This window comes from Papio anubis, chromosome 7 (assembly GCF_008728515.1).
Source record: "Papio anubis isolate 15944 chromosome 7, Panubis1.0, whole genome shotgun sequence".
Taxonomy (NCBI): Eukaryota; Metazoa; Chordata; class Mammalia; order Primates; family Cercopithecidae; genus Papio; species Papio anubis.
In genome coordinates, this window is record NC_044982.1 from 35,588,586 (window position 1) to 35,841,201 (window position 252,616).

The 252,616-nt window shown below is 37.8% G+C and overlaps 1 protein-coding gene and 1 long non-coding RNA gene across 11 annotated transcripts; both read right to left on the reverse strand.

Moving 5' to 3' along the window:
- Window positions 1–23,715: 23,715 nt before the first annotated feature.
- LOC108586907 lies at window positions 23,716–26,001 on the reverse strand. Its single transcript, XR_001904903.3, has 2 exons — window positions 25,340–26,001; window positions 23,716–24,880 (listed from the first exon to the last, which is right to left on the reverse strand). It is a non-coding gene; the product is annotated as an uncharacterized LOC108586907 (long non-coding RNA).
- A 1,984-nt stretch (window positions 26,002–27,985) lies between these two features.
- PCNX1 (pecanex 1) lies at window positions 27,986–231,639 on the reverse strand. 10 transcript variants are annotated; one of them, XM_009211863.4, is made up of 37 exons: window positions 231,041–231,117; window positions 219,864–219,995; window positions 192,177–192,385; window positions 181,585–181,690; window positions 175,843–175,888; window positions 174,811–174,900; window positions 164,981–166,690; window positions 154,942–155,074; window positions 147,990–148,174; window positions 135,411–135,501; window positions 133,572–133,629; window positions 131,925–132,142; window positions 126,022–126,175; window positions 121,997–122,029; window positions 118,605–118,776; window positions 117,971–118,081; window positions 116,057–116,148; window positions 106,037–106,146; window positions 105,530–105,635; window positions 103,568–103,660; window positions 96,304–96,454; window positions 94,476–94,617; window positions 93,584–93,761; window positions 90,952–91,060; window positions 89,702–89,831; window positions 86,151–86,209; window positions 84,252–84,467; window positions 68,624–68,877; window positions 66,130–66,360; window positions 54,104–54,204; window positions 53,185–53,335; window positions 41,105–41,335; window positions 39,627–39,901; window positions 37,910–38,115; window positions 34,311–34,753; window positions 33,751–33,891; window positions 27,986–33,549 (listed from the first exon to the last, which is right to left on the reverse strand). In XM_009211863.4, the coding sequence occupies exons 3-37, from the start codon at window positions 192,368–192,370 to the stop codon at window positions 33,409–33,411; spliced, it is 6,861 nt and encodes a 2,286-aa protein (XP_009210127.3). In that variant the 5' UTR covers window positions 192,371–192,385; window positions 219,864–219,995; window positions 231,041–231,117; the 3' UTR covers window positions 27,986–33,408. The 10 variants fall into 10 exon arrangements, with proteins under 10 accessions (XP_009210127.3, XP_003902048.3, XP_017816793.3 ...); XM_003901999.4 differs by lacking the exon at window positions 219,864–219,995 and having other exon boundaries at window positions 231,041–231,639; XM_017961304.3 differs by lacking the exon at window positions 219,864–219,995 and having other exon boundaries at window positions 154,942–155,071; window positions 231,041–231,563.
- Between the last annotated feature and the right edge of the window lie 20,977 nt (window positions 231,640–252,616).

Consider the following 252,616-nt stretch of genomic DNA (forward strand, 5'->3'; position numbering starts at 1 on the left):
AACAGAAAGAAAAGCCACTCCTGGGCACATTGCTGTCATGTGTGAGGCTGGAAGCACTCCCTACCATGGGATTCTCTCAACTGTCCCTAATTTGCATCTCTAGTCCTCACGTGCAGTGCAATTCACTGTGTGTGTGTGTGTGTGTGTGTGTGTGTGTGTGTGTGTGTGTGTGTGAGAGAGAGAGAGAGAGAGAGAGAGAGAGAGAAAGAGAGAGAGAGATTGTTGATAAGGGGCAGGTACAAGAAGCAGGGTAGGCACTGATGCTAGTACTGCACTTCAAAGTCCTCAAGGAAGAAGTTGCCTCATTTTGAACCAAGGATTTGGTTGTCTCTAGAGAGGAAAAATGGGAGCTGCAGAGCTCATGAAAAGCTCCATCACAATGAAGGATGGTCTTGCCTTTTTAGCCACATCTTCCCATTCACATTGCAGCATATTGAGATCTCGACACTGTCTCCACTCTTTCTTTGGCATATGCCTTCCAATTTGAGCTCCCCTGAGGTGAAGAACTTTTCAAGTCCACAAGCTGCATCTCACACAGGGCTGAGCCTAGGGAAGGTATTAAATGTTTCTTGAATGAAAGAACCTTATCTTCATTCAGATGCTATGTGATCAGCATATCCTGTCAATTTTTCTTCCAGAAATCATTTTCCTATCCCTAGCCCCCTCTCTTTATTCCCAGTGTCAATGTAATGCATGCCATGTGCCATTCAGCCACCCAGATTTTCCTTTATGATGAGATGCTCATTCCCCTTGACTGTACAAAGTTAAGTCCCTCCCCAGGGATTGCCCTCCATCCAAAGGAAACGGATTCACCCAAGGTTACATCTCCTCCTGGGGCAGCCCACATTCCATAACTAATCAGTGCTGGCGGGGGTGGCCCCAGCCCTTGTACCTCAAATCCACACAACTCCAAAGGACCACCAGAGACCCAGAACTTCCCGTGGGATTGGCTGAGGCCTCTGTGGTGACTGCATTGCAGTTCACCTTCTCCCTCTGCCCAAAGTGCTTCCTTCGCTCCTCCCAGGTTGAGGGCTATGGTTGCCCTGGAGAAAGACAGCAAAAGGCCGAGGGCAGTTACTCTTTGCAGAGGACAAAGTGTCAAAGTCCAACAGGCCTCCTTGGTAGCATATAAAGAGATCGTCGTCTTCTTCAACCAGAGGGCAGAAGCAGCTGAGGCTCCGAAGGGAATGGAGCTCCAGAGAAGACTGAACTCTCAATTTAGACGAGTCTACTATGCCAAGGCCCCAGCTGGGAAGGAGACTTGAGATGGGAATCATGGCAGTTCTAGAGTTGTCTGTGAGATTGGCTGAAATCTCTGTCATAACTGCATTACAGTTCAACTTGAGGTTCTTGAAACCCCAGGTCCTCCAAACACTGGCCTACAGATGTGACCCATACCCCTCTGCTTAAAGACAACTGAAAGACTCCTCATCCCTTTCATAACCTACTCCCACCTCCCTGTGTGGCTAAAAACTATGGTCAAGCCACAACATAAAGAGGCCAGGAATGTACTGGGTCCCCTGAGGGAGAAGGAGACCATACATCAAAGAAGCTATAGGGCCTAGCCAGCATGTACTGGCAGAAGCAGAGAGGATATATATGGGATGGGGTCTGGAGGGCACTGAATCTAGAGAAATAGAATATAAAGTTGGATAATAGAGAGTTTATTAATATGAGGACGTTCTTCTATGATACAAGATGAATATCCTGTTGATATAGACAGGAGACAGGGAAATACTGGGTAGAAGAGGCCAGTTCCTCAGTAAAGGCCCCACCCTCAAGCCTGGATACCCATGGCCCTAAATGGGAACAGTCATTCCTGTTTTCACGTTCAAAAGTTGCCTTTTGGCCTGCCACACCTGGTTATCCTGTACCCATATAAACCCCCAGCTCCAGGAGTGGATGAGCAGATGAACAGAAGAGCAGCAGAGAAGGAGAGAAGAGAAGGAACATTGGGAAAAGTTCAGCTGGGGACAGTTGGAGAGGAAATCAGCCTCAGGACAGCCAAACTCCAGGGAAAGATCACCTTCCTACTTCATCCCCTTTCCAGCTCCCCATCCATCCCACTGACAGCCACTTCCACCACCCAATAAAACCCCCGCATTCACCATCCTCCAAGTCTGTGTGTCACCTGATTCTTTCAGAACACTGGACAAGAGCTCAGGATACAGAAAGCTGTCACACTGGCCCTCTGCCCTTGTGAAAAGGCAGAGGGTCTACTAAGCTGTTTAACACTTAAGCGATCAGTGGATGGCAAAGCTAAAAGAGCGCACTGTAACACATGCCCGCTTGGGCTTCAGGGGTCCCAGGCATCCACCCTTAGATGCTGCTGTGGGGCCAGAGCCCAGAAGTGCTCGCCCCGGCTCCTGCACCTGCCTGTCTGTGTGCTTCCCCTCCCATAAGGGGTTTGAGCAGTGACTGTGGCCAAACAGACAAGCCACACCCCATTGCACGTCCTGCGAGGGGGGTCAGGGAACTCTCCCATGTCCCTTTCGAAGCTCCTATATGCAAATATTCTGCTAGGTTGATTCCTAGAAGCTAGGAAAAATCACCAGCTCATACTAAGTGAAGTAGAAATGCCAGAATTGCCATGGCAAGTGATAGAGAAAGGGGCCAAAGGCCCAGAGAAGCGGGCTTGATAATACAGGCATTTTATATAAGGTGAGAAAACCCACCAGCCAATTATGTTTCATAGGATGGAGGCCTAGAAAGAATACTTTGACTAGCAAAGTGATCAAAAATGTGTTGATGAGAGAGGCACCAGCATGACTGAAGAAGCTTAGTGGTGGCCGTCCTCTCAGCCGTATACCAGGGCTGAGACTAGCAAATGCTCTTATAGAACTAGCTTTCCCTATGGCCACGGGATGATGGGGTTTCAAATTAACAGAGGCCAGGAAGCACGTGGCATCAGAAACCAGGTGTATGTAATTACTGTAATAAGGAACAAGGTTGGAGTGGCAGCCAGGGCAGCCTGATCCAGAGAGAATGTGACAATTGTTAATAGAACATGGCATTCTGAAGGTCAAGATAGATATGTGGGCAGCCACCAAGGTTCTCACTCAATCTATACAATCAAGGAGTCTGAGGGAAGCACTCTCATAAAAAGTCACAATCTGTTGTCTAGTTTCTGCACCTGGGTCAGTTTTCAGACCTAGAACTTGGTGGCTGAAAGAAGAGCTGGGCCCTCAGAAGAACCTTGCAACACCACAGCAATGTATATGCTATGATTATCTTTATTTAGCCTTCCCCGCAGGACCTATGGGCCAAGGGCAATATCCAGAAACTTTGAGGACTGGTTGGACACAGACACAAGGCCTGAGCTAATTGATATTGGACACCCAAGCCACCACCAGGGAGAATGGAGGGTGAAGAGGCCATACGGGGACCAGCTAAGAAAGTCCTGGTGCAGGTCTCATGGTGGGCTCGTTGGGTCAGAGAACTGTCCCATGGTTATTTCCCATGTCCTTAAGCATATAAGCAGAATGGACATATTTGGCAGTTAGGTGAACCAACTAGTTAATCAACCACATTGGGGAAGGCCAAGTGGAAATCTATGAAATTTCTCCCCACTTCCAGCCAAGATGGTAAATCACAAACAATACTATTAACATATCCTGTGGGGACTAGAAGGGACATAAAGGAGAGGGTTTGTGGCCTCCATATTCCAACTGATTCACTAGTCATCCAGCCGCCCAACAGGTTCATGTTGCCCACTGCCTAGACAGAGCCGATTTATCAAGACAGGGGAATTGCATCGGAGAAAGAGTAATTCACATAGAGTCGGCTGTGTGGGAGACTGGAGTTTTATTATTACTCAAATCAGTCTCTCCGAGCATTTGAGGATCAGAGTTTTTAAAGATAATTTGGCAGATAGGGTCTCGGGAAGTGGGGAGTGCTGACTGGTCAGGTTGGAGATGGAATCATAGCGGGTGGAAGTGAGTTTTTCCTGCTGTCTTCTGTTTCTGCGTGGGATGGCAGAAATGGTTGAGCCAGATTATTCGTCTGGGTGATGTCAGCTGATCCAGGGAGCACAGGGTCTGCAAAATATCTCAAGCACTGATCTTAGGTTTTATAATAGTGATGTTATCCTCAGGAGCAATTTGGGGAGGCTCAGACTCTCACAGCTGGAGGCTGCATGACCCCTAAACTGTAATTTCTAATCTTGTAGCTGGTTTGTTAGTCCCACAAAGGCAGACTGGTTCCTGGGCAAGAAGTAGGTTTTTTAGGGAAAAGGCTAGTATCAATTTTGTTTCAGAGTCAAATCATAAACTAAATTCCTTCCCAAGATTAGCTTGGCCTATGCCCAGGAATGAACAAGGACAGCTTAAAGGTGAGAAGCGAGATGGAGTCAGTTGGGTCTGATCTCTTTCACTGTCATAATTTCCTCAGTTATAATTTTTGCAAAGGTGGGTTTCAGTCAGGCCCCTACAAAAAGCATACAAATGTGGTATCTTTCCTAGAGCAAATTAACACTGTATCAGGTACATGGCATACAGCCACTCTGGCAAGTGTATTCTTATCCACCCCTGCAGAAAATGAGCACCGGAAGTAGTTTGCATTCATGAGGTGAATAACCCTTTGCATGTGTAGGCTTGCCCCAAGGTTATGTTAATTCTCTGCCCTCTGTCAAAATATAGTCTGAAGAAAGCTGAGCCTTCTGGACATGCTGCAGAACATTCCATTAATCCACGACATTGATGACATTATGTTGATCGGACTGGATGAGCAAGAACTGGGAAGTCTAGTGGGAGATAAACCCTATCAAGATTCAGGAGCCTGCTGGGACATCACCTTCAAATTAAAGGACTCAAAAGGAATCACATGCCCTATACGATCAACCTGGGTTCTGAGGTCAGCATAGTCCATTCATGGGAACATTATTCTGGCCCATTTGCCAAGACACATGGAAAGCTACCAGCATTGAGTAGGACCCAGAGGAGAAAATAGCTCCACAGCCAGTCCAGGCTGTGATATAAGCAGTCTTGTCACTTGGTCCATGCAACCTGGTATTCAAATTATCTGTGATTGAGAAAAAATGCTATATAGAGTTTATGGTAAACCTAACTGGAGAATCACAATGTAGACCCATAGGGTTCTGGAGTAAGGCAACAGAGAACTGTATGCTACAGTTTATATATTTGCAACAGAGAATTACATACTATTTAGAAACAGCTCCTGGTTTGCCACTGGGGCTTGGTAAAGAGTATTTGATCACACAACTTGTCAGACACTAAGCCACATGTCTGAGGGGGCCTAGCAGGAATCCATCCTAAGATGGAAGGGGTACAGAGGACCTACACAGACTGTATGAGCAGGTGGTGCAGACCCTCCCATGTCATTCACTACTGTCACACAAGGACCTTTCCTCAGCTCACGCAGATGGCCAATAGGGTGAGGGGTGAATCCCTTATAACCAACTGATGGAGGAGGAAAAAAGCCAAGTTTGGCTCAAGATGGGTTGGTTCAATGTGTGTATGCAAACCATTAACGGGCTGCTGCAGCAATACAGCCCCATGCTGGTGGCCTTTAAAACAGTAGTGAGGGAAATCAGAGAGAGGCAAACGTCAGGCTATCAGGTCATCCACTTTATGTGGAAAGAGAACAGAGGCCAGAAAAAAACATGGACTCAGGGGAATAGCAAATGACTGGGCTAGTTGGTCAGGGGCCTAGGAGAAAGCAAAGACTGGGGACAAGGGTAGAGGCACATGGACGGATCTCCAGGAGTGGGAATGGGATGTAAAGATCTTTGAGTGCATGTTCATGCTCACCAGAGAGTACCTGCTGTGGAGGAGGCACTCAACAACCCAGTAGTCCGAATCATTGGTAGTGGTCCAAACAAGGAGTAGTCTAGTTGACATCAGCCGTCTTCTTCAATGGCCACTCCTGTGCTGGCAAAATGGGTGCCTGAGAGGAATAGCTATGGTGGCAGCACGGACAACATGTAAAAAGATTCCATTCACCAAGAGTGATCTAGCTCCTTACTGATGCTGCCAAATATTTAACCTGAGTGCAACAGAAAGCAATGCTGAGTCCTGATACAATACCCATCCCTTAAGGAGGGCAGTCATCGCTCTGATGGCTGGTTGCTCACGCTGAGCCCCTTCCACTCTAGATGGAAGCAGTTGTTTATCTTGACTAGAGTTGACACATGTTCTAGGGTTTTGCCTTTTCTGCTTGCATAGCTTCAGCCAACAGTGTCGTCAAGGATTTATCGTGTGTCTGATTCACCAAACACATGACCATGGGACCCACTGATCCTATCACATACTGTAGAAGCTAGTGACTTGATAGTGCAATTGGATGGTCCTTTAAAAGTACAGCTGAGATGCCAGTTTGGAAACAATATTCTTTGAGGATGGGGTAGCATCCCTTAGGATGTGGGGTACACCCTAAATCAATGACCATTATTGTGGTTATGTGGCCCCCATGGGTGGAGTACATGAAACTGAGAACCAATAAGTAGAAACAGAAGTGGCCACACTTACCATCTTTACCAGTGACTCACTTGGAGAATTTGTTCTTCTTACTCTTGCAGCTTTAGGCTCTGTGGGTCTAAAGATCCTGGTTTCCACAGGGGGACACTTCCATCGGGAGAGACAGCAAGAGTCCCATTCAACTTTAAGCTGTTGCTGTTGTAGCTGGACCCAGGTTCAGCTGCTCACGGCTAGAAAGCCAGACATGAGAGGTGAGAGTTGGTGGAAGGAAAAGTTGGCTTTAAGCAAGTGCTAGCAGGCTTGTGCAGCTGGTCTTTACAACTTGGTTATTTTTCCTTCCACCACCCTCACTTCTCATGTTTGGCTTTCAAGGGGTGAGCAGCCAAACCTGGGTCTGGTTACAAACATGGCACCCCATTAGATACGAACTGACCCCCAGCCCCAGCTCTGCCAGCCATGACTACAGCTTTAATTAGACAAGAGACTGATTTTAGTAACTTTCTGCTAATAAGAGATCATGAGTATGCACTAGTTCCGGCCTGTTTAGAGAAATTGTGCACATGTATGCCTTTGTGTCCCAGAAAGAACTTTTTTTTTTTTTTTTTTTTTTTGAGACAGAGTCTCTCTCTGTCGCCCAGGCTGGAGTGCAGTGGCATAATCTTGGCTCACTGCAAGCTCTGCCTCCCGGGTTCATGCCATTCTCCTGCCTCAGCCTCCTGAATAGCTGGGATTACAGGCGCACACCACCATGCCTGGCTAATTTTTTTGTATTTTTTAGTAGAGACGGGGTTTCACCTTGTTAGCCAGGATGGTCTTGAGCTTCTGACCTCGTGATCTGCTGCCTCGGCTTCCCAAAGTGCTGGGATTACAGGCGTGAGCCACTGTGTCTGGCTGAAAAGAACTTTAGACATATAGGGCCTAATTGTAATAGATTTAAATGTAAGTCTCCACCCCAAAGGGAACATGGGTCATGTTACATGCATATTTGTTACATGTCATGAATACACTTTCATGCATATTAATAGCTCCTCCTATAACCTGTCACATATATGTTTAGCTAACCTGTCATGTTGTCCCCACAGGAGCTCTGGGTACAATTGACAGCAGGAAATGTGCACTGTAATTAAGACTGAACACTGTGTGTACATTCCAGATAACTCTGGAAATACATGCTCAACCCTACAAGATAGGCACAAGCAAATTAATGCTATGTCTGATCCCACAGTGTCCTTAAATCAATGGCCCTCTTCATGATCTAGAATAGGTCCCTCCTGGTGAAGAAAAAAAAAGTTGCTCATAATTTTGTTACCAGGAAGGGGTCTTGATCCAGACCCCAAGAGAGGGTTCTTGGACCTTGCACAAGAAAGAATTCAGGGTGAGTCCATAAAGTGAAAGTGAGTTTATGAAGAAGGTAAAGGAATAAAAGAATGGCTACTCCATAGGCAGAGCAGCAGCATGGGCTGCTCAGCTGAGTATACTTATAGTTATTTATTGATTATATGCCAAACAAAGGGTGGAATATTCATAAGTTTTCTGGGAAAGGGGCAGGGACTTTCTGGAACTGAGGATCCCTCCCCTTTTTACACTATATAGGGTAACTTCCAAACGTTGCCATGGCATTTGCAAACTGTCATGGCTGGTGGGAGTGTCTTTTAGCATGCTAATGCATTATAATTAGCATATAATGAGCAGTGAGGACTACTAGAGGTCACTTTCACTGCCATCTTGGTTTTGGTGGGTTTTGGCCGGCTTCTTTACCACATCCTGTTTTATCGGCAAGGTCTTTATGACTTTATCTTGTGCTGCCCTCCTATCTCATCCTGTGACTAAGAATGCCTAACTTCCTGGGAATGGAGCCAAGTAGGTCCCAGCCTTATTTTACACAACCCCTACTCAAGATGGAGCTGCTCTGGTTCAAATGCCTCTGACAACTTTAGCCATGATTATAGGGATATGTTTATTCTTCTGCTGTGGGCTGTATTGCTGTTACACACTCACTGTGATGCTCCAGCAGATGTCTTCTGTAAGTCCAGGGACTCACAAATACTTTCAACTCCAGGAAGACAGGTTCCATTCCATGGCCCCCTAACTATGCTGTTTTTCAGCAGGAAGTAGCCAGATGAACACGCCATCCCTATTCCATAGAGATGGAATACAACTCAACAGTGGGGGAGTTTATAACCAGGAACCTCAGTTTTAAAAAGTGCCCACTTTCTTCTTCCTTCCCTCTCTAGGCACTCCCCTCTGACAATGCATGCTTATCTAATTATGCTTTTGCTTAAGAAATCCCAGAGGCTAATCTTGAAACAAACCAGGCATGAAGCTTCCACTGTGGAATTCTCCTGCTTAAGGGGAGTCACGAACAATTAATCCACCACCACCACCAAGGTGGAGGGCGGGTGGGTTAAGACAATGCCAACTAGACCTTGAGAAAAGTGATGATCTAAGAAAGCCCTCAGAACAAGACACACAGATTCTGCACCTGCACTCTGCCTGCATGTCTCCCATACCCAGTTTCCCTTTCAAAGCCCTATGGTAAAATTTAAAATTTAAGGTGATACTTCAGAACACTAGTTCACCATCTTCTTGGTTTGCTGGCTCTCCATTTAAACCTGCTTTTCCTCCCTTCAGCCCTCTGTCTGGCTTTTGCATGGTGAGCAGCTGAATCTGGGTCCGTTTACACTGTCACCTAGTCACTTGTGTGGAGACAAGCAGGCAAGGAAAGAAGCTACCACCATGGCAGGGGTAACCCACCAGGATCACCAGGAGGAGGCGGGGCTGTCACACAGTGGGGGTAGGAGGGCACACGTCTGGCATTCAAGTGATCCACTAGGGTGTCTCATGCAATCCCTGCCCAATTTAAATGGAAGATTGTCAGCCATGTAGAGCAGACACTGAGAATCAGGGCATGCGGACTAGAGGTTCTGAACTCTCAAGGATGAGGGAGCTTGGGTCACACCAGGAAGTAATCCACTTTGACTAGCAGAGGTGCTGGCTAAGGGGAACTCTCAAAAGGGTAGTAGAGGAGTGAGATATGCAGAGATGAGCAGTGCAAGAACTAAGAGGGATGTTGTGGTATTCTGCCCAGATTCCACTTCAGGAGGGAGGTCATCGTTCCCCTAGATTCCAGAAGTGATCCCTTCCCAGGAATCACCCTCAGCATTCTTTTTAAAATTCAGGACATCTTAGAAGGGCCATCTAGCTCCAGGCCTCTCCATGGATTTTGACTAAAGCCTTTACTGTAACTGCACTGCAGTGCCATTTTTTTCTCTGTCCTATTTGCTGCTGCTGCTTTTTTTTTTTTTTTTTTTTTTTGAGACAGAGTCTCGCTCTGTCGCCCAGTCTGGAGTGCAGTGGTGCGATCTTGGCTCACTGCAAGCTCTGCCTCCCGGGTTCATGCTGTTCTCCTGCCTCAGCCTCCTGAGTAGCTGGGACTATAGGTGCTCGCCACTACACCCAGCTAACTTTTTTTGTGTGTGTGTATTTTTAGTAGAGATGGGGTTTCACCGCGCCAGCCAGGATGGTCTCCATCTCCTGACCTTGTGATCCACCCGCCTGGGCCTCCCGAAGTGCTGGGATTACAGGTGTGAGCCACCACGCCCGGCCCTATTTGCTTCTTTCACTCCTTCACATACATTGTTCCTAAAAGCACTCTACCCCAATAAACTTCCTCTGCAAAAATGTCAGGCTCAGAGTGTGCTTCCACAGAACCTGACCTACTGCAGTCAACATCTTAGTTAGTCCAGGCCAACGTTGCCTGGCAGCTGAATTACTGTAATAGCCTTCAATGACTTCCTTGGGGACTCCCTTTCAATGCAAATGTCCTTTAGGTCTGCAGTCTAGCTCCTAAAACTAAAAAGTCTGTTCAATTTAGCACTGATAATGTCAATTATAAGCTTATCTTCCCAGATGCAGAACAAAGACAGATGAGATCAATGTTGCATAATCTATTCTTTTTTAACTCCCTTTTTCTTCTTCAAACACTTTTTTTTTTTTTTTTTTTTTAAGACAGGGTCTTGCTCTGTCACCCAGGCTGGAGTGCAGTGGTGCAATCATAGCTCACTGCAGCCTTGACCTTCCAGGCCCAAGTGATCCTCCCACCTCAGCTTCCTGAGAAGCTGGAACTACAGGCACAAGCTACTACACCTAACTAATTTAAAACAATATATGTATTTTTTTTGTAGAGACAGGGTCTTCCCATTTTGCTCAGGCTGGTCTTGAGCTCCTGGGCTCAAGTGATCCTCCTAACTCAGCCACCTGAGTAGCTGGGACTACAGACATATGCCATCATGCTCAGCTAATTTTTAAAATTTTTTGTAGCGATGAGGTCTTAGTGTTTCCCAGGCTGGTGTCAAACTCCTGAGCCCAAGCAATCTTCCCGCCTTGGCCTCCCAAAGTACCGGGATTATATGTGTGAGCCACTGCATCTGGCCTAAACTTTCTTTTAAAAATTAGACTTTACTTTTCATGTCTTTGAAGTATTTGTTTGCTCCTAGTTTAAAAGTTGTAAGAAAAAATATTTGATATAATTCTCCCCCTGCCCCAAATTGATGGTATATTTGGGAAAAATAATTAAACTATTCTTAGTTAGAAATGTAATAAAGTAGGAGGTCTTGTAAAGAGGTATCCTTTGAACTGTAAGATGAAGGGAATTTCCAAGACTTAAAACTAGTAAATTTGACACCTGTGGTTAAGATCTATTCTCCCCAAAGCAGGAAGGACAAGGGCTGCAATAACCCAATTAAAGTGGCTAGGCAGAGGTAGGAGGTGGATGTGAAAGCTGGAGCCTAACTCAGTTGTATGAGCATAACCAAAGCAAGAATTTGATCATGGAAGAAATGGGGTTGTTCTGCTTGGAGTCTTGCAAAAGGAAGTCAGGTTGGGCGCAGCGGCTCATGCCTGTAATCCTGATACTTTGAGAGGCCAAGGCAGTTGGAAAAGGAAATCAACGAAAATTTTTGTGTTTGCTGGAGTAAGGATAAAAATGAAAATAATTATTCTATTACTAGTGATTCAGGATTTTTCTCAGCCCCTTCATGAGACTTGTGACAGGGGTTCCCCGTTTACTTGGCCTGCTGCACTAAACCCCTTGTGGGAGGCAGCATGTGAGTGAGTGTGGGATCCAGCAGGCCACTCTGGGTGCCAGCAGGAGCAAGCTCCGTGTGAGGGTGCCTGTGACTCCAAAGCCCCAAAGGGAATGTTACAGTGCTCTCTCAGCTATGCAGTCTGCAGACGGCTGTGTGTTAACAGCTCAGCTGGCCCCCTGCCTTGTCACGTGGGGTGGCTGCCCTCCACCAGTGAGGGCAAAGGGCCAGTGTGACAGCCTTTTTGAGTGCTTGCACTTGGTGGCTCCCAAGCTCTTGTCCAAGAAGAATGCAGTTGCACAGATACTTGAAGGATGGTGAAGGCAGATACTTTTATTGAGTGATGGAAATGGCTCTTAGTGGAGAGGGGAGTTGGAGAGGGGATGGACAGGGCAGTTAGTCTTTCCTGAAGTCTGACTACCTCTTCCCTGAAGTCCAGCCATCTCTCCTCTCTACCAATTGAATCTGGGGTCTTTATAGGCACAGGATGGGGGTGGGGCGGGCCGTAGGTAGTTTTGGAAAAGGTAACATTTGATTGGTAAAAAGACATTACTCAGAAAGAACCAATCAGGAGATGGTGGGCAAACAGGAATATTAGTTCTCACTTTGGGCTGTGAGTTTCAGGCTAATTTGACTTGAAGGTGAGGTTTCATCAGGACCTGCCCATCTGCCTAGAATTTCTCTGTCGCTCGCCTCTATCACTAGAACAGTAAAAAAAAAATAATAAAGCATGTGTCTCCCAACACCGGAAGAAAAAATATACTTCCTTGTGCTCTGTGTTCATTAACTTCTGATGCCAGTGTGGCCTCTCAGTTATCTTCTGACAGGAAGCTGGGAGTGCCCTAAATCTCTAGAACTGTAAATTAATAAACTGGCATATTGATCAACATATTGATCTACTACTTTTATTACCATTAGTTGGTTCTGAGGCTAATTCAGGTTAGCAAAAAAATTAAGTTTATAAAACCTTTAGGTTCTGAAAAAATCAAGTTTAACTCCTAACAAACCCTAAAACCAACCATATTTCAACAGTCAATCTGTCCCTCTCCATCCACATTAATTCCAGCTCTTATGTCAGCTTTCTCCTTTATCTAAAACACACCTTGTACTTTTGAGGAAGTAATGTTAATAAAAATTTCATTATGAAAAAATGCATCCCAAATTTGATTTTATTTTCCATGTTATCTAGAAGAGCAGAGACTGAGGATCTTGGATTTTTAAAGGTCTCATGTCCAGTTTCCATGAGGCTTGCTGTGTGGCCATGGGCAGGTGAGCCAGGAGAAAAGGTGAGCCTTGGTGTTATGCCAAGCCATCTAATTACTGGAGACGCCAATACCTCCCGTATGTTTCGCTAGCCACCATTTTTTTCTTTTTTCTTTTTTTAAAATTTTTTATTATACTTTGAGTGCCAGGGTACATGTGCACAATGTGCAGGTTTGTTACACAGGTATACATGTGCCATATTGGTGTGCTGCACCCATTAACTCATCATTTACATTAGGTATATCTCCTAATGCTATCCCTCCTCCCTCCCCTCACCCCATGACAGGCCCCAATGTGTGATGTTCCCCTTCCTGTGTCCAAGTGTTCTCACTGTTCAATTCCCACCTGTGAGTGAGAACATGCAGTGTTTGGTTTTCTGTTTGCGATAGTTTGCTGAGAATGATGGTTTCCAGCTGCATCCATCTCCCTACAAAGGACATGAACTCACCCTTTTTTATGGCTGCATAGTATTCCATGGTGTATATGTGCCACATTTTCTTAATCCAGTCTGTCATTGAGGGACATCTGGGTTGGTTCCAAGTCTTTGCTATTGTGAATAGTGCCAAAATAAGCATATGTGTGCATGTGTCTTTATAGCACCATGATTTATAATCCTTTGGGAATATACCCAGTAATGGGATGGCTGGGTCAAATGGTATTTCTCGTTCTAGATCCTTGAGGAATTACCACACTATCTTCCACAATGGTTGAACTAGTTTACAGTCCCACCAACAGTGAAAAGTGTTCCTATTTCTCTACATCCTCTTCAGCATCTGTTGTTTCCTGACTTTTTAATGATCACCACTCTAACTGGTGTGAGATGGTATCTCATTGTGGTTTTGATTTGCATTTCTCTGATGACCAGTGATGATGAGGATTTTTTCAAGTGTCTGTTGGCTGCATAAATGTCTTCTTTTGAGAAGTGTCTGTTCATATCCTTTGCCCACTTTTTGATGGGGTTGAGTTTTTCTTGTAAGTTTGTTTGAGTTCTTTGTAGGTTCTGGATATTAGCCCTTTGTCAGATGAGTGATTGCAAAAATTTTGTCCCATCTGTAGGTTGCATGTTCACTCTGATGGTAGTTTCTTTTGCCACACAGAAGCTCTTTAGTTTAGTTAGGTCCCATTTGTCAACTTTGGCTTTTGTTGCCATTGCTTTTGGTGTTTTAGACATGAAGTCCTTGCCCATGCCTATGTCCTGAATGGTATTGCCTAGGTTTTCTTCTAGGGTTTTTATAGTTTTAGGTCTAACATTTAAGTCTTTAATCCATCTTGAATTAATTTTTGTATAAGGTGTAAGGAAGGGATCCAGTTTCAGCTTTCTACTTATGACTAGCCAGTTTTCCCAGCACCATTTATTAAATAGGGAATCCTTTCCCCATTTCTTGTTTCTGTCAGGCTTGTCAAAGATCAGATGGTTGTACATGTGTGGTATTATTTCTGAGGGCTCTGTTCTGTTCCATTGGTCTATATCTCTGTTTTGGTACCAGTACCATGCTGTTGTGGTTACTGTAGCCTTGTAGTATAGTTTGAAGTCAGGTAGCATGATGCCTCCAGCTTTGTTCTTTTAGCTTAAGATTGTCTTGGCAATGTGGGCTCTTTTTTGGTTCCATATGAACTTTAGTTTTTTCCAATTCTGTGAAGTCATTGGTAGCTTAATGGGGATGGCATTGAATCTATAAATTACCTTGGGCAGTATAGCCATTTTCATGATATTGATTCTTCCTATCCATGAGCATGGAATGTTCTTCCCTTTGTTTGTGTCCTCTTTTATTTCACTGAGCAGTGGTTTGTAGTTCTACTTGAAGAGGTCCTTCACATTCCTTGTAAGTTGGATTCCTAGGTATTTAATTCTCTTTGAAGCAATTGTGAATGGGAGTTCACTCATGATTTGGCTCTCTGCTTGTGTGTTATTGGTGTATAGGAATGCTTGTGATTTTTGCACATTGATTTTGTATTCTGAGACTTTGCTGAAGTTGCTTATCAGCTTAAGGAGATTTTGGGCTGAGACAATGGGGTTTTCTAAATATGCAATCATGTCATCTGCGAACAGGGACAATCTGACTTCCTCTCTTCCTAACTGAATACCCTTTATTTCTTTCTCCTGCCTGATTGCCCTAGCCAGAACTTCCAACACTACGTTGAATAGGAGTGGTGAGAGAGGGCATCCCTGTCTTGTGCCAGTTTTCAAAGGGAATGCTTCTAGTTTTTGCCCATTCAGTACAATATTGGCTGTGGGTTTGTCATAAATAGCTCTTATTATTTTGAGATATATTCCATCAATACCGAATTTATTGAGAGTTTTTAGCATGAAGGGCTGTTGAATTTTGTCAAAGGCCTTTTCTGCATCTATTGAGATAATCATGTGGTTATTGTCTTTGGTTCTGTTTATATGCTGGATTACGTTTATTGATTTGCATATGTTGAACCAGCCTTGCATCCCAGGGATGAAGCCCACTTGATCATGGTGGATAAGCTTTTTCATGTGCTGCTGGATTTGGTTTGCCAGTATTTTATTGAGGATTTTTGCATCGATGTTCATCAGGGATATTGGTCTAAAATTCTCTTTTTTTGTTGTGTCTCTGCCAGGCTTTGGTATTAGGATGATGTTGGCCTCATAAAATGAGTCAGGGAGGATTGTCTCTTTTTCTATTGATTGGAATAATTTCAGAAGGAATGGTACCAGCTCCTCTTTGTACCTCTGGTAGAATTCGGCTGTGAATCCGTCTGGTCCTGGACTTTTTTTGGTTGGTAGGGTATTAATTATTGCCTCAATTTCAGAGCCTGTTATTGGTCTATTCCAGGATTCAGCTTCTTCCCGGTTTAGTCTTGGGAGGGTGTATGTGTCCAGGAATTCATCCATTTCCTCTAGGTTTTCTAGTTTATTTGCATAGGGGTGTTTAGAGTATTCTCTGATGGTAGTTTGTATTTCTGTGGGGTCAGTGGTGATATCCCCTTTATCATTTTTGATTGCATCTATTTGGTTCTTCTCTCTTTTCTTCTTTATTAGTCTTGCTAGCGGTCTAACAATTTTGTTGATCTTTTAAAAAAAAAAAACCAGCTCCTGGATTCATTGATTTTTTGAAGGGTTTTTTGTGTCTCTATCTCCTTCAGTTCTGTTCTGATCTTAATTATTTCTTGCCTTCTGCTAGCTTTGGAATGTGTTTGCTCTTGCTTCTCTAGTTCTTTTAATTGTGATGTTAGGGTGTCAATTTTAGACCTTTCCTGCTTTCTCTTGTGGACATTTAGTGCTATAAATTTCCCTCTACACACTGCTTTAAATGTGTCCCAGAGATTCTGGTATGTTGTATCTTTGTTCTCAGTGGTTTCAAAGAACATCTTTATTTCTGCCTTCATTTCGTTATTTACCCAGTAGTCATTCAGGAGCAGGTTGTTCAGTTTCCATGTAGTTGAGTGGTTTTGAGTGAGTTTCTTAATCCTGAGTTCTAGTTTGATTGCACTGTGGTCTGAGAGACAGTTTGTTATAATTTCTGTTCTTGTACATTTGCTGAGGAGTGCTTTACTTCCAACTATGTGGTCAATTTTGGAAGAAGTGCGATGTGGTGCTGAGAACAAAGTATATGCTGTTGATTTGGGGTGGAGAGTTCTGTAGATGTCTGTTAGGTCTACTTGGTGCCGAGCTGAGTTCAATTCCTGGATATCTTTGTTAACTTTCTGTCTCATTGATCTGTCTAATGTTGACGGTGGGGTGTTAAAGTCTCCCATTATTATTGTGTGGGAGTCTAAGTCTCTTGTAAGTCTCTACGGACTTGCTTTATGAATCTGGGTGCTCCTGTATTAGGTGCATATATATTTAGGATAGCTAGCTCTTCTTGTTGAATTGATCCCTTTACCATTATGCAATGTCCTTGTCTCTTTTGATCTTTGTTGGTTTAAAGTCTGCTTTATCAGAGACTAGGATTGCAACCTCTCCTTTTTTAATTTGTTTTCCATTTGCTTGGGAGATCTTCCTCCATCCCTTTATTTTGAGCCTATTTGTGTCTCTGCACATGAGATGGATATCCTGAATACAGCACACTGATGGGTCTTGACTCTTTATCCAACTTGCCAGTCTGTGTCTTTTAGTTGGAGCATTTAGCCCATTTACATTTAAGGTTAATATTGTTATGTGTGAACTTGATCCTGTCATTATGATGCTAGCTGGTTATTTTGCTCGTTGATGCAGTTTCTTCCTAGCATCGGTGGTCTTTACATTTTGGCATGTTTTTGCAGTGGCTGGTACTGGTTGTTCCTTTCCACGTTTAGTGCTTCCTTCAGGAGCTCTTGTAGGGCAGGCCTGGTGGTGACAAAATCTTTCAGCATTAGCTTGTCTGTAAAGGATTTTATGTCTTCTTCACTTATGAAACTTAGTTTGGCTGGATATGCAATTCTGGGTTGAAAATTCTTTTCTTTAAGAATGTTGAATATGGCCCCGACTCTCTTCTGGCTTGTAGAGTTTCTGCTGAGAGATCCACCGTTAGTCTGATGGGCTTCCCTTTGTAGGTAATCTGACCTTTCTCTCTGGCTGCCCTTAACATTTTTTCCTTCATTTCAACTTTGGTGAATCTGACAATTATGTGTCTTGGAGTTGCTCTTCTCGAGGAGTATCTTTGTGGCGTTCTGTGTATTTCCTGAATTTGAATGTTGGCCTGCCTTGCTAGGTTGGGGATGTTTTCCTGCATAATATCCTGCAGAGTGTTTTCCAACTTGGTTACATTCTCCCCGTCACCTTCAGGTACACCAATGTGTAGATTTGGTCTTTTCACATAGTCCCACATTTCTTGGAGGCTTTGTTCATTTCTTTTTACTCTTTTTTCTCTAAACTTCTCTTCTCACTTCATTTCACTCATTTGATCTTCAATCACTGATACCCTTTCTTCCAGTTGATCAAATTGGTTACTGAATCTTGTGCATCTGTCGCGTAGTTCTCGTGCCATGGTTTTCAGCTCTATCAGGTTATTTAAGGACTTATCTACATTGGTTTTTCTAGTTAGCCATTCGTCTAATCTTTTTTCAAGGTTTTTAGCTTCTTTGCGATGGGTTTGAACTTCCTCCTTTAGCTTGGAGAAGTTTGATCGTCTGAAGCCTTCTTCTCTCAACCCATCCAAGTCATTCTCCGTCCAGCTTTGTTCTGTTGCTGGCAAGGAGTTGTGTTCCTTTGGAGGGGGAGAGGTGCTCTGATTTTTAGAATTTTCAACTTTTCTACTCTGTTTTTCCCCCACCTTTGTGGTTTTATCTACCTTTGGTCTTTGATGATGGTGACGTACAGATGGGGTTTTGGTGTGGATGTTCTTTCTGTTTGTTAGTTTTCCTTCTAACAGTCAGGACCTTCAGCTGCAGGTCTGTCGGAGTTTGCTGGAGGTCCCTCCAGACCCTGTTTGCCTAGGTATCAGCAGCGGAGGCTGCAGAAGAGTGAATACTGCTAAACAGCAAATGCTGCTGCCTGATCGTTTCTCTGGAAGCTTCGTCTCAGAGGGGTACCCGGCCATGTGAGGTGTCAGTCTGCCCCTACTGGGGGGTGCCTCCCGGTTAGGCTACTCAGGGGTCAGGGACCCACTTGAGGAGGCAGTCTGTCCATTCTCAGATCTCAAACTCCACGTTGGGAGAACCACTACTCTCTTCAAAGCTGTCAGGAACATTTAAATCTGCGGAGTCTTCTGCTGCCTTTTGTTTGGCTATGCCCTGTCCCCAGAGGTGGAGTCTACAGAGGCAGGCAGCCTCCTTGAGCTGCGGTGGGCTCCACCCAGTTCGAGCTTCCGGGGCTGCTTTGTTTACCTACTCAAGTCTCAGCAATGGTGGGCGCCCCTCCCCCAGCCTCGCTGCCGCCTCACAGTTAGATCTCAGACTGCTGTGCTAGCAATGAGGGAGGCTCCGTAGGCATGGGACCCTCCGAGCCAGGCGCAGGATATAATCTCCTGCTGTGCTGTTTGCTAAGACCCATGGAAAAGCACAGTATTAGGGTGGGAGTGACCCAATTTTTCAGGTGCTGTGTGTCACTCACAGTTTCCCTTGGTTAGTAAAGGGAATTCCCTTACCCCTTGTGCTTCCCAGGTGAGGCAATGCCTCACCCTGCTTCAGCTCTCACTTCGTGGGCTGCATCCACTGTCCTGCACCCACTGTCCGACATGCCCCAGTGATATGAACCTGGTACCTCAGTTGGAAATGCAGAAATCACGTGTGTTCTGTGTCGTTCACGATGGGAGCTGTAGCCTGGAGCTGTTCCTATTCGGCCATCTTGGAACCACCCTTCTCTTTTATCTTTTCTTTTTTTTTGAGATGGAGTTTTGCTTTTGTCACCTAGGCTGGAGTGCAATGGCACAATCTCAGCTCACTGCAACCTCCGCCTCCCAGGTTCAAGCGATTTTCCTGCCTCAGCCTTCCAAATAGCTGGGATTACAGGCTTGTGCCACCATGCCTGGCTAATTTTTGTATTTTTAGTTGAGATTGGGTTTCATCATGTTGGTCAGGCTAGTGTTGAACTCCTGACTTCTAGTGATCTGCCTGCCTTGGCCTCCCAAAGTGCTGGGATTACAGACGTGAGCCACTGTGCCTGGCTGCCATCATTTTTTCTGTTGGCCCTCTCATCCATGACCCACACTACCTGTAGGTTGCCTTTGTGACCTGAATTTCAAGGGGGTGACTTAATATACGTAGAGAAACAGCAATGTTAATGAGGAACAGGTTGGAACTTACAGAACTGAGTATTTTTCTGGTTTCCAGAAAGGAAAATATTTGACCCCAGTGAAGCTATTTTTGGCTTTCTATTTTCTGGCCCCAAATCTTCCAAGAAAAAGTCTAAGGTCACATAAAATGAATCATATGCCTGTGGATTGGGTAGTTTTCAGTAGTTAAACCATTTAACTTTTCCAAACACTCATCCCACCAAGCTCAGGAAAAACACAAATTTCACTCCCTTCTTACCTGAAACCGATTTCAGTCCTTTGGTTACCTGTGGAGATTTTATTTCATTTAGAATGAATGGAAAGGTTAAGCTAGGGCTGGAAAAGCACCCTGCATTGGCTAAATCCTGTCTCTGCTATTGCTGCAGCTATAAATCCCCAGGGGGTCTTGTCTGAAATGGAAGAGAGTCAATAAGACCTTAGGCTAGGCTGGGCCTGGTGGCTCATGCCTGTAATCCCATCACTTTGGGAGGCTGAGCTGGGTGGATCATGAGGTCAGGAGATCGAGACCATCCTGGCTAACACAGTGAAACCCTGTCTCTACTAAAAATACAAAAACAATTGCCAGGCGTAGTGGCACGCACCTGTAATCCCAACTACTCAGGAGGCTGAGGCAGAAGAATTGCTTGAGCCTGGGAGGCGGAGGTTGCAGTGAGCCAAGATAGACTCCATCTCAAAAAAAAAAAAAAAAAAAGGCCGGGCACGGTGGCTCAAGCCTGTAATCCCAGCACTTTGGGAGGCCGAGACGGGTGGATCACGAGGTCAGGAGATCGAGACCATCCTGGCTAACATGGTGAAACCCCGTCTCTACTAAAAAAAAAAATACAAAAAACTAGCTGGGCGAGGTGGCGGGCGCCTGTAGTCCCAGCTACTTGGGAGGCTGAGGCAGGAGAATGGCGTGAACCCAGGAGGCGGAGCTTGCAGTGAGCTGAGATCCGGCCACTGCACTCCAGCCTGGGCGACAGAGCCAGACTCCGTCTCAAAAAAAAAGAAAAAAAAAAAGAAAAAAAGAAGACCTTAGGCCAGGAAAGTCACTGCCTAGACAAGTGGACAGGAAAAAACTCACTGTACTGTAACAAAAAACACTGATTTCAAAATCCCAAGCAATGTGACTCTGTCATCTAACCAGAGCCTGCAAAGAGTACAAAATGTTGGTCAGATTCTGTGTATGTCTCACTGGTCTAGACATCTCTGCTTTACCTGAGGTGTCTGGCCTACCTCTATGATACATTTTGGACTGGATGGGACACAAACTTCAGATAGCCGCCATGCCCACGCCCACTTCTGAGGCCACTGATCTTGTTTTCCCTCAGCTCCTATTATTCTAGTGGATTGGTTTGTACTACAAAACCCTGTGCGCTACTCTCACTACTCTAACCCTCCAATAGTGGCTGGGTACAATCTGTAGGCTAGCTAGCAACTGAGGCATGCCTGAACCTGAAATGAAAGAATATAGCAAGTAAAGTCAAGGCAAAGGCAAGTCAAAGCTTAAGTAATTAGATGTTATAATAGATGGGTGAGGATGCTAATTGACATCGATAAAAGACTTGACAAGAGGTTAGCTTGTTTCAGATCAACGCTTCAATCAAAAATAATGAGGAAAGCTGTACAAAGCATAAAAATATACTTGAAGGCATTGGAGTGCTACCACGGTAACTAACACTTTAGGGGTCAAGAACCCAGAAAGAAGGGAAGCCCAGAGAGAGAAGAGCGGTATTTGGTGTTGTAACAGAGCTGTCAAGTTTGTATGTCAGGTTTGTTTGCCAGAAGTAAAAGTAGATAATCTTGAGGAAGATTATAACATCTACAGCCTCAATTACGTACAGATTTTCATATACAGTGTCTGGCATTCAATCAGAAATACACAGGCAAACAAAAGACAAAACAGAACCAAGAGAAAAAAAAAAAAAAAAAACAGACAACAGAAACAGAATCACAGGGGACCCAGATGTTGGAATTATCATATACGAGCTTTAACTGTAGTTAATATGTTTAATAAATTAAATAGGGAGCAAGAATATCAGCAGGTAACTGAAAATATACTAAAGAATCAAATGCAAATTCTGGAACTGAAAAATACACAAATTAAAATTAAGAACTCAATAGATCAGTTTAGCAGAATATTAGATATAGATGATGAAAGAAAAATAAAATCTGGAGGATATGTAGAATAAAATATTTAAACTAAATATGGAAAGACTAAAGATAGGAAATTCAGAAAACAACATGAGATAAGGGACATGGTTAAAAGGTGTAATATATGTGTTTAAATGTGGTGTGAGAGGAGGAGAGAAAAATAATATGGCAGAAGGAATATTTGAAGAGATAATGGCCAAGATTCAAGAGATAATAAAAAACACTTTGGCAAGATAAATACAAAGAAAACTACACATAGGCACTATATGGAAAGCTATTAAAAATCAAAGACAAAAATAATTGGTGGATTAAAAATACATTGCCCTTAAAGGAGCAACAAGACTAAAAAAACCATAAAAGGTAGAAGACAATGGAATGATTCCTTTGAACTGCAGAAAGAAAATAACTACCAAGCCAAATCTCTGTATCTCACAAAAACCTTCAAAAATGAAAACAAAAAGACATTTCCACAGTAAGAAAAAGAAAAACACAAGGAATTTGTCACCAGCAGACCAAGAAATGGTAAAGGGAGTTCTTCAGGTAGAAGAAATATAATTCCAAAGAAACCACAAAAATACAGAAAGGGTTAAATAGCAATGAGAAGAATAGGCTGGGCGCAGTGGCTCATGCCTGCAATCCCAGCACTTTGGGAGACTGAGGCGGGTAGAACACCTGAGGTCAGGAGTTCAAGACCAGCCTGGCCAACATGGTGAAACCCCGACTCTACTAAAAATACAAAATTTACCCAGGTCTGGTGGTGTGCTTGTAATCCCAGCTACTCGGGAGGCTGAGGCAGGTGAATCACTTGAATCCAGGAGGTGGAGGTTGCACTGAGCTGAGATCGTGCCACTGCACTCCAGCCTGGACAACAGCAACATGAGCAAAACTCTGTCTCAAAAAAATATATAACAAATAAATAAAGATGTGGGCAAATATAAATATATATTAAATAATATATTTAAAGTTTAAAATATACAAAGTTACAAATGCATGACAAAACAGTACAAAAGATGGAAAGGGAGTAATGGAGTTAAAGGTTCAAAGGCTCTTACATAATTCAGGAAGTGTTAAAGTACTCAGTAGGCAAGTTGTAATTTTGATAACCACTAAAAGAACAGTAAAAATATGTACAAGTAATATGCAAAGGGAGGGACATACTAAAGCAAATGATTTATTCCAAAATGTGATGAGAGATATGCACACAAAAATGGGACAAACAGGATACAGTAAGATGGTAAATTTAAGCTAAAAATATCAATAATTATCTTAAATATAAATGGACTAAATACTCCATTTAAAAGACAAAGATTGGCCGGCATGGTGGCTGATGCCTGTAATCCCAGCACTTTGGGAGGCCAAGGCAGGTGGATCACCTGGGGTCAGGAGTTTGAGACCAGCCTGGCCAACATGGTGAAACCCTGTCTCTACTAAAAATACAAAAATTAGCTGGGTGTGGTGGTGCGCACCTGTAATCCCAGCTACTCAGGAGACTGAGTCAGGAGAATTGCTTGAACATGGGAGGCAGAGATTGCAGTGAGCCAAGGAAAAAAAAAAAAAAAAGGTCGACAACAAGATTAAAAATCCTAACTATATGGTGGTTTATACTGGGCATGGTGGCTCATGCCTATAATCCCAGCACTTTGGGACGGCAAGACAGGTGGATCACAAGGTCAGGAGATCAAGACCATCCTGGCTAACATGGGGAAAGCCCATCTCTACTAAAAATACCAAAAATTAGCCAGGCATGGTGGCAGGTGCCTATAGTCCCAGCTACTCAGGAGTCTGAGGCAGGAGAATGGCGTGAACCCGGGAGGTGGAGCTTGCAGTGAGCCGAGATTGTGCCACTGCACTCCAGCCTGGGCAACAGAGCAAGACTCCGACTCAAAAACAAACAAAAAAGGCATACCTTACATATAAAGCATACAGAAGTTGAAAGTAAAATGACAAAGCTATCCTATATAAACCTGATATAGCTATACTAACACCAGACAAACTAACTTTAGGGCAAGAAGTATTACTAGAGAAGAAGAGAGCATTTCATACTAAAGGGGACACTCTATAAAAAAACCCTCCAAATTTATATGTATCTAATAACATAGTCTCAAATATATAAATCATAAATTGATGAGTAACAAATGTAGAACTATAGATTTGTCCCAAAAAGTCTATAATATACAGAATCTGAATAACATAACAAAACAGAATTGATATATATATATAAAAAATATATAAGGCTATCATTGCAGAACATGCATTTTTCCTCAATTGCCAATTAACATTTACTAAAATTGACAACATACTGACCCAAAAAGCAAGGCTAACAAGTTCCAAAGAATTAATATCATACAGTTTATCTGACTACAGTTAAGTAATAACTAGAAAATAATCTCTAGAAAATCATCCGATGTTTGGCAACTAACAAACATGAGTCTAATTAATCCATGGGTCAAAGAAGACTTCATAATGGAAATTAAATAATAGTTGAACTGATTAGTTTTAAAAAAGACGTATCAAAACTTGTCTAATGCAGCTAAAGCCAACGCTTAAAGAGAAATTTATAACCTTAAAATGTATACAATAGAAAAGAACAAAAGCTGAAAACCAAAGAACTGAGTGTCCATCTTGAGAAGCTAGAAAAATAACTAAATAACAGAAGGAATAATTATAAATGCAAAAATGAATAAAGTAAAACAAACAAAACCAAAAATGATCAACATAACCAAAAATTGGTTCTTTGAAAAGGCAAGAGAAGGCAAAAGTAAGCAGTATCAGGAATGAAAAAGGGGACTTATCTACAGCTATTACAGAAATACTGAGTTACTTTATGTCAATAAATTTGAAAATGAAAATGAGATGGACATATTCTTGTAACAGTGTCCCTCACAGCATAGTTTACAGTCCTCTGGGAGTGTTCAAGACTGTCTTAGATAATCAAGGAGTCAAAATTATTTTCCTCATACTACTAACATATCATCTTCCCTTTTATTAACTATATTAACATTTGTAATAATTGTGCAAAAGCAGCGGTAAAACTGCATAATTTGTCAGAGCCCATCATGGCAAGTCTATTTCTCTTGCCAGTGATTGGTTTAGAAAACCAGGGCATAGGAACAAATTAAGGATCTTGTATATGTCAAATGTTATATTGACGAGACGCAAGAAGAAACACTCTGTGGCTTCGGAGAAGTTTTTCCTTTCAAGAAAGGTAACTGGAAGTGGTTTTTTTCCTTTCTGGATGATGATGTGTGTGGAATGCAGCCCAGAACTACAGGCAGCTGTCTCTCACCTGAAAAGGAAGCGGGCACACAGAGGTTGGAGTTGAGAAAATTACAGATACACAGAGCTGAAGTAACATGAATAACCCAATCCTGAAAGCTCAGTTTCATTTTGTAGTGAGCCAGTTTTCTGTTCCAGCAACTTTTAAGTTTTTGCTTTCTTGAAATTGTTAACCCAATTAAATTAACATTATAGAATTCACTGCTTAAATAAATCCTGTTTCATAGTGCAAATGTAGAAAAGGAGTCTCTCCAATTTACAAGATAGACAAATTTTTCTCTAAACAAAGGTGCACCTTAGACATTTGTACTACACTGTAGAGTTACCACTGCAACATTTGTGGAATTTTATATTATTAATTGGTATACAACTGAGAAGTGGTGTGTGGTGCATTATTAATGAGTAAACTCATTAGCAGTACAGCCGACACTTTAAAAAACACAGGTTTGAACTGCATGGGGCAACTTACATGTGAATTTTCTTCCGTCTCTGCCATACTTGACAGTAAGACCAACTCTTCCTCTTCCTCCTCAGCCTATTCAATGTGAAGGCGATGAGGATGAAGACTTTTATGATGATCCACTTCCACTTACTGAATAGTAAATATATTATGATTAACATTTTCTTTTCTCTAGCTTACATTATTGTAAGAATATAGTATATAATACATATAACATGCAATCAATCAACTGTTTATTGGTAAGAGTTCCAATCAACAGTAGGCTATTAATAGTGTGAAAAACATGAACCTGAAAGAGCCAATTCTTCCAGATGAATCCCAAGTGGCTAATTGGCCCTGGATTTAAAATGGAGCCAAGCAGCCATTTGCTGACTGGGATCACACAGAAACTCTAAGTTCCCTGACAACCCATACCTTTTTATCTTTGGAACTATCAGAGCTCACCTGAGCCAACTAATCAAGGCTCCACTGTATTGACCAATCCGAACTGAGCAAGTTTCAATTCTTCATTTGCATAAAAGGACCTGATTGGGAACCTTGGGTAGGAACTTTTGCTACAAAACCTCAGTCTTGGGCCCCACGCGGGGCTCACACCTGTAATCCCAGCACTTTGGGAGGCTGCCCGGGGAAGATCACCTGAGGTGGGGAATTCGAGATCAGCCTGACCAACATGGAGAAACCCCGTTTCTAATAAAAATACAAAAATTAGCCAGGCGTGGTGGTGCATGCCTGTAATCCCAGCTACTCGGGAGGTTGAGGCAGGAGAATCGCTTGAATCCGGGAGGCAGAGGTTGTGGTGAGCCGAGATCGTGCCATTGCACTCCAGCCTGGGCAACGAGCGAAACTCCGTCTCAAAAAATAAAAATAAAAAAATAACACCCAAGTCTTCCCTTTGTTCTCTGGGACGTACCTCCATTTTACACCAAACGCTGCATTTCCCCAGTTTGCAAATTGTTCACTGAAATAAAGTCTCTTTCCTCCAAATTCAAGATAGCCTTTGTTCGCAGGAGTTGGTTTGGAGAAGTCAAAAGTTATATGCAGATTTTCAACTGTGCCAGGTGTTGTCACCCCTAATCTCTGCGTTGTTCAAGGGTCAACTCTATTACAAACACACAGAGGGACTATTGGGTATCTGGTTAAGTTCAGTGTTACCCTGGGATGCCGACTTTATATGATAAAGACAGGTCAAGAATATTTGCTTTAAGATGAGGAGTATTTTATATAGGCCCGTTGCTTCTGCATCCGTAAACAGTGCTCTCAGAAGAAAAAAGGAACCTCGGACTGAAGGATGACTTTTCCCTTTTGGCATGGTTCGCTGGGCACTGAAACTGAACGGAATCTTTAAAAGTTTCACAGACAAGGTAGATTCATCTCGTTATTTGCTGTCAATTCTTATCTTGAGAAATTGCAAAGCAACCTAGGGATCCTCTTGCATTAAATTACATTTTCCCAAGGATGAAGCTTAATTATATTCAGTCGCCTTGGATAAGCACATATGAAGGAGGAATTTTTTTTTTTTTTTTTTGAGACAGCATCTCGCTTTGTCACCCAGGCTGGAGTGCAGTGGCTTGATCTCAGCTCACTGCAACCTTCGCCTCCTGGCGGAGTGATCTTCCCACCTCAGCCTCCCAAGTAGCTGGGACTACAGGCACACACGACCGTGCTCGGCTAATTTTCAAATTTTTCTGTAGAAAAGGGGTCTCTATTGCCCAGACTGAGAATAAATATTTTATGTAAGTGCTGCTTAAATACCCAGGAAGCCACCATTCTGTCATGCCCTTAACTTCACAAAGTGTTGCTTTCCACTCTACCCCAGGGAAAAACACACCTAACATGGCAAGATTCATTGGCTACAGTTCAAAACATTCTTGGATCCTTTAGGAGGAAAAATCTTACATAAACTGCACTTTAAGAATAAGGTTGTGCAGGATCTGGATTTAAAAAGAAAAAAAAAGAAAGGATAAGGAAGAAGTTTTATGGGACCTAAATTTCATGTCAATAGCCCTTTGAATCTCTGGCTTTACGATGAATGCAACTTATCCAGGGAATGCTTCTCTTTGAAGATGTGTTTTATGCCACTGTGACCCTAGAAGAAAGATACCAAATTATATGAACTCTGATGCAAAAGGCATATAATCTGTATCCTGCTGGTTCTGGTTCTAATAGTTAAAATGATGCATTAAAGGATTATAAGTGATTTAATCAAGAATATGTCTATTCTCATTTTAAATTAGCTTGCATTTTCTTTAAGTATTATATGTGAAATCACTGAGTTATTACAAACTGCAAATATAAACAAGTTTGTACCTGCCTGATTTTGAAGACCATAATCCAAATGTTCTTTCCATTTTCTGTATTGTAATTTAGTCTGTGATTGAACACACACATTTTTATCCTACATGTTCCATCTAATATTGTTAATATGTAACATCCAGATAAATTCAGAAGATACAAACTACTACTAAGAAAAGTGTGAAACAGACTATCTTTTAACATGAAGTATGATGTATGCTTTTGATCTACTGTAAGCTGAAGCACATGTTTACAGGCCAAAGCTTGTTTAAAATTATTTCAGAACCAAGTGTGAACATGCCATACAGAACTTAATATAGTGTACTCTAATTTTTCTCAATTTGACAAAAAATGGACAGAAAGCAAAATGAAAAAAAATTTATTTCCTCAGTGTTTTATCCACTGTCAATACTGTATTTTTGATGCAATATATTTGCCAAAAAAACTCAGCCTTTATTTTCCATTTTAAACAACTACAATATTTACAAGCTGTTCAGAATAACACTCAGACACACACACACTCACAGACACACGTAAGTACATATGTCCTTATCTCTGGTTTATGCTGAATGCTGGTAAAGGCCATGAACTTTCCAGAGCCCATGATCAGAAAAGGAAAACCCATTTTCCTTTCTTACGTTCACTTTCCTAGAATCATTTTCAATATTCCTCCTTCCATTTCCTCATGCTGAGCTCATTGCCAGACTTGTATAGGGTTAATCAGTTTTTACATTTTACTTTTACTTAAACCACAAGCTTTTAAAAAGCATAAGCAGACATGATCCCCCCACCCATTTCTATTATTTTGGTTGTAGAATCAAGCTTCATCTATAAAAAGTCTTGTTCAATCACAAGTACACTAAACCCAAGAGTCATCTGGAGCAGCCATCTTATGCTCTATTACTACTCTGCTCTGAATTCCGGGGCACCACCTCATTGTGCAGGTAACACCCAGGAATTCATCCCCATCACAGTGTTAGATGACCTTTGTTCCTTTCTAGCTTGGCTCCACTGAATCATAAATTGTCAGGTACAGAGCTGAGGCATAAGAAAAAAGGTGTAACCCTATATAATAGGTATAAGTCTTAGAACGGAGTTGTCATATAACTTTGTGGTGACGATCAGCTCTAGTTCCACCAAACAATGTGAGGCTGATTCCATAAAATGGCAGATAATGAAATTCAACTCACAAATATAAGTTATTTATCTTAATTCAGAAAGAGTATGTGGCTTGTAGGCAATAAACTGTTATACATAATTCTTGACAGATGACTCTGGTGAGGTGATTCAAAGAAGAAAATATACTTCTGTTTCAAGCACTTACTCCACTCATATCCTACCTGATTTATTTGTATAATAATTAATTCCTTTCCAATGGCAATTCTTCCTAGACATTTAACAAGTAAAAATAAGACGGACTGGGTGCATATCAACCAAAGTAAGAAAAAAAAGATAAATGAAGAAAAGGATTGGCTTTTTAATACTTATTTTTAAAAAGCCACATTCAATGCAATATTAGAATTATGCTGTCCCAATGCATGGTAGTATCTAATTTTCTTCTTCCTCAACACCAATAAAGCAATATCCACGTAAGACTGAAACAGAATATCCAAAGTCCATTAGCAAGTTCCATGTACCACATAAGGCTTGACTGACGTTATTCTCTCCACTAATCTTTGAATTAAAGGAAAAGCCTCTAGAATAAAAAGGGACATTTTATACCTTATCTAAACCATGTATCCTATCAAAAGAGAAAATTAACTGGGTCTGTTTCCAAAGTAACTTTATATGATTACATTACACAGAAAAAGAATACAAATGAATAATGAGGACTTAAAAAACAAACCACACACACACCCCAGAAAAGGCTTTGTCCATATTCATGAAAAATTAATTAAAATAAATATACATGAAATTAACAATCTGGACAGCAGTTTATAGTTAAGTAGCTAGTAAATACAAGTTCAAATAATTCTGACAAAATCATTATTACCTTTTTCTCAAGTCACATATTTATTTAGGCGGAAAGATGCTTGAAAGCTAGCTATACGAAAAGGACATTTTTAGACACTGGGTGAATCTTCAGCTTAAAAGGCCCAGTGCTGGATGAATGACTCACAACAGCAATCCACCAAATGCAGAGCTGCTAAGCAGAGGCAGAAGGATGCTACTCAGAAGCACAGAGGAATTTATCAAGGCTAAGCTAACCTTGCTGAAAAATGTGAGGCTGAGTTTTATATTTTGGTATGTGATCGAAAAATAAACTCATTCAGAAAGAAAAACACATCTTCTTACTAGGTTTCCTACACAAAAACTTATATTTTCATTGCCTGACATTTAGTATACAGAGTAATTCTCCACATCTCACTTAGGATACAAACATTGTCTGACTACTTCTGTTTTAAGAATTAGAAGTATTTCAGATATACTTGAAATATTTTCCAAAATACTTCAAATCTAATAGAAATAGATTATCATCCTCCAGTAACAAAGTCAAAAAAGGCAGAACACTGGTTAAATTTGTCCACTCATTTTCTAAAAGGTAATCTCTTAAAAAATATACATACAGCCTCACCACTTACTCTTCCAAGTTCCTTAAATATCACCATCTTATGTTAATCTAGATTCTTGGAAAAATTAAAGTTCTTTACCAAAAGTCAACATTAAAGTTTTATCTAGTGTTGAAACTGGTGAAAAAGAGAGTTCATACCAAGGTATAAGTTGGAAGATTAACCAAAAGCTTAGTGAGGAGTTAAAAAATGTTTTTTTGCCACTGAATGAAAGAAATAAAGGAAAAAAAGGCAACAATTTATAACTCATTCCATGATTACCTTTCCCTCAAAAGAGGAGGTGGGAGAAGAATTAAACAAGATAAAACAAAGATTTCAATCGTACAATTCCATTAAAAGGAAATGAATAAAAAAGCTAGTATTTTAGTTACATCTTTTAACTTTCAAATTATGGAAATCAAAGCATTGGCAATTTATAAGCTAAAGACATTAATGTAGCTGAAGTCTTGTACATAACTGAAAAGAGTTAAGCAGATAATCTAAACGAGTCACTCACTATTCTCTGGGGGGTGAGGGGTGAGGCAGGAACAAGAATTTATGATCAATTTAGTTAACACAAGTATGTTTATTTCCATATAATAATTTAGATCAAATTATTCTTAAGAATGAATCTTTCTTCAATTATCACCATTTCCCCGATGCAATTACTAGAAAAGTATTATGATTTTTAAAAGGTTGTCAGTTTTAGACTCTTAAGAAAAACAACAGGGCTTCTCTCACATTCTAATTTATAAACTCACTAAAGAATTACATGTTAACAAAATTCAACTTGTTTTGAGAAAAATATATACCAATTGTTACCCAAAATCAAAACCCAACATATATGTTCCATATAAAATCTAGTCTTGCATTTGAAATCTGACTTTTTTCAGAGTACGTGATGTGTTTAAATTTTTTTTTGGAGGAGGGCTAGAAATTAAAACATTCTAGCCCTTCTGATTAAATCATGTAAAGGTCAGATTTTTTTTCTGTGTGGGAAAATGAATTATCTTCCATCTAAGATTGAAAAGGCTCTACTTATCTCTTATCTAGGCAATGACCATGAAAAGATCATATTCACTTCAGGAAGGGAACAAGCAGCAGGAAACATAGTTCCTTTCAGAAGATTTAAAAAATATATGTATATAGAGAAATAGATTATAAATTCAGTTTCAGAAAAAAACCCTCCAAAACCGAAAACAACACTAAACTTCAATGGCATACTGTAGATCTGCCAAAATGAGGCAAATGCAGAATATAATGACAGTATCAGAAAAATACATTTTTAAATGGTCAATTTAGAAAGGGTACCTTTGTACAAAGGTTCAGTAAATCATTTCACAAGTATTTTTAAACAGCAAATTTTGTAAAGTGTGAAGTCTATGGAAATGTCAACACAAGGCACATTAGGTTCTGGATGACCACAGAAGTTTAAAATTAGAAAAAGGGAAAATAAATACGTTTTAAAGTGGAAATGCAGTAAGATTTGTATGTTCACTATTTACTTTCTTAGTTTTCATTCCTTCTACTGTAATGTTATGCTATAATGTGAGATCTACATCAGAATTAGTAGGAAAAACAGCTTCTCTCTTCTGTCACCTCCACAAAAGATACTTTAAATCTGTACTGTCTAATAGAGTAACCACTACTTACATGTAGCTACTGAGTACTTGAAATATGGCTAATGACCTATGATGAAATAGTAATACTTTGACTATACTGGATTAAACAAAATGTGTCATTAAAATTAATTTTACCTGTTTCTTTCAATGTTCTGTTCACAAGGGGTAGAAAGATGGCTGCTCCTAAATGCTCAGAGGAGATGTACAATTTTCTTTGGAGTTTCACACCAAAAGGGAAAATTTTATCAAGGATTTAAAAAAATGCTAAAAGTTGCAAATTAAATCTAAATTGAAGTTCCCATATCACCCAATTGTAAATATGAGTAATATATTTCCCTGAATATACACTTTAAAAAAAAATAAAATTTAAGTTATGACACAACATATGAATTAAGTCAATTTCACAGTTATAAATATTTCAATTTACAGCTACACACTATAAATTACAAGAAATAAAATTCAAGTAACAGAAAAAGAAGAGGGGAAAAATAAAAAGCAAAATTATTAAAGAAGGATTTAATAACAATAACTGCACCATTTGGATAATTTTATTTGAAAAAAATTTTACTTGATTAACTGAACTGCATGTGAATAACTTCAAGAGCTAGAAACTCATAAATAAAAGGCAATCGAGCCTTTCTTTAAATTCCTGGACATTCATCTGCTTCTTAAATAAAAGTGTTTTCTTCCCAGAAGCACGCCCAGCAGAGCTTGCCCTGGTGGAGAGAAGCAGAGCGCGTGGGCTCCTCTGAGATGTAGACACAGGAGCTGGCAGTGGTGTTCACACGACCGATCCGCTGACTATTGGCTCTGGGCAATGTCAATGATGAAGCTATGTATATCTTGAGATTCCATATTCACTTTAAAGAAAATATCCAATGTCCTGGCATGAAGTACACACTACTAACAGAAAAATGAGCAGCACAGTTCCTGCTACCTATGTTTATAAGGAAAGGGAAGGGGCTAATCCCAAAGGCAATTTAAATAATGGTATTTTATTTTTATATATAAATAAATGTTCTGAGAAATCTCAGACTTTAGTGCATTGCTGTAAAAAATTAGTGCAGTTTTTTCATTAAAGTTTTTAGCGCTCAAGGAATAAGATAAATCTATGTCTGTTCATAGTCTCTTTCACTGTACATTAAACTTTTATACTGCTATAAGTCAAACGGAACATTTCTACACTTGTCTGTTTTTAAAAATTAAGGTAAATGAATTTCATGTTCTATGACAAAACATGGCAATTATTTTTGGCAAAGAAATTAGAAAAATATGAGATCATAGTTTAGAAATGAAGAGTTTGTTGATTTAAAGCATAGGCAATGCGTAGGAAAAACTTTTTTTAAGGATGTATTTTAACAGAACTTTATCCTTCATGCAAAATGTTTTCTCGGCAGCTAACTTAAAAAAATATTTCAGCTTTATTTGGGGATGGAGACAGTGACAGGAGTCAGGGTGAGGGGCAAAGGAGAGGCGCTTAACCAAGCTCATTCTGTTTTCAGTCTCTCCCACATAGGATCAAAGTGATATTTGCACGCATCTTCTGCTCGCTCCTCTCTTTTTCCAATGCCTTGGAATTGAGAGGGAAAAAGAAATGTCTTTATAAAACACTGGCTCACACTTCAGCCCCAAGTTCTAGTACCCCAGTTTCAATTACAGTCACATATTTATCATCAATCTGGACCAGAAGTACTGCCTTGTCGATGTGGGATCTAGTACCTGGATCTCTGCTGCAAGGCACCCATCGGTGAATCACCTAATGATTTAGAATAAAATAAGAAGTTAGTGCTGGAGACCTGGAATATACTCACAAACTCTTACCCCCACCTAGGATTAGTAGTAGCAATTTTGTCTGAAAATTATACATAAGTATAAAATCAGCTAAAACCATGCATCCAAGTGAGGCGGACTTCAAAAAAGGCAGAGCCCCAGACCGCTAGCTTGTAAAAGAACTTACATGGCCTTCCATGCCCTCCTGCGGACTCCAGTCTTTCCAGCTATTTCTCCCAGCTTTTAACCGAAGTCCTTCATCAGGCCACTGTAGCTCTTTCCTTTTAGATAGGTTGATCCCTTCCAGAATTTGACTGGGATCTACAATCTACATGGTAAATAAAAACATTTCCAATTCTTTTTTTTCTTGATGATGAAAAATTACATAATCTCAAACAAAATGTTTTTCACAGGACTCTGTGTCTCAAGTTATTTTTTAAATTCCTATAATGAAATTAAAAAAAAAAATCTGAAGAGCTACCTCTTGAATTCTTTTCAGTCTCTGGTAGACCTCACTGCAATGGCCATGTGACAATGGCTGAACAAGGAACATGTATCACCACCACAAAAACCATTTGCTTTCAGCTTTTAAGTCTGAAGCAATTTTTCCCCAACATTCAAAAATATTCTAGTCTTGAGACAAAGTGAGATAAGGTGTGTTTTCACAAGAGTCCTTCATTCAACAAATAAGAAATAAAAACAAATAAGCAACAAAAACAGCACAAGACCACCTCTGGGCTTACTTACTTGGACTCTGTAAATCACTTCTCCCTTTCTGGCATGTGAATTATTGGCAGGACTTAAAGTGTTGCCTGGCTGTGCATCAGTGGCACTGCTCTGACCTCCCTCTGTTGCAAGAAAGCCCACGAGAGTGTGATGTTTGCAGGCTGGGATGCTTTGGCTGGAGCTGCTGGAGGAAGGGAGGCCGTGCTGCACACAGGCCAGGCCACTCTGAACTGAGGGTTCCATTTGGTTCACCATCGACAGTCGGGATTGGATGGATGATGGCAAGTTTCGAAGCGATATCTGACTGGTGGAAGAGCGCCGACAAGGCACAAACCCAGTGGTGGACATCCGGAGGGACGAATGCCGGCTGCTGTAGCAGTAGGAAGACTGGCTGGCTACTGAGGCCCGGGCAGGAGACTGTCTGACCAGGCCCGATTGCACAGAGTGAGAGCTGTGGCTAGTGCCTAGGAGGAGAAACAGCAGCACTCACTCAAAGTAGAATGACTCAGACACAATACTTTTTTGCAGCTTCTAAGACTTTTTCCCCTAAGCAATTAATTGGTGAATTGATAGAACTTAATGTTTATGCCTAAAACTTTTAAAGTTAAGAAAAGAAATATGTATCTGAGATCTGTTTTCTTCTGTGGTTTCTGTAATATATTTTTTATTTGCTAAAGTTTTTTAAAGTTCAAATTCTGGGGCATACGAAAGATATAATTAATAACTAAATATTTTACAGCAAATATCAGGACTTAAGGTTGTAATAAATCCTAAAATATGTTTCACAGAAATATTTTAAAAGAACAAGAATACTTCCATAATATATCAGAAATGAAGTATCTCACGGAAATGAGAAGGTCAGAAGGATTTACTAAGAAATACTGCATTATCTCACTTGTGGAATCTGAAAAACCCAAACTCACAGAAGCAGAGAGCAGAATGGTGGTTGCCAGGGGCTGGGGAAGAGAAGGTGTTGATCAAAGGATCAAAATTCCAGTAACTCAAGAGGAACAAGCTCTGGAGGTCTACTGTACAGCCTGGGGACTAGAGTTAATAATAATGTGTTGTATGCTTAAAAATTGCTGAGTAGCTCCTAAAATGTTCTTACCACAAAGAAATAAGTATATGAGGTGATGGATATGTTAACTAGCTTAATTTAATCATTTCACAATATATTCACATATCAAAACATGATGTTGTATACCATAAATACATATAATTTTTGCCAGTTAAAAAAGAGAAATATTTATTAAGGCCCTACTATGTGGCAAGCTCTATAACTACTATTTTTCAAAGTATAGTATTACTGCCCTTTCAACTTCTACCAAGGAAAAGCTACACTGCCTATAGAGAGACAGTGAATACCACGCACTACTAAATAGGAATGATCAGTGGCACTGAAAAGCAGGTTCTTCTGCCTTTTTCAAGTGGCTTGATATAATTCTTCGGACTTGTCTTTTTCTTGACTCATAAGAGTAATGTAAAATTAATTACATTGAAAACATAGTTACATGTACTTTTTACCTGAAAAGAAAAAGAGCTCATCAAGGTAAGAACAAAAAGTACATTTAAAGAACACTGAAAGTTTTAGGTTTTCACTCAGAAGCAAAAAAACAACATCCAAAATGTTGATCTAACAGGTCTCTTCACTTGAATCCCATTGGAATATATATTTAAATTTAATAAATGTCTTTAAATTTAAGTAAATGTCTTAGAACTTTATCTGATTCATGTGAAGCAATCAGGGGGGCAGTCGGGGAGAGGATCAACTTCTCCATCTGGCTGGATCAACTGCCCAGCCATATGGAAACAGTTGAGACCTTATTCCTTCTGCACACCAGGTGGATTGCGGATCTCATGTCAAAGGGAAATTAATAAAAGCATACTTTGAGGGCCTAGGGACAGGGAAAATTTTCTTAATTAGGACATAAAAAGTACTAATGACAAAATAAACGATTAGTAAGTTGTTCTCACTAAAATTAAGGACTTCTCATCAGAAGAAGGCACGTAACTCTTCACAGTAGGAGAATGAAAAGACAAGGGACAGCATGGGAAAAGATATTTGTGGTACAGAAAACTGAAAGAGCTCAAATCCAGAATATAAAACACAAATCAATAAGAAAAAGATAACCAAATAGAAAAATAGGCAAAAGATGTAACTAGGCACTTTAGAAAGGGGAGCTGCTGATAAATTCATTAAAAACTTCCATTCTTAGGTATCAGAGTAATGCAAATTAAAATAATAAAATTAAAGACCACCCCTTCTCCTGCCACCCTGGAGCAAGCCTGGAGCAAGCAAGAGCAGAGGCAGGAACTGACAATCTTCAAACTTACTTATCATTTATTTTGTCATTAGTACTTTTTATGTGCTAATTAAGAAAACTGTCCCTGTCCCTAGGCCCTCAAAGTATGCTTTTATTAATTTCCCTTTGACATGAGATCTACAATCCACCTGGTATGCAGAAGGAATAAGGTTTCAACTGACTCCACATGGTTAAAAACAAAACAAAACCTTTCTGGAAAGATTTTTGGTATTATATATCAAGAGTCTTATTCTCATAAGCTTTGGCCTAGTGATTTCATTTTTAAAGTCTCTGACCTATGAAAATAATAAATGATTACAAAGACTTATATACAAAGATCATTACAACATTATGTTAGAAGAAAAACCAAGTCATTGTCCAACAGGGGAGAAGTTAATTATAATAGTTAAATATTGTTAGCCTTTAAAAATTATATTTTCAGCTGGGCGTGGTGGCTCATGCCTGTAATCTCAGTACTTTGGGAGGCCAAGGCGGGCAGATCACAAGGTCAGGAGACCGAGACCATTCTGGCTAACATGGTGAAACCCCGTCTCTACTAAAAACACACACACAAAAAATTAGCTGGGCATGGTGGCATGCACCTGTAGGCCTGGCATGCACCTGTAGGCCCAGCTACTCAGGAGGCTGAGGCAGGAGAATGGTGTGAACCCAGGAGGTGGAGCCTGCAGTGAGCCGAGATCATACCACTGCACTCCAGCCTGGGCAACAGAGTGAGACTCCGTTTCAAAAAATAAAAAATAATAAAAATAAAAATTATATTTTTAAAGAATCCTTAATATACTAAAATGTTTACATTGAATTATCAAGTTTTAAAAGTATATATACAAATAAATATATATTTTATATATATAAAATAGTATGAACAAATGGAATAATGTACAACTTGGAATAAAAAAAATTCTATTTCTGGGCCGGGCATGGTGGCTCATGCCTGTAATCCCAGCACTTTGGGAGGCCGAAGTGGGCAGATCACGAGGTCAGGAGATCGAGACCATCCTGGCTAACACGGTGAAACCCTGTCTCTATTAAAATTCAAAAAATTAGCTGAGCGTGGTAGCGGGCGCCTGTAGTTCAAGCTACTCGGGAGGCTGAGGCAGGAGAATGGTGTGAACCCAGGAGGCAGAGCTTGCAGCGAGCCGAGATTGTGCCACTGCACTCCAGCCTGGGCACCAGAGCCAGACTCCGTCTCAAAAAAAAAATTCTATTTCTGAATTTCCAAGTAGATCACATATATATACTAATCAGCCTCTATGGCTAAGAAGCTAACGTTAGACATATAACTTTGTTTCATATTACCTAGTGTTGGAGGATAAGATGTGACAGGTGGGTGGAGTCCAGTTCCTGATCCCTGCCCAGGATTTGCAGTGCTTCCCTGGGACACGTTGCTGTGGGGATCATTGGCAGTAGTTGCGTTGTTACCAGTGCAGGAAGTCCCGCCTCCAGTATCAGAATCTTCAATATTGCCACCACTGTTACATCCAGCTCCGCAACCTTTCCTAAGCCTAGGAACAAATACCGAAGTAGGAAGCATTATCCCAAGATCCCAAGGAACAAAAAAACTCATTACGTTTTCAAAGAATGGCTTAATTAAGAACTATACCCATCATATTCACTGCCTCAAATCTTTTATAAACTCTATTATCTGTCCTGCACCATAATAAAGAACCGTATATAACTCAGTTGTACCATTAAGATCATAGCTGGAAATGGAATTTTTATTTATTTATTTATTTATTTTGGGGGTGGGGGACGGAGTCTTGCTCTGTCACCAGGCTGGAGTGCAGTGGTGCAATCTTGGCTCACTGCAACCTCGACCTCCCGGTTCAAATGATTCTCCTGCCTCAGCCTCCCGAGTAGCTGGGACTAGAGGTGCCCGCTACCATGCCCAGCTAATTTTTGTATTTTTAATAGAGACGGTGTTTCATCATGTTAGCCAGGATGGTCTCGATCTCTTGACCTTGTGATCTGCCCGCCTCAGCCCCCCAGTGCTGGGATTACAGGCGTAAGCCACCGCGCCAGGCCTGGAAACAGAATTCTTACCAGTGCCAACGTCTGTTCAGTGACTCTGAAGTATGTAACCCCTGAAAACCTAATTCATTTATACTGTTAATATACTACACTTGAAGAGAGGTGCTGAAATCATTTTTTCCTATTTTTAAAAAATGGAGAGTGACTAAGCAAACAAGGACAATTGGGCACTCTATCTCTATGCCATTTGTCTTAGGGGGAAAGAACCTCTTTAAGGTAATTCCAGCATATTAGATCTTTTTTGGAAAGAAAATTTCTTTGAACACTCCCCTGGCTTATATTGTGCCTTCTGTTTGGGCAGAGATTGAACATTTGAGAGTTTGCTAATTTAATTGCCAGATTTGGTTTTCTTAAGCTATATTTAAGAATCTGAACAACACTTATGTTCTGCAATATTTCTTCATCATCCAAACTATGATGTTCCTACACCAGACATCATAATTTACTAGACAAAAGACAGAGAAAAAACATCATGTGAATATCTGAAAACACTGTAAATTTCAGATCTGAGTGAGAATGTATTGTTAAAAAGTCAGTAGTATCTCTGCATTGCCATCAAGTCTCAATGTGTTCAGAGTGCTCCCCCTAGTGTTGGAACAGAACGGTAAATCAGAAAAAGTAATCAACTTGCATGTTATGTTTTTCTCTTAATTTTCCGTTTGTATAGAAAAAATATCCAAATATTCTAATAGTGGTAATATAAAATAGAAAGTTAAAGAAAATTAAACAAATAATGGGTATTTTCCAAGATTCTACCAAGTAATAGAGCAATGATTCTTAAACCACAGTTATACATCATATTTATCTAATAAGATTTTGAAGGTAAGAATGCTCAGATTCTACTTCTTGAAGTTAAGAAATAATGGGTTCATATTGTACCATGGCATCTGTACTTTTTTCTACAAGCTTCCCAGGTGATGCACACTGCCTAGATTGACAGGGTCAGGAATACACCAGCACTGAATAATGCAACCCCTTGGCTCACCTGTGCCAGGTTGACACTATGAAGTTCCTGATATTTCCCAAGCTGATAGGACCCCCAAGAATGTCTTTAAGCTGTTCGTGGCTGTCAGAGTAAGAAGTTGTCAGGGGTGAGACAAAGATTGGGTAGCCAATAGGTTGATCACAGGATGAGTTTATCATGTTTCTCAGGGCTTGCTTTGCATTTTGGATGCTACCTCTCTCTGGGTTACGGTTACGTAGAAAAACAAGCTCCTGCTGTTGCCCTGCCCAAAGACCCCGGACACATTCCTTATTCACCTGAAAACCAGAACACAAGGGAATTAGGTTAAGGGGCCAAGAATAAAATTCACAGAAACAGAAGAGCAGAAATGGGAGGAATACAAAAGACATTATGATAACCAGTTGTGAAAAGCAGGGAACAAATATAAGTAGGTCACGTTTAAATAGGAGGTAATCAATTTCCCTTTGTCATTAGCAGATTGCTAAATAATAAGTATCTACAGAGCTCTTTCTTCATGCTCTGTCTTTAAAGTATTAAGTAAAATGAAGTCAATTTAGTTTTTTAAATTGGCAGAGCACTGATAAATAGGATAATAGGTATCTTTTATAGAAATGAGAGATAAATATTTAGAGTTGAAAGAATGTTTATGACATTTGTGGGCTGATTAATGTAAATTAAAAAAATAAATAACTATAAACTATCAAAATTTCAGAAATTAAGTGTCTTAAAGCCCTGAGATGTTTAAAAAAACAAACAAACAAGGAAAAGTTAGAAAGAACTATTTAACTTCTGATCTCTATTAAGTACACGGTATGCTATCATTTTGCAACCTAGGAATCATATTATATTAGCAATATGGTGCTGACTTTTTAAAAAGAAATGCTGCTCAAATTGCATATATAAAAGATACAAGACCTGCCATTTAATGGATAAAAGACTGTCAAAACTGAAATAACCAAAAATTTTAAGGCTTTATGGCACATGAGAAACTTTCAGAGGACAGAATAAAGTACTGAAAAAAATAAGTCAAATCAAGTGCTCATAAACAAGAAAGACTAATGTAATATGGTCATTACATTTTTTTTTCTGTGAAAAAACTTTAAATCACTTTTTAAAAGTTTACATAAAGGCTGGGCGCGGTGGCTCACACCTGTAATTGTACAGCTTTGGGAGGCTGAGTCAGGTGGATCACTGGAGCCCAGGAGTGTGAGACCAGCCAGGGCAACAAGGCAAAACCCCATCTCTACAAAAAACACAAAAATTAGCTGGACATGGTGGTGCATGCCTGTAGTCCCAGCTTCTCGATAGGCTGAGGTGGAGGATCACCTGAGCCGAGGGAGGTCAAGAGCCTGCAGTTAGTCATGATCATGCCACTGCATTCCAGCCTGGGCCACAAAGTGAGACTCTATCTTAAAAAAAATAAAAATAAAAAATAAAAGTTTAAATCAAGTTATTCAACTTTTAATTTTTGGACACAAATAAATACCTCAAACACTTACTTTAATGACCCTGAAGCTCAGGTAGCGTCTGTTGAGCATGATGATTTTATACTCATTGGTGCCATCATCCATGACATGCCGCAGAGCAAGCAAGGAGGGAGAGTTGGCAAGTACTGCACTCCGCCACGCAGGGTCCCCTTCATGGGCTATTACGAGGTTTTTCTCATGAGATACTATGGCTTCATACAGCACAGTAGGGTCATCATATTCATCTGGAGAAGTAAAATGATCCTAAATACAAAAATAATATATAAATTTTTAAAGGAAAATAAGAGAACTGATAACTTCTACAGTTACTAAGTGAAAGTTCTTAAAAACTAGTTTAATATGAATACTTCAACACATGTTAATATTAGAGATAAATTATAGATTCTCAATCATAACTGGGTTAGGAATTAGCTCATTACTGCTATAATATTTTGGTAAATTCCTCAATCCAACCCTCTCCTCTAAGTTCCAGATGAATAAATATCATTTCTGGTTTTTATGTGTTTTGTTTTTCTCTTTCAAGTTGGTTTTTCATATCTTTGCTCATGTTTTTTTTCTGTTGAAGGATTACGTCACTATTAGCCAAGGAAGGCTAAAACTATATAAAAGGTCTCTATATTGTGTTTCTTTTTAACTAGGTATTTTTCGTATAAACTCGTATCTCTAAAATGGGTTCTAATATACCACTTTATCCTGCCTCTCATCTAGTTAAGATACAGCTCCAATCTATGAGCTTTGAGCACAGATCTGCGGTCCTAGTCCTAGAGAAGTTGGTAAAGTTTTCTCCGAAAAGCCTCTTGGTCTTAATAACTACTCATTCATTTGATAGTTATTCAGTATTTACCATGTACAAGACTCTATGGCAGGCAGCATAGATGAAACAAAGAAGATACGAAATGTATCTCCCTATTATAAAACCCACACATTAACAGGGACAGGACATATACTGAAATAACCATAACATAAATCTGCAGTTTTGAAATGGTATATTAAAGAAATGTAAATATTATAGGCTGCTTTCATACTTATAGTTGGGAGGTTGACAAATTTCTGTATCTAGGTAAAGTAATCCATTTGCACTCAAGTCAACTGACCAGAATTTGTGCTATGTGAAAGGAGAAGAGGGAGAGTAAGAGATCTATCTTAAGGATAGAGCCTGTTAGCTGGGGGGTTGAGATATGTGAGATAATACTGTACACATAAATAATGCTTCACAATATAAAATGTTCTACACTATTTCACTGGAATCTTACCACAATCTTGTCAAGTAGGTTGGGTTGATAATACCTGCATTTTTGATGTTTAAAAATTGAAGCTTAAAGATGCTTAATTGCTTCCTAAGTTTAGGAAGTTAATAAATGCCAGGCAGAAGATTTTGGACCTTGAAGACTGGTATTCTGGAATAACTCAGTCAGACAAAATAAAGAAAAAAGAATAAAAGAAATGAACAGAGTCTTTGAGGAATATGGGATTATGAAAAGCAACCAAACTTACCAATTAATGACATTCCTGAGAGAGGAGGTGGAAAAGTAAACAACCTGAAAAACATGTTTGAGGGAATAACTCAAGAGCATTTCCCTAATCTTGCTAGAAAGGTAGACATCCAGGTACAAGAAATCTGAGAACAGCTGTGAGATACTATACAAAATGAACATAACGAGGCATACAATCACCAGGGTGTCCAAGGTCAATACTAAAGAAAAACTCTTAAAGATCAGATCACATACAAAGGAAATGCCATCAGGTTAATAGTAAACTTCTCAGAAGAAACTTTATAAGCCAGAAGAGATTGGGGCCTGTTTTCAGCATTCTTAAAGAAATTCCAACCAAGAATTTCACATCCTGCCAAACTAAGCTTCATAACTGAAGGAGAAACAAAATCTTTTCCAGACAAACAAGTGCTAAGGAAATTTGTTACCACTTGACCAGCCTTACGAGAGATCCTTAAGGGAGCTCCAAACATGGAAACAAATAATACCTGCTACCACAAAAACACACTTAAGAACACAGCCCACAGACCCTATAAAGCAACCACACAGTAGAACTATGAAGTAACCAGCTAACAACTTCATGATAGGACCAAAACCTCACATATCAATATTAACCTTGAATATAACACCCTACTTAAAAGACACAGAGTTGCAAGGTGGATTTAAAAAAAAAAAGATTCATTTGTCTGGTATCTTCAAGAGACCCATCTCACATGCAATGACACTCATAGGTGCAAAGTAAAGGGGTGGAGAAAGATTTATCATGCAAACAAACAAAACAAAAGAGCAGGGGTCACTATTCCTACATCAGATAAAATAGATTTTAACAACAGTAAAAATGGGCACAAAAGGTCATTACATAATGACAGAGGGTTCAATTTAACAAGAAGATATAACTATCTTACATATATACGCACCCAACATTGGAGCAACCAGATTCATAAAACAAGGTTTTCTCGGCCTACAAAAAGACTTAGCCACAATAGTAATAGTAGGGGACTTCAATACCCCACTGACAGTGTTAGATCATTAAGGCAAAAAACTAACAAAGAAATTCTAGACTTAAATTTGACACTTGGCAGCCAACTGAATCTAATAGAAATCTACAGAATACTCCACCCATCAATCACAGACTACACATTATTTTTATCTGCATATAGAACATACCCTATGACTGACCACATGCCTGGCCATAAAGCAAGTTTCAATAAATTTAAAAAATCAAAATAAAAGTAACCATACTCTTGGACCACAGTGGAATAAAAACAGAAATCAATACCAAGAAGATCTCTCAAAACCACACAATTACATGGGAATTAAACAACTTTCTTGTGAATGACTTTTGCGTAAAAAAATGAAGTTAAAGCAGAAATAAAAAAAATTCTTTGAAATAAATGAAAACAGAGATACAACATGCCAAAATCTCCAGGATGCAGCATCTATGACAAACCTACAGCCATCATACTGAATGGGCAAAAGGTGGAAGCATCTCCCTTGAGAACCAGAACAAAACAAGGATGTCCACTCTCACCACTCCTATTCAACACAGTACCAGAAGTCCTACCCATAGCAATCAGACAGGGGGCAAAAAAAAAGGCAAGCTAATCGGAAAATAAGTCAAAGTATCTTTCTTTGCTGCTGATATGATTCTATACCTAGAGAAGCGAGAAGACTCTGCCAAAAGGCTCCTGGAACTGATAAATGACTTCAATCAAGTTTCAGCATACAAAATCAGTGTACTAAAATCAGCAGCATTTCTATTAATCAATAATATTCAAGCCGAGAACCTGGAACTGTTGACTTCAATCAAGTTTCAGCATACAAAATCAGTGTACTAAAATCAGTAGCATTTCTATTAATCAATAATATTCAAGCTGAGAAGCAAATCAATAATGCAATCCCATCTACAATGCACTCACACACACACACACACACACACACACACACACACACACAACACGAATACATCTAACCAAGGAGGTGAAAGATCTCTACAAAGAGAACTACAAAACACTGCTGAAGGAAATCAGACGTGACACAAATGGAAAAACATTCCATGCTTATGGACTGGATGAATCAATACTGTTAAAATGGCCATACTGCCCAAGGCAATCTACAGCTTTAATGCCACTCCTATCAAGCTACCAATGTAATCTTTCACAGAATTAGAAAAAGCTTCTAAAATTATATAGAACCAAAAAAGGAGCCTGAACAGCCAAAACAATTATAAGTAAAAAGAACAAAGCCAGAGGTATCACATTATCTGACTTCAAATTTTAAGGCTACAGTGACGAAAATAGCACGGTACTGGTAAGAGACAGACACACAGACCAATGGAACAGAATGAAGAACCCAGAAATAAAGCTGTACACCCACAGCCATCTGAGCTTCAACAAAGTTTTGAAAAAATACGCAATGGAGAAAGGACTCCCTATTCAATAAATGGTGCTAGGGTAGCTGGCTAGCCACACGCAGAACAATGAAACCAGACTCCTACCTTTTACCATATACAAATATTAACACAAGATGGAATGGATTAAAGATTTAAATGTAAGACCTTAAAATATAAGAATCCTAGAAGACAATCTAGAAAACACCATGCTGGACATCAGCTTTGGGAAATAATTTATGACTAAGTCCTAAAAGCAATTGCAACGAAACCAAAAACTGACAAGTGAGACTTAATTAAACTGAAGAGCTTCTGCACAGGAAAAGAAGCTGTCAACAGAGTAAACTGACAACCTACAGGATGGGAGAAACTATTCACAAACTATGCATCCAACAAAGGTCTAATACCCAGAATCTATAAGGAACTTAATTCAATAAGCAAAAAACAACCCCATTAAAAAGTGGGCAAAAGACAAGAACAGATACTTCTCAAAATAAGACATACAAGCAGCAAACAAATGTGAAAAAAATGCTCAACAACATGAATCATCAAAGAAATGCAAATCAAAACCACCATCTCACACCAGTCAGAAAGACTATTATTAAAAAGTCAAAAAACAAGAGAGGCTGGCAAAGCTGAGGAGAAAAGGGAATGCTTATACACTGTTGAAATGCAAGTTAGTTCAGTCACTGTGGAACGCAGTTGGAGACTTCTCAAAGAAACATAACTACCATTTGACCCAGCAATCCCATTACTGGGTATAAATCCAAAAGAAAATAAATTGTTCTACCAAAAATACACATATACTCTTATGTTCATTGCAACACTATCCACAATAGCAAAGATGCAGAATCAACCTAGGTCCTCATCAATGGTAAATCTGATAAAGGAAATAAAGACTACTATGCAGCCATAAAAAAGAATTAAGTCACTTCCCTTTGCAGCAATATGGATGTGGATGCAGGCCATTATCCTAAGCAAATTAGGGTAATTCTTAGAAGGTACCTCTCTTCTAGGAATTGCCTTCAGCTAATGGAGCTACCTGGGTAGGAAACGCCGGTGTTGGGGGTGGGGAGGGGTACATCCTTCTCTGTATGGGATGAGAAGTAAGGAAGTACACAGCATAACTTTTGGAGATACTGCTAACTCCAGAGTTGCTTCTAGAATCCAGCTAAGGCTAGAATTCAGCTAAAACACATTTTGCTGAGCTGCTTCCCTTTTTCCATCCCACTTCTAACACTTCTTTACAAACATTTCTTGAGTGCACCCCTCAATTAATCTCTTGCACAAGAATCTTGGACTCTAACCTGTTTTTAGACCACTTGATCTAAGATAGCATTCATAATATACTGATAAGCAGTTCTTAACTTCTGTATATCATACACCAACTCTCCTAATTTTTATTTTAAATACTGAGTTCATATTTTCCTATACAAGCAGACAGTCAGATGTCATCTGATATACTATCTTTTAGCAAATAGTTCTACTAGGTAAGGAATGCCATCTTTGTAGAGTAGTATTTTTACAATTACTTGAATGAAAAATAAAAGTCCAGACATAAGCAATAACATTTTTTTCTACTTTTTTTTTTTGGAGACAGGATCTCACTTTGTCACCTAGGCTGGAGTGCAGCGGCGTGATCATACCTCACTGCAACCTTGACCTCCTTTGCTCAAGCAATCCTCTCACCTTAACCTCCTAAGTACAGGCACACGCCCCCATGCCCAGCTCATTTTTTTTTTCTTTTGAGACGGAGTCTAGCTCTGTCTCCAGGCTGGAGTTCAGTGGCACAATCTCAACTCACTGCAGCCTCCTAGGTTCAAGTGATTCTCCTGCCTCAGTCTCCCAAGTAGCTGGGATTACAGGCACACACCGCCACACCCAGCTAATTATTGTATTTTTAGTAGAGATGGGGTTTCACCTTGTTAGCTGGGATGGTCTCGATCTCCTGACCTCGTGATCCACCCACCTTGGCCTCCCAAAGTGTTGGGATTATAGGCATGAGCCACTGTACCCAGCCCAGCTAATTTTTTAAAAAATTTTTTGTAGAGACAGGGTCTTCCTATGTTGCCCAGGGTGATCTCAAACATCTGAGCTCAAGCGATCCTCCTCCTGCCTCAGCCTCCCAAGGTGCTGGGATTACAGGCATAAGCTACTATGCCTGGCCAATAATCACGTTCTTAAGAAAATGAACAAAATGCTGGAAATTATCAGGCATGCCCAAAGTGGAAAATGTTTCATCTTGTTTAAATATCTCTTCACTGGCTTTAAAATGCTTGAATAAATATGTAAAGTTCTACGTACACTGAAAACTGTGAGGTGCCTCTGTATGTGGTGATTTGGAAAGATGTCTATGTCATATTAAATGAAAAAAATAGCATGTTACAATTAATTTGCATAGCAAAATTACATTTTTAAAAAGGAGCATATCACACACATAGATGAAAATGTATGTGCTTAGAAGAAATCAGAAAAGATACATCAAATTACTGGCAGTGATTGCTTCTTGGGGATACTGTACAATAATATGGAGTGATGGAAAGATGTTTATTATTGAGGAATGTTTACTTTTTAAGAATATTCAAGAGACGTTATCAGTTTTACTGGTAAAAGTTTTCAGAAGAATTTTAGAAATATACTTGAGATGTTATAAGCAGATGCACAGGATACACTTTTTTAGAGCAATGAAATTCATTCATTAAACATCTACAGTCCACTGTCCCAAGCAAGGAGAACATAAAGATTAATAAGAAATTATTCCTGTCCTCGAGGATATCACAGACCGTAACATTTTTAGCACATAGCATATGTAAACTCATTTGGATTTTGATTGGTTTATTTTAGTTCTAACAACTATGTAATCCTCAAAGAGTGCTAATAAAGGAAAATAAATAAGGAGGAAATATATTTTACAAAAGCAATTAGAGGACAAGAAAGAGAACAGATGAAAAAAGGAATTTGCTTAATCTGAGTTTTGGTTAATCTTCTTCTGCAAAACTGGGATTAAAATAACTTTCTGGGTTGTGGTGATTTAATGCATATGAAAGTACTGTGTACATGTAGGACACTATACAATAGTAAATACTGTACAGATCATAACAGTTTCTTCTTGGGGTTTTTTTTTAGAGACTAGGCGTTGCTCTGTCGCTCAGGCTGGAGTGCAGTGATGCAATCATAGCTCACTGTAACCTCAAACTCTTGGACTCAAGTGATCTCCCATCTCAGCCTCCCAAGTAGCTGGGACTAAAGGCATGCGATACCTTGCCTGGCTAATATTTCTGTTTCTTTTTTGCAGAGACGCAGTCCCGCTATGTTGACCAGGCTGGTCTCAAACTCCTGGACTCTAGAGATCCTCCCAACGGTGCTGGGATTATAGGCGTCAGGCACCACGTCCGGCATACCATAACAGTTTTAGTTACCAAAAAGTAAGCACATGTAATACATAAGGTTGGAGAGGGTGGGGAAAGAACTATAAAGAAAAAAGTCCAAAAACACCTATGAAGTACTAAAAGTACATCATCAAAGACTATGTCTGAAAGGCAAAGGTTAACAGAAATTTTGTATTTTCAGCTCTCTGGAAACAGAATCTTCTTAAAAGTCAAATTGAAATACAATTTACAACAAAATGCACCCATTTTAAGTGTACAGTTAGACGCATCTTGACAAATGTGCATACCCAGGTAACCACTGCTGCAATCCAGATATAGAGCATTTCCATCACCTCAAAGAGTTCCTTCCTGCCTCTGGCATTCACTCTCTAAACTCCAAGTAACCACTGATCTGCTGTTTGTTATTAGTTTCTTTTTATTGCTGAGTAATATTCTTTTGTGCGGATATACCATAATTTGTATGCCTGTCTGCTGATGGACATTTGAGTACTTTCCAGTTGGAGGTTATTACGAATAAAAACACTATAAACATTTGTGTTTTAAGTCTTTGTGTAGACATATACAGTTGACCCTGGAACAACGCAGGGGTTGGGGTGCCTATCCCTATGCACTCTAAAATCCATGTATAACCTTTGACTCTCCAAAAAATGTTAACTACAAATACCTCACTGTTGACTGGAAGCCTTACCAATAACATAGTCAATTAACACATAGTTTGCATTTTACACATATTATATACTGTATTCTTACAATAATGTAAGCTAGAGAAAAGAAAATGTTATTAAGAAAATCATAAGGAAGAGAAAATATATTTACTGCTCATTAAGTAGAAGTGGATCATCATAAAGGTCTTCATCTTTGTCATCTCACATTTGGAATAGGCTGAGAAGGAGGAAGAGGAGGGGTTGGTCTTGCAGTCTCAAGGTGGCAAAGGTGGAGGAGGTGGAAGGAGAGGGAAGAGAAGCAGGTACCCTTGGTGTAACTTTACCAAAAACCATTATACATTTCTGACATTTTTCCTTTTTCATTTCTTTAAAAATGTTTCTATATAGTACCAATTCTTATTCTACCTTTTGCTTTAGTTTTAGTGTCCACATCACAGAAGGGTCCATGCTGTAAAATAAGTCAAAAATCAGTCTTGAATAATCCGAATCACTCTGCCAGACTATGTAAAGTCAACTTGTTTTCTGGCACTGCTTCCTTGTCGTCCTCATCATCTGGTGCTGGCTTGGAAGCATTCATCTCCATAAAGTCATCTTCTGTTAATACTTCTAGTGTGGTGCTTAATACCTCTTGAATCCCTCCAAGAGCCACACCTTGTAATCCTTCATCCTCTACCTTTTTTTTTGCCATATCAACAATCTCTTTCATGATTTCCTTGATTGGCTCTGTCATAAATCCTGTGAAGTCATGTACAACATCTGGGCACAGTTTTCTCCAGCAGAAATGTATTATTTTGTGTTTGATAGCTTCCATGGCTTTTTCGATAACAGCAATGGCATCTCAATGGTGTAATCTTTCTAGACTTTCATGATGTTTTATCAGGGTTCTCTTCCATAGCACTGACAATCCTTTCCATTGAGTACCATGTGTAATGAGCCTTAAAGGTCTTTATTATAACCTGATCTGGAGGCTGAATTAGAGAAGTTGTTTGGAGGCAAGCAGACCACCTCCGCACCTTCGGTGTTGAACTCATGGGGTTCTGGGTGGCCACAGGCACTGTCCAATATCAAAAGAACTTTAAAAGAAGGTCCTTTACTGGCAAGGTACTTCCTGACTTCAGGGACAAAGCATTGGTGGAACCAAACCAGGAAGAGTTCTCTTTGTCTAGGCCTTCTTGTTGTACAATCAAAATAGCAGTTGGTGCTTATCTTTTCCCTTCAAGGCTTAGGGGTCTGCGGCTTTATAGGTAAAGACAGTCCTGATCATAAACCCCTCTCTGCATTTGCACAAAACAGTAAACTTAGCTTACCCATTCCTGCCTTAAATTTTGGTGCTTGGTGCTCTTCCTTACTAAAAAGTGTCCTTTGTGGCTTCCCCACCCCCAAACCCCACTGCAGAATAGGGTACTTTCACCTGCATTAAAGATCTGTTCAGGCAGATATCCTTTCCCCTCAATGATTTTCTTAATGGCATCTGGAACTCATCTGCTGCCTCTTGGTTGGCAGAAGCTGCTTCTCCTGTTATCTTGACATTTTTAAAGCCAAAGCTCTTTCTAAAATTATCAAGCCATCCTTTGCTGGCATTAAATTTTCCAGCTTTAAATCCTTCACCTTCCCTATGCCTTAAGTTGCCATATAATGACTTCACTTTTTCTTGAACCATATTAGTGTTTTATAGGTATGCCTTTCTTATAGAAATCCTGCATCCAACATAAAAGCTCTATTTTCAACATGAGACGAAAATGTATTTTGTAAAATGTGCAAGGTTTTCCACCTGCTGGTGTAGTAACAGTGGAAGCTTCACAAATTTTTTTTTTTTCCACACTGGTCCTTAAGATGGATTCACTTATCTTGGAATGGTGGGCAACCACAGTTGCAGACCTCAATCTATGGCACATATCAAGCAACTCAACCTTTCCTTTTAATATTGTGACTTTTCTGTTTCATGGGGGCCCTTTCAGCATCACTAGTGTATGGATCCCATGGTGTTATTTAAGGTTATGGTACTGCACTAAACACAATGAGAAATACAGGAGAACTGCAAGTGAGCTCTTTTTATTGAAATACACAATTTACTGGAAAGTCGAACTGCTCACACAGAGATGATCAGTGCCACACGGCGTTTTAAGCACATTCCCAACATTTGAGCTCACAGAAAAAGCAACAGAAGGTGACTATGACATTACTGTAGTGGTATAATATTAATATGTACCACAGTTAACTTTATGTAGTTATGATTTAATACTGCATCTTTGTTTGTTTACATTTCTTTCAACTGCAGATGGTGCCACGTATAGTCTATAAGTGTTTTTGTAAGTTTTGATAAATTTTAACTTTTTATAATAGATTTCTGTGTGTTTTATGGTAGCAAATAATAAAATAAACTAGTATCTATGTGTATTTTATGCATTCATGACATACCTAAGTTTGTCTTATTTTACTGATAATTCTAGGCTTTGTAGTTCATCTTTTTCAAAGTGTTGTAAATTTCCAAAAAAGTTTCCAGTACATTTACTGAAAAAAAATCTGTGTATAAATGTAGCTATGCAGTTCAAACCAGTGTTGTTCAAGAATCAATTGTACTTTAATTCTCTTGTGTAAACATCTAGAAGTAGAATTGTTGGGTTGTAAGGTAGATGCATATATCCTTTCTTTTAGTATATGAGCCTATTGTTCACTTTTATGGATTTTCATGAGCACATGAACTTTGGCAATGACCAGTACTGATTTACACATCTAGATTTTCCTGCCTGAGAGATCCTCATAGACAACCTAATGTCTTGCTCAAAGTGATGATCAATAAATGGCTGTTGTTTGTGACTTTATAGGTCAATCTCCACCCTCCCAGAAGGTATATCAGAATTAAGGAACTTCTTCAGGTTGCATTACATTCTCCACCTCCTCTCCTCCCCTCATCCCTCCATGTTCCTGGGTTCCAATTCTACATTCTCACCTCCCTGTTTATAAATGTTGTCAGTCCTGGGGCATCACCCTCAAACAGTATTCCATTATTTCAAAGAGATTTTCAAATAATGTGTTCCTTATTAGTAATGTTCCTAAAGAATGTGAAGTTTTTAATTTAATTCCCACACTTTATATTATACTATAATGACTTGAAAAGTAAGTTACATTTTATTTGGGGGCAAAATATTCAATTATATTTGAGCACTGCAGATACACTTTAATGAGTCTTATCACGAAGTCTCTATCATCAGATCTGATAACTACCATCCAGTGGAATGGAGGAACAAGTGCCAGTACTTAATTTCACAATATATTCTTGCAATCATCTAGGGCTTTAGAAATGCATTGTAGGGCCTCACTTTAATGTCATTACCCTATTAAGATATTTAGCTAAGCCTAAGTCTGTCCTAACCACCTATTATTCTATAAAACACATGGAATGAAATTCATCCTTCAGTAACAGCAGTACTTGTAACACTCCTGAAGTTTACTACACTACATTTAGAGTTGGCTAATATTCATACAGGGAATAGGCAGGAATTACAATGATATGAAGTCAAAATAAGTATTATGGAGACCAAGGACCTTTACTTATTTCATGCCTATATCTGTCACTCTCTAATGTTAATATTCAAATTTACTATTAGAAACATAGGTTCAGGTTTTAAAGATTTAATATATCTTGTCATGAAATCACATTTTTCTTTTATTCAGATCAGAATATTTCTCAAAAGGTTCCTAAGACACATAATTTGGAAGCTGATATGCTTTGGTTGTGTCCTCACCCAAATCTCATCTTGAATTGTAGTTCCCATAATCCCCACATGTCCTGGAAGGGAACCAGTGGGAGGTAATTGAATCACGGGAGCAGTTACCCCATGCTGCTGCTCTCGTGATAATGAGTGAGTTCTCATGAGATCTGATGGTTTTATAAGGGGTTTTTTTCCTCCTTTTGCTTGGCACTTCTCCTTGTTGCCACCATATGAAGAAGGATGTGTTTGCCTCCCCTTCCGCCATGACTGTAAGTTTCATGAGACCTCCCCACCCCTGTGGAACTGTGAGTCAATTAAACCTCTTTCCTTTATAAATTATCCAGTTTCGGGTATTCCTTACAGCGGCGTGAGAATGGACTAATACTGAAATCATGTGAAGAAGGATCAGTAAACACCAGTAATGAATTAGAAAAATCTCATCTTACCTGATGGAGTTTAATGGACATACGGATCCCAGGGACTACTACTTTTCTTAGCAATTCCATGTCAGCAAAGATCCATTCATCTCGAATTGAAGAAATACGGAAATCTCCTTTAAATAGGGCATGCAATCCATAGAGGAATGACTCTAAATTACTGTTAAGATTGGAGATAAAAGTTCACATGTTTTGACAAAGGTCTTCCATGACATTGATTCTTACATCTGCGTGTGCATCAGAATCACCTGGGAGTGTTTTGAAAATACAGATTCCAGGAACTAATGTCAGAACCCTGAACCAGAATCACAAGAGATAGGGCCTGTCCGACCTGGGACCCTTATTTATGAACCACTGTAATAGTGAATCCACGAAAATAAACAACAGGCAAAGAGCCTACAGATTTGGTTAAAGTTAAAATAAATTAAGAAAAGCTTAATGGAAAACATGTAGTTATCACAGAAAAAATTCAAAATATGTGAAATTCTGATTCATTTGGATGTATATGTTAGGAAATTCAGTTTAGATTTAGAGTCTCCAAATCTACTACTATATTAGAAGTATAAATACCCTGGACAAAGACTGCAAGGAAATACGGAAAAATAGAAATGAATGAATTTGTTAGAAAAATAGATGTAAACAGGAGGAGGCCAATCAAAATTCATGGGTGGTTATATTTTAAAATTTCTTTAATTCATTATATTCTCATTATCAGTGGCTACCCACACGTGTGAATTTTAAAAACCAGTTCTGTTAACCAGTTAGGACAGCTCAACTATGTTCAAGAAGATGATGTATAGAAATATAAAATCTAAAAAGACTTTACAATAAATTAGCATAGAATACAGGCTTCCACGAAAAATGATTTCAGATTTAGGTAATACAGCTTCCCATACTCTCTTCCTCAGAACAGAAATGTCTTCTTTACCTGGACATATGATGGGATGCAGTTCCCAAAGCTCTCCGTCCCAGTACACAGAGTCCATAACAGAGAGTCACCAGGGATGAATCTTTGTCCACATCCAGTGGCTTTAAAAAACAAAAAAACATTTGTTATCAGAAAGGCACATAAGTATTTAACAAATCATAAATCTAATTAATCTAGAGAAATGACAAAGAATTTTAAAAGTACATAATTTCTATCTCCTCAAAATAAACTTAATAAAACTGTATGAAATGAAGCATGAATGTGTATGGGGAGTTTCTTTGGAATCCTTAAATAAAATATAAAATTTCATAATAATGGAACATAATTAAAACAAAAAAAACTGACTCTATTATAAAATGTTAGGATTTTAGCTAAAGATTTCAAAGTACTTACTGGGATTACTGATATTACCCTCTCCTGAAAATACAATATTTCTATTTATTAGTTACTTATTTCTTTTCTTTTCTTTTCTTAACTACTTATTTTTTACCATAACTTGACAAGCAGGCAATTAGTGGCAGACGAGTTAGCCTATTAGTGACTATAAACATAGTAAAGAAAATCAAATTGATATTCACAAATATTGTTTCTCCTCAACCTTTTTATTTTTTAACAATTACATACTTTACAGTTGAAAGAAGCTGGTAACTGTCCTGTTTCTTCCTCTAAGAAAGTCGAAATAATAATCACTGATTACCTTACATAATACTAAAGAAAATCTTGGTAGCATCTCAGTTACCAAAAAACAATCCAGGGCAGTGCTTCTCAAAGTATAGTCCCAAGACCAACAGTATCAACATCACCCGGAAACTTGTTAGAAATGCAAATCTCTGGCCACTCCACATCTCTGATATCAAATTCTAGAGATGGAGTCTAGCAGTCACTCTCCAGGTGATTCTAATCCATGCTAAAGGTGAAGAATCAATGATACAGGCTAATAATTAGCTTAATTATTCTAACTTTGCCAATGGCATTTATTTTTGGCTTTATAAACCATTAACTTATAAACACAATAGGGGAACAGTCTAAGATATTAACTTACTATTGATAGGTTAATTATCATGAACTTGATAATTTAGTTAATGGCGACTGTGTTAGAGATGTCCTAGTTGCTTGCCAATTAGATTGTTTCTAAAGACATATTATCTCTTACAGCACATACTCTAGTTTCATCAAGTAGGCATTTTGAAAAAAATTTTGGGTCCAGGTTACAAAACAGCAAATAAAGAGTATGAGAGCACTAGTTTAAAGAAATACAAAAGAAAAATATAAGAGAGTGGGTGTAGACTTGAAGTCGTATAAAAAAAAAATACTAAAGGTAGTTACAATGGGTGATAAAATGACAGGTGATCTTCACTCTTTTTTTCTTCTTCTCTACCTCCCTTTCCCTGTCAACTTTCCAGATTAAAAATGTATTGTTTCTGTGATGAGAAAATTTTTTTTTTAATTCAGTTCAGATTTACCTCAGCCAAGATGATTCAATAGAGACCATATCTACCCTCCTACCTGAAACAGCCAAAGAACTGGGCAGAATACATGACACAGCAGTTTTCAGACACTGGACACTGGTTCCTGAGAGACAGGAAACAAATGAGGCAGCCCTACAACTGACTGAGCTTATTACCTAGAGAGTTTCCAGACCACAAGAAAGGGGAGCACAAATTGAGCCGGAGGCCTCTGAGTCAGCTGGAGCTCACAGGGCAGAGTGCTAGAGAGACAGCTACTGAGAGAGGAAGGTGAGGGAACTCAGAGATCTGCAGCAGAGTGCTGATCAGCACACGCACAGAGGACCCTAGGCTGAGAAAAGAATCATCCCAACAGAATAGAAAGGAATAGCAGAAAACCTTGGGACTGGCTAGAACACTCAGGATGGCATTGTCTTGGTCATGGGGAAGAATTAGCCCCAGACTAACAGCTGCTCTGATCCCTCCAAAGCAAGCCCTGAAAGGATCAAACTGTCCCCAAAGAATTTAACTGTGTCACAAAATGAAGTTCAAGAATTATTTACAGGAATACAGAAATATCCAGCACCCTTGAGGGTAAAATTCAAAAGAATGACATCTAATAAAAAATTGAAAGGCATGTAAGTAGCAGGAAAATAGGATCCATAATAAGAATAACAATCAATTAACCACTCAATCAAAACTGACCCACAACTGACACAGATGTTAGGCTTAACCCACAAGGATATTAAAGCAACTATTTTAACTATATTCCATAAACTTAAGAAGGCAGAGGAATGACTGAGCATGTTGAATGAGACATAGAAGATTTGTAGAAAGGACCCAAATCAAAATTCTAGAGATACAAAATGAAGCAATGTCTAAGATAAAAAATATACTGAATGGGATTATTGGTATATTAATTCAGAAGAAAAGATAAATGATCTCAAAAAGTTAGCAATAGAAACTATGCAAAATGAAATACAGAGAGAAAAAAGACTGAAAATAAATGGGGCATCAGGGAGCTGTACGACAATCAAGCAGCCTAATATAAACATAATTGGAGTTCCTGCAAAAGGGGGAGAAGAAAACAGAAAAAACTATTTTTAATAATAGTGGAGGGAGAGTATTGGAGTAATCCAGAATAACTACTCTGATCCTTGTTGATAAGGAAAATAGAGAACCAGGCACCCGTGTGGCTCCTAAGGATGGGCTGAAGCTGGGGTCTGGGCCTTGTGACTGAGAAGACTGTTAAAGCTAAAACCACCTCTATTCCTGCCTTGATGACACCTATCCAGAAGTAGAAAAATGCTCCCCTTTTAATCCTATAGATTTTGAGAATTTTGACCTGCCTGAGAAGCACCGGAATGCACACCTCCCCTTGAATGGTGTGCCTCTCGTGGTTCTGGATGGGAGAGAGAACTGGAAAAGCTGTTACAGCTGGGGTCCCCCCTCACCAGTGAAGATGCCCTCTCCACCGTAGGAATCCAATTTGTTGCCGTCTCCTTTGATCATTCTGTTGATCCTGAATGTTTGCTTATGACACAGATATTTATATTTCTTAGTCCTTTATAGTTTGTGTGTGTTTTTATTAATAAAGCATTTAATAGATTTTTTAAAAAATCATGAAAAGTCTCCAAATCCGAAAAAAATTATGTACCTACAGATTCAAGAATCTCAATGAACTTCAATAACCACAAACAGGTGGCTGGCAAGATGGCCAAAGAGGTGGCTGGCAAGATGGCCAAACAGGAACAGCTCCAGTCTGCAGCTCCCAGGAAGATCAAGGCAGAAAGGAAGTGATTTTTGCATTTCCAACTGAGGTACCTGGCTCATCTCATTGGGACTGGTTAGACAGTGGGTACAGCCCACTGAGGACAAGCAGAAGCAGGGTGGGGAGCTGCCTCACCTGGGAAGCACAAGAGGTTGGGAACTCGTTCCCCTAGCCAAGGGAAGCCATGACGGACCGTGCTGTGAGGAATGGTGCATTCCAGCCCAGATACTATGCTTTCCCCATGGTCTTCACAAGCCAAAGACCAAGAGATTCCTTTACGTGCCTATGCCACCAGGGCCCTGGGTTTCAAGCACAAAACTGGGTGGCCATTTGGGCAGACACCAAGCTAGCTGCAGGAGTTTTTTTTCATACCCCAGTGGCACCTGGAACGCCAGCGAGACAGAACTATTCACTCCCCTGGAAAGGAGGCTGAAGTCAGGGAGCTAAGTGGTCTAGCTCAGTGGATCCCACCCCTACAGAGCCCAGCAAGCTGAGATCTACTGGCTTGAAATTCTCACTGCCAGCACTGCAGTCTGAAGTTGACCTGGGATGCTCAAGTTTGGTGGAGGGAGGGGCATCTGCCATTACTGAGGCTTCAGTAGGCAGTTTTCCCCTCACAGTGTAAGCAAAGCCGCCAGGAAGTTTGAACTGGGCAGAGCCAACCACAGCTTAGCAAAGCCCACTGTAGCCAGACTGCCCTTCTAGACTCCTTCTCTCTGGACAGGGCATCTCTGAAAGGCAGCAGACCCAGTCAAGGGTTTATAGATAAAACTCCCATCTCCCTGGGACAGAGCACCTGCACCTGGGGGAAGGGGTGGCTGTGGGCGCAGCTTCAGCAGACTTAAACATTCTGCCTGCCGGCCCTGAAGAGAGCAGCGGATCTCCCAGCACAGCATTCGAGCTCTGCTAAGTGGCAGACTGTCTCCTCAAGTGGGTCCCTGATCCCTGTGCATCCTGATTGGGAGATACCTCCTGGCTGGGGTCAACAGACACCTCATACGGGAGAGCTCTGGCTGGCACCTGGCAGGTGCCCCTCTGGGACGAAGCTTCCAGAGGAAGGAACAGGTAGCAATTTTTGCTGTTCTGCAGCCTCCACTGGTGATACCCAGGCAAACAAGGTCTCAAGTGGACCTCCAGCAAACTCCAGCAGACCTACAGCAGAAGGGCCTGTTAGATGGAAAACTAACAGACAGAAAGGAATAGCATCAACATCAACTGAAAGGATGTCCACACAGAAACCCCATCCGAAGGTCACCAGCATCAAAGACCAAAGGTAGATAAATCCACGAAGATGAGGAAAAACCAGTGCAAAAAGGCTGAAAATTCCAAAACCCAGAAGGCCTTTTCTCCTCCAAAGGAACACAACTCCTCACCAGCAAGGGAACAAAATTGGATGGAGAATGAGTTTGACAAACTGACAGAAGTAGGCTTCAGAACGTGGGTAATAACAAACTCCTCCAAGCTAAAGGAGCATGTTCTAACACAATGCAAGGAAGCTAAGAACCTTGAAAAAAGGTTAGAGGAATTGCTAACTAGAATAACCAGTTTAGAGATGAACATAAATGACCTGATGGAGCTGAAAAACAGCACAAGAACTTCGTGAAGCATACAAAAGTATCAATAGCTGAATCGATCAAGCCGAAGAAAGGATATCAGAGATTGAAGATCAACTTAATGAAATAAAGCATGAAGACAAGATGAGAGAAAAAACAATGAAAAGGAATGAACAAAGTCTCCAAGAAATATGGGACTATGTGAAAAGACCACACCTACATTTCATAGGTGTATCTGAAAGTGATAAGGAGAATGGAACCAACTTGGAAACATTCTTCAGGTTTATTATCTAGAAGAACTTTCCCAGTCTAGCAAGACAGGCCAACATTCAAATTCAGGAAATACAGAGAACACCGAAAAGATACTCCTCGAGAAGAGCAACCCCAGGACACATAATCGTCAGATTCACCAAGGTTGAAATGAAGGAAAAAATGTTAAGGGCAACCTGAGAGAAAGGTCAGATTACCCACAAAGGGAAGTTCACCAGACTAATAGCGGATCTCTCTGCAGAAATCCCACAAGCCAGAAGAAAGTGGGGGCCAATATTCAACATTCTTAAAGAAAAGAATTTTCAACCCAGAATTGCATATCCAGCCAAACTAAGCTTCATAAGTTAAGGAGTAATAAAATCCTTTACAGACAAGCAAATGCTGAGAGATTTTTGTCACCACCAGGCCTGCCTTACAAGAGCTACTGAAGGAAGCACTACATATGGAAAGGAAAAACCAGTACCAGCCACTGCAAAAACATACCAAATTGTAAAGACCATCGACACCATGAAGAAACTGCATCAATTAACGGACAAAATAACCAGCTAGCATCATAATGATAGGATCAAATTCACACATAACAATATTAACCTTAAATGTAAATGGGCTACATGCCCCAATTAAAAGACACACACTGGCCAACTGGATAAAGAGTCAAGACTCATCGGTGTGCTGTATTCAGGAGACTCACCTCATGTGCAAAGACACACACAGGCTCAAAATAAAGGGATGGAGGAATATTTACCAAGCAAATGGGAAGCAAAAAAAAAAAAAAAAAAAAGCAGGGGTTGCAATCCTAGTCTCTGATAAAACAGGCTTTAAACCCACAAAGATCAAAAAAGACAAAGAAGAGCATTTCATAATGGTAAAGGTATCAATGCAACAAGGAGAGCTAACTATCCTATATATATATGCACCCAGTACAGGAGCACGCAATTCATAAAACAAGTGCTTAGAGACCTACAAGACTTAGACTCCCACACAATAACAGTGGGAGACTTTAAAACCCCACTGTCAATATTAGATCAACAAGATAGAAAATTAACAAGGATACTCAGGACTTGAACTCAGTTCTGGACCAAGCAGACCTAATAGACATCTACAGAACTCTCCACCCCAAATCAACAGCATATACATTCTTCTCAGCACCACATCGCACTTCTTCCAAAATTGACCACATAGTTGGAAATAAAGCACTCCTCAGCAAATGTAAAAGAACAGAAATCATAACAAACGGTCTCTCAGACCACAGTGCAATCAAATTAGAACTCAGGATTAAGAAAATCACTCAAAACCACACAACTACATGGAAACTGAAAAACCTGCCCCTGAATGACTACTGGGTAAATCACGAAATTAAGGTAGAAATAAATAAGTGCTTTGAAACCAACGAGAACAAAGACACAGTGTACCAGACTCTCTGGGACACAGGTAAAACAGTGTTTAGAGAGGAATTTATAGCATAAATGCCCATAGAAAAAACTGGGAAAGATCTAAAACCAACACCCTAACATCACAATTAAAAGAACTAGAGAAGCAAGAGCAAACAAATTCAAAAGGTAGCAGAAGACAACAAATAACTAAGATCAGAGCAGAACTGAAGGAATCAGAGACACAAAAAACCCTTCAAAAAATGAATCCAGAGCTGTTTTTTTTTGAAAAGATCAACAAATAGATAGACTGCTAGTTAGATTAATAAAGAAAAGAGAGAAGAATCAAACAGACACAATAAAAATGATGAAGGGGATATCACCACTGATCCCACAGAAATACAAAGTACCATCAGAGAATACTATAAACACCTCTACGCAAATAAACTAGAAAGTCTAGAAGAAATGGATAAATTTCTGGACGCACACACTCTCCCAAGTATAAACCAGGAAGAAGTTGAATCTCTGAATAGACCAATAACAAGTACTGAAATTGAGGCAGTAATTAATAGCCTATCAACCAAGAAAAGGCCAGGACCAGATGGACTGAGAGCTGAATTCTACCAGAGGTACAAAGAAAAGCTGGTACCATTCCTTCTGAAACTATTCCAAACAACAGAAAAGAGGGACTCCTCTCTAATCATTTTATGAGAACAGCATCATCCTGATACCAAAACCTGGCAGACATACAATAAAAAAAGAAAATTTCAGGCCAATATATCTGATGAACATCAATGAGAAAATCCTCAATAAGATACTGGCTGACAGAATCCAGCAGCACATCAATAAGCTTATCCACCATAATCAAGTTAGCTTCATCCCTAGGATACAAGGATGGTTCAACATATGCAAATCAATAAACGTAATCCATCACATAAACAGAACCAATGACAAAAACCACATGATTATCTCAACAGATGCAGAAAAGGCCTTTGATAAAATTCAACACCCCTTCATGCTAAAAACTCTCCATAAACTAGGTATTGATGGAACCTATCTCAAAATAAGAAGAGCTATCTATGACAAACCCATGGTCAATATCATACTGAATGGGCAAAAGCTGGAAGCATTCCCTTTGAAAACCGGCACAAGACAAGGATGCCCTTTCTCACCACTCCTATTCAACAGAGTACTGGAAGTTCTGGACAGGGCAATCAGCCAAGAAAAGAAATAGAGGGTATTTAAATACGAAGAGAGGAAGTCAAATTTTCTCTGTTTGCAGATGACATGATTGTATATTTAGAAAACCCCGCTGCCTCAGCCCAAAATCTCCTTAAGCTGATAAGCAACTTCAGGAAAGTCTCAAGATACAAAATCAATGTGAAAAATCACAAACATTCCTGTACACCAATAACAGACAAACAGAGAGCCAAATCATGAGTGAACTCCCATTCACAATTGCTACAAAGAGAATAAAAAACCTAGGAATACAGCTTACAAGGGATGTGAAGGACCTCTTCAAGGAGAACTACAAACCACTACTCAAGGAAGTAAGAGAGGACACAAACAAATGGAAAAATATTCTATGCTCATGGACAGGAAGAATCAATATTGTGAAAATGGCCATACTGCCCAAAGTAATTTATAGATTCAATGCTATCCCCATCAAGCTACCACTGACTTTCTTCACAGAATTGGAAAAAACTACTTTAAATTTCATCTGGAACCAAAAAAGAAACCACATAGCCAAGATAGTCCTAAGCAAAAAGAACAAAGCTGGGGGCATCACACTATCTGACTTCAAACTATACTACAAGGCTACAGTAACCAAAACAGCATGGTACTGGTACCAAAACAAATATATAGACCAATGGAACAGAACAGAGGCCTCAGAAATAATGCCACTCATTTACAACCATCTGATCTTTGACAAACCTGACAAAAACAAGCAATGGGGAAATGATTCCCTATTTAATAAATGGTATTGGGAAAACTGGCTAGCCATATGTAGAAAGCTGAAACTGGACCCCTTCCTTACACCTTATACAAAAATTAACTCAAGATGGATTAAAGACTTAAACATAAGACCTAAAACCATAAAAATCCTAGAACAACAACTAGGCAATACCATTCAGGACATAGGCATGGGCAAAGACCTCACGACTAAAACACCAAAAGCAATGGCAACAAAAGCCAAAACTGACAAATGGGATCTAATTAAGCTAAAGAGCTTCTGTACAGCAAAAGAAACTATCCTCACAGTGAACAGGCAACCTACAGAATGGGAGAAAATTTTTGCAATCTATCTATCTGACAAAGGGCTAATATCCAAATCTACAAGGAACTTAAATTTACAAGAAAAAAACCAACCCCATCCGAAAGTGGGTGAAGGATATGAACAGACACTTCTCAAAAGAAGACATTTATGTGGCCAACAGACATATGAAAAAAAGCTCATCATCAATGGTCATTAGAGAACTGCAAATCAAAACCACAATGAGATACCATCTCATGCCAGTTAGAATGGTGATTACTAAGAAGTCAGGAAACAACAGATGCTGGAGAGGATGTGAAGAAATAGAAATGCTTTTATACTGTTGGTGGAAGTGTAAATTAGTTCAACCCTTGTGGAAGACAGTGTGGCGATTCCTCAAGGATCTAGAACCAGAAATACCATTTGACCCAGCAATCCCATTTTGGGTATATACCCAAAGGATTATAAATCATTCTACTATAAAGATACGTGCACATGCATGTTTATTGCAGCACTGTTCACAATAGCAAAGACTTGGAACCAACCCAAATGCCCATCAATGATAGACTGGATAAAGAAAATGTGGTACATATACAACATGGAATACTATGCCGCCATAATAAAGGATGAATTCATGTCCTTTGTAGGGACATGGATGAAGCTGGAAACCATCATTCTCAGCAAACTAACACAGGGACAGAAAACCAAACTGCATGTTTTCACTCATAAGTGGGAGTTGAACAATGAGAACACATAGACACAGGGAGGGGAACATCACACACCAGGGCCTGTTGGGGTATGGGGGGGCTAAGGGAGGGATAGCTTAGGAAAAATACCTAATGTAGATGACAGGTTGATGGATGCAGCAAGCCACATGGCTTGTGTATACCCATGTAACAAACCTGCACGTTCTGCACATGTATCCCAGAACTTAAAGTATAATAATAATAAAAAAAGAAACATGAGAAAACTACACTAAGGCACATTGTATTTAAATTGCTTAAAACCAGTAATAAAGAGAAAATCTTAAAAGCAGCCAGTGAAAAAAGATATTATATTGTACCTACCATTTTTTCAGAGGAACAAAGAAAAGAATGACAGCGGACTTCTCATCAGAAACAATGCAAGCCAGAAGACAGTATAGCAACATCTTTAATTTGCTGAAAGAAAAAAACTAGTTCAAGCCTGGTAGCACTATTTTGTTACTGTTGGAGAAGGCATGTGCCCTACTCCCGAAATTGCATTAGAAATTCTCACCAAAAATTCTTGCTAATACTAACAATAAAGTGAAAGAAATATTTATCGTTTGAAAAGTAGGAGAAAGAAACTGAGATGAATCCTTTCATTTTGGCATTGAAGGTAATTTTAATGCAGTTAGTTCAGGATCAATCTTATACTATCTTGAAAGGGAACTACGGAAGAAGGGTCTGAGGCAGTTTTTAAACATTCAGATGAGGGCACTACAGCTTGAGTCAGCAAGTCTGGCCTGATTAACGTCCCCAGGAAGAGGTTATTCCGGGAATGCTGATTCAGAGAATAGCATCCAAGATCTTAAGGAGATGAAGATACTCTTGTTCAACTTAAAAGAAAAACTAGGGCAAATGGGAGACCATATAGCTGGAAAAATACAACTGATAATCTTCTTCTAAAGAGACTGTAAGAGTAGAAAATAAAATAGACCAGGATTAGTGAAATAAGCTACCTGAAGAGACTGGGGATACCCAAGTTTAGAGGTAAACCTTTTGAATATATGATTTATTACCAATCAGGACTTCCTTGAGCCATGTTCATGACCTCAGCAATAATCTCTAAAGGTCCTTAAGGTAGGATGGAACCCTGTTCCTGAGTGGGTACACTGTGAACCCCTAGCAAAAAACATCATGATTAAATCACAACAAAATAACCAATATCATCTGAGCCAAAGAAGAGCTATAGGATAATATGACTGTTCCCATTACTTCTCCCAACAAAAGTCAGTCCAAGGATTTGAGAACAGTATGCAAAACATTTTAAGTATATTTTATTTATGAAAAAATAAAACTACTTGTTATATGTTTGGAGGAAAGAAGTTTAGCTTTGAGGTCCTCTATTTCCAGCCACTGTCTACTGGTCTTCTGAGCCTTCTGTGAGGTTCTTTTATCCAACTCACTATCTCTTCTTTTAAGATATACTACTCTGCTCCATATAAACTGCACATCTAGTACAAAAGCTCAAAGCCACCACTCAGAGAGGAAGTACAAGATGCTCCTGTTCTTACTGATGGAGTAAAAAGAGGCTGATATGATGGCTGTCTTACTCTAAGTAGTGGCAAAGGAAGGACTAAACCAAGTGCTAAATCTGAAGATGGTCAGTATGTACCTCCTAGACCATGATGAAGGCACCAGTTGTCAAGATAGCTCACTACGCTACATGATAGTGGGTAAATCTGTACATAGGATGCTGGTGGTTCAACTACACAAGTCTTTTGCTTAAAAAGCAGTAGTGGTGGCAGGAATTAGCTTTGTAATCACAGGCCTTGGCATTGCGATTATGTTACATGGAGTCTGACCAGGGGTGTGATACTACCACAAAAATCATGAGACCTAGAAGGAAGCCATAGTTGCTGAAGTCCCTAACTCATCTTACTTTTAGGATAAAACATGTTATCCTAATGTGTGAATTGGGAACCACCAGAATTAAATCACCCCTAGTGATTCCCAGCCTAGACCTAGATCAGAATCTTATAGGTGGGGCCCAGGAATCTGAACTTTTACAAGTTCCTATGCCTTTTTTACTCACATTTGAAATCAATGGTCTAGATCCACACTGTCCAATATGGTAGTCACTAGCTACACAGGCTCCTAAATTTAAATCAGTTAAAATTCAATAAAATTTACAATTCAGCTTTTTAGTTGTACTAGCCACATTTCATGTGTTTCACAGCCACATGTGGCAGTGACAGCACATTTCCAACACTGCAGAAAGCCTATTAGCCAGCACTGGTCTAGACTTTGTATTTGGGACAAACACATCTAATTATCCTTAAGTGTGGCAGAGAGAGGTAGAATTTCTTAAGGACTAGATTTTGAAGGGTAATGCGTGGAATGTGAATGTATGTGCATGCTTATGCATACCCAGGGTAGAGGAGGTGCTACCTGGACAATGAGACTGGGACACTGCAAATGAAAGAAAGCGGGAGGTCACTTCCTTTAACCTGTTTCGGCAGAGTTGGTTTGGCCTAACCATAATGAACCAGTTAGGTTATCTTAACCAGAAGATCAGAAAGAGGAAGGTCTGGAAAAACTGACCTCATAAGAACAGGGACATTCTTTGCATCTTTGGAGAAACTTGGATTCAAAGAGTTGTAAATGAAATAAACTCTACCTTTGCTCTTCGGGAAGAGCAGTACTCTATCCAGTTGAGGTAAATCACACAGAAACTCTCCCTAGATATGCCTGCCAGTCGGTGGTCATAGTCTTCATCAATGTTTGGATTAAAGGTCGGGTCCACATCAACATAATTGCGATCGGCACACAGACGAAGTCCTTCCTGCATTGTCTCATTAGCTAGCCACTCCTCTAGCTTAGAAGAGGTCGTAACATAATAAATGATACCCTAACATGAACAAGACAAAAAAAAAGAATTCAGATTAAATTACAATTTCAATTAACTCAGATTCATCAATGAAATAAATTCCAATTATTTATAATGATATAAATTCCCCCATTACAATTATTTATAACGATATAAATTCTCCCTCAATATTCTACATATATATTTTAAGAATACTATAATATACCTCAGGCCTTACTGGATGAAAAAACATCTAATACTTTAAAATCACAACCACAAATTCAACAAAGCAACTTCAAAACAATTCTGTTTATTTATTTTATTTTATTTTACTTACTTATTTATTTATTTATTTAGAGACAAAGTCTTACTCTGTCGCCCATGCTGGAGTGCAGTGGCGTAATCTCGGCTCACTGCAACCTCTACCTCCTGAGTTCAAGCAATTCTCATGCCTCAGCCTCCCAAGTAGCTGGGATTACAGGCACCCACCACCACACCCAGCTAATTTTTGTATTTTTAGTAGAGATGGGTTTTCACCTCATTGGCCAGGCTGGTCTTGAACTCCTGACCTCAAGTGGTCCATCCGCCTCAGCCTCCCAAAGTGCTGGGATTACAGGTATGAGCCACCGCACCTGGCCCTAATCTATTGATTTTAGAGCTTTTGAACTTACGATATTTCAAAAGAGGTAAAAAAAACTTTACTGTAGTGCACTTATTTTGAATAATTTATCATAGAGAGTTATTAAGGCCATCTGGTGGTCCTAGGCCAAGTTATAGAGATATATATATTTATAACTAGAGAAAAAAATGCCACACGCACACACGAGTAAAAAATATTGTGAAATCAATCTCTAGCTTCCTGAGGTTAGGTTTAGCCAAACATTAAATGGAAGGCTCAATGTTCATCCCAATCAGCAAATAAGGTGGTGAGGAGAGGTAACAACATAAGATAGGAAAATTTCAGGCTGGGGATGGTGGCTCATGCCTATAACCCCAGCACTCTGGGAGGCCAAGGTGGGAGAACTGCTTGAGCCCAGAGTTTGAGAGCCTGGGCAACATAGTGAAACCTCATCTCTACAAAAAAATAAAAAATTAGCTGGGTGTGGTGGCATGCACCTGTAGTCCCAGTTACCCAGGAGGTTAAGGTGAGTGTATTGCTCGAGCCCTGGAGGTCAAGGCTGCAGTGAGCTACAATTATGCCACTGTACTCCGGCCTGGACAACAGAATGAAACCCTGTCTCAAAAACAAAAAAGAAAAAGAAAAGAAAAAAAGGTGTGAAAAATTCAGATGTTGGTTATTAAAGCTTAGCACACGTTTCCTTCTTAAAAATACTGGTTTTACCTGTAAGCCCCTAAGTCGCAACCATACTGTATTTCTATAAACTCTTTAGCAAAAATAGAATCTCTTGTGCAGTAAAGGATTATTAACCTTGCCCAATGAGGGGTTTGGCCTTTACCCTTGGGTTGTAGGGGGTAACCTCTAAGCCTTGGCATGCCCTTCCTGTTAAACAGTCTTTGTTCAGCTGAGGACCTAGAGCCACACAGTATCAGCACGACCTCTGGACGTCCTGGAGACTTATGTTGGCCATGTGGATGGTCAACCATGCCTACATGACAGGACACCAAGCTCAAGCAAGCTTCCTTGGTGGACAACACCCTGTGAGTACTGCCATGCTTCACTGCTGGGAGAAACAGGCATCTGCACAACTCTTAGCAACTTACTGAACCTATGAGTGGCCTTGGGGACCCCAAAATTACAGTTGATGTCAGAAGTGAGGGTGGTCTTGGGGACCTCTTGAATTTTGCAATACTTTTATTCAGTTTGTTGAATGAAAGCTGTGCAAAGCAGTGGTCAAGAGCAAGGGCGCAAGAGTCAGACAAGCCTGGATTTTAAGCCCCAAACTCTACTTGTTAGAGGACCTTGGCCAAGTTAACTTCTGATCCTTAAGTTGTTTATTTGTAAAATAGGGAAACACTTATTTACAGAATTAAGTAAGACAATCATGTGTGTATGCATATTTGTGTGTACATATTCCTTAGCACAATGCCTAAAACACAAGCTACAAATGTCTAGCTATTATTAATGAATGAATGGAATGAATTTCAGTAAACAAAGAGAAAGCAAGACATTAGTAGGTCTATTTTTATGGACTTTTCTGGATGCTACAGAATTTAAATAAGTACTCAGAAGCAAAGCATAAGTTAAAAAAAAGTATATACATATATATACTTACATATATATATATGTTATTCCCAAGAAGAAATTCTTGATTATCTGAAGATCTAAGTAGACACATACTCTTACCTTGACATAGTAAGTTGTGAGTACTTTCCGAAGATCAAAAACTTGAAGCATAGAAGCAGCACTATTATCAGTGATGCTATACCCCTCCAGAATATACTTTGTGACTATCACTTCCCAAGCTAGCCATCGCTGGCTAAATGCAGCATTAAATGAAAGCATGTGAGGAATATGGCCAGGTTCACAACAGCAAAATCCTTCATCTTCCTCTACACCTTCAGTAATGGCCTCCACTTCCCGTTGTTGACAGTAGGTACCTTAAAGAGAGAGAGAGAGAGAGACCATTACAAAGGGGAAAAACCAGAAAGTGGGAAAAATGAATGCAAGGACACATGAGATTTAGAAAAAATACATATTTTATCACAATTGAAAGTATATGATGGATTTGCCTTAGAATATTAATGAATTATAGCAAACACCAGAAATCACGCATATTCTATATTCATATCCTGCCAAAACACAATGTGCATTAACATTAGCACACTACAGTTTTTTTGTTTGTTTTTTTGTTTTGAGACAGAGTCTCCCTCTGTAGCCCAGGCTGGAGTGCAGTGGCGTGATCTCAGCCCACTGCAATCTCTGCCTCCCGGGTCCCAGTTCAAGCAATTCTCCTGCCTTAGTCTCCAGAGTAGCTGGTATTACAAGCATGTGCCACCAGGCCCAGCTAATTTTTGTATTTTTAGTAGAGTCGGGGTTTCACCGTGTTGGTCTTAAACTCCAGACCTCTTGATCTGCCTGCCTCAACCACCCAAAGTGCTGGGATTACAGGCCTGAGTCACTGCAACCACACTACAGGTTCTGATAATTCATGTGGTAAAGTAACTTTGTATTGATTTACTGATTTCTAAATGTTTCAAATGGGTTTACAATTATGTTTGTATCAAATGAAGCACCAAAGAGTAAAGGCACATCTCCTGAAGGTCTGAGTTAATTTTAAAAATACAAAAACCAGTGGAATGTTATTGAAGTAAAAATACAAAAACAGATTAAATATACAATGAGACCCATAGCAATCTAGTGCCAGCAAAGTATCATCTATTACACTAATGTCAGTTTTCATTTTGTTCTGTGGTCTTGTTTCAACTCAATTTGTAAATTCCTTATATTATGTAAAGACTATAATCATACTTAACTGTATAAAAATCAGACTGCACAATAATTTTTTCTTCTTTAAAAGTAATATTAATACACACACCATCCATGTCTGAAAACCACTGCTTTGAGAGAAACTGATACCATGACACCTAGTCCCAGCTGATGGTGGTGGTGGTACAATGAAAGATAAGGCTAAAAAGGTTTTTACGGCCAAGCTGAGGAGCTGTGCATTTAGCCCTCTATGGCTCTCAATAATTCCACTATTTCATTTTTTTGTTTAATAACTGTCACCAACACTTCCATAATAATGTTACATAGTGTCGACAAGAAAAACCCTTGACTTGAACCTGACACTAACAGGAATACATGCTGTGGGTGACCATTTTATATGATACTCCCTAAAAATATATAGGCATATCTTGTTTTACTGTGCTTTGTTTTATTGCTCTTTGAAGGCACTATGATATCTACAAATTGAAGGTTTTTGACAACCTTGTGTCAAACAAATCTATTGGTACCATTTTTCCAACAGCATGTGCTCACTTCCTGCTCTGGATCACATTTTGGTAATTCTCTCAATATTTCAAACATTTTATTACTATTGTATCTATAATGGTGAGTCCTCATGACTCCCTATCACGAGAACAGCAAGGGGAAAATCCACCCCCATGATCTAATCATGCCCCACCAAGCCCCTCCTCCAACATTGGGGATTACAATTCAACATGAGATTTGGGCAGGGACACAAATCCAAACCATATCACCGGGATGGGCCAAAAGTTAGGCCTCATGTACCAAATGGCCAAGTTGTGAATGCAAAGGAAACATTCTTGAAGAAAATTAAAAGTGCTACTCCAGTGAACAAACAAAAGATAAGAAAGCAAAAAAGGCTTATTGCTGATATGGAGAACGTTTGAGTGGTCTGGAGAGATCAAACCAACTATAACATTCCCTTAAGCCAAAGTCTAATCCAGAGCAAAGCTCTAACTGTCTACAATTCTATGAAGGCTGAGAAGCAAGGAAGCTGCAGAAGAAAACTGGAAGCTAGTAGAGATTGGGTCATGAGGTTTAAGGAAAGAAGCTGTCTTCACAACGTAAAAGTGCACGGTGAAGCCGCAAGTGCTGACATTAAAGCTGCAGCAAGTTATCCAGAATATCTAGCTATGATCATTGACGAAGCTGGCTACACTACAACAACAGATTTTCAAAACAGACTAAACATCCTTACATGGAAAGAAGATGCCATCTAGGACTTTCACAGCTAGAGAGGAGTCAATGCCTGGCTTCAAATCTTCAAAGGACAGGCTGACTCTCTTTGAAAGGATCCAATGCAGCTGCTAAGTTTAAGTTGAAATGCTCATTTACCATTCCAAAAATGCTAGAACATTTAAGAATTATGCTAAATTTACCCTGTGCACTATAAATGGAATAACAAAGACTGGATGACAGCACATCTGTTTATAGCATGGTTTACTGGATATTTTAAGCCTACTGTTGAGATCTTCTGCTCAGAAAAAAAGATTCATTTCCAAATATTACTACTCATTGACAATGCACCTGATCACCCAAGAACTCTGATGGAAATGTACAAGGACATTAGTGTTGTTTTCATGCCTGCTAACACAACATCCGTTCTGCAGTCTGTACATCAAGAAATAATTGCAACTGTCAAGTCTTACTACTTAAGAAATAAATTTTGTAAGGCTATAGCTGCCACAGAGGGATTCCTCTGATGACTCTGGGCAAAGTAAACTGACAATTTCCTGGAAAGGATTCACCATTTTAGACGCCAGTAAAGACACTCATGATTCATGGGAGGAGGTCAAAATGTCAACACTAATAGGAATTTGAAATAAGTTGATTGTAACTCTCATGGATAACTTTGTGGGGTTTCAAGACTTCAGTGGTGGAAGTAATTGCAGATATATGGCAGGAATAGCAAGAGAACCAGAATCAGAAGCGAAATCTGAAGGATGTGGCGGAATTACTACAATATCCCAATAAAACGTAAAGAGATGAGGTGTTGCTTCTTATGTTTGAGAAGAAACCAGTTTCTTGAGAGGAAATTGACTCCTGGTGAAGATGTTGTGAGCCTTGGTTAAAACAACAACAAAGGATTTAGAATATTACATAAACTTGATTAATAAAACAATAGCAAAGCTTGAGAGCACTGACTCCAATTTTGAAAGAAATCATACTGTGGGTAAATGCTATTAAACAGCATTGCATGCTACAGAGGAATCCTTCATGAAACAAAGAATCAATAAGTGTAGCAAACTTCATTATTGTCTGATTTTAAGATCTTGCCAAAGCTGCCCCAACGTTTAGCAATCACCACCCTGACCAGTTAGCAGCCATCAACATCGAGGCAAGACTCTACATCAGCAAAAAGATCACAACTCACTGAAGGCTCAGATAATCCTTAGCATTTTTTAGCAGTAAATTTTTAAAATTAAGATATGTAGTACATTCTTTCTTTAGCCATAATGCTATTGCACATTTAATACACTACTATATAATGTAAACATAACTTTTATATGCAGTGGAAAAGCAAGCAATTTGTGTGACTTGCTTTATTGCAATATTTACTTTATTGCAGTGGTCTGAACCCAACATGCAATATCTCCAAGGTATGCCTGTAATACATATACATGTATTTCAAAATAGTAAGAACATACGCAATATTATAAAGTGTCTTTTAAACCAATAATAGAAATGAAATTTAATCAAATGTTTTCTGACATCTTTTGAAGACCATGTTTTACTACAGTGACCTATTAAAACAGAAAGAATTCTATTAATTTGCTAATATTTAAACTGATGTAAAAACTGAAAAATGGGTGAATATTTTTAGAGATACTATATGGTTTGGCTGTGTCCCCACCCAAATCTCATCTTGAATTGTAGCTCCCATAATTCCAAGTGTTGCGAGAGGGACCTGGTAGGAGATAGGTGAATCATGAGGGCAGTTCCCACATACTGTTCTCATGGTAGTCAGTCTTGAGAGATCTGATGGTTTTATAAGGGGTTTCCCCTTTTGCTTGGCTCTCATTCTGTCTTGTCTGCTGTATTGTAAGATGTGCCTTTCACCTTCTGCCATGACTGGGAGCCCTCCCCAGACACGTGGAACTATAAGTCCATTAAACCTCTTTTTCTTTATAAATTACAAAGTCTCAAGTGTTTATCAGCAGTGTGAGAACATACTAATATAGGCACTTATAAAAAAGGACTGCTAGTTTCTGCTTACTGTGCAATTGCAGGATTTTTGCATCTATAGTCACAATCAAAATTAAACTATACTTATTTTTTATAAACATATATACGTATATATACACATATGTGTACATGTATATATACACATACATATATACACATATGTGTACATGCATATATACACATACATATATACACATGTGTACATGTACATATACGCATGTATATATACACACGTGTATATATGTATATATACACATACATATATACATGTATTTGCATATATGTATATATCATACAATGTATATAAAACATAAATTATATATATTTATATATGCACATATACATACATGCATGTATGTATATGTGCATGTATGTGCATGCATGCATATTTATACATGTATGCATATATACATGCATGCACGTACATATACACTTATGCATACACACATGTATGTATACATGCATGATGCATATATGTATACATACATGTGTACGTACATACATGTATATATGTACATAAGTTCACATAGAAATAACTAGTTTAATTTTGCTTGTGACTACAGATGCAAAAATATATGTATATATATTTTTGTATACATATATACATATGTATGTGTGTGTGTGGGTGTGTGTGTGTATATACAAACCTAAAAAGCCTACCAACAAAAAGAGTCCAGGACTGAATGGATTCACACAGTATATGTATACATACATATGTGTATATATACATGTATACATGTGCATATATGTGTATATGTATATATACACACGTGTATATATATATGTGTGTCTCTCTCTCTATATATATATATATTTTGAGATGGGAGTCTCATTTTGTCACCTAAGCTGAAGTGCAGTGGTGTGATCTCAGCTCACCGCACCCTCCACTTCCTGGGTTCAAGTGATTCTCCTGCCTCAGCCTTCTGAGTAGTTGGGATTACAGGTGCCCGCCACCATGCCTAATTTTTTTTGTATTTTTAGTAGAGACGAGGTTTCGCCATGTTGGTCAGGCTGGTCTCGAACTCCGGACCTCAGGTGATCTGCCCACCTTGGCCTTCCAAAGTGTTGGGATTACAGGCGTGAGCCACCGTGCCCAGCCCACTTAGTCGCATTTTGGTATCAGTATTACACTAGTTTTTTAAAAGCTTGGAGAAATTCAGCTTTTTTCTCCATGTGCTACAACGAGTTAGAAATTTCTAGAATAAACTTTCTGAGCTTTTTTTTTTAAATTGCAAAACTGAACAAACTGCTCCTGAATGAATACTATAATGACTACTGGATATATATAATGAAATGAAGGCAGAAATAAATAAGTGCTTTGAAACCAATAAGAACAAAGACACAACGTACCAGAATCGCTGGGACACAACTAAAACAGTGTTTAGAGAGAAATTTATAGCACTAAGTGCCCACAAAAGAAATCAGGGAAGATCTAAAATCAACACCCTAACATCGCAATTAAAAGAACAAGAGAAGTGAGAGCAAACAAATTCAAAAGGTAGCAGAAGACAACAAATAACTGAGATCAGAGCAGAACTGAAAGAGAGACCCAAAAAACCCTTCAAAAAATGAATCCAGGAGCTGTGTTTTTGAAAAGATCAACAAATAGAAAGACTGCTAGTAAGATTAATAAAGAACAAAAAAGAGAAGAATCAAATAGACACAATAAAAAATGATAAAGGGGATATCGCCACTGATTACACAGAAATACAAAGTACCATCAGAGAATACTATAAACACCTCTATGCAAATAAACTAGAAAGTCTAGAAAAAATGGATAAATTCCTAGACACATACACCCTCCCAAGCATAAACCAGGAAGAAGTCGAATCCTTGAACAGACCAATAACAAATTCTGAAATTGAGGCAGTAATTACTAGCCTACCAACCAAAAAGGGTCCAGGACCGGAAGGATTCACAGCTGAATTCTACTCGGGGTATAAAGAGGAGTTGGTACCATTCCTTCTGAAACTATCCCAAACAATAAAAAAAGAAGGATTCCTCACTAACTCATTTTATGAGGCCAGCTTCATCCTGATACCAAAACCTGGCAGAGACACAACAAAAAAGAAAACTCCAGGCCAATATAGCTGATGAACATCAATGAGAAAAATCCTCAATAAAATACTCGCAAACTGAATCCAGCAGCACATTAAAAAGCTTATCCACCATAATCAAGTCGGCTTCATCCCTGGGATGCAAGGATGGTTCAATATACGCAAATCAATAAATGTAATCCATCACATAAACAGAACCAATGACAAAAACCACATGATTATCTCAATAGATGCAGAAAAGGCCTTTGATAAAATTCAACACCCCTTCATGCTAAAAACTCTCCATAAACTAGGTATTGATGGAACCTATCTCAAAATAAGAAGAGCTATCTACGACAAACTCATGGTCAATATCATACTGAATGGGCAAAAGCTGGAAGCATTCCCTTTGAAAACCGGCACAAGACAAGGATGCCCTCTCTCACCACTCCTATTCAACAGAGTATTGGAAGTTCTGGACAGGGCAATCAGGCAGGAGAAAGAAATAAAGGGTATTCAAATAGGAAGAGAGGAAGTCACATTGTCTCTGTTTCCAGATGACATGATTGTATATTTAGAAAACCCCAATGTCTCAGCCCAAATTCTCCTTAAGCTGATAAGCAACTTAGCAAAGTCTCAGGATACACATCAATGTGCAAAAATTACAAGCATTCTTATACACCAATAACAGAGAGCCAAATCATGAGTGAACTCCCATTCACAACTGCTACAAAGAGAATAAAATACCAAGGAACACAACTTACAACGGATGTGAAGGACCTCATAAAGGAGAACTATAAACCACTGCTCAAGGAAATAAGAGAGGACATAAACAAATGGAAAAATATTCCATGCTCATGGATAGGAAGAATCAATATTGTGAAAATGGCCACACTGCCCAAAGTAATTTACACATTCAATGCTATCCCCATCAAGCTACCACTGACTTTCTTCACAGAATTAGAAAAAACTACTTTAAATTTCACATGGAACCAAAAAAGAGCCTGCATAGCCAAGACAGTCCTAAGCAAAAAGAACAAAGCTTGAGGCATCATGCTACCTAACTTCAAACTATACTATAAGGCTACAGTAACCAAAACAGCATGGTACTGGTACCAAAAAAAATATATAGACCAATGCAACAGAACAGAGGCCTCAGAAACAATGCCACATATCTACAACCATGTGATCTTTGACAAACCTGACAAAAACAAGCAATGTGGAAATGACTCCCTATTTAATAAACGGTGTTGGGAAAACTGGCTAGCCATATGTAGAAAGCTGAAACTGGACGCCTTCCTTACACCTTATACAAAAATTAACTCAAGATGGATTAAAGATGTAAACGTAAGACCTAAAACCATACAAAATCTAGAAGAAAACCTAGGCAATACCATTCAGGACGTAGGCATGGGCAAAGACTTCACGACTAAAATGCCAAAAGCAACGGCAACAAAAGCTAAAATTGACAAATGGGATCTAATTAAACTAAAGAGCTTCCGTACAGCAAAAGAAACTATCATTAGAGTGAATTGGCAACCTACAGAATGGGAGAAAATTTTTGCAATCTATGCATCTGACAAAGGGTTAATATCCAGAATCTACAAAGAGCTTAAACAAATCTACAAGAGAAAAACAACCCCATCAAAAAGTGTGCAAAGGATATGAAGAGACACTTCTCAAAAGAAGACATTTATGTGGCCAACAAACAGATGAAGAAAAGCTCATCATCAGTGGTCATTAGAGAAATGTAAATCAAAACCACAATGAGACACCATCTCACGTCAGTTAGAATGGTGATCATTAAAAAGTCAGGAAACAACAGATGCTGGAGAGGATGTGAAGAAATAGAAATGCTTTTACACTGTTGGTGGAAGGGTAAATTAGTTCAACCCTTGTGGAAGACAGTGTGGCAATTCCTCAAGAATCTAGAACTAGAAAAACCATTTGACCCAGCAATCCTGTTAATGGGTATATACCCAAAGGATTATAAATCATTCTACTATAAAGACACGTGCACATATAAGTTTATTGTGGCACTGTTAACAATAGCAAAGACTTGGAACCAACACAAATGCCCATCAATGATAGACTGGATAAAGAAAATGTGGCGTATATATACCATGGAATACTATGTAGCCATAAAAAAGGGTGAGTTCATGGCCTTTGCAGGGACATGGATGGAGCTGGAAACCATCATTCTCAGCAAACTAACACAAGAACAGAAAACCAAACACCGCATGTTCTCACTCATAAGTGGGAGTTGAACAATGAGAACACATGGACACAGGGAGGGGAACATCACATACCCAGGCCTGTTGGAGGGTGGGGGGCCATGGTAGGGATAGCATTAGGATAAATATCTAATGTAGATCACTGGTTGATGGGTGCAGCAAGCCACCATGGCATGTGTATACCTATGTAACAAACCTGCATGTTCTGCACATGTACCCCAGAACTAAAAGTATATTAAAAGAAAATTGCGACATGAAGTTGAAACTATTTCTTAGGTTTTATGTGTTATTACTTCACTTTTCTTTCTTTCTGGGAAGTTTATCAAATGTTTTTAAATGAAGAAATAACACAAGAGTTGTATTTTGTGCAGATCACTGTTAGTGGTGGACAGAAATCAGATGTGGCAAGAGGAAATGTAAAAGTTTGGACAGTTACTCAACTGAGGTCTCTTTGTTCATAGCAGCAGAATAAGGAGAATGGGATACCTGAATTAAAGCAGAATGTTTTTACTCTACAATTCTAATCCCAAGACTATTTCTACCCAATATGCCCTACTAATATATTTTGCTCAGAAAATGAAGTCAATAAGTATAGGAATTAATATTAATAATTGAAAAAAGAATTTTTTTCTGAGCAAAATATATTATGAGGAAATATTCTATTTTCAATTATTAATATTAATTAATAGGGATTCTGGGGTATCTATAAGGAACTATTACCAATTGTTCCCTGGATTAGCTAAATCTTCCAGCCACTTCATAATGAATATACTGATAAAACTAAATAAAACAATCATGAAAACTAGATATGTTTAAACTAATCTGAGTAAAAATGGAAAGGAATCCAGTCAGCCAAACATACTATTGATGTGTAAAGTTTGACTTGTAAAACTGTACCTGGTAGTTTACACTTAGCAGTAAAAAATTAATATGGAAGAAGGTGTTATCAGAAAATTCTGATATAGACAAAAAAAATGACTCATAACCCAAATTTTTCACATAAAGTTTACATGTAAAGAATCTAGAGCATCTGTAAAATAAAAATGGAAATGAGAAGTATGAATTGGTTTAACTAAGATCTATAAAAACTGACCAAGAAACTTGTTTCAATATTACTTAAAAGTAAGCATCCAGGATAGACAAATAAAATTTAAAAATAATAAATTGGCTGAATGGAGTCTGTCTCAGAAAGTAGATAAAATGCTCAGCAGATCCAAATATCTGCCTGGCAAAATAATGACACTTTGGATTAAGATTTGGTGGAGGGGTAGGTGAGACGGGATCACACTATAAAGAAAAGAAAGTAACCAAAGATCACATTGACATGTGAGCAAGAATATACTCATCCCTCATGAGAGCTCTGGAATGAACAGAAAGAAGAAAAGGCTATACACTTATATTATTTAATCATTCTATGAAACTAACAAAATACCTATTATATACTAATTGCTGTGTGTGATAGGTACTGGGTATATAATGATAAATGAAGCACATGTGATTCCTGCCCTTGGGAATCTGCCTATATTCTAAAACAAAGATTGATCAACTTCAGCCCTGGGCCAAATCCAAGCTTAGAATGGTTTTGATATTTTTAAGGGGTAATTTAAAAGAAAGAAAAAACAACAAAGAAGAATATGCAACAGAGAATGCGTATGGCTCTCAAACCCTAAAATATTTACTGTCTGGTTCCTAACAGAAAAAGTATGCCAACCCTTTGGCTAGAGAAAAAATAAACTTTAAACAATAAACACAGTCACATGTTGCATAACTCTGGGGATACATTCTGTGACATGCACTGTTAAGAAATTTCGTTGTGCAAACATCATAGAATGTACTTACACAAACCTAGATGGTACAGCCTACTACACATTTTGGCTATATAATATAGCCTATTGCTCCTAGGCTAAACACAACTGTACAGCATGTTATAGTACTGAATAATGTCGCTAACGGTAACACAATGGTAGGTATCTGTGTATCTGAACATATTGAAACACAGAAATGGTACAGCAAAAATATGGCAAAAAGATAAAAAATGGTACATCTATATAGGGCACTTGCCACAAATGGAGTCTGCAGGACTGGAAGTTGCTCTGGGTGAGTCACTGAGTGAGTAGTGAGTGAGTGTGAAGGCCAAGGGCGTTACCATACACTACTGTAGACTTTATAAACACTATACCTTAGGTTACATGAAATTAATTAAATTATTTTCTCCAACAATAAATTTACCTAAGCTTACTGTAACTTTTTTACTTTATAAACTTTTAATTTTTTAAAACTTTTTGACTATTTTGTAATAATGTTTAGCTTAAAACACAAACATATTGTATAGCTGCATAAAAATATTTTTTCCTTATATCCTTATTCTGTAAGCTTTTACCTATTTTTAAAATTTTAAATTTTTTTTGCTTTTTAAACTTTTTTGTTAAAAACTAAGACAAACACACACACATTAGCCAAAGCCTACACAGGCTCAGGGTCATCAAGATCACTGTCTTCCACCTCCACATCTTGTCCCACTGGAAGGTCTTCAGAAGCAATGACATGCATGGAGCTGCCATCTCCTACGACAACAATGACTTCTTCTGGATACCTCCTGAAGGACCTGCCTGAGGCTCTTCTTGAGGAGGTATCACTCTTTGAAAAATTGTGTCCACAACAGTTTGCTTGGTTTGTTTCTTTCATTCATCAGAGATTTGCTTGTATGCAGATAATGCAGCAAGAACATTCCTCTCTATTAATGAAAACCTTTTGGTGTTATGGTCCATGTTTTCAAAATTTTAAGGAGCTTGTTGAGGTCTGCAAAAGATTCCGCTAAAACCCTTCACTGTGAATTTTCTTGGGTTTCGTCTTTTTCTTCTCTAGCAGTTTCCCTTTCTCTCGTCTGTTCTTCAGCTATGAGTTCCTGTTCCAGTTCCAACAACCCCTCATTAGCCAGTTCCTCAGGAACCACCTCTAGGAGCTCATCAATGTCACCCTTGTCCACACCATGGTTAAAGTTGTTTGCCATCTCCAACCACAGCCATGTTGATTTTTGCAATCTCTTCATCCTTGGCAAATCCTTTGAAGTCACAGATGAACCTCTTGAGTGTCTTCTTCCAGATACCATTCATACCCGCATTGGTGACATCACCCTAAGCAAGGTTCTTGATGCAGTCATAGACATAATCCTCCCAGAATTGTATCAGTGTCTTTTCAGTGTCTTCCTCAGTTGCAGAAAAAGTCTGGGTAAATGTCCTTCTCAGGCAGTAGGTCTGAAAAGCTGCTATAACTTCTTGATCCATCGGTTGGATCAGAGAGGTGGTATTTGGAGGCAGAAATACCACTTTGATACCAGGATAAAGATCACCAATAAAAGGAGGATGTGTGAAGCATTATCAACAACAGGCACAATCTTGAATGGTATGTTATTCTCCAAACAGTACTTCTCCATGGTGCTGGCAGAGTAATTCAGGAGGGCATCTAGGAAGAAAAGCTGGGTCATTCAAGACTTCTTATTGCTCCTGCAATACACTGGCAGTGTGTGCTTAGTGATAAGCTTGAAGGCCCTGGGGTTCTCACTGGGCCAGATCATGAAGGGCATCCATTTGTAACCTGCAACATTTCTCCCATGCAAGACTGTTATCCTGTCCTTAATGACTTGAAAGCTGGCATTGACTTGGCCTCTTTACGGATCAAAGTCCTTTCCTGTATGTTTTCAGAATAGCAAGCTTTCATCTATACTGAAGATTTGCCCTGTGAAGTAATTTTCCTCACAATCAGCTTATCTAGAGTTTCCAAAAATTCTTCGGCTGCTTTCACATCAGCATTTACAGACTCACCATTCACCAGCTTTCACATTATGCAATAAATAACAATTCTTGAATAAAATCACCCAGAGCTAGCAGAAAATTCAACACTGTAGTTGTGTTCAACCTTTTCTTTCAATATTGCAAACAAACTTTTTGTTTTGTCTGTGATTGTCGTGATGCTGAGAGGTATAATATGCTTCTGTGTCTGGTCTTCAGTAGTTTTTCCATATATGATTTAGGCCCTTTTCAAATTTTTGTTCATCTTTTTGTCTTCAATGAAGCAGATCCTTTAATGGCTTCTGTCACTTTGCTCTTGTTCTTCAAGATCACAGCTATGGTGGAATGGGACACAATTACCTGGCAATAACCATTGCTGATTTGCCACCTTCATAGTCCTTAACCACTTTTAATTTAGCTTCCTGGTCAATCTACTAATGGCCTCTTCCCGGCAACATTAGCTGTGAATTTTGTACATGTAGGGGCCATAAAACAAAATGACACAAGATCAAATCAAATACAGAGAAAATGATGCAATAAAGAGACACAGTAAATGTGAGATGTATGACTCTGCCACTGGCATAACAAGACATACTGTTCTAAAGTAAACTTTTTTTTTGTAAGTACAAGGAGGACATTCTAACCATAAAAAGTATAGTATAATATAGTAAATGCATAGTTGTTTATTATCATTATCTAGTATTATGTAGTGTATATAATTGTATGTGCTAGATTTTTATATAACTGGTAGCACAGTTTTGTTTATACCAGCATCACCATAAACACAAGTAATGCTTTGTGATAGGACAGAATGGCTACGATGTCACTAACAGGAATTTTTCAGCTCCATTATAATGTTAAGGGACCACTGTGATATATGCAGTCCATTGCTGCAGTCCATGACTGTGTAAGAATCTAACAATAAAAACATGGTAAAACGAGATAATCACATACGATAGGTGGCTAGAGAAGGCTTCTCTGAGAAAGCGACATTCAGGCAAAGGAATTAGCCAGACGGAGGATTAGGGGAGGAAGAGAGATGACTGGTACTTTCTGGCAAAATGAAGGGCAATAAGGAGTCCTTAGCAAAGAATTTAGCGCATCTAAGAAACTGCAAGAAGGCCAGTGTGGCTACAGTGAGTGCGGATAGTGCTGTAAAGTGAGGATGGAGAAAATGGCAGAGGCTAGATCACAGAGTACTATATGATGTGTTCGGGCATTTGAATTCTATCTTAAATGCAATGAGAAGTCACTGGAAAATTTTAAGCATAAGAATGCCATGATCAAATGTGTCTTTAAAAAAATCCCGGCTGGGTGTGGTGGCTCACACCTACAATCTCAGCACTTTGGGAGGTCAAGGTGGGAGGGTCACTTGAGCTCAGGAGTTCAAGACCAGTCTTGGCAAGATGGTGAGACTCCTATCTCTACAAAAATTAAAATTAAAAAAAAATTAGCCAGGAGTGGTGGTGTGCACCTGTAGTCCCAACTGCTCAGGAGGCTGAGGCAAGAGGCAACTCCTTGAGCCCAGGAGTTTGCGGATGTAGTGAGCTGTGATCATGACACTGCATTCCAGCCTGGGTGACAGAGCAAGACACCTGTCTCTTAAAGAAAATAAAGGCTCATGTCTGAGTTAAGAATTAAAGGTATCCCTTGTTACCCAAATCTATAGGATTTCAAATAGTCAAGGTTGCTGTATTTTCAAATTTGAGTTTCAATTGGCAAATAATTAGCATTTACATAGCAAAAGATTTATCCAAAAGTTTATCTGAATCTACACAATACCAGAGACTGAAAATCTGGATAACTTTTCTGATTTGGAGAACTACTGATCAATACGATGGAGTGAGTAGACGGTAAGAAGAACACTCCCCTTCCATTTCACATATGTAGAAATGTTAGATAAAAGAGCCTCCCAACACATTTGTTTTAAAAATTAAATTAAAATTTAAAAATAAGGATGAAGTCTTCAGGTGCCAAAACTTAAAAAGGAAGCTAAAAGTCACAGCAGTAGTAGGAATGGTGGTAAGGGTATGCTAACTTTTGGATGAGCCTAGTTGGATTAGGTTTGAACAGCGTGGGGTTAAGACTCCAGAAGGTCCTAGGCTTCTGATGGGAGAGGCAGAAACAAATATTCATAAGACAAGAACAGGATATTTTGAAGAATGAGAGAATATGAATGGATTATAAACAGATCACAAGTAAACATCAACATTTACTCCATTGAGTGCTGCATAGCTAAAGATTTATTTCTAGCCAACAATGTAACTTCTAGACTAGTACTTGCTCCACTAACATAGACACTCCATAGCTTAAGGTGCAAGCCTTCTTATGCAACACTAGGATGAAAATAAAGCTGTGGGGTTATAGATCTGGCTTTGCCCTCTTTCTAATCAAATGCTTTCTTGTTTCTATTCCAGACTAAAAATGCTCCAAAGCACTTCGAATAGATAAAAAACTCTCTGAAAACTCTTAAGTCAAAATGTTTCCTACACTGGAAAGATATTCAGTAACAGGACTTGAAACATCCTATGAAACCAGTTTCTACTCGTGCTTACATGTTATTCAGTTTTACAGGAATTGATAATATCAAGTTGATGTTTCTGAATGCATGATTTTCTGTAAAGAAATAACTTTATCAGTACATAAAACTGTAGAGGGCTGATCAAAAGGAAAATGGCCAGTAACTACCTAATGGGTACAGCGTTTTATTTTGGAGTGATGAAAATGCTCTGGAATGAGACAGAGGTGGTGGCTGCCCAACACTGTGAATGTACTAAATGCTCCTGTGATTTCTTCGCTCTAAACATTAATTTTATTTTATGTGAATTTCACCTCAATTTAAAAAAATTGTTGAAGACAAAGGCATGGTGTCTATATGAACGTAACTCAGTTAACTATTCTGCCTCACACAAAAATTCAGCATTCCATGCTGCTAGCCGTCCAACAAATTTATGCAACTGGTCACAAAAGGGACCAGCAAGAAACCATGCACAGAACAACAGAAATTCAACATATCCAGGAAAACAAATCAACTATACACTAACACTACTACTTTTATATATAAAGCCATATTGCAAATATGATTCTTCTTGGAATATGGAATGTGGGTGAAAAAATCTAATACTTACTCTTTAACAACTTTTCTCATTCCACAATCCCAAATATCTAATTCTATGACAACTTCTGGTTTGAGAGAGAAACATGTAAAAGTAAGGTGCCACAGGAGTATGCTACAGAAATAAAAGGTGAATGAATGTCTTACCTCTGAATTCAAGTCCCCGCAGCTGAAAAGTGATCAGACCATTGCCTATCTCTATAAGGTGTACTAATGCATTGAGATAGTCAGAGGCAAGGATGAAACAGTCCCCCGTACTGTAGTTTCCCCATCGTCCTAGCAGCAAATCACCACAGAGGCTGTGTTGTAGGGATCTAGTTAAATGCTCATAAAAGATGGAATTCAGATTGTTGTCATCTGATCCTATAAAAAGGGATTTAAAAAAAAGTTAAATTTCACCTTAAGTCCTCTTGACAAACAAGATTGTTAAAAATATTAAAAACTTCTCGCACATATTTATTTGACAAGGAAAATAACATTCATACCCTTACAGTTTCTACATACGTAAAACACAGGAAAATGAATTTAGATTTAGAAGTCACATAACCTCCCAGAATCTATGGTTCTCATTCACAAAATGTGAGAATTTGACTTGAAGCAATCTAAGGACTTTTCGACCTCCTCAACAGTTAGCAATTATTCAATAAAATATGCCTTATAATTAAAACCATGTAAGAGAAATGAGAAAAATAAAAGAATTCAGAAGAAGAACAAAAAGACTATTTAGTAAAGGAAGCAGATAAAATAATACAAGATTTGAACAAATAAAACATAATATAAGATTTGAACAAATGAGACAATCAAAAAGACGTTGGTTAGTCAATATTAGCCATGTTGAGACGAAGGGGAGGGGAGGGGAGGGAAGGGAAGGGAAGGGAAGGGAAAGAAAGAGAAAGAGAGGAAGGAAGGAAGGAAGGAAGGAAGGAAGGAAGGAAGGAAGGAAGGAATTAAAATAAACATCACTTAATAGATTATATGACCATCTCTAGAAGTAACTCATGCAAAGCAATAATCTGTAAATGCATGCCCCAAGTATAGTATTGCAGAACGGTAAGATATTCAAAGTGTAATAATTATTTTAAACCTAGCCTAACTGAATGAAATAATGAAAGGAAACTCCAAATTCTAATGTCAACACAATGGCTGTATCAATTCTATGTCAGCACAACACAAAAATGTATATACTGATTCAAGACATGGCCTTTGGTTATGCAGAATGGCGTCATCAGCAAGATAAATCTAGCCCCTTACAAGCACATACTAGAGCTGAAATGCTTATTTTCTCTACCAGAACATGATGATGATGGTCATTAGTATCAAATAACTAGTTCTCCTTAGTCCAATGTTATCACTGAGAATTAATCAGATTTGAGGGAATTTATGAGTCAAATGGACACAAATATTCCAGTGTATTTGAGAGTAATATTCATTTTAGTAAATTAATACACTGAGGTTCTGGTTGATATGCTAATCTCTCATTCTCTGTGACAGATTACTACTGAGTGGGCCAATAAAATGATGTTTCCCAAATGATAAGACTAAGAACCATACTTTAGATAATGGTAACACCAGCAAGGTGTCACCCACTAAAGCTCTATCCTGACTGGCATATGCCCCCACTTGATGACATCTCTGTACACAATAAACTGAATCAAATTAAATTAATATTGACCTAAACATTGAGGGAAGGGTGGAAGGAAACATACTAATAAAACATGTGTCAGTCTGATTACAGACCCTTGAAAACATCTGACCAGTTTTATTTTAACATTTTTCTACATTTTAACCTATGTAAGAACTATCTTTGAATGGAATTTTTCATTCTTATAAGCTTTCTTAAGATGCATTTTATAAACGGTGGATATATAAATTGTAGATACTGTAATTCATATATATTTTGCAAAAGTAAAACAAATACTTAGTTTTTAAAAGTGAATATTTGGGATTCATAGAGGATTCCCAACAAGTTAGGAGTGAATATAAACATATATATATATAAAAACAAATCCTTAGACTTGCCTCCTTATTCACAAATAGAGCTATTACCTGGATTTCTATCAAGCTGGGAAGCCAGTCTGGTATTTGAATGATCCACTCGTTTTGTGCTAAAGAAAATAAAACATTTTTAGTAACTTTCTTTACATTAAAAAATATTTAACAATTAAGAGTGAGGGAGAAACTATAGGAAACATATAAAATAAAGGTTACCACTTTATGAAAATCTCTGGAAAAAACCTGTGATTAGTATAACAATAAAACGCCTTGTTAGCACACTTTTAGGAATTAAAATTCTCCCCCCTTCACCACACATGAACACAGCAGATTTTTTTTTTTACTGTACAGTGTATGGAAAGATATCTATGCACGCACTGTGATAAAAAAGCTGACCAGGATGAAAAAAATGTATACTGTACATGGTTCTTAAAAATTCAAAGAGGTTAGAACATTCTTTGCCAAAGGAAGGTATAATCTATTAATGCTCAGTGATGCAATGTTCTTTGGAACAGTAGTTCCCAAAATGTGGTCCATAGAACCTAAGGCTCTTTTGGGCAGTTTTCCAGATCAAAACTATTTTCAAAGTAACACTGAGCTGTTACTTGCTTTTTACATTGTGTTGACACTGCACTGGTGGTACTAAAGCAATGGTGGGTAAGACTGCAGTGCCTGGGCATGAATCAAGGCAGCAGCACCAAACTGTTCTACCTTTCGCTGCTACACTTGCACAATAAAGCAAACAAAAAATCCAAGTTTCACATAAATATGTCCCTAATGAAGCAGTAAAAAGTATCAAACTTATTAAATCTCAACTCACAGTACAGGCCTTTTTAATACTCTGTATGGCAAAATGAGAAAATATATATGAAGCACTTCTGCTGCCTTCTGAAGTACATTGGCTGTCATGAGGGGAAGCATTTGTGCAACTGCTTGACCTCTGAGCTGAACTAGCTGTGTTTTTTTCTTGGAACACCATTTTTACTTAACCCTGATGGAAAAATTATGAGATTATTTAGATGTGGTCATTTGACAGATATTTCCCAAAAATAAAGAAAGTGAGCCTGTTATTTCAAGGAAAACAACCGGCAATACCTGTTGACAATAATAAAAATCCGAATTTTCAAACAAAAATGAAAATTTGGGAAACTCCTATCTACCACAATAAGCTTGACAGCTTCCCAATAATTAAAATTTCTTTCTGATTGGTGGTGATACCAATGAACATATTTTAAACATCACTACATAATAAAATGTGTCAACATTTAGAAAATCTACATTACTCAGTGAAGTAGTATTTTCTAAATGACCAATATAAAATGTTACAAAATTATGCATGGGTAAAAGATCCATTGAGGGTGTAAGACAGATGAGTGGATTTTGATGTCATATAGTTCCAAAAGTTCACAGACATGGTTTTAGATTCCATATTGCAAGTAACTTTTAAGAAGCTCCCATTTCTTGGGTTTCACTGAAAGATCAAAGAAAAATATCCAGGATTGTCTTAAAAGGCTACTAGAATACTTCTTTTTTGCCTGGGCAAGGTGACTCATGCCTGTAATCCCAGGACTTTGGGAGGCCAAGGCAGGTGGATCACTTCAGGTCAGAAGTTCCAGACCAGCCTGGCCAACACGGTGAGTGTGAAGCTGAATTTTTTTTTCAGATACTTCAATCAAAACAATATACTGCAGATGATTGAATGTATAGGTAGACACGAGAATCCACCTGTCTTTTAATATGCCAGACATTAAGAGATTTGCAAAACTATGTAACAAGGCCACTCTTCTCACTAATTTTTTGGGGGAGTGTAAATATAGTTATTCGTAACTTTAAAATGTTATTTACACAAATATACAATAGATACATCATTGTTATTTTTAAATTAGTTAATAAGTAAACATTTGAAATTTTTGAGTTTTTCTTCCCACTCTAGTAAATATTAGTAGATAAAATCCGTATTTTTAAAACTCTAGTGTTTCCAATAACTTTTAAGAGCGTAAGGCCGGGCACAGTGGCTCACGCCTGTAATCCCAGCACTTTGGGAGGCCGAAGCGGGTGGATCACCTGAGCTCAGGAGTTCAAGATCAGCCTGGTCAACATGGTGAAACCCCTCTCTACTAAAAACATAAAAAATAGCCAGGCGTGCTGGTGGGCGCCTGTAATCCCAGCTACTCGGGAGGCTGAGGCAGGAGAATTGCTTGAACCTGGGAGGCGGAGGTTGCAGTGAGTCAAGATGGCGCCATTGCACTCCAGGAGGTGGAGGTTGCAGTGAGTCGAGATTGTGCCATTGCACTGCAGCCTGGATGACAAGGGCAAAACTCTGTCTCAAAAAAAGAAAAAGAAAAGAAAAAAAAGAGTATAAAGGGGTTCTAAATCCAAAAAGTTAAGAACTGCAGCCATTGAACATTACTTTGGGCTAACTGGTCCAGAATAATAATAATAAACAACACCGAAATTCACCAAAATGGGAAATACCATGTGTGGTTTTAGATAAAGGACCAGAGATTTAGTTTCAAACCTACAAACTAGTCCACTGTTTAAAAGGTGAGATTACAATTTTCACCTATTAAATATGCCAATTTGTGAAAGTATAGAGAGAAAGACAGTAATGGAGATGGTCAGTAGAATTATGAATTAGTACAAGCTCTTTCTAAACCAATGTGTTAATATACATTAAAAGCCTTTAAAATGTTTATGCTCCATAACTCATAACTCCTAAAAGCATTCCCTTCTAGGAATGTTTTCTGAAATAAAATGAAATTTGGAGAGATTACATACAAATACAGTTACTAAGCTTTAGATTAAATAGCTAGCCCAAGGAACTAAGCCTAAATGGAGAAAATAATTCATGCACAAAGATGGTCATTAAAAACTTATCTTCTCAAAATAGCAGAAATAACCTATAAAAATTTAGCTTTAGAAATAGCCAGGTATTTCTAAAAAAACTATAACTCATTATGATGACTGTTATAATGATATTATATAGCATAAAGTTGCAGAGTATTATTAATGTGAAATAATTCTAATATCACTGAAAGAAAAAAATATAAAAATGAACATATTCAATCAGAACAATGTTTAAAAATATCTTCTAAGTAGAAAAAAATGGTTGGGCACAGTGGCTCAAGCTTGTAATCCTAACACTTTGGGAGGCTGAGGCAGGTGGGTCGCTTGAGCTCAGGAGTTTGAGAGCAGTATAGGCAACATTGTGAAACTCTGTCTCTACAAAAAATACCAAAATTAGCTGGCATGGTGGCTCAAGCCTGTAGTCCCCGCTATTCGGGAGGCTGAGGCAGGAGGATCACTTGAGCCCCCAGGAGGCGGAAGTTGTAGTGAGCCGAGACGCACCACTGCACTCCAGCCTGGGCAACAGAATGAGATACTGTTTAAAAAAAAAGACAAGAAAAATAAAAAATAAAAAGTAATTTCCTCTGGCCTCTTTTTTTATACACTTTTCAAATTTTAAAAATATTTATAAAGTTTTAGCAAAAACAAATATTTCAACACAATAAATTATGAACTATAAATTCTAATAATAATGCTGTCAATAGTTTTTCCTAGTAGAAAAGATAAAAATTGTCTTTCAAGTGTTTTACTTTACTCACTTATAGTCTCTCTCCCAGAATTTCACAGGTCGGACATATGAAGTGATGAATATTGCACTTCCCAGAAAGGGGTTCAGTGGAGTAGAGAAGAAGGCCGAGACAGCAGCCTGAATAAACAGCATGGCTGAATCTATGGGAAAACTAGTTAAGGACACTGAAATTCATCTGAGCACAGATACCAAAAAAACCTCACAAAAACCTAGCAGATACATTTAGATTACATCAATTAGAGAACTGAGGGTCACCAGAAGAATACAAAAGAAGGTATCGCTGGGCAGCCATTAAGGGGTCACCAACAGAAAGACGTACAGAAAGTTCAACCTGGTATGATGTTTTCAAAGGAGCCAAATCAATATTTGCTAATACGTATTTAGTAAAAGTTCATACATTAATCTTGGGAAGAGATGTTAGAGTTCAATTTTCCACAAGGTTAAAACTAAAGCTTGCAGATACCGTAAGTCTGTCTTTCCATATCAGTGTGGTTACTAACCCTTACTCCCTTACTATTATTTAGAAAACACTAAGAAATAGTGGGAGTAGAAAATTTTTTACAGAAGTTTAATTCTATCAGTTTCATATCACATTATGAAAAAATGTTTGGTACTTTCATTTATTAAAAAATAATACTAAACATTTCTTTTATGTATTAAAGATTCCTGGACTTTAACATTCACATATGCAAATGTAAGATTTTAAATCAGCATTACTTTCTTACAAAACCTGAATACTTTTCTTATGTTCAGATGATCTGTGGGCCACGGGTATTAATACAAGTTAAACAATCAACAGTATAGGTGTGGATATAAAAGGTTATGGTTTTTTTTTTTTTTTTTTTTGAGACAGAGTTTCACTCTTGCTGCCCAGGCTGGAGTGCAATGGCGCGATCTCGGCTCACCGCAACCTCCACCTCCTGGGTTCAAGAGATTCTCCTGCCTCAGCCTCCCGAGTAGCTGGGATTACAGGCATGTGTCACCACACCCGGCTAATTTAGTATTTTCAGAGGAGACGGGGTTTGTCCATGTTGGTCAGGCTGGTCTCAAACTCCCAACCTCAGGTGATCCGCCCGCCTCGGCCTCCCAAAGTGCTGGGATTACAGGCGTAAGCCACTGTGCCCGGCCAAGATTATGAATTTTTGACAATTTATTACACAGTAAACTTTATCTATGCCTGTGAAAGATTATGCCTATAAACCAACGTTCTTGTCAAGGATATGACTGCCCATTCTTATTAAACTTTAATTAGAAGGATACGAGGAACTGCAAAAGGCTGAGCAAAGGCATGGAAAGCAGAACCCCATGTGATCTGCCACGGGGCAATATAGGTATACACGAACTGCAGTTTATAAAGGAGTTCCCAAAGCTGCAGGAGGAAAAGAATAGCTGTCAGTAAAAAAAAAAAAAAAAAACTTATCAGATATTTGAATTAGAAAATGAAAAATCTGTAAAATGTATTTTCCTCCTAATAGGGAAATGGCATTGAAATTATTTGCCATTTGCATAATAGGAAAAGATGTATCAACTGCCTAAATGCTGCACTTATTTCTGAGTAAAGACACTTTCTAAGTAAAGATAGGTAGCTATATATGGATTTATGTTTCATCTGTTTAAAAAAAAAAAAAAATTCTATGCCCTCTACTGGCCATATTACACTACTACAAGCAAAACAAAGAAAAGTAGAAAGCAGTCAAATAATTGTTCTTGAAAAAAAAAATCAAGATGTCTGCAAAGCTAAAGTAATACATATATTTATTTTATTCTAAGACACATTTTCCGCAAATTTTAGTGCTATGGAAACTGAGTATGTTTTAAACGTAATGTCAAAAGGAATGTGAAAACAGCAGCTGTAATACAGTTGTCACCGTCTGTTTCCATAGAAATTTAGTTGTGTATACTAGGCATCTGTTCATAACCTTAATTGCTGTCAGTGGAAACAGGATACACATTTTAATTTTATTTAAGATTGGATATGTTACAGTTGAGCAGTTTTTCAATGCTGAATCAGAGTTGCTGTACTTGTCCAAGACTGCCTCTGCATGATTAGGCAACAATCCCCTCATCCTTTAAAATACTTTAACTGATTTACAAATGAACTTACTTAACTTCCAATTTAAAAAAAAGAAATCACAACTCCAACCAATTAAAAAATTGTAGATGAACTGCAGTATTTTTGCCATGATTCAAAATTATTTTTGCCATGACTCAAAATTATGCAGACCTCGGAACTAATGTAATCAGGATCATGGTAAGTAAAAGCAGCGTGTATATATCATCATGATGCCATTACAATGACTTAAAAGCAATGACTCAGAAACCTCTTCAGATTCTAAGTGTGAAACAAACTGTACTTCAATTTTAACTGTAACATTAAAGAAAAGAACAATATGTAACAATATGTAAGGGTTGGTAGGTAAAGGGATTTTTTTTATACATGTAATTTTTATTAAAAGGTTATTAAATCCATGATATACCTTACAATGATATCTTAAAGTAAAAAATATATCTGAAGAAATCCCTTGAATATCACCGATTGTCACTGTTAAATTCTATCTACTGACCAATTCGAATACAAACTCAAAGGGACAACTTTCTCTGTTTTGTTCATTGGTGTAGCTTAAGCATCTAGAACAGTTCTAAAACAGTTTTTTGTTTTAAAAAATGTTTAACAATAAAAGTATTAAGAAAATCCAAACTAATGCTAAGTGTAGCAACTATATTTCAAAGATTATTTACTTTATATTTTACTGCAACTTTCACTTTTTTCCAACCAGTATAAGATGAAATACAATTTTCAATCTAAATATTTGAGTTTGTGAGAAACCACATGCTTCTTTATACAATTCTCTGATTAACTTTCTGGCTTCCTCCTTTGGTTAATAACCATACTCACTAGAAAAGGAAATAAATGATAAAAATGCAAATTAGTGACTGAACAGATATAATACCGAAATATTTTCGAAGCTATTTATCACAATATTGAAATTGACTATCAATGAAATGGCTTTCCACTTTTACTGTTCCCCATCCTAGATCAGACTACTATCACATCTGAATTACTGTCATCATCGCTTAAGCTGTTCTCCGTACCTTTAGGTTCTCTCTTCCCCAACTGAAGCCAAATGTGGCTGACCAGGCTAACTTTCCTAAAATTGGAATTTCATTGTGTTTTGTAGCTGTTCATTTGCTTCAGCTCTCTGTTACCTATCAAATGGGATAATATATGTCAAAGTCCTTTGTATGTGGTCAGTGTTAACATGAAATTTAATCACTATTTCACTGACAAATAATCTGACTGTACAGCCTATTTCATTGAGAAAGGTAGTGTGATTCAGCAAAATGATTCTTGGGTTAGGAGGCAGAGGACCAAGATTTTACCATCTAATTTGTAAAAGGCCTAAGAACATCTATCTTATGGGTGGATAATGAATTTTAGCAGCAGCCTGTAAAGTTCAGAGTATTCTGCAAATGTCACATCAATCTAATTTCTGACTGCTCCCACCTAGCCTCAATCTCCTCAGCATCTACCTGTTTCACTGGCCTACAGAGCCCGATTCAATTATTACCACTTCTGTTTCTAAAATTATTCAAAACTATATACTTTTTGAGAGATTCTATATATTTCAAAATATATACTTATTAATGTTTCTCTAATTGTTTTATATAACTTAATCTTATCTTCTCAGTGATAGCAAGAAATATATCTTTTATAAATCACAGTGACTATCTTTGTTTAGGGATTCCAATGTGCTCCTAAATAACTGGTTGAAGAGAGATAACTTAAACAATAATAAATCAAATGAAATGTAAGAAAAATCCTGACTAAATCGCATATAACTCAGGGAGATAGTTTTTATAGATAAGGATATTCCTTTCAGTGATAAATTACCTTGTTGAAGAGTATGGACATAAAGAAGAGATCCAACAGCATGGTCTCTGAAAAAGCTTCATAGTCAAATTTGAAAAAGAGCACAGTAAAGATGACTGTGACATACTGATATGTAGGGCTGCTAAAAGAGGATCGTAGCAACTTCAAACCAGCAATGGTGATCATTAAAGCACCTAATCTGTGACACAAAGAAAACACAAATCAACTCATGACTGAAAACATTAGAAGAGACAGTAACTTAAAATAAAATTCACCATTTACTTTACTAAGCCTACAATATATACCTTAAATGTAAGCTTCCAAAAATGATGTATACAGCTAGATAAATCACATCCTGAAAGTATCTGACTATTCCCTTTTAATTCTATTCATTATGATTCTTATCCTTTAGATTCTTATCCTTTATATAAGGGACCATGTTTTAAAAATAATCGTATTATAATTCTGACATCTGATTCTCTATTTTCTCAATATTTCTATTACTTTAACACCAACTGCATTTAGCAAATGAAAAACATTAATGCAGACTCAACAATAGGTACCTACTCTATTAGGCAGGCTCATCAGATGACTATGGAGGCAACTGACCGTTTATATGGTGTAAGTTACACAGTGCATCAAAATAGCCATCTAATATTAAAAATTAACCTTATTTTTAAAATGTCCTCTCATAAAATATCAATTGACAATGAGATGCCTGGAGTAGAGAATATGCTAACAGCAGAAACAAATGTTTAAAAAAGGGAAGTCAAGGACAAAATGTCACCTAAATTTTTAATCTCACAGTGCCTTGCGTGAAGGAAACAATTATTTAATACTTGATCAACAACTTAAGACATTGTTTATAACAGCCCCCAGTAGTCAGACAATATTAGAAGACTACTATACTTACTCTGTATCCAGTTTCTTTGGACTAGCAATTGTCTCTGCACTGCTGCTCAGTTCATTGAGAACAATCAATGGATAGATTATATTCTTCTCCACAAAAAGAAGCCACACATGAAGTTTCTCAAACCACATCATCGTGGCTGCATCTAACAAGGCAGTATAAATCAAGAAGACTACATGTCATCTAACGTATGAAGTAGTTTGTCAATGTGATGAGAAAGAAAAATTTTACAACTCAAATTTAGTACCAAACTACAAATAAAATGTTTTTAAAAAGCCAGTACTTTAATCAACTGTCAACTTCTGTGAGCTCTCAGATACTTACAAATTTGCAAGTTAGACATGATTTATCATTTAGATGAGTTTCAAACTTTAATTCTTGAAACCTCAGTTTTTAACCATAACTTTTCTCATTTATGCTTATAACTTATCGAAAAAAGATTACTGAAGATCATTAGATTGCTCCTTCCAGCCAAAATAAAAATACGATATGATTTGAATTCGCATACTTAAGAGCAATTTTCATTGCCAATAATTTTTTTCCAATGCTACAATATTATTTCATCGGGGAAAGTGTCTGGGATAAACTAAAAGATTTAAAACATGGTTCTTGGGCTATCTGAAAACAGTATCACCTGGTTTTAGGAAGTTCTCTAAGATATAATATTTTTTCTTTGAGTTGCTAAAATCAGTACAAGGAAAAAAACAACTTTGCTGTTAGTAGTATAAATGTCAAAATGTTATGCTGAAACAAAATTTGTATTTAGACTAAATATTCTAAGGTTAAAAAAATAAGATCAATAATTTATTTTAACAAAAAGTGTTGGTCTTTAAAACAAACTAGATATGTGTCATCATTTATATATGAAGGCAGTAATAGTTCACCATTAAAAACATATCTCATTCTGAGTTATTTTCCTGATGGTAGAAATGGGCCAGATTCTTATGCAGTTTCATGTCATTTTCCTTTTTGAGGAAGCTTTCAAGGGCTTCAGAGTTCTCTAAAAAAGTTATCTTCAAGCAATTGAATGATTTACTCTATAGTAATTTGCTAACTGAAAAAAAAAGTGTGAGAAAAAAGTTGGCTTATTTAATAATCATTGGTATACAATAAATTATGACATAGGTATGAACATTATTATTTCTCTAAACTGAGGAAGTACAATATATTGTAGATAATGGGGCCAATGAACAAGAGCTGAATACTTGAACAGGAAAGAAACGTCAGGGTTTACAGTGGTAAGGAAAAAGCTTGGCGAGTGAATTAGCCTTCTATCTCTTTTCCATCATTTTATACCTTATTGCAAATCTGAACTAATAACAGCAATTAAAAATGTTTTTAATTTCTTTTCACGTTGTCAACTCTTTTACACTCCTCTCTGGTAGGACACAGTGTCTCTGACAGAAACAGGAACAAAGACCTTTCTACCTCCCTACACATTAAGTTAAAACTATTTCAAGTAGAGAGGCCTTAAAGAGGACTGGATTGCCTGTATGGCACTGAAAACTAATTAGGGGGAAGAGTAGGGTCAGGAAAGAGAAGTAATGGACATACAAAAGTGGATTCATCAATGAGAAGTCTGTGAAGAACAATTTAGAAAGGCGAGAAGTAAGTTTCTTCTGTGGAAAATTGGCATTGTAACACTGACACTCATATTTCAGCTAAATTAATGCATCCTGCAAGAGATTAGATTCATTAACAGCTTCAAACTTAAGCAAAAAAACACAAGCCAAATGTTCCGTGATGATATTCATTTAACTCAGTCATCTATCAATATAGCAAAGGGAAAAACTCGGAATATTAAAAAGAAAAGTGCTAATGAAATACTTACTTCGAACTTCATACTGATTATACTCGAGTGTCTTTAGCAGAGGATGAGAGAAACAGTGCCATGGTAGCTGTTTTCTAACTTGAGGCAGCACATAATGGGTTACAAAACCCACAAAGCCAACCAATGTATACAACACATACTTGAGGGCAGGCTAAAGAAAATAATAATAAAAGTGATAAAATTAGGAGTGATTCTGAGACTTACCGTAGAAATTCTAATTTGTCAGTTCAGTTTTCCATCTGATAATGGACAATGTCCATTTTAGAATATAAGAACTAAACATTTTTCTACGGTTAACATTTCTAAATTATGTAGTTTGTTCTAATCAGCCTTGAAAGTTAGTGACTATTCATATATCACAGATATTTTGAAATGTGTTAACTACTTTCTCTGGTGTCTTACACTATTGTATAACGAGAGAGTGGCCTAAGGTGTATTGCCTATTACATGAATGTTCTACGAGATGTTCAGAGCAATGTACTAAATTGTTTTTCGTAGCAGAGATGATGGGGTAAGGCGGGGTCCACCCGGAGCAGTTGGCTGCGTGCACTGGTTCACAGTACATGGCTTAGCACACGGCTGTATACCTGTCCCCTGGCATAGAGACCCAGGTGCCCTGCGGCCGCTGGCTTTGGTCACTGTGGTAATGTCATCTATAACCATCACTGACCTGTTCATCACAGCCAGCAAGAGCCCAGCCCAGTCTCTCCACTGCTACCCCTCATGCTTCGCAGCAGGGTTATCTGTTCCTTCCTGGATTGCATCACCAATTACAACAAGGCCTAAAAGCTTGATGCATACCTGCACAAGTGCACAGGACAGAGACCATTTGTGACTATGAAGGTTGTGGCAAGGCCTTCAACAGGGATTGCCATCTGAGTTGCCATATCCTGATTCATACTGGAGAAAAGTCATTTGTTAGAAAGACGTATGCATCTTAAAACTTTTCTTCCCTGCTACCACCAATAGCCAAGTATGCTGACTGGAGACTCAAGGACCAGCCTGCCCAGACCCAACACCACAGGCACCCATGTATGCCGATCTATGGGCCAAGGACTAGTACACCTGACCCACTGCAGCCACTACTGGCGTCTGAGGACTAGCCAGCCTAGCATCTGTATCCCCAGCAATGCCTCACCACAGCCTCTATGAACAAATGCAGCCTGAGTCACTGAGGAATTCACAGACATGACTAACGCCGATTATGGCCAAAGAAATCATATGGAGAGTACGCTACCATGCACAACCAGAATCAAAGACAAAGCATCCTGTCCAACCAACACTATAGATATATCTAAAGGAAACAGTCTTTCTCTCCAAACGCCAATCCGTACAATTGGAAAAACTGTTATATCAGATGTATCAATGTAAGGACACAAGAAACATGAAAAAGCAAGAAAATGTAACACCTCCAAAGGAACATAATAATTTTCCAGTAATAGACACCAAAGAAAAGGAAATCTATGAAATGTCTGAAAAAGAATTCAAAATAATGATATGAAGGAAACTCAGTGAGATACAAGAGAACACATAAGAGTAATACAAAGAAATCAGGAAAACAATTCATGATCTAAATGAGAAACTCAACAAAGAGATATATCATAAAAGGGAACCAAACAGAAATTCTGGAACTCAAGAATTCAACAAATGAAATAAAAAATATAAGCAAGAGCTTCAACAATAGATTAGATCTAGCAGAAGAAAGAATTTCTAAACTTTAAGATGGATCTTAAAAAAAAAAAAAAACGGAAGGAGGGAAGGAAAGAAGGAAAAAAAAAAAAAGCTCACATGATATATATGACACTGCAAAAATGACCAAATATTTGAATTTTGGAGTTTCTAGAAGAAATGAGCAAAGGCATAGAAAGCCTATTTAAGGAAATAATAGCTGAACACTTCCGAAGTCTTAGACATCTAGATACAGGAAGCACAAAGTTCTCAAATACAATTCACTCAGTAAGGTCTTTTCCAAGGCACATTATAGTCAAACTGTCAAAAGTCAAAGACCAAAAGAGAATTCTGAAAACAGCAAGAGAAAAGGGTTAAGTTATATACAAGGAAACCCCCATTAGACTAACATCTAATTTCTCAGTAGAAACCTCACGGCCGGGCGCGGTGGCTCAAGCCTGTAATCCCAGCACTTTGGGAGGCCGAGGCGGGTGGATCATGAGGTCAGGAGATCGAGACCATCCTGGCTAACATGGTGAAACCCCGTCTCTACTAAAAATACAAAAAAATAGCCGGGCGAGGTGGCGGGCGCCTGTAGTCCCAGCTACTCGGAGGCTGAGGCGGGAGAATGGCGTGAACCCAGGAGGCGGAGCTTGCAGTGAGCCGAGATCGCGCCACTGCACTCCAGCCTGGGCGACACAGCGAGACTCCGTCTCAAAAAAAAAAAAAAAAAAGAAACCTCACAAGCCAGAAGAAAATGAGGTGACACATTCAAAGTGCTGAAAGAAAAAACTCTCAGCTAAAAATATTATACCAAGAAAAGGTTTAGCCTTCAAAAACGAAGGAGAAATAACATCTTTACCAAAAAGCAAAGACTAAGAGAATTTATTACCACTAGACTGGCTCTACCAGAAATTAATGAGTCCTATAATTAGAAGCAGAAGGATGATATCTACCATCATGAAAACACATGAAAGGATAAAAACATTGGTAAAGAAGATAAACGAATGATTTTTTTTTAAAAAAGTCAAATGTTATTACTACAAAAAACCAATCAAATTGGAGAGTAAATAATAAAAGAGGAAGAAAGGAACAAAGGATATATAAAACATTCAGAAAACAATGAACAATATGATGGTAGTATGCCTTCACCTAGCAAAAAACCTTGAATGTAAATGGCTTAAATTCCTCAGCTAAAAGATATAGATTGTCCAGATGTGTATACTGATATCAACATAAATAAATAAAAATATAGTCTGCTTGAATTTTTTTTTAAAAAAACAGTCAAATTATATGCTGCCTATAGGAAACTAATTTCCCCTGTAGACACACACATAGATTGAGAGAAGACATTTAAAAATATATTCCAGACAAATAGAAACTAAAAGCATACTGGCAGAGCTATACTTGTCTTAGGCAAAATAAACTGCAAGTCAAAAGACATGAAAAGAGACAAAGAAGGCCATTATAATAATAATAAAGGTATTGGCCGGATACGGTGGCTCATGTCTGTAATCCCAGCACTTTGGGAGGCCACGGCAGGTGGATCACGAGGTCAGGAGATCGAGACCATCCTGGCTAACACGGTGAAACCTCGTCTCTACTAAAAATACAAAAAATTAGCTGGGTGCAGTGGCAGGCACCTGTAGTCCCAGCTACTCAGGAGGCTGAGGCAGAATGGCGTGAACCCGGGAGGCGGAGCTTGCAGTGAGCTGAGATCGCACCACTGCACTCCAGCCTGGGTGACAAAGTAAGACTCTGTCTCAAAAAAATAAATAAATAACAAAGGGATCAATTCAGAAAGGGGTATAACAACTATAAAGACATATGCACCCTACACCTGAGCACCCAGATACATAAGGCAAATATTATTAAAGCTAATGAGATAGACCCCAATAGAATAATAGTTGGGAATATCAACGCCTCAATTTCAACATTGCACAGAGCACCTAGACAGAAAATCAACAAAGAAATATCAGACTTAGTCTGCACTATAGAACAAACAGACCTAGCAGACATTTATGTCATCCAATAGCTGCAGAATACACATTGTCCTCATTAACACATGGGACATTCTCCAAGACAGACTATATGTTATGCAACGAAACAAGTCTCAGCAAATTTTTTAAAATTGAAATCATATGAAGTATCTTCTCAGACCATTATGAAATAAAACTAAAAATAAATAACAAGAGGAACTTTGGAAACTGTACAATTAAACAGATATTAAACAATGTGCTCCTGAATGAAAACTGGGTCAACGAAGAAACTGAAAATAAAATTTAAAAATTTCCAATACAAATGAAAATACAACATACTAAAACCTATGGAATATAGCAAAAGCAATGCTAAAGAGAAGAGTATAGTATAGTATAGTATAGTATAGTATAGTATAGTATAGTATAGTATAGTACAGTATAGTAAAGTATATAGGCAATAAATGTCTCCATCAAAAAAGTAGAAAGACTTCAAACAACCTCATGATGTATCTCCAGGAACTAGGACCTAAGAAAGGTAAGAGCAGAAATAAATTAAATTAAAAGGAAGAAACAATACAAAAGATCAAGGAACCAAAAAGTTGGCTTTTTGAAAAGATAAATGAAATTGACATACCTTTAGCCAGAAAAAGAAAGACCCAAATAAATAAAATCAGAGATGAAAAAGGAGATATTACAACTAATAGTGCAAAAATTCAGAGTATCATTAGTGGCTACTATGAGCAACTATATGCAAATAAATTGGAAAATCTAGAGAAAATGGATTAAGTCCTAGACACATACAACCTAACAAGATTGAACAATGAAGAAATCCAAAAGCTAAACAGACCAATAACAAGTAAAAAGATAGCAGCCATAACAAAAAGTCACCCAGTAAAGAAAAGCCCAGGACCAGATGGCTTCACTGCTGAACTCTTCCACTGTTGGTGGAAATATAAATTAGTAAAACCACTATGGAGAACAGTTTGGAAGTTCCTGAGAAAACTAAAAATAGAGTTACCGTATTATCCAGCAATCCCAATGCTGGATATATACTCAAAAGAAAGGAAATCAATTTTATTGGAGGGATATCTGTACTCAATGTTTGTTGCAGCACTGTTCATATCAGCCAAGATTTGGAGGCAACCTAAGTGTCCATCAACAGATGAATGAATGGATAAAGAAAATGCAGTACATATACACAATGGAGTACTACTCAGCCATAAAAAAAGAATGAGATTCTGTCATTTGCTATACCATGGATGGAACTGGAGGTCATTATGTTAAGTGAAATAAGCCTGGTACAGAAAGACAAACTTCACATGTTTTCACTTATTTGTGGAAGCTAAAAATTAAAACAAATGAACTCATGGAAATAGAAAGTGGAAGGAGGGATGGTTATCAGAGACTGGGAAGGGTAGTAGGGGTGGTGGGGGGAGATAGTGATGGTTAATAGGTACAAAAAGTAGAAGAAAGAATGAATAAGATCTAGTACTTGATAGCACAACAAGGTAACTACAGCCAATAATCATTTAATTGTACATTAAAAATAACTAAGAGTAATAACTGGATCATAACACGAAGGACAAATGCTTGAGGGGATGAATACCCCATTTACCATGTGATTACTACACATTGCATGACTGTATCAAAGTATCTCATGTACCCCATAAAAATATACACCCATTCTGAAAAAAATGAAGAATGTCTAGAGAAATAATGGCCAAAATTTTCCAAATTTAATAAAAACTATAAACCACAGATTCAATAAACCCCAAGCACAAAGACATGAAGAAAACTATGTGAACGTACATCATAATCAAATTTCTAAAAACTAGTGATAAAAAGATAATCTTCAAGCAGTAGAGAAAAAGTTATCTACATAGGAATAAATTCAGTCAGAAGCAATAAAAGGGAGAAGACAGTGGAACAACATCTTCATGTACTAAAAGAGAAAAAACCTGTCGTCTTAGAATTTTATACCCAATGAAGTATCTTTCAATACCAATAGTGAAATAAGGACTTATTCAGAGCTACAAAAGCTAAGGAAAGTTGCAGATTTTCACTACAAGAAATGTCCCAGGACAGCAAGAAAGGGGGATTTTAAACTGGAGAGGAAGCCGGGTGCAGTGGCTCATGCCTGTAGTCCTAGCACTTTGGAGCCAAGGCGGGAGGATCACTTGAGCTCAGGAGTTCCAGACTAGCCTGGGAAACATAGTGAGACTTCGTCCCTAAGTAAAAAAGAAATGTCCTAGGAAATCTTTCAAGCAGGAGGAAAAATGACACCAAATGGAAACATGGATATGCACAAAATAATGCAGGGCACTAAACATGATAATTACATGCCCTACAGATGAAAGAAATAGTCCTTGATGAGCTGTACTTAAGGAACAACACCTAAGAAGCCTTACCCATACCTGAACCTGATTTAGATTATAACGTTCTAGACTTCCAACTATACTGGAATGAGACTTTTGGGGGATATAGGAGAGGGTATGTGCACTTTGCATTTAGAAGGGATGTTGATCATGGTGGTCTACTGATGGACTGCGGTAGTCAGCTTCTGAAGTGGTTCCCATGATCCTTGCCTCTTGCTTTTATACTTGAGTATATTCTCTTCCCACAATGTACCAAGGTTAGTCTATGTGCACAACAGAATATGGAAGAAATGGTGGCATGTCATTTCCAATACCAGGTTATAAAACAGTACAGCTCCTGTCTTGGGCTTTCTCTCTCAAGGATCACTTGCTCTGGGGGAAACCAGCTGCCATTTTATGAGTACAGTTAGGTAGCCTATGGTGAGGACCACATGGAGGGGAACTGAGGTCTCCAGCCAATAATCAGAAGGAACTGAGGCCTGTAAACAGTGAACCTCAGATGATTGTAGCATCATGAAAGATCCAGAGCTAGAATCATCCAGCAAAGCCACTCCCAGATTCATAACCCAGAGAAATCATGAGAAAATAAGTATTTGTTGATAATAAAAAAAAAAAAAGTCATGTATTTCAGCACTATGGACAAACATTAAAATCTAATCAGAAATTAGTCCAAACAAAGTTATAAGTCATGTGCTGCTTAACAACAGGATACATCATGAGAAATGTGTGGCTAGGAAATGTCATCATCGTGCAAACATCAGAGTGTACTTACACAGACAAGACACTGAGGCTATGTGGTAGAGCCTATTGCTCTTAAGCTACAAAAATGTACAGCATGTTACTGTACTGAATACTGTAGGTGACCGTAACACAATGGCAAATATTTGTGTATCTAAACATACACAGGCTGGGTGCAGTAGCTCACAGCTGTAATTCTAGTACTTTGGGAAACTGAGACAGGAGAATTGCTCGAGCCCAGGAGTTTGAGACCAGCTTGGGCAACACAACAAGACTCAGTTTTTACAAACAACAACAACAACAACAAATTATTTAAATTAGCCTGGTGTGGTGGTGCACATCTGTAGTCCTAGCTACTTGGGAGGCTGAGTGGGAGGATCGCTTGAGCCCAGGGGTTCAAGGTTACAATGAACTGTGATCACAACAATGCACTCCAGCCTGGGTGACTGAGTGAAACCCTGTCTCAAACAAACAAATAAATAGAAGGAGAAAATGATTCCTTACCTGCAATACTGTGAAGACTGTGCTTACATGAATAGCAAAATATAGCACACCAATTACAATGCATACTACCAGGTCAGACTGTAATCGCTCACTCTGTAGGGAAAAAAAGAATTATTAAACAATTACATAAAAATTTTTAAAATCTTTTACCTTTATTCCCCAATGGCACAGTTTAAGAATTAACTTTTTGCCAGGCTAGCTCAGTCAGTATTAAAGAAAAAAAAAAAAGAATTTTTCATTGATACTTTTACACTTCTAGATTCATTCTCTCTCTCTCTCTCTCTCTCTCCTCTCTCTCTAAGATGAAGTGCAGTGGGACAATCTCGGCTCACTGCAACCTCTACCTCCTGGGTTCAAGCGATTCTCCTGCCTCGGTCTCCCAAGCAGCTGGGACTATAGGCACATGCCACCACGCCCCACCATACCTGGGTAATTTTTTGTATTTTTAGTAGAGACAGGGTTTCACCATGTTGGCCAGGCTGATCTCTAACTCCTGACCTCAAGTGACACGCCCATCTTGGCCTCCCAAAGCGCTGGGATTACAGGTGTGAGCCACCACACCTGGCCACACTTCTAGATTTCTTACACATATTAACCACAAAAAATCTTATTTTCTTCCTCAATTTCCTCATATTTTGGCTTTGACACTGTAATACTAAAGAATTGAACAACTTACCTAATTCTGCATGCCGTATAACATATTGCAATAAAGTCTTTTAGAATGAAGATTTTATTCCCCCATTGGTCTGTAAGTTTTACTTTTACATATGGGGAAAGGAGATAAGGTACCTTAAGGTACTGTAATTTTTCATTTAGAGCACTAATGCTCTACTCATATATGTTTGTTTTTGAGACAGGGTCTCACTACGTTGCCCTGGCTGAAGCGCAGTGTCTATTCACAGGTACAGTCATTGCACACTAGAGGTCAGAACCCCTGAGTTGAGGGGATCCTCCAGCCTTAGTATATCCTTTGGATAACTTATACTTTCATTGGTCTTTTGACATGTGAAAACTGTTATGCTTAAGTCCATTTTACTTATTAGATTTTGGTTCTATCAGTGGTTATAGAAAAATCAGAAACCTCTTGATATCTTTGGTCATCAACAGACGTCTTAGATTTATGCTTATAAGCCAGATTCAGAATATCCTACTATACTTAACATGAAACATTCTCTGTCCACATGGAAACCGAAGTTAGAAAAAAGTCATTCTAACATCTTGATATAGTTTTGTATTTCTAAAGTTTCTGAAAGAATATGTGAACAGGTCAAGTGCACTGAAAGCAAATGTGTCTAATTCAACATCTATATAAATTCAGTCTTTTGCAAAGGAAAATGACCTAAAACTGAGAAAAAAGATTTTGTTTTATTCCATAAATAGATATGAATTTACAGAATTCATTTTTCAAATAATTACTAAAAGAATACAAGCAACATTGTAATTCATGAAATTAGAAAATTTTAAAAACTACTGCATTTACTTAAGTACATTAGTACAGATTATTGTTCTCTCCTTTAGCCCAGAATACACACACAGTTTTAAGACTGGCCTTGAGAAATAAAACAACCTAAAAAACTAATAAATGACTTACAAAGGCCGTTTTTTCCAACAAGACGAACAATAACAACAAAATGAATCTAATTTGTGTTAATGCTGATCTTTCAGATCCTAGTCTAAATCGAATAGGAATAAAAATTCTATGGCCAATGAAATGACTTAATTTCATCTGACCTAAAAATAAAATGCTTAGTATTCTGTTCTATGCACAAACCATGTCTGAGGAATGAGCATTTCTTACATTTTAATATTTGGAATAAAGACAACAATGTACAACTAATCCTATAAATTATAATTATACATTTTTCTCCAATTACTAATGACTTTCAAAAAGTGTTCCTCATATAACATGATCAGCTGTCTAAGATTTAAGTCTTTTAGGTGATTCTAAATGTTAAAACTTACAACAGAATTTCTAAGTTTTTCAGGCAGTGGATCTTTTACTTCAGATAGAGGGTCTTCTGGATTTTTCTCTTCCGTTTTTGGAAAAATCTTGGATTGCACTAAAGAGCTTTATGTGAAAAAAAAAAAAGAAAAAATAATAGAAAATACACATATAATCTGAAAATCAGTGATTCAAATGGGCAATGAAGTTTATGATAGAAAACCAAATGATTCGAGTATATTTAATCATTACCAAATGAGAAATTCTAAAATGTTTAGGATACCATAAATAAGCATACAGTGAAAATATTTTTATTAAAACATAGTTTCAATAATTGGGAAGGAAAACACTAATATTCCCAGCCAACCTGATTAGAATAACCCAAAGTTAATATATTTTGAAACTTATTATAGATTAGGCCAAAGCACTTTGGAAAGGCATTGGAAAAAAGAGATCTTGAAAGTTATTTGAAAAAAACACCAACTTACTTAAATTTCTTTAGTTCAGTAACAATTGGGTTCACTTACAAAAGTACAGACGGATCACTGCTTTGTCGGCTGAGATGGTAAGACACTGCCACTAATAAACCACAAAAAATGGAGAAAAGTACTGGAATATGCTGGCCATCCCAAGAATCCTGTAGAAAAACGAATTTAACAGAATAATATGCTTCTAATTTACAATACTTCACATAATCCTTTTGTGTCAGTATTTTGGAAAAAGACAACGAACTTAAATTCAACAAAAGTTTTTAGCCACGTTATTAATTGCATTTTATTCCAGAAAAATTTAGATTTATTACTTTCTGATGAGCTAGAATCTGGCCACTAGATGTCTTTGGTACTAAAGCTACAGATTTTTTTCAGGGGGAGGGCACTAATGCTCTACTCATATATGAGGAATAATTTGCTTTTGATGAATGTGGCTATCAATTCTTTCACATTTTAAATGCTATTAAGTTTGCAGTAAACTGTGTTCCTTTTGGAAGAATAAGATATCTTGGTATAGTAAATTTTATATACAATAATAGAGTAGGAAAAGACAACACATGATACATTAGGCAAAAGAAAAGGCTGACATTTGGTGTGTTACTCTCTTGATGCCTTTGCCCATGTAATAAACTACTATGTCCTCCACAGCACTGAGCAGGCATTCAGTAACTGTTTTCTGAAAGAATGACTACATATACCCAGAAGGAAATACTACAAAGGCTATCTTCCAAGGCCAACCACACATGTGGTCACTCCACGTGAGCTCTGCTCATTGTAGCATCTCTGGAGTCTATCAGCATGATACCTGGCAGAGAGTGGGCAATACGCTAACTGGAACAGGTTACAGTTCTTAAGTATGTCCTGTGTATGTAGACACTATTCTAATCCTTCATTGTTCTCTGGAGATTCGGAAAGGAAACATGGTAAGAGTGGGGACCCAAATGGCAGTTTTTAATACAACTTGCCTTTTTCCCACTTAAAAGTAGACTTGGAAATTGTTTCACATCATAACGCAGACATTTTTTTTTAATGGCTACATCAAAACCTTATCATCATATTGAACACTGTGTAGAGCTGCATCCTTAGATCTTTATTTCCCAAATAATTTTTACAGTAACCTCGAAAATATATACTATTACCCCCAATTTATAGATGAGAAAACTAAGGCACAGAAGAGGGTTTAAGTAATTTGTCCAGTTAAGCAGTAGAGCCAGAAAGTGAACTCTTGATATGTTTGAATATACTGAAAAGAAAGTTAAACAACATCTTAAGAGCTTGAGAATGAAAGGGAGATAAATACATACAAAAGCAAAGTATAGCAGAAAACAAAAGATATGAAGGAAGAGCATTTACACAGTGATAATAAAGTAAACACAGGTATACAAGGGAGACAAGAGAGGCTACATGTGCAGTGCAAGCTGGGGTGAGAGAAAGTAAGTCAAGCCTCTGGGAGACCCTCTCTTGAGCAACCCACTTTCTCAGCATGAGAAAACTCTCTCTCTCTTTCTCTTCTTCTTTGTCTACTAATCTTTCCACTCCTAAACCCACTCCTTGTGTGTGTCCGTGTCTTGAATTCTTTCTTGGTGCGAGACAATGAACCACAGTGCCTAGAAAGAGCCATGAAGTTTGCCTTTGAGGAGTTCTGCCTGTGGTACCAGTTTGCTCTGTCCCTGATGGCTGCTGGAAAATCTGCTCGTGCTGTGAAGGTGCTGAAAGAGTGACTCTACCTGAAGCCAGACAATGCCACCATCCCTCTCCTCACTGCCAAGCTATACATGGGCTCCCTGCACTGGCTGGAAGAGGCTGAAAAGTTTCCCAAAAGTGTCACTGATGTGAGAGAGAAAACATCAGAGTTCAAGGCCAAAGGCCACTTAGGTCTAGGGCTCATGTACAGACATGAGCAGGACCTGCTGACGGTGAGAGACGTCCTACCCACAGAGCTGTTGAGCTGCAGAGCTGGGCTGCCTAAGTCTATACTGCAGGATTACCACAGTCCCCTTCTGTCTCAGGAGGTGGTTGAAGTTGGGGCATTCTTGTGTGCTGTCCTGTGGAGCCCTAGGTGCTGCTGTCCTCTTTGTTTGGTCTGATGGGAGAATGGGAGGGCAGGCAGAAAGGTCCTGTGCCAGGACTTCTGGACCTTGTTTTCAGGTGCATTATGCTGTTGGTGCACTGGGCACCTCGCTGGGCTTTGAGGGATGACTAGCCCACTCAGCCTTGCACCTGCACCTGTCCCAGCACTTGGACCCCAGGCCAACGGATGTTGGATTTGACGTATAAGAATATAGACAAGTCAGGGACAGACACTTCCAAGGAGCTTCCCTTGACTGGTCAGGAAATGTCCCTTCTCCATTGGCACGTTTTAATTCGCAGATATGTACATGTGCAGTGTAGCAGCTCACCAGACACCCAGGGCTCTTGGGTGCAGTGATTTTGGATGTGCTTAGAGTTCTGGTGGAAGGGCTTCTGGCTAAGAAAAAAGTCTTGTATACTTCGTGAAGTTTTCAGTGATGTTTGCAGAAAGTTTAAATTAACAACCTTTTTCTGAACTGTTACTGCTCTTTAATTATGTTGTTAAATATAATACAAATGTAAAAAAAAGAAATCTCAGAAACAAATGGATAACTTAATGAATTTGAATTAGTATAAGGTAAAATATTCTTATAACCATCGCCTTGCTCAGGACCTCATTTATGATGATGAGGGAAGGAATACGGGAGACAAAAGCCATAAATTCCTGGACATAAGCAGGGAATTTGGCTTTGAGTTACTTAATGGCCAAGGGAATTTTTAAAATAACACTGGTTATATGGGGAAAAAACAAAAAGCCAAAACCAAAATGCATTCTAGATTTCTTAGGAAAACAAACAAGAATTGGCTGTCATCAAGATTTAAAAGAAACATCTTGACTGAGTCTTTACAGAAGGGACACTAAACAAAGCATTGAAGGACATCAACATGACAGCCCCATGATAAACGGACCACCGTTTTCTCACACACACTCTTGGAAGATGCCTCCGTGCAAATGACAGGCATAATACTGAAAGGAAACGTGGGCAAGGAAACCCTAGAGGCGGTCAGACAGCCTGGTCCAAACATGCAGCTCTCGGATGGTTTAACCTAATCTAGGGATGTAAACTAGAATACTCTGAGGAATAAATGGAACACATGCATTCTAAACTAGCTTCTTAAAAAAAAAGAAAGAAAGTCAAGCCTCCAACTTTCATAAAAGGCAGTCCACAGGTTCTGCTGAAGATGTCAGGAAATACAAGAAGCAGAAATGAAAGGTAGATCTATGGAGGTAAATGCCAAAAAGAATCACTTAAAAATAGTAAGTCTGAGGAACGTAAAATGGGTTAGGAGATTGCTGTTCTTGCTGTAAGTCTTGTAAAACTATTTGACACTGTGATATATGAATGTACAACTTTGATAAAAATTAAAACTAAAAAAAAAAAAAAAAAAAAAAAAAAAAAAAAAAAAAAGATGTCCAGCACAGCCACTTTGGAAAACTGTTAATTCCATTTCTAGGTATTTACCCAAAAGAAATGAATACACATGTCCACAAAAAGACTTGCACAATGATGTTTACAGCAGGCTTATTCATAACATTCCTCAACTAGAAACAACTCAAATGAGCATCTCTAAGACAGTAGGTAAACTGTGATATAGTCATACAATGTGGGTAAGAAGGAATTAAAACTAAATGGAATACTTATCTACAATAAAAAGAAACAAGCTTCTGATACACATAACTTGGATGAATCTCAACAGTATCACACTGAACAATTAAGTCAGATACGAAAGAATACATATGGTACGATTTCATTTATATGAAGTTCAAGAACTGCAAACCTAGTGTATAGTGAAAGAGAACAACAGTGAGGATTAGGAGAGACAGGACAAAATACGAGGAAATTTTCTGAGGTAATGCAACTATTTTATATCTTGATAAGTGCATGATTACACAGGTGTATGCATTTGTCAAAACTTATCAGATTGTGTACTTCAGATATTTGGATTTCACTATATGTAAATTTTGCCTCAACTAAAACGAGTATTTAAGAAACAAAAAAAAAAACAAAAGATGCCTGTTTTCATTTGACAAATACTTGACACTACTTACTACTCTCAGATAAAAGAAGAACATTCTTAAGTTTATCTCAAAATGACTTGTTTATTTTATTTAGATTAAAAATTCAGAAATATGTATTGAAAGCAATTCATGAACACCACCTGTTGTCTGTCTCCCTGATAATTCGTATGTTGAAATCTCAATGCCCTGTGTGATGGTACTAGGAAGTTGCACCTTTGGGAGGTCATAAGGTCCTGATGGTAGAGCCCTCATGACCAGGATCACTGTCTGTAGAAAAGGAACCCCAGAGGGCAAGTCCTGTTTCTGCCACTGAGAATATAATAAGTTAGTGTCTGCAACTGGGAAGAAAGACCTCACCAGAACCTGACCATCCAGTACCCTGATCTCAGACTTCCAAGCCCCGGAACTGTGAGTAATAATTTTCTATTGTTTATAAGCCACCATCTATGGTACTTTGTTAAAGCAGCCTGAACTGAGACACATCCTTAACTTACAAATTATATATAAACAGACAGTCAGTTAACTACTACTCTGTTGAATCACTAACTAGAAGAATCAAAAGCAAACCAAAACCTAGATGCCTTTAAGTTCTTAATGGATTCTGATTCAGAAGTGAGAGAAAGGACATAAACTATGAAAAACAAAACTGCCCAGGGAAATTGGCCTAGGTCAAAAGGTAGATCTGCTTCACCCACTGTAGTGGACCTTGACTTCCTTCAAGGTCTAAATGTTTTTATTTCATTACATAACAGCCTAAATATCTAAAAAATATGAAAACATCAAGAACATTTAAACTTTATTAATAGGATGTACTAGGATGGTTTTAAAGAAAAATTTTTAGCTTTTAATGAACTATGCATCATACTAAAATGTTTAAGAAAAAAAGAGTAAATACAAGGAAAGCAGATGTCACATAGATGTAAAAGCCTGTATTTGTGAACAGATTAAAAATAAATAAATTATTCCTAAAGGCATGCAATAAAGTCTCCAAATAACTCTAACTATCCAGAAGTAACCACTGTTTTCAAATTCTTGTATATTCTTCCATTATTATTCTATGTAACTACAAACTTTCATGTGGGCTTTTTAAAAAGCACAAAGGAAACACTGATTTTTTTTTTTTTTGGCCTATTACTCTCCCTTAAAAAAAAAATAGTATGTCTTAAAGATCACTTCACATTAGCATGTAAAAATGTATTTTATTTTTTTTCATGACCAGTCACAAATGATAGATATTAGGTTATTACCAGCTTCTGCTGTTACAAAAACTGCTTTAATGAAATCCTTGTACAGGCATACCTCGGAGACATTGTTGGTCCAGGTCACCTCAATAAAGCAAGCTGCAGTAAAATGAGTAACACAAAATTTTTGGTTTCCCAAAAGTTATGGTTACACTATATTGTAGTCTATTAAATGTGCAATAATGTTGTGTCTTAGAAAAAAATGCACATACCTTAATTTTAACATTAATACTTTAATGTTAAAAAATGCTAAGGATCATCTGAGCCTTCAGTGAGGTGTAATCTTTCTACTTGTAGAGGGTCTTGCCTCGATGTTGATGGATGCTGACTGTTCAGTGTGGTAATTACTGAAGGCTTGGGTGGCTGTGGCAATTTCTTAAAATAAGACAATAATGAAGTGTGCTGCACTGATTGACTCTTTGTTTCATGAAGAATTCCTCTGTAGCATGTGATGCTGTTTAATAGCATTTTATCCACAGTAATGATTTCTTTCAAAATTGGAGTCAACCCTCTAAAATCCTGCTGCTGCTTTATCAGCTAAATTTATGTACTATTCTAAATCCTTTGTTGTCATTTTAACAATGTTCAAAGCATCTTCACCAGGAGTCAATTCTATCTTAAGAAACCCCTTTCTTTGTTCATCCATAAGAAGCAACTTCTCATCCGTTCTAGTTTTATGTGCTTTCGGTAATTCACTCCTATATATTCAAGCGACACTTCTAATTCTCGTTCCCTTGCTATTTCTATCACATCTGCAGTTACTTCCTCCACTGAAGTACTGAATCCCTCAAAGTCATCCACAAAGTTTGGAAACAACTTCTTCCAAACTTGTGTTAATATTGATATTTTGATCTCTTCCCATTAATCCTGAATATTCATAATGGCTTCTAGAATGGTGAATCTTTTCTAGAAGGTTCTCAATTTACTTTGCCCAGATTCATCAGAAGAATTACCATCTATGACAGATACGGGCCTTACAAAATGTATTTCTTAAATAGACTTGTTAGTTGAAATTACTTCTTACTGCATGGGCTACAATATGCCCGTTTGTGTTAGCAAGCATGAAAACAACATGAATCTCCTTACACCTCCATTAGAGCTCTCAAGTGACGAGCTGCATTGTCAATGAACAGGAATATTTTGAAAGAAATCTCTCCTATGAGCAGTAGGTCTCAACAGTACACTTAAAACATTCAGCAAACCATGCTATTAAGAGATGTGCTGTCATCCAGGCTTTGTTCCATTTACAGAGCAGGCAGAATACATTTAAGGGCCCTGTGATTTTCAGAATGGCAAATGAGCACTGGCTTCAGCTTACTGTCACCAGCTGCATTAGCCCCTAATAAGAGAGTAGGCCTGTCCTTTGAAGCTTTGAAACCAGGCATTAACTTCTCCTCTCTAGCTGTGAAAGTTCTAGATAGCATCTTCTTCCAATACAAGGCTGTCTACATTGAAAATCTGTTGTTACTGTAGCCATTTTCATCAATGATCTTAGCTAGATCTAATGGGTAACCTGCTGCAACTTCCGTATCAGTACTGCTGCTTCACTTTGTACTTTTATGTTATGGAGATGGCTTCCTTCCTTAAACCTCATGAATTAATTTCAGCTGGCTTCCAAATTTTCTTCTGCAGCTTCCCCAACTCACTCAGCCTTCAGAGAATAGAAGTGTTAGAGCCTTGCTCTGGATTAGGTTTTGGCTTAAGGGAATGCTGTGATTGGTTTGATCTTCTATCCAGAGACCACTAAAACTTTCTCTGTATCAGCCATAATTACGGCTGTTTCTCTCTTCTTATCATTTCCTGGAGTAGTACTTTTAATTTCCTTCAAGAACTTTTTGTTTGCATTCACACCTTGGCTAACTGGCACAAGAGGCCTCGATTTAGGCCTTTCTCAGCTTTCAATATGCCTTACTCACTAAGCTTAATCATTCCTAGCTTCTGATTTAAAGTGAGAGCTATGCGACCATTCCTTTTGCCTTGTGAACACTTAGAGGCCATTGTGGGGTTACTGATTAGCCTAATTTCAACATGGTTGTGTCTCACAGAATAGGGAGACCCAAAGTGAGGGAGAGAGATGAGGGAATGACCAGTCAGCAGAGCAGTCAGAATACACACCATGTTGATCTGTTAAAGTTCACCATCTTCTATGGGTGCTGTTAATGGCACTCCAAAAACAATTACAATGGTATCAGACATAACTCATCACCATAATAGAAAATAATAACAATAAAAATTTTAAATATTGCAAGAATTACCAAAATGTGACACAGAGACACAAAGTGAGCACATGCTGTTAGGAAAATGGCACCATTAGACTTGCTTCACACAGGGTTGCCACAAGCATTCCTTTTGTAAAAAACATACTATCTGTGAAAAGTAATAAAGTAAAGCACAATAAAATGAGGTATGCTTGTACATAATCTCTGCTTGTGCATAACAAGTATATCTATAGATTTACCACACTACAATGAGTGATATTTAAAAGTAAAATTGTCTAATGCAAAAGTGATGCCCCAGAAAGAAGAAAAAAACTTTACCTTCCTGCCTGCCTTAGGATGCAGGAATCTACCTGGCAGCTTTACAGCTGCTGCCATTCTGCTGTATAATTATAGTTGAATAGGCCTTTCTAAACGAGGCTAGAAAACTTACCGCACTTATTAACTTCTGTGACTACAATTTCCAAATAACAATTCACTTTCAAAACCCTGATTCAAAACACAAATCTACAACTTGAGCTAGGACGGTTTACAGGTGGTACATGTGGGAGAATCCTGGATTTGGACCTTGTTGCTGCCAGTTCTTTCCTGGGCTTAGCTCTATCAATTATCTCCCATCCACTAGATTTCCCCTCCTTGCCTTTTTGAGCAATTAAGTCTCAGATCTTTTTAAAAAACAAAAACCAGAAAACAACCCCCATTATGTGTGCAAGCTTTCCAACTGCACTCTAGAAAGAGTAGAATATATTTCCTTAATATATATTCAAACCTACTTATATTAATCTGGCTTCCTTAATCCAAAACACTAATATCCTATAACTGCCAAATTCAATAAAAACTTTTTTCAGACTCTTACTGCCTCTGAAATTTCCTTTGTGTGATTTTGTTGTAACCAACACTTACATACTGGTATTTCCCATAGTCTTTCCTCATCCATTTTCTCTTGTCAATCCACATTAAGAGTCTTTTTCTTACATTTTATTCAATTTTATGGATGACTTCTAAATCCATTAATCATGACATCAAACCTCTGTACATGTAACTAGCTACTATGTATCTCTGGATACCCCATAAATATCAACAAATCAAGTGTTCCAACATAAACAATCACCTTCCTCAACAAACGCCAAGGTTTCCAGTCTTGTGCATTAGCACCATATCTAACCAGCTGTTCAAGTCAGCACCCAGAATCATCCTGGATCCTCTTCTAGCTCATATATCTTTATCCAGACAGTCCACAAATATATTCATGAAATCTAATTTTAGTTAAGTACCTCATAATTTCAAGATTAAAGTGGAACAGTCTCCTTTGATCCCTCCTGCTTAGACTTCAATCTTCACAATGGAGAAAAGTAACCTTTCTAAAATGCAAATCTGATCATTTCCTTTCACTGCCTCAAATACATTCATGGTTTTGCATCTTTACCCCAACACATTCAGGATAAAAGCTATTTCATGATCCAGCCTTTGCTTACCTTTCTAGCCTTAGAGGAATGACCTTAGATGTCATCTTTTCTCATGTACCCAAACCTCCAGAAATTCCAAATCATTTGCCATTTCCTCTACACAACACATTTTCTTTACAAGCCCATGGGTCTTCATCTCTTGCTTCAATTAGCTAATGCCCAAAATCTGGTTATATCACCTTCCTGGAAAATTGTCTTTAATCTCTTTTGGCAGAATAAAGTAGTCTTAATTTGTATACCCACAGAACTGCTTTCATAACCTTCGTTATGCTGTATTGAACATGTTGGTTGACTTGTTAATCACCGCTAACCTACAAGTTCCTTCAAAGCAGAAAACGGTTTAGCATAACAGCTGGTACACATAAATGCTCTACAAATGCTACTTAAATGAGGCAAGGAAGGATCTGTGAGTCACTTGTCATAGTCCTTTCAAACCTAACATTCTCTGATTGTCTTGCACTAGTTGCCAAACAAAAAACGAAAACAACCCACAAGTATGCGCGAGGAGCTGAAAGCTGTCTACAAAAATGTTTAAATTTTTATGTTTACAACTTGTTGACCATCTTTTAAAGGGAAGTTCATAAGGCTCATCCAGATCTTCTAACCCAATGACATTAAATTTCAGTATATTACTTTTTACTAGCATGTATCTTAAATTGCAGTCCTTGAACTTGTTTTTATAAGTTTAAAAAACTGTGATATGAAAAGTAGTTAAATTCTTAACTAGAATTTTAAAATTGACTTCACATTCTGTAATTACTATGCCTACCCTTATACCAGATAAGCCTAGTTTTCAATAATCTGTTTCTAATATTAACCTATGACTACTGCAGGAAAAATAACTTTCTTTTAGTAATGGTTAACTATTAAACTGTTTTCAAATTCAAAGTAGTTGAGAATGAGAATAATGTTTAACATATGAAGACCACGAAAATTAATGCTAAGTGGCCCCAAGGGAAAAAATCATTATTAGTTGATTTTAAAACAACATTCATATAGAAATACAGCCTTAAAGACAAAACATACTATAATTTATTGCTCACCTTTAAAGCTCCATAACATAATCCATACAATAAGGCTACTGCCACAATGCTACAGATAAAACTGTAAAGTGCTGCAAGCAGGCTTGTAGTGGCTAGACAGGAGAAGAAAAAGGAAAGAAATATTTTATTAAAATATATGAAAAAAATTAAAAGGTCACTGAAAAGCATTTAAAATATTATAATGGCAACTATCATTAAATATCTACTAATCTGAATTTTAAAAATTCAGTTACTTCATTTTGTTCTTTCAAAAAGATTTTGACATGACAGAGATTTGCTATCCTGAATCTTTGTTACGAGATAAACTATATTCATCTTGGAAGTAATGAACATTTATATGTAGCAAGAAAAAATTTTATCTATATTATGCTTCAAAAATCTATCTATTAACAAAAAATGTGGAAAAATGAAGCTTTCAGAGGCCTGAAAAGGAACTGGAGATGTATTAAGTGTTCACTGAAAAATATTTATCTATGTAAACAGAACCTGTGTTACCCACAGAAGTAAATCTGTACTCCCATGTGTTAATTTTCAGAAAAAAGTGTAGATCTAATTGCTAACAATAACAACAAAATAGATACTTTAGATACTGTAGATCTAATTGCTAACAATAGCAACAACAACGAAATAGATAATTACTAATACTCCAATGGGCATATTAGTAATAAGGAACAGGAGATGGCTAAGATACCTAGACTTTACTTTTAAAACATGGGTAACAGACTTTCTTTAATTTAATAATAATAATCATAAAAGAAATCTACAGAAAAAATTCCTTGAGATATCAGAAACCTAATACCTTGCACAAGTTTGTAAATTATAGTATGACAAAAGCTCATTATCATAAATTACCTACACTAAGCCCTCCCCATAGTATTTAGGGTAATATAACACCAGTAATAGTCCCTAAATATTCAAACTGTCTTCTACCCATTAAGCCATGCTGATTTGATGAAATGAGTTCTGTCTTAATTCATACTCATTCAAAAAATTTTCAGAACATTAAAAATTCTCTAGTATGATATACAGCAACACAGAAAAACTCAGTTTCTATCTAAAATTAAAGCCATGATGTCAACTTTTCATCAGCAGAGAGGATTTCAATGCATATGCTTGGAAAATATATGAGGCCTGAAAATGTGAAATGTGTAGAGAAATGAGCTATAAAGTTACAGTAATCTCTTTCCCTTTCATTTTCTCTAGTTGCACACTCATCTTTCAGTAAAATTTTAAACGGTTAAACTAAATAATGGTATATTTTAACCATGGTGTATGCCGATATGATTATTTTCAAGTTCTACAAACCATTATCTATACCAGGGTAATATGGGTATTATCTTATTTTTAAAATAAAATATACATATGATATGGAAATAGATTTTCTAAGTATATCAATTCATAGCCACATATTCTACTCAATGAACAGAGATAGTTCTTAAAAGCTTATTTATTAGTAAAATGCTTTTATTTTGGTGTTACCATTCTAAGGATAAAACAAGGCTCTGAAACCAAATATGAAGACCTACTAAATGCACATACTGGTTTAAAATCCAAATGTAATGCTATGTATCAAACCTCAATCTATTCAGGATAGATGATCTTTTATAAATACCTCTTAAGTACATATAGGTTCCATGTAAACTCACTATAACTTTTAGTTGCAGACATTATTTTATTACTTCTTACACATCTGCTTCATTATACCTGGCTCTTTCTCTAAAGTAGCAGACTTGACTATTTTTTTCTATCCACAAATTAATTGCTTCTCAGTCTTCAATTACTTAATGTCTTTTTTTTTTTTTCTAATTTCAAGCCTGAAGTGAAAACTGGAAAAGCATTTTAATGGTCAGTTTATTACTTCATGATCTATAAAGGTAATACTGTCATCTATAATTTTTATAAAGAAACACTCACCATTACCACCAAAAATATGAATATCCAATTGTTCACAAAGGTACATTACAAATGTATTCACCTGAGGCAGGAGACCAATGAAAAACACTATTGGGAAACAGAGTGTAAACACTATAAAAAGAAAGAAAAGTATATTTAAAAATATTATACTATATCCATTCTTGTGTCTACTGAGAGGTCATAATTCATTTTTCTGGTCCACTGAGAGGTCATAATTAATTTTTTTAAATCCCAAATTAACATAAACTACTAGGCAATTTTTAAAAGACAGTATTTTAAATTATACATGTCAACAAAAATTGCTTGGTTAGTAAATAACATCTTTTCAATCATAAACAATACTTTTTAAAGTTATTTCAACCATTTTCACATAATAGAAACCTAAGATAACAAAACCAAAAAAAAATTATCCATTACATTTACTCCAAGAACAAAAGAATTACTATAATATTTGCTCATCATTAGCTTTATTCACTCATAATAGTCCTATCACTTTGTTTCTCAGAGCAGATAACAACAGCAAAATAAGCTTATTAAAAACTATTTAAAGCTGTATAATTGATATATTTATCAGTAAAATGTTGATATACAAATAAATTCATTTTAAGATTAGAGATACTTTAAGAGGACTCACCTATAACTAAATCCCTGGCTGATATAAACACCAGTGGATTGGTAAAAGTTATTCCATATAATTTGAACTTGGTTGCAGTCAGGTTTCTGCTACCATAATCCAAGAGCCAAATAAGACCACAACATAAGCAGAAATAAACTGGTCTACTGTAGGCAATGATACGATTATGACCCTGAAAATGAGAAAATGATAGTTTTTAAAGTCAGTTTAGTTAATTTTAAGAGTCACAAATAACTACTGAGATCACTGATGGCTTCATTCTAAGGATTCATAATTTTTCCATATGGAACCCAGATTTCTGACAATCACAGAAAGGATTAACAAATATAGAGAGGAGGAAGAGTAATAGAATGAACTCTTGAGATACTGGACTGAAACAGAAGTATCAGTGTGAAGTTTTTTTGTTGTTGTTATTATTTATTTATCTATTTATTTTGAGACAGGGTCTCTCTCTGTCACCCAGACTGGAATGCAGTGGAGCGCTCACAGCTCACTGTAGCCTCGGCCTCCTGAGCTCAAGTGATCCTCCCGCCTCAGCCTTCCAAGTAGCTGGGACTACAGGCACACATCACTGCGCCTGTTTAATTTTTTTAAAGATAGAGTTTCGCCATGTTGCCCAGGCTGGTCTCAAACTCCTGGTCTCAAGTGATCTGCCCACACTGGGCTTCCATAGTCTCATTATTTTTAATATGCATACAGACAGATATAGGAATAGGTTATATATATGTATACATGTATGTATATATGTACATACATACATACACCTCCTAGCTTTATCCACTAAGAGGACCTAGATGCAATGAGATTCTAGCAATAATGATTACTAGCAACCAGATCTTACTTTATAAATACCATTACCTACCAAAAAAAGTCGGGGGGGGGGGGGGGGCTCCATAGAGAAAAGACTGGTTTCTGGCTACGACAGGGAAAGTATAAGATGACCCTGGAACATATTGTTGTGACAAAAAGGTAGAAAGTACTTAAAGAATGACAGAGATATGTCAAAAGGACACAAAAAGCAGTGTGATGGACTCCCAATGGCTAAATCAGGGACAATTTGAGCATCAAAATAAATACTACTAGTAACATTATAGTCCATTGAATAAAATAATCAATTTATCCACACCAATATATACATACATATATAAGAAAGAGGGGAAAGCTCTTCCTTATAGTATTAATAAAAGGTCAACTAATAAATGTAGAAGGAATGATGGGATGAGAAAAATCATCATTTAGCAACCAATAAGTAACTGAATCAGGCAAGAAACATCAGTAGATACTAAAACAACTGGATAGAAATTTATGGAGGACACATATACAGTCTCAAGGTATCTCTCCATGAGGTATTCATTTTATTTATTTATTTGAAGTATTTATTATCTGTAAGAGAAAAACAGTAACATTACAGTAGAGTACTGGTTCTTAAGGAAGTAGGAGGGGGTTTTGCTCCCCAGTGCACATATGGGAATCTGGACACATTTCTGTTGTCACAGTTGGGGAAGTGGTGCTACCAGCATTTAGGAGGTAGCACCAGAGAGGATGCCAAACATCCTACAATGCATTGGACAGCATCCCCCACCCTCAAACAAAGAATTAGCTGGCCAAAATGTTAATACTGTGGAGATTTCAGACACCCTGCAGACAATACTCTTAACCAGAAGATCAAACTTAACATCACTACTAAAAGGATAAATCAATATGTGCTTCCTAATACGATGTACTTTTGTAGTATTCCTACTTTAAAAAGCATGGCCTTATCAAATCAGAAAGAAACATCATCAGCACCATAAGACAGGGTGAAAAAATAAAACTTAAAAAACATTTTTTAAAAGAAAAAAACATCAGACAAACTCAAATTAAGGGATGGTCTATAAAATAACTGGCCTATATCCATCAAAAATTTCTTTTTTTTGAGACGGAGTCTTTGCTCTGTAGCCCGGGCTGGAGTGCAGTGGCCGGATCTCAGCTCACTGCAAGCTCCGCCTCCCGGGTTTGTGCCATTCTCCCGCCTCAGCCTCCCGAGTAGCTGGGACTACAAGCGCCCGCCACCTCGCCCGGCTAGTTTTTTGTATTTTTAGTAGAGACGGGGTTTCACCGTGTTAGCCAGGATGGTCTCGATCTCCTGACCTCGTGATCCGCCCGTCTCGGCCTCCCAAAGTGCTGGGATTACAGGCTTGAGCCACCGCGCCCGGCCCAAAAATTTCAATATAATGAAAGATAGTTACCGAAGAATTGCTCCAGATTAAAGGAGATTTAAGAGACCAAACATAATCAGGGACTTTCTTTGCCAATGAAGACAATAGGCAAAATCTATTTGAGTAAGATCTACATATTAGAAGACAGCATTGTATCAACATTAATATTCTAATTTTGATAATTATCTTGAATTAACATAAAGGAATATCTTTGTTTCTAAGAAACACACACTGAGACACTTAGAGGTAAAGGGGCATCATGTCAGCTAGCACAGAGAAAGAAGGAAAAAAGATCACGTGCTAGAAAGGGATTAAGCAAATATCATAAATGTTAACATACGGATCTGGATGAATGGTATCTGAAATTCTTTGTACTACCCTTGCAACTTTAAGTTTGAAATTAGGCCAAAATAAAAAGTTAAAAAGCAATGTTTCCATATATTATTGCACTTCAAAAATATTCTTGCAATATAGTAAACATAATCAGTCAAAAAAAAAAAAAAAAACTTGCCTCTTTGTTTCATTTTGCTCATCCATTCCCATTATTCATTATTCCAGCGAAAGGATTAACAAAATTATATTCAAGGAAAAAAATCATAAACTATTCTTGAAGTCTGTTTTTGAACTACTTTAAATAGAATATCCTTTGTTCTATTAAAAACTCAACGTACATCTAAAATTGGATTCCGCTTCACAATACATAGTGCTAGGCAGATAATATTTTTGTCTAAAGTCACAAAGTGAGTAACAAAGTTTTTATTCAATGGTCTTAACACCAGACTCATGTATTACTTCTTTATTCTTGCTCCTAATGGTACTCAAGTGAAGTTCTTCCTACATTAAAATTATATTTTCAATACTTATTCATAAGCTATTATTCAAAATTTATTAAACATAAATGAGTTTATAAGAACCATGTCTACTCCCTGAAACAGACTGTCAAACAATGAATTATTATGCTCATTTCCAACCAAGTTTAGAGTCCACAAGTACAATGTCATTTTATTTCAAGCTAACAAAACACCTGTATTTCTAGTAGTGTGTCAAAACATTGATGAGGAAAATAGTAACATAAATTTTAGTTCAGTTTGATGCATTCCAAACAAAACAAAACAAAAAAACAAAAACAAAACCACAAATGCTATGATAAATGTTAACGACCTACAATGTACAGCCATATTAAGAGTGACTTACATGTCTGGGAGAAGAAGAATCTGGTTGAACACTCTAAAAATGAAACAGAAAGATAAATTACTCTTGAAGTCTTGCTAATTTTACAACCAACTTTCAAAATGCCTGAAATGATCTTAAGTAAATATTCCACAACCACAAAATGACCTATATTAATAATTCTGTTCCAGAGATGAAACATCAGCTCCAGATACCAGTGTCACTTTGATATTAAAAACATCTCAAATCTTTCCTGATAAGAGTCAGGAAATAAGATTATTTATTATTTATTTATTTGTATCTATCTCAATGTTTCTGCAATAGCATATGATAGATCCATCTTACTGTTTGGCTTATTGTTATAGACAAGTGTAGTTAAGGTATACTACATACAAGTATAGCATTTCTCACAGGACATTATTCATTCAGGAAATATACAATAATAGGGGTTTGCTTATGACAACAATTCTAGTTCTGCCCATAAATTCCAAGCTTACTAAATAATTCAATGGTATTTGTAATAAAGATATTATCTGCATTTTCATATCAAAATAATCAAATAAGTAAAGCTGTATCCTTTTAAGAGACTTCATTAACTTCCCATAAAAATGTTCAGAAGGTATTATGCAGCTACGTCCCTAATCATGACTTTTCTCCCAAGTTTCAGTTCATTTCTGATGGCATACCATACAATTTCACTAGGATTGTCTAGCACCACCCTACCATTTGACATTGGGCCGAGCTGAGTTTGGCATTTGGCCCTTGGCTAGATTGGACTCCAGATAATCCATAAATTCTTTTAATCACAACACCTATCTTCTAAAAGCTTCTGTTCTTGTCTTTCTTATTCCTGTTTATGACATTATTATTCTTCTTGTCAACTAGTTGCAAAAATCTGTCACCTTTTACCTTTTCCATATTTAACCACATTAACCTGAAAGCAGTGGACAAAATTAATTGGACCATGGAGACACCAGAGCCAGAAAACGAATTTAAATGATTTAAGGCACTAAAGGTATAGTACAAGAATGACAACCAGTAATTTTAATACAGAATCATTAAATGTTATCAAAGGGACTGAGTTACTTGTTATTAGGGATCAAGGAGGAAGGAGCGGAGACTCTAAGATTTTTAGTTGGTGTATCACTGCCAAAAGCAAAGATATTGGGAAAGAAAAATTAACCAGGAGATGATTAATTTGCTATTTTTAAAATGTTTGTTAGATATATAGGAATAAAGCTTGCAAAAGAGGTGAAGACTTTGAGATATAAATCTGGACATAACTCATACACAAAGTCAACAAATAAAGTAATAAAAAAGGATGACTTCAATGCCAAGGAACTGTAAACCGAGAAGATAACCACATAAAATCCTAGAGAATTCTCATAAATTAAGCAGTTGAAAGAAGAAAGAGGGATCAACAAAGGAAAAGAGAGTCATCTGAAAAATGCAAGAAGCATGAGGGTGGTATAAAGTCACAGATCAAAAATGAGAAGAATATCAAAATGGAAGAGTATCCATAGGTATTAAATGATGTACCATTCATAAAGCACGGAGACTTAAGAAAATCAATTTAGCAATTAGATTGATCAGTAACAACCACAAAGACTATAATGTCAGTACTGCAATGAGGAAAGTATGGACGGGTCTTAAAGAAATAAAGCAGATAACCTAGGCTTACTCCACATGTCTAGCTATAAATGGAGAGAGAAAAAAAAGGATGGACAGTTGTTAGTAAACACAGAACTACGTGAATGGTTTTCCAGCTGTGGGAGGGCTCCTCTTCAAGGAGAACTACAAACCACTGCTCAAGGAAATAAGAGAGGACGCAAACAAATGGAAAAACATTCCATGCTCATGGATAGGAAGAATCAATATTGTGAAAATGGCCACATTGCCCAAAGTAATTTATAGATTCAATGCTATCCCCATCAAGCTACCACTGACTTTCTTCACAGAATTAGAAAAAACTACTTTAAATTTCATATGGAACCAAAAAAGAGCCCATACAGCCAAGACAATCCTAAGCAAAAAGAACAAAGCTGGAGGCATCACACTACCTGACTTCAAACTCTACTACAAGGCTTCAGTAACCAAAACAGCATGGTACTGATACCAAAACAGATACAAAGACCAAAGGAACAGAACAGAGGCCTCAGAAATAACACCACACATCTACAACCATCTGATCTTTGACAAATCTGACAAAAATGGGGAAAGGATTCCCTATTTAATGAATGGTGTTGGGAAAACTGGCTAGCCAAATGCAGAAAACTGAAACTGGACCCCTTCCTTACACCTTATACAAAAATTAACTCAAGACAGATTAAAGACTTAAACATAAAACCTAAAACCATAAAAACCCTAGAAGAAAACCTAGGCAATACCATTCAGGACATAGGCATGGGCAAACACTTCATGGCTAAAACACCAAAAGCAATGGCAACAAAAGCCAAAATTGACAAATGGGATCTAATTAAACTAAAGAGCTTCTGCACAGCAAAAGAAACTATCATCAGAGTGAACAGGCAACCTACAGAATAGGAGAAAATTTTTGCAATCTATCTATCTGACATACAGCTAATATCCAGCATCTACAAGGAACTTAAATTTACAAGAAAAAAAAATCCCATCCAAAATTGGGTGAAGGATATGAACAGACACTTCTCAAAAGACATTTATGTGGCCAAAAAACATATGAAAAAAAGCTCATCATCAATGGTCATTAGAGAAATGTAAATCAAAACCACAATGAGATACCATCTCACGCCAGTTAGAACGGCAATCATTAAAGTCAGGAAACAACAGATGCTGGAGAGGATGTGAAGAAATAGGAAAGCTTTTACACTGTTGGTGGGAGTATAAATTAGTTCAACCATTGTGGAAGACAGTGTGGCAACTCCTCAAGGATCTAGAACCAGAAATACCATCTGACCCAGCAATTCCATTACTGGGTATATACCCAAAGGATTATAAATCATTCTACTATAAAGACACATGCACATGTATGTTTATTGTGGCACTGTTCACAATAGCAAAGACTTGGAACTCACTCAAATGCCCATCAATGATAGACTGGATAAAGAAAATGTGGCACATATACAACACGGAATACCATGCAGCCATAAAAAAGGATGAGTTCATGTCCTTTGCAGGGACATGGATGAAGTTGGAAACTATCATTCTCAGCAAACTAACACAAGAACAGAAAACCAAACACTGCATGTTCTCACAAGTAGCAGTTGAACAATGAGAACACATGGACACAGGGAGGGGAACATCACACACTGGGGTCGTCAGAGGAGGGGAAGTAGGGGAGGGATAGCATTAGGAGAAATATCTAATGTAGATGACGGGTTGATGGGTGCAGCTAACCACCATGGCATGTGTATACCTATGTAACAAATCTGCACATGTATCCCAGAACTAAAAGTATTTTTTAAAAAAATCTACTACTATTTAAAAAAAAAAAAGAATGCTAGTTCTTATTTTAACAAATACAGTTTTCTTTTAGGCCGGGCGTGGTGGCTCATGCCTGTAATCCCAGCACTTTGGGAAGCTGAGGCAGGCGAATCACAAGGTCAGGAGTTTGAGACCAGCCTGACCAACATGATGAAACCTCGTCTCTACTAAAAATACAAAAATTAGCCAGGCATGGTGGCATGTGCCTGTAATCCCAGCTACTCAGGAGGCTGAGGCAGGAGAATTGCTTGAACCTGGGAGGCGAAGGCTGCAGTGAGCCAGATCGTGCCGTCGCACTGCAGCCTGGGCGACACAGCAAGACTCCATCTCCAAAAAACAAAACAAAACAAACAAAACAAATACAGTTTATTTTAATATAAAAAATTTGTTTTTAGGAAGTTCTAATTTACATACAATTATTTTTAAGGTTTATATCCCCCTTTGGCTCTCTACACAATCTTGTGTAAACATCCAAGAAAAGTAAGCCTAAAAATAATTATCTTACTATAATTCAGTAATTACTACAAAATCCTCTGCCTTTTAACACAAATATAATTCCATAGCATAAAAAGACGAGATGCTGGTACCTTAAGCAGTGAGTATTGACAGCTGGCTATGACAAGGCAGAACTGGAAGACCCAGATATCTCTGAAGAATCCTTGTATGAGAAGAATAGATCCCAAAAAGGCCACGAGAATAGCCAGGATGACAGCTAACACATTTTCCAGGATCTCACGATTTCTACAGATAGAAAAACTTATGAGTAAGTATATCATAAGTATAAGAAATTAACCAAATGGAAAAAAGGGAAGACATAAATATGAAGTTCCTAATATGCCAGATGTCTTTTTGGTACTGAGTTTGAACAAGGTTTTAGATCATACTGAAAACAAACTAGTTTCATGTGGACACAACATGAATTCTTATACACAAATAAAACATGTTACAATGAATTCCAATTACATAATATAGTTTTAAATTTCTATTTTAAAAATGTTACTCTCCTTAATATCTGCTTTTCTATTCTATTTGTTGCAAAATAGTTAACAAACTTGGATGGCAAATAAAATACGTACACAAAGAATCACATTACGTTTAAAAACCAAAATCTCTAGTTTCTAGAAAATTAAATTTAAAACATTTGTTACATGGCAAAATTGTAACAAAATTCTGGCACTAAGTGATTTCACTTCCCCCATCTCTCAGTCATCTGAAAGAATTAGAAAATTCACTTATTAGAATTATTTAAATATGGGCTCTTACATATCTTGAAAATGAAGGTAGTGACAAAGACCTCTATCTGCTTCTATTAAACTTCCTAAGACAATTCTATACTTCATTAAACTGACATTGAAAGAGAAACAATATGATGCTCAAGAGAGATATATATAGCAATGAAGATTATTTTTATGTCATACACACACAAGAATCTATCTCATTACTTCTTTGGAAATTTTATTCACAAAATGTTATACAAACACATCCTTTAGTATTTCCCTAAAATACTTTTAAGTCATATTTTTAAAGACTATTAAAAAATGAAAAAATGCTCAGCACATCTCGTACATAAAGAAAGCAGGACACAAAACCATGGGCACAGCAGGATATAAGTTGTGCTATTAAAAAATTAAACATATAGGTTAAAAAAGACAATATACCAAAAATGATATTACTAATAACGCTTCTCTCCATGGAATAATTATGGTTTGCTTCTGTCAAAACTTTGTACATATTTAAATTTTCTACAATAGTTAAGGAATTACTTTTATAATCATAAAAAAACTTAACAAATATATTAACCCAATCCCATATTTATCACAATCAACTGGGCCTAAAAATAAAATTCATAAACATCTTTGTACTACTTCATTTAATGGTTCTACCAGATAAAAAAGTTCAACAGTATTTCCAAATCAATAAATTACTGGCATTTCCATTTGATTTTAGGTGGCAGTTATGCAATTTCAGGTTTGCTAAAATTTGATGACCTCTTTTCAATTCTGGGCCTGCCTGAATAGTGCCTCCCTTGTCATTGAACAGGTATTGTCTTTGGATTTTTAAAAATTTTCAATTTTGATGAGTCCAATGTATCAATTTTTTTTTTTAATGATCTTGGTTTTGGTGTCAGAGTCAAGTAATTTTGCCTAATCCAAGTTCATAAGAGTTTTCTCCTATGTTTTCTTTTTTTATTAGAAGTTTTGTTTTAGGTTTCACATTTAAGCCTATGATATATTTTCATAATGTGGCACAAGGTAAGGCTACAAGTTCTTTATTTCTGTTTATTTTTGAGATGGGGTCTTGCTATGTTGCCCAGGCTGGCCTCAAACAATCCTCTCACCTCAGCCTCTTGAGCACACACCTCTGCGTCCATCTCTATTTTTTCGCATATGGAAATCCAATTGTTCTACTACCATTTGTTGAAAAGGCTATCCTTTCTCCATTTCATTCATTTGAATATTATTTTGATGCCATCTGGGCCTAGAGTTTTCTTTTTGGGAAAGTTTCTAAACTACAATTTCCACTTATTTAATAGATGTAAGACAATTAAGGTCATGTACTTCTTTCAGAATGAAATTTCATAATTTGTCTTTGAAGAAATTTGTCCGTTTGTCCAATGTTGAATTTATTTGCATGTAGCTGCTCATATTATTCTCTAATTATCATTTAATGCCTGTAGAGTCTGTAGTCATATCATAACTCACATTCCTGATATTGGTAATCTATGTCTTTCCTCTCCTTTTTTTTTTCTGCCCAGGCTGGCTAAAGGTTTATCAACTGATGTTCTCAAATTTTTCATTTCCTTGATTTTCTTTATTATTTCTGTTTCCTCATTTAATTGTTTTGTTCCTTACTATTACCTTCCTTCTGTTTACTTGGGCTTATGTGCGCTTGTTCTTCTAGTAAGTGGAAGGTGAAGTCACTGATTGGAGACCTTTGTTTTCTAATCTAGGTGTTTAGTGCTATAAATTTTCCTAAGTACTGCAGGTTAGTGGCATTCCCAAAATTCAGATATGGTGTGTTTTCACTTTCATTTAGCCCGAAATACTAATTTATCTCTTGACATCTTCTCTAATCGATGGGTTATTTAGAAGTGTTTAGTTTCCAAATATTTGGGGATTTTCCAAGGTTCTATTTGTTATTAATTTACCATTTAATTCACTATGTATGACTGGATAGTGGACCTTTTAAAATTTAATAACTCTTGTATTATGGCTCAAGATGTGACCTATCTTAGTAAATGTTCCGTGAGCACTTAGAAAAATGTATACTCTCTTGTTATGGATGCAGTGTTCCATAAATGTCAACCAATTTAGGCTGGTTGATAATACTGTTCAAGTTCACTATATCCTCACTGATTTTCTAAATAATTATTCTATCAAGTATTTAAAGAGAACTGCTGAAATCACCTATAACTGTGATTTGTCTATTTCTCCACTTCTATTAGCTTTTGCTTTATGAATTCTGAAGCTCTGTTTCAGGTGTACAAACATTTAGGACTGTTAAATCCTGTGGATTAATTGACTCCTTATCACTATGAAATGGGCTTCTTCACCCTTAGTAATATTCTTTGTTCTGAAGTCTACTTTAAAACAGCCAGTACAATAAGCCTTTTGTTAATGTTAGCATGGTATATCTTTTTCCATCTTTTAACCTGTTTGTTTTTATTTTATTTTGGTACAAAATAAAATAAGTATTTGGTCTATGTTGCCCAGGCTGGTTTCGAAAACTGGGCCTCAAGAGATCCTCCCACCTCAGACTTCCAAAGTGCTAGGATCATAGGCATAAGCCACCACACTGTCCTCTGTTTTTATATTTAAAGTACCTTCCTTGTAGGCAGCTTGGAGTTAAGTGTTGTTCTTTTTTATATAATCTGCCAATTTCTGACTTTTTCTGACTCTATCATCTTGTCATTTGTTTCCTATTTGTCTCATCTATTCTCTGATCTTTTTCCACCTTATTGATTAACAGTAATTTTTATAATCTATCTTATCTCCTTTTTGACATATTAGCTACAACTCTTTTGTTATTTTAGTGGTTTCCTTGCGATAGGTTTTGGTAAGAATTTTTAAAAATATGTTCATAGAGACAGAGTCTTACTAGGTTGCCAAGGCTGGCCTCAAACTCCTAGGCTCAAGTGATCCTCCTGCCTCTGCCTCCCAAAGTGCTGGGATTACAGGTATAAGCCACTGCGACTAGCTTAGGGTTTACAATATACATTTATGACAGTCTACCTTCAAGTGATGATCACTTCACATATAAGAAACTTAAAATAGTATGCTTTTATTTCTCCCCTCTCTGCCTTTATGCTATTATCATAAATTTTACTTTTACATGTTATAAACCAAAGCATTGTTATTTTCGTTTAAACAGTCAGTTATCTCTTAAAGAAACTTACTAATAAGAAAAAATATTTTATATTTATCCATGTAGTGACTTACCATTTCTATTTATCTTTGTTCCTTTGGGTAGACTTATATTTCCATCTGAGATCACTTTCCTTCTGCCTGAAAGACATCCTCCAACATTTTTTGTAGTGTGGGGCTGCTCATAAAGAATTCTTCCCATTTTTTTCTGATCTGAAAATGTCTTTATTTCACTTTGGTTTTTAAAAGGTATTTTTGCTATGTATAGAACTGTAGGTTGACAGGGTTTCTTTCTTTTCAGTACTTTAAAGATGCTCCTCTATTGTCTTTTCACTTCATTATTTCCAACAATAAAAAGGATGTCTTCTTTATCCTTGCTCCTCTTTTTTTCTCTTGCAATTTTAACAATTTTATCACTGGTTTTGAGTAGTTGTGTGCCTTGGTGTAGTTTTATTCAAGTATTTTATGCTTTGAGGTTCACTGGGCTTCCTGAATGTGTATTCATAGTTTTCATCAAATTTGGAAAGTTCCCCACCCTTATTTCTTCAAAATCTTTTGTCTCCTTGTTTCCTCTTGTAGTTGTCCCACAGCTTTTTCTCATTTTGTTTTCATACTCTTTTCACCGGGTACAGTGGACTCTTGTTTCATTCTGGATAGTTTCCATTACTATGCCTTCGAGTTCACTAATCTTTTCTTCTACAAGGTGCAATCTACCACTAATCCCATCCAGTGTATTTTTCATCTCGGGGATTATAGTTTTCAACTCTGTAAGTTTGATTTGGGACTTTTAAAAGTATCTCCTATGTCCGTAGTTAACTTTTTAAACATATGGAAAGCAGTTATAACTGTTTTAATGTCCTTGTCTGCTAATTCTAATATCTATGCAAGCTACAGTTTAGTCTCAACTGATTTATTATTCTTGTTACAGGTCATTTTCTCATTTCTTTGTACAGCTGGTCATCTTTGACTGAATCCTAGACATTGTGAATCTTAACTTGTTGGGAGCTGGGTATTTCTGGATTTCCATAAATCTTCTTAGATTTTATGTTACTTGGAAACCGTTTGATCCCTTCAGGTCTTGGTTTTATGACTTGTTAGGTGGGTGTGAAGTAGTGCTCCTGCTAGGGCTAATTATTCCCCACTTTTAAAGATCTTCCTGATTATTCTACACAAGGCACCATAAAATATGAACCCTAAACATCTCCAATCTGGCTAGTAGGGACATACACTATTCCTAGTGCTGTGTGATTGCCAGTAACTGCTCCCCTGTTCCTTTTCACGTGGTTCTTTCCCTGGCCTCAAACAGTTTCCTCACATACAGGAACTTATCCATACTCTGCCAAACAGTCGAGGCAACTCAATGCAGATCTCTAAGGTTCTCTCTCTAAGCAGCTCTCTCCTCTCTGACAGTCTGTCCTATGGGCTCTAACTGCCATAGTCTCCCTGGACTTTCAGTTCTATCTCCTTAACTCAGGAAGTTGGCTGGACTCTACTTCAGTTCTCCCTATCTTGCAGCCTGGAAACTCTCTCAAAGCATTAAGCTGGGGCAACTGTAGAGCTCATGTTATTTGTTGTCATCTCTCAAGAATCACTGTCCTTTTTTCCTCATCTCCAATGTCTTGAAAACCACTGTTTCATGTACTTTGTCTATTTTTGGTTGTTTCACATGGGATGATAAATTCAATCCTGTTACTCTATGTTGATTGGAAGCAGCTGTTGGTCACCAAGTTTGTAATACAGTAGACTCATGTGTTTGCCATTAAGGTAGCAGTGTTAAGAAACCCGGAAACAGAAGTTTCCTCTTATAACTGTTATATAGAACTTTGCATCATATTACCTATAACCTTAAGACCATCAACACCTCATATTCTTTGGCTTTTGAGTAGCAGTTGTATGAGTCTAACTGATTAACAAAAATAATTTCTTTGTATAAAGATATTGAAATTGCAACCAAAACATTTTTAATGGATTTAAGACAGTCAATGTTTAGAAGCCCTATTACCTTAACTTTTATCTCAAGAGGACAAAATCAGAAAACATCTCCCAACATGATAACCTAAAAACCTGGACACTTCACCTTAAAAATAAAATCTGCATATATCATTAATATCACACTATAATCTCACCTATCAAACAGGGCCAAAAGTGTGAGTCTGTCAAAGTTAATGCCGATCCACAGCTGGGGTAGAATCCAAAAGCGATAATAGTGTTTAACCTTTTGGGCAGCTTCTTCTGTTGGGCCGTACGTAGCTGCCAAGTCAGGGCTTAGATCAATGTCCTGTTGCTCCAACAAATCTGTATCAATGGTCAATAGTCTATTCAACCGAATCTGTGGGAGAGAGAGCTAAAAGAAAGTCAGCATTGAAAGGCTTAAAATATCTTCAATATTTATTTGTTTGTTCAAAATAAAATATCTTCATAATTCAAGAGTTACTCAGTTAGCTTATCAGTTATCTAAGCCCCTTAATTTTCTTCTCTAATACACTTTTTTTTTTGACATGGAGTCTCATCTGTCACCCAGGCTGGAGTATAGTGGCGCGATCTCGGCTCACTGCAACCTCTGCCTCCCTGGTTCACACAATTCTCTGCCTCAGCCTCCCGAGCTGCTGGGATTACAGGTACCTGCCACTATGCCCGGCTAATATTTTTTCTATTTTTTGTAGAGACGGGGTTTTACCATCTCGGCCAGGCTGGTCTTGAACTCCTGACCTTGTGATCCACCCGCCTCGGCCTCTCAAAGTGCTGGGATTACAGGCGTGAGCCACTGCGCCCAGCCTACTCTTTATGAATATGTTATCACTACCAGAAACTATAGAAGGTGACAATAAAAAGCGAACTAAAACAAAATTAATTAATCAATAAATCTTTTGTAAATAATTGACTAGAAAGTGTTTAAAATCTTAAGATTTTTCTCAGGGAATGCTTAAGAAAAAATCTTAAGATTTTATAACCGTATAGCTAGTGAATCCATTAAAACCACTTACTGTGAATCCTTAGTGGCTTCTCTTCTCCCTGTCACAATTTATAGCCTTTTCTCCTTAAGCTTTGAACCTCATTATCAGTGTTAAATCTGAGCTCCACTGCATTGGATCCAATGGCAGCAACTCTCATTTCTTCCCATAGTCTCTCATCATTGTTGTTACTATATTTCCAAATCCCTCTGTTTTTTTGTTTGTTTTGGCAAGCTGCTCACCTGAGGCTATACAAATTACTACACTACATTTCTTTTAACTTCAACTCAACCATTCATCAGTTTACCAGTTTTCTTTTCCTCAGAAAGCATCAAAAGTTGACTGTATCTGGCACAGCACTAGGCAGCATTTTGCTATCTCAAGGTTCCCATACCATTTAAAAGTAGAAAACAATAAAACAATCATCTTCCCATGTTTGCTTTCCTATGGAGTTTCCTGGAATACACTATAGACAAAAAGTAGGGACGGTTTTTACTTTTCAAACACGTATCTGGGTATAGTTGAGAAAATTTACTTCCAATATATAACACAGTCATTTCTATCTCTAAGCACTGACAAATACTTTCCAAAATACTTTTTAAAATACTCTATCCCAAGGCTTCTTAACCTTGTACTTTGGTTTCTTATCAAAGGACTTAGAAAAAGAGAGCAACTGGAGGACAGCAAAGTGATTTTGCCATATTTTCAAAACATTTTTTTGTAACTTCATCAATTTTATGGCTTTTATAGCTCTCTATAAAAATATATATTTCAGATTTAATCTGAAAATTTATCATGTTGTAAAAATAAAGAAAAACCTACCACATCATGTGGATAAAATCGAACTGAGGTAGAACTGGATACATGAGAATCTGTGTCACTAAAATAAAATAAAAAAGACTTTAGGGAACAAACAGTTTGTCAAACAGAAAGAAAAATATATCCTTTAACAATCACATGAGATTCACATATCTTCACTTTTCCATGTTAACTTCAAAATGCAAAATAGCATTTTCCTAGAGTCGTGATAAAAGCATAGCCTCTGGGTCAGTGACTACATTCAAATCTCTTCAACTGAATGAGATCTTGGACAAGTTACCTACCCTCTTCATACTTCCGTTTCCTCTTCAGTAACATATGACAATAGTATCTATCTGTATCACAAGGTTCTTGTGAAAGTGTTTAAATGAGATAATCCAAAGAAAGCAATAAACATATTGCCAGAAGCCAGTAAAGACACAATAAATTTAAGTATAATGTAATAACCTACAACATAATTCAGTTTCCACAGTTCAGTTATGTTTGGATTTCAAAACTTGAGGCTTTACCACATTTATGGTGTAAGGAATTGTTCTCTTGAACTACATTAAACATAGTAACAGCATTTCTATCCCTCCATCCTCCTACTGTTTCCGTTGTTACAGAATCAGGGTAACAGTCCAATTTAATAATTTTTTGAGAGGGTGAATTCTGAAACTAGACCAAAAGAGCTTAAAGAGCATAGTTATCTATATGTTCTACTTTTTTAGCATGTGAAGCTAAATGACTGCAATATTTTAGTGCTTCAAATGGTCCCTCAAAACAAAAAAATAAGTAAACAGCCCACAGATGTCTAACATTTAAATAGATGTGATCTATTATTAAACGGAAGTCCTAAAATAAGAATCAATAACTCTTGAGGGGAAAGAAAGCTAATTAATCAAGAACAGGTTTCAAAGTGCAATTCGAATAGATAAGCAATAAGATCAAAATTTCAGAAAACAAACATTTTAACACCTTCTAAAACTATAATTGTGTTATATGATCAAGATTTCTAATTTATTTGCTCTTCTCCTGACTTCATTATCTTACAAATTCCTTCGGGGGGGGTGGGAAGAAACTAAAGGTAACATATGAGACATATTTTAAGAAATTCTTCCTTAAAGCCAGTAAAAGAAATTTTAAACAAAATGAAAGTTGATTATTTAAAAAGGTACCTGACCAAACACTTAGAAGGAATTAAAATTTTAAAATTACATAAAGAAAGAGAACTGACAGGCTTGAACTTAGTTATGTAAGAACTTATAAGAAGAGTAAGTCCTGATTAGCTTTTATACATTATACAATATATAGAGAACATGAAATTTACAATTAAATTTGACACTGTGGGAAAACACTGTGCCCCTATAAGATCTTTGGGATATCTTGATTTAGTTTTTAAAACACAGAATAGCTTTTGTTTTAAAAATAATACTTTCTTTTTTCCATAGCAAAAAAAAATCTACCTTAAGTTTTTAGAAACAAATGCACTATGACAAATTATTAGAGTAAATATAAAGATGTTTTCAAAATAACTTTTATATCTGACCTGGTGACTACAGTTAACAATGTACTGTATAGTTGAAAATCACTAAGAGAGCAGATTTAAGTGTCCTCACCACAAACAAGATTATAAGTATGTGAGGTAATACATGTTAATTTTAGCTCAATTTAGCCAATGTATACAGTATTTCAGAACATCAGGTTGTATGTCATAAATATTTATAATTTTTATTTGTCAGTTAGCAACATTAAACAATTATAAAAAACAAAAAAATTAACTTTTATAGTTCTAGGCTTAAAAACATTAAACATGGCAAACATATGAAAGTACATACACTCCTAATATGACTTCACACATACCAGATATTGGATGCTCTTCTTGCTGCTGGTTCAAAATTCACAAGTGACATATCACAGCCACCAGTCTCATACAGCGTAGAAGAGAACTTACCTAGCAAATAAATGATTATTTTAAAAAGCCATTAGAATACTCAGAATTTTCCCTTCACGATATACTAAATTTCATAAGTTTTTACATCCTAAGAAAACATACCATAACCTTTATAAAAAAATATTTTTAAAACAATAATCTGCATGTAATTCAGCATGATGTGAGTTGAAAAGGAATGTCGGACAGTAGGCTAAAACATCAACATACAAAATTAGGTATTAAAAGGAAGGGACTTAAGTCAGCTTTGCAATATCAATGTCTTTTTTCTTTTTCCCACAGCACATTCTCTATTCAGGTGATCATATGAATGAATTTAATGTTTAAAAATCACCTGACAACTACTTGCAGGGGGTGAGTAGCCATTTGCAAAGCTTCTTAAGTTTGAAATAGCTCAAACTACAAGCCCACAAAATCGTGTGACTGCATTCTGAGCTGTGTTTCTAAGAAGAAAAGTGTCCAAGTGTATCTAAGAAAGGTCAGTGAATTGAAAGAGCTAGTATTGCTGGTGATAATTAAATTATATTATTTAATGATATAATTTATGTATGTTTCTACCACAAGAGCACTACGAAACATTTAGAAACAGCAATTGCTATAACCAAGTATCACTATGAAACTGACAAAAGCTTTAAAAATCATATTGATTGCAAATGTTGCATATGAATATAGATTTTTTTAATTCTCTTAAGATGAACTTTATAATATCAAATGATTTCTGATAATGAAATTTTAAAACTCCACATACTGCCTGAGATGTATTCTTCCCCTTTGAGGATCTATGGTAGCCATATTGGTGATGAAAAGGGAGCATAAATTAATTAATATAAATTTCCACGAGGGCAATGAAATGAGGTGTACAATTCTACAACAACTTTGTCTAGTCCAGGGTGCTTTTTGAGTATTTATGAGGTTTTTATTTTATTAGCTGGAATTAATGAGGTTAAAAATAGGAATCTTTTTTTTCTTTTTTTTTGAGATGGAGTCTCACTCTGTCACCCAGGATGGAGTACAGTGGTGCAATCTCGGCTCACTGCAAGCTCCGCCTCCCGGGTTCACGCCATTCTCCTGCCTCAGCCTCCCAAGTAGCTGGGACTACAGGCACCTGCCACCACACGGGCTAATTTTTTGTATTTTTAGTAGAGACAGGGTTTCACCATGTTAGCCAGGATGGTCTTGATCTCCTGACCTCGTGATCCGCCTGCCTCGGCCTCCCAAAGTGCTAGGATTACAGGCGTGAGCCACCACCCCTGGCCAAAAATAGGAATTTTAAAGGGCAATGTTGACTTGATGGCAAGGCTAAAAGTCAGATTTTTTTCCATGCCTACAATGCAAAGAGTGTGCAATAAGGATTTTTTATTTAAGTGAAATGCTTGAAAAAACGCTAGTAAAAGGACTCTATAATGTACTAATATGACTAAGGGTTTACAGAACATCTCAAGCATTACTTCATTCTTTAAAATGACTAGAACCAGAAAAAAATAACAATTTGAATTATTTGAGTATGTTCTATGGATCATAAAAGTTATGGTGTTTTCTGTAGCCACATTTTTTTTTTTTGTCAGAATAATATATTCTTGAGATAAGTTGGGGAAAAAAAGGTTTTCTATGAAATGCTCAGTTCATTTGCTGTCTTTTTTCAAGATGTGAATTATTTAAGATGCCCCCCACCCCCGTCTTTAAGTCATAAGTCATTCATCCTTAGCACCTCTAATAGAAACTGGATTAGTGAGCTAAAATGAAATGATACAAGCTGTCAACTTGGCTACTTCTTAGATGTATCACTTTTTTAAAGTGGTAGGGTGAATTACAGAAGTTGCTACCAAAAAAAATTAAAAATACTGGCTCACTTAAAATTAAAAAATTTTTTAATTGTAGTTTTTTATGCTCTGTTCTGTATTCATTTATTGGATAGTCAATAATTAACGGTGCTATCATAATTAAACTTACATTAAGAGAAAAAAGAAATATCTGCTCAAAATCACGGATTGCATAAATGCAGAATTATTATTAACTACATTAAATGACTAAATCATAGATTAACAAAGAGCAAAGTGCTTGGTTACTCCATGTGAAACTCAGTAAGAACAGAACGCATAAATGTATTGTCATAACATACTTTATACGTATTTTAGAAATAAGTTAATTCTGTATTCAGTAGAACTTAAACTGTCGTAGTATTTCTCAGCATTTAAGCTTTCCAAAGGATTTTTATTAATATATACGTTCTGTTCTTGGTATACTAAAAATAATATGTATCTGTAACAAAATCAGCTAAAGATATTACCTTTGTAATTTTCAAATGAAACAGTAAAAGAATATGTCATTATACTACCATGTTTTCTTTTATGTATAAATATCTAATATTAAATTTATATAGAAATGGTTGCATTTTAAATAAGTAAACATAAAGAATGCAAAAAAAAGCTTTTCGAGACAGAGAGCTGGAAGAATTGAGTAGTTCTATTACTACCTAAATTTACAACTCTGAGTGATTCTATGCAAAAAATCTAAAAATTTAAGCAGAAGCATAAATATGTCTAAAAGGGAGGCTATGATTTTAACAGAAGTACATGACTTCAACAGTGCTTTTCTTCTTTTCCTTAAGAGATTTTTGTCTATTAAGCAGAAGCATGTTTAGGTTCTCAAAAATACACATGGCACTTATCAGAACAAACTAACATTGTAATAAGGCCTCATGGTGTAGTCCCAACTTCACTCCAAAAGAACAATTCTATGTACTTTAGAAGTATCAAATTTTACTCCGAAGATGAACACATCAGAAAAAAATTACACTAAAAATGTATTTTAATGTGCTAATGTAACCTACTGAAGGCAGCTTAAAAAATAACCAACCAGAAATAAATATATATTACTATTGGTTTATAAAGATTATGTTAAATTTGTACAAGTTTTCTTGGCATACACAGCAATTTTACTATTTCTTTTGGGATTAAAACCATCATATTTAAACTTTAGGTCCAAAGTAAAATGTGCCGTTACAATACCCCTATTTTAATATTATTCTGCATTAAGAAAAATGCTTCAATACTAATTTTTTCTAATAAACCGAGAAGAAAGCAGAGCAAAGAAATATGTCCTTCTCACATGAATTTGGATTATAAACTAAGCCATCTCATCATGATTCAACTGTAACCAATTAATTATATCTGATAGAATGCCTCTGTCATGATTTAAGGAGAAAAAAATCAATTTCTAACAAAATAAACAAGATTACAAACTGGAATTTCAGACTTGTAAAAATTATACTGGCCAAGGGTCTGCATCTCTAAAGACACATACACAAAAAGCTGATATGCCAGACTTGTAAAAATTATACTGGCCAAGGGTCTGCATCTCTAAAGACACATACACAAAAAGCTGATATGCCAGGCACAGCAGCTCATGCCAGTAATCCCAGCATTTTGGGAGGTAAGGTGGGAGGACTGCTGGAGCCCAGGAGTTGAAGACAAGCCCAAGCAACATAGTGAGACCTCATCTCTACAAACACACACACACACACACACACACACACACACATATACTAGCTGGGTGTGGTGGCATGTGCCCATGGGCCTAATGACTTGGGAAGTTGAGGTGGGAGGATCACTTAAGCTGAGGAAGTTCAGGCTGCAGTGAGCTGTGTTCATGCCACTGCCCTCCAGCCTGGGCAAGAGAGTGAGACCCTGTCTCAAAAAAAAAAAAAAAAAAGTTAAGATATCTGGCATTTCTTAGCAGTCTTATTGAATACTGTTATTGTTCATAAAATTTGTTAATTACACACAACCATTCTTTCAAAGTAATATTTCAAAGTAACAACTATAGGTCAATAAATAAGTGATGAGCAACAGGAAGATGAGTAAAATTGGATACTGACTTAACACCAAGGATACTTGAAGCATTTGCCTAGAGCCATGAACGGTCCAGCAGGCAAATTCTGATAAACATTCCCAAGATACTGATAGAAGACATGAGAAGTTAATGGGATTCTCTAACTTGTCCTATCAGTAAAAATCCTCACCACACAACACGAAGTTGAGCACATAAGAATTTTAAGAAAAGGACTCACCTAAGAAACTCAAATTGCATTCCTTTTTTTTTTTTTTTTTTTTCTTTTCTTTTTTCTTTTTTGAGACAGAGACTCATTCTGTCACCCAGGCTGGAGTGCAATGGCACAATCATAGCTCACTGCAATCTCAAACTCCTAGGTTCCAGGGATCCTCCCACCTCAGCTTCCTGAGTAGCTGGGGCTGCAGGCACATGCCACCACGCCTGGCTTACTTTTTAAAAAATTTTTGTAGAGATGGGGGTCTCGCTATGCTGCCCAGGCTGGTCTCAAATTCCTGGGCTTAAGTGATACCTCCTGCCTTGGCCTCCCAACATGCTGGAATTACAGGTGTTAGCCACTGCGCCCAGGCTGTTGTATTCTTGACATCACTCATTTTTCTAAAGATACCTATATGTATCTTGGAAGGAGGTGGTTACTAGAACAAATCATCTATAGGGCTTTTCTAATTCCAAGTATCAAAAACAAAAGAAGTCTCTTAAATTTCTTGGATAATTTTCTTCTTTAACCACCGACCTCCTCAACCTTCCCTTCATTCTGTGTCCTCCAAGCCAGATGCACTTCTACATTGACTTCTCTTTTTTTAGTATTACTCATAGGGCAGAGAGGGGCTATAAGAACAAAGAGAGATGCATGGGCAGTAAATGTATAAAGTGAGTTTTTCAGAGACATTTGGGGGACCACATACATTCTATATGACTGAAGTACTCAATAATAGAAATGTTATTCAAAAAATAATCTGACGGAGATAGCATTGTGTTCATAATGCAATCTCAATGAATATACTACTATACTTTTAAAGAGAAGGCCTTTAAGATCCATTCTAATTTCTTGGATAGTACCTCCCTTATAATCGTAAGTGGTGACTCAGTTTTCACCCAAACAGAAATTACTCCCTATATTGCTGCTTACTGGTTAACGCAGCGGTCCCCAACCTTTCTGGCACAAGGGACTAGTTTCATGGAAGACAATTTTTCTATGGATCCATGGGATTGGAGGATGGTTTCAGGATGAAACTGTTCCATCTCAGATCATCAGGCATTAGATTCTCATGAGGAGAGGAGCGGGCAACCTAGATCCCTCGCATGTGTAGTTTACAATAAGGTTCACGCTCCTATGAGAAATGAATGCTGCCACTGATCTGACAGGAAGAGGAGCTCAGGCAGAAATGCTTGCTCCCCACACCCCGCTCACCTCCTGCTGTGCAGCCCGGTTCCTAACAGGCCACAGATCCATGCCAGTCCATGGCCTGGGGGTTGGGGACCCCTGGGTTAAGGGACTTGTTTCTCCCTAGATTAGGGGAGAAATAAAGGAGTCCAAAAACTTTTCCTGTGAAGGGTCAGATACTACATATTTTAGGCTTCATGGGCCAGATAACCTCTGTTGCAACAATTCAAGTCTACAGCTGTAACATGAAAGCAGGCATAGACAACACAGAACATAAATACAAATTTTATTTATTTATAAAAACAGGCAGGTATAGAGCTGGACTTAGCCCACAGGTGGTGGTTTGCCAACACCTGTCCTAGACCAAGAATCTTAGGCTCCAAAAACTTCTTTAATCCTCATGATACAATGGAAAAAAGACAGTTTAGAAATTTTATTCACGACAGCCAAAAACGGGAAACAATACAACCATCGTCAGGTGAACAGATAAGCAATATACAGCCTGCTCATACAATGGAATTCTCAGCAGTAAGAAAGAACAAACTACTCACACATGCAAGCAGTACGATGAATCTCAAAAAGCATTACACTACAGGAAAAGTACATACGAAAGGCTGTATACTATATGATTCCATTTATATCAACTGCTAGAAGAGGGAAATCATAATGATAGAAAGCAGATTAGTGGTTGCCCATGACCAGAGGCAGCAGAGAGATGGACTGCAACAAGGCACAGAGAATTTTTTGAAGGTGACAGAAACACTCACATCTTGATTAAGGTATTTGACGGGTATACACATCTGTTAAAACTCCTTGGATTGTACACATTTAACAGATGCCATTTACTGTACCTAAATTATATATCCATAAAGTTGACGAAGAAACAGGAAAATAAAGACTGAACAGGTAAGAGTCTGATGAGCATGTAACAGCACGCCATCAGTGAAATTCCCACCAGATACTAAGATATGGGGGAATTATATTGGTATTTGCCGTTCTGTTTCATGGTTTCATTTAAAAATTATTACTCATTGGAAAATTAAAAAGTAGTATGTAAAAAGAAAGTTCCTCACTACCCAAAGATAGCCACTGCCAAGAGCATTTTCTGTGTTCCTCTGAACAGAATCTTCCCCTCACTGAATTTCTGCTGGGCTTTTGTCTACCTAGTTAGAGACATTTTTCAGCCTCTCCCGTGGCAAGAAGTTGTCACATGATTATGTATGGCCAATGAAAGGTGGGAGAAAATGAAAGGCATGTTTTCCAAATCTCAATCAGGAAGATAAAGGCTAGATGTCCTTGATCTTTTCTACTCCCTCCTCATTCCTGTTTGCTGGAAAATGTCAATGACTAAAGCAGGCCCTTTGGACAAGGCAAGAAAGCCACATGTGAAAGATAACATAATCCATCCATCATGACAGGAATAGATCCCATTAGACTCCCAATGGTTCTCATGAGAGAAATAGAAACTTCTCTTTCATTTCAATGATTTTGGAAGGTTCTTTCCTTGAAAGAATCTAACATATATTCCAACTAATGCATCTACTAACCAGCTTTATATTAGAATCTTAATAATGATTAATGTTAGAAAGCAGATAATCTAGTCTAGAGATTCAATGAATTCTTTACAACATACTAGTGAGAGACAAATTAAATATCTCAACCTGTCCCTGTAAGTTTCTGTAAAATTCCTAGAGCTGTTCACGCACCCAAAACTATCTGAAATAATATTTTAGTAGTCTTCCCACAATAACAATGATAAACTTCTGAGCATTATCCAGGGGATGAAGAGTAGATAAAATTCATCTAGATTTACTTCTAACTTGTAATATTTGTGGCGATCCTCCCAAACTCTACCAGATAAAGTATAGACCAGCACTTTCCATAAAGCAATTAACAGTATATATCAAAGCCCCAATAATGTATATTCCCCTTGACTGATAATTTCATGTCAACATTATTTATCCTAAGAAAATAATCACAGTAGCTATACACAAAAGCTTATGTAATGGACACTCAGCACAGTGTTCATTACAATAGTAAATATCAGGAAACAACATGAAAACTAACAATGGGGTTAGTTAACTGGTTAAATAATGATATAATATTTTATCAATAATGACAAAGATATTATATAACAAGTTTACAATTGTCAAACACTGTTCTAACTGTATGCTTAATAAATATAATCCTCACAATAAACCTATGAAGTAGGCATTATTTTTGCCATCTTTTGATAAATGAGGAAACTGAGGCACAAGACAAGACAATAACTTTCCCAAGATCGCATAGTTAATAAGTGGCAAACATTTGAAGCCAAGAAGTCTGGCTCCAGAGTCCACTATATTGTACTGTCTTTCACATACATCTAAGTGACAAAAAATTATGCAGCCACTTAAAAACAAATTAAAGAGGCTGGGCGTGGTAGCTCACGCCTGTAATCTCAGCATTTTGGGAGGCTGAGGTGGGCGGAACACCTGAAGTCAGGAGTTCGAGACCAGCCTGGCCAACATGGCAAAACTCTGTCTCTACTAAAAATACAAAATTAGCCAGGTGTGGTGGCGCGCGCCTATAATCCCAGCTACTCGGGAGGCTGAGGCAGCAGAATCTCTTGAACCCAGGAGGCAGAGGTTGCAGTGAGCCAAGATTGCACCATTGCACTCCAGCCTGGGCAACAAAGTGAGACTCTGTCTCAAAAAAAAGAAAAAAAAAAAAAACAAGGAACAGCTAATAACATGAGTAAATGTTCAGACTGCTAAATGAAAAAAGTGAGATACAAAACTCCAACAGTAGCACAAAAGTCACATAACATGATCCTAACTCTACTTTTTTAAGTGCATATAAACATGTACATTTAAAAAGACTGGAAGGAATAAATTACAAAATACTAATAGTGGATATCTCCGAGTGATGAGATTATAGATGACTTAATTTTCTTCATGGTATTTTCCAGAATCTGTCAACTTGTATTTCTGTTGTAAGGATGGAAAAGCACATTCTAATTTTACCAAAACAAAGTAGAATATAGCCCTTAAACTTTTTAATACTTCTTCCTTGGAAACATAATGAAGTATTTTTATTGTTTTGGTCAAAATAAACATTTTACTTTCATTCCTCAAAAAGGATCAAAGAATAGAATTTAGTATTTTTTTTTGTACTCAAAACAATAATAAAGGACAAAATCAAGGTTGCTGCAAGAGGATGTAACTTTTTTGTTCAGATGAATGAAAATCATCTACCATAACATAAGGAACTGACATATAAACTCTAAGATCCTTTACAGTCCTCTGACTCTGTGTTAATAGTAACAAGGAAAAGTATTAATAGCCCAAAATGCTACAGAGTAGTGTATACAATCTTTTTTAAAACACCAAGACTAACTCTAATAAAAGTGACTAAAAGTATTGTAGATTCATCTGAGTCTCTGTTTTTTTAAAGTAGAAAATTTTAAAGCTTCCAAATTATATTTCTGCTACAAACTGCTTAATAGGAAGAGCAATGTTGCCAGGTTTCCTTCAATAATTCTCCTATAGCCAACTACATTTTCAAGTTAAGAAGCTCTAGAATAAAGCAGATTACCTCAAAGAATACCTCCTTTGTCAATCCTTATCCAGTAATAAAACAAAAGAAAACCTAAGGAAAATCAATTCAAGCATCAAAAACTCAGATACATTAAGAAAGTCTTACCCAGAGAAATACTACTCATGATATATATGTGCTTTGTAATTACGTCTTGATAAATATAAAACTCTCCTGTCCTCATGTCTTGTCAACATTGTAACAGTAATTTTTAAATTTTTCACATAAAGACAAAATAATAACTTCATATACACTTTCAAAGCATTTCCTCACCCTGACCACTAATTTCATACACAGAAAAACACCACAGGCAATGTTTCCTGTTCTATCTGATCTCATCTAGAACATTTTGTTTGAGATGTTGTGTTGCACATTAAGAGTGTAACTACCAGCTATAATGGCAAGTTTCATCATTGCATCAACTTATTAGTCTTAATTTATAAGAGAAAACTAGGATTAGTAACTGAGAAGTAATTGCCAAATTCTATAGAAAAGATTAGTAGATATAAAATGGAACTATAAGGCTACCTGAGTTCAGAGTCTCTCGTGTGACTTAATCTGGGCATTACTAAGTCACAGCTTGTTTTATTTAGTTAGAATTTTTGTGTTTAATTCAAAAAACAGTAAAAAAAAATCAGTAACAAATAGCAATTCCAATAAAAGACCAATCAGAAGAAAATTAACCCTTAATATGTGGTCTTTAAAATAAAGAGCAACATATTACATTGAAGAATTTGAGAAATTCTGATAGAACTATCATTTTCAAAGATGTTAACTTCCAAAACTCATCCAACACTTCAGTCATTTAAACCCAATTTTTTTTAAATTAGGTTCACATGGAAATGAAAGCTATAAATAAGAAAGAAAACCATCTAAGGTTTTCCTTTTCCCTTTTTTTTTTTTTTTTTTTTTTTTGAGACAGGGTCTCACTCTGTCACCCAGGCTGGAATGCAGTGGTGCAATCTTGGTTCACTGCAACCTCCACCTCCCAAGTTCAAGCAATTCTCGTGACTTAGCCTTTTGAGTTACTGGGATTACAGGTATGTACCACTATGCCTGGCTATTTTTTGTATTTTTAGTAGAGATGGGGTTTCACCATATTGGCCAGGCTGCTCTAGAACTCCTGACCTCAAGTGATCTGCCCGTCTTGGCCTCCCAAAGTGCTAGGAGTACAGGTGTGAGCCACTGAGCCCAGCCTAAGTTTTTCCTTTTAAATTATGCCACTTATAATTCAAATTGTAAAATTAATCATGATTAATTTTGCTTGCTGAATACAGATGATACAAGTACTTTTCCCTCTGCTTAATAAGCTACTAATAAAATCCTTGTAATACTATTTTCAGTGAATTTTTCCATGATGTCTAATGTTTCCTGGTAACCTCAAAAAGGCAGAGAAATAAGGATTCTCAGGGTTTAGTACAGGAAATGGGTATGGTTACCTATTGTGACACCACAAAATAAAGAGGTAGAAAACACAGTTTAGGAAAACTATCTAGGTTTAGAATTAAACAATGTCTGATTCAGAGTTTTTTTCTTTAATCCAAAACGGTATACGTACATGTACATACACAAACATATGTACTCAAACATGTATTAGTGCATATGCATGTACGTTTTATATAAACAAATTATGCATATGCATATACTTTCACATGTAAAAACTGGTTAAAATTTTTTAACAGAAGCAGCTAAATTTGGAAGCCAACTTTAACATATTTGAGTATAAAGTACCCAATTCATTCACGTATTTTCATTTACATAATTCACTGCTAATTAAAATCATGTAGAAAATTAAACCACACAACAAAAATATTCTAGCTTCTCTACCAATTCCTTTAAGTTCAGTTGCAGTTCATTTTCAGAATCTCTTTTGGCCAACTTTATAGGCTTTGGAACAGGTATACACACTCCATTGATTGTTCTGTGCTAATTATTACTAAGCATTCAATTTGGTACCATCCAAATACGACAGAGCAAGACCTAGTTTAAGGTGGCAGTTAACAGAAAAGATAAAACCCAAATTTCAAGAGAATATCCTGAATATCCACCAGCAGATGCTAAAGTCGTCTCCAACCAGAAGAGGTTTTTTCAAATCTTCAGAACTGGAAAGGCAGTTCCTCATAAATATTTTCAATAATTGGCATGTGGATTTAGAATGAGACTTTATCATTAAAGCTTGCTTAGCAAATTTTTTGAGCAAACTAAGAATTCTTATGGTGGAAAATAATCTACTGTTTAATTTTATGCTTGATCTGATAAAAGTCTAAAACTCTGAAAGGGATTAAAATGAAGCCTTTTATTTTAGCCAATCTACCACTATAAAGCCAATGAACAATGAGATGGTGACTGTAATTTTATATTCACAGATTCACAAATCCTTTGGGTTAAGCAAAGAGAAAGAGCAATATAAAGTAATTATATAACTGAATATATTTGCAACTAAAGAAGTATTGCTTACAACTAAAACAAGTAGCTAAATTGGAGTCTACCTCATTCTCCCCCAAGCAGCCTCCTTATAAATTTTCTTGCCTCTACAAATCACAAACTCAAAAGCAACAGCATTCCAAATTTAAAATGTTTTATTGCTTTCTCATTTTATTTAGAAATCACCATACATTCTAATGTTATAAATATCTTAGTTTACCATTTTCAAGTGTCTGTGAGATCTGCTGAAGACGACACTTTTCATCAATATGCATACATACTTATTAATACCTCTCTACAACTCAGCATTTTTACAAAATAGAAAAAGAGTCAATAAATAGGTAGCATATAAAGTTTTATGAAATCCTAATTTGGGCAACTTATACCTCATATCCTTCCAGTTGAAACAGTAACTTTATAAGTAAAAAGCAATTATAACATGAATAAACAAAATCACAATGAGTAAATGCTTTCAAGTGAATATTTCTGAATAACTAGATTTTATTTACTTAAACCATTACTAACCTGTATTCTGAGAACAAGAAAGCTAGATTACACAGAGACACAGAAACCAAAGTAATATAAAGTATCATCCTTAAATAATGCATAACACAGACATTTGAGTAGATATGTATCACTGATGTTTAACGATACCACACCTCTGAGAATTAATTATTCAATAATTTATATGTTTATAGATATATTGACAAGAACAAGAAATAAGCTTTATAAAGTTATTATGTGACATTAGTACGGAGCCATGTTGTCCTCAGAGTACTGTATTTTGAATTAAAATAAATCCTACTACAGATGACGAACATAGTGTGAAAAATAGAATATCTTAAAGAAAGATTCTATAGTGGCAGACAATTAGAAAGCACTTTTCCCTTTCCTAAAGCACATTCAAAATATTCAAAGAAATTAAAGTTTAGTAAGAAACTTTTTTTAAAAAGTCAACGTTTTCTCCTATATAGTACAAATGCCTGGGAAAAACAGAATTGAGTGTGAACATAATTAACACTTTAACTACCTATTAAAAATGGACATGACCAAAAGAAAATGTAGAATAAGAGTAGAGAGAAACATAAAGGAAAAAGCAAAAGTCACATTTTCCTAACACACAGGGCAAATCCTATATAAAAAGCACTCCTATGCATAGTTCCAAAATGAAGCTATCTCAAAAAAGAACTGTAATCGTTACCCATCATCTGCTGCATTAAAGTTTTTGTATCATCAAGATTACATAAGGCCTGCATACCAAGTTCATCGTGCAAACTGCTACCGCCTACAGCAGATGCATTGTCATGTGATGCTTCTAAGTGGACACTCCCATTTCTCACCAGCAAGGAGGCACTAGCACTGAGCACTGCAGCCTGGGAAGGGGGGCGGGACTGGACTTTGACCTGGGCTGTGGACTGCTGGCCTTGCTGACCATCTTGAAGGCTAGGAAAAAACATGGATTGGGGAGACATTACAGGGAAGAAAAGAGAAAACAATACCTAGATTGAAGTCAATATAGAAAACTGATTTCAAAAAGGCACTTTTTCTCAACATAACCTAAGAAAGAGCCAACAAACTTTGTAAAATACACAGATTACACTGCCAACTTAAATCTTCTGGTCCTTATAAATTTGATTTGAAGTGACAAATGCAGTCAACATTAAATGTACATGTAAATTGGTTAATCTGCAACTTTTTTCCACCACAAGCCAACTAAATTCTACTGTAAGGAAAAAGAAAGCAGCAAAAAAGAATCATAAGTACTTTCAATATATGTGTGCTGCAGCTGGTCCCCGATGGATAAGCCCTATATTTCAGCTAAATATGCACTTTATTTATAGCCCTGTAATAACTCTAGAATTGTTCTTTCAAATATTCTGAGCTCTCAAACTCACAATAAAACAAGTTTGTATGCACTTGAAAACCAAATAATCTTTATCAAATGCAACTAAAATAACAATCTTGAATGAAAAAAAATCATAAACTAGTGCAAGAAAACCAGAAAAGCTGACTCAACCAAGTGAAATACAAATGGCCATGGGATACACTCAGAAGTAGAATTAATATAAAGTGTTATCTATAAAAAGCTTACATCTTTCTGAAATAAGGCGTGCTTTATATACAAGGTAGTAGTTACATTCCCATAACAAATTTTGTTATTTCCTCTTCCAAACCATATTCCAGTCTCATTTACATGGATCCATCATTTGGAAAATCTTTAAAATAATTGGGAAACTAGTAATTTCTCAAAGGAAATTAGGCCTAAGTTTGATAAAATTTTTAAATACTTGGTATTTTGAGATTAAAATTTACTTATTAGAAATTTTAATAAAAAATTATCTAAATTAAGAGACTACATTAACTCATTTTATACTTTCATATTTTTATTTATGATACTATGAATTTTAATGTTCTTAGTATAATATTTAGTCAAATTTAAACTGACAAAACTCATGAAAAAATGTTTTGAGTATAATTATTATTCCCTACATGATGTTCAATGCAACTCTGCAATCTGCCAATTGAAGTTTACCTTTAACAATCCCAGACTCTGCAACTAAAATTATTAGACCTCTAGAATGAATAAAAGAATCCTACTTAGGATGGACTTACTCAGTTGCTTTATCATTTTTCATGAGTATCAACATCTCTCTAATCCTTTGAATTCGATGTAATTGTTTCTCTGGTACACATAAAACAAACTCATGTATTGCGGAATGACCAAGAAATAAAAGGCTATGTTGAAACATATATATATATATATATATATATATCTTAAGCCTGTGGTTATGATAATAGACTATATTCTGGAACTACACTGTCTGATACAGTAGCCTGTGACTATCCAAATTAATTAAAATTTTAGTTCCTTGGTCTTGCTAATATTCCAAATGCTCAGTAACTACATGACATACCTAGTGCTACCAGAGCTAATAGCTACCAAAGCAGGCAGTAGCAAGTACTTAGTGTCTACCATATAGAACAGAACAGATCATAGAATATTTCCATCGTCCCAGGAAGTCCTATTAACCTGCAGTACTTCATTTCACCAATGGAAAGCACACATTCTAGGCAGAGGATAGGAATGCACACAACATATGAAAAAACTAAGTTTACAAAATGTGGAGTTGTCAGTCCTTACTGGCATTATTTTTTAAGCCATAATGATAAAAGTATTTAATAATTTCTTCAGACTGGAATATTTGTAGAATAGAAATAAATCAACAGATAATCTTGGGAACTAATATAATCAGGTAAGTTTTTTATCTTCCATACACATATAATTTATGTTACTCTTCCTCAGAACCTATCTAAACTTATCCACAAACCTTACCAAAAAGGACAAATTTCACAAGGAAGAAAATACTGAGAAAAAAATATTTTAGTAGTAAATATTACAAGTTAGAAGTAAATCTAGATGAATTTTATCTACTCTTCATCCCCTGGATAATGCTCAGAAGTTTATCATTGTTATTAAAAAAAATGTTTTCATAGTTCAGGTACCATGTGTCCCTTCAGGTTCAGAAGACACAGAATTTTACAAAATAGGTACTCAACAAATTTTTCCATCAATTTTTTCACTTGACATCATAAGCCAAGTTGCCATATGGCAGTTGGACGTATTTTGGCATGAAGTATTTGAGTATATGCTCATCTTCAACACAGAGATGCACAATGTATACCCAATATACAAAAAGGTTTTTAAGATATTAGACAATGCATAAAAATCAACTCCAGAATTAAAAATAAATAAATAAAATCAGACAAATCCATGTTACTAGAAACATCAGGTTTTTTACTATCAATTTAGATAATTTTTATTAAATTAATTTAGATAATTTTTATTAAAATTTCTAATAAATTTTAATCTCAAAATACCAAATATTTAAAAACTTTATCAAACTTAGGCCTAATATCCTTTGAGAAATTACTACTTTCCCAATTATTTTAAAGATTTTCTAAAATGATGGATCCATGTAAATGAGACTGGAATATGGCTTGGAAGAGAAAATAACAAATAAATGTTGATGTCTCTTGAATTCCTATTGTTATAATCCTTTAACAGAAATAAAAAAGTCCACAATTTTCACATAACTTGTTAGAAAACATATTCCTGGAGGGCTGCACTTTATCCTAAACTAATAATGGTACAAATAAATCTTTTTTTACACTTCTATGTCAAAACTACCAGTTGGAGTAAGGGTAGCAACTATTTTATAACACTGCAAAAGAAAAGGCAGAAGTTTAGGTCTAAAACTATCAGCTATCACTAGCACCACTGACATGCAATCTTAATTGTTAACATTTCTACTATGAATGACTGAAAAATAGTTGGGTCTTCGTCTTTCCTTCTTCTGTATCACTTAATTGGCACTTGACACATTCTGCTTATACTGCTAGTTACCTTTCTATGTGTCTCTCCAACTAAAATGTAAAGTCTAAGAGTATGATTACATAATTCTTATATATCTCTATATTCTAGAAAAACCCAGATGACTGTTTTGTATAAAGTACAAAAAAATATATTTGGTGGATTCATTTCTGAGCACCACAAAGGGGCCCCTATGAATTCCTAATCATGAATTCTTAGTTATTACTATGACCTTATTTTATTACAGATTTTTAAATTTTGTATTAAAAAAATAAATTTAAGAATACACTAAAGCGTTTTTCCCCTTCCCCGAAATGCACTGATGATTTCATTCCATTCCAGCCCATTAACTAGAATTAAAAAGATACACATTTAGGATAAATGCAGAACTCTTAATATTTGAATTATAAATATTTTAAATATTTGTCTTTTTTAGGCCTACTAACTGGGAAGAATTAGCAAAGGCCAACAAAACATACCTATAAAGCAAACAATTTTTTCAAATAAAACTTTAAAAAATAATTCTGAAACAGTATATTTTTATAAGCATTATAAAATAAATTCAAATTCTCTTTGTAAGAAAACTGATAATTCACTCCCAATCCTTGGGGACATATATTTTACCAAGTTGCCTTTTGGATGGTCACTTACTTATTCATTAAAGTTTAAAATAAATTAGTATATTTACTAGTATTTACATATCACTTGCAATGAAAGTGTTGCCATATCTATTCCATTTCTTTTTGACAATTTTTCCAAATTTTAAATGACCATATCATCCTATATTTATTTAAAGATGAGATTACTATTCTGTAACTCACACTGACGAATAACACAATATTCTTTACCTGAATTTTTTTACAGTTACAAAAGATGAATAAAAAATGTTATTGTACTTTACCCATGATGAAGTCAGCTTATTTAAGATATATGTAACCTTGTACTCGGAATATCCTGGAACCTCAACAAAAACTACAAGCTGATTACTAGACAACTACTTTTCAAAAACTATAATGTGAACCCTTGAAAAATAAGTAGTAGGGGCTGGGTGCGGTGGCTCATGCCTGTAATCCCAGCACTTTGGGAGGCCAAGGCAGGGGGGTGGATCACGAGGTCAGGAGCTCAAGACCAGCTTGGCCAGCATGGTGAAACCCCATCTCTGCTAAAAATACAAAAAATTATCTGGGCATGGTGGCAGGCACCTGTAATCCCAGCTACTCAGGAGGCTGTGGCAGGAGAATGGCTTGAACCCAGGAGGCAGAGGTTGCAGTGAGCCGAGATTGTGCCACTGCACTCTAGCCTAGAGGACTGAGCAAGACTCCGTCTTAAAAAAAAAAAAAAAAAAAGGTAGTACACAACATCCTCATTTGAATGGTAATGTATTTCAAACCCTAGAAAAACACAGGAAAATTGTAGGTGACTGGTTGGAGTTAGAACACAGCTCTTTAATATTCCACCTGGTAGAGGACAAAAAACTAATTTGTCTGCATATGTTGCTAAGTGGTATCCAGCAGGCTCATTAGTGGCAAAGAATGAAATAATTTTTAAAAACTGAAAAGCAAAAGTTAAAAAAAAAGTTTAAGATATATAAACATGGAGTAAGAAAGCAAAAAAGTTGCCTTTGGCAAGTATTATTCAAGGGGCAAAAAGAAGAGGTTAGAAACAAAATAGAAAAAGTAAACTAAAATGCTGAGCTCTTTCTGCATGTTGAGATTATGCCCCAAATCCATCAGCAGAAAGAAAAGTTACTTCAGGCAGGAAAAGGCAAGGTAGAGAGGAAAAAGAACAGGAACGCTCACAAAAAGCAAAGGGCTCAGAAAAGGTTTCTAGAACAAGCGTTTCTTTTAAATTGATTGTCTTCTCATTTTTATATTTTAAATATTGGTTTAATTAATCCACATTACTTTTTATAGAATTTTGACTTATTGAAGAATTAATTAGGAACATGATCTATGAAAGACGAAGTTTTGTTTTGTTTTGTTTTATTTTTGAGATGGAGTCTCCCTCTGTCACCCAGGCCGGAGTACAGTGGCATGATCTTGGCTCATTGCAACCTCCAATTCCTGGGTTCAGGCAATTCTCCTGCATCAGCCTCCCTGAGTAGCTGGGACTACAGGCGCGCACCACCACACCCAGCTAATTTTTTTTTTTTTTGGGGGGGGTAGAGACAAGGTTTCACTATGTTGGCTGGTCTCAAACTCTTGACCTCAGGTGATCTGCCCGCCTCCGCCTCCCAAAGTTCTGGGATTAGCGTGAGCCAGAGCGCCCAGACTTTTTATTTTTATTTTTTAATTTAAAGGAGCTTTAATTGAGTAATGAACAATTTGTGAACTGGGCAGCCCCCAGAATCACAGCACATTCAGAGATATTCCAGGGGTGCCTCATTAAACACAAAGTTCTTGACTGTAATGTAAAATCTAGGAAAACAAGCAAGTCTTAAATCTCAGGGGAGTATGAAATAAAATATTTTAAAGAAACCAGGATTTTGCTTGTTTCAAGAACAAGGTTTTAACAAGAGGAGTTTATCTGTTCCAACCTACCATGTACTTAATAGCAGTTATTTCATTAAAATGCTCTTCCTTTTGAATTTGAAATTAAAATGTAGCTGGAAAATAATTTGTAAAATGGTACTTTTGGGACACAGAGGCTAATAAAAGTATTTTGTATAATATATGCACTGCTTAAGTAAGCATATGTAAAGTATTTATATCCATTTTTGGGGCAGAACACAGTGGCTCACGCCTGTAATTCCAGCACTTTGCGAGGCCAAGGCAGGTGGATTACTTAAGGTCAGGAGTTCAAGACCAGCCTGGCCAACATGGCAAAACCCTGTCTCTACAATAATACAAAAATTAGCCAGGCATGGTGGTATGCGCCTGTAATCCCAGCTACTTGGGAGGCTGAGCCAAGAGAATCACTTGAACTTGGATGGCGGTGGTTGCAGTGAGCCAAGATCATGCCACTGCACTCCTACCTGGGCAATAGAACGTCCCCCGCCCCCCCCAAAAAAGTATTTATATCTGTTTTTGTATTCTTAAAATAAATTAAAGCCCAAGTCTTTTGGATAGATTTTTATATTTCTAATTCAGGGCATGGATTCATCAGATTTGATGGAATTAAGAATAAAGTAGTTACTAGAATTTTAAAGAAAAATTATCCATAATGTTACGAATGGATGTTTTCTTAGGACTACTGGAAAAAGTTATGATGTTTTTGTTTACTATACTACAGAGCTTGAAAAATTTAATAAAGATATACATATAAATATATATCTCTCTCCAACTGACCACACTTCACATAAATTATATGTGTTGGTTCTGTCATTTACCAGATCCTGGTGATTATAAAAGGCACCAAGTTTAGGCAATATAAAATAAAATATATCATATTTTAGTGAAATAAAACAAACTGGCTTATCAAGTTTAAGTGAATTATTTGTTATTCCTCAACAAGCTCACCACTCAGTTTGTATTTGTTCATATTATATTAAATAATGTCAAAATATTGGGGAAAATGTTGCATTATTATTAATTCGAAGTGAGAGAAAAAAAAAGGAAAGCTGACTAAGACCTACTATATACATCCTATAACTGCCCTCAAGTGATTCTGCAACTTAAAATTGACTAAACCAATCTGATCATTGTGCAACATAAAGCATGCATAATGCAACAGGCTCATGGTCACATGCAGAAAAAGCCAAAAAGGGCTTAAATGTATAGGAAAGAAACAGAAAGGAAAAGAAAAACAAAGCTCTTCAAATGCTTTCTTGGGACTGGCGGAACAGATTAGAAGGGCTGTTACATGCATGCTAAACTTGGTGGAATTGAAAATACCATACCTTAGGGGTGATCCGATGAGCAATGTAGGAGGGGTAGGGTTACTCCCTGCATTGTGCCGGCGCCGTACTGCCTGGCGCCTAAATGTGCTGCGTTCGCGGCGAAATGACACTGCCTCCTCGCTGGCTTGTGCTGCTGCATCAAGACAGACTTAGGTCAAACAGGAGCCTAGGTCAAAGATGTAAATAGCAGCTGAGCCTGGCTTTCCCATGACTTCCCACCCTCATGGGTAAAGTAAACTTGTCTAATTAATCCAAACTGTTTTCACATGTATACTGTCAATCTGTCCTATCAGGCAATACACAAAAAGTATCTGTCATTTATTTAAAGATAATTGTTTCTTTAAAAATAATGTTTTTGACTTATTATCTAGCCTTGCCATCTTCTCTTCAACCTCAATTTCCTATTTTTAAGATCTCTGTTGTTTTAAATCTTTTCCTGAAAGTTTCATTTATTTTGGTCCCATATTCCTCTACCGCCCCGTTAATTAAGTCAACCTTAAAAGCACAGTATTGATTAGTTTCCACTAATGGGAATAGGGCATTAGTTTCTTACATTCATGAGTATTGTAAAAACAGCAAAGACAGTACATTTCACTGCTGATGACAAAGAGTAAGGCAGTAAGTTTATCTCACAGTACCCTGTGCCATAATTTTGGCAGCATTAAATGAAACCTCTGGTTGTGAAGTTGCAAAACCAGTGTGTTAATTCAACAGAGCATGAATATATCTTACTATAAAGGTACTTCATTACCATCAAACTTTATTCAACGCCATGCCCCTGGCTCTGGTCCTCTCAACTTTAGGAAGCAAATATCAGCAAATTGGCAAGCACAGGAACTCATAGCTTAATCTAACAAGCTTGTACTTTATTGTTTGTACCTTTTTAGTTTGTACTAAAGCCAAGCATACAACATGAGAACATCACAACAATGGCTTAGAAGAACTACACAGATCTTACAAAACCACACCGATCAACTGATTTAGGTTTCTAAAGCAAAATGTAAAATGATTTTCACCCATTTAAATATAAAACAAAACAACTGTGTGATCTAAATAATTTGGGAATCATTTTGCTTTTGAGAAAGGGCATTTTGATGCTAAATATGAACAAAAACACAAGTTAGCACAGAAACATTCTTTTCAAACATGAAATTTCCTTTAAATTCCTTTACTTGTGGGGTAAAAGTCCATGTATACAAAAATTATATATGGTCTATGAGAACAAAAGATGCTGATTAAATCCGGTCATCTACAACTGTGGCTATTTAAACTTAAATTAAAATTAAAAATTCAGTTCTTGAGATTCATGAATCATACTTCAAGTGCTCAGTTGCTACATGTAGCTAGTTGTTACCATTACTGGACAGTGCAGATATAGAACATTTCCATCATCACGCAAAGTTGTTTTGAGCAGTACTTATCTAGACAGATAAGGTTGCCTTTTTGTTACCACAGCTACAAGGCACATTACATACTTTGCCAATTCCTGACAACCATGACTTCAATGAAATGAAAATGCAATCAGCATTGCCACAAAGGAGAAAACATGTATTAGGGTAGGGCAATCAATGGATGAAGGACGAAACAAAGCAGAGAAGAAAACAAGCCAATTGAGGGAAGAAATGAAAACTGAGATGAGCAATTGGTATACCTGCTAACAGTTCTTAGACATCAGTAAGGTTTAACTCAGGTTATGGAATTTAATTCACTATTTAAAAACTCAATTCAAGAATTATTTTGTGGAATATTATATTAAAGATTTCTCTTCTACAGTTGTTACAAACTATTATGCTATTATTTATAAAGCATTATTTGTAACAAACTACTACGCTCAATTTACAAGTCAATCCAACTACATCAAGAGACTTTCAAACATTTTTTCTAGTTGTAGATACTGTTTCAACCAAAATAGCAGAGTAAAATTTACCCAGACATAATTTATAGAAGATAATTTAATCCATAAAATGTACCAAAATTATTCAGAAGGATTTGGGGAAAAAAGCAGTATGTAATCACTGAATATTGAGTATAGGAAGAAGAGAAATAGGAGATGGTTTTCTTTACTATCTTCCTTCTACTGAAGACTTCATGGTGTTAATCTTAAGTAAAAGCTAATTATTCCATAGTACTGGAGTGAAAAGACAAACTACAGTGTCCACTTTTAATCAAAATGTTTCTTGGTTTCTTCAGAAAACAATTTTTTTTTTTTTTACTAGTAATACACCATTTATATTGTTATCTGCAAAATAGCTGCATATTATATCACTTACTTTCTTAACAGTCTTGGAAACACATTAAGATGAAAGTTTAGGCATCCAGTGAACAATGTTAAAGTGGAATTATGATTACTGTCTATGTTGTCTCTTATAATATTCAGGGGGTAAACACCTACTGTTCCAAGAATTTTCAAAATGTTTACTATGGCAACTGCTTTAACAGTATCACACATTCAAGGGAAAATGCCACACTACAATTTATGGTCACAGTATGTAAGATTAAGCCATGTCCCTGGGAATGTGCTACTTACAGAACAGCTCTATTTGGAATACAGTAGAGTAGGGGTCCAGTTCTATTCCAGCCAAAGGAGGAAAAATGTGTCTTTAAAGCTTAAAATAATTTGCTGTAAGCACAGTCACATATGTTATAGCCATACTTGATAAAAATTCACTTCCAGAATCCAATTGTAATAAACTCTTTTTGAATCATTTAACTTTATAGAAGAAAAATAGTAAACCAAAAAAAAAAAGAAAAACAAAAAATCTAATCTTTTAACTAGGGAATCAGAGAGAAGGGAGAAAATATTTTAAAAACTGTTTTTGGAGTTGACATTTTGACGCTGCTTAAAATCCAGTATCTCTGACAAAGAAGAATGAAATTAATTCAATAGTAAGAGCATAAAATGCAGAGAGTGAAAAATTAGCACTCTAGGACAACTAAACTTTATGCATGTGGAGGTAAAAAAGAAAAAACATTCAAGCAATTCAAAAACCGTGAATGACAAGTCATATAAAATACTTCCAAGGGTATATATCCAGAGAGTCATATACTTTTAAATGTATTTTTTCAAACTTACACGTCTCGACTTTCTATTCATTTATTTGTGTTAAAAACACTGACTTCACGATCATAATAAGTTTAAGAGGCACCTTCAGGCCAGGCGCAGTGGCTCACACCTATAATCCCAGCACTTTGGGAGGCGGAGGTGGGTGGATTCCCTGATGTCAGGAGTTCGAGACCAGCCTGGCCAACAGGGCAAAGCCCTGTCTCTACTAAAAATATAAAAATTAGCAGGTGTGGTGGCAGGTGCCTGTAATCCCAGCTACTCGGGAGGCTGAGGCAGGAGAATCATTTGAACCCAGGAGGCAGAAGTTGCAGTGAGCCAAGATCGTGCCACTGCACTCCAGCCTGGGTGACAAGAGTGAAACTCCATCTAAAATAAAATAAAATAAAATAATCAAAACAAAATAAAATAAAAATAAGAGGACACTTCAGGTAATTTAGCTTTTTACTTTAGTTATACTGACGCAATCACTCAATTAAGTTTAAGCATTTACTAAATGCCTAAGTTCAATTCATGGACAAACCAAAAATATTCTCTGACATTTTAGACAGCTGTGATCTGGTCCGTTCCTGAAGATAACAAAGAAAGTTTAATCCATAATACACACCTCCTACCTCAGGAGTTGCTTCACATTTATCTCAATGAGATAACGAAAATGCTACACATTCTAAAATGAATTATTTTAGTGCAACTATTTATTTTTTACAGTAGTATTACAATTACTATCAGTTGGTTTTACTCTGTGGATGAAAGCAGAGAAAGCATTAAAGGCACTAATATACTTCTAGAATGGCTGGGATGCCCAAAGAGCAAAATTTAATGAGGTAGGAGGTAATGGCTATCCAAAGTCTATCTCAAAAATTGGAAGCTGTGAATATAAATATATACAGATAAAGATGCTATTAAAAATGATGTCAATCATATACCTGATTAATTTATAAAAGAATTTGTATGTAATAAGTTACTTTCTAGTTGTCATGTACTGCTATGCTGGCATCTTGCAATAGCTCAATTTCAATTAAATTGATAAAAATTTAGACAGAGGAAATTGCTCAGATGTTCTTTTCAGTGAGAAATGTTTATTGTGGGGGGAAAAAGGAGTAAATCTGGAAAGATCATGTAAATAAAAATATGCATTTAGTACTTCAAAAAGATCAGAAAAAATGCTATTAGGAAATTAAATTCTTAAGAAAGATGACAACAGTATGAAACGAACAAGTATATATACATCTTGGAAAAATAAAAGACATCTGCAAACATTCTGAAATACATTGTAATGTTCAGGACAAAAATGATTTTACCTAACAACAAAATTACTATATAAAGACATAAACAATCAAGTAATTTTGCAAAAACATTATAAAAGGAATGTTTTATTAGTCTAAGCATGAAATCCACTTTATCTAAATAGTTTTTCCCTTTCATAGTTTGTCAGCCAAGAATGATGCTACCATCAACATGCAAAGATTTTCTTCCAATGAAACAACAAATGCTTTTCAAGCTCATTCTTGTTGGAAATAACAAAAAATAAATGAGTAAATAAATAAATGTTTTTAAGTGTCATTTTCTGGGAAGCCAAAGAACACTGCTCAATTTCTAAGCATCAATTCTGAATTAAAATAATTTCCATCTGTGAAAACATTTTAAAGGACTGGCCTACTTTTTGACAAGCCAAGGAACTGGAGCAAACAATAACAAAATTATTAGCTATGGCCGGGCACAGTGTAATCCCAGCACTTTGGGAGGCCGAGGTAGGTGGATCATAAGGTCAGGAGTTCGAGAACAGCCTGGCCAATATGGTGAAACCCCATCTCTACTAAAAATACAAAAATTAACCAGGTGTGGTGGCGGGCACTGGTAGTCCCAGCTATTTGGGAGGCTGAGGCAGGAGAATCGCTTGAACCCGGGAGCCGGAGGTTGCAGTGAGCCGAGATCACGCCACTGTACTCCAGCCTGGGCAACGGAGCAAGACTCCATCTCAAGGAAAAAAAAAAAAATTATTAGCTAAGCTTTGAGTTAAAGAGAATTTGCATATCCTTACTGATATTTTCCACAAGTCCACCAGCCAAACAAATATAACTTAAGTATTACTTACTTTTATAGGTGATTTCTAATCCTTTTTAACCCTTTGTGAATGGGATGAAAGATATCAACCCTTCAGATACAATTTTGCATCTACTTTCAGGAGAGTCCCTTACTAAAGGGTCAGTTGTGATAAACACATATATTTGAAGTGACATTTTTGAGAGGGAACACATCCTTATATATGAAAGACATCACTGTCTTTGTTTATATAATGAACCTACAATACATAAAGCATTTTCACATTTCTACACTCATTAGGTTAAGCTCATTGGAGTCTGATAGTTAACTGTGAGACAGGTCTAGACGGTTATTATTCCCGTTTTACAGTTGAGGAAATTGAGGCACAGATTTTTTTTTTTTTTTTTTTTTTGAGACGGAGTCTCACTCAGTTGCCCAGGCTGGAGTGCAGTGGCCGGATCTCAGCTCACTGAAAGCTCCGCCTCCCGGGTTTACGCCATTCTCCTGCTTCAGCCTCCCGAGTAGCTGGGACTACAGGCGCCCGCCACCGCGCCCGGCTAGTTTTTTGTATTTTTTAGTAGAGACGGGGTTTCACCGGGTTAGCCAGGATGGTCTTGATCTCCTGACCTTGTGATCCGCCCGTCTCAGCCTCCCAAAGTGCTGGGATTACAGGCTTGAGCCACCGCGCCCGGCCGGCACAGATTTAATGACCTGCCAGAATATTAAGACAGTAATTAGAGGTAGTATGAAAATGTAACCGTTTGATGCCCAGAACCTCACTGCTGAGAGAAAGAAAAACACTGTAATGTTTGTTCCTAGTTGACAAAATCAGGCATGGGCTGGTTTTGGGAATTCTATATACAAACATGTATTTGCTTCACCAATAAACACCTCTTTTCTTGATATTGTTGTAAAGGAAGATAATTTTGCCAAACCTATTTTGCTGTATTTCATGAGCCGCCTTCTATGCGGTTTTATATATGTCTAAGCTTTTTTCACAGTAAAGAACATCTTTCGTTAATGAAATCAAGGTCAGCCACATATACAATGAGTATAGCATTATACTTTAATACAGTATTAAGTTATGCTATTATGATGTCCTTGAACACTATTAAAATTAAAACGAAATCTGCCCCTGCATTTAATGACCACGCACTGCTGGGTTTCCTGCTTTGGCTTGTAGAGCTATTACAGCTCCTCTTTCAGGGTTAGCTGTGTATTTCTTCTGCGGTCATTACTTCAGCTTCTATAAGTACCCATCCCTTCTACTAATTTGCTGCTTCTAACTTTCCATGTGGACTCGGAAATCAGAAAATTAAGTTTATTAGACTTGAGAGTCCTTCTATTTAGTAAATTACAAAAACTATAATTTGCATTTTCTTGTCTGTTTACTGGTCTTTATCTTCTATCTAATGCTCAATGATATTTGGGTACAAAATAACACACCTTCAATTTATGTGTATAGCACAAACCCTCATAAATTTTTTATTGAAAAGATCTGACTTTTCTTTAAATAATTGTTTCTTTAAAGATTATCTTTGGTTCCCAACACAATATTATATTAGGATCCTATTTCATGCTTACAGAATAGTGACTCAAACATTATATTTAAAATAAATTTCACAGAGAAATAGAGGTTAAACAATTCAGAAAAAAGCACAAAGAATAATAAGTAAACACAAACCTCTCCACTCGGGCTATTCTTTGTAATCCATTAAGTGATACAGAAAATATGCTATAATAACAGTATTGAATCACACAGGAAATAAGTTTAAATGGCTCAAAAGAAAAGGACTTCATTAAAAGTAATACAGGGTAGAAAACACAGGACATTTTTCTGCCATATAGTTTGTATGTAGTTTTCATTTCTTAAAATATTAGTCATAAATTAAAGATATGAGTTATAATTTAAAAAGAAAAATTAAGTACAAAACAAGAGATCAACAGAAAATGACTTAGTTTGAACTTAAAACATATTTCCTGTCTCAGTAATCACAAACCATTATTGATGAAATTCAGTTATAACCAAAGAACTTGATTAATGATGACAGGGCATATGAAAACAATCACTTGTTATGTGACTAAAAAAGATAAGTTATATGACATACTACTGCCAAAATAATGTTAAAATCCCTGTCACTTAATTGATGTTAATAAAAAATGTTTTTCCTATTAGCATTATGTAAGAAACTAGGGAATCAGATATTTTTTATTTTTACTAATGAGTTTCACAATGGCACACTTAGACTATCTCTAGTTTATTTCTACATTTAATCATTTTCTTCTACTTTAATTTTATACCACTGAATTAATAAGGTTAAAGGACTGGCTACATTGTGTAGCATAACTAACTGGCCTTGAATAGTCACAGCAGCACTAGTAAGCATTTACTGTGTGTCAGGCCCTGTTATAAGCATTTTCGTGTATTAACTGCCTAGTCCTCACAACAACCCTATGAGATAGATACTATAATCATCTCGTTCTAAGATGAGGAAGCTGAGGTTTATAAGTAGATTTCCTAGAGTCACAACAGTGGAGCCCACATATTAACAAAGGTATTTGACTCCATGTCACTAGATTACCTCCTATTTTAGAGTACTTTATTTTAGTACTTTAAAGTATATTTCCTGAATTCCATCTCTCCACACTACCACCACCACCTACCTTAAAATAAAACGAAAAGAAATCGGTTATCCACACCTTCATATTCTTCAGGACAAACTCTATCTATGGCTTATGCCTAGGTATATGAATGGCCAAGCAGTAACATGATTGGTTGACAGGTTTCAGTAGTACAGTATGTAAGGGAGGACAGCCCAGAAACATTTCTTCTAAATTGTCAGACAGTGCTATAACAGGTAATGTTAACATAAACAAATATCTTTAAACAGTATTTGAGAGTCTCTGTAATTTTTAAATAATGAGAACCAAAACAAATCCCCTCCTACCACCTCCAAACTTTCAAAAAGCCCAAATAAACTCCCAACAAAACCCCTATATTTAGTTATGATAAAAACCAATTAAAAAACTCCCAACACATTTAAGTGCTTTAGTTTTGCTCTTATTTGTATTCTAAACCCAGTGAAGCTCAAATAAAAATAGCCTGTGCAATGTCTTCCCTAGGCAAAAAAAAAAGTTTTAAACAGCACACAGACTATTACATTTCTTCCACCAAAGAAGATATTTTTATTTCATTATTTCTTATTAACATTTAATGGAGTTATTTAAATAAATAAAAGGAAATGAGTACAAACAAAAGAAAACAAAAGCTAGAGCCTGGAAAAATGAGGGCTAATACAGCTTAAAGAACAGCACTGAGAAGCAAATAACACCTTTCAAGTAACTTTTCCTAAAAAACAGTATCCATGAAAAGGAAATGACATTTCAAATATAAAGGTATGAATTTACTACATACTTTTGTACATATTTTTTCAGTATTTACTTTTCAGCAGTATTCAGAACAGTAATATTTTTCTACCATAGCATGTTCACTTAAAATTCATTTTGATAACTTTAAAAATTAAGCTATATTTTAAAATCCAGTGGTTTCCTGCATACTGTGAACATACCTGATATGATTTGTGTGAGAAATCACTACAAGCATTTCAGGTTGTTTACAAAAAAAGAGAACTATATCCAGGTCAGAGACTCGAGAGAATTTAATTACTCTATTGTCACCAAATGGTTATAACCACTTCAGATATAGTTAGTTCTCAATATTTACGTTTGATAAACTACATTTTTCTTCAGGTACTAGATAATTTCTTTATGTTCCCATTAGAAATAATCTGGCTAGAAACTTCACCCAAAAAAATCTAGGAAAATGTTTACCACAACATGGACTTTTAAAATACTTTGGGTGAAATTCACATCTTTGAGAAAAAGCATATATTCATATGTTTCAGAATGTTTGTACAAACAAAATCCAGCTTAACTTTTAATAAGTGACTGAACATTACTATATCAAACAGACCATAAACTTTAAAGACAGAAGCATAAATAAAGGGAATGGGGGTAGAGGCTAAAAAAACTAAGGTACTAACAACAAAAGACCTGATTTTTCGATTCTATTCAAGAAGCAGATTCCATAAAAACCAGAACCAAATAAACAAACTATCTTGGACAGAAGAAAACAACAAGAAATAACAACTCTGAAATAAAGAGGTCAACACACACACTGACAGAATATAAAATCACCTATCCAAATTTGCACAATTCTCCAAAAACCTGAAATAAATAAGCTATTACTTTAACCAGAACACCATCACTGTTATTATGGAGGCATCTTACATCAATTAATGGATACCAAATGCCAATATAAACTACACATCTGAATTTAATAAACTTTAAGAATAACGTGTGAAATTATAGAAAAAAATAGTATTTTCCTAACACCTGAACCTTGAGTAAGCAAGAAATAAAACCAAAGATACAGACTTAAAAAAAGAGCCACAATTCTCAATGTACATAATCAGATTTAAAGCAATATTTGGAAAACTCTTATATAACAGGCTGAGTGATCTAACTTTGAAAGTTCAGTGTCATATACTGTATAAGAGATGACTGAAACTGGTTTGGTGCCCTTAAATAACTACATATTTTATTGTTGTTATTGTTATAAAAAGGAAGAGGGCTAATTTTTGTTATTCCCAGCAAAATATTAACAGGTGGCAACTGGCTTAGAAACTGGTGTTCTTGACACCATCAAGAACAAATTGACATATTCAAGTATTGCAACCAAAAAAATACGTTCTTGGGGTTCATACCAAAACCTTTTCTAAGATAACCACCTACTTCTCCATTCAAGAAAGCTTATTTTAATAACACAGTGGAAGGGGTAATATTAACAGAAGCTTATTTTAGTAAGTACTACTCTAATTAATAGTATGAAAAAGCAGTGACTCTTAGAGAAATCTCTTCTTACAGTTCACTTACCTCCACTGACTGCATCTTGCTCTTCCCCTTCAGGAAATGCAACCTGGTTTGGCAAGCTATTCCTAGATCGAGTGACTGTCTCTAACTGGGAAGCCCGTCCTAATAAAGATAGCTCATCTAGCACCTCTCCCTCTTTGGCCTCAAGATCTGATTTTGAAGTGGTTAAGGGCTTTATACTTTCAGGTGCCATTAACCTGTTTGAGTCATTCAAACACGCTACTGTGCCACTGTCCAGGCTCAACACTCGGGCACGAGTCTTGGCACTATTTGTGCTAGAAGTCCGTCGTGTTGCACGCTTTTTGCTGGTTCCTTCAGGAACCAAATGAGCTTTGTGTGTGTGTTCAGAGTCTGTGCCCCTTTCTTTATGAGTGTGTTTGGTCTTTAGAGCACTGTATCTGCCCTCAGGAGACTGACAGGAATGAGAAGTAGTGCTAGATGAGCTATCACTGCTGAACTGGTGAGCAGACTGAACACTTGATGCTCTACTCAAGTCACTTTGATCACTAGAGTCTTCGTCACGACAAAATATAGCACTGTGTGGCTTGGTGCCAGAAACTCCTCGAAAGCAAACATAGTCCCTATGCCGGCTTGAATCAAAACTGCTAGCCCGTTTTTTTCCTGTCCGTCTCCTGCCTGACTTGTGGGCAGAAGCTGTCCGATGGATTACGCTAGAAGATTTAGGTCGAACATCCCCTTCCTTTTGCTTTCCACCAACATCTTTACACACTTTGGAATCCACAGAAACAGCTGACTTATCACTCTTCTCTTCTTTGTTTTCCGGAGTGTTCCCAGGTGGTCTGTCCCCTTGGGAAGTAAATTCATTTGCATGGGGATTTTTATTGGCTTCTTCAGATGCAGAGGGGCTAAGACCTCTCTGGTTGTGCACCTCTTCGGAGGGGGTGGGGTCCTTGGCCTCATGAACCTCACTGTTGGTACTCACTTCCATGGCAATCTTTTCACTGCTAGTCCTTTTGTCACTGGCACAGCTATTCTTCTCCTCTGGGCCTGCACAGCACTCCTTTTTCCTCCCACTTTTTGTTCCTGCTTTAGGAGACTCCTCATGCTCTGACAAGACGCTCTCTACGTGAGTTGAGCTGGTCTGCTCACTTTTATAGCTGCTGACAGTACTGTTAGTGTCCCGGTCCGTTCCACTACAGTAGCTTTCTGTTGACCCACTACTCCGTGTGCTCAGGCTCCTCAAGCTGTCCATGCTTTTTTCTGCTTTCAAAGGTTTGCTCTTCCCACTTTTTGTGGGTGGCTGAGAAGTATTGATTTTCAAGTCACCAGCAAGCTGAAATTCCCCAGATAAACCAGAATTTTCCACCAAGGATTCTTTGGATCCAGAAAGAGGCTTGGAAGATTCTAACTCACTAACTGGATCTAACCCACGTCTTTGCTGATAAAGGGGAAAATCATTCATTGAAGTGTCTGGAAAAGCTACAGCAGAGCTAGAAGTCCGCGGTACACCTCGCGGCCGGTGGTCTTTTCTATAAGAGTGTGAGTGTAAAGGTACAAGAGAAGCTACTTCTGTGTCACAGGCACTGGACAGAGACTGATCAACATGGTGGTGGTGCTGGTTATGACTTGGCAGGCTCACTTTGTCACTGAAGTCCCTTGGCAAGTCCTGTCCACAAGAGGATAAGGAAGGCTGAATAGAGATGAAGGAGTCATTGGAGACAAGACGAAAGAGCTTCCGATCAGTTGCCAAATCTGTTTCAAACACATGTTTGGAAATGTTAAAATAAATGTATGATCTGCTTTTCTACTGTTTCACAATGGCAAGAATTCACTGCATACAGTAAATCAAGTATAAACAATTTCTCAAGTAGTTCACCAAAGAGCTGCTTTCTGTTTCACAGCTGCACAAAGAAAGCATTCTACTCACGAACTGAACTGAACTGAACTTCCAAACTTTGAGTTCTTCAATTGGCCTCAGAAAGAGTTCTATAGACTATCAACAATAAAATAAGAGGCAACAAAGGATTATACTTAAAATAGGCCTGGATTTCTAGGCAAGCTCTGTCTACAACTTACTAACTTGGTAACTTTGGGTTACCCCCTGTAAATCTGTTTCCTTATTTGTAAAATGGGACATCAACTTCACTGAGTCATAGGCAAGGAAATAACTGAGCTAATAACATATATTGCTTGACACAATGCCGTCACAATTAAAGGTGGCTATCATTATTTTACCTAACACAATATTAAAATCCTTTCAAAAAGCTAACACAATTATTTTACAAATCAAGAAAACCTAGAGTAATCAGAAACAAACCAACAAAAATAGGCTGACCAATGCCCAAACAAGATATAATGATGTTAAGACATCCTCTTGCTGTTCAGAATGGTAAAAACAGCAATAATTACAGAGTAAAATATTGAATTTTTATCTTTCATTATTGGTATAGCAATTATAAAATACTTCATGAAAAAAATACTTATATTCTTGTATCTGTAAGATCACTGCTTTAACCCTCCATCCAGACCAGTGATTAGTGACTTATCATACATACTATATATATAAATGTAAATATAGATATAAATCAATGCACCTACCTACCTACCTACATTGTAATTTATCTTGGAATATAGCTTGACAACCAAACTGCAAAATAGCTGATTTTTAAATATATGTTTTGCCAGACAAGGACATTTGAACCTGCTGTTAGTTCAATAAAAATAAAAATTATTGTCTTATTTGTCATAGATGGATAGACGAAGTAAAATAATAGATTCTATAGTAAATCTGAGTCTTCCCAGTAGAATCTCAATGACCAAAGTAGACATTTCTCCCTAAGATTAAAAGAAAGGAATGAGTTATTAAAAATGTTTATGTACTTTTTAAAAATCTAAATGTAGATTTTGCTATGATTAATTAATTAAAAACTCACGGATAGCCTCTGGAGTGTACCATAAAAATTGGAGTTTATAAATGTCCAATTATACTTTATCTTACGTTTTAAAGTTTTCAAGGTAAGTAAAACCCATGTTCTTTATTATTTTCCCAACACAGCTGCTACAGTGGTTGGGTTCTTATATCTTCTAAATATCAAAATTTAAAAGCTAGCATTGTATTTTTTGTAGTATTAAATTATATAGAGATATAATTAAATAGAGATATAGTTATTTCTAAAAACTCTATATCTCTAATAAAGCAACTATCAGTTGGTGTGATATTCACATTTCAAGGATATGAATTTTACAGAAAACTTAGCGACTCTGAGCAAGTAGTTGAAAATCACTAAATCTAAGATAACAAAAGATTTTTTAAATGCTAATGATCAAAACCAACTTCCTTCTGAGGAATTGATAAAACAGAAATATAAGTATTTCATTTTAAAAGACACAGCCAAACTTACTTTAATACATGCACTTTTTTCAATACTGCTAAACAAATATACCACAAAAGGTTAAATTTTGTCAGAAAAAATTTAGGTGGTTTCAGGAAATTTTCAAATAAATACATTTTTTCTTACTGTTACCCATATGAAAAAAATTATATCAAAGTTAAGAGGCTCAAATCAACACAAAGAGATACTATTTTTCATCAAATCAAACTTTTTTTAAACAATTGTTATTAGTGGCATTTAGAATAAGAAAGGCATACTGCTCATGGTGGTACCAACTGGTGTAACCTTCTTAAAGCAATCTCGCAATATGGCCAAGAAACTTGAAAAGGTATTCTTGAATTGAAGGTAAGAAATCGTTGCTAAAGGATAGAGTCAAATATGCGTCCAAGGTTTTAGCACAAAGTTGTTCATGTCATGTTATTATAAAAGTTCTTAAAGCACAAAAAGTATAACAATGTCCTATAAATAATGGTTGAAAATGTAGTCCACTAATAATTTCATACAGGCACAAAAAAAAATTTCAAAGATTATGTAATAATATGAGAAAATAATTCAGTGAAAAAGGTAGCACTGGCCAGGTGCAGTGGCTCATGCCTGTAATCCCAGTACTTTGGGAGGCCAAGGCAGATGGATCATGAGGTCAGGAGTTTGAGATCAGCCTGGCCAACGTGGTGAAACCCCGTCTCTACTAAAAATAGAAAAATTAGCCGGGTGTGGTGGTGGGTGCCTGTAATCCCAGCTACTTGAGAGGGTGAAGCAGGAGAATTGCTTGAACCCGGGAGGCAAAGGTTGCAGTGAGTTGAGATTTCACCACTGCACTCCAGCCTGGGCAACAGAGCAAGACTCAGTCTCAAAAAAAAAAAAAAAAAAAAAATCCAGTTCTGTAAGTTTAAATGAATGCTAATGGAATACGTGCATATATTTTTATAAATGTGAAAAGTGATATACCACAGTTAGCCATAAAAAGAAATAACATCCTGATACATGCCAGAATAAGGTAAGTGAAAGAAGCCAGACACATTAAAAAAACACATATAATTGTGTTTATATGAAATGTCCAGAATAGGCAAATTCATAGAAACAGAAAGTAAACTGGAGGTTGTCAGGGGCTGCTTGAAGAGGAAATGGGGAGTGTAATGGGTACAGGTTTCTTTCTGCGTAATGAAAATGTTCTTGATTTAGATAGTGGTGATGGATGCATAATATTCTAAAAACCACTGAATTATATCAAAGCAAAAAAATATGAAAAAAGTGATATGCAAAAAGAAGTTTCTCAGTGGCAGAGGTATAAATTTTTTCTTCATACTTAACTATATTTTCTAAAGTTAACATATATATTACTTTTATAAACAAAAATTGTACCTTCTTTCTCTCTCTGATCATCCCCATCAATTGATTATGGATAATAATCAATTATACAAACATGCTGTTATTTCTCTTACAACATCTTACAAAATCGAAATCCCTCCTTTATCTTTACTTCTCCTGCTTGCTATCATCTTTACAAAAATTCACTGAAAGAGTTGTCTATATTCATTGTCTGATTCTTCCCCTCCAATTCTCTCTTTGTATTCCAATTCAACTCCCCTAAGACTGTGCTTATCAAGGTCACCGACACCCTCTACACTGTTCAATCCAATGGTCAGGTCTCAGTCTTCACGTCACCTGACCTATAAGCAGCACGTGATGAAGGTGGCCAGTCCATTCTCCTTGATCACACGGGGATAACAGTCTTGCTTTTCCTTTGATCTCACTAATTGTTCCTACTCAGTCTCCTGGACTTCTTAAACTAAAGAGGCACAGGGTTCAGATCTTAAAACTTTTCACTTTTTCTTTTCTTCTTTTGAGACAGAGTCTTGCTCTGTCACTCAGGCTGGAGTGCAGTGGTGCAATCATGGCTCACTGCAGTCTTGATCTCCCAGGCTCAAGCAATCCTCCTGCCTCAGCCTCTCAAGTAGCTGGGCCACAGGTGCACAGCACCACACCCATGTAATTTTTTATAGTTTTTCTTAGAGACAGGGTTTCACCATGTTGCCCAGGCTGGTACTGAACTCCTGGCCTCAAGCGACCCTCCCACCTTGGCCTCTCAAAGTGCTGGGATTACAGGTGTGAGCATGGCACCCAGCTAGAACTTTTCACTTTTCTACCTATACCCCTCTTTGTAAATCTCATCCAGTTCTCTATCCCCATGACAAACCAAAATTCAAAAATACCTGTAACTAGTTCCTCTACCTTCTACCCAGCCCTCATATTCACATGGGTACGGTCTGAAGTTCTGATCTTGGAAAGGGAAGACATGAGCAAGAGGCAGGGAAACTGTAGATTATCTTAGAAGTGAAAAAGTTGAAGATACACCCCAATATCCTGTTTTCCCCCAGTTATCCTGAATCAGGTGACAAAATGAGTGTCAACTAATAACTAACTGTTAACCAACTAACTAAAGGCCATTGTCCTGTAAATCCAAACCACAGGAGTAAGAGTCCCAAATGGTATTAAAGCCAGCATGAACATTTGCCACTAGGTGGTGCCAAACCATAGCTAGGAAAAGGGATTTGGATCAAGAAGTCAGGCCACAGAAACCCCAAGCAGCTAACAAGTATACTTGCCCTGATACTTCATCAACTTCATAATACCCAACCCCTTAACTGATATGACTGATTTTTGTTGTTTTTATTTATCCACTGACAACTCCTGAATCTAAAACCCCCAACACAGACCTCTTATCTGAAATCTGGACCTATCTACTCACTGCTGTATACAGGTCTAACAGCACCTGATATGCCCTGAACTGAACCCCCTAACTTACCCTCCATGCTCTCCCCACCCCGAATCTGCTCCTCCTCAGTCTTCCCCGCTTCAGGTGGCAGGCCCCCATCCTCCCTGATGCTTAACTCAAAAGCCTTTGAGTCATCCATGACCACTACTTCTCTCACACAGTATATCCAAATCCATAACCTATCTTTTTAGTATCTTACACACACACAGTCAGACTACTTCTCACTACTCTGATCTGTGCTCTGGATTGCTGCAATCATCTGCTAAGTGAGCTCCTGCTTCAACTTTTGCCCCTTTTAATATATTCCTCAAAATAGGAGCCAGAGTGATTCCGCCGAAATGAAATACAACCCTTTAGCAGTTCCTCATCTCACTCAGAATTAAAATTAGCACATTTAAGATGGCTTACAAAACTCCATACTGTTTGGCCCTTCACTTACTCTGAGCCAGCCACAGTATCTCTCAAACTTGACAGGCATGCTTCCACTTTGGGGCTTTGCCCTTGTTGTTCCCTCTGCGTGGAGGGGGCCCCTCCCCTCAGATATCCTGAGAGCTCACTCCTCCTTCTTCAGGTCTTTGCTCTCAGAGAGGCTTGCCCTTAACTGCTCTATTTAAAATTAAAGTTTCCCTAGTCCCCACCAATCCCTATCTTCTGTCTCTACTTACTACAGTATATGTTGATTTCTACCGGTATGATTCCATATTAATAGTATGGAAGCCACATGAGAGTGGAACTTTTTGTCTTTTTGTTCACTGATTTACTTCCAGTACTTAAAACAGTGCCAAGAGTACTCAACAATATTTTTTAAATGTTAAATATACGGAAAAATGTTGCATGATAAAAGCAAGTTTTAAAACTATATGAAAGTAGTATAGTATAGATTTTAAAAAGCCTAATTCAAAACCAGATTTGGATTATAGGACTGTCACTTTGTAGCTGCGTGACTCTGAGCAAGTTTCTTATAACTTCTCTCTAAGCAGTAACATGTTCATCTGTAAAGTGAGAATAATAACAGTACCAACTTCAAATGTTTATAGTGAAGATTAACTGGGTAAATGCATATAAAATGCTTAGAAGAGGACTTAAACCAGGGGTTGACAAACTAAGCCCCATGAAGCCAAATCCAGCCCTCAAACTTGTTTCTGTAAACCAAATTTTAGGCTGGCACAGCCATGCCCACTATTTATGTATTGTTTATGACTCCTTTCACTCTACAGTGGCAGAGTTGAGTAGCTAAGTAGCAAGAGAGACCACATGGCCTACAAAGCTATTTGGTCCTTCACAGAAAAGTATGCCGACCCCAAACTTGACCAATAGTATGCACCCAGTGAATGTTAGACATCACTGTCTATGTTAATATATAGTTGCAAGGGTAGATCTGTGTGTATATAATTCCCAACCTACCAGACTATAAAAATCTTGTTTGTATATGGTACTTTCCAGATATAAAATAAGATATATAATCCCTAAACGCAAGGGCACCAACCCCTCTAAGATTATTATCTAGTTGTTGAGACACTGTGATGGTCTCATATTATAGAAAAGGATATTGTACTTCTCAAAGAAATTGATATTGACTGATTGATTGGTTGACTGATTGAGAGAGAAAGGGTCTCCCTCTGTTGCCCAGGCTGGAGTGCAGTGGCATTATCACAGCTTACTGCTACCTCAGCCTCCTGGGATCAAGCGATCCTCCCACCTCAGCCTCCCAAGCAGCTGAGACTATAGGCACATACCATCATGCCTGGCTAAATTTTTTTATTATTTTTTGTAGAGACAGGCATCTCACTATGTTACCAAGGCTGGATTCAAACTCCTGGACTCAAGCAATCCTCCTGCCTTGGCCTCCCAAAATGCTGGGGTTACAGGCATCAGCCACCACAGCCAGTTGATTCACCTTTAATTTTCTTTTTAAGTTTCCATACCACACAGTACGTACATACATATGTACGTACCTATGTATGTGTGTTTGTTTATTTATTTGAGTGTCACCCAGGCTGGAGTGCAGTCACATGATCTCGGCTCACTACAACTTCTGCCTCTCAGGTTCAAGCAATTCTCGTGCCTCAGCCTCCTGAGTAACTAGGATTACAGGTGTGCACCACTATCCTGGATAATTTTTGTATTTTTAGTAGAGACAGGGTTTCGCCATGTTGCCCAGGCTGGTCTCAAACTCCACCCACCTCAGCCTCCCAAAGTGCTGGGATTACAGGCATGAGCCACTGTGCCCCGCCCACACAGTACATGTAAAGGTCTTTTCGGTTTTAGGAATGAGGTATAAGGTTAGATAAGAGAGTCCACAGAAGCAAAGAAACAATGAGAGGGTACGGTAATTCAAAAAAAGGAGAGAGTTACAATAATAAACTTAAAATTCCAACGGTAACAAAACATGCTTGTAAGAAATCAACCTGGGAAAAATATTAAATGAATGGGCAAATGTCATAATTTAGTTATCCGTTTGTAGCCTCATAAACAAGTTTCATAATTAAGAATAAAAAATTTGTCAGCCTGTCTGCCCATCAAACATCACCCGTAGGTTAATAAAAATAACAGGGTTATAACACGGTGGCAATAGTGAGAAAAGTTTCTAACCTAGTTCTGGTTCAGGTTCTGATTACAGAACTTTGGAAAATCTCCATTAGAAAATGGGGATGACATATCTGTTGCTTTATGTTTGAAAACTGGAAATCAAACATGAAAATGTGAGTTTAAAAAGACTCAATAAAATTCAAAATATTCATTTACAATTGAGTTGAAGAAAAAAAATCACAAATAGCCAAAATTTCTATTAACAATCTGCTACAGGAAGGTACCATGTTGGTAATAGATGCACGGTTTCTCAGTAGGTCCAACAGCAAGTTACTTCTCTGTGATATGGTTTGGCTATTTGTCCCCCTCCAAATTTCATGTGGATCACCAATGTTAGACATGGGGCCTGGTGGGAGGTGTTTGAGTCATGAGGGTGGATCCTTCATGAATGGCTTGCTGCCACCTCTGCGGTAATGAGTGAATTCTCAGTTTATTAGTTCACACAAGAGCTGACTGTTTAACAGAGCAGGCATGGCACCCCTCCCCTCTCTCTTCTCGTCCTCTCTCACCATGTGACATGCCAGCTCCCCTTCCCCTTCCACCATGATTGGAAGCTTCCTGAGGTTCTCACCAGAAGCAGGTGCTGGCACCATGCTTCTTGTACAGCCTGAAGAACCGTAAGCCAAATATACCTCTTTTCTTTACAAGTTACCCAGTCTCAGGTATTTCTTTATAGCAATGCACATGAACTAAGACACTACGTCAAAACTTATTGCTGTTTTTGCAGTTGGCAGGAGATGAAGCAGCTGGCATTTAGAGATTGTACCGAAGGAAAGTAACAGTTTTACATACTAGGTTATCCCTAAGCTGGGCTACTTGGTCTGACCAACTAAAAGAATAGCAGATTCTTATCTCTCATCTCATATTCACTCTGGGGCATATGCTCATAGAATTTCTCCATATTTATCTGGCAGAACATGTATAACTGAGTTCCAGTAAGCTAAAAGCCTGTATAACTCTGTATTACTACTATCCCAGTAACATTTTATATTAATGTTTCCTTAAATACCATATTAAATTGTTATAAACTCCTGCCAGATTGTACACAGTATATTCTACAAATTAACTCTGATCACCACAGTATATGACATCATGGTAAAGTATAATGTTCTTACCTTGTTCTTCACTTCCTTCCTTACAAAGACTAGAACTTTGGCCCAGACTTAAACTGATATCATCAGAAGTCTTGGCAGTGTCTGTATCTCCTACAAAGTTAAGAGAAACATGTGAGGACCTTATATTAACAGTAAGGCCGTAGTGTGGCCCAACCAAGGAAGTATTAATACATCAAGGAGTACTGATGTCTATCAACTAAAGCAGTTTTTGTGTATCAAAGGTTACAATAATGGAAGATGCACTGAACTAACAGGAAGTATCATGGACTATCAGAGCATTTAATTATTCTCACAGAACTACAAACCAAACAATATAACATGGAAAGCTTCAAAATGTAAACTAATAAAACTATTTCTTTAAAAAGAAGTGGATTTTTAAAAGGAATGCAAATTACATAACTCGAACCAACATGAATTTCCTTCCCAGGGAAAATTAGTAACCTAAAAAACTGTAGGGTAAAAACAATATGAATTATCTGAATAGATCAAACAGCAGAAAATAACTTACTTTTTTTTGTTGTTTCATTTGTGCCCATACTCAAAGGTTTCACATCACATTATTTAGTTTTCCATGAACCCCACTAAAACCCACAAAAGTGTTTTCCCTCTAAGGCAAGGAAGTTTCTTGTAGATCAAAACTTATGTAATTCATGCAATGTAATGTAAGTGGTCACTTTTGTGAAATTTGGATGATGAAAGAGAACACAATGTAAGTCAAGCAACCTTTAATAAGATAAATAATTTTATCTATAAAATAATTTAAAGAATGATTTTTTTCATTACATTTGAAAGTACAGTACTGTTACCTTCACTACAACCAAAATGAAAGGGAAAGTCAGAGGCAACTTTCAAGTTAGATCACATCTACCTTTAATAGTCAAGCAACTTTTAATAAGATAAGATAATTTTATCTATAAAATAATTTCAAGAATGATTTTTTTCATTACATGTGAATGTATAATACTGTTACCTTCACTACAACCAAAATGAAAGGGAAAGTCAGGGGCAACTTTTAAGTTAGATCACACCTACCTTTAATAGTTGCTGCTGTTCCAAGACGCGAGGAACCAGATCCAATCTGAAAATATGACATGAAGTAAGTAAAACTAATTAAAATGCTAGCTATGTCATTATCAATACAGACTAGCAAGATTATCAAACAAAATTATATGACCAAAACATGTTATTGGTCACTTTTATCAATATTAAAAGATACTTGTTGGACAAGCTCTATTGGAGCCACTTAACCTGTTGGCTGTGGCACAGGCTGCATGTGTCTTACTGATGTGCAGAGCTACCCAATCCCTCTGTGTGCTCAGGACTGATGGAGCCCCACCAAAAGCCAGATCCTCCAATCTCAAGCAACTCATGTCATACAACTGTCATTTTTATACTACACCATGATATGTTCATGTTATAAACAAAAGCAAAACCAGGCTTTATGTCTACCTGAAATACATTTAGACTTCTTAGGGTATAAAAGGAAGGTTTGGCAGACAAACATTAACATATGCTACCAAGTGCAACATTAAGTCTTACCATCAAATTGTTAGTGTATCATTATGTACCTTCTTTAGTTGGAGACAAAAAGTAAGTACTTCTTCATAGACAGAACATTAAAAAATAAATCAATAAAAGTCTAAGGCATCCATGAAAAAGGAATTTTTAGCACAAACTGTAAGGAGAAAATTAAAACCTGATTGTTGAGCTTTTAGTGCTTATATTCAAGATAGTTTAACACTTTCCTAAAATTTCACAGCCATTATTTATTATACTACCATGAAAATAATATAAATAAGTACTACAAATTCCACATTAAGGAAATCAAAGATAACATAACAGTTACTAAATCAGCAAGTCTCAGCAACTCTTCCTATAACTTGTTTCCATGGATTCTAAGAAGAAAACAGTCAAGCAAAGTTAGCATTGTAAAATAAAATTAAGAACATTCATATAATACTTTATACTTTACTAAGTCTTCCTCTTCATTGGTTTGATTTAGTTAGGTGTATATCACAAAAAATACACTCAAAATATAGGTTAATGTTGACTTTGAAGGGGCATGAGGGCCTTTCTTGATCTGGATGGCAACTGAATGGGTGCACACAGATGTAAAAATTTACTTAGCTGTACACTGAAGGTATGTACTATGCTGTATAAGTTACATGCCAGTGAAAAAGTAAATAAAAATAAGCATACATATATAGGTTGAAACTACAAATAAACTCTTGAGTTAGTCAATAAAAAATAAGCTTTGTAATAATTTTGAACTATTTTATTAAGCTTGGTTCTTCTAGTTTTTCCTAATTTCTGCTTTCAATTAGCCATAAAAGACATTGCAATTTGCCAGCAAGAAAAAACCAAAAAAGCATTTTATCACAAAAGAAAGTTTCATTCTTACACCTGCTACATAAGTTACAGAATTAACATATGCTATTTTTCTACTAGAATTAAACATAACTTCCTAAACAGAAATTTAAACACAAACAAGAAAACAAAAACACCATTTTATGGATACCCATCTAGGAATTTAAAATTTAAAAAAAAAAAATTTAATATGGATATGGTAGTCATTTGCTCAGAAGCTCACAAAGTATTCCCTTTCTCCTTCTTTAACAATCTCCCTATTTTGTTCCAAAATTAGTCATACACCTTCTGATATATGAGAAGTGGGCCCAGTCCCCAGTCTAGAGGTAGGTATATGAACTAGTTCTGGTGAATGAACGTGTGGGAGAATGTGCTGGAGGGCTTCAGGAAAACGTCTTTGTGTGTCTGAGAAGAAAGTGATCAAGGAAAATCTCTGTCCCACACCACTGCTTGCTTCCTAACTTTTCAAACAGGGTCTTGATTGAAGCTTCTGTGCTCATCCTGCAACCCTGAGGAAAAAGCCTAGAGAACTGCAGAGATGCCAATCCAGAGGCCTAACATTAGGCTGCTAAATAAATGTCACACAATCACCTCCAGATTTAGGTGAAAAACAACTATTTCTTTAAGTCACTATTAGTTGAGTATTCTACTACTTGCTGACAAAAACATTCTTAACAGGTATAATAGAGTAGTTACATTTTATTCTTCATACTTTTCTGCATTATACTTCCCCTCAAAATATCTAAGAATCATGACTATTTACATGTGAAACAACAGGGCGTCCAGAATATAAACTATAGTACATCCAAATGCAATGCATTCCCCAAAGTGTCACTGTAGAAAAACACTTAATGATATTAATGTTCATGATACAATCAATTATGACATTATGTATTATTTTAATTTTCCTGTTTACCCTCACTTGTTAAATTTCCTAAAAATGAAAATTTAAAAATTAAGAAAAAATAGTATGTTTCTACACCTGGGGGTGAAGTTTTTTATTTAAGTGCTTTGCATAAACTAAAATATTCCACTGTTTCTTCTCTATGACAAGTGCCATAGGAAGGATTATGGATACCAGGGAAGAAAGGTTACTTCTAACTAGAGAGCATATCAGGCAAGGCCACCTCCACCAAGAAGCTATGCCTGTCTCTCCAGCTGGAAACAATTACTTTATCCTATGAAATCATTAGCTCTTCTTCTGTACCATTCCTACAGCAATTTTTACTTCAGTTTTTTTTTGTTTGTTTGTTTTTTGAGACAGAGTCTCGCTCTGTTGCCCAGGCTAGAGTGCAGTGGTGCCATCTCAGCTCACTGCAACCTCCACCTCCCAAGTTCAAGCTATTCTCCTGCCTCGGCCTCCTGGGTAGCTGGGACTACGGGTGCATGCCACCACGCCCAGCTAATTTTTTGTATTTTTAGTAGACACAGGGTTTCACCATATTAGCCAGGCTGGTCTTGATCTCCTGACCTCGTGATCCACCTGCCTCGGCCTCCCAAAGTGCTGAGATTACAGGCATAAGTCACCACGCCTGGCCCCTTGGTAAATATATCACATCTTTATCTTTGGTTACTGATATCACATCTACTATAAGATCACAATCTCTTTCAGTATAAGACCCACTCCCCAACCCACACTAAGTAGAATGCCTTGAATACTATTGGGCACTAAAATATTTGAAGGTAGAAAAGTGACAAAAGGAAAGAGAAGGAGGTAAGGAGAGGATGAAGGTGGAGAAAAGAAAGAATGGAAATGGAGGGTAGAAGATGAAAGGGAAAAAGGCAGAGGTGAAGGAAAGAATGGTAACAATGACTGCAATGTAGCTACTATGGTCAGCGGGTTCACGGTTTAGTACACAAGAAATTCACATAAAATACCATAATGCGTAGCAGTATCTTACACATTCTATAATAAAACACATACAAGAAACAACAGTATGTCTATAACGGTAACATCTCCAGCAATCTGCACACAGTCAGACTCTACCTCCTCACTTCAGCTTCTCTAAAGGGTAAGAATAATTATGGCACCATTTATTTTGTCATAAACATTATAAAACGAAAACACTAAAATCCAAGTAGCACAATAACGTCCAATATTTGCCCATTTTTATTAAAAAGTTATTATTTTAAGTAAAAGGTATGCTGTGTGTTTAACAACATGCACACATGCTTTAATCACAGTCAATAAGGGACTCCCTCCCTAAAACAAACAGGCAAGTTCCAACAGACAGGATGCCAAGGTCACAGGATCCAAAAGTGCCTGGCCATTGCTGGCCCTTCCATCTGTCCTATTACAAAAAGGAAAAAAGGTCTCCAAAAGATGATTGGAGAAATCTAGGCTTACTTTCTGGGGGTCTGATACTACCTACATTTGTCAATAAGAAGAAAGCCCAGGGTTAATTAAGAATACAAAACATGCAGCCATATTCAAGAATTGAGTTATTTCATTCTATAAAAAGAAACTGAGAAAAACACAAGGCCAACAAAAAAAAAAAAAACAGGATCAAGGATAGTAACCCTTGTCTTCAAAAAGGCATTGTAAAATTTGTAACAAAAAGTATCAATCTAAGGCTGAGCATGGTGGCTCACATCTGTAATCCCAGCACTTTGGGAGGCTGAGGTGGGCAGATCACCTGAGGTCAGGAGCTCGAGGCAGTCTGGGCAACATGGTGAACCCTGTCTCTACTAAAAATGCAAAAAAATTAGCCAGGTGTGGTGGCAGACACCTGTAATCCCAGCTACTTGGGAGGCTGAGGCACGAGAACGGCTTGAACCTGGGAAACGGAGGTTGCAGTGAGTCAAGATTGTGCCACTGCACTCCAGCCTGGATGACAGAGCAAGATTCTATCTCAGAAAAAAAAAAGTATCAATCTAATTAATATGTCATAGCTCTTTTCACAGTCTTTAAACAAACAAACAACAACAACAACAACAACAACAAAAAAACTCTGACATCTCCCATTCTATGAGTTTGTTATGGAAGGAAGACAAATTTAAGAACCTACATGTTCTGTACTATAATCGATCACAACCAAAACTGTTACCTTCAACAGTTTAGTCATTCACTTTAAATCATGAACATGCTAATCAAATAGAGTCAAATCTTCTATCAAAATATATTAGAAAACAAGACCCTGTTCAAGATTTTGATTCATATAGTGTTTTTCATAACATTGTTCTTAGGGCTACCAATGCAGAGGAGTAGAAGACTACAGGACAAAATTGGCAGAATTATGTCTGCTATTTACTCATTTGTTAAATGAGAAGCTAGGTCTGATCTACCTCTAATGTTTTATTACCTAGACACATAAAGATAATTAGCAATCATTAATTTAAAGTCAACTGTACATAAGGCAGTATATAAGACAGGAGGAAAAAAAGAGGAAAATCTACTCTGTAGAGCCTTATAAAGTGCCATATAAATAAGTACTCCATCTGCAAGAGAAAGGGTCAACACCATAAGGTGTTTGAAAATCTTGAGAAATGTAGGATAGTTACAAGAAGTTAGTTACACCAGAAAATAAGGATGACTAAGTCTCTCTCTAGGACAGAAAGGCAGGAGAAAAGAGAAGAATGGTTTCAATCCACAAGCTGTGTCGTATGATAACAGGAAGACTGGAGTGAGAAGTGAGGTCTAGTCCAGACCCTGATATAAATCAGCTATTTCTTTTTCTATGTAATGAAAGGACTGACATAACAACCACTAAAACCTATAGTTATGTAAAGGTCTACTATGAGAAGACCGTGAACATTTCCAACACAGTTCATAGAATTTTACTCTACCCAATGAAATCATCTGCTGAGAAGAACAGTAGGAGTAACTGGGACTTTGATTAGTATCCAGGTATTTAGGATGAGTAAGAGAACTAGAGCAGCAAAGGTCCAGCCAAGTTTTGAAGTAATACTTTAAGAGTTACCATTTTAAGTTAAAAGTTACATAGTAGAAAGACATTAAAACTGGTAAAAGCAAATTTGTATTTTACTTTTAGGCTTACCATTCAACATCTTGAACACTGAGAGATTTTCAGCATTTACTTTTATTTTTATTTTTTGGCCACATTTAAACCGGGGGTAACCACAGACATCTACACCTCTCCAATACAGATGATGTGAAGGTAAATAAAACAGTGCAAGGTGGAACCTAAATTTCCTAAAGGTATTCACAATCGTTATAATCAAAACTATACACCCAAAGATGAGTCTGTAGTAATGCTCAAAAATATGTAATTAATCAATGTGAAAAGTAAGTTAAAAAGAATATTACTAAAGATGTTATTAATAAACAATTAAAAAATATTAATCAGAAAAATATGACAAAACATCAGCCGACTTAAAGACATGAGAATAACGGAGACCAGGCAAGGAGGAGGGAAAAAGGCAAAATAAAACAGCACAGGTTCCTACCTGGTTGCTTGGATCTAGACCGGCATAAGAATTTCTGGAACTGCAACCAACTGGGGGTGTGGCCTCTCGGATAAACTCAGACATTTCAATCCCTCCACCAGGATCACTGTGGAGAAAAAAATGAGAAAAAGAGTAACTGTCGTTATTTTGACTCCAATGCTTTTCCTTTGTTAATTTTTTAAGTTACACTTTTTTCTACAAAACTAAGAGATCTGATTTTTAAATCAACCAAATAGCAAAAAAGGTAAACAATGATCATTCTTCATTTACAAGTCTGATAATTGGAACTATTTTATCACCACATCGCTACTTGAAAATACGTAAAACTCTCTTATTCCAAACGGTCTACATCCAATCCAACATTAGAAACTGGCATTAATTACAATTATAGCATACTAAATATGTTATGATATGTGCTATCAAACCACTCTCGCAAAGAAATGATTGCCATTTGCTTCCCAAGAGCAAAGAGAAATTGTTCAATTGTAAACACAGGATGTAATCAGATATTACATTAACGACTCCCCGCGAGATCAGTCCGAATGAGCTGCGTGATACAGTGATGAACACACAAGAGAAAAGTCGCCCTGGTCAAGCTATTTGTATTTGTATTCTTCAAGTAAACAGAATTTAACTAGAATACTAACTTGTTTTACAGAACTGGAAACCTAAGATTTTAGATCCATACATGTTTAGAAGGCCAAGGTTAAAAAAGGAAAGTGATGCTACGTAGTAACGACATAGAAAGACAAGAGAGAGAAAAGTACTAGGTTCAAAGCCCTGGAGAAGCCCAAACACAGTACTTACAGATAACAGTAACCCAGATTTACAGGGAAAAACCACACACCAAATTTCACAAAACTTAGAAAATGCTACATAAGGTTCCTTAGGAAGACAACTCTTAGCATAAGTCATAATCCTACTTTTTGCCCAGAGATTTTTTACTCATTCTACCTGGTATAAACAGAGTAAGTAGTCAATAATTTTTTTTTTTTTTTTTGCTATTATCTGGATAAAAGTTACAATGTATGTGTTGGATATTACAGAGGATGTATCTTGCTATCTGGCATCCAATTCAACTTTCTGATTATTAAAAAAAAAAAAAAAAAAAAGCAACACCAAATTCTTCAGGTAAACCACCTCATCCCAAACTCTTACAAGTTTTTGGGTAATGTTGACCCCACCCCCAGGTTTAGGATTGGGCTCTACTGTCCAAAGTCATCAGCATATCCCATTCTTCTGGTCATTGAGATTAGCTCTAGAATAAGCACAGGACCCAACCCAGGCTAGTATGAATCAGGCCAGGAGTGTCTTATTGGTGAGAGGATATTTCTCTATATCTGCTACTCTTAATGTTGAGACTTAAGGCCTGGAGGTGCTGCAGCCATCTTACAAACATTAAGTGGGAGTCTGTTCTAAGAAGCCAACTAATAGAAAAGAACAGAACCTGGCTAGAAGAAGAGAAGCAGGGACATGAAGTGACAGTTTGAAACACTGCATCTGAAGACATCCCTCACATGCAGACTTCTCAGTAATGTGAGTAGCAAATTCCCTTAAGCTTTTTTGGGTAGAATATTTTGACAGCTGCAATCAAAAGATATAAGCAATGTATAATTTTCCATTTAAATATTTAACAGTATAGCAGTTTGAATTCTAGTGTTTTTATTATCTATGATCTCATAATTATAATGTCCCTGTTTGCTTAACAGGTTCCTAACTGTAAGCCATTGACTACAGTCAGCTAACTAAGGTTCAACAAAGAAAACTAGCTTTCTAACTTACTATTCAATTATAAAAATAAAATATATTGGAACTCAGGTAAACATATGGCCAATTCAGTATACAAATACTCATGTGTGAGAAATGTAGAACATGCTCACGTTTAAAAGCTGTCTGGTGTTAATTCATACAAACTATGTAGGCCAGAGGAGAAATTTTTCTAAATTGGAAAAACTTTAAGTGTGTATATAGAGGCACTATCACCACACTGAATTAGCAATGATTATTCAGCAATATTAGGGTTTCTCCACTAGAATGCATCCTCTAAGTGAGATCCAAAGAAATCAGAAGATGGAGAGCAAGGTACAGATTAAGAAATGAAATAACACAGAAAGGAGAGAGAGCCCTCATCTTGCCTAGTCTATACACACACACACACACACACACACACACACACACACACACATCAACTTTATTGAAATATGATTCACATATCATACAATTCACCCTTTTAAGCTGTATAATTCAGTGGTTTTTAGCATATTCATTAAATTATTAAACCACCGCCAAAGCCAATTTTAGAGCATTTTTATCATCTCAAAAACAAGCCCCTTTAACCATTACTACCCATCACTTTCCATCCTCCTTAGCCCTAGACAACCATTAATCTAGATTCTGTCTCTACAGATTTCCCTGTTCTGGACATTCTATATAAATGGAATTATATGTGATGTTTTGTATCTGGCTTCTTTCACTTAGCATAATGTTTTCAAGGTTCATCCATATTGCAGCATGCATCAGTATTTCACTCCTTTTTATAGTCAAATAATATTCCACTCTATGGATAAACCACATTTGTTTATCCAGTCATCAACTGATGGATAATCCTGCCTAGTTTTATACATCACTTCTGATAGCAAGTCCAAATTACTACAATCTGAACATACAGTTATTATTAATAATAAATAAAAACATGCTGGGTATGTGGTTCATGCCTGTAATCCTAGCACTTTGGGAGGCCAAGATGGGCAGATCACTTGAGCCCAGGAGTTTGAGACCAGACTGGGCAACATGACAAAACCCCATCTCTACAAAAACATTACCCAGGGTTAGTGGCATGTGCCTGTACTCCCAGCAACTCAAGGGGCTGAGGTGAGCACACAGACTTAGCCTGGGAGGTAAAGGCTGCAGTTAGTTATGACTGCACCACTGCACTCCAGCCTGGGCAACAGAGCAAGACCCTGTCTCAAAATAATAATAATAATATAATAAAAACAAATATTTGCTAAGTACTTATTATATCCAGTCATAGGAGTTTGTGCTCTATTTGCATTTTCTGATGAAACCTGCCCTAATATTTAAAAGTGCTATTATTCTCCTCTTACAGTTGAAAAAACTGAAAACCAAAGGCATAAAAACTTGCCTAAAGTCTCAGAGAAGGAATGAAACATAAACTGAGTCACTGGTAGATGGAGTTCAGGTGGAAGAGGAGGACAGCAATAATACCTCCTCAGCATTCTGCAAATAAGTTATCATATCTGCTCTTTCTTTATTTCCCACACACTTGAATACAGGTACTCATAACCAGCATGGCCTTAGATAAGACAAAAAACAGGTCTGTGAAACTCTAAAGCCCACATTCTTGCTTTTTTGTTTTGTTTTGTTTTTTTAAGAGACAGGATCTCGCCCTATCACCCAGGCCAGGGTGCACTGGTGCAATCATAGTTCACTGCAGTCTCGAACTCCTGGGCTCAAGTGATCCTCCCACCTCAGTCTCCCGTGTAGCTGGGGCTACATGCCCATGCCACCATACCCGACTGATTTTTTTTTTTTTTTGGTAGAGACAGAGTCTTACTATATTATCCAGGCTGGTCTCAAAATCCTGGCCTCAAGGGATCCTCCCACCTTGGCCTCCCAAAGTGCTACAATTACAGGTATGAGCCACTGCACTTGGCCCTCATTCTTTCTAAGAAAACATACTGCCTTACACCAAATAGGCATTTGTGTCTTTCCAGTTCAAATCTGAAAGTAAACACCATTATTTAGAGCAGGGATTTTTAAACTCAGTGCTATTGACATTTTGGGGGCACATAATTACTGACTGCATTGTAGGATGGCTAGCAGCATCTCTGGCCTTTACCCACTAGATGCCAGTAGCAGCCCCTCAGTGTGACAACCAAAAAAAGCTCCAGACATTGCTAAATGTGCCCTGGGGGACAAAATTACCCCCAGTTGAGAAATAATGATTTAGAACTAACGGTCAACAAACAACAATGCATGGGAAGAAAGGAGATATCAAAGGAATAAAAAAGATGAAGAGAAAAAATGAACAGGTGTTTTTATTTAAAAAAAAAAAAAACCCTCTAGTAAAATTTCTACACTTCTTTCTTCTCTATAAATTCAGAAATAAAACTCTTAGCCAAGCTGTAGATGTTCTAAATATAGCTAAACATATAAAACAGCTGAGTAAGAGTTTTCTTTATTGGCAAGACTTGCAGGTTTGCAGCAATGGAGATTTCAGCACATACCTGGAAAGCATAGTAGTTTATTATTCGCACAGAAGCAAAGTGGTCTACTGCAGTAAGCAATACACCAAATTCAGGTAATATCTACCTTTATGCCTTAACTTCCCCATCTGTTAAGAAAAAAAACAAACCAGGTACAGGGAAAGGCAGAAAAGCAGAAGGGGTGCAATCCTAATTACAGAGATGTCTTCACAAACTAATTTGTTGATTATTAGGATCGTATTAATTGCTCATGCTCAGGCTTTGATCAGAAACTTGGCAACACCATTATAGTACCAAGTTTGTAAATCTGGAGTAAAATGATGCTCATAAAAATAAGAATAGATAAAAAACAAAGTTCCTATATTCACAGGAACAAAGTTCCTAAACAGCATAATCTCTCTCAGAGAACAACCTAAAATCCAGCTTCATACAGTTTAAATTGATCTGTAGTTTACAATATCATAAGCATTACTGCCATGAGAAACATAGAGAAACCATGATCTTTCTTCAAATGTTTGTATTCAAATCGTAAAATTCGATGTTACTTCCTGAAGCATTAGAAATGTAAAAAAAAATTACTGACTGATTCTTTCTCTAAAATAAAGATTTAACCATTTTTTACCTGCTGTACCACATAAAAGAGAGACCAATGAAAACCATAAAGCTCAAGTAGTTCTGCTATACTTACTCATTCATACAACAAATTGAGAGCCACAATGTACCACACACAGGGACAGGCTCTACATATACAAGTATTTATTTTCCTATTAATTTCTTTTCCTCAGAACAGAACATGAGATTCACAAGTGGGAAGGCGAGGAAAGGAGATGTCAAAAATAAAAACCTACAACAAAGATCTTACTTAATAGTGAAACTTAAAAACATTAAAGATTAGAAAAAAGACAAGGATGTACACCAATAATATTTCAACTTAACCATGTGCTAGAAACCACAGCCAGTGAAAAAAATTAAACAAGAAGTATAAGGACTAGAAAGTTAGAAATAATTGTGATCATATAGACAAGGGAACATCATTAATAAGGGGGTTTAATAAGATTGCTAGACACAAAATTAGCTGCAACATTTTAGGGGGGAAAACAAAATTATAAAAAAATTTATAGTAGCATAAATACTATAAAATAATAAATTTCCTTTTAATGGAGAAAATGAAAAACTACTACTGAAAGATACTTACAAAGACTAAATAAATGGAGAGATTCAATATTGTAAAGATACAAATTCTCAGCAGAGGGATCTACAAATTTAGTGTAACTCCAATAAAAATACCAAGTTCCTGCAGACTTTCTCTAGCAGACTCTAAAGTTTACATTAAAAATCCAAGAGCCTAGAATAGCAAAGTCTCTCCTAAAAAAGAATATGGTGGGAGGTTTGCCCCACTGGCTATCAAGAGTCATTTTTTAAAACTGATAAGGATGGTGTGGTAATGGCACAGGCAAGCAGATCAACAGAACAGAACAGAGAGCCCAGAAACAGGCCACCAGAAATGAAAATTTAGCTTATGCCATAGAGAGTGCTACAAATTACTCAGGAAAAGATAGTTCATTTAACAAATACTGGGTAAATCCGAGATTCATAAAGAAAAAAATAAGCCTTAAGAACCTACCTGATACTACAGACCTAAATAACTTTGGGTGGAATTGAAATGTGAAAACAAAAGAAACAGGAAACTTCAAAAAGAAAATACAGAATACCTTTCTGATCTCTGTGTAGAAAATAATTAAGACACAAAAATGCTAGGCGGGCACGTGAATCACGCCTGTAATCTCAGCACTTTGGGAGGCTGAGGTGGGTGGATCACCTGAGGTCAAGAGTTTGAGACCAGCCTGGCCAACATGGTAAGACTCCATCTCTACTAAAAATACAAAATTAGCCAGGCATAGTGGCGCATGCCTGTAATCCCAGCTACTCAGGAGGCAAGGCAAGAGACTCACTTGAATCTCGGAGGCACAGGTTGCAGTGAGCTGAGATTGTGCCACTGCCCTTCAGCTTGGGCGACAAAAGCAAAACTCTGTCTCATTAAAAAAAAAAAACACACAGACAAAAAACAAAAAACCTGATTACTAAAAAGTGGTAAATTTCATTGTTCTAAATTTAAGAATATATGATAATCATCAGAAACTTTAAGGAAAGCAAAATGACAAGTCAGAAGTGGGAGATGACTGTAATATATACATAACTAATAAAGGAATAGCATGAATATATAAAAAGAAATCCTATTAATCATTAAGAAAAAGACAACTCCAAAGAAAAATGAAAGAAAACATAAATGAGCACTGGAAAAAAGAAAAACCTAAATGGACCACATATAAAAAAATAAGATGCTTAACCTCATTAGTAATCAGAAAGATTAACTGAAAGTCACAATGAGACATCTTTTACACTTCATGAATGGTAAATTTTTTCAAGACAGGGTCTTGCTCTGCCACCCAGGCTGGAGTGCAGTGGCGTGATCAAAGGTCACTGAACTCTTGAACTCCTGGGCTCAACTGATCCTCCTCCCTCAGCCTCCCAAGTATCTGGGACTACAGGTGCGCACTACCATACCCAGCTAAATTTTTGTTTTTTTATTTTTTGTAAAGACAAGGTCTCGCTATGTTGCCCAAACTGATCTGGAACTCCTGATTCCAAGCTGTCCTCCCATCTCTCTCTCCGAAAGTGCTGGGATTACAGGCAGGAGCCACATTGCCCAGCCAATTTTCTTTTTTTAAACCCCAAATCAATAGCTAAGTGAACGGCACATTTTTAAAGTTTACCAATATCAAATGTTGATAAGGATGTGAAACAATAGGGACTTTCATACACTACTGGTGAGAGTATAAATTGGTAAAATCATTTTGGCACACAGCTTGGAATTGCCTGATAAAACTGAACATGAAAATGCCCTATAAACCAGCTTACATAAACTAGATATACACATGCACCGCAAGACAAAAAACACTAGAAATAATCTGAACGGCTATAAATAGAAGAATGAATAAATAGACTGTGGTCTATTCTTACAGTGGCAGACTGCATGTCAGTCAATATGAATAAACTCTAGCTACAAACATCACCATGGGTGAGTCAATAAAATATAATATACTGTGCAAAAAAAGAAAAATCTCTCATATAGAAGTGCATACAGTATGATTCTCTTAGGATGTCCTAAAGCAGACAAAAATAAATAAATATATTCAGGGATATCTACAGAGAGTGTGTAACAATAAAGAAATGCAAGGGAGCTATTCACAACAAATTCAAGATTATGGTTACTCCTGAAGGGAAAAGTGGAATGAAATGGGAGAGGAATATCATAAAGCTTATATGGTATTTTTATAATGTTTTATTTCCTAAGCTGTGTGGTAGGTAATGAAGTAGTCACTTGATTATTGCTAACATAGCATTTGGAATATATATTTCACAATAAATTTTAAAAGTAAAAGAAAATGGAAAAAACAATTCAGAAGCAATGAAAAATATATATAATATCCAGAAATAATTAGAACAATTATCAAGTGTTACCATGTGTCAGGAATTATTCTAAGAGCTTTATATATATTATTTCATTTATTCACTGTAATAATAATATGAGATAGTTCCATTATTTTCCTCATCATTCTGACAAGAAAGCCAACTCATAAAAAGCTTAAGTAGCTTGTCCAATGTCATACAATTAAGAAGCTTTGGCTGACTGAGTGCAAAGTCTGCATTCTGCTTGCTTATCCACAATGTAAGAGTATGCATTTCTTAACAGAAATAGAATAGGCCTAGGAAATGTACATAAACCATTTTAAAAATGTGAAATAAGACATAAAAGATAAGCAAATAAAGAGATAAATAAAATCATAAGAAAATAAACGGAAATCTCTCATCTATATCCCTATTTTAAAAGCTGAGTTTCTACAAATTTAATAGAATTGTCATCAAAATTCTAATGGAATTTTCTGGAGGATGAGCACACACGAAGATATCTCACAAAAGTAAGTATATGCATGAGAATAGCCAAAATAATATCAAAAAATGTCAGGCGTGTTGGTTCATGCCTGTAATCCTAGCACTTCGGGACACCGAGGCAGGCAGATTACTTGAGGTCAGCAGTCCAGCACCAGGCTGGCCAACATGACGAAACCCTGTCTCTACTAAAAATACAAAAATTAGCGGGGTGTGGTGGTGCGTGCCTGTAATCCCAGCTACTTGGGAGGCTGAGGCAGGAGAACTGTCTGAACCTGGGAGGTGGAGGTTGCAATGAGCTGAGATAGCACCACTGCACTCCAGTCTGGGCGACAGAGCAAGACTCCATGTCGAAACAAACAAACAAACACCCCCCAAAAAAATAATAATATCAAAAAAAATAAATACTGGAGTCACTCACAATGCTAAGTATTAAACATATTATAAAGTCACTATGATAAAAACAATATGGTATAAATGAAAAAAGGCAGAAAGATGAAGCAGAAAACTAAGTTCAGAAACTAACATAAGTACATACAGTATACTACATGAAAATAAAAGCATTTAAATTTACAGGGAAAAAAATCTGTTACTTAATGAATGGTGTTGTGACAAACAAACCTAAACAAATTAAGTTAAAATGTTTTCAAACTGACAACAATTTAACAGTAAAAGTAAAATGATAAAAATACTGAAAGTAGATACAAAGATCTCAATTTATTGTATATTTATATAATTTGAGGGAAGGAAAATCTTAGAAAACATGTTATCAAAAGCAGAAATAACAAACATACAAAATGGAACACAGAAAAATAAATTACAGGATATAAAGAGACTGACAAATAAAATGCTATAAACTGAGGAAGAATATTTGACACAGAAGAGCTAACATCCTTTGTTAAAAAAAAGTCCCAAAGTCAATAGCAAAAAAAAAATCCACTAATAGAAAAATACACAATTCACAGAATAACAAATATACATGGCAATAAGAAAAATACCTCCATTTTACTAGTAATTCAAAAACGGAAATATTAATTATTTAATTATTTAAATATTAAACAATGATATATCACAGTTTTTCAAATTACTAAATACTCAGAGCTGTCAAAAGTGCAAAAAAAAGAGGCAGCTGAATTTCTGGTCATAGTCATTAAATGGTAAAATCTTGGGAATTTGGCAATACATATTGGAAAAGTTTAAAATGTGCATAGCATTTCTAGTAATTCCACCTCTGAACAACTATGGTAAAACATTTAATCATTTAAAATTTAAACGTCATAGTTATCTAATATTTAAATTTCAAAATAATTGATATAATTAAAAATAGGATAAAATACATCCACATAATGAGATACTGTGTATCATTAAACATAATATCACAGAATAATTGTTTTCACTACTTCAAATATTTGCTGAGTACCTATCATTGCCAGACACTGATTTTGGAACTGGGAATATAATAGTTTGTAAGAAAAATAAGGTCCTTACCTTCAAGAAGTTCATAAATGCAAATAAATGTTAAGATAATTTCAGATAGTGATTAAGGCGATAAAAATTATGAGGGTAAAATATGTTTAACAAACAGGGTACTCATGTTAAGAATAAGGAAAAAATGTAATTGAAAAGGAATAAACAAAGGCTTCCAATGCCCTGGAAAATATATAGAAATATCACCTGTCTTAACAGAGGAGTGCCCACTTTTTGTTATATTATTTATGTCTTGATGTCTGAAATATTTCATATTATGCTCAGTGGAAACAACTGCTTAGATTATTTGATCTTTCTCAACTTGGTTTCCACATCTGTAAATCAGGGATAATAACTGCATCTACCTGCTAGAATTGTTTTGAGGTATATCAAGTATTCACAAAAAAAACTTTTCCAAGAGTTATACCAGGGGGTACCTACGATTTTCTGCAAGGTCACAAACTTTCGACTAACAGCTAAGTTTCTAAGGTAAGAATATACAGTTGAAAGAAATGTACAATACATTAAGTATACAACTTACAAATGTCAAGTAAAATATCACAATTTGCTTATATATATACACACACACACACACACATTTTATTTATATATATAAACAAAAATAAATGCTGAGATTTATAAGCCATGCTCAATAATTTCTTTAGGCTGTTAGTTTTGATCTTTAGCGTAAGTAACTATCATACGGTAGTGTATTGTTCTAACCTGTCTAGTAATGAGGCCAAGAAAATTGATTTAATCCCCTAAACATGCCAGTTAGCTTAGCTCTCTTCTAATATTAAAATATGTACCCATCATTGTATCTACAGTGGTAAGATCTAACACTGCCTTAAAACCATATAAAGAAAACAAGTACAACATAATAATCACATCATTATACAGATAACACGATCTAAATCATTACAATCTGAATGATAAAGGTTTCCTTACCTCGGTCCATTACTGTCTTTTCTCCTGGTTGAACAGTTGCCTTGCTCAGCTTTGTTTCGCTGATCTGTGAACTCATTTGCAGTCCTATCTACAACTTCTCCAGCATCAAGTGCTCTGTGTAGTCGATAGTTGACCATCTTCAGAACAATGAAGACAGCAGCTATCACAGGACAATAAACTGCTACTATAATCATGGAAGAAGGAAGGGCCTTTAAGAGAAGGAAAATAAGGAAATACATTTTAAAATATTTTCTATTGTATTCAATTAGAGAAATCTGTATCTGAAATAATAAACACATTTACACACAAAGCAACAACTATGTTACTAGCACTAAGCTGCAAAAGTACTGATACAATTTCACTGCCCAATGCAGTGAAAAGACACTAGCTACGTGTGGCTACTGAGTACTTGAGATATGGCTAGTTTGAACTGAGATGCAAAGTGAGAATAAACACTGCATTTCAAAGATTCAATATAAAAAAAATGTAAAATATCTCAATTTTTATGTTGATTACATGTTGAAATAATACTTAGATTATACTGGTCAAATAAAACATTATTAAAATTAATTTCATGTGTTTCTTTTTACTTAATGTGGCTACTAGAAAATGTTAAATTACATATATGGCTTGCCTGCATTACATTTCCACTGGACAGCACAGGTATACAGTCCATGCCAAAAGCCTTATCATACACTTGGAGAACAAAGGTATCACATTACAGCATATGTGAATAAATCCAGGTTGTGATTCATATATAATGCCTGTTTATGGACTCTGTGCAACCATTTTTTAGGATACATTCTTTGTATTCCCAAAAATTGGAAGTTAAAACAGTCATGAGAATGGCCTTAGAACTGTGACTGTAAAACTGGGTAAGATACGGAAGACATGCAAAATCCAGGTGGGTTTTATTTTAAAATAGTTAAACATTTAAAATACTTAAAAATTGTAGCCTGCCAAACAAAAAGAATAAAAGACTGCAGAACAGAATCAAGTAACAGATTAACTGAAATAAGTCAGCCAAACATCCTGGGTGGGGGGCTGAAGGCCCATCACACAGAAGGATTCAGTGATGGGAAATGTGAGTCCATGGGTGGCAGGCCTAGAGACCAGCTCACTGGGAAGGCAAGGCCTAGAGTCACTGTTGGGAGAGGTAATACAACTAGGCTCAACTTACCCCAATTTCATGAGAATAATCACCCAGACATCTATAGCTCTAGACCCCACATACTTTCACAAGATTCAATCTTAGTTATCTGAGAACATGACCCCAAATTGACTTTAAAAGAGTAACCTCTAGCCAGGCATGGTGGCAAGCACCTGTAATCCCAGCTACTCAGGAGGCTGAGGCAGGAGAATTACTTAAAACGTGGGAGGTGGAGGTTCTTGGAGTGAGCCAAGATCATGCCACTGCACTCCAGCCTGCAACTCCATTTCAGAAAAAACAAAAGAAGAAGAAGGAGAAGGAGAAGGAGAAGAAGAAGAAGAAGAGTAACCTCAAATCACTTGAGACAAAAATAAAACGGTCTTGATGAGCCAGGCAGGTTTAGAATACAGATATGATCAAAGTTTCTTTAAAAAAAAAAAAAAGTTTCTGAGAGGGAAAGAGTGTGGGTTGAAATTAGGAGAGAAAAACATAAAGTCCACAAAGTAATACTTTTGTGTTGAGTGTGGGCATAATAGGTATATATTAAATATCTGGCATTTTTAAATACTTGGATTAAGAAGTCCTGCATATTAATGTATCTAAAAAATTAAACTTGTGATTCCAATTTAAAATGTTACTGAATAACTTGTTTGGGCTTATAATTTTAAGTTGGGAAACACATTTAGAAGTTTACAAAATCCATAAATATCAGATTTGGAAGAGTTGAGTACTTGTATGATATTATGAAATATGTATTTAGTCTTCATCCCCATTTTCTGGCATAAACTCTTAAAATCCTTGGAATCCCCAAACTGGTAAGTGTCTTTTTGTTCACTATTAGCTTGACTGGTGCCTGGAGGCTCCTGGATAGCCTCAGGAGCCAGGGCTGGTTTCCAGGGGAACCAACCTCCTGATTAGAGGGTTGGACTGAAGTCCCAACTCTCAACCTCCAGGGAGGGAAGAGGGGCTGTAGGATGAGTTGATCACTGTATTAGTCCACTCTCATGCTGCTATGAAGAAATACCCAAGACTGGGTAATTTATAAAGAAAAGAGGTTTCATTGACTCACAGTTCCACATGGCTAGGAAGCCCTCAGGAAACTTACAATCATGGCAGAAGGCACCTCTTCACAGGGCAGCAGGAGAGAGAAGTGAATACTAAGTGAAGGGGGAAGCCCCTTATAAAACCATCAGCTCTCATGAGAACTCACTGATTATCACGAGAACTGAATGGGAGAAATGCCCCCATGATTCAATTATCTCCACCAGGTCCTACCCTAGACACATGGGGATTATCACAATTCAAGGCAAGATTTGGGTGCGGACACAGAGCCAAGCCCATCATTTCACCCTGGCCCCTCCCAAATCTCACATCCTCACATTTCAAAACACAATCACGGGCTTCCAACAGTCCCCCAAAGTCTTAACTCATTCCAGCATTAACTCAAAAGTCCAAGTCCAAAGTCTCATCTGAGACAAGGCAAGTCCCTTCCACCTATGAGTCCGTAAAATCAAAAGCAAGTTAGTTACTTCCTAGATACAATGAGGTACAGGCACTGGGCAAATACACTCATTCCAAATGGGAAAAATTGGCCAAAAGAAAGGGACTACAGGCCCCATACAAGTCCGAAATCCAGCAGGGAAGTCAAATCTCAAAGCTCTAAAATGATCTCCTTTGACTCCATGTCTCACATCCAGGTCACTGATGTAAGACGTGGGCTCCCATGGCCTTGGACAGCTCTATCCCTGTGGCTCTGCAGGGTACAGCTCCCCTCCTGGCTGGCTCATGGGCTGGCATTGACTATCTGTGGCTTTTCCAGGCACATGATGCAAGCTGTTGGATCTACCATTCTGGGGAATGGAGGACAGTGACCCTCTTCTCACAGCTCTGGTAAGCAGTACCCAAAGGGGACTCTGTATGGGGGTGGAGGTCCAACCCCACATTTCCTTTCCACAGTGCCTTAGCAGAGGTTTTCCATGAGGGCTCCACCACTGCAGCAGACTTCTGCCTGGACATCTGGGCATTTCCATACATCCTCTGAAATCTAGGCAAAGATTCCCAAACCTCAATTCTTAGCTTCTGTGCACCCACAGGCCCAACACCACATGTAAGGCAGCAAGGCTTGATGCTTACACCCTCTGAAGCAACAGCCTGAGCTGTACATTGGCCCCTTTTAACCACAGCTGGGATGCAGGATACCAAGTCCAGAGGTGCACAAAGCAGCAAGTCCCTGGGCCTCACCCAAGAAATCATTTTTTCCTTCTAGGCCTCTGAGTTCGTGATGGGAGGGGCTGCTGTGAAGATTTCTGACATGCACTGGAGACATTTTCCCCATTGTCTTGGTGAATAACATTTGGCTCCTCGTTGTTTATGCAAATTTATGCAGCCCTCTTGAATTCCTCCCCAGAAAATGGAGCTGTGTTTTCTATTGCATCATCAGGCTGTAAATTTTCCAAACTTTTATGCTCTGTCACCTCTTGACTGCTTTGCTGCTTAGAAACTTCTTCCACCAGATACCCTACATCATTTCTCTCAAGTTCAAATTTCCACAGATCTCTAGAACAGGAGCAAAATGCCACCAGTCTCCTTGCTAATAAAGCATAGCAAGAGTCACCTTTATTCCAGTCCCTAATAAGTTCCGCATGTCCATCTAAGACCACCTCAGCCTAGACTTCATTGTCCGTATCACCATCAGTATTTTGGCCAAAGCCATTCAACAAGCATCTAGGAAGTTCCAAACTTTCCCACATCTTCCTGTCTTCTTCTGAGCATTCCAAACTGTTCTAACGTTTGCCTGTTACCCAGTTCTAAAGTCACTTCCACATTTTTTAGTATCTTTACAGCAGTGCCCCATTAGCTGGTACCAATTTAGTGTATTAATCCATTTTCATGCTGCCATGAAGAAACACCTGAGACTGGGTAATTTATAAGGAAAAGAGGTTTAACTGACTCACAATTCTGTATGAATGGGGAGGCCTCACGAAACTTAACAATCATGGCGAAAGGCACCTCTTCACAGGCAGCAGGAGAGAGAAATGAGTACCCAGTGAAGGGGGAAGCCACTTATAAAACCATCAGATCTGGTGAGAACTCACTCACTATCTTAAGAACAGCATGGGGAAAACCACCCCCATGATTCAATTATCTCCACCTGGTCCTGCAGTTGATATGTGGGGATTATCACAATTCAACGTGAGATTTGGGTGGGGACACAAAACCAAACCATATCAATCACCAAATGATGTAATCGATCATGACTACATAATGAAGCTTCTATAAAAACCCAAAAGGCTTGGATTCAGGAGCTTCATGATACCTAACACACACAGGATTCTGGAGGGTGGCATGCCTAGAGACAGCATGGAAGCTCCAGGGCCCTTCCCACATGCCTTGCCTCGTGCTACTTTTCATTTGTATCCTTTGTATTAATAATATCTCCAGGTAGACAGTATCAGAATTGAATTGAGTTGGAGGATACCCAGCTGGCGTCTGCTGAAGCACCTGCTGCAGAAATTGGTTGACTGCTTGGTATGCGGGGACACCCCCACACATCTGCTGTCAGAAGTGTTCTGTGCTGTGATAGTATACTAGGAGAACAGAGTTTGTTTTTTCTATAGCCTCTCAACTTGCAAACATTTGTCAGATAATTTAAATCCTTAAAAATGAATAATAAATTTACAAATTCAATTTGATGAGGTCTTGAGTTATTTAAAAAAGCCTTTTTAAGTTATTTTTAAAATATGTTAGATCTGTAAAGAGTTGAGTTTAAAATTCTTAGTTTTAAGATGGCTGAATAGGAACAGCTTCAGCCTACAGCTCCCAGTATGAGTGATGCAGAAGATGGGTAATTTCTGCATTTCCAACAGAGTTACCGAGTTCATCTCACTGGGGCTTGTCGGACAGCGGGTGCAGCTCACGGAGTGTGAGCCCAAGCAGGGTAGGGCATCGCCTCACCTGGGAAGTGCAAGGGGTCAGAGAATTCCCTTTCCTAGCCAAGGGAAGCTGTGACAGATGGTACCTGGAAAATCGGGACACTCTCACCCTAATACTGAGCTTTTCCAACGGTCTTAGCAAACGGCACACCAGGAGATTATATCCCACACCTGGTTCAGAGGTTTGGACGCCCACAGAGCCTCACTCACTGCTAGCACAGCAGTCTGAGATTGAACTGCAAGGCGGTAGTGAGGCTGGGGGAGGGGCGTCCGCCATTGCTGAGGCTTGAGTAGATAAACAAAGCAGCCGGGAAGCTCCAACTTGGTGGAGCCCACGGCAGCTCAAGAAGGCCTGCCTGCATCTGTAGACTCCACCTCTGGGGGCAGGGCATAGTGGAACAAAAGGCAGCAGAAATTTCTGCAGACTTAAACGTCCCTGTCTGATAGCTTTGCAGAGAGTAGTGGTTCTTCCAACACGGAGTTTGAGATGTGAGAACAGAAAGACTGCCACCTCAAGTGGGTCCCTGACCCCTGAGTAGCCTAACTGGCAGACACCTCGCAGTATGAGCCGACTGACACTTCATACAGCCGGGTGCCCCTCTGAGACGAAGCTTCCAGAGGAACAATCAGGCAGCAACAAATACCGTTCTGCAATATTTGCTGTTCTGCAGCCTCCGCTGGTGACACCCAGGCAAACAGGGTCTGGAGTGGACCTCCAGCAAACTCCAACAGACCTGCAGCTGAGGGTCCTGACTGTTAGAAGGAAAACTAACAAACAGAACGGATATCCACACCAAAATCCCATTGTACGTCACCATCATCCAAGACCAAAGGTAGACAAAGCCACAAAGATAGTGAGAAAGCAGAGCAGAAAAGCTCAAAATCCTAAAAATCAGAGTTCCTCTTCTCCTCCAAAGGAACCCAGCTCCTCGTCAGCAACAGAATAAAGCTGGACGGAGTATGACTTTGACAAGTTGAGAGAAGAAGGCTTCAGATGATTGGTAATAACAAACTTCTTCCAGCAAAAGGAGGATGTTTGAACCCATCACAAAGAAGCTAAAAACCTTGAAAAAAGATTACACAAATGGCTAACTAGAATAAAGTGTAGAGAAGACCTTAAATGACCTGAGGGAGCTGAAAACCATGGCACAAGAACTATGTGACACATGCACAAGCTTCAGTAGCCGATTCCATCAAGTGGAAGAAAGGGTATCAGTGACTGAAGATCAAATGAATGAAATCAACCAAGAAGAGAAGTTTAGAGAAAAAAAGAGTAAAAAGAAACGAACAAAGCCTCCAAGAAATATGGGACTATGTGAAAAGACCAAATCTACGTCTGATTGGTATACCTGAAAGTGATGGGGACAATCAAACCAAGTTGGAAAACACTCTTCAGGATATTATCCAGGAGAACTTCCCCAACCTAGCAAGGCAGGCCAACATTCAAATTCAGGAAACACAGAGAATGCCACAAAGATACTCCTTGAGAAGAGCAACTCCGAGACACATAATTGTCAGATTCACCAAAGTTGAAATGAAGGAAAAAATGTTAAGGGAAGCCAGAGAGAAAGGTCGGGTTACCCACAAAGGGAAGCCCCATCAGACTAACAACGGATTTCTCTGCAGAAACTCTACAAGCCAGAAGAGAGTGGAGACCAATATTCAACATTCTTAAAGAAAAGAATTTTCAACCCAGAATTGCATATCCAGCCAAACTAAGCTTCATAAGTGAAGGAGAAATAAAACACAGACAAGCAAATGCTGAGAGATTTTGTCACCACCAGGCCTGCCCTACAAGAGCTCCTGAAGGAAGCACTAAACATGGAAAGGAACAACTGGTACCAGCCACTGCAAAAACACGCCAAATTGTAAAGACTGTCAATTCTAGGAAGAAACTGCATCAACTAACAGGCAAAATAACCAGCTAGCATCATAATGACAGGATCAAACTCACACGTAACAATATTAACCTTAAAGGTAAATGGGCTAAATGCTCCAATTAAAAGACATAGACTGGCAAATTGGATAGAGTCAAGAACCATCAGTGTGCTGTATTCAGGAGACCCATCTCACATGCAGAGACACACATAGGCTCAAAATAAAGGGATGGAGGAAGATCTACTAAGCAAATGGAAAACAAAAAAGAGGAGGGTTTGCAATCCGAGTCTCTGATAAAAACAGACTTGAAACCAACAAAGATCAAAACAGACAAAGAAGGCCATTACATAATGGTAAAGGGATCAATTCAACAAGAAGAGCTAGCTAGCCTAAATATATATGCACCCAATACAGGAGCACCCAGATTCACAAAGCAAGTCCTTAGAGACCTACAAAGAGACTTAGACTCCCACACAATAAGAATGGGAGACTTTAACACCCCACTGTCAACATTAGACAGATGAATGAGAGAGAAAGTCAACAAGGATATCCAGGAATTGAACTCAGCTCTGCATTAATCGGACCTAAAAGACATCTACAGAACTCTCCACCCCAACTCAACAGAATATACATTCTTCTCAGCACCACATCGCACTTATCCCAAAATTGACAACATAGTTGGAAGTAAAGCACTCCGCAGCAAATGTAAAAGAACAGAAATTATAACAAACTGTCTCTCAGATCACAGTGCAATCAAACTAGAACTCAGGATTAACAAACTCACTCAAAACCGCACAACTACATGGAAACTTAACAACCTGCTCCTGAATGACTACTGGGTAAATAACAAAATGAAGGCAGAAATAAAGATGTTCTTTGAAACCACTGAGAACAAAGATAACAACATACCAGAAACTGTGGGACACATTTAAAGCAGTGTGTAGAGGGAAATTTATAGCACTAAATGCCCACAAGAGAAAGCAGGAAAGATCTAAAATCGACACCCTAACATCACAATTAAAAGAACTAGAGAAGCAAGAGCAAACATATTCGAAAGCTAGCAGAAGGCAAGAAATAACTAAGATCAGAGCAGAACTGAAGGAGATAGAGACATAAAAAACCTTTCAAAAAATCAATGAATCCAGGAGCTGATTTTTTGAAAAGATCAACAAAATTGATAGACCGCTAGCAAGACTAAGAAGAAAAGAGAGAAGAACCAAATAGATGCAATAAAAAATGATAAAGGGGATATTACCACCAATCTCACAGAAATACAAACAACCATCAGAGAATACTATAAACACCTCTATGCAAATAAACTAGAAAATCTAGAAGAAATGGATGAATTCCTGGACACATACACCCTCCCAAGACTAAACCAGGAAGAAGCTGAATCCCTGAATAGACCAATAACAGGCTCTGAAATTGAGGCAATAATTAATAACCTACCAACCAAAAAAAGTCCAGGACCAGACGGATTCACAGCCGAATTCTACCAGAGGTACAAAGAGGAGCTGGTACCATTCCTTCTGAAACTATTCCAAACAATAAAAAAAGAGGGAATCCTCCCTATCTCATTTTATAAGGCCAGCATCAACCTGATACCAAAGCCTGGCAGAGACACAACAAAAAAAGAGAATTTTAGAACAATATCCCTGATGAACATCGATGCAAAAATCCTCCATAAAATATGGGCAAACCAAATCCAGCAGCACATCAAAAACCTTATCCACCACCATCAAGATGGCTTCATCCCTGGGATGCAAGGCTGGTTCAACATACACAAAACAATAAACGTAATCCATCATATAAACAGAACCAAAGACAAAAACTACATGATTATCTCAATAAATGCAGAAAAGGCCTTTGACAGAATTCAACAGCCCTTCATGCTAAAATCTCTCAATAAATTCGGTATTGATGGAACGTATCTCAAAATAATAAGAGCTATTTATGACAAATCCACAGCCAACGTCATACTGAATGGGCAAAAATTGGAAGCATTCCCTTTGAAAACTGGCACAAGACAGGGATGCCCTCTCTTACCACTCCTATTCAACACAGTGTTGGAAGTTCTGGCCAGGGCAATCAGGCAGGAGAAAGAAATAAAGGATATTAAACTAGGAAGAGAGGAAGTCAGATTGTCCCTGTTCGCAGATGACATGATTGCATATTTAGAAAACCCCATCGTCTCAGCCCCAAATCTCCTTAAGCTGATAAGCAACTTCAGCAAAGTCTCAGGATACAAAATCAATGTGCAAAAATCACAAGCATTCCTATACACCAATAACAGACAGAGAGCCAAATCATGAGTGAACTCCCATTTGCAATTGCTTCAAAGAGAATAAAATACCTAGGAATCCAACTTACAAGGGATGTGAAGGACCTCTTCAAGGAGAACTACAAACCACTGCTCAACGAAATAAAAGAGGACACAAACAAATGGAAGAACATTCCATGTTCATGGATAGGAGGAATCAATATCATGAAAATGGCCATACTGACCAAAGTAATTTATAGATTCAATGCCATCCCCATCAAGCTACCAATGACTTTCTTCACCGAATTGGAAAAGCCTACAACATTCATATAGAACCAAAAAGAACCCGCATTGCCAAGACAATCCTAAGCCAAAAGAACAAAGCTGGAGGCATCACACTACCTGACTTCAAACTATACTACAAGGCTACAGTAACCACAACAGCATGGTACTGGTACCAAAACAGAGATATAGACCAATGGAACAGAACAGAGCCCTCAGAAATAATACCACACATCTACAACCATCTGATCTTTGACAAACTTGACAAAAACAAGAAATGGGGAAAGGCTTCCCTATTTAATAAATGGTGCTGGGAAAACTGGCTAGCCACAAGTAGAAAGCTGAAACTGGATCCCTTCCTTACACCTTATAAAAAAATTAATTCAAGATGGATTAAAGATTTAAATGTTAGACCTAAAACCATAAAAACCCTAAAAGAAACTTAGGCGATACCATTCAGGACATAGGCATGAGCAAGGACTTCATGACTACAACACCAAAAGCAATGGCAACAAAAGCCAAAATTGGCAAATGGGACCTAATTAAACTAAAGAGCTTCTGAATGGCAAAAGAAACTACCATCAGAGTGAACATGCAACCTACAGAATGGGAGAAAATTTTTACAATCTACCCATCTGATACAGGGCTAATATCCAGAATCTACAAAGAACTTAAACAAATTTACAAGAAAAAATCAACCCCATCAAAAAGTGGGCAAAGGATATGAACAGACACTTCTCAAAAGAAGATATTTATGCAGCCAACAGACACATGAAAAAATGCTCATCATCACTGGCCATTAGAGAAATGCAAATCAAAACCACAATGAAATGCCATCTCACACCAGTTAGAATGGCGATCATTAAAAAGTCAGGAAACAATAGGTGCTGGAGAGCATGTAGAGAAACAGGAACACTTTTACACTGTTGGTGGGACTATAACCTAGTTCGACCATTGTGGAAGACAGTGTGGTGATTCCTCAAGGATCTAGAACTAGAAATACCATTTGATCCAGCCATCCCATTACTGGGTATATACCCAAAGGATTATAAGTCATGGTGCTATAAAGACACATGCACACGTATGTTTATTGCAGCACTATTCATAATAGCAAAGACTTGGAACCAACTCAAATGTCCATCAATGATAGACTGGATAAAGAAAATGTGGCACATATACACCATGGAATACTATGCAGCCATAAAAAAGGATGAGTTCATGTTCTTTGTTGGGACATGGATGAAGCTGAAAACCATCATTCTGAGAAAATTGTCGCAAGGACAGAAAACCAAACACCGCATGTTCTCACTCATAGGTGGGAACTGAACAATGAGAACACTTGGACAACAGGGCAGGGAACATCACACACTGGGGCCTGTCGTCAGGTAGGGGAAGCGGCGAGGGATAGCATTAGGAGATATACCTAAATGGTGAGTTAATGGGTATGGCACACCAACATGGCACATGTATACATATGTAACAAACCTGCACTTTGTGTACACATATCCTAGAACTTAAAGTATAATTAAAAAATAAAAAATAAAATTCCAGTTGTTTAATTTAAAGCTTTAAAAATCTAATATTCATTATGAAAAAGTACTCTGAATAATCTTTTCTGAGCAAAATGGCCACTCCCAAACACACAACACAAACTGCTTTGATACATATAAACACATATACATTTCAGAGAATTTACAAAAACTGTGTGACACTGGCTTCCATCTGAAATATCTGTCATAAAAAACAGAATTCCTGGAAATTATTTAGTTCAATACTCTCATTTCCAGACAGGAATTTGAATGATTTAGCCAAGATCACCCATCTTGATATCAATATTATACGAGGTTTCTTATGCCTATTTCAGTGCCCATTTTGCTATATACCACACTGCCAATTCCATTTTCAAATGTAAAATGTCGAAAAATAAGAGTTCCATTGTAATTCACTGTAGTCCACATTAAGATAAAAATGATTCATATTAATTAAGTGGATAGAAAGGCAACAACCCCGACATTATTACTCAGTGTTAGACAAATTCATTGAAAATATTAATGGCTCTGCCAAATGGGAAAAGATAAAAGAGTACTTAACACTGAATGGTCTACAGGATCTGCCTCTACAAAAAGAGTCAAAGATTATGGATGCTTAAAACAGATCTAAATAAATTCTCTCCTCCTACTATTATATTGCTAACAGCAGTGGCCAACTGGGTGTCAAAAACACACCGAAATGTGCAAGATGTACATATTAAGTGTAGAACTTCCTTTTAAAAATAGGGACAGTGTCTCACTATGTTGCCCAGACTGTTCTTAAACTCTTGGCCTCAAGTGATTCTCCCACCTCAGCCTTGCAAAGTGCCGGGATTACAGGCGTGAGACACTGTGCCCAGCTCAGAATTTCTTTTTTAAGAGCACTGAACAGTGAAAAGACTTAGAACAAAATAAAAATTTAGGTGACCATTACATACTGGAAACCAGTACCTGATGAACAATACTTGCATTTTCTATTCAAATTACAAAAGTTATTTTCCACTATCTGATTTAAATGCATAAGCCCTGTCAGTGATTATTCTTGAGGTTTCTGGGTGACAAAGGCCAGCTGTGCTGTAACAGTTTAACCTTTCCCAAAGGGGGTAAAAGTGCATAGACACACACTGGTCTGTCTGGTGACTTAAACTTATTCTCTACTCTACTTGGATTACTTCACTGGACTCTCACCTGATTCTAGAGCAGCTGATAATATTACCAGCAGATCATAATAGATTATAAACCCTTCCTGTAATTGTGATTCACATTGTCATGCAACCTATCTGCAGAACGTTTTCATTTTACAAAACTGAAACCCTCTATCTATTAAACAACAACTTCCTTTCCCCATCCCCTGGCAACCACCATCTACTTTATGTTTCTATAAATTTGACTACTTTAATGTTTTATTTTTTCAAGCCCAAGGCAAGCAAGAAGTTCTGGGAAAGTCTGGAATTTCCTAGAGACTTGAGTAATTTCAATGTGAATATTCTTAAGACTGACACTACTGAAGAGTACACTTAAAAATGGTTAAAATGTCTGTACCCAGTGGTTATGACTGTAATCCCAGCTATTCACAGGAGGCTGAGCGGGGAGGATCAATTGAGCCCAGGAGTTCAAGTCTAGCCCAGGCAACATAGTGAGACCCTGTCTCTGAAAAAAATATTTTTTAAATGGTTAAGATAATAAACTTTATATTATGTGTTTTTTTACCACAATTTTTTTAAGCTAGATGGATAAATATTTCACTTTGTTTTCTCTCCAGTAAGGAAAGAAAACAAAATGTTGAGAAACAAGCTAGGAAACCGAGCCATTTATCCCACAGTTTAGTCTTCTTAAACTCTGACAGCTTATCCTTAACACTAAAAATTGCGCAATTTCATCCAGGAATGATAGGTTCAAGCTATTCAAGATGCCAAATACATTTCTGATAGGACTCTTGAAAATGCCACTTGGCATCACAGAAATGGTCATACCAGAATTATCACAGTCATTAGGTAACCTTATTATTTCATTTAAAAATGCAAGTGAATAATTTTCCCCTATGGCTACCACTTTGCATGGTGAAAAAGTGCAATCTTTTATACATACTCCTTTCCTTGTGCGGCAATGTAAAGGCTTTGTTTTAGATTAATAACTTTCATTATCTCCTTCACCACTGGCTCAAGATCTGGAAGCACACTGTAGCCAAAGACTGCTTCCTTAATACACGTGTAGTTGTTCTCCATCAGAATGAATTTCAATGCATCTTTTCCAGTCTATGTTACAAAGTGATTATCAATTAAGTCTAACACTTAATGTCAACTAACTTCTAATACTTAGTGATTATGATGTGCAAGGTACATTTTTAAGTGCTTTAAGTATACTAACTCACTTAGCCCTCACAATCACCTCATGGCTCTATTATTCTTCCCATTTTCAAGATAGGGAAGCTAAGGCACAAAACCAGACATTAGAGAGCAGTTTGGCTACACAGTCAGGAGTCAGCAAACTTTTCTCTTAGGGCCAAACAACATATACTTCGGTTTGTAGATGATCTGTTGTAACTACTCAACTCTACTGTTATAGCGTAAAAGAAGCCATAGATATATAAATAAATGAACATACCATGTTCCAATAAAACCTTATTTATAGACATAAATCCAAATTTCATATAATTCTCACACATCACAAAATACTACTTCTGTTGAATTTTTTTTCAAGCATTAAAAATGTAAAAATAATTCTTAGCTAATGGGGCATACAAAAACCTCCATGGGCCATAGTTTGCTGATCTCTACTCTAAATGAAAAATTCTTTTCTTCTCTAACCAACAACCCGAACAAAAGGTCATCAAGCTCTTCTCCTTCATACACGCCAACTACAAATCTATCACTGCCAACACCACCAGTTTCTTCCAACAGTAAAGCAAACTAGCTGCTAGTAAACATAGGCCAGTAATTGCTCTTTCATAATGGATGAAATCAAGGCACATTCATCCTGGCATTTAGTAACAAAAGTAACAAAATTCTGAAAACAGCTCCTCTAGCTTGCTCTCCAAGCAAAATAATTATAATTATTTTTTTAAGTAGTTTTACAATTTTGGATTATACCTTTATGTTTTTTGGTCTCTTCCCCCTCAGTCAGAAAATGTCAGTTTACACTAGAAAACAATGGTTTAGGATTATTGTAAAAAATGCAATTGGTTCCATAAAAATCCCTAGAAAAATAATAAAAACTTCAATAGACATGTCACTATTTGACATAAAAGATAACTTACTAGGGACTAGGAACAAAGTCTGTCAGCACAATAAAAGAAAAATTTAAAAATAGATTCAAACACAAAGCCTGTGTCTTACGGTCTCTCTAAAAAGGTAGATTAATTGTAAGAAAAATCATAGAAAGTAAAAACAAAACCATCTAGATCACCCTTTCAAAACACAAAGATACCCAAAAGTTGACATTTCTTCACATCTCCTTATACTAGATGTTTTTCCTCAAAACGTTTAGCTATAAATGTATAACAAATAAATACAATTGTCCCTCCCCGGAAGCTGTACTTTGCTGCCTTATAATATACTATAGTTTCATATCCAGCCATTAGAAAAAGTTGAGTAAGTTTTGTTTCCAAATTTAAAACACTAAATTTATTTAGATTATTCGATTATTCTTTTTGTTTTTGCTTCTTTGCTTTTGTTTTTGAGATAGAGTTTCACTCTTGTTGCCCTGGCTGGATGGAGTGCAATGGTGCGATCTCGGCTCACCACAACCTCCGCCTCCCAGGTTCAAGCGATTCTCCTTCCTCAGCCTCCCGAGTAGCAGGGATTACAGGCATGCGCCAACATACCCAGCTAATTTTGTATTTTTAGTAGAGACAGGGTTTCTCCATGTTGGTCAGGCTGGTCTGGAACTCCCAACCTCAGGTGATCTGCCCGCCTTGGCCTCCCAAAGTGCTGAGATTACAGGTGTGAGCCACCATGCCCGGCCCTAGATTATTCTTAAATCCATGTTTCTCTTTGTGTGGTTTGAGATCTCTGAATGTTCCCAACTACCAAGGTAAGAAAACAGTGCTCCTAGTGAGCTATGGCAGAAATAATCACTAGCATATTTATTGAGAAAAACTGAACTTAAACTTTATTTTTTTGGCTTTACAGTTCTGTCTGTTCTGCTAATAGTATCTTGTAGAAAAGGAACTAAAAATTAAATAATACCCAAAAAATCTGGCAGATAAAGACAAAAATTAGCAGAATTTGAAAGCAGTATACCTTATGCCCTAGACATGGGGAAAACACACACACACACACACACACACACACACACACACACACACACACACTAATCCTATCCTAAATTGTAAGTTCCATCCATCAATATATCTGGACTAACTTTTCTTAACACTCTTTCAGGAGATGAAAACTAAACATTTACAACAATAGGAGTGCTAGCTTCTACTGTCTGCCTAAAAATCAGTCCATCCTATGGCTGTTTACATTGTGGGCAAAGTACTAAGGGGAAAAAGAATTAACCATTTTTTTGTAAAGCTCTAAGATGGCCAATTGGCCTCAAGTTTTAGCTTTTCTACTGGTACACCTGAAGGGGTGGGGAGTTGGGAACACCTCCACTTATTCACAATGATAGAAAAACCCCCTTTGGCTTTTTCCCAGAGAAAATGGGCAAGTTAATTCCTGCAGTGTTTGCAATTCAGTTCCATAGCTGTCCCACCTTTCATTTTTGGTGGATGGAGAGAATGTTGGGGAGAAGGGAGAAAGAAGGGCTTAGTATTCAAATATTGCCTATAAATTTAGAAAATGTTAATTAAGAGGGATCAGAAAGAATATGAATGTTTTTAATAAGGCTTACAGTTTTCCATATACAAGCTGCCCCTAAAGGACTCAGAAAAGGCGCTGATATCAACAGCCATGGCTCCAGGGATTTAGCCCTCTTGCCACAGTATTCTTTGGGGATTGAGGTAAAGCATTCCAGTTAGAAGTCTCCTTTCAGAGGATGGAGCTGCAGAGGAAAGGGAGAAAAGTACTCTCCATGTTGAGATTCAGGCATACTTTCCCATAGGAAAAAAAACAAACCAAAACATAATATTCTATTGAGCTAACTACACAAGGTCAAACTAATTTCAGAGGGCCAGCTGGGAACCTGTGTAACAAACTCACAGTGCATTTTCCCTAAAGGCAACTGGTTTACAAGTGAGCTACTGGAACTTGAGCCTACCCATATTTCTGCAAATGTCTGCTACATAAATATTTTAATATAAATAGAATAATTAAAAATAATAGATACTATCTTTTTTAAAAATCTGTATATATCTTTTAAAAATCTGTTTATGTCACTCCATAACCTACATTTGTATTAATATTTACATTTTTAGCTACAATAGAATGCTCTTCTTAGGGAGGTAACAGTCAAAATTTATGCCACATCACCCAGCTGAAAAGAGACTAAAGTAGTATAATACATGCAAGTCATTGGCAACAGGTATTGAGTCTATTACTCGGGGCAGAAGTCACTATGCCAGGAGCTAGAGATGAGCAGCTTGATCCATATGAAGCCAGGTACAGTGACATTCGCCTGTAGCCCTAGCTCTTTGGAAGGCTGAGGTGGGAGGATTGCTTGAGCCCAAAAGTTCAAGGTTGCAGTGTCCTATGACTATACCTGTGAACAGCCACTGCACTCCAGCCTAAGCAACATAGGTAGACCTTGTCCCTTAAAAACATACATACACACACATACACACACACACGCATGAGAAGAAAGGGCACAGACATAAAAAAGAAGGGATAAAGAAAGAACCCAACAAATAAATGTGAGGATGTATACTGAGGGACTAAAATAATTTTATGTACATTATAGGATTTTTCCTATGCTTTTATTTAAAGAAAGAAAATCATTTATACAATTTGAATCTATAAATTGTCATGAAAGTCAATGTCCTCATAATTAAAATGTTACGTATATCTTTTCTACTCTATTTCATGAAATGATTTTGTCCAATTTATTCACATATTTTTAGCAACAGAAGTTTCATCATCACAGAAGTCATTATGAGTTATCTAACCCAAGTTTACATAGCACATCTACATCATCATTTCAGTATAAGTTTGAGTTCTCACACTTTCTGAATGTATGTATGATGCTGTTCCTAGGAGTTCTGTGTATCCAAATGTCCATGTGTACTTAACTAGAACAACTGTTCTTTTTTTCACTCATCACATAAGTACATATTCTTATCTCCATAAGCTACTTTTTAACTTAATCTTTAACAATTTATTACAACATCCAACACTTGCAAATTATTAAGTTATAATCCTAGTAACAGTTACAATTAGCTATGCTTAATTTTTAAAAACTGTTTAAAAATCAAGTCATGTTGCTACAAACACATAAAAAAACAACTGGATGAAAAACAGTAGGCCGGGCGCGGTGGCTCAAGCCTGTAATCCCAGCACTTTGGGAGGCCGAGACGGGCGGATCACGAGGTCAGGAGATCGAGACCATGCTGGCTAACACGGTGAAACCCTGTTTCTACTAAAAAATACAAAAAATTAGCCAGGCGAGGTGGCGGGCGCCTGTAGTCCCAGCTACTGGGGAGGCTGAGGCAGGAGAATGGCGTGAACCCAGGAGGCGGAGCTTGCAGTGAGCTGAGATCCGGCCACTGCACTCCAGCCTGGGCGACAGAGTGAGACTCCGTCTCAAAAAAAAAAAAAAAAAAAGAAAAACAGTAACTGGGCAAGTGGCAAGTAATACAAAAGACTTTGTAATGAGTCAGATAATAGAATCCTTTCTTGGCTGAGGGATACTTTTGGGTTAGGGGGCACCTAGCCTAATAATCAAATACATAAAGTCATATGGTAGACTAGAGATAGAATGCTTCAAAACAAGAGCAAGACGGTAAGGGGGAAAAAAAAACACTGAATGTACAGCAGAGCTTTCCCCTAGTTTCCAAAAGCATCTTTAGATTACTGCAGAGAACAAAAGAAGTAATAATTTTCATGTAATCCCAAAAAGGTATCCAAACAATTCCTATCTAGAAGAATTTGTTAAAGATAGCACACTTTGAAATTTTTCAAAAATGAAGGTAACAAAGAGATAGGCCCCAGAACACAACATACCCAACAATCTAAACTTTATAGATAAAAATAGTGACTCACAAAAACCTTATACAAAACTAACTCATCCTATCCTATGTGTTGAAATGGTTTTCTGATGAGATTAGGTACCTGTTCTCAAACCATCAAGTAGCAGCAAGCCAAAAGTGTAATTTTTTTAAAAACTGCTATGTCTCAGAATTATAGCTGGTTATAAAAATAAAGCAGAAAGGTAGAGGTATGTATGCATATTAAATAGTCTGGTACAGATTTGTCTCCCAGTATTATCCAGTTGGTATCATCTGGAGATTGCATGCCATTCTTTACCCCAAAATTCCCAAAATAAAAACTGAAAGAATGGCTATATAAGAATATAACTTGAGAGGCACTAACAATGTTTTGATTTATATGTGATTTTCTGAGTAAACCTAACCATTCTGGAAAAAGGAAAAGGTGCCCTGTACTAGGAACTATCTTAATATCTCCTTTTGTAAATTAGTAACAATATTTTACTGTATAAATCACTCTTTTATTTATCAGTCTAAGTAAATCCCTAAGTAAATTGATAAACACTGAATTTCTAGATGGTAAATATGAGGACCACAGCTGTCTCATAGCAAGTCCAGCTTAAATAGCTTGACCTATCTCTTTCTCCCATTTGTTTCTGATACATTCTATTGCAACAGTTTTTCAGGATTCACAATAAGTAAAAGTATTCACTAACAAATTCTGTCAACATGACATTGCAATTCCGAAGAATAACAGCTAGGTTATTGTTTTAACATACCTCACAAAATGCCAGTTCAGGATACATTTAATGGGATTACCTTATGAGCAAATACATTAAAAACAATGAGATTCTCCTTGTTCCTATATAAAAGTATAACTATACGCTTATAGACGTAGTATAATAAGCAAGCACAAAATAAGCAACAACACAAGGCTTTTAAGAATCAAAATAATTCAATAACAGAAGTATTAGGCCAAAGGAAGAGTCAAACTACGAGAATTAAGTAAAAATAAATATTTTTAAATGAAATATTAATACACAAAAAAATTAGATCAAAAACTATTTTGCTTATATTCTTTTCTGTTTTACTAACATTTAGTAGAAGAAACCTCAAGCTGAATTCCTAACACAAGAATGAACATCAGGCTGGGTACAGTGGCTCATGCCTGCAATGCCAGCACTTTGGGAGGCCAAGGTGGGAGGATCACTTGAGGTCATGAGTTCGAGACCAGCCTGGCCAACATGGTGAAACCGTCTCTACTAAAAATACAAAAATTAGTGAGACTTGGTGGTGCACGCCTATAATCTCAACTACTCGGGAGGCTGAGGCAGGAGAATCGCTTGAATCCGGGAAGCAGAGGTTGCAGGGAGCCAAGATCGCACCACTGCACTCCAGCCTGGGCAACAGAGTGAGACACCATCCCCCGCTCCACAAAAAAAAAAGAGAACGAAAATCAGTAAGATATATAAACTTTAAAAAGTATATTAGCTCTCATAAGAGCATTACCAGAACCCATATATCATTTCCATCACACTTGCCCTGAGCTCAATTTGCTTGAAACAGAATGATGGTGTTGCATGCTGTATAATCCATTCCTACCTTTAAACAAAAGTACTACAATTACGCATGTTTAACATACTATATTTAAGGTGAAGTAAATGTGAAAGATGCCTAACAGAAAAAAATTTAAAAATGTAGAAGAGCATATCCTACCACCACCATAAAGGCAACTAAGACACACTTAAAGAACAGGAGCATGATCCATTCACGCAACAATTTACTGAACACCTATTAAGTCTCAGATATTCTACTAAGGAATGATAATACAGAAATAAACATGATCCTTTCTCTCTTTGAGCTTCTGAGGAGAATGACAAATTTAGTGTTTTACCAAGTACTACATACATTGGATTATGTTGCCACAATCCTTTAAAGAAAGTACTGTTATTATCTTCATTTTAAAGATGAGAAAACTGAGGCTATGAAGTCATATGCCCACAGCTGGTAAGCAGCAGAAAGTAAAGCGATACCCAGTCTGACTCCACAGCCTGCGTTTTTAAGCACTAAACTATACTGTCTCCCTCCAATGCAGTGTTTCTCACCCATTTTCTTCATTATTGTCCTCCTAAGTAGCCTTTTCAGACATTCTTTTCCTAACCATGCTCCCTGTGAAATTTTAATACCAGATACACTGCATAGTTGTATGTGCTGCATGTACATCTGTACTTTATATGTAAAAAGAGTAAGATATTTTTCTCACACATGCATCCTTCAAGAGCTAATTTCTGCCCCCTTGAGGGTAACACCACACCCACTAAGAAGGTAAACTCTGGGGCAATGTTCCTCGCTGTGGGCACGGTTGACACTTTAAGCCAGACGATCCTTTGGTGTGGGGAGCTGTCGTGTGCATTATGGGAGGTTTAAAACCCCCTTGGTTTCTACCCACTACAGGCCCACAGCACTGTTGTTTCAAGGTTAGGTTAAAATCTCCCAAAAGAGGTTTTACATTCCTTGAAACATGCACCTAAGTGGCAGCAATTGCTTCTCTTGCTGCTATTTACATATTCATGAGGACTACAGTACAAATTTTGTTCATAATGAACTGGAATGGACCGGATATACACAGACTGTAAATGCTGCATCTCTGTAGCAAGAGTGAAGGAGGAGGTGTGACGGCAGGAGAATGGCAAGAGTATCTGATACAAGCACAGCAAGGAAAGAACCCCACATTAGACCCATAAGTGAAAGCACATAAAAGTTTAATGAAATTCATTTATAATGTGTGCCATAGAACAAGACTAACCCTGGCCCCAAATGATCAGTGAGACAAATTATCTCACTTTAAGTATATACAAGAACCATAACTAAATCCCTGGGAGAACACTATACTAAATGGACTTCCACTGTATTCACATAATATGTTGATCAAGAAGGAGAGCCAAGATTAAGGATATAACTAGATGGAGATGGGAAGGACAGTTCTGAGAGGTCTGAATCCAGAACACACTGAAAAAGATCAGGAGATGCTCAGTTCATGTCAAATCAATCACAGGTAGGCTTTCAAATGCAGACTAATCCGAAAGAAGCATCTTGTATGATGGTGGAGGGTGATGGAAGGTGGCTAAGGCGGTGATCCTGAGGTCAAAAGGAAAAAAATGGCAGGGGCAATCTATGTAAACATGAGCCAGTGATTTAACCCCTAGGAGCCTCTGTCCTCTGTAAAGGGGGATTTACAGTATCTTCATCTCACAAGGCTATGATGAGGATTAAATGAGAACGTATGAAAGCATATGGTGCATGGGTATATAACACCACAATAAATATTTGATATTTTTAATAATGTTTAAGCAGTGTAGTGACAAAATTAAGAGAAGCAAATAAAAAGACCTGAGTAGATACAGTTCAGGGCAACCAAAGATGAGCTACATTAAACAAAAAAAAAAAAAAAAAAAAAAAAAAAAAAGGAAGGTAGGATTTGTGAGCCCTCAGAATACAAAGGTAAATATTAGTCTGATACTGAATGACCAGAAGTCACTAGAAAATGAATAGAGAAATATTTCTGTAAAATGGGGGGAAAAAGAATCTATTTTTCAAACAAAAACAGTATGCTTGACAGCAAAACACTAGAATTCCCATTAAAGTAAGGAACTAGACAAGGCTGTCTTCATTTTCAACATTATTTAACACAGACATAAAGATGTAAAAGTACTATGCAAAACAATTACATAAGATAAAAAAGCAGGCCAGGCTTCGTGGCTCATGCTTGTAATCCTAGCACTTTGGGAGGCTGAAGCGGGCAGATCACTTGAGGTCAGGAGTCCAAGACCAGCCTGGCCAACATGGCAAAACCTCATCTCTACTAAAAATACAAAAATTAGATAGACGTTGTGGCACACACCTGTAATCCCAGCTACTGGGGAGTCTGAGGCAGGAGAATCACCTGAATCCAGGAGGCGGAGGTTGCAGTGAGCTGAGATCGCACCACTGCACTCCTGTCTGGACAACAGAGTGAGACAAAGTCTCAAGTTTAAAAAAAAAAAAAAAAAAACAGAAGTGAAAACTGTTATTTACAAATATAATTGCATATCTGAAAATGTCTTTAAAATCAACACAACAATGTAAGAATAAACTAGTTCAGGCCAGGAGCAGTGGCTCATGCCTGTAATCCCAACAAGCAGTTTGGGAGGCTGACATGGGTGGATTGCTTGAGCTCAGGAGCTCAAGACCAGCTGGGCAACATAGCAAAACCCTGTCTTTACAAAAAATACAAAAATTACCCAGGCGTGGTGGGGTGTGTGCTTACAGCCCAGCTACTCAGGAGGCTGAGGTGGGAGGGTCACCTGAGCCCAGAGAAGTGGAGGCTGTGGTGAACCATGATCACACCATGCACTCCAGCCTGGATGAGAGAATTAGATCCAGTGTCAAACATAATAAAATAAAATAAATAAAATAAAATGGAATAAGCTAGTTATATAAGGTGACTAGTTCAAAATAAATAAATTAAAATCAAAAGTTTTGGATGGAACCTAACACAAAAAGGACATTAAGTGAAAACTAAAGAAATCTGAATAAAGTATGAACTTTAAGTTAATAATGATGTATCACTATTGGCTCACTGGTTGTGACAAATGCACCACAGTAATCTAAGATGTTAACAAGAGGAGAAATCGGATGCAGTGTATATGGGATCTCTCTGCACTATCTTTGAGACTTTTCTATGCATTCTAAAACAAGGTTTATTTTAAAATATCTGGAGGGCAATTTGGTAGGGTTTTTTTGTTTTGTTTTGTTTGTTTTTTTTCTTTTGAGACAGTCTCACTTTGTGTCACCCAGGCTAATCTCAGCTCACTATAGTCTTGACCTCCCAGGCTCAGTCAATCCTCCCACCGCAGCCTCCCAAGTAGCTGGGACTACATGCACATGCCAACGTGACCAGGTAATTTTTTTGTAGAGACAGGGTTTCCCCATAGTGACCAGGCTAGTCTCGAACTCCTGGACTCAAGCAATCTGCCTGCCTCGGCCTCCCAAAGTGCTGGGATTACAGGGGTGAGCTACAGTGCCCAGCCTAGGCAGTATCTTTCAAAACTGCAGAAGTATTAACCCTTTGATAAAGCAATCATATGTATAGGAATTTATCTTAATAATATACGTGGACACATGTGAAATGACTGTGCAAATTATTTACTGCAGCATGTTTTGTGTTAGCAACAGCAGTTAAAAAAAAATCTGTCAGCAGGCAACAGGTTAAATAATACATCCAAGCAATGGAATACTATTCACTATTAAAATAACTCAAGAAGGCCGGGCACGGTGGCTCACACCTGTAATCCCAGAACTTTGGGAGGCCGAGGTGGGTGGATCACAAGGTCAGATCAAGACCATCCTAGCTAACACGGTGAAACCCCGTCTCTACTAAAAAATACAAAAAATTAGCCAGGCATGGTGGCGGGCACCTGTATTCCCAGATACTAGGGAGGCTGAGGCAACAGAATGGTGTGAACCCAGGAGGCGGAGTTTGCAGTGAGCCGAGATGGCGTCACTGTACTACAGCCTGGGGGACAGAGCGAGACTCCGTCTCAAAATAAATAAATAAATAACTCAAGAAGCCCTTAGCTACCGACGGACAGATGTTTAAGATATATTAAGTTGGGGGTGGGGGAACCAGTATATACACTAGTATGGTAGGGGACAGGCAGACAGATATATTTGAATTTTCATCTTTATGCTACAGTGGGATTCACAAGAAACTGTTCATAGTGGTTTCTTGTGGGAGGTGGTACACGAGTAGACAACAGGAGGATCATGTGCAGGTAGAGAACCTTTCATCATCTTTTGGAGTTTTGTTGGTTTTTAATCATGCAAATTTATTGCCATATTTTAAAAGTATTGGAAGAAAACATGAATTTTTAAAAAAATCTTTAATAGGTATTAGACAAAAACATGGATTTTTTCTTACAAGCCTTTAATAGGTATTAGATGAAAACATGAATTTTTTACAAACCTTTAATATGGGAGAATTTTATAGCATGGAGAAAATTGGTAAATGTGAATACTATATATTTTAAGGTTATATAATAAAAATAGGGGAAATCTTTAATAAACCACAATAACTAATTTTTATATATACAAATAACTCTCACAAATCACTTAGAAAAACAACGTTTCAAAAAAGGACAAAATATACAAACGGCAGTTAAAAGAAAAAAGATGTGTGTGTGTCTACTAAGCACATGAAAAGATAAAGAATTCATGATTAAGGAAACATAGATTAAAACAAGATGCCATTTTACACTACCACATTGAGAAAGATTCATAATAACCAATGTTGGTACAAACAAAAGGAAACAGATCCTTTCACATACTGGAGAGAATATAAATTGGTAGATTTGTTTGAGGTATTATTTGTCAACATCTAGTTTGATTTTAAATGTGCATACCAATTGACCCAGTAATTTTTATAAACTAATGCTACAAATCCCACAAGTCTTATATACATAAGTGTTCACTACTGCGTTGCCCAGCATTGTTTGTACTAGCAAAAAAAAAAAAAAGGTAATGACCTAAATGTCCCCCACCAGGGAACTAATAATTTATACAACGAGTTACTCTACAAATGGTTCAAAAAATGAAGAAGAGTTACATGTACTTCAGTGGAACCTGCAACACAGTATAACCCCATTGGCTGTTTTGAGTACATACATATATGAATATATGTTTGTATATATACACTACCTAGAGGTAACAACCATTATCTCTGAGGCGTGTGAACTGGTAGGGTGGATGATAGAGAACAGCAGACTTATATTTTGGAGTATATATACTTAACTACTGTCTGGAATAATTTCTACAACTCGTATTATTTTCATGACAAATACTTAACAAAGGATTTTTAACTTAAGGGTGAAATGCTCCAGAAATATACTATACTGGGTAAAAAGCACTATATAAGTTATATTATTATCAATACCATAAAAGTATAAATTATTGCCAGAATCAGTTACTCAGCAATTTCTTCACTGCTGAAAAAGGGAGACGAGTTAAACTAGAACCTAAGTAGGAAATAATAACATGTTTTCAGGCATTCACAAATAACAGACCTCCCAGTACAGTGACTGTTAACTTGGAATGGCCATCAGAATCACCTATCCCAACATATATTTTGAAAAACAACTCCTTCTCCAAATGTACCAACAGACAAATTTAAAATATTGCCTGCAGCATTTAAAGGGTGATGTGTCATAATGTTTGCAACATACTGTCAACTGAGTCAGATATGTGTGTGAGAGAGACAGAGTATGTACAGATAAATACCATGCATCTTTATATAGTTGAAACAAATGTGATTTTTCAAAAAGGTTCAAAAGAGTGGAATCTAGGTGAAGCATTCTTTCAATTTTCTTGTACATTTGAAAATCTTCATATTCAGAAATTGAAAAAAGATCACTTCAAGTGTATTTAAAGTATTTTAAGTGTATTTTTCAATAACACATCCTGGTATTCTTCAAAATTCCTGTGACATTAAGAGAGTAAAGTAAGATTTTTGATATCAAAGCATATTTTTGTTAAGATTAGCTATCTTTATTCTCACTTTAAAAATATCTTTAGCAGCCTGGACAACATAGGGAGATCTTATCTCTACAAAAATTCAAAAATTAGCCAGACATGTTGGTTCACATCTGTAGTCCTAGCTATTCAGGAGGCTCAGATGGAAGGACTGCTTGATATATAAATCAAATATATATGAAATTGAGGATTTCATTACTAAAATGCCAAAAACAACCCAAAATTCCTCTTTATTCCCTATCCCAGTTCATTTCAGTTTTGTTATGAGGGTCATAAGGGTCTGTGAGGCTTGTGGAAATTATGTGTAATGTATCTTTGTGGTATAAATACTGCTGAGTGAAAATGATATTGGTTTATTTAGGTTTTCTGAATTGTTTGTTTTTACATCATTTCTTTTAACCATTCCAGATATATACCAGGAATGTTATAAATAATATTCTCAGAAGTTAAAAAATAACTAGCTGAGAAATCCTTAATGTGTTAAATAAATCAGAATACTTAAGCAGAGCAAAACACTACATCCAAGAACATACATTCTTTTAACAATCTTTTCCCCAGAACAAAGATTCATTTGCCCAGTGGGAAGATTATGGAAACGCTATTCCAGCACAAATAACCTCATAAAGGTCCCACCATAAGGCCTACCACATTGCTCAGCACATAGTAAAGGTTCTGAATGTATGAATATCCTCTGCATAAAGCATTCTAGGAAATAATTACATCCTCCTTCCAATTCCTGAGCACTTTATGACACATAAGGGATTAGTCATATTCTACCTTATAATATGGCTGTGTACTTGTCTCATAGCCTCAATTTATAAATGAGGAAAACCAGTATTATACAGGGAGCCAAGAGACAGGTGTCCATACTGTCATAAAAGAGGTCTAGTCTTTTTCATCTTAGAATTATTTAATTTTATGAAATGTGGCATATGTAAAATACCTCAGTTTTAAAATAGCCTAATATAGGTTAATGGTTACCCTATATTAGGTTATTCAAAAATACTCAGAATACTCTCCCCCTCTTTTGTCCCTCTAAAATGTATCTATCATAGATGTAAAACCTTTTGCTAATTTTTCTCATAAGATACATTTGACAAATTGTTATAGCATTGTACACATCCTCAAAGAAGAGAATTCCAGCCTGTTAGGGGAAAAGAAGAAAACCATATTAAAGATGATACTAAATGCAACACAGTATCCTGGATTGAAGGATCTTGAAACAGAAAAAGTACAACTGATGAAATCCAAATAAAGTCTACAGTCCATTAATAGTATTGCACTAATGTTAATTTCTTATTTTTTGAAACCCTGGTTATGTAACATTTTAATATTAGAGGACACTGGGTGAAGAGTATACAGGAACTCTCTCTACTATCTTTGCAACTTGTCTGTAAATCTAAAATTATAACAAAATGTAAAGTTTTAAAGATGACAACTGCGATAATTAGATCTGTTGAGTATATGTCTAGACAATACTCAAACAAGGAGTGAGGAGGGGTAGGAAAAGGAAAACAGCCAGATATGTGATTCAAGCTTCTCAAAGTTGTGACTAATCTTCCTGCCTGTTCTCAGGGCAGTTGGCACTCAGGGTTCTGTTTGGCTTGTTCAAAGCTCTACAGAATGCAACTTTTTTCCCCCCTTAAAACCTCAAAGGAAATGGCTTCCTTTTCCCTAGGTTTTCTTTCCTTTACTGAAACACAAAGCAACCAACACTGACAGTGCAAGTTATAAAAGATGCAACTGCTCAGGTTCCAGGGACAAAAGAACTCTGAACTGTTTTACAATTCTACCAAATAAAGCATCTCTTGGGGAGGACAAGCAGAGAAACCAGAAGAACCAGAATCAGTAGCTACTTATTCATCTATAGTATTTAGTAAAGTTCATCTATATGCTGAAGAAGTCAACAGCAGTCAACTCTATAGAATGTTTGTTGTAATCTTCTCTTCTCCATATTACTAGTCTGTGCTGTTCTAGCATTATTACTCTCAGGTGTCTCAACTCACCTGCCAAAAAATTCTTATCCCCGCCAGCTTTCCTCAGAGACACAGGAAAATCATTTCATTTAACTCAGATTAAGTAACAGAAGGAGGCACTCAGTCTCTTTCAACGAAATATTTCTGCTTGTCAGTTGCTTGCTGTGAAAATTAATTACAAAGAATAGGAAAAATCAGATCAAATTTCTTACACAATATATGTTAGTGCAGTAAACATCCTTAATTTGGACTAAAAAAGTTGAAATTTTAAAAATATTTTAAGAAAACTTCCGTCTACTGTCAAGGACAAAATATTACTGATACTTATTACTGAATGCTTTATCAAATAGTCCACTGAGTTGGGTGCAGTGGCTCATGCCTGTAATCCCAGTGACTCTGGAGGCTAAGGCAGAATGATCATTTGAGGCCAGGAGTTTGAGACCAGCCTGGGCAACACACCAAGACCCCCGCCTCAACAAAAAATTTTAAAAAGTAGCTAGGTGTAGTGGCACATGCCTGTAGTCCCAGCTACTCAGAAAGCTGAGACAGGAGGATCCATTGAGCCTATGAATTTGAAGCTGAAGGGAGTTATGATCACACCACTGTACTCCAGCCTGGGTGATGAACAAGACTTTGTTTAAAAAAAAAAAAAAGAAAGAAAGAAAACCACCACCAGCACTCCACTGAACAAGAAATTGACAACAATAACACCCTGTTTTGGAAAAGTGTTGTTTGAGAGTGGGAAAACAAGTATTCTCAATACTGTTGACAGAGATTTAAATTAGCACTACCTTCCTAGAAGGCAATTTGGTGTTTTTAACCATCCTCCTCTGCAAAATGCAGGCGGATCGTATGTTGTTGCGCTTAGCTTTACGGTGCTTCAAAGATATTGCATTTTGTACAAATTGAAAAGCGGTGACACCTCTGTGGAGCACATCTCTATCAGCACCATTTTTCCAACAGCATGTGCTCACTTTGTCTCTGTGTCACATTTTGGTGACTCTCTCAATATTTCATACTTTTTCATTATTATATCTGTTATGGTGATCTGTAATCAGTAATCTTTGATTTTACTATTTTAGAATTAAAATAGTATAAATTCTAAAATGAAATAGTAAAATCAGAGATCTGTTGATGGGAACACCATCAACCTTGCCCATAGACGATGGCAAAGAGTGTTCAAGTGAAAGGAAAAATCACCTGTCTCTCACTTTAAATAAAAAGCTGGAAATGATTAAATTTAGTGAGAAAGGCACATCAAAAACCAAGACAGGTAGAAAGCTAAGCCTCATGCACCAAAAGTCAAATTCTGAATGCAAAGGAAAAGTTCTTGAAGAATATTACAAGTGCTACTCCAGTGAACACACAAATAAATAACAAAGCAAAGCAGCCTTATAGCTGATATGGAGAAAGTTTAAGTGGTCTAAATAGAAGATCAAACCAGCCACAACTTTCCCTTTAGCCAAAAGCCTAATCCACAGCAAGGTCCCAACTCTCTTCAATTCTATGAAGACTAAGAGGTGAGGAAACTGAAGAAGAAAAGTTTGACTTAGCAGAAGTTAGTTCATGAGGTTAAAGAAAGCTGTTGCCATAACATAAAAGTTTACATGAGGCAGCAAGTGCTGATGTAGAAGCTGCAGCAAGTGATCCAGAAGATCTAGATAAGATCACCGATGGTGGTTACACCAAACAACAGATTTTTGGTGTAGATAAAACAACCTTCTGGAAGAATATGCCATCTAGGACTTTCATAGCCAGAGAAGGTAAGTCAATATCTGGCTTTAAAATTTCAAAAGACAGGCTGACTCTTTTGTTAGGGTCTAATGCAACTGGTGACTGTAAGTTAAAGTCAATGTTCATTGGCCATTCCAAAAATCCAACAGCCCTTAAGAATTATTACAAATTTACTCTGCCTGTATTCTATAAATGGAACAACAAAGCCCAGAAGATATCAGATCTGTTTACAGCATGGTTTACGGAATATTTTAACCCCACCTTTGAGACCTACTGGTCTGAAAAAAAGATTCCTTTCAAAATACTACTGCTCCTTGACAAGGTACCTAGTTATCCAAGAGCTCTGACAGAGACATAGAAGAAAATTAATGCTGTTTTCATGCCTGCTAACACAACATCTATTCTCCAGCCCCATGGATCAAGGGATAATTTTGACTATCAAGTCTCAGTATTTAAGAAATACATTTCATAAGGCTGTCAGACAGTGATTCCTCTGATGGATCTGAAGTAAACTGAGAACCTTCTGGAAAGGTCTCACCATTCTAGATGCCATTAAGAACATTCAGGATTCATGGGAGGTCAAAATATTAATACTGACAAGGTGTCTGGAAGAAGTTTATTCCAACTGTCGTGAATGACTTTGAGGGGTTTAAGACTTCAGTGGAGGAAGTCCCACAGATGTGGGGAAAATAGAGAACTAGAATTGGAAGCAGAGCCTGAAGATGTGACTGGATTGCTGTAATCTCATCATACAACTTAAATGGATGAGGAGTTGCTTCTTACGGGTGAGCAGAGAAAGTGATTTCCTGAGATCCAATTTGCTCCTGGTGAAGATGCTGTGAACACTGTTGAAATGACAATAAAAGATCTAGAATATTACATCAACTTAGCTGACAAAGCAGTAACAGGATTTGAGACAGCAGACTCCAATTTTGAAAGAAGTTTTACTGTTGGTAAAATGCTATCAAGCAGCATTACATGTACAGATAAATCTTTCATGAAAAGAAGAGTCAATTCATGTTGCAAACTTCATTGTTGTCTTCGTTTAAGAAATTGCTGTGGCGGCAATTCTTAGAATTGCCGCCACAGCAATTTCTTAAACCAACCTTCAACAGTCACCCCCTGATCAGTCAGCAACACTTAGGCAAGACCCTCCACAGGCAAAAAGATGACAACTTGCCGAAGGTTCGGGTAATCCTTGGCATATTTTTAAGCAATAATGTATATTTTAATTAAGGTATATACACTGTATTTTTGACACAATGGTACCGCACACTTAACAGACTACAGCATGGTGTAAATATAACTTTTATATGCACTGGGAAACCACAAAATTTGTGACTCATTTTACTGCAATATTCACTTTATCGCAGTGATCTGGAACCAAACTTGCAATATCTCCAAGGTACACCTGTACTCTCTTTCCCTGGCTCTTTTTTCGTCTTCAGTTTACAACTCTGTCTTCCTTTGCTGATTTCTAAATGCTGTTTAGGCCTTGGAATTCTGTCCAAGACCATTTTCTTTTTAATGAGATAAACTTTTTTCCCAGAAGATCTATGCTGGTAACTTGCAAGTAAATTTTACCCCAAATTTCTCTCCTGAACATTCCTCTTCAACACTCTGAATTCATGTTCTCCAATCTCAAAGATACTTTCAAAATTGTTCAACAATCCTACCATCCCTTGATAGTTCACTTTTCCACTCACCAAAAGTAAGAATAGCATGTCATATTTGGGGGATCTTCCTCAAATCTTAAATATCCGCCTCACTTCTTCTTCTTTCACTCTCAGCAGAACACATTCACTGTCCTTTAATGAGATTACATAAATCATAAAAGATGAACCTCAACTTTTCCCATGAACTGTTTATGTTTATCCCTTCCTCCATGAGAATTCGCATTCATCCTAGCCTCCTTCCTTCCTCCTCTGAGGAAAACCCTTTACCACATGTGCTTTCGGGACCACAATACTATTTTGTATTCCAGGAACCCTGCATTATCTACCCATTTCTCATTCTCATATTTATATTCTCTCTCAATATAAAGATTCACTCAATACTTGTAAAATGAGTATTTATCAAAGAATATAATCTAACAAGTCTATTTTTAGGAACTTATACAAAACACTAGTACAAATATTTAACTACAAGAATATTCACCCTACTGTTTTCTAAATAGCTAAAACCTGGAAATGACTTACATAACCAGTAAGAGGGAAATGATTAAACTGTAACACATATGATCTACTACAGAGCTATTAAAAAGCCACTTCCTCCCACCCATGGAAACACTCATAATTTAAAGTGAAAACTGGAGACTCAAAAACAGTATGAATTCTATGAGCCCATTTTTGTAAGCAAAGAAGTATTTAAAACTCCAAACATTATTTTGGTTACTAAAATGTTCCCCAGACAGGGGTGATGGAATTACCAATGGTTGTATTTTCTTTTTACTTATCTATAATTTCTGATTTAGACAAATAAATCAGAACAAAAAGATTTTTAAATTAAAACACGGTCTTATTTGAAAAGAGAAAAGGGTTTTGCGATTCAGTAAAGTTTTCCAATGTCTTTGAGTTCTGATAAAACCTATCCTCGTGTTGACATCTTTACATATAGTAGCCAAAAACTGGGAAAAGCCTAGCTGCTCATCTACATGGGAATGGATAAAGGTGAGCAAACTGTAGCACAGCCATACAAAGGAATATTACTCAGCAATAAAAAGGAACAACACTACTGATTCAACAGCATGGATTAATCTCAACCACGTTATGCTGAGTGAAGGTGGCTTACACAAAGCATGTGCTACATGATTCCATTTATATGAAACTCTAGAACACGATAAACTAATATATAATGAAAAGTCAGAACAAGGATGAGAGGACTGACTCAGAAGGTCAAGCAGAAACTATCTGGAGTGATGCTGATATTCAACAACATGCCAAGTCTACACTACGCAAAGGTGTGCATTTATCAAAACTCACTGAATGGTTCGCTGAAGATTGTGCCTTTAGAACCCTACCTGACAATGTACCTGCTGAAGAGTTTAGGGGTGATTTGTATAGAAGTGTAACTTACTTTACATGCATCTCCCTAAAAAAGGGTGGACAGATAGAGGAATAAAACAGACGGAGACATAATAGTTAAAAACACAGAATCCACGTGGTGGGTACAATTTTCTCAACTTTCCTATATGTTTGAAAATTCTTTAATAAAATGTTGAAAACTTTAACTCTCAGTAAAGTCAGCTAGAGAAAGCAAATTACCTGATTGAATCTGTGTATTCAAAGGCTGGGAAAAAAAGAAAGAAACTTTCCTAGTTTTCTAATTACCAAATGATTTTATGATTTGCAGTAATTTTCAAGCAGGAGAAAACACTCCACCTTTATGTAACAAAAGACAGAACATTTTATAAATCGACTGCTTTTTTTGTAAATTAATACACTTTTCTACAAATTGACAAATATGGCTGCTTTCTTGGAGACCTCATTTGTCTTTTTTCTTTTAGATTCAGCAAGGTACATGTACAAGTTTGTCACATAGGTATATTAAGTGATGCTGAGGTTTGGCTTCTAATGATGCTGTCACCCAAGTAGTGAACACAGTAGCCAACGGACAGTTTTTCAACCCTTGCCCACTACCCGCTTTTGGAATCCCCAGTATTTATTGTTCCCTTCTGTGTATCTGTGGGTACCCAAATGTTTAACTCCCACTTATAAGTGAGAACATATGGTAGATGGTTTTCTGTGTAAACCATCTTTGGACAGTGTACCCTTAATTTATTATAGGTAATATAATGGATAAGAGTTGTATCTGTGCCATGACCAGTTATGGAAATAATTAGATTCACCTTGATCCTAAATATTGAAAATACTGGTAAAAGGCACAGGCTGTAGATTTAAACAGCCCATGCACTAGTCATTAACCTTTCCCTAAAGGATGCAGAAAATAATACTTAAAAATCATATGTACAATTGCTAATTTATAGCACAGTAACTTTTCTAGCTTGATCTAAACTTTTAGAGAAATATAAATTTTAAAATATGAAAATCCGTTTTAGTCATCTTAACTAAATCTTGTTTAAAATGATCTTTAAATACTTTTAAATTGGGGGGAAGAAAATGACCTGAGAGCTTTAGAGTAATCCTCACTAATAAAATATACATCATTCTAAAGATGATAAAGATCAGTTACAGAAAACAATGAAGACAACCAGGAAGAAAATGTTGAAACCTTTATAAATTTTGTTAATGATTTAGTCTGAATATAATCTCTTCACAGATTTATGTGGTATATATTACTGTATATATCATGTATGTATGTATAACTGCACAGTTGTATGCACAAGAAGCCATATGTGCTGCACTTTCAATGATTTGTTTTTCAAGGGTCATTTTGTATTTGATTTTTCAGTAATTTTATATTTGATTTTTGTCTTAGAGACTGACACTGAACCTAACCCCTAAGTAAGCAGCTCCACCATATAATACAGCCTACCACAGTCCTCCCTCCACCTCCAACTATTCTACGTCAGTTAACAAGTCTAAAAAAGCTTCACATGTAAAAAAAAAAATTCATTCAACAAGTACTTCTTCAGATCCTAATATGAGCCAAGCAGTCATGCAGACACTTGATAAACACTGATGAGTAAATCAGACCTGGCCCCTGCCCTCATGGAACTTACAAGGTATGACAGTGGAAGGTGTTAGAGCGGGCAAACAAGTAAACAAACAAAAAATACATGTCTGTGGTAAGTGCTATGGAAGAAAGTTATGGGACGGAATGATGAAAAAAAAGAGACGGAACCTCTTTATGGCTATCAGGCTCGGCCTCTGTGAGGGGATAATATGGAAGTCCAGCCCTAAAGATTAAGTAGCAGCCAGCTTTAAAAAGAGCAAGAGGGAAGAGTGTCCTTTCAGAAGGCACAACACGTGCAGAGGTCTCACAGGAGGAAAAGGCTCCGTGGGCTAAAGTAACAGAAAGAAGGCCAGTGTGACTACACCACAGTGGGAAAACTGCACAAACTGTAAACAAAGGCAGAATAAGCTCTGGTGAGGGCTTGATAAAGATTCTGGATTTTTTTCTAAGTGCCTAAGAAAATCTTTAGAGAATATTTCAAAGAATGACACAGATTTATGTCATTTACTCTGAGCAGAAAGGGGTAAGATTTGCTCAAAAGCAAGGGGTGGGGGTAAGCAACTAGATACAAGACAGTGCCATTAACTAACATGACAGAGTGAGGAAAAACGTTCTGTGGCAGTGTTGTTTACAGGAGAAATCAGAAGCTTTTGGGCATGATACTTTTGAGATGTCTGTGAGACAGCCAAGAAGTATGTTGAGTAGCAGCTGGATGTCAGTCAGGGGCTGGGAGTTAGGAATATTCATCAAGTTATTTAAACTTACCTAGAGTGTTTATAAAATACAAATCAATAGGTCATACTCCAGATCTACTGAATAAGAAAGGGCTTGCACATCATTAACATTGCCAAGTGATTCCAATGTCAACTGGAGTCTGGGAACCACTAACTTAATAAATTTTGATTTTTCTTTTTTTTTTTTCAGGCAGAGTCTTGCTCTGTCGCCCAGGCTGGAGTGCAGTGGCGCAATCTTGGCTCACTGCAAGCTCCGCCTCCCGGGTTCACGCCATTCTCCTGCCTGCCACCATACCCAGCTAATTTTTTGTATTTTTTTTAATAGAGACAAGGTTTCACCGTGTTAGCCAGGATGGTCTCGATCTCCTGACCTCGTGATCCGCCCGCCTCAGCCTCCCAAAGTGCTGGGATTACAGGCGTGAGCCACTGCGCCTGGCCATAAATTTTAATGTTCTATTTCATTACCTAGGGATATACTGCTTTATAAAGGAAAATAATATATTGAGCAATATGTTATGAAAATGATTTGACTTAATAATCCAGAGCTATTTAGTCTCCTCCAGTCATACAGCATCATAGAGGAAACACTTCCAAACAGCCATTTTTTCAAATGACATTTACTGAAGGCCATTCTGAAGGTAAACAATTTCTTCTATTTCATAAATATTTTCTTGCAAAACACCCATGAAATATCTCACAAATGAGTAAATCACGGTTCAGAAAGGTGGAGTCTTGCCTACAGGACACACAATCAATAACAAAGCCAAGATTCAAAAATCAAGACACTAATTCCAATTTGCTTTCCACCGTACAAAAATGCCACCCACCCCCTAAAGCTCATCATCTGTGACATGTACAAAAATAACTGTAACTAGATAAAAAAAGAACGAGTACCTTAAGGGAAACAGACAGGACAATCAGAATTAAGAAGCAAAATTTTTTTCTCTATTTTCACTACTTAAAATATTTTTAACTAGTTGATATATATATAGAGAGAGAGAGAGTCCACCTTTCAAATATCCACAAACGCTCCTAAATAGACACCAAAAGTGTTTGAATCCTATACAAAAAGTCCTAAGACTTTCCTAACTCAATGTACGATCTCTCCACAGATTTAGGCACTTTTTTGGGAGGAATAAATAAAAGGCAGCCTGTACAGTGACTTTGCCTTCAGAAAGCTCTGTGTAAATCCCAGCTGACAACTTGCCTACTAACAGTAAAACCTCATGAGGTCACGGGGTTAAAGAACCTATAAATATACTTTTAAAACAGTCATTATCACTTATAGTTATTATTGTAAGAGCATGCAAATAATAATCTATGGCTGTCTGAGATTTCAACACAAAATGTTCGATTTTGCCTTATTTTTGGTATATACTTCAAACTGTCTACCTTTTACTAGTATGTTTCCTAAAATGTTTACAAATCCTCTGTCCTGACCACCCCTGGTCTAGGATTCATCTCCTGACTATAAGATCAGGGTCCCTCTTTACTTACCCTTTCCTAGCAGTTCTAACAGTTGTTCTAACAGAAACAACTCACTAGCCCCAGGCTAGATTTTAAGTTCCTTGAAAGCAGAAGCTGTGTCTTGTCCACTTCTCAATCATTCATAGGAGTACTACCACGTGCTTTACACTCATCTAGGTCCTAAAAATACAGCAGTGAACGAAACTAAGTTCCTGCCCTCTCAGAGCTTATATTCTAATAAGATAAGAAAGACATAAAAACAAATAAATAGATATTAGTTAGGAATAAACACCATACTATTTTAAAAGGTGGGCTACAGAGTGTTGTGAGAGCCAGGAAAGTTGCTATTTTACACAAGCTATCAAAGAAAGCCTCACATATACGAGAACCTGCAAAAAGTGGAGCAGCCACACAGGTATCTGGAAAAGAGGAGTCACCCAGAGAGGGAAAAGCAAGCGCAAAGGCGCTGAAGCAGGAACATACTTCTCGGCAAGAAGAGTAAGGCGGCTAATGTGTGTGTGGTTGTGAGAATAGAGACACACGAGAGGGCAGGCTCTGAGAGCAGAATGACATGATCTGGAAGAATCACAGAGGCTCCTGTGTGGAGAATAAAGAACAAAAGCATTGAACCTCATTAGAGAACTGCAATAATCCAGGAGAGAGAACGGTGACGAACGAAGGGAATGATGGCAGCCGTGATGATGATGGTGGTGGTGAGAGGAGGAGGAGAAGGAGGAGGAGTCTAGTTAGGTTTTGAAGATAGAGCCCACAAGGTTTGCTGATGAACTGAATGTGAAGAAAGAAAATAATCAATGAGAGTTTTTAAAAGGTTTAGGAAGAGTGGGACTGCCATTAATTGAGATAAGGAGGTCAGAAGCAATCTCAGAAAGTGTCTAGTACATGGTAGACACTCAAATATTTGAGAATTCAGTTTAACTGAACTCCCAAAATGAAGGAAATAAACTCACTGTATTGGTTTCCATTTGCTCTAATATTCTTTCAGCAACATTTGCTAATTACACAAAGAGACTTAACCATGACCACACAGTTTACTGCAAGTGTTAACAAAGAAATCTTATACTGGACCCAGAAACTAATCCTTACCTCTCAAAAATCATTTTCAGTTTTAAATCTACAATTCTTCTGGACATAAAAGATACCTGCTTTGAAAATGCTGTGACAGCCTGAGGATTCTTACACCCAAAGTAATTAACCCGTTCATTAATGATGTCATATTCCTGGAAGGTATAGTAGTGCAAATAGAACTCCCTAGGCCAGAATTAATTGAAAATTATAACACTTCACGATAAATGTTCAGAATGCAACAAGACTGAACAAGTCCCCCTAATAAGCCACAAGCCATCAGCATTTCTTAATTGCTTTTTTTAACCTCAAACAATAAGTCCCTTCAAAACAATTTCAAGGAAAAATGTGAATCTGCTTGAGAATGTGAAATTTAGCACATCTTCCCCCAAGCAATTTTCCTGCCAATTAGTGAAACTGAGCTTCACTTAGGGAAGAATTGGGTGTCCTCACCTTTTGCACTTCTCATAGTGGTACTCCGGGATTTTCTAACTCAGCACCCTGTCTCTAGCTCCACGAAGAACCTCAAAGTTAGCAGAAATATATTCAAACGAATTCTCCTAAAATAAAAAGCTCGGATCCTTTCCTCCCCTCTGACTACTTTAAAATTTTGTAAGAAGCTTTAAGTATCATCTCTGTCCACAAGAGTTTCCCTAACGCCCCACCCTAACCTAAAGTGCTTTAAAAACTGTGCTTAACAACTTTCAATGTCGCTTTAAAAACAGAGATGATTCAGAGAAGCTGATCGCACCGAATTCAGCAACAGGCAGTACTCTCCCTATTCCTATCCGCCAAAGGCCTTGAACCAACCCAAACAAATTCGCTGAAAGGCCAGCCAGATTCCCCGTATCTCCCCGCTCCCTCCCCCAGGGAGGCCAGGAAGCACCACGGCCACCAACCACGGGGCTGAACAGAAAAGATCCGCTGCGAAGCACAACAACGGTTTTTTAGAGGCAGGAAGGTTCCGAGCTGGGTTTTCAGTCACCACCCAGGACCCCTGGAGGACGACCCCCACACGCACTCAGAGCAGAGCAGCACGGTCCCCCGCGCTCCCGGGGCTCCGCACGCGGATTAGCTGCGAGGCGGCGGGCGGCCTCTCCCGGGAGCCCCGGGCGAGGGCCGCGGCGGGGGCGGGCAGTGCCCGGTGCCCAAGGAACCCAGCGAGCCAAGGATGGATGCGGCGTCCCCTAAAGGCGCAGAGCGCTCGGCGCCTGCCACACAGCCCCACGGGCGGTGGGCCCCGACGGGGAAGGCCTAGCCGGGTGGCCGTGGGAGGAAACCCCAAGAAGGGGCCTAGGACGCTGCCGCTTCCCAATGAGCGGGCGGGGGCAGCCGGCGCGAGCTGCCGTGGGCTCGTTGCTCGTGTCACCGCCGAAACCGGGGAAGCCCCGAAGAGAGGAGTGGGAGCATGCAGCGCGGGCGGGGGAGCCTCACACCGAGCGGGTGGCGGCCCCCAGGGGACGAGACCCCGAGGAAGAGGAAGAGGGCGCGACCCCAACAACGCCCCACCGGTTCGCGGGGAAGGAGCCACCCGCTCCCCGCCCCCACACTCACCATGTAGAGGGTGAAGGGCAGGCCCAGCAGAAAGAGCCACAGGTAGAGGTGCAGCGCGTTCACGAAGGTGGCCTGGTGCGGGTCGTAGTACCAGCCCCCGCTGAGCGCGGCCCACACCCCCTGTCGGAGGATCTGCAGCGTCTGCGACCCCATCCCCACCCGGCGCCGCCGCCGTCGCCGCCGCCGCCGCCGCCGCCGTCCCCGCCCCGGCCCCAGCTCGGCCTCGATCGCCGGAGCCTGCAGCTGCCCCGTCTATCCCCCTCCGGAGCTCCGGGAGAGCGAGCCGGCGCCTCGGCGGTCGCTGGTGCTGCTGCAGGAGGAGGAGGCAGCGAACCAGGAGGAGGAGACCCGGGAGGAGGAGGCGGCGAGCGGCGGGGCGGAGGACGGCGGAGAGGAGGAGACCGGCCTCCGGAGTGCCGCCGCCATCTTGTCTCCTAACACCCGGAGCCGCGGCCCGGCCCCAGCCACCCGCGGCCCGCCAGCGCCCCCGCTGCCGCCGCCGCGACCCCCGCCGGCCGCCAGCCTTGGGCCCGGCAGAGAAGGAGGCCCGGCGCCCGGGAGCGACGGAGAGGAGGCCGCGCCCCCTCCAGCTCCTCCTCTCCGCTCCCTCCGCCCCCTGGGCCGGCTACCCGCGGGTGCGCGCCGCGCCTGGGCCACCGCGGGCGCCTCCTGCTGACGTCCGGGGGAAGCGCGCGACAACGCGGCACGGGGCCGGGGCCCCGGGGACTGCGGAGGTGCGGAGACGCGGCTGGCAGGTCCAGGGGACCCCATTCTGCCCGTGGTAGACTCCCTGGCAAGTTCACCTACCAGTCTCTAAACGGGGTCTTTCCGACTTCGAAACTAACAAACCTTGACTCCAGAAAAGCGTCCCGCCTGTCATTTATGATGTTTATGAAAGACCTAGGAACAACTGAAGCTAACCACCTGAGATACTGAAGGCCTGGAAGAATACTGAAGGCTGATGACACTGTTGAAAAGTCATAAACGCACCCAAGTTCAGCAAGAACTGTGTTGGCCTGTGTGTGAGGAAAAAATAGCCACTTCCAGATTGGGAGAATGTACTACTTCCAAAGACGAGTTAATAGAAGTGGCACAGAACATGGAAGTACGGAGTGGACAGGTTACCATTTGAACGCGGTGATTGTATTTTTAAATGTGCTGTAACTAGCAGCCATTTTTATCAATGGGCCAATCTCAACAGGGTTGAAAAAGATTAACTGTGACTCCACCCCAAATTACAACAGGGTCTTGTAGGTCTCTTTTTATAGCTGTGAAAACGGAATCATTCTTGGCTCTGTGTAATGTTTATAAGGCGTGTCTGATCTCATTGAATAAAATTTTCTAAAAAAGAGTTTGAAGTTTGAGTTTATTGAAGTTTGGCTTTTATGGCAATAAAAGTACTCTGTATTCCCAGATTCAAGTTGCTATAATTAATGAGGGAAACAAGAGCCAAAGGAAATTGGTGATATTTTAAGAAGAGTAATGAAAAACCGTTACAATACCTCCCAGTGCCATACCACTTTATAGTTGCTCAAACACTGTCACACCCATTTCATTCAGACCTCAGGACAACCCTTTGAGGGCAGCATAGCAGCTATTGTTATTTTATGGATGAGAAAACCTGAAAACTCAAGTAAGTGATTGTCCAAATGCTTATGGCCACTTATTGCTCATAAGCAGTAAGTGGTTGAGAACTCTAAAACCAGCAGTCGTGCTAACTGCATGTACTGAACTTTGGAAGTTCATTTCTCAAGGCTCTCCACCTTGTTATCCATTTCAGGTAAAAGTTTGAACTGATTAAGAACAGCTCAGCACCTTCTGGTTATCTGTGACCAGCTTAAATATATGACCAGTTGTCGTCAAAGTGCAAATTCTTAGGGCACCACTCCATAGAAACTCTGTGGGGTGGGACCAAGCAATCTGTTTTCACAAGTCCTCTGGAGGATTCTAATGTACCTTACCACTGTTGAACACCACACCGTCCCTAGCCTTGATTTGTTTATGTCCTTATAACCACAAAGCCATTGAGTTCCAGTAAGATACCTTGAAATTGAGAGATGTGAGTAAACACTGGACAAAATATACTTTAAAATATATTTGTATATCTAAAACCAAAATTATGATTAAATAATGCAATTTTACAATTAAAATAGTGGCCTTGAAGCTGGTGTCATAGATACCAGCTATTGCCAAGTTTTCATTTGTTTTCCCTAAAGGAGACAGGAAAGCTCTCTGGGAAGGTTTTGGAAGTAATCCCAACCTTTCCAACACAAAGAAAGATGTAAACAAGGACAAAATTCCAATACCACATGAGTTTCCACAACAGCAAAGATCCGCTATGGTTTAATATAAAAGGATTAACTGTAATGAGGGTGAGGTGGATGGGGAGAAATGGAAACTAGAACCAGATACATCCATGGAATCGGAGGCCAACCCAGCTGTTGTGATAAACGTTCAGCCAGAATGCGGTATCTGGAGGATATGGAACCGGCAGCAGGCCAGGAAGGCAGCCGGCATCAGGCCTGTTAAACAGAGAATGTGGGTGTTGTAAGCCAATGGACAGCTGGAACATATAGCCTTGGAAAACCCAGGAGCGGGCAAAAATTGGGAAATCATGGCAAGCCTTGAGAAAGTGTGTTGCTTATAGCAAGGCCCCAGCTTCAGTGCTGGGGTTTTCTAGGTCTACCCTTTAGTTTCTACAGGGAACTGATGAAAACAGATAGAATTCAGATCCTTGAGCTACTGAGATCCTTCACTGAAGGCCCAAGTTTGAGGACTCAACAGGACAAAACAAATATTCAAAGGCTGGATTTTGGGGGACAGAGTGAGACTTACAAACAAAGCAGGAGCCTGATACCTAGAACTAGGACCAAATTTCACACTGAGCATGGTTGCCTTATGTTGAAGTCCCAGAGTGTCAATATAAAGCTCTAGTTGCCCTCCAAAATGACTGGGATGGATCCCAGAACCTAGAGGTGGGAGTCACATGGCAATAGCCACTGGGTGAAAAGGGGTTAGCAGGACTGGCAGGCCCAGAGAGTAGAAAAGGCAGTTAGAGACTACATCTTTCAGCTCTGGACTGGTAAAGGCATTTTAGAAAAATACTAATTAACTGACTTAGGGAGTAGCAATTTAAAGTATCCAGTGAAAAAGCTGACTTTTCCAAATGACTGACTCAGTCACTGGGGCAAGGGGGAGAAAGACAATCCTACCGTGCTCTCCGGAGCTCTCAAAATGTTTATGAATGCTGCCACAACAAGCTTCCTATTTTATAAACCAGAAGCTAAGGCACAGAGAGGCTAAATCGTTTGCCCAAGGTAGCACACTCTATCATGCCCATAAAACATAAGAGCAGGACAAAAATCCAGGGAACTAATTTTGCTAAGTGTTAACCCTCTTAGCCGTGCATAGAAGCCATTAATAATGTTACACTTAGCATGTCAAAGTTAGCAGCCATGACGTACTACCAAATCGCCATTTGACATTTGCTCATCTCTCGGCTAATCCTATTAAAATTATATTTTCTGACTAGCTCATAGTCCTCCTGGGGACTGGGAGTACTCAACAGCAGATGCTCTCTCTTGCCTGAAAAGGACAAAGCTGAATGTACAAAATCTAATAACCCCACCCAAGCCCACCTTGGAGCAGAGTCATGCAAACTGCAGCTCTGATCCATTTTTGTGTGGCAATTATCTACTTTGGACATTATGGCCCACATGTCCTGCCAACGATCCAGATGCAGTAAGTATCCACGTCTTCCCCCAGACCGGCCCCTTTTCTTTGTCTTAGTGAAACCAACATTTTCCTGCTCACTCAGACTTGGAACTTCATATATCCTTCCCCAGTGTCTAGTCTCCACAATCTTTCTCCTGCTCAACCCTTCCTTTACGTTGCCATATAATCATTCTGGCGAATCCCCGCATCAACTCATACCCAGCAGTCTCCTATTATCACCAATTTCTCCTCTTCTAAACCATTCTACCTTCCACCAACAAATTAATCTCCCTAATCCACTTTTCTTAAAAGCCTTTAATTCCCTTCAGGACTAAAGGGATACTCCTTAGCCGGGCAAAGTCCCCGGCAACCTGAATCACGATTTTCTCCAACTTAACTGCTGCTACTCCCCAGCATGAACCCTTTTTATTGGTGAATATCAGTATAACTATTTATGCTTATCAGCCCACTCATTTATTAATTTCTGCCACCATGCTTTTACTGACACCATTTGCCTTACTTAGAAAACATTACCCCTCCACCTGCCTACTAAAATTCACTATGACTACTCCAAACACATTCTTCTATTTTTTGAATAGCCTAGAGCACTCACATGTTCCACTCATTTAGCACTTAATTATGTGCTACTTCAAATCCCTCCATCTAAACTGTACATTCCTTGAGGGCAAGGCACTTCTCAGCATGTTCCACAGGGCCTAGTAGAGAAAGCTGTTAGCATCAATTAACACTCAGTTCATATACATTGATTAAACAAAGCACAGAAACGAATGGCTTTCCAATTAGAAATTTTAACCTGATTTTTCTTTTTTCTTTTTCTTTTTCTTTTTTTTTTTTTTGAGACGGAGTCTTGCTCTTGTTGCCCAGGCTGGAGTACAAGGGCGTGATCTCGGCTGACTGCAGCCTCCACCTCCCGGGTTCAAGCGATTCTCCTGCCTCAGCCTCCTGAGTACCCACCACCACGCCCAGCTAATTTTTGTATTTTTAGTAGAGACGGGGTTTCACCATGTTGACCAGGCTAGTCTTGAACTTCTGACCTCAGGTGATCCACCCGCCTGGGTCTCCCAAAGTGCTGGGATTACAGGCGTGAGCGACCATGCCCGGCCTAATCTGTTTTATCATTCATTTGGTAACTCTTCAACATTTCAAAGCATTTCACCAGCTTAGAATAGCAGTTCAAGGAAGGAAAAAATAATATGAAATGAAGGCGAAGAGAATTTGGAAGAGAAGGCTGGGCGTGGTGACTCACACCTATAATCCCAACACTTTGGAAGGCCTAGCTGGAAGGATTACTTGAGCCCAGGAGTTCGAGACCATCCTGGGCAACATGGGGAAACCCCATCTCTACAAAAAATACAAAAATTAGGCTGGGCGCGGTGGCTCAAGCCTGTAATCCCAGCACTTTGGGAGGCCGAGACGGGCGGATCATGAGGTCAGGAGATCAAGACCATCCTGGCTAACACGGTGAAACCCCGTCTCTACTAAAAAATACAAAAATCTAGCCAGGCAAGGTGGCGGTTGCCTGTAGTCCCAGCTACTCAGGAGGCTGAGGCAGGACAATGGCGTAAACCCGGGAGGCGGAGCTTGCAGTGAGCTGAGATCTGGCCACTGCACTCCAGCCTGGGCGACAGAGCAAGACTCCGTCTCAAAAATAAATAAATAAATAAAAATACAAAAATTAGCTGGGTGTGGTGGTGTGCACCTGTGGTCTTACCTATGCAGGATGCTGAAGCAGGAGGATCACCTGAGCCTGGGAGGTCGAGGATGCAGTGAGCTGTGATTGCACACTCTAGCTTCAGTGACAGACTTAGACCCTGTCACAAAAAAAAAAAAAAAAAAAAAAAAGGAAAGCAAAGAAAAGGAAAAAAAGAAGTGCCCTAGAATTCTTCCATGAATCTCTTTTAGCCATTTGCTGTGTACTACTTTAGATCACATCAGGAAAACAAATATCAAATGGAAACTTCCCAAATCTTGCATAATATAGTTATAAAATACCATCATCTGGATATGGAGCTAAACAAGTGAAAATAAAAGACTTTCTTACTAACTAGGAGATGATTCTTCTTGGAAATCTCAACCCAATCTCCTTTTTTTTAAATGTCAACTCCATATGATGAATAATGTAAAATATGTTTTTAGTGACACCAGCTAGTTTAGTAATTCTTGTTATGGTTTTGTGTCATCCTGAGAGTGTCTTCTGTCATGTCTCAAAAAACTAATTCACTTTTCTTAAACTTCCCACACTTTGGGAGCAGGGCGATGAAAGGAAAGGGAAAGCATACAAGATATTGTGAAATTCCCCAAATATTGTGAATCCCTAAATTAAAAATAATATACATATGCATTGTTTTTCATCTTTTGATATTAAATGATTCTTCTATGCCAGTCTGATGTCTAATGTGCTTCACTGTATCACATGAAAGAGCTTGTTTATCTTTTTTTTTTTTTTTTGAGACAGGTTCTCACTCTGTCACCCAGGCTAGAGTGTAGTGGTGCGATCTCAACACTGCAACCTCTGCCTTCTGGGTTCAAATGATTCTCGTGCCTCAGCTTCCTGAGTAGCTGGGACTACAGAAGAGCGCCACTACACCCAGCTAATTTTTGTATTTTTTGGTGGAGACGGGGTTTCACCATGTTGGCCGGGCTGACCTCAAACTCCTGACCTCAAGTGATCCGCCTGCCTCAGCCTCTCAAGGTGGTGGGATTATAGGCATGAGCCAGCACGCCCGGCCTTGTTTATCTTTCTATTTCAGCGGGGGTAGCATAATTCCAACAGGACTTACTAGGCCAACTGATGTGGTCTGATGATTCTCTGAAGAGTTCACCCCCTGTGTTAGTAGCTACCAGTGTCATCCCAAACGCCTCCCTGTAGTTAAGTGGAAATGAGAGTTGTCGCCTTTGGAGGCCCGATGTCTGTCTCCTCTGGCAAGGAACACCAGGAACATCCCTTGGTGAGAAGGTGGTGTTCCTAATGGAAAGAGCCTGGGGACTGGAATCAGATGAACCTGTGTTTTAATCCACCTTCTGCTACTTTCTAAATTAGTCCTAGCCCCGAGTCAAGGAATCCAAGCAGAATTGAAGAGTCCTGGGGAATTCAAGGTTGCAGACTCATTGCATTTCATTTTGATGGCTGGAGCTTTTTTCTAATGACAAAAAGAACGTCCCAGTGACGTCATAAAGAGATCTTTCCCTTGGAGATTTTTCACTGCTTTCTTTATGGAAACCTTGACAGTACATGGGAACATATTTCTTATTAGTTTTTTTTTTTTTTTTTTGTCCATTTGTTTGGGGTTTTTGACTTTTAGCGGGGTTTTTGTTTTGTTTTGCCTCACCCACTGTCACCAGGATTCAGTAGCTGTTAATATACATAAGTATTTTCTAATTATGTACAAATATATGTTTTGTATTACATTATAGGAGGGTGCTATATATCAGTATAAAATCTCTCAAATTAGTAAAGATCATGACGCAAAGTAAAACCTCCCTGTTCTTCCAGTTTTCTTGCTCCCTTTATCTCAATATTTCCTTCCTGTAAATTCATTATATGCTTAGGTCCTATGACAAGTGTTTCTCAATGTGTATAGTCCATGAATGACCCCAAGTCAAAATCTTCTGTTAAAAACAGAATCCTGGCCGGGCGCGGTGGCTCACGCCTGTAATCCCAGCACTTTGGGAGGCCGAGATGGGCGGATCACGAGGTCAGGAGATCGAGACCATCCTGGCTAACACGGTGAAACCCCCGTCTCTACTAAAAATACAAAAAATCAGCCGGGCATGGTGGCGGGCGCCTGTAGTCCCAGCTACTCGGGAGGCTGAGGCAGGAGAATGGCGTGAACCCAGGAGGCGGAGCTTGCAGTGAGCCGAGATTGTGCCACTGCACTCCAGCCTGGGTGACAGAGCGAGACTCCGTCTCAAAAAAAAAAAAAAACCACACAGAATCCTAGAGCCAGGTGCCATGGTGCACACTGATAATCCCAGCTACTTGGGAGGTTGAGATGGCATGATCACTTGAGCCCAGGAAGTTGAGACTAGCCAAGGCAACATAGTGAGACCACATCTCCAAAAAGAAACAAACAAACAAACAAACAAGCAAGCAAGCATATAATCTAAGTTATGGTGCTTTATACATAGGGTATTGAAAAACTCCCTCAGTGTTGGGTATCTCTGAAATAGTATAAACACCTATTGTTTTCTATCTTTTGATATTAAAAGATAGAATTCCAAGCAGCCAATAGAATACTGAAGTATCTTTTAATGAACTAATAAGGATTGATCTTTAAAATATATGGTGAAGTGGCTGGGTGCTGTGGCTCACACCTGTAATCCTAGCACTTTGGGAGGCTGAGGCAGGTAGATTGCTTGAGCTCAGGAGTTCAAGACCAGCCTGGACAACATGGTGAAACCACATCCCTACCAAAAAAAAAAATACAAAAAATTAGCTGGATGTTGTGGTACATGCCTGCAGTCCCAGCTACTTGGGGGGCTGAGGTGCAAGGATCATGTGAGCCCAGGAGGTCCAGGCTGCAGTGAGCTGAGATCATGCCACTGTACCCAAGTCTGGGTAACAAAGTGAGATCCTGTCTAAAAAAAAAGTGTGTATATATATATATATATATATATACACACACACATATATATATATGAAAAAAAGTATAGAACAGCATGTGTCATAAGAGAAAAGAATATATTGCTTGTGATTATCTATGTACTGAATGTCCCTAGCAGAACATGTGAGAAAATGGCAGCAGGAATTGCCACAGCGGTAAGAGACCTTACTTTTGATTGTCTATCTTTTTTCTTAATGAATTTTACATCATGCACATGTTATCCTTTTCTTTCTTTCTTTCTTTCTTTTTTTTGAGACACAGTCTCACCCTGTCAGCCAGGCTGGAGTGCAGTGTCAGCCCCCTCAATCTCCGCCTCTTGAGTTCAAGCCATTCTTGTGCCTCAGCCTCAGTAGCTGGGGTTACAGGCAGGCACCACCACACCCAGCTAATTTTAGTAGAATCAGGGTTTCACCATGTTGGCCAGCCTGGTCTCAAACTCCTGACCTCAAATGATCTGCCCACCTTGGCCTCCCAAAGTACTGGGATTACAGGCCTGAGCCACTGCACCTGGCCCACGTTACCCATCTTTAAAAAGTAATAACCTGGGGGAGAAAGCTGATTCCTACCTTGTACCCAAGACTTGCTAAATTGAAATCTCTCACATGGAGCCTGGAGACATGCATTTTTAACAATCTTCTTTATTATTCTGCAAACTGGTATTGAGAAGCACTGTCCTTGGCCTTTCCTTTTTAAACACTTCTTTCCTCTTTTCTTTCCTCTGAGCTTCCTACCATCACCACCACCACCTCTTCTCCTCCCCTCATTTCCTCATCCATGGTAGATCTCATAGTTTTGCAATTCAATCATGCCACGGCTAGTGATTTTTCACTCCTTTCTCCCCAACCTTACCATCGGCCAAAACTATGGCACTGGATGGATTTGCTTTCTCTGCCACCAGCATGCAGGCTAACACTTTCCAGGTTGTGACCCTGTTACCTGGACTCCTCCTGGCAGTTCTCCGGTTCTTACTCAGCACTTCTTGTGTCTTTCTTAATGACTTTTAAAATCTCACCAACGTCTTTCACACAACCCACACCACCCTGGCTCCCATAGAAAACACAGAGGGTGTTGGACTGTAATTCCTCAGTCTCCTGCCCCCTCCCACTTATAAATTTATTCATATATACAGTCATCCTTCGTTTTCTTTTTTCCTTTTGCGGTGTTGTTCTGCCTAAGAAAATGGCTTCACCTGTGCTCTCCACCCCACCACCTAAACCCTACTGGGTTTGTTAACCTTGGTCCCTCAGGTACCACCAGCTTTCCCTTTCTGCTGGCACTTTCCTCCAGCCCAGAAGCAGGCACTCTTATCCTCAGGGCTACTTCCTCCTCTCCCTCGCAGCCAACTGTCTTAAGAGTGAAACAGTGTCTTTCACCTGCCTTGACCTTCACTCTCATCACTGCTTGTGCCCACGTCATCAATGATTTCCTAGTTGCCAAATCCAGCAGGCATTTTTCAGTCCCCGGCTTATTTAATCTCTTTGCTTCCAGGTCACTGCTCCCTCTTCCTGGTTTCCTCCTCTCTAATTACCCTAGACTTGAGTCTCCTTTATGGAATCCTCATCTCCCCTCTACTTCTCAGGGTTATCAGAAAATAAATAAGGGGAAAAATATCTCATCCACTTCAGCATTCTTTTTGATCCCGAAGATGAGGAGACAGCCTCCCAACCTGAATTATGTAGTGACCCTCAGCCTGTGGAATGACTAGGAAATGAAAACAAATTCCTTATGAGGGGTGATTAGAAATATGACACCTCAAAAATAATGTGAAAAATCATTGTCTGAAGAACAGAAAAATGAGCTCTGCTTTAAACATGACAGCTGTATTCTAAATTTGCTTTTGGGGTTTTGTTTTAAATCCGTCAGTCCTAATAGCCTCGAGTTTACTAGGAATTCTTAAACTTCCTAATCTCTAATTTATGCAGAGGTTTTATAAGCATTTATTTATTTATCTATCCATTCTTCCTTCAGACTTGTATTTTGAAAACCTGACAACTTATTGAGAGTTTGCTCGGGCCAGCCTCTCTATGATTTTACATCCAATTGGTCTTTTGTGTTTAGTTTTAATCCTAAAAGTAACACATTCATGGTATTTTTATCTGAGAAAATATAGGAAAGAGAGAGAAAGCTTAGTTAATAGGCCCACTACCCAATCACAACCAGTGTTAAAGTGTGATAACTTTTGTCCTGGTCTCTCCAGCCTTTCTCCCCTCTGCTTCTGTACTATATTCTAATTGGAGTTCACAGCCTGATTTGGAAAGTTTTTATATCAACACATGCCATGTGCTTTGGCAGTTTGCTAAGTCTGAGAAACTTCAGAGACATTTTTTCCTTCTGACTTACCCATGTGTTTCACTTAGATTCTTGGAAACATTCTCTGTGCTACATGGCTACTAGCCTGCAGCTTCAAGTAACAGAAAATTCTATTCAAACTCACATCGACAATAAGGAAGATGATTGCTTCGTACAACTGGAAGTCCAAGAGGCAAGCAGGCTGCAGGAGCAGTTTAATTTAGTGGCTCTGAATCTATCTCTCTGCAATGCCCTGTGATGACCTCCTATGTGTGTTGGCTTTGGCCTTAGCTGGCTTCTCTCATGGAGGCAAAATGGCTATAGCCATTGCAGGTTTCACATAGCAATGCCATCAATTAGAAGTTCAGCTAAGAGCAAGGAAATTTCCCTCCCAGGAACTTCCAACATACCTTTGGTTACATCCTTATTCTTGAGTCAACCCCTGTCCTCAGGGCACTGCCATACACTGACTCATTCTGGCCTGGGTTCCCGAACCAATTACTGCCCAGGAGAGTGGAATTATCCTTAGATCAGTCAGTCCCAAATGTGAGCTGAAGTATAGGGGATATGCTGGGAGGGATAAATGCCTACATAAAACTGAATTGTGTTAGGAATCAGAGAGGAGGAATAGATGCTGAAAGCCTGTTTCAGAACACCGTCATCAAACACGCATATTGTCAGATTTTTGGATCTTTGGTAATTTGATAATTGAAAAATGATGGCTCTGTGTAGCTTTAATTTGAATTTCTCTGTTGTGAGTGAGGCTGAGCCACTTGCATGTTCCTAGGAGCCATGTGTACTTTTTCTCCTCAGGTCCTGCCTGTTCATATTCTGTGCCAATTTTTCTTTTCTTTTTTTAAATTTTAACTCTTACTTTAGATTCAGGGGATACATGTGCAGTTTCGTTACAAGAATATATTTCCTGTTACTGCAGTTTGGTGTATGATTGAGCCTGTCACCCAGGTAGTGAGCATGGTACCCAATAGACAGTTTTTCAACCCTTGCCCCCCTTTCTTCCTTCCCTCCTTGTAGTCCCCAGTGTCTATTGTGCCTGTCTTTATGTCCAGGTGTACTCAATGTTTAGCTCCCACTTATAAGTGAGAACATGTGGTATTTGGCTTTCTGTTTCTGCATTAGTTGGCAGCTGTATCCATGTTGCTTAAAGGACATGATTTCATTCTTTTTTGTGGCTGTGTAGTATTCCATGGTGTATATATGGCACATTTTCTTTATCTAGTCACTGCTGGTGTCTTTGTCCATTTTTCTATTGCATTGTATGTCTTTTGCTTTCTTATTTGTAGAAGCTCATTATATGTTAGGGAAATTAGTTTTTGGTCTGTAATACAGCTAGGCATATTTTTGCAGTTTGTCATTTTTTGACTATGTTTATGCAGAAATTTTGATGTTGAAAGATTGAATTTATCAATCTTTTATAATTCTGGATTTAATGTCATCATTAGAAATGCCTTCTCCACTTTAAGGTGAATAACTCTCTTTTAGTTTTTTTCCAATACCGTGATGGTATCATTTTATGAATTTAAATATTAATATCTACTTGGAATTTATCCAGGTCAGGTGTAAGGAATAAATTCAACTTTGATGTTTTTCTCATTTGATTGACTTTCATATTATACTGTTCCATGATGACAGCTGCTTCTTGTTTTGTGACACTCAACGTTTTGCCAATATTCTCTACAATTGTTTTAAAAATCTAAGTTTTCATCGACTTTAATTAGAAAAACAGTAACTCACAGAGTTTCTGTAAGTTACCGTAGGCCATGATATATTTTAGAGGTTGGGGAGAGGATTTCTTTGAAATCACACAAAGAATAATGCTTGTTGCATTTTAATAATCATTGCTTTTTGAAAATGTGCTTACTCAGGTCCTTTACTCACTATGCAAATCATTAAAAACAATAACATACGGTTCAGTGATTTAAGGTACTTAAAACTGGCACATTAAAAGTTCTACTTGTCAACTTAGGCCCTTTTTAGATGTGGGATGATGAATCTTTTTTACTCTCCTATAGGACTGGGGGAGGTAGTTTGTCCTTGGTTACATTCTAAGATTATGCCGAGTCCCAAAGTCTTTCGTTGTTGTTGGAGACAGAGTCTTGCTCTTTTGCCCAGGCTGAAGTGCAGTGGTGCAATCTCAGCTCACTGCAACCTCCACCTCCTGGGTTCAAGAGTTTCTCCTGGCTCAGCCTCCCGAGTAGCTGGGATTACAGGCATGCATCACCATGCCTGGCTAATTTTTTTGTATTTTTAGTAGAGGCAGGGTTTCGCCATGTTCACCAGGCTGGTCTCGAGCTCCTGGCCTTAAGTGATCTGCCTGTGTCGGCCTCCCAAAGTGCTGGGATTACAGGCGTGGGCCACCATACCCAGTAAGCCCCAAAATCTTAATCAAGAAACAACCCACCATGGGGGAATGAAGCCCCCTTTAAGACTATACAGGATAGGGGAGCCCACCAGCAAAGACAAACAGAGACACATCTCTGTTCCTTAAGCTGTGGATTTTGACAGTGGGACTGGCCAAATCCAAACACTCAGAAACACTCTACTTGACTGCCTTTCACTGCACGGAGAATGAAATATGCATTGTGATTCTCTAGTGGGATAGAAACTAACGTCTATCCATAACAACAGGATGTCATGGCCACTGCTGAGTAGAAATCTTTTGACAAGTATAAACAGACCTCTGCTGTAGCACTGTCACATTGCATTATAGTTATTTGTTTACTTTTCCATCTTTCCCAGGAGCCTGGGATTTCTTTAAGAGCGGAAGCTCTTTGTCTTCTTTGAACCCTATAGCTTAGTACACTCACCCCTGTGTGTTGGAATGTGCTCATTGTATGCTCTTTCTCTATGTACGCAGTCTACTTACACATCCCACTCTTTAGTACTCACTGTCGAGCAGCCACCGTGTGTCAGCCACTGAATGAAGGCACTTCACATCACTGCCTTTTAAAAATTCTCACAATAGTTCTCTGAGGTAGGTACTTCTATTTTCCCCATTGTAATAGTGAGGGAACTAAGGGACAACAGATAGGTCAAGTAACTTGCCCATGGTCATACGGATAACAGGTGATGGAACCAAGACTCAAACCCCAAGTGGTCTAACTCCAGTTAGACCAGTGCCCGCTGCTCACAACAGCTACGCTCCATTGTTTCTCCCCAGTGTGTTGGGAAGAAAATAAATTCTATATAAAACAAATACATACATTTTGCCTTCTAGAAGAGTGGCATAATTTATCTCCTGGGATATGAGTTGTTTTTGTGATTGCTGTTGTTTGTTAGAAAAATGCTTTGATGTTCCTATTTCAGTAATCCCACTCCCACTCCACCCAGGGCAGAGGAAGAAGGGAGTGAAACAAAGAAGGCTAAATTAGTTTGTATAAGAGAGAAATAGGAATTTGTGGGGTTTTCGCTGGCTGCTCAGAGAGATTGCCTACGGATCTGAAAAGAAGATTGAGATATGAGAGGGTGGAGAACTCTGGCCACTCCACGGGCCAGCTAAATCCTACACAAGTTCAAGGGCAGCAGGAAATTTCCTTTGGTGAGGAAGACTTGAGAAATTCAAAAACAACGCTGACCTATCAGCAATGCTTTGCAACCCACAATAAGCATATGTAAGAGGGATTTTTCAGGCAGGAAGAAAGAAAAATCATATCCAAAGTGAAACAGAATGGTCCAGGCAGTCAGGGGGAGGGCAGCAAAGGCAGGGGCTGAAAGCAACAGTTTGGAACAGGCCGTAGCAGTGAATCAAGCAAAGAGTGTCTCAGCCCACAACTAAAACAAAGTCACCCATCAACCTACAGGAAATACTGTAACTTTCTACCATGGGCTGGGGGACTTGAACAAAACTGTCTCCCAGGTCAGGCTCACACCTGTGATCTCAGCACTTTGGGAGGCCGAGGCGGGTGGAATTGCCTGAGGTCAGGAGTTCGAGACCAGCCTGGCCAACATGGTGAAACCCCATCTCTACCAAAAATACAAAAATTAGCCGGGCATAGTGGCACATGCCCGTAATTCCAGCTACTCGGGAGGCGGAGACAGGAGAATTGCTTGAACGCGGGCGGCGGAGGTTGCAGTGAGCCAAGATCGCACCACTGCACTCCAGCCTGAGCAACAGAGTGAGACTCCGTCTCAAAAACCACCACCACCACCATCACAACAACAAAACTGTCTCCCAAAATCTGAGGACATGGGGATATCTGGTTATAGTAACACTCTTTTTTTCCCTTCTGTAAATGAACCCCGTTGCAGTTTGCTCAGCTGCATCAGATAACAATTTCTACCAAGGGGCTTATCATTTTAATGTCAGTGTAGATTAGGGCTTCATTAACCTCAGCCCTGTTAACATTTGGGGATGAATAATTATTTGCTACAGGGATAAAGGCTGGGCATTGTAGGATGTTTAACAGCAATAGCATCTCTAGCCTCTACCCACTAGATGCCAACAGCTTTAACACTCCAGCCCTAAGTTGGGAAAATCAAGAAGGTCTTCGGATATTGCTGAGTATCTCATGGAACATAAAAAGCTCTTCTCCTCCCTGCCATTGAGAACCTGTTGTGTAGACGTAGATCTTTATTTAGTGCAAACTCATATCCTGTGTTCCTGCATCAAAATATGCCTTTTTTAACGTTAAAAAAAAAAGCAACAACACAAGTTTGTGTAAAAATGGCTCCCAAACATTTCGAGTGTTTCTACTATCACACTAGCTTGTCCAACCTCCGAATTTCTGGGGAGTGGCCAGGAATGGTGCTGCAGCAAATTCCCAGTTTTTCAAGAATGTTTACACTGTACTTGTGTCGTAAGAGTGTTTCAGTTTTCGATTGCCTGTATCTGCAGACACTGTAGTAGTATCGCCATTAACAGAACACTGTCGTTTTGATCTTACATACAAATAAGAATTGAGAGTTGGTTATACAAGCTTGCCCTATAAGCAAGAGTCCATTAGAAGTTTCATTGTAAGCGAAGCGTATGTGTTAGGGATGAGTACCCAGCTATGATACATAGCAGGGCTTAAAGGTAGTGTGTGCACTACCATAGTCAGATCTGTCAGGAAGGCTGCACAATGAGCCACATTCTCCACTGATGTCTTTTGGAGATATTCAAAATGGATGATATTCACACAAGCAGGCACACTGTCATAGGAAAACTTAGATTCAAACTTTGGTGAAACCCAGTATTTTCCAGGGAGGAAAACAAGACAATAACTTATAATCACAACAACTATTATGATCTCCACCAGCCATGGTCTTTTAGTGCTATTGCACAGCTATAACTGCTGTATGTGATTACCCAGATAGCTTGCTGCAATTTGACCCATTCTTTCCGCTCAAAAAATGCACTTTAGGCTGGGGGCGGTGGCTCTCGCCTGTAATCTAAGCACTTTGGGAGGCTGAGGCAGGTGGATCACCTGAGATCAGGAGTTCAAGACCAGCCTGGCCAACATCCCCATCTCTACCAAAAATACAAAAATCAGCCAGGCATGGTGGCGCATGCCTGTAACCCCAGCTACTAGTTCTGAGGGGGTGCTGAGGCAGGAGGATCACTTGAACCTGGGAGGCGGAGGTTGCAGTACGAGATCGTGCCACTACACTCCAGCCTGGGTGACAGAGCAAGACTCCATCTAAAAAAAAAATTTTTTTTTAAATGCACTTCAATACAAGAACATGAGAGACTCTGACTTACGATTCTAAATTATCACTATCAAATATAATTCTTTTGTTAATGATGAATTCTTGTGTGAAACAGCTCACAACTGATTGCCATGCAGTGGAACAGAACCTGTTTACTGGGAAGGGTGTAGGATTGGGATTCAGAGAGACTGTGTTCACTTCTGGATTGTAACTCACTGCCTGTTGCTTAAGAAAGCAAGTCTATTTCCTCATCTGTGGAATGCATAAAATAACCTCTTCATCTCAGGCTTACTGAGAGAATTAAATCAGGTTTGAAACAGTATGCTGTAAATTGCCAGGCAAGTGTCAATCATTGCCATTGTCTCCCACAACTACCAGTTCCTTGCATGGGCCACCATGTCTGTAGCATAGCCCCATAGAGTGTCTGGATTTTTCCTGCTACAAGCCCACAGAAAACCCTCCTCAGTGATGCAATACATATGTTAATTTCTTAAGGTTAAAAAATCATTTCTCTAAATTGAGGTGAGTTGATAGACTTTTCCAACCCAAATGTCAGGTCTATTTCAGCAGCTGCTAAAGGAAATAAATTACCCCTACTCCTATTTCTCTCTGCTCCTGCAGAGTAAAACAGCAGCTAAAAATCAAGATTCTCTGACACTATTTCCTTTCTCAGCATTATAGGCCAGTATCTGGGATCTGACATTAACCATTAGGAATTTCTTCAGCAGCAGCAGACTGGGAAAAGCAACTGCCAGTACTAAAGGAATACATTAAAACTCTTAAAAAAGAAAAAGTCACGAAGATAGATGAATATGCTGAGTTGACTCATACTCTTCGATATAGAGTAATCATCTTGATGGTGACATTCATCCTGACTATGCTAAACAGGTGACCTATTCTATCAGTGATGGCATCCAGAGCCATTGAAACACAATGTACATCATTATGTCATACATGAGGGGAAACTTGACTAAGGTTCCAAGATCCCAAGGGTTTTAATTAATAGGAAAATTTGATTCAATAGTAGTCATTTAAAAAATGAAAGGAAAACAAGGGGAGGGAGTGATAAGGGTGGGAAGCATAGACAGGAAGCTGTATTAAATGCCCTGAAGGCTTGAAGTTGGCAGTATTATAAGTCAGGGCCAGATTAGCTAGGAGACTGAAACAGCCGCAGAGAAAGAGTCCAGGAGCTACCAACGCAACCATTCTAATCATGTTATCTCATCAAGCCAACTCCACTTCCTTTCTTTATCGTCTACTTTCTAAGTGCTCACTAGTGGCTCCACTACCAGCTTCCCTTGCAGAAATAAGAGGCTCAACTATTCCTGTTGGGGTAAAAATGATGAGAAAAATGTCTCAGGATATTTCTGACTCTCTTTTCTCCACTCCCATGAACATCTCTTCTCTCCGCCCCCATGAACATCTCTTCTCTCCACCCCCATGAACATCTCTTCTCTCCACCCCCACGAACATTGGGCTCTCCCCCAGGGCCCCAGTTCTGCTTTTCTTCTCTTAAAAAAAACTTCAAACCAGGCCGGGTGCAGCAGCTAACACCTGAATCCCAATGCTTTGAGAGATTCAGGTGGGCAGATCCCTTGGGCCCAGGAGTTCGAGACCAGCCTGGGCAACATGGCAAAACCCTGTCTCTACAAAAAATACAAGAAATGAACTGGGCATGGTGGTGTGCATCTGCAATCCCAGCTGGGGTTACTCAGAAGGCTGAGGTGGGAGGATCAACTGATCTTGAGAGGCCAAGGCTGCAGTGAGCCGTGATCATACCACTACATTACAGCTTGGACGATGGAGTGAAACCCTGTCTCAAAAATAAAAAAATTTAAAAAAAAAAACCTTAGATCATCCCTTTTCTGTGAAGCCGTCCTTGAACTCTCCAGCACATACTAACTTTTATGTTTCTTAACACCTACAACTTGTACATAACACAGCAAATGGACATAGTAGACATATTTCTGTCTCATGTGTGCTGACCTTTTCCTCCCAAATAGATTATAAATACCTTGAGGACGGGACACATTTTTAAACTTCTTGAAATCACCTGCCAAATTCTGTGATTTGGTGATTAGCACGGCTGGGAGCAACTTAGGCCCTAGAGTATCTCTATAGTTGGGGAGAATATAAAAAGCTTTGGAGGCACTAAAAATGCAAAAATGCAAAGCAGAGTATGAGTTTCTCAACATGATAGCATCAAATCAGCCTTGCTATTGGACCTACACAAACCTTTTCTCTGATTCTAGTAGCCAGTCTTGTTCCTGAAGATCAAGTCCCTAACAGCCTGCGCCTAGGCCCCTTTTCAGTGACTCCTGTTGATATCTCATTTGTTTTTAGATTGTGTGCTTTCTCTTGCTAATCCTTTAAAAAAAAAAAAAAAAAAAAAAACCCAAATCCTGCCTCTGACCCTCACCCTCGAAGGTGCAGTCCCTGCTACCCACTATCCTGAGCAGCCCATTTGGATTTCACAGCTGTTCAGACCTCTGTAGTGTGAGGGCTGTGCTCCACCCACCCGTAGTTAATCGCACACCCTACCTAGCACTGGTTGGCAAATCTGCTTCTTTGGTCTGACTCTGCCAAGAGCTTCTGGAAACGCCTGCCTTGCTCCTGGGCTCCTGGCTGGTCTCTGTATCCTTTCCATTTTGCCATCAACTGAGCCATCATTCTGAGATTTAAGAAAAAAAATTCCCCTCAATATTAAAGACACACTAGACACATATACATGCAAATACCCATACTCATAAGTTCCTTTATCATTGAGAAAATTTTTACTACCTTCCTAAATTTATATTCTCCCTTTTCAGGCATTTAGCATCATCTCTAGGTCTTCCAATGTTATGCTTGGAATTTTCTTTAAATAAAAGTGGCCCTTAGAGGTCATTTACCGCAACCTTCTTATTTTACTCCTGGTCTCTACTACCTTACCTTTACGCATCTATTTAGAAGCTAGTGGCAGAGGGTTTTCACTAATGATGCCTTTATCAAGGGATTTTCTATGTCTGTTAGTAAATTACCATGATGCTAGAAGATTTTATAGAAAGTCTCAACTTAGTAATCAGCTACCATCAAAATACATTTATTATTAAGGTAAGACAATTTCCTTCTCAGCCCCAGAAGCGAGGCACATGCACACAAGTATGCACACACCCACACACACTCACACACACTCACAATGTGATCAGCCAGCTCTCTGTCTGGAACAATCAAAATACCTCCCAGCTGGAATGACAGCATCATTTTATTGATGCTGAAATAGGAGGGTGATAAAGCAAGTCTCAGCAGGCATAGCAGAAATGCACTGCTTTTATGATTCATATTTCAAAAATGATGCCATGGGACCAAAAATGCAAAGCAGAGCTTATTATGTGCTAGCAAAAATGGAGTGAAGGGTAGTCACCTCAGTTGTGCCTTTTAAGCTCTAAAGGAAGCAACACCACTACCAATTTTCCCTCCTTACCCTGAGGTTGCAATAGACACTTGGATTTGTCTGCAGCCATTACTTCATTGTTCTCTATGCTGTGAGTGGGCTAAGAAAATGATGTTGTTTCCTGTGTGATGATCTTGCTAGAGCTTTGGAGGTACTAAGGAGAATTGCAAAGAAACAGAATCACTAGTACAGTCATCCTTCATCCCTGTTTGTAGGGGGTGGGGAGAGATTGCTTCCAGGACTCCAGGATACCAAAATCTGGGGGATGCTTAAGTCCCCGATATAAAATGATGTAGTACTTGTATATAACCTATGCACATCCTCCCATACTTTAAATCATCTTTAGATTACTTATAATATCTAATATAATGTAAATGCTATGTAAATATGTGTTATACTGTATTATTTTTATTATTTTTTATTGTGTATTATTATTGGGGTTTTTTTTTAGTGTTTTTCATCCTCAGTTGGTTGAGTCTGTGGATGCAGAACCTGTGGATATGGAGGGCCAGATATATTGTCCTCCGTAGCTCCACCTCTTGATGAGGGGCTGTTATTGGCCCCTGCAATAGACTGAATATCCCCAAATTTATAGGTTGAAACCTAACTCTCCACATGATGGCATTTGAAGGTGGGACTTTTGGGAGGCAATGAGATGTAGCCCTCACGTATGGGATTAACACCCTTTTAAAAGAGATCCCAGAGAGGTCCTTTTTCCCTTCTGCCACATGAAGACAGCCATCTATGACCAGGTAACAGGCTCTCACCAGACACAAAATCTGCTGGCCCCTTGATTTTGAACTTCCCAGTCACCAGAACTGTGAGAAATACATTTCTGTGGTTTATGAGCCATTCAGTGTGTAGTATTTTGTTATGGCAGCCCAAATGGACAACACACCCACGCTTTCCAAACCCTGAATCCACAGGGTATGTGTGCTGCTTCTCTCTCCGCTTTGCTCGGGGAGAAAAGAACTCTCCCCTCTATAGAGAACCCCTGGGAATCCCCTCCCCTGGAGGTTTCCGGCTGCTTGCTTTTGACTTTAATTTCTCGTCTCTCACATGCAAGTAAGGAAAACAATACTGGGTTAACATTTTCTAAGCTGTACAACCTTAGGACAGTGCCATTGGAAGGAAAATAGGCTAGAAATCAGAAAAGATGGGCTTGATTCCTATGATTTCAGTCAGATCTTTGCAGGCACTGTTTGTCAGCTCACGTCATCCGTGGGCACTTAGAGCTCCTTGAGTAAGAAGTACTGCCTTCTATAAACATCTCTGCATCTGGAGACTTATTCCTGGACATTGCTAATGAGTCAGTGAAAAAACTCCAAATGATCTATGTATCAATTTCTGTTTTACACTTTCAGTTTATACAATAAATGAGAAAAAGGGCTAAGCTCAATTTGCTGGAAGTTGACAGTCCATTTTTATTTTGAAATCATTGTTGGTAAATTTCGTACCAAAGGAGAGGCTTACAGCAAGAGAGTGGAAATGAAAGCAGAAATGAGAAAGCTTATATAGTTTCAATTTCCATGACTCTACAAACATTGATCAATCAACAATGCAGCTCATCCAGGAAAACCAAAACACTTTGTGGTAGGCAGAATTCTAAGCCTCTAAGGTTTCCTGCCCCTGGAATCCATGAGCCTTCTCCCATTTACTCAATCAAACACCAACCTAGGTTCTGCTGTGAAGGGATTTTGCAGATGTAATTAAGGTCCCAAGATAGGGAGATTGTCTAGGTGGGCTTGATCTAATAGCGCGAGCCCTTTAACTGAGTCTGGAGGTCAAAGACAGAAAAAGTCAAAGAGGTTTGAAGCGTGAGAAGAATTCAACAAAAGGGAGATTCTCTATTGCTGGCTATGAAGATAA

What these genes read in the sequence shown, in the direction of transcription:
- PCNX1 (XM_003901999.4), bottom strand. Translation starts at nt 231,193, where the DNA reads ATGGGGTCGCAGACGCTGCAGATCCTCCGACAGGGGGTGTGGGCCGCG. An exon ending in TGTCCATACTCTTCAACAAG is followed by an intron (nt 91,061 to 93,583) that starts GTAATTTATCAC and finishes TTCCTCCTGCAG; the next exon opens with CTTTGGGAACTCCTTTATAA. An exon ending in GCGGGGACTTGAATTCAGAG is followed by an intron (nt 68,878 to 84,251) that starts GTAAGACATTCA and finishes TCTCTCTTTAAG; the next exon opens with GTACCTACTGTCAACAACGG.